General features: G+C 43.2%; 7 protein-coding genes and 1 pseudogene across 11 annotated transcripts; 7 read left to right on the top strand and 1 right to left on the bottom strand.

Annotated features, from left to right (window-relative positions):
* Positions 1-1,332: 1,332 nt before the first annotated feature.
* On the top strand, positions 1,333-1,917 carry LOC309973044 (uncharacterized protein C20orf141; the record flags this gene model as incomplete). Its single annotated transcript, XM_082856963.1, is given in 4 exon segments — positions 1,333-1,402; positions 1,405-1,594; positions 1,680-1,797; positions 1,801-1,917. Coding segments are annotated over 4 exon segments (495 nt in total).
* A 735-nt stretch (positions 1,918-2,652) lies between these two features.
* Positions 2,653-3,129, top strand: TMEM239 (transmembrane protein 239; the record flags this gene model as incomplete). Its single annotated transcript, XM_082856890.1, has 1 exon — positions 2,653-3,129. Exon 1 carries the CDS (start codon positions 2,674-2,676, stop codon positions 3,127-3,129), a length of 456 nt encoding a protein of 151 aa, XP_082713016.1. The 5' UTR covers positions 2,653-2,673.
* A 6,814-nt stretch (positions 3,130-9,943) lies between these two features.
* PCED1A (PC-esterase domain containing 1A) lies at positions 9,944-14,892 on the bottom strand. Its single transcript, XM_082856582.1, has 8 exons — positions 14,564-14,892; positions 14,110-14,254; positions 13,503-13,582; positions 13,156-13,394; positions 12,911-13,061; positions 12,547-12,793; positions 10,650-10,919; positions 9,944-10,301 (listed from the first exon to the last, which is right to left on the bottom strand). Exons 2-8 carry the CDS (start codon positions 14,231-14,233, stop codon positions 10,054-10,056), a joined length of 1,359 nt encoding a protein of 452 aa, XP_082712708.1. The 5' UTR covers positions 14,234-14,254; positions 14,564-14,892; the 3' UTR covers positions 9,944-10,053.
* Positions 14,893-15,053: 161 nt separating this feature from the next.
* Positions 15,054-36,337, top strand: VPS16 (VPS16 core subunit of CORVET and HOPS complexes). Of its 2 annotated transcripts, XM_082856196.1 has the most exons (24): positions 15,093-15,160; positions 29,781-29,869; positions 30,129-30,226; positions 30,314-30,442; positions 30,523-30,667; positions 30,792-30,907; positions 31,008-31,130; positions 31,261-31,316; positions 31,686-31,775; positions 31,872-31,966; positions 32,118-32,194; positions 32,651-32,782; positions 32,877-33,004; positions 33,135-33,170; positions 33,363-33,471; positions 33,636-33,770; positions 33,864-33,972; positions 34,056-34,153; positions 34,236-34,343; positions 34,659-34,736; positions 34,833-35,002; positions 35,084-35,180; positions 35,852-35,955; positions 36,071-36,337. In XM_082856196.1, the coding sequence occupies exons 1-24, from the start codon at positions 15,108-15,110 to the stop codon at positions 36,213-36,215; spliced, it is 2,520 nt and encodes an 839-aa protein (XP_082712322.1). In that variant the 5' UTR covers positions 15,093-15,107; the 3' UTR covers positions 36,216-36,337. The 2 variants fall into 2 exon arrangements, with proteins under 2 accessions (XP_082712321.1, XP_082712322.1); XM_082856195.1 differs by lacking the exon at positions 32,651-32,782 and having other exon boundaries at positions 15,054-15,160.
* Positions 36,338-42,662: 6,325 nt separating this feature from the next.
* On the top strand, positions 42,663-227,023 carry PTPRA (protein tyrosine phosphatase receptor type A). Of its 3 annotated transcripts, XM_082858009.1 has the most exons (22): positions 42,663-42,890; positions 155,432-155,510; positions 156,714-157,055; positions 163,963-163,989; positions 177,787-177,871; positions 179,063-179,136; positions 179,351-179,487; positions 192,049-192,139; positions 193,625-193,701; positions 201,873-201,909; positions 205,875-205,972; positions 207,307-207,426; positions 208,230-208,396; positions 208,908-209,043; positions 209,727-209,876; positions 211,037-211,130; positions 211,449-211,525; positions 211,966-212,100; positions 220,439-220,564; positions 220,644-220,795; positions 225,625-225,760; positions 226,421-227,023. In XM_082858009.1, the coding sequence occupies exons 2-22, from the start codon at positions 155,438-155,440 to the stop codon at positions 226,493-226,495; spliced, it is 2,409 nt and encodes an 802-aa protein (XP_082714135.1). In that variant the 5' UTR covers positions 42,663-42,890; positions 155,432-155,437; the 3' UTR covers positions 226,496-227,023. The 3 variants fall into 3 exon arrangements, with proteins under 3 accessions (XP_082714135.1, XP_082714136.1, XP_082714137.1); XM_082858010.1 differs by lacking the exon at positions 163,963-163,989; XM_082858011.1 differs by lacking the exons at positions 42,663-42,890; positions 155,432-155,510; positions 156,714-157,055; ... (2 more) ...; positions 179,063-179,136; positions 179,351-179,487 and adding an exon at positions 187,897-187,945.
* On the top strand, positions 198,562-198,960 carry LOC309972793 (proline-rich protein 13-like; annotated as a pseudogene). The gene has a single exon. The product of its transcript is annotated as a proline-rich protein 13-like (transcript).
* A 6,709-nt stretch (positions 227,024-233,732) lies between the features above and the next one.
* On the top strand, positions 233,733-235,938 carry MRPS26 (mitochondrial ribosomal protein S26). The gene is made up of 4 exons (XM_082856194.1): positions 233,733-233,946; positions 234,041-234,187; positions 234,275-234,398; positions 235,141-235,938. Exons 1-4 carry the CDS (start codon positions 233,735-233,737, stop codon positions 235,273-235,275), a joined length of 618 nt encoding a protein of 205 aa, XP_082712320.1. The 5' UTR covers positions 233,733-233,734; the 3' UTR covers positions 235,276-235,938.
* A 45,075-nt stretch (positions 235,939-281,013) lies between these two features.
* On the top strand, positions 281,014-281,848 carry OXT (oxytocin/neurophysin I prepropeptide; the record flags this gene model as incomplete). The annotated part of the gene is made up of 3 exons (XM_082857145.1): positions 281,014-281,133; positions 281,445-281,646; positions 281,738-281,848. The coding sequence occupies 3 exons, from the start codon at positions 281,014-281,016 to the stop codon at positions 281,791-281,793; spliced, it is 378 nt and encodes a 125-aa protein (XP_082713271.1). The 3' UTR covers positions 281,794-281,848.
* Positions 281,849-282,869: the final 1,021 nt, after the last annotated feature.

The following is a 282,869-nucleotide window of genomic DNA, read 5'->3' as shown; positions in this document are numbered from 1 at the left end:
CCCTCATACTTGATAATCGTTTAGACAGATATGTTACTAGGTTGTAAATCATTTTCCCTCAGAATTTTGTGGGCATTGCTTTATTGCTCTGGGAAGACTCAGAAAAAGGCAATCAATGAATGGTTCCAAGGGTTGGGGGCATTGGCTCTATGACTGTTGAGCTCACCACCACCAAAGATGTCAAGGTCACCAGGCTTGAATCTTTGAACAGAATCCCCTGGAGGCAGATATGCAGCCAGACCCTTGCTCTGTCTCCTCCTCTCCTAGGGCCTGTATGGTCACTGTCCCCCTACCCCTACCTCCATCAGTTTTCCTTCGAAGTATGATACGTGAACAAGGATTAAGTTCTCTCAGTTATGACCCATTTCCACTCTTGCCTCTCAAGTCACTAAACTGAGCCTCTGTAACCATTTACAGATTATTAGTGGAGATAGGTTTCTTTTCCAGGTGACCAATTCCTTCATACATGCTCATTTTCCATAATTTCATTCTTGGAGGGTGACCTTAATCTCGAATTTTGGGGTTACTATGTTGTAGCCCTCTTACAGTCATTCTCTGTGCCATTTCTGGAATGCCAGTATCCAGAACACCTCCCACAAACAACAATGCTTCAAACAGCTAAACAGCCCCTTCCTGCCCCAACCCCATTTAGTAGGTCGTGTGGGAGCCCTGCCCCAGAAAGCCTCTGGTTGCTTCCTGGCAGAGTCTATCTCTGCATTCCAGGACTGCAGTTCTGAAAAATCCCCCACAGGGGATTCCCCCACAGGAGCCCACAGGCCTCAACCTACTTTCAGGGGAGAGAGCTGGGGACAGACAGATTGAGTGACTTGCCCCTGGACACCCAGCCCCAGGAACCCGAGAGACAAGCAGCCCTTCATCCTGTGGTAAGCTGCCCAGGTGGTGATGGGGTTATAATGCCTTCCTGGCAACTCAAATCCCCACCGGAGGGCCCTAGGGCGGAGAATTAGCAAAGACAAGAGGATTAGTCTTAGCTCTCAAAAGTCAGACCTCCCTTTGGCTAAACTCTGCCTAAGCTACCCGCTACTTATGAGGCCAGAACCAGCATTAGCCTGCTCCTTACCCCAGGTCCCCACCTGGCAGTAGGTCACAATGCTCCAGCCGCCCAACCCACCAGAATGGCTGACTGAAGTGGGAGGGGGTGAGGAGGGTTTGGTGGGTGGGTGCGTGGGGAGGGGGAGATTTCTAAGGAGCCCAGCTCCCCACTGCCTGAGCTCACCCTTGAGTGTCTGCCAGGGCCCCACCCCCTCCCATCGTCCTCCCCGCAATACTCCTTCCCAGCCCTAGTCCTTCCTGTAACCTCCACCTCCCTCCATGACCCGCCTCTGCTTACCCAGGCCCGAAGCCCTTGCTTATCCTGTCCCAGTCCCTTCCAGGGGCGTGGGTGTGGGGAGGGATCGGGTAGCCCAGTGGGTCCATGTGTGTCCCCCTGGGGCCCTAGCCAGGCCCAGGTCCTGGACAGTGTCCTAGGGCTGGGGGCACTGGGGCTGACAATTCGGGCAGTCTTTTCCACAGCTGGCTCAGCCTCGCTGCTGCTGCTACTGGTCAGCTTACTGGCCTTCGACCTGCTCCACCGGTAAGTGGACAGCAGCCTGGCAGGTTGGGCAGGTGAGCAAGGGGTCAACCTCCCAAAGCCCAGCTGCCACCCTTTCTCTCCACAGGCCTGCAGGTCCCACCTGGCCACAGCACACACATCTCACAGGGGGCCAGAGTCAGGGGGCCGGCGAGGGTCCAGGGCAGCAGGAGGCTCCACTCCTGCCCACAGTGGCAGCCACAGGGTGACTCAGCCTCCAGGAGGCTCTGCTGCTGCTGCTCCTGGGCCTGGGGCTACTTCTGGGAGCCCGCAGCATGCCCTTGGCACTGCTTGCCCTGGCTTTCTGCCTCCATCCTTGGGCCTGAATGCCCTCCGGAAATACACTGACCGTGCTGTTTCCTCAGGCCTCCTTTCCTCCACCCTGGTCTGGGAAGGTGGGAGGATACTTCTTTATCTCCCAGCCTGCACCTACATTGGGGGACCTCTGAGGTCTCCCCACAATGTGGACAGTAGATACCTAGGTCTGAGTCCGAGGGCATCAGTAAAAAGTGAGATAAGGGACAGGGAGCCCAGTGCAGGGAATGGAGCCATCTCAGAACCTCTAGGTTAGGGGTCACTATTCTGGCCTCCACTGTGGTTCTGGAGAATGAGGGTCCAGAGAGAAAGAACTGCAAGAGAGTGGAGTGGGACTGGATATCGGCCAGCAGGGAAAGGAGGATCCAGAGAGGTCTTTCCACAAGAAAACATGAGAAACTACATCTGTGGGCTCACCAGGCTCCCTGCCAGCCTGGAGGGTCCATGAAAGAGGCTCAGGTAAGCCTCACATCCTGCAGTGTTTCCTCTCTTGGCTGGACCCCACCCTAGTCCAGGTCACAATGGGGCTCCTTTGGGAAGGGTGGGGACAGTGAGAGTGGGGGCTCCACTCTGGCTGGGCGCTGCAGGAAGCAACATGACCTAGGTGGCTCTGCCCAGAGGTAAGACCCATGCCCCAGCTCAAAGCCCCACCACACCCATGCTGGTACCCTCCTGACCCCTGCATCCTCACCCACCCTAAGGTGCCAGGCATCTCCAGGGCTGCTCCTGCAGCTGGCGTGGCTCTCTCCCCAGGTGCACCAGAGGTGATGCAGCAGCCGCGAGCGGAGACGCATGCCATCGGGGCTGGTGAGGGGCCACAGCGTGCGGTACCCTGGTCGGCCTGGGTCACGTGGGAGGGCTGGGTGCGCTGGTGCGTGTGCCATGTGCCCCCAAGCTGGACACAGTGGTGGACCACATCAGGCTGGCGGCAACCGCTGCAGCGTGTGCTGTGGGGTCTGGAGGGGATCCTCTACCTGCTGCTGGTGCTGATGCTGTGCCACGTGCTCTTCACCACCGGCTCCCACCTGCTGAGCTCCTTATGGCCCATGGCAACTGCAGTGTGGCTCCATCTGCTGCCGGCTGTCCTGCTGCTGGTGCTCAGTGCCCTCCCCGCCCTGCTTTTCACCGCCTCCTTCCTGCTGCTTTTCTCCACACTGCTGAGCCTCGTGGGCCTCCTCACCTCCATGTCTCACCCAAGCCATGCTCAGGACTTGGACCAATAGAAGGGCAACCCCATCCTGCTGCTTGTGTCTGTTGAGCCCTGGCCTAGGGCCTGAAGCCCAGGGGAGAGGGAGGGCAGTTGGGACCAGGGCCTTCCTGCCTCAGCAGGCCCCAGACCTTCAGGCCTTAGTTGGGACTGGTCAGGGCATGCATGATGTTGCTGGAACTGGCAGGGTAGACTGTCCTGACCTCTGGGCACCTCCCTCAAGCTGATGCTGCAGGTACTTGGGGTGCGGGGGCAGGGACTTTGAGAAGAGACATTAGGGCAGAAGGCTTAGCCAGGGGCAGAGCTTGACCAAGCCGTCAAGAGCTCCCACATGCATGTGGTGACACCACTGGGGCCCCCTTAGCAGCTGGCAGCATCTTTTTTTTGCAGCTGCTCAACTGTCTCAGCTTCAGACTCATAGAGAACGACTTGGGTACCTCTGTATTTGCCGTTCCCCCCACCAACCTCCTCTTTCCACTTCCCCAGGCTCTAGAAAGGGCCCACTGACAGAAACTTAGCTGGGAGACGTCTAGCCAGAAGCCTCATGGGACCTCAGCCAACTCACCTTCCAGACCTTTCTGCCCAAGCATTCCCCACTCCCTAGACTTCCTACCTCCTGCCTCAGTCCACATCCCCACCTCTGGGAAATGGGCCAACCAGTGTAGTGAGGTTCCCAGAGAGCACTTACTCTTTAAGACTCCTGAGGTTTGCTATGGAAAAACAAACAAGAAGTCCCATTTCACCCACCTATGCAACGTGTGGCCTTGGCCAATTAGTTTCTTTGAGCTTTGGTATTAAGTGGGTCCTGTCATGGAGCTGTTGTGAGTCAAAGGCAATAATACCTATGTGTGAAGTACTTTGAAAAGACCAGAAAACTGCACGATATTGTATTGAACTCTAAAGAGCAGATAGCTTCTCCAGGCCTTCAGAGAAATGTTCTGTCATGGATACAACTGGGGCCCTACCATGGTAAACAGCGGACGGACGAATGTGAACAAAATGTAAAAGGTTGTATGCCATGAAATCTCAAAATATGCAGGTGTTGAACTCTTCTGATTGTGAAATGCTTGGGGCTGGGGCTTGGTGCCAGGAAAAGTCTTGCACAGCTATGTGAGTGGGGAAAGCACGGCCCACGGGTTTCTAAAACCAACCCAACAAGCTGCTTACAGCACCAGGAGGGCCTTGGAAGGTGGCATCCCTTGATGCCCAGGATGCTGGCTGTTCACACATCAGCTAACCCTCCAAATAAAACAGTGAGTGATCAGTTACTACAGGTAAGACATTTGATAGATAAGACCCACCACCTGACCCCCACCTCACTCCAGACCTCCACCTAATCCCTGACCCTCCCCAATCTAGTCTTGACCCCACTATATACATAACCCTAAAATCCCTGTTCCTAAATCCCTCAACCAAAAGGCCCCTCTCCTGCCAGCTAAATACTCAAGCCCTGGTGACCAGCCCCTAGAACCCAGGTTCATTTTTGCTAAAACCCATTCGCTGCAGAGTTTCATAACTCTGGTCATCTGGCCACTAGTCATCAACAGCAGCTCCTGAAACCCCAGACACAGTCCTCCTTTTTTCCTTTCAGTTCTCCCTGAAATATGACCTGGTAGCAAGGGCAAAGGCAGGACATGGAGGTGGAATAGGTTCATGGTTAGCACGGGCTCTGGTGTATTAGCTGAAGCTGGGTTTGAATCCCAGCATTGTCACTTTCTAGCTCCATGGCTTTGGTAAAAATTGCTAAGCCTTCTTGAACTTCATTTTCCTCTTGGTTAAAACAAAGGCAAGAACACCTGTCTTGGGGCCCCTGTGGGGCACTTGGTATGTGAGGCAAAGTTTCTGGACTGACTCCTCACACCACAAACTGTAGCTATGCTGTTACCATCCCATTTTAGAGATGAGAAGTCAGGCACAGGATAGCTACTTGCCAATGGCAAGGCCAGGTTGTTTGAGTCCTAGTCCAGCCTAACAGGCTACTAAAGGGAAAGCAATGGAGGAGATATAACCTAACTGAAGACCCCAGGGCTTCTCAATGCCTGTTCTTTAAGCTTCTGTCAGAGATGAAGCCAGGATGCCAATCTTGGGCCCATCATTGACTTGGCTGTGCATTGCTAGCCAGGGACATCACTCCAGAGCCTTGGGGCCACTCTGATTGAGAGAGGAGGTTTCGGCCCAGACCAGACACGCTGGGGGGCAGGATTTTGGCAGGAGCAAGGAGAAGGCCTTCTTCCCTTCCCCACATAAATATATATCTTCTACCCTCCTGCATTGCTGGTGTGGGGTAGGGTGGCACAGCCAGACTGGAGAGCAGATAAGCAATACTTATCAAATTAGATCAACACATACCCTGTGACCCAGCAACCCAAAATGAATTCTCACAGAGGCCCATAATGGCCTTGTTCCTCAAAGTGTGGTCCCAGGGCTAGCAGTATAGGCATCACCCGTAAACTGGCTACAAATGTAGAGTCTCAGGCCTCGCCCCAGGTGTGATGAATCAGAACCTGCATTTTAACAAGACTCCCAAGGGATAACTTTGCACACTGTGAGAAGCGCTGCAGGTGAGGGGATATGTTGAGGGGATACGTCTGAGAATGATGATTGCACTCACTGGTGGTGGCAGGAAATGGAAAATGTGAAACATGGTGGATGAGCACTGTGGAGAGGAGGCAGCAGTTAGAAAGGGTGGAAGCTATATGGATTGATCTTGAAATCCTAGCATTGAGTGAAAAGAAGCTGAATGAAAAATAATGCAATTTTTTTCACACAAACTTAAAATGCATGCCAACAAAACCAGACACTTTCTTCTTCTTCTTCTTTTTTTTTTTTTCTTGATAAGAACAAAAAATAGAATGGAATGGCGAACTCTAGAGCCAGCCAAATGGGATGGATGGAGTACACAGATAAAAGGAAATAAAGTGAGGGACCTTGCAGAGAGGGAAGAAAAACATAACTCCTGAAATTACTTTAAATGTAGACAAAGTCATCCATTTAGACTTAAAACGTTTAATAATGCAAGTCTGGGGAGAATGAACATGCTAGAATGAAGTTCTAAGCCCTTCCGTTTGGGCCAAGAAGGGAAAGCTGTCCCACTGGCCTCAGTGACCTGGGAGGTTGGGTGAGTTTTCTTTGCTGGCCCTACCCCATCCAACCCCGCAGCGGGCTCAGATGGGGTGGGGTTCCAGTAACGCTTGTGGCCTGGCCAGAAAAATAATCAGATCAGGCGGAGCATAAAGAACCGGAGTGGAGGAGGTGTCAGCCGCGAGGGGCCTTGCATGTGAGAAAGCGGAGAGAGGATCCACAGCGGCATACACGCACCCTGGGGGAGCGCCTAGGAGCAGGAGCGCCCGGTAGGACTTTCCTCTGCCCCAAGGACCGGGGAGCAATGAGTAGGAGCGGCCAGGATGCGGGAGGGTCAGAGAGGGCGGTGTCAAGGGGGATCATAAGGCTGGGGGCTCCACTTGAGCTAGAGTTGTCAGTGGCCACCCTAGAGGGAAGAAGAGGGGTCTCTGGAAGCAGGCGGTGCGGTGCCCAGGGAACCGCTCAGGACCAGCTACGGGGAGCCTGGAGGGGGCGCTCTCACCCAGACGCTTCTGTGCCGGGGAAAGGGGGCGGCCCCGCCCCCGCTAGCGGGTGAGGGGAGCAGCAGTGCTCGCCGAGAGTCCGTGGTCACAGAGAAGGAGGGGGCCGACTGGATCCTTGGGGGAGGAGGAGGAGGAGAAGACCTGCGCGGCGCGGGGAGGTTGCCCCAGGAGCGACCTCTAGGCTCAGGTGCGCGGGAGAGGGGTCAGGGCGACGGCTGGAGAGCGCCGAGCTCGCGCGTTGACCGTGGAGGCACAGCTGGGTGGGCATGGGCCTTATGTTGGGAAGGAAATCCCTAGCCTTGCCAGGGATCAGAGGGCTGTGGGCACCCACATAGGGTAAGTGCTAGCCACCCCCGTAAATCAACACCTCCCCCCACCTCCACTCCACCCCCGGAATCGCAGCCCCTTGACTCGGTGCATGGCTTGCTCCCCTAGCGGAGACCTCCAGCTCTGGCTACGAAGAGTCGGGCTTGGCTGGGTGTGGGAAGGAAATGAGGAGGGGGAGAGGTATCTCGCGGGCCGGGCCAGCAGTGGCGGAGAGGGTAGATCTTGGGGCCAGGAAGGAGCATCTCCGGCCCACTGGCGGCTTCATTGACTCCTCAAAATCTCCTTAACCCAAAACTCTAGCCTGAGTTCCCCAGCCTGAAACCCAGAGGCATCGAGGGCAGAGCTCATGAGAATCCAGGAGAAGGAAGGGCCCAATCTAGCTGGCTTCACTGTCTTCGACTGCTGTCCCAACCCTAGTCTATTATTCCATCCTTCCGGGGGTAAAGACCTGTCTTTTGTAAGGTTCTGTCAGGATCTGGATGCAACCAACTTTGGACAAGTTATTTTCTGCTGAGCAAACATTTCTATTACCTTTCAAATATTTTCCATCTTCAAAATAAAAGAACTTAGGAGCTGTAGCTTTTATCATATTTTCTGGCCTGTGTCTTCAAATGTCTAAAACCAAAAAAGTTTTTAAAATTGATATGTGATACTGTATACTTGCAAAATATTTGTAACATATATGTAAGTTGTGAAGCCCTCTAAACCCAAGTATACCACATCCATCTAAAAGCCAGATGTTATGAGAATAGGTCCTCTTCCTTTGTGTTCATCTTCTGCCTATACAAGCTGGAATTCCCAGACAATGGTATATGGAATTGCTGTTCACAGGTAACTTTGACTTGATCCTGATTTTAAAAGAACTGCTTTTAAGTTTCCACCATTAAGAATTACTGTGGAGTTTTGATAGTTAACTTTTATCCAGTCAAGGAAATTCCTTTCTACTCCGTTTGCTAGTAGCAGTTTTGATCATGAGTGGATGTTGAATGTTAAAAAAAATTTTTTTTCTTCATCTACTAAAAGGACTACTTATTCTGCTTTATGCTGTTTATATGGTGAATTAAATTTTTAGGTGTCTTTTTAATGTTAAACCACTCCTGGATATCCTGATTCTTTTTTTTTTTTTTTTGGCCAAACTGCATGACTTGTGGGATCTCAGCTCCTGACCAGGGATTGAACCAGGCTATGGCAGTGAATCCTAACCAGTAGGCCACCAGGGAACTCCACTGGTTCCCTTTTAATTGACATATAATACATACATTTTACATATGAATAAAATGCACAAATATCGAGGGTATGGCTCAATTAAAAAAATTTTTTTGCCCTCACTGCACGGCATGCAGGCTGACCTGGGATTGAACTCATACCCCTGCATTGGAAGGGCAGAGTCTTAATCACTGGACTGCCAGGGAGGTCTCTGGCTCAATAAACTTTAACATATTTGTGTGTCTTTGTGTGGCCATGTAACTACCAGCCAGATAGAACTTTTCCATCACCCCAGGTAGTTCCATCATGCCCTTTCCCAATCAATACCTCCCCCAAAAGGTAACCACAATTCTGATTTCTATCACCATAGATTAGCCTATTCTTGAAATCATGCAGAATAAAATCATATAAAATGTATTCTAGTTTCTGGCTTCTTTCAACATTATATCTGTGAGATTTATCCATGTCGTTGCATCTATCAGCATTTGTTTTCCTTTATTACTATCCCATTGTATGGGACGAATATCCACTCTCCTTTTTTTAAAAAAATTATTTGTTTTTGGCTGCATTGGGTCCTCGTTGCTGTGCGCGGGCTTTCTCTAGTCGCGGCGAGCAGGGGCTACTCTTCATTGCAGGCTTCTCATTGCGGTGGCTTCCCCCCCCGGCTGCGGAGCTCAGGCTCAAGGCACGCGGGCTTCACCAGCTGTGGCACACAGGCTCCGCAGTTGTGGCTCACAGGCTCCAGAGCGCAGGCTCAGCAGCTGTGGCACATGGGCCTAGTTGCTCCGTGGCATGTGGGATCCTCCCAGACCAGGGCTCAAACCCGTGTCCCCTGCATTGGCAGGCAGATTCCTAACCACTACGCCACCAGGGACGCCCCCCCCTCCTGTTGATGGACATTTGGCTTGTTTCCAAGTTTTGGCTACTATGAAAAAAACTTCTATGATATTCTTGCACAGGTCTTTTGGTAAATCTGTCTAGATGTACTCATTTCTCTTGAAGTGAAATTGCTGAATCACAGAGTACATAAATGTTCAACTTTAGTAAATGCTGCCCAAGAATTTCCAAACTGATTTGTACCAAGCAGTGGTTCCACTGCGTTTTTCAGCCTATCCACCTAATTCACTGTTTGGAGTTTCTGCTCCTTCCTGGTCATCAGATATGGTATTTACATTTGTTTCTCATTTTCACTTTCGCTTGGGTGATTTCTGAGAGGAGGAGGGTTCTAATCAGTCTCCCACATGGGCTCGGGAGCTTTTTGTTTAGTTCCAACCACTTAATGAGTGTCTACCATGTGCCAAGAAATTGTGCAAGGTATTTGTCTTGTATCTCCAGGAGCAGATGAGTGTTGAACATACACATGAATGTGTGAGACTGGTATAGTTGAGATCTAGCCAGATTCCAAACTGCATATAAAATATTGACAATTTCAACTCAGCCCTTGATATTTCCCAATCCCAAAGAGCTGCTGACAACAAAGAACCCCTCCAGGGTCTTTGTTAAGTACACGTGTGTTCTGGTGAGGGTGTAAACAAGTGTGTGAGACAGTAGGAAGGATGCATTCAATGATTTCTAAACAGCGTGGGTTAAAAGGTCCAAGGTCGCAGAGAGCCCAGAGGCAGCCTCCCCAACTTTTAAGATCATGGCTGGGAGACCTACTCCCTTACACAAAAAGATGCTACTCTGTTCTTCCATGCCTTTATTGGTGACAGCAATGGACAACAACAATGCCAGGCATAGCAAGATACCCTGGCCCAGCACCTGGGGTGGGAAGCAGGCACTGCAGGGCCACTGGCACATTCAGCTCCAGCATAAGATCCACTCTACCCAGGCCACGTCCCCGAATGGGGAGGAGGCCATTTGTCCAGTTTGTATGTATGGATCAGCCTGTCTGAGTGTCTGGGACGCTGCCTGCAGGGTGCCCCTGTCCTTGGCACGTGGTAGGGGCTGGTGTGAATACAGCGTGGCATCCCCCGGTGGACGGCCAGGCCCCAGTGCTGACCATGGGGGATAGGGCTGGGGACTGGAGGAGGCAGGGGGCCAGGCACAAAGTTCACTGCGGGGCTACATCCTACAAAAGAACCAGCCATTATCAGAATGGGCTTCTGGCCAGGGTGAGCCCAGCTCTGCCTTCAGGCAGTTCTGGTCCTCCAGGGTGAGTTTCTCTGGGCTTCAATTTCCCCATTTGCAAAATGGCAATACTACTTCCCCTACTTCCAAGTCAGGAAATTGTGACAATCAATGAGCTAATTAATGAGTGTACGGATGCTGCTCCAGACTCAGCTGTGACTGAACCCAAGCCTGGGGGGCACAAGGGCTACCCAACTCCTCTCAGCCCACCTGGACACAGGAGGCTAGGATGGGGGAGGTTCAAGGGGATGCTGGAAAAGGTGTGCTGGGAGGTTGTAGAGGCACCTACCTAAGTGGGGTGGCATCGAGCAGTCTTCTGTTGGATTAAAGTTGAAGAATTCATGGGGTGGGAAGGGCTGGCCTGGGAAAAAAGAGGGATCCTGGGGCAGGAGTGGAAACAGAGGAGGTGGGGAGGGCTGAGGAAGAGGGTAGGGAAAATGCATGGGAAGGGGTAAAGGAGAGGGTGGGGGCAAGGCCAGCTGCTCCCTGAAGGCTGGGGTCTGCCCCTGGCTCCCCTGGAAGAGATGATCCGGCTCTGGCCAGTCCTCAATCCATGGGTCTAGGAATGGGATGGTTGTTTTAGGTAGGCCTGGGGAGCCAGGCCGCCCTGAACTGTGGCTGTCCACACTTCTAAACCTCTACTCCCTCCTCTTGGAGAACACAGCACCCTCTACTTCCTACACAGGTTTCCTCATTCCCTCTCATTTCAGGCCAAGCCCAAGCTGCACTCTTTCTTCCCTGCCTGTCTCAATAGTCAGTGGATTTGCCTTTGTTCTGACCTCATGCTCCCCTCCAGTCTCCTCCCTCTGTTGCCCAGCTCCTATATCTTTAGCTTTTTCCTCTCCCAGCTCCTTGCCACAGACCAATAAATAAGCTTAGTAAACCTTCTCTCTTAAAAACAAAGATCCTGTCACTTCCTTCTCCCAGTAGGCCCTTGTTCCTTTCATATTTCCTCCCACAAAGATTATTTTGCCCAGGTGCCATTCTCTCCATCAACTGCTCACTACCTCTTTTAACCCTACTCCAGTCCTTCAACACTTATCCTATGAAATGTAACCACTTCCTCGCTTCCTGACAAGTCACGTGGCCAAGAGCCTCTGTCGTCCCTGAAAGTGACTCTACCCTTGTCTCCTTTTGTTTCCTCCATCAGCCCCTCTTCCCTTCCAACTCCAAAACATGGCTATTGTTTTGCTCTTTCCGTCTGTTCACATTCATGCCCTCAGCTGCCATCTCCCTGCTGGGCATCACTGACCCCAAATCTACTCAACATCTTCACAGTACCTCAAAGAGATCTGCCCTAACCAAACTCACCAACTCATCCTCCCACCCAACTCTTCCCTTTGATGTTCCTATTTCTGTGGCTCCAAACTGGATTCAGAAGACCTGAGCCACGATAAACTAGCCTTACAACCTTTAGAGCAACCCTTCATTTGTTGGGGATCAGTTCTCCAACTGATTTAGATGAGATTTAGTTCTCACCTAAAAAAACAAAGAAATTGGACTACTATATAATCAAGATCCTAATTCACTTCCCTGATGCTCCAACTCCAGGCTAAAAGTGACATTCTTGACCTCTCTATGCCCTCACATCCTTTAATGCTACTACAGTCTTCTAACATGACTCGTGTCTCCAATTCAATAAACACTATCCTGTAGGTAGTATGTACACAGCAATTGTCCTAGACAAGTGGCTTAAAGGGATGAGTTGTCAACAAGTAAGGCAGGAACCTTAGCCTTGGAGGACACGATCCAGGGCAGAAGCAGACATGGAACAATCACCCACGATGTTCCCTTTATAAGCAGGCAGGAACTCAGGGGGTGACAGCACCAGCCAAGGGGCTTCGTTGTTTCTGCCACACTGTCTGGATTACCTTTCCTCTGTTTCTGCCTTTCCACCCCCCACATCTACTCCTATCTAAAAGTATTCCCATTCATTTTCCGTTTATCTGTAGCATAAGGGTCTCTGACATGCTGCCTTATGTGCTCAATGCTCACTCACATACACATAGGTGACCACACGGCTAGACCATACAGAAACCCAGGGGAAGGAAGGAGCACTCAGGATCCACAACGGTCCTTCAAGGGGCCTCTACTCCCCTTGAGGATCTCTGTCCTGTTGTTTATGAGCCCTATGCTTTGAGGGCTCTCTTTGCATCACTACCGTCCCCACTTGTGGTAGGGCTCACCATGGGGATAGTCACGCTTTGGCAGCTCCACACCCCAGGCATCAGCCACATGGGTCAGAAGCAAGTGTGAGAGGTGGCGGTGGGCATGCTGGTCCCAGTGGACACCGTCCCGGTGACGGTGCTGTACTGCATGCCGGAAATGAAAGTGGAGGTCCAAGACATCGAAGCAGTGGTCCCCAGCCAGTGTAGCGCTGTAGAAGTTCCCTTCAACCACATCCCGCCGCAGAGAGCCTGCCAGGGGCTGGAGCTGAGTGATAAAGTGCAGCATCTAAGAGCCACAGAATGAAGCAGGTTTGGAAGGGAGGGTCCTCTATCTACCAGTCAGCTGCCCCGTCCTCTATCCTAAGGGGCTCTGGTCACTTGCCTCAGGCAGAAGGAAACCGCCAGTGACACGCTCTCCTAGGGGCATTGCCATGTTCCACACCAGCAGGCAGGAGTCTGGCAACACCTGGTCCATGCGCATGAACACCCGCGCCAGGTTCTCTCGGTAGCTCTCCATCGAGCAGCGGCCATACCTGTTGGGTAGCACAAAGGGTGGGCAAGAGCACAGGGGTGGGTGGCCTCTGAGCCATACCTCCACCCCTGGTTTCCCTCTCCCCCCGCCCCAACCTGGAGAGATCCCAGAGGCAGGAGTTGATGATCACCAGGTCCGGGGCAGGCCCATATGTCAGCTCCTCCAGGATTCCCTCGAGGTACTCGGAGTAAACGCGGGTGAGGAAGTAGAAGCGTACAAGGTGGTGGCCAGAACCCGAGCAGAACTGGCGGACCTCTCGGTACTGTATCCCATTGTGCAGCTCACCCAGCTGACCCCCAGCCATCAGCTGGTCCTGTTCAAAGCTCAGCTCCCCCTGCCCACCCCCCGACCCAGCTGGTCAGACCCATGCCAGGGAGGAGGACCCTACCAGGCCAGAGTCTGTGCCCACCCACCACTGGCATGGTCACCAAGCTTCCCTCACCTTGGCTTTCAGCTGGGCGGCTGTGAGCAGTGAGTCTTTCTGGAGCAGAAGCACCAGGTCTTTGTACACAGCCCGCTGGACTGCAGGGAGACAGAGATCCTGCGGCTGAGGCAGGCTGCACTCCACCCCAGCTCCTTCCAAATCCAGGCCTCCCATCTTCCCAGGGCTGGGGTTGCCCAACACCACCTTTGTGGAGTGTTGACTTAGAGACAGAAGAGAAGGTGAGGTTACAAAGTCCTGGCACTACCTCTGTTCCTTCTAGCTGTACATCACTTCTCAACTCAGTATATAGTGACCCAAGATCACCTGGCAGAAATAAGTCAGCCAAGTCACCCAAGAGACAGACAGCACAATCCACTGCTTCCATGAGGGACATTGTGGGGGACTGTCAGGAAGAAAAATGCTGAGCAAGGATGGGGTGAAAAGCTTGACAGGCTACATGTCAGGACACCTGTGTAAGGCGTTAGGGAAATAAAAAGAGAAAACCTACTGGACTGTTCCAGACTAGGTATCAGGAAGGAGATTTGAGATGGAGGCAGAGGGTTCAGATGCAGAAAACAGGCTGCAGGTGTGGGACCGGGAAGTGTGATTCTAGAAGGGCACTCACTTGAGTCCCCCAAGATAACCACGAACTTGTTGTGTAGCAGCTGCTGGACTTCAGAGGCCTGGAATTGGACCATGGTGCTTCTCAGCGGGCGGCGTGCTTCCTCGTTCTCCAGACAGAAGACCATGCCGCCGCCAACAACGACAGGCTGCAGGGAGATGCCACTAAGCCGCGCGAGGGTGGGGACTCAGGACAGGTTGGCTCCAGGGCCCACACGGAATAAACGAGACCAGCGGCGGCCCCTTCAGGGCTGCTCTGGGCTACAGGGACCAGGTGGCGTTAGCAGAGTGGGGCCCATGGTGGCGCTGGTCTCCATTACACTTGGCACATGAGGCAGGAGGTCGCCAGGCCCGCAGGGCTCCAGGACACCGAGGCGCTTCCCGCGTGGTGCAGCCCTGCGCCCCGCCACGTGCCCGCCGCCGCCCCGCGCATGCGCGCGCGCGCTCGCGCCAATTACCGAGTCCAGGGGCGCCGCGCCGTTCACCCGCGACCCGGGCAGGCCCGCACACCGCGCCCCACTCCCGCAGCGGGGTCCGGGCCTGGCCTCATGTTCCCGCGCCCGAAGAGGCCGGTCGCTTCAGCACAGCCTCTGCCCAGCAGAGCCCGTGCGTCCCGGTTAGCGGTCGGTCCGCAGCCCGACGCCCAGCACTCTCCATGCGTGAGTCGCGGAGGCCCGACAGCGCCTGGGCCCTCCCCGCCCCGGGCTGCGACACTCACAACTCCCACTTCCGGTCACCCATGTCCTGCTCTGCCCGACCCCCCAACGCCCGAGGGGACAGGAAGGCAGCAGGGGTGGCCGCCGTGGGGAGTAGGAGCCAGGGCCGGGCCCACCCGGGCGTGGGAGGGGCGCGGCGGCGGCCAAGTGCAGCCGCCCACAGCGGTGACGGCCGTGGCCGCGGCCTCGCCACGTGACCCGGACGGGCGGAAGCGGAAGTGCCTGCCTGGAGCCCGCGCTAGGTGCGTGTCGCCTCGGCGCTGGCTGGCTGCCACCTGCACCAGCTATGGACTGCTACACCGCGAACTGGAACCCGCTTGGGGACTCTGCCTTTTACCGGTGAGCCGCCCCGCCCTGCCTCCCACGGTCTGGCTTATCCCGCTCGCCCGCCGGCTTGAGTCTCTGAGCGAAGCCGGACGCGCGCGTCGCGGTCTCTACGGCGCTGGGGTCCGCCCCTCGCCGGCTCTCCCGCGGCGTCTACCACTTAACACACAGCCACCTAGGGCCGAGCCTTCCCCTTCTCCGGAGAAGGAAACTGAGGCAACCGTAGTGGTCACACAGGTAGCGGCACAGCCCAACTGAAGCCCAGGGCTGTCAGCCTCTGGAAGGATGCTCAGATCACGTTGAGGGTGGCCGCCCACGGGTGACAGTGAGTGATCGGTCTCCTGCCAGGAAGTGCTGCTGAAGTCAGACCAGGGGTGCTCCTATGGGGGCCTGCTTGCACGGCGGGCGGGGTAACAGTGCTGACCAAGGCTGGGAGAAGGAGGCGAATCGCCACTAAATCCAGAGGCAGCACGAGTGAGGACCCCCTGCTAGGGGCAGCCCTCTCATGGGAGTCGTGGAGTCCTAAACCACTAATCTTTCTAAAGTGTAGACTGATCACATCATTACCCTAATTAGGATTTTTTCCAATGACTTCTCTTCTTTGAAAAACAAAGTACAAACTCCTTCTCGTGTTATATCTATAAACCGGCCTTATTTGTCTTTTCAACTTCGACTTCAATTTCTTCTTCAACTCCTACCCAAATCTGTGTTCCAGTTGCACAGAACAGGATCCCAACACATCATGACGTTTCAGGGCTCCCTGTGTTCGCACCAGCCTGCAGTTCCTTCTGTGAGCACTGCCATTTCCCTCTTTACTTCACTGGAGAATTCTTACTCATCCTTCAGGACTTAGTTTAAGGGTTCATTCTGAAACCTTCCCTGATCTAAGCCCAACAGACTTGACTTTCAGCTGACTTTCCTTTGGGTCTCACAAGACCCAGTGCTAAGGTCTGTTATGTATGGCACAGTAGGGCAATGTTTGTATAGTTTTCTTCTGCTAAACCAAATTCCTTGAGGGCTGAGAGCATTTCTTGCATCTCTTTATCTCCAGTGCATATTTAGAACAGTGCCTGCTATGTAGTGGTTGCCTAATAAAGTTTAAAAAAAATACTTTATTGATTGCAACTAAAGATCACAAAGGCATCGCGTTGGGGTCTTATTTCAATAGAAGACAACTGTTAATGCTAGTGAAACTATATACCATTGTTATTCACATGTTAAAACTTTTCACTGTAATCTTTAATACACAGAATGTCAGCCCTTAACACTTCTGAGGTGGACAAATGCCTTGATGCAATTTTTAGAGATCTGTTGCATTTGTTGTTTATTTCTGATTCTTATAAATGTGCCTGTACAATGTGAAAAAAGTTGCAAAAATTTAGTTAAAAATCAGGGAAGTCAGTAGGAAATAACAGTGATTTAAACTTTTTGTGGAGAAGAGTTGTCAGTTGACATAGGTAGCATGTAATTTGGTATTTACGACACAGCATATACTTTTAAAAATATTAACTTGGGGCTTCCCTGGTGGCACAGTGGTTAAGAATCTGCCTGCCAATGCAGGGGACACGGGTTCGAGCCCTGGTCCGGGAAGATCCCACATGCCACAGAGCAACTATGCCCGTGTGCCTGCAGCCCGTGCTCTGCAGTGGGAGAGGTCACTGCAATGAGAGGCCTGCACACCTCAGTGAGGAGTGGCCCCCGCTCGCTGCAACTAGAGAAAAGCCCGCGCACAGCAACGAAGACCCAACGCGGCAATCAATCAATAAAAAATTAATATGTATTACTTTTGAAAATATATGTTGCCTACACAGGCTTATTAAATAGAGTACTGAAAATGGTGACCTCATTGCCATAGAACTCCTGGTTATCATATGAAGTCTTAACTTTCTTTATACACCAATAAAATTTTACTACCTTTTTTTTTTTTTTTTTGCTGTATTGGGTCTTCATTGCTGTGCGGGGACTTTCTCTAGTTGCGGCGAGCGGGGGCTACTTTCATTGCAGTGCGTGGGCTTCTCACTGCAGTGGCTTCTCTTGCTGTGGAGCACAGGCTCTAGGCGCGTGGGCTTCAGTAGTTGTTGGCTCGTGGGCTCTAGAGTGCAGGCTCAGCAGTTGTGGCACACGGGCTTAGTTGCTCCGCGGCATGTGGGATATTCCCGGACCAGGGCTCGAACCCGTGTCTCCTGCATTGGCAGGCAGATTCTTAACCACTGGGCCACCAGGGAAGTCCCTCAATAAAGTTTTAAATGAGTGTAAATGTTGAGTACATGCTATAGACATGATCTGCATGGCTAGCCTACCCTTACCTGTACTGTACCACCAGAAGGGAGTAGAGGTATAAGCCTTGCTGCAGACAATGTGTTGCTCTTGGTAATGGGTGTTGAGCCTTTCTATGTACTAGACACCATGCTAAGTACTTTATGTGTATTAAATTGTCTAAGTCTCACAGCCCCATGAGGTAGGTATCATTATTTTAACCCCATCTTACTGATGAGGAAACCAAGGCACAGAGAAGTTAGGTGACCAGGTTACACAGATAGTGGAGCCAGGATTTGAGCCCGGTCTTCTTCTAGAACCTGTGTTAAAGCATAGGGTTTTTGTTTTTAAGTAGGAAAATAAAATAAGTAGAAAATATTTTAGGTGCAGATACTAGGTTTATTTGTATTTGTGCATAACCTTATGCCAAGACTTAATACATGTTCAAATAAGTGAATGAATGATAAACAGGGTGGCGGACATTTCAAGTCCTATCTACAGGATGGGATTCTTTTGCATTGGAAGTAATGTTCTGGAAAAATCACTAATTTGGGAGGGCAAGGAGAGGTAATGGTGATTAGTTCTTATGAGGCTCCAGAATTTTAACCATTTTTATTCTAAAAACCCAGTTTGAGATAATACAATTAATTTTGCCCAACCCTTTGCCACACTGAATGTATATTGGGCCAATAAAAAGACATGGACCCTTTCTGCCCTCAGAACTTATAGCCAGCAGGGAGACAGTTGATAACCACTAATGACTCTGTATTTGTTTGATCATAAGCAGTGAGGTAAAGGAGAGTGTAGGGTCCTCAGAAAGCATATAACAGATTGGTAAGTCAGAGGAAAAGAAGACTTTCTGAAGGAAACAATACCCCATCCAGGAGATGAGTAGACCTAGGTGCAGGGAATGGGATCCAAGAAGAGCATATACAAAGGTCCTGAAGTGAGAGAGACAGGGACACTCTCAGTGACCTAAATAGAGAGAGCCAGTGTGGCTGGAGTGCCACAGACAAGGAGACAGGGTAAGAGACCACTTTATCTGAAGACCAGTGAGAAGCCTAAGTGAAAGGATTGATGTGATTGGATTTGCAGGGTGTGTGTGTGTGTGTGTGTGTGTGTGTGTGTGTGTGTGTGTGTGTTTTAAGTTCCTCCTGGAGGCAATGGGGGGACAAGTTGGAAGGGGCAAGCAAGAATGGAGACTGGTTAGGAGGCTGGTGGAATAGACCAAGGAGAAGTTGATGGTGGTGAGCACTGGAGATGGAGAGAAGGGGACCAGTAGGAGAGATATTAAGGGGGTAAAATTGAAGGACATTGTGATGAGTTGCATTTAGTAGGGAGGAGGAAGAGCAACAAATCGAGGATGACTTGGATTTTTGGCTTAACATAATGAGAAAGGAAGAGTGAGTTTGGTGGGGAAAAGGGTGAGCTTGGTGTTGAACACAGTGTTTCAGGTACTTTATTTTTTAATAAATTTATTTTTATTCATTTATGTATTTATTTATTTTTATTCTTGGTTGCATTGGGTGTCTGTTGCTGCACACGGGCCCTCTCTAGCTGTGGCGAGTGGGGGCCACTCTTCGCTGCAGTGTGCGGGCTTCCTATTGCCGTGGCTTCTCTTGCTGCAGAGCACCGGCTCTAGGCGTGGGGGCTTCAGTAGTTGTGGCTTGTGGGCTCCAGAGCGCAGGCTCAGCAGCTACAGTGCACGGGCTTAGTTGCTCCGCGGCATGTGGGATCCTCCCAGACTGGGGCTCGCACCCGTGTCCCCTGCATCGGCAGGCAGACTCCCAACCACTGCGCCACCAGGGAAGCCCTTAGAAACATCCTTTATGGTGAAGGAGACCGAAGATACATTTCGTACTTGTGGAACTCTTCGTAGAAGAGAGGTTGACTGTTTTAGTTGGTTTTATGGCTTTGTACGTTTGTCTGTTTTGCACATATAAACGTGAACATTAAAATAAAACTGTGGTTAAATACACATAATATAAAATTTACTATCTTATTCATTATAAAGTACAATTCAGGAGTGTTAAGTATATTCACATTGTGCAGTCAATCTCCAGAACTTTTTCATCTTGCAAAATTGAATCTCTAGGGCTTCGCTGGTGGCGCAGTGGTTGAGAGTCCGCCTGCCGATGCAGGGGACACGGGTTCGTGCCCCGGTCCGGGAAGATCCCACATGCCGCGGAGCGACTAGGCCCGTGAGCCATGGCCGCTGAGCCTGCGCGTCCGGAGCCTGTGCTCCGCAACGGGAGAGGCCACAACAGTGAGAAGCCCGCGTACCGCAAAAAAAAAAAAAAAAGAATCTCTATACCCATTAAATGATAACTCCTCATTCTCCCATTCCCCCAGCCCTGGCAACTACCATTCTACTTTCTGTCTCTATGAATTTGACTACTCTAGATAGCTCATACAAGTGAAATCATACACTATTTGCTTTCTTGTGGCTGGCTTATTTCATTTAGCATACTGTCCTCAAGGTTCATCCATGTTGTAGAATGTATCAGAATTACCTTCCTTTTTAAGGCTGAATAATATTCTTTTCTATGTATACACCACATTTTATTTATGCATTCATCTGTCAGTGGACACTTGGGTTACTTCCACCTCGTGGCTGTTGTGAATAATGCTGCTATAAACAATGGTGTACAAATATCTCTTCGAGACCCTGTTTTCACCCAGAAGTGGAATTTCCGGATCATATAGTAATTCTGTGTTTAATATTTTGAGGAATTATCCTACTGTTTTCCATGACAGCTGCACCGTTTTACATTTCCAGCACAAGGATCCTTTAGTAGTATTTATTTTTAAGGCAGGCTGGAGTCAAGGGATTTCGGGGGTGATTGTGGTCTCTCTTCAGGGCCTGGGGATTTTGGAACTGATGGATTATTCCCCAAGGCTAGACCTGATACGCTTCTTCCTCCACAGTGATCTGACAGCTCAGCCTGGACAGGCTGGAGATCATCTATTTTCACACAAGCTCTTCTCTTACTGCAGTGGACTGTGCTTTTCCAGCAGTTCAGCTGCACTGCAGCAGGGATTTTGTCACTGTTTCCCGGAGGGGGCTGGAATTGAGACTACCATACCTGCTAGATTTAGTGATTTTCTGGTATTAGACCCAGGGTCCATTTACTGCTGCTCTGGGGATTTCCGCTTCCAGGACCTGCAGGTAGAGGAGAAATATGTAGCTGACCTTCCTCACAGAAGATATGGCCTAGCGTCACAGAGTCCTCACCTCTAGACTTTTCTGAGATGCTGCTCTCAGTCTGTCCATCCACGCCCCAGGCCAACCTCGAGGCATAGCTTGAGTCACCTCACTGTCCCTGAGAAGCCTTCTTTACCTTGAAAGCTTGAAGAGGTGGCCCATGCTTTGCTGCTCTTCGCTCCCTGACCCTTACTCCTGTACCTGTACGCTTCTTTCCCACCCCAGTCTGTGTCGATGCTAACCTCCTGGACTGCAGCCAAAGCCTCCTTGGGTCTCTCCTGCCAATCGCTCACTTCACCTTGTGCTTCCCAGAGAGCTGGAAGTCATTGCCTAGAAGAGTGTAGGGTTCCCCTGACGAAATCTGCCTGTTGTGTTGCCAACCTGCCGAGGGTGTGCCCCGTCTCCCTGCCTTCTCAGAAACCATGCGCCGTCCATCCACCCTCCCGCCACCATAGGTTTCTCCAGCTGTTGTTACGCAGGACCCCCTGCATCAAGGTCACCTGAGATGCTGGCTGCATGCAGCTTCCTAGGCCAGATCTACTCCATTATCTCTGGGTTGGGTCCTAGGAATTTGATCTGTATTTTAACAAGCAGCCAGGTGTTTCTTTGCTGCAGGAAAATTTGAAGACCTCTACATTGTTTTCCACGATCCTTACCCCCAAGGGCTCCCTTTCAGACCTCAACCTCTATATTCAAATCTCCCCATCCTGACAAAAAATAAACTTCCCTATTCAAAAAATAAACAAGTCCCTCCTCCTCACCTCACCAAAGGTCTGAAAACTGCCACCTATACTTGCTTCCATTTTCTCTCTTCCCACCTATCACTCACTATGGTCTGACCACCCTCTTCTCAGTGATATCCTGTTACTGCACTGGACACAGCTCAGGCTTCATTTGAGCTTGACTGCCTGGGGCATTGGATAGAGGTGACCTCCCTTTTTTCTTGGAATTTGTATATAACTTTTTACAGTGAAAAATTTTAAATGTACAACAGAGTAGGAATAGTAGAGTGAATACCCATAGCCATTGTTTAGGCTTAAAAATTGTTATTGTGTTGTAATACATTTGCTTCAACTACTTGTAAGTTTAAAAAAATTTAAGAAAAAGTTCAAATATACGTAAATGTTCTAAAAGTAGTGTAGTGGACATCCATGTGCTCATCATCACCCAGCTTCAACAAGTGTCAGCACTTTGCCATTCACTTTTCATCTACCCGCCCCCCATCCCTCAACACACACACACTTTTTGGGACCATTTAAAAACAATATCCAGACATCTTTTCAATCAAATACATTTCTGCTATATTTTAAAGTAAATTATAGTCACACCTTAAATGTGTATTACTTTGAAAAAGAAGACAGTTTCCTATAAAACTATAGTGTTATTTCACACCAAACAAAATGAACATTTAATATCATCTAGCAACCAGTCCTTCTTCAGACTTCTCCAGTTGTCTTCAAAATGCCTTTTTATAACTGGTTTGTTCAAATTGAGACCCAAATAAGAATTATTCATTTGCTTACCCACCCCACCCCACGCCCGCACTGCGTGGCTTGCGGGGATCTTAGTTCCCTGACCGGGGATCGAACCTGGGCCCCCGCGGTGAAAGTGCTGGGTCCTAACCACTGGACCACCAGGGAATTCCCTGCTTATCTCTCTTAATTAAGTCTCTTGTAAACTTGAACATTATCATCCTTACTCTCACCCCTACCCTTTGTTTTCATGACGTTGACTTATTTTAGAGACCTAGTCGCTTTCTGGATTTGTCCCCTTGCTTCCTTGTGGTGCCTTTGAACTTTTTTCTCTATCATAGCCTGTATTTCCTGAAACTGTGTGTTAGATCTAAAGGCTTGATCAGATTCAGGTTGACATTTTTGGCAGAAACACCTTGTACAGTGATGTGTGTGTGGTGTTCATCTGGAGGCATCATTGTATCAGGTTGTCTGCTACGAGGGAAGTTGAGATTGACAGGTAGTTTGGAGGCTGATGGCCACATCCTCACCCGTTTTCCCTCTTGTGACAAGCAAGTGGTCTGTGGAATGTGACACAGTTAATATCACTGTGATTCTAATTAGGAGACAAACCATACAGTGATTAAATAGGGGAAGTTTAGTATAAAGAACTATTAAACAGTGATAACAAAGTAACTATAAGATAAAATAAAACTGTCCTTTCCTAGGGCTGAGGAGAAAGGAAGGACAAGTCGGGGGGCGGGGAATGCCCTTCTCAAGCTGGGGTTCCTACCTCGCTGGGGAAGGTATAGTTGCAGCCCACTGGATGGTGGGGGAGTTGCTGGTTTGCCTGGGCCAGAGCTGGTCCACAGTCACTGGACAAGCAGGAAGCAGCCCTCCTGGGCACAGATAGGGCACAGGTGAGCCATAGCTGGTGGCCAGGTTCATGGGCTTGCACAGGGGGCACCAGTATGAGCAGGAGACCTGGAGCATGCGGTGTCTTGTGGAGAGAACCACGGGAAGGTGGATGCCAGTCCAGGCCAAGGCTGTGAGGTCACCAAGGGATTGTGTGTTCTGGGTGCATGGCTGGGGCAGAGTATCACCAGATGTCCTCATACCCACACTGCTGACTGACCTTGCAGCTGCTGGAAACAGCCAGAGACACCCCTCCTCCTACAATATCCCTTTACTACAGGGCCCTCTACTGAGAAAGCTTAACATCTAGCTCTCTGTGGAGCATGTATTGAAGGATGAATTTGGAGCTGGGAGGCAATAATTTGATAACTGGCACAGTCCATTCTTTGGCTGATCAGCTTCCACAAGTGCCCTCTACACTTCAACTCCCTCACAACAACAAAACAACTTTATATTTCTGCTTAACAAGATACCATCCTTCTTACAAGTAAACTTCTTTTTCCCAAAGTGAGAAGACATACAGTCTTAACAGTCATTGTATCAATCACTATATTAGTTACTCCTCAAATTGAATTACAGTCCCACTGAATATTCTGTTACCTAAAAATTGAATTTTAAAGTTAACCTCTAATAATTTGTGTATAAAATAAAAATGGGAAGGAGAGAAGATAGTGGCTGGTATATATATATAAACGCATGCATACAACAAACACAGAGAAAATACACAAAGTGGCTATAGTCTTCATTTCTGTAACTGGTCACAAGATCATAGTATCTATGGCTTCCTTTTTCAACTACCCATCCCATATTTCCCTTGCTCTCAGCCAGAACCTTCACTGCTCTGCTCTTTACATAGTGAAGTGACCCAAACCTCAGTCATTCTGCTTTTTTTGATTGCTGAGGTTTTTCATTAACCTTTTTTGTTAGACACGGAAGTACTAAGAGGTGCCCCAGAGGATCCCTTGGGTTTCAGACAGTCCTCCTTGCCTCCATTGTGTAGCAGCAGCTTGATTTCCCCTTGGCCATCAGGATAATCACTTCAACCAGTAAATTAACCCCATTTTCTTGGCTGTTGTTTCAGTGGCATAAGGAGCCCCAAATGGCAAGGTAGCACCCTTTATATATATATATATATATAAATTTATTTATTTATTTTTTGGCTGCGTTGGGTCTTCGTTGCTGCGTGCGGGCTTTCTCTAGTTGCGGAGAGGGGGGCTACTCCTCATTGCAGTGCACGGGCTTCTTATTGCGGTGGCTTCTCTTGTTGCGGAGCATGGGCTCTAGGCGCGTCGGCTTCAGTAGCTGTGGCACTCAGGCTCAGTAGTTGCAGCACACGGGCTTAGTTGCTCCACAGCACGTGGGATCTTCCTGGACCAGAGCTTGAACCCGTGTCCCCTGCATTGGCAGGCGGATTCTTAACCACTGCGCCATCAGGGAAGTCCCCAAGGTAGCACTCTTATCTTCTAATTCAGTGAATCCATTGTTGTGTCCCCTGGTGGAAACATTCTCCCCTTGGAGACTAAGCTCTCCAAACCAATAGGTCTCAAAATTAGTGAAACTGGAAGCAATATTTTAATGAGAGTCATTAGGCATAATAGTGAGAGGAGCCACTCCCACTTCCACTCCTTGATTCCAGGTCCCCCATATTCTGACTGTGGAGGAGATAATACTATATAATGGTCTCTGATGCAAAGCATAAGCTTGCATCCTGTAAGACAGGGCCCCATACTTTTAGGATACTGTCTCCCAATGGGTGCTTTAACTGAGTCGTCAGTACATTTAGACCAGCCATTTCTGGGTAATGGGATATAAGGTAAGACTTGTTGATTCCATGGACCTGAGCCCACTGCTGCACTTCCTTTGCTGTGCAGTGAAGTCCTTGATTAGTCGCAAGGCTTTGCAGAATGCTACAACGGTAGCTGAGACGTTCTGTTTATTTATTTATTTATTTATTTATTTTGCTTGTGGTGCATTTTAGTTGTGGCATGCGGGCTCTTAGTTGCATTATGAGGATTCTTAGTTGTGGCATGCACACGGAATCTAGTTCCCCGACCAGGGATCGAACCTGGGCCCCCTTCATTGGGAGCATGGAGTCTTACCCACTGGACCACCAAGGAAGTCCCATGGTACATGAGACATGCTGTAAGTCCACGATGGTAGGTGCTAGCAAAGGCATTACAGGTAAAGAAGACAAATCCACATCCAGAATATGTATTCCAGTGAGGACAAATCTTTGTCTCCTCCATGATGGAAGAGGTCCAGTGTAATCGACTTGCGGACTGCTCCCCCTGGGAATGGTGCCATACTGGGACCATGTATTGGTCTCTGCTCTTGGCCGATTAACCACTCAGCAGTAATGTTAGCCAGGTCAGCCTTGGAGAGGGAGGCTCCCAAGACATCTACCTCAAGTGAGAGCATAACAGGGTTTTCAAGTAGAGGAAGGCTAGTCTCCTCGGACACAGGAGGGCAAGCTACTTCCAATGGTAAGGAAGACTCAGAATGACTTGGGGGCTCAAGATTGTCAGTTTCATCTGGGTCTAACCAGTTATCTCCCTTCCAAGTTTCAGGATTCCTTTCTTTTCTAATTAGTGCCCTAACTTTCACATGTGCCAGAGAATTTAACTGCCATTGTTTAACAACCCATAAGATTAAACTCTGTCTTTGATTTTCAGCAGTAGCAGCTGTGTGACTACAAGAAATAAGAGATTCTTTTAGGCTGTTACAGAAGCTTTCTGCTTCTCAGACCATGACTGCAGCTGAAAGTTAATGGACCTAACCTTGTCATTTTCTCTTTGTAAATGTTCAAGTGCACTCAAAATAACCCATCCACACCACAGCCTTTATAATCATCGTTATTGCCATACAGTCAAGCACGTGTTTGACTTGGCATTTCACTACACTGAACTACAGGTTTGGTTAATTGTGATGCTGCTGCACGCAGTGGGTTACTAGCATCCGTTTTGCATTGTCAGGGAACACGGCACTGCACCCAAGCCCAAGCACATGACCAAACCAGTCCTCAAATCCCATCTTTAGGGGTCTGTCTCCTGGGGCCACTCCCTGCACCAATTAGTCTGGATCCAGTCAAGAGATGTAGACTGGGCACGTTTAATAAATGTAAGGAATTATTAAGCTGTCATAAAGAGTAACTATAAGATGTGAGAAATTTTTATATGGTAGCCTACGGCTAAGGGAGAGTACTCAAGAAACGACAAACTTGGAAGGAGGGACCTTCCCCAGGCTGGGGTTCATTTCAGACCTCAGAGAAAATACAGTTGCAGCCCGCCGGATGGCAGTGAAGTTTACCGGTTTCCCTGGGCCAGAGCTGGTCCACGGTTGCTTTGCCAGCAAGAAGCAACCCTCTGGGGTTCAGCAGGTAGGGGCCACAGGTGAGCTGCAACTAGGGGTCAGTGGTGTGGGCGTGCAGAGGGAGTTGGGGAGCTGATGCCGGCAGCCTGGAGCACTTAGTGGCTGTAAGGCAAGCCACAACCAGTGATTGGGTGCATGGTTGTGCAGAGGGGGTCAGTGGAACAAGGCTACGGGCAGGGCAGTCAGTGGCCGGGCATCTTGGCATGCAGAGGGAGTAGGGCCTGGTGTAGGCAGGAGGCCAGGAATGCCATGTCTGTCCAGGGAGCCAGTCTGGGCAAGGCTTGGAGGTTGCTGCATGGCTGGTCAGAGCACCACCAGATGTCCTCACACCCTAGCTGCTGGGTGACTGCCCTGCTGGAAGCAGCAGAAGCCTCTTCCTCGTGCAGTGTTCCTCCAGCGCCCTCTACTGAGGAGGCTTAACATCAGGCTCACTGTGAAGGAGAAATTCTTAAAAGAATACTGTCTGTTATCACAAAACACATATGGAAGAGTGAATTTGGAGCTATGTGTCAGTGAATTGATAACTGGCATGCTAGGTCTGTTTGGATATCTATCTTCCCATCAGATTTAATCTAAGGATTTTAGTAACAAAAGGTCAAAAGAAATGTACATGGGGTTGAAAAATTCAAATAATGCAAAGGTATATAGCCTAAAATTGTCAGTCTCCCTATTCCCCTCCCCCATTCACCACCCTCTCCAAAGGTAACCACTGTCTCTCCACGCTGGCTCAGTGTGGAGGCCTATGAGAGTTCTTCTATGTATTTACACACATACGTGTGATTATATGTAAATATGCTTATAAAAATATGTGCTCAGTTTTTTATTGTGTAAGTGGATTCATATGGTTCATACTGCACTGCAACTTGCCTTTTTTTTTACTTAACAATATATCTTAGAGGCCACTTCATGTCAACATACCCAGTCACTTTGTTAATAGGCACATAATATTCCCCAAAATGGGCATAAGTAGTTTATTTAACCAGTCTCATTTTAATGGGCATTTAAGGAGATTTTTCCAGGATTTTTAAAAACTATTTTAAACAGTGCTGCAGTGAATTCATACCTTTGTGTACTTGTGCAAGTAGTTTCATAGGTTAGACTCTTGGAAGGAAATTGCTAAGATAGAGTGCATACACATTTAAAAATTGGATACATAAGTGCTTCATTCTCTTCCATAAGGGTTGAACCATTTTACACTCCCACCAATATGTAGGAAAGTGTTCATTTTTCCACATCTTCAACAATATTCCATGTTATTTATTAACCTCTTAATTTTTTGCCATTCAGATGGCCAAAACATAAAAATAATTTTTAATTTCATATTTACCTAGTTGTTAAGTATGTCTGTTCATATCCTTTGACTATTTTTCTATTGTGTTGTCTCTACTGATTTGTAAAGGAGTTCTTTACGTGTTCTCCATGATAACCCTTTGTTACAAATGTTACAGATTTTTTCACAGTAGTCACTTGACTTTTATGTATTAATGTTTAACATACATATGTTAAGTTTTATGTGATAACGTCTATCAGTCTTTTCCTTTTTAATTTCTGGGTTTTGTGTCTTACTCTGAAAGACTTTTCCATAGTTCACATTATGAAAATATTAGCTTACATTTTTCTCAAGTTTTTTATGTTTCGTTTTAAAATATTTTCACAGTTATGATATAGCCCTTGACCATTTTTCTTTTACTTTTATTTTCATTTTTTTTACAATTAATTAGAGCTTTTTTAAAAAAGTATTTTTGTTTTTATTTATTTATTTTTGGCTGCATTGGGTCTCCGTTGCTGCGCGTGGGCTTTCGCTAGTTGCGGCGAGCAGGGGCTACTCTTTGTTGTGGTGCGCAGGCTTCTCATTGTGGTGGCATCTCGTTGCGGAGCACGGGCTCTAGGCACGCGGGCTTCAGTAGTTGCGGCACGCGGGCTTCCGTAGTTGCGGCACGTGGGCTCGGTAGTTGTGGCACATGGACTTAGTTACTTCGTGGCATGTGGGATCTTCCCAAACCAGGGATCGAACCCATGTCCCCTGCATTGGCAGGCAGATTCTTAACCACTGTGCCACTAGGGAAGTCCTTAACTTTAGTTTTTAAGTGTATTCAATATCTGATATATATATCTGTTTTCATATTTTCAAATGTTCTTAAATATTATCCAGTATTTTCTCTTTCAGATGACATTTTTTTGCCCCCCCCCGATGAACTGTAGAATCAGTTTGTGCTTCCCTACCCACCAGAAAATTGGACTGATTTTTAATGGAATTCTCTTGCATTTATACATCCTTTAGAATATTTCTTCATGTCTTCTATATTCTTGAGTAAACTGATTTGATTTTGCAAAAAATGTTTATTAGGTTTATTCTTCGGTATCATAGTTTTATTGCTATCAAGAGTTATATTTCTAATTAGTTCTTGCTATGGTATAGAAAACTAGTTGGTATAGAAAAAAATATATTGATTTTTGTTGATCACTTACTGAGCTCTTTCTTTCATTGTTCCATAGACTGCTTTGGATGTTCTAAGTAGACTATCTCATTATTTGTAAATGAATAGTAGCAACCTCATTCCTTCTTCAAAATGGAAACCTCTGGGGGTTTTTTCTTAAATTATTTTGGCTAGAATGCCGAGAAGAATGTCAATAGAAAGAAATGATGGACATCTTCCTGATCTTTAACGGGAAGTTTCCTGAAATGATACTAGCCGAAACACCCTCCTTCTTGAACATTGTCTTCTCTTGGTATCCTGGTGTAGTGTCCACTTCTTCTCTGTCCCCTTTTCCCCACCTCCAGCCTTCAAATGATGGCATGCCTCAAGCCTCCTACTCTGTCTTCCCATGCAGCACGTCTCTTGGTGATCCATGCATATCTCAGATTGCAGTCATCTCGTGCCAGTTTGCCAGTTTGTAATTTCAGTTACCTCCTGTGAGTCAAGCATTCATATATTGGCATCTGCAACCCAGGACTCTCCCTAGCTCTAGGCTTACTAAAGAGCTCCTCTTGGATTTCTTTCAGGCACTGCTCACTCAGTACCTCTAAAACTGAGTTCATTATCAACAGGCGTTGAGCTGGACCCCTGGGTGTAAAGCCCATAACCAGATTCAGTGTTAAGAACCAGAAATAGAAGAAAGGCTGTCTATCCTGGGAGGCCCTCCTGGAGGGTCTTATTTCCTGCTAATGCAGGCTCAAGCCAACCACCCCACCCTAGTACCACCTCACTTTGTGCCCTGGATATTGGCCACACAGCCTGCCCTCCAAACACCCTCTGCTCCCTCACCTGCTATCCCTAAGCATGCATGTGGTCAGCTGGCCTAGCTGTTTCTAGTCATCACCCCCCTCCCTGCCCCTTGGGGGGGAACAGATGGAGGCATTAGGGGCTCCTCTGGGGCTCAGCCCATCTGGATGCAGGATCATGACGAGTCTAATCTCTGTTTGTCACTGTGTGGGCAGGAAATATGAGCTGTATAGCATGGACTGGGACCTGAAGGAGGAACTGAGGGACTGCCTGGTGGCCGCTGCGCCCTATGGGGGCCCCATTGGTAAGTTTCCCCTCTGGCACTGCATGCTCTGGGACCGCGGGATGAACTTGGGGTCCTTGATTCTTGGGGTCCTTGCTGTTGGGTGGTTCTTGCTGGCATATGCTACCCACCCCCACTCCACCCTACTGAGATGCTTTTAATCCTGGTTCTTGGGAGGCCTGCCGCATGTGGGGCGGGCCTAAGGACCTAGTTCATAAGGCCTGCTTCACATGGGGTGGGCCTGGGCAGCTAGGACAGAAGGTTTCTTCTCAAACCACAGCGCTAATGAGGAACCCCGGGCGGAAGGAGAAGCCTGCCAGCGCACGGCCAGTTCTTGAGATCTACTCAGCTTCTGGTGTGCCTCTGGCCAGTCTGCTGGTGAGCACCCTGCCTGCCCTGCGGCTGGGGGCTGGACAGGGTTCTGCATCCCGAGGACAGTTTCCGGAACCTCCCTCTCCTTTGCAGTGGAAGAGTGGGCCCGTGGTGTCCCTGGGCTGGTCAGCTGAGGAGGAGCTGCTCTGTGTGCAGGAAGACGGGGTCGTGCTCGTTTATGGGCTTCATGGTGACTTCCGGAGACACTTCAGCATGGGCAATGTAGGGGCCCCAGGGGGCTGGGGAAAAGGGATGGAGTCTGGGAATCTGCGGCTCCCTCAACCCACGGCCCCTCTCTCCAGGAGGTGCTCCAGAACCGGGTTCTAGATGCCCGGATCTTCCATACTGAGTTTGGTTCTGGGGTGGCCATCCTCACAGGGGCCCACCGCTTCACCCTCAGTGCCAACGTGGGCGACCTCAAACTCCGCCGGATGCCAGAGGTGCCAGGTGAGCCCTGACACCCCTGAGGCAGCATTCACTGCCCACAAATGTGCCTCCAGTCCATGGGACCATCAGAGGCAGAAACTGTGGGCTCTGGTCAGCCTGAGGTTGTCCTCTTCCCTGGCCGCAGGTCTGCAGAGTGCACCATCATGCTGGACCACAATGTGCCAGGACCGAGTGGCACACATTCTTCTGGCTGTAGGACCTGATCTTTACCTCCTGGATCACGCAGCCTGCTCTGCAGTGGTGAGAGGCCTTGAGTGGGAGTGAACTGGAGGGACTGGGGGAGGCAGTGGGAGGCTCTGAGAAGTCAGTATCTTTGGTGTCCTCCCCGACCCTGCCCCAGACACCCCCTGGCCTAGCCGCAGGAGTGAGCAGCTTCCTGCAGATGGCTGTCTCCTTCACCTACAGACACCTGGCGCTCTTCACAGACACAGGGTACATCTGGATGGGGACAGCGTCTCTCAAGGTGTGATCCTGGGACAACACAGGGGCACCATGCCTTGTCTAGGAAAGATCTCTTGTGGGTAGGGGAAGGGCTTTTGAACCAGACTGGTGACTGTTGAGACAGGACCATGACATTCCCTGCACCCTTTCAGGAGAAGCTGTGTGAGTTCAACTGCAACATCCGGGCTCCCCCGAAGCAGATGGTCTGGTGAGGATGAGGGTGTTATCCTGGGGGTAGAAGTGGACATAGCCTTGTCTCCTGGGACAAGTTGATTCATCCTGTCTACTGACCCAGCCAAGTGGAGCTTGAATCTTGTCTTCTCTGCCAGTGCATATTTGAGGGGCCAGTCCCCTGTGGGCCCCAGATACCCCTGGGAGTTGACAGCACAGGATGAGAGGGAAGCAGACCGGTCAGCCAGAGGAATGGGATAAGCGGCAGCAAGCCTATGCAGGGTTGTCCCAAGGCAGAGTGATACAAGCAGCGATGTGGGAGACATGGCTGTGGACCAGGCATCCCGTGTGTCCCTGTGTGTGTGTGTGTGTGTGTGTGTGTGTGTGTGTGTGGTGCTGTCCACAGGTGCAGCCGTCCTCGCAGCAAGGAGAGGGCCGTTGTGGTAGCCTGGGAGAGGCGGCTAATGGTGGTGGGCGACGCACCTGAGGGCATCCAGTATCCTTGGAGGGCTGCTGGGGGTGAGGAGGGGGAAGGAGGGTCGCCTGCCCTGCGCCATCTCTGGGTGCTCTTAGGAACCTTGACCAAGCTCAGGTTCGTGCTGGATGAGGACTCCTACCTGGTGCCTGAGCTGGATGGGGTCCGCATCTTCTCCCGCAGTACCCATGAGTTCTTGCACGAGGTTCCAGGTGAGGCCCTCATAAGAGCACCGGGTGACCCAGGGCAGGGGCTGCTCGGCACCACAGCTGCCCTGGGCCGGTGCCCCGGAGTAGGATCAGGGTACTGAGGTAGGGATGAGGGTTTCCTGACCCCCTTTCCCACTTACCAATTTCCTCCCAGTGGCCAGCGAGGAGATCTTTAAAATTGCCTCAATGGCCCCCGGAGCGCTACTGTTGGAGGCCCAGAAGGAATATGAGGTAAAGCCTTGGGCTTCTCCTTGGGCCTCAGGATGCTGTCCTTCCCCTTCCCCTAATTGGCCCAGCCCATGCCCCTGCAGCCAAGTGCTACCTGTCAAGACAGGGGTCCAGACAGGACATTGGGCTGGGCTGGGCTAGAGAGAGCTGGCTCAGGTGGATTAAAGGGACATGGTGTCCTTCGTGTGGTGATAGGGAGGGGCAGGGAACCCCCAGTCTAGGCACAAGTCAGGGCTCTATTGAGAGGTCTCAGGGCCCTCACAGGCAACTGTGGGCTGCTATGGGGGTGTGTGTGGGCACCTTGCAGGGAGGACTGAGTGGGCTGAGGGGATTTGGGGCCTGGCCTCTGCAGCCTTCCAAACCAGCCCATTTGAACCACAGCCCGGAGGGGTTAGGGGCCAGACATGGAGGTGTTCTCAGTCATGACGCACTGTCCCTGGCACCTTCCCCCCTCCCCAGAAAGAGAGCCAGAAGGCGGATGAGTACCTGCGGGAGATCCAGGAGCTGGGGCAGTTGCCCCAGGCCGTGCAGCAGTGCATCGAGGCCGCGGGACATGAGCACTGGCCAGACATGCAGAAGAGTCTGCTCAGGGTTGGGCTGGATGGCAGGGCTGGAGGGAGGGGGTGCTGGGCAAGGGTGGGCTGGCAGAGAGGGAAGCTCTCTTTTGCCCTCTGGCTCTTTTCAGGCGGCCTCCTTTGGAAAGTGTTTCCTGGACAGATTTCCACCCGACAGCTTTGTGCGCATGTGTCAGGACCTTCGTGTACTCAATGCCATTCGGGACTATCACATCGGGATTCCCCTCACCTATAGCCAGTATCCCCAAGTTTGCTGACAGGGTGTTTACTTCCAGGGGTGGAAGGGCAAGGGGATGGAGATGCCTCCTGAAGGTCCTTGGCAAATAGGACTTATCTCCCAACTGGATCCTTAACCAAATAAAATACAGATACAAGCAGCTCACCATCCAGGTGCTGCTGGACAGGTACAGCAAGCCCAGGGTGCTGGGAGGAGGGCCGTAAGTGGGCGGGCATTACAGCCCCTGGTGTGCTCTTGTGGTCACTGCTCGTGATTCATTTCCTTGGGATCTGGGAGGCTGGAGTTACAGGCTGGGACCACTCTGCCCTCTTTCTACCCCACTTTATCCCTTGTGCCCTTCACCTCCCTTGTCTGCCAGGCTTGTGTTGCGGAGGCTTTACCCCCTGGCCATTCAGATATGTGAGTACCTGCGGCTTCCTGAAGTGCAGGGCGTCAGCAGAATCCTGGCCCACTGGGCCTGCTACAAGGTGAGGATATAGGACAGAGTTCAAGGGCATTTAGGGGCTTACAGGCCCTGGTGAGGTGTAGGAAATAAGTGTAGAGCTGAAAGGGTGGGTCCTGATCAAGGCAGTGGGGGTGGGGGGTTAAGGGGTGAGAGCCAGGTTTGTGTGACACCCCCTTCCCTCTGCAGGTACAACAGAAGGACGTGTCTGACGAGGATGTTGCTCGTGCCATTAACCAGAAGCTGGGGGACACACCTGGTGTCTCTTACTCTGACATTGCTGCACGAGCCTATGGCTGTGGCCGCACGGAGCTGGCCATTAAGGTGCGGGTGCCTAGCCCTCCCTGGATGCTCTGATGTGGGTGTTAGAGGTCCCCAGGCCAGCTCCTTCTCTCTGCCTTCCTCCCCACCCCACAGCTGCTGGAATATGAGCCACGCTCTGGGGAACAGGTTCCCCTTCTCCTAAAGATGAAGAGGAGCAAACTGGCGCTAAGCAAGGCCATCGAGAGTGGGGATACTGACCTGGGTGAGCAGGGTTTGGGTGAGGACAAGGCTGGGGACCCTGGGCTGAGGAATGGTGGACCCTCATCCCACCTTATTGTCCCATAGTGTTCACGGTGCTGCTGCACCTGAAGAATGAGCTGAACCGAGGAGACTTTTTCATGACGCTTCGGAACCAGCCCATGGCCTTAAGTTTGTACCGACAGGTGTGTGCAGGGGGCAGCGTGGGGTGGAGCCTCCTGAGCCCTTGAGTTGGCTTTGCTGACTGCCCACCTGCTGTGGCCCCAGTTCTGTAAGCATCAAGAGCTAGAGACGCTGAAGGACCTTTACAATCAGGATGACAACCACCAGGAGCTGGGCAGCTTCCACGTCCGAGCCAGCTACGCTGCAGAGGAGGTCTGAGGGCCGCAGGGCGGGTGGGGCCCACGGGCTGGGCCGGTGGTCTGGCTCCTTCTCCAGGAGTCTAGGCCTTGAATGCAGCACATACCCCATTTGGTCCTCACTGTGGGGGGAGAGCTTGAGAAGACATGAGGCCAGGCTGGGGATTGGTCCCAGAGGAGCTGGTCTTTCCATTAGGGACAGCAGAGCCGTGTGCCCAGTGGCCAAGGCTGGCAGTGGCAACCCTGGGCACAGTGATGGGGGAGAAAACCATAGCCTTGGTGGGAGGGCCGAGGTCCTTTGTGCTATGAACTCAGGTTCTTGCCCTTGCAGCGTATTGAGGGGCGAGTCGCAGCTCTGCAGACGGCAGCCGACGCATTCTACAAGGCCAAGAATGAGTTCGCAGCCAAGGTTTGTCCCGTTCTTCTCTAACAACCTCCTCTCCTCCCCTCCCGGTCTTCCCTCCTTGTCCCTCTCATCCCTGTCCTGCCTTATCCCTGTCCCCAGGCCACAGAGGATCAAATGCGGCTCCTACGGCTGCAGCGACGCCTAGAAGATGAGCTGGGGGGCCGGTTCTTAGACCTGTCTGTACACGACACGGTCACCACCCTCATCCTCAGCGGCCAAAACAAGCGTGCGGAGCAGCTGGCACGTGACTTCCGCATCCCTGACAAGAGGTAGATGAGGGCCCGGTGTGCCTATAGGTCCCAGGACCCCCTGCCCCTCCTGGAACACCTCCATCCCCAACTTTCCCACAGGCTCTGGTGGCTGAAGCTGACCGCCCTAGCAGATCTGGAAGACTGGGAGGAGCTAGAGAAGTTTTCTAAGAGCAAGAAATCACCCATCGGCTACCTGGTGAGATGGGGCCCTCCCTCTACCGCACCTCCAGTGAGGTAGTACTGGGGAGAGGGCCAGGCTCAGACAGTCTGTTCACACATCTGTTCAGCTCTCCCGCAGAGCTAGTGGGAGCTTCCTGGGCCAGGCACATGGGAGGATGGGCCTGAGTCTGCCTGCAAATGTTGAGGGCGAGGGAGAATGAGCTGCTTTCCCAAAGGAGGGCCACGAGGGACACCATGTGCCTAAAGGAAAGTCCTGTTTGGGAGGGAGGGGCACAGGAAGGGCACATATGTGAGGCAGTGGAGGATGTTGAGGGGTTTGTTTTCTGTGGCAGGTGGTTCAGAGGTGTGGTGGGTCGGTGGGATAAGGGCAGCCATGAGAGAAAACTCAGGCCCTGGGAGGGCAGGAAGGTGCCTGCTGTGAGTGAGTAGCAGTGGATGATGGAGTGGACACATGGAAATAATTGGTCCCAAAGCTCTAACAGATCTTTGTGGTAGGTTGTTTCTGCCCAAAGAATGTTGAGATCACAACTGTTGTATGTGTATGTTGGGTGGGAATGGGGGGGCATTATACAGACTGAAGGGTATATAAAATACATTGGGATAATAAATCCACTGGACTTTGCTCATAAGAGAGAGAACAGGAGGTCTCTGCCTTATCTTCCCTCTCCACCCTCTCCCTCTCCTAAGCCCTTTGTGGAAATCTGCATGAAACAACACAACAAATATGAAGCCAAAAAGTATGCTTCCCGCGTGGGTCCCGAGCAGAAGGTCAAGGCCTTGCTTCTCGTTGGGTGCGTCTGCTGAGAGCCCTAAGGGTGCTGGGTGGCTGAGCCAGTGGGCTGATGAGAGGCATGGTTTGTGCCCTTGGGCAGCGCAATACCATCTCCCCTCTTGCTGAAACCCCAGGGACGTGGCTCAGGCTGCAGACGTTGCCATCGAGCACCGGAATGAGGCAGAGATGAGCCTCGTATTGTCCCACTGCACTGGAGCCACAGATGGGGCCACGGCTGACAAGATTCAGCGGGCCCGGGCTCAAGCCCAGAAGAAGTGAGGGGCCTACCTGCTCACCTCTGCAAGCCCTGGGCCTGGCAGAAGTGTCACTGCTCATCTAGCTCTTGCCCCAGAGCAAAACCCGAAGAGCTGGGGTGAGAATGAGGGTTCTGGTTGTAAATAAAGTCGAAACATTTTAGAGTACTTGTCTATGCAAGTCCATTCTAAGCAAAAGCAAGCTGGAGGCAGAACCTTCCAGATACCTCAGCAGAACCATGTGTTTGATTGTGGGGTACTGGAGAGGGAGCTTCTCCAGTGATATTTACAGACCCCTCTCCACAGTTACCAAGGAAAGTCATCTCAAGCTCACAGCCCCTAGGAAGATTATGGGGAAAGGTGGCACAAAACATAATAAGCACCAAGTCATCAAGAACCACACTGAAAAGCATTACACACACACACACACACACACACACGAAACATGCTAAACACTTTACCATTGTTTTTATTTATTCCACAAGACAGCCCTGTGAGATAGTTAATATCACCCCATCTTACAGAAGAGGATCGAGGACGGGGGAGCAAGTATGTGGCAAGATGGGAATTGAAACCTTATTGGACATTTGGGGGTCTTAGAGCTTCTCCTTGGCTGTTGTGACAGAGGAGGGATGACTCAGCTGGACCTGAAATCAGGCCCTCTGAGCAGGGGATCCTGAAGCAAGGCCCCCCTGGTTTGCACTACAGTGAGAATTGGAGGACTAATGAGAGGCATGTGGCCATTGGATTGGAGGGATCAAGGAGGAGCCTTTGGAAGCCCTGCCCCTTGGATAGTGGTGAGCAATTCTGAGTGGTCTCTGGGCTGAAGAGAAAAGGAGAATGGAATTCTCCTTTTGGCAGTTCTGTCAAGGAAGAACTGCAAACTGGAGACCCCTGGCTCCCCACTCCCCTCAATGGAGGCTTTGCCCCTGGTCAGTGGGAATGCCTTCGTGGCCCTCCAGGCTCTCTGCCTCTAGCCTCTACTCCAGTGCACTTTGGCTTCATGCCCCAGCGCCCCTACCCAACACTGAGGGCATTACCTTTCTTTTTGTTGCCCCCGTTAAGTCTTGAAGGAAGACAAAGGAGGAAACCAAAGCCCAGAGAGAAGGTAGGCCTCCCTGGAACATCTGGCTTTCCCCTCTTTGACGCCCCTAGGGCTATGCTTAAAAAGAGTGAGACTCAAGCTTGCTAAGATGTTTCTGTTTCTTTTTCTTCCTCCACCTGATTTGTAAATGTAAGTTTGTGAAAATCCTGCAAGGGGATATAAATCAAATTGTAAAATAATCATTTGTTATTCTCACCACTTAGAGAACTTGAACAGGATAAAACAGGGATGGTTTGTCTGCTCCACAATGTCTAGGACATCAGCTGGAAGACTCAAAGTTTGGGGGTGACTTGACAGCTAGGGACTAGAATCTGAGGGCTTGGCAACTCACATGTCTGGCAGTTGAAGCTGGTTGTTGACCGGAACCTTAGTTCTGTCAGCCATAACACCTGCCTCACGACATAGCATCTGGGTCCCAAGGGCAGCATCCCAGGAGAGCCACATAGAGCTGTACTGCCTTCCCTAACCTTGTTTTGGAAGTCACACAGTATCATACCTGCCATATTCTGTTTGTCAAGGCAGTTACATGGACCTACCCCATCCAATTCCAAGGGGAAATAGATGCCATCTTTTGATAGAGGAGTAGCAAGGCTCTGGAAGAGTGTGTAAAACTGGAAATTTGGCCAGTTTTTGGAATCACAGTCTGGCACAATCTATCAACCTTCCCTCTTAGAATCAGCAGACACCTTCAGGGAAAGGAAAGGAGGTTCCCAATACTGGGGTCACTCTGGGATTTTTTTCCTCCTCAGTCTTGGCCCCACAGTTCTCCACTGCCCTGGTAGCTCTTCATTGCCTTTTTTTTTTTCTTGGCCACGCTGTGTAGCATGTGGGATCTTAGTTCTCTGACCAGGGATCGAACCTGTGCCCCCGGCAGTCGAAGCGTGGAGTTCTAGCCACGTGACCGCCAGGGAATTCCCTTCAGTGCTTTTAACAAATGTTTTCTCCAGCTTTTCTAACTAGAAAAAGGGTTTTAACCATCCAACCCAGTCCTCTTTCTCTGGAAGGGGGGCCCTGGGCAGTGCATTTAGAATGTACACAATAAAAGCCTGTGTCCTCAAACATACAGCATATTTACTCATATGATATACAAACTCTAAGCACTGTACATGTAGGGACTTCCCTCGTGGTCCTGTGGTTAAGACTCGGCACTCCTAGTGCAGGGGGCCCAGGTTCAATCCCTGGTTGGGGAACTAAGATCCCACATGCTTTGACTAATCCTGCGGGCCACAACTACTGAGCCCAGCACGCTCTAGGACCCACATGCTGCAACTAGAGAAGCCCTTGTGTTGCAACGAAGACCCAGCGCAGCCATAATTAATTAATTAATTAATTTTAAAAAAGCACTGTACACGTGAAGTTTTAGAAATATGTGAGAACGATGACATACAAACAGTGATTACAACTTTATAAAAAGTGTGTATGCGTGTGGAGAAGCACTGGAATTGTCCTTGGGGAGACTTGTTTGAAAATTAAAAGCAGTTTTGTGTACCTTCTAGTAAAGATAAACTTTGATCTCCCCCCACCAACATTTTATCCTGAAAACTTAAAAACATACAGCTAAGTTGAAAGAATTTACAGTGAACACCTGTATACCCACCACCTGGATTCTACCATTAACATTTTACTATGCTTAATTTGCATACATCTCTCTATCCCTCTATCCATTTTATTAATCCATCTTATTTTTGATGCATTTCAAAGTAAGTTGCAGTCATTGGTATAGTACCTCCCTCTAAATACTTAAGAATGCATTTCATTAACCGGAGTTCATTATTTGTGTGCAATTTTTTTCTTTTCAGGCAAAATATATATAATGCTCAGCTTTTAATTGTACGTTTGCTGAGTTTTGACAAACTCACTTACACACTTACAGTGATTTTATTTTATTTTATTTTTGACCATGCCATGTGGCATGTGGGATCTTACTTCCCTGACCAGGGATCGAACCCACAACCCCTGCATTGGAAGCCTGGAGTCTTAACCATTAGACTGCCAGGGAAGTCCCTAAATAGTGATATATTAAAAACAACTAGTTTGCTGCACAAAAAAATTTAAAAAAAAACAACTAAGATTTATTTTTCAAATCCTTGGTTGCTCAACTGTAATTAGTGTAAAATGCCTTCTCTACCCTGAGCGATTTGCACAGCAGGCCTAGGCCTACAGTCACAGATAGGGTCATCGTGGCCAATGGAAGGAACTAGGATTGAGCCTTGGACCAGGATTTTGGGCCTGGGGGCAGAGAATTTGGAAACATTTCTTCTGGTTTAGGATATCCATGGATATCCCTGGAGTGAGAGTTGGGGCAAAGGCTCCTATAAGCCATCTTCTTAGGGTGAGGGGGCTGCAGTTTCTTCTAGGTACAAAACTCCGGCAAATGACCCTTGGGAATAGAACAGTGAATGGCCTGGGAAGTCACTTGGCTCTCATTTACTTCAACTTTGTATCATACTGCCTTGCTTTATTTTCATTAGAGCATTTAGGAAATTTTTTTGTTCACTTGTTTATTGTCTGTCTCCCCATCTAGACTGTAAGTTCCTGAGAGCAGAGACCTTTTCTGTCTTATTCCCTGCTGTGTCCAGCTCATGGTCGGCAGCACTTAATAAGTATTTGTTGAACAAATGACTCATTGGTCCATTTACTAGATGGGGAAAGGAGGCCCTGAAAGGGGAAGTGACTTGCCTAAAGAAACAGGAGTCCTTTACTCACACCCTCCAGTTCTCCTTCTAGTCTAATCCTTCTCTCATGAAACCTGTGACTTCTGGGGCACCTGTGGGGTGGCTGACAAGTGCCTACCGCTAGGTGTGTGCTCCTTTGGGCTGGGACTAAAGCAGGGTCTGGAGCAGAAGACTGCCTCCCCACCCTCTTTCAGTTCCTTTCCTCTCCTCTCCTCTCTTCTTGGAAGATAGCCCTTTGCCTTGTGGTGATGGGTTGAGCTGTGGGCACCCTGGGCATCAGGTAGGATGGGGAGTTTGGGCAGGTCTCCACAGGTGGGCAGCTGAGGATGGGACTCTGTCCTCTCCCACTGCAAATAGGGTCTGTGTGGTCGCCAAACTGAAATTTCCTTCTCAGGGTCCCCAGGATGGAATATGCAAGGCCCTGTCTCTCCTTGGTGTGAGGTCCTGTCACCCCTGCACACACACCACAAATGCTCTGACCCCAATGCAGCTGTCTCATGGAGAGAAGGAACTGCATTTCCTGAGGATGGGTTACTTACCAAACTGCACATGCCTGTAATTCTCGGTACAGCCTTGGGAAGTTCCAGGAAGAGTAGCAGAGGGAGACTCAGGTCAAGCAGCCAGTGGTAAGGCTTGAACCCCAGGGCTCTCTGACTACCACACCCAACCACAGCATTTTCCCAAGTGTAGTCAGATCTGGTGGGGATCCTTCAGATGACCTCAAGGATGAATGCTTTTTAGTTTAATATATATTTATATTAATGTAGGTTAGGAAATATAAGTAGCATGGGAAACCCTTTTATGGTAGTATAAGTAAAACTATAAATAAAAAAATAAACCAAAAGAAACATACTAAGAAATAGTAGTGTAGGTCAGATGTAGGTAGGGCAAGCCTGGTGGAGATTAGTTCTAGCCTACTGCTATCCTAGCTACCCAGGTATCTCCAGCACTCACAGTCATTATTTTTCAGGGTTTCCAAACCCTTGAGTTCAGGCTTTTTCACCTTGGCAGTTCAGTGTGTGGATAGAGGGAGTTTTTCTACTTTCTGGGTAACTAAGTGGTTGGTATATATAAGGACCTGCCCTCATTCGCCGCCCTTGGGGCTCTAACAGGAGACTGGGTGTGTGGCCTCTGGGTCTTTGGGCTGGAGTGTCTGTCGGGCAGAGGCGTCTAGGATTAGGTCATTTCACAACACTTTTGGGCCAGCCCTGCTGAGAGGGAGTGGGAGACACAATTCCTACTCAGGGAGGAACTTCCCTGCTGGGGAGGGGATGCCCCGAAAGACGCCTGCCGCACCCGGTATTCCCAGTCCGTGGCTCTGGTCAGCACACGCTTATTCCACAAATCGGGGCAGCGGGGTGCATAGAGTTCCAAATTGACGCCCCGACTGCAGGCGGTAGTGGGGAGTGGAGGTGGTCACTGATGTGGGCTTCTGCTCTTTCGCCTAAATGTCCCCGCCATGTAAATGGATTGCAACCAGCCACAGACCCTTCCCATGGGGCGCGTTGAACGTGGGACTGTCTTCCGGGCCACGGACGGGAGAGGGAGGCTCGCCACCGCCAACTCCAGGCAGCTCAGGCTGCGGGTCAGGAATGAAGGGTCTCCCAGCAAGCTCCGCTTGCACACTGCTGGACAATCTTTCTCCAGCCTACAGACTCCCCGCCACTCCCCCTGTGCGGGTCTCGGTGCGTCCGTGGGACCCTGCGTGGGGACTACAACCTGAGGAGTGTCTCACCCGGCACCCACCACGACTGTGTAATCGGCCTTCAGCGATTCCTGAAGTTCTGCAGCCTGGGAACCCGCTGTTGCCGGGCATACCAACCGATGGCTTTGAGGTGGCCACGTGCGGCGGGGTGAGCTGGGGAGGAGTTCCGCACCTCCCACCCGGTCCCCGGTCCTTGGCCTCAGGGGGAGACGCATCTCCCGGTCCTTTCGGCGCTTTGAACCTCCCCTTCCCCGCCAGGCCTATCGCAAACACCCCCACCGCAGAGCACCGTGTGTCGTGTTTCTACCCGGCTCGGTGCAAGCCAGGCCCGGATATGCGCATCTGGAAAGCTGGGGAGATTTCCCTGGGGCTCGAGTGGGGATGGCTAGGTTGACTTGATGGAAGACCACAGCCACGGTGCTAGGCCTCTTCTAGCGGTTTTGCAGGTTCCTCTCCCTCCCCACTGAGAGCCTCCGTCCTTTAAATACCTTGCACCAATTAGAAAAAGGGAGGGGGGAGGTCGAGGGAACCCGTTTGGAGACAGGAATGGAAAGACGATTTTTGAGTTCCAGGCCGCCCTGATCGCTAGACATTGGGGTAACTTGTGTTTGGCCTCAGTTTCCGCATCTGTAAACTGGGAAGAAGGCCAGGGAGGTGGGACAGTAGAGAGGCGGACGGTGTTGGTGCACGGTCGGCCGGTGCTCCCAGGGTCCATGTGCGCTGCCTTGGGGTGCACATCTCCCAGGCCATCAGTGAGACGGTGACAGTGAGACCCGGCCTTACGCCCCAGGCTGGCAGGCGAGAGAGCGCTCGGAGGCGCGCAAGGGCGGGACCCAGGAGGGCCAGGAGACGCCCGTTCTGTCTGGGCCAACCAGCGCCCGTCTCTGAACCACCAATGAGGAGGCTCTTTACAGCCAAGGCCGGGTCGGGAGCGAGGCTGCGGCGAGTGCGGCGCTGACAGAGACGCGCGCGCGCGTTCCTGCTCGGACCCGAGGCTGCCGCCGCCATCACCGCCGCCTGCCCGGTAGCCCCTCAGCCGCTGCCCCTCAGCCGCTTCCCCTCGCCATGGAGGCGAGGCCGCCGCCGCCGCCGCGGGGCTCCGAGCCGTGGGCCGGGCGGCGGCCCTGAGGGCGTGTGGCGGGCCGAGACGCCGCCGCGGCACAGAGGCGGAGCCGCCGTCCTCGTCCCCAGCGGTCCCGCCCAACGCCGGACTCGGTGAGTGTTCGCGGCTGCCGCCGCCCAGGCGGGCTCCGGAGGTGGGGGGGCGGCTCCCGGGAGCGGGTGGGAGGGGTCCCCGGCCCGATCCCAAATCCCTCTTTTCCGGGCCGGATCCATCCGGCTTTCCAGGGATCCCACATCCTTGCGCTGTGTGTGTGTGTGTGTGTGTGTGTGTGTGTGTGTGTGTGTGTGTGTGTGTGTGTGTGTGTGTGTGTGTGTGTGTGTGTGTGTGTGTGTGTGTGTGTGGTGTCCCCGGAAACGCTGTCCGGCTTTCCAGGGATCCCACATCCTTGCGCTGTGTGTGTGTGTGTGTGTGTGTGTGTGTGTGTGTGTGTGTGTGTGTGTGTGTGTGTGTGTGTGTGTGTGTGTGTGTGTGTGTGTGTGTGGTGTCCCCGGAAACGCTGTCCGTCTGTGTGGGTGGGGTGGGGTGGGGGGTGTCCCCGGAAACGCGCCGGCCCGGGCGCCGACCCCTCTCTACTGCCCAGGAACTTTGCGTGTGTCCTCCTGGGGTCGGGCGGGGGCGCTGCCATAGTTCATTCTGAAAGAAGAAATTTGGACAGCGAGAACAGAATTTGCTCAGGTCCATTTAATGGGAAGAAAGAGGAAAACTCCTGGCACGAGAAAATTTGCTCTTACAGTGACCAACTTTTCTTCCCCGGGCCCCTCTCTTTACCGTCCACTCCCTACAGTTGAGGCCGCTTAGGAAGGGAAGCAGGGGCTCAGAGCTGCCCAGAATTTAAAATGAGCCAATTGGGAATGCAGGTCTCCTCCTTTATTTTTTTTTTTTACTTTTGGTGAATAACACAAAGAATACCGTTTTTTGAAAAATTAGTTCCTAATTGTATTTCCTGAAGATAAAAATAATAATGGCAGAGCTGAGCCTAATGTTGAGGGTTTGTTTGTTTTTTTTTTGAGGTCAGTGAATGATGTTTGTAAGACAGGAAAATAGGAATGTTTAAAACCTCTCTAGGAGGGTGAATGCCTTCAGAAGCCTTTGCCCAGGGTAGGGATCCCTGCTCTAGAACCAGTCACATCTCCTGAAAGATCTCTTCTCTTGCCACCTGCTTGCCATTAAGGCAGCTCTAGAACCAGAAGATGGTGGGCAAGGAGAGGATTGGTGGTGGAAGATGGGTGAACATCTTCCTGCCTGGCCACTCCTTTACAAAACACAGATCTGATGCTGTCACTTGTTTACTTAAAACTCCCTCGCTTTCCTTTTCCCATAGGGTGAATGAAGCCCAAAATGCCTTAACAGGTCCTACAGGGCACTTGACAGTCTTGCTTCAACTTACTCTTTTACTTTTAGCTGAATCCTTCAATTCTCCTTCCTTTCATCCCCCTCTCTGGCCAATCAGAATTGCTTGACTGCCTCTTTTTTTGCTTGTGTGATCCTCTTTCCTCCCCACCTTTACCTGCCAACCTCCACCTCTTCCTTTAAAGCCCTTCTCATTTGAGAAGCTTGATGAGGGCAGGAGCTGTGCCTTGTTCAACTGTTCACCTTCCATATTGAGAGGTTTCTTCCTCCCGATTGTCTTACAGGTCCTGTCCCATCTCTTCCACTTATGTTTACTTCCAGGTACCCACTTCCTGAGAAAATCTTTTTTTTTTTTTTAATTCAGTGGAATCTTTTTTTTTTTTTTGGCTGCATTGGGTCTTCGTTGCTGTGCGTGGGCTTTCTCTAGTTGCAGCAGGTGGGGCTACTCTTTGTTGTGGTGCACGGGCTTCTCATTGCCGTGCCTTCTTGTTGTGGAGCATGGGCCCTAGAGTGCATGGGCTTCAGTAGTTGCGGCGTACGGGCTCAGCAGTTGTGGCTCGCGGGCTCTAGAGCGCAAGCTCAGTAGTTGTGGCGCACGGGCTTAGTTGCTCCGTGGCATGTGGGATGTTCCCGGACCAGGGATCGAAACTGTGTCCCCTGTATTGGCAGGCGGATTCTTAACCACTGCACCACCAGGGAAGTCCCCTGAGAGAATCTTTCCTGAGTGTTTCCTGCTTGGTGTGCACACCTATGACTTTTAGTATCTTGATTCCCCATCTCTTCATGTCCATCCAGCCCCCATAAGTAATCAACAGGCAGAAGCTGGCCGGTCTCATATCCCACTGGCCTTCAGTCTGCTTGACTGTCTCTGAAAGGCTAAAAGCCCCACCATCTCTTTTTCACCTCTGCCTGCCTGAAGTGGCCTGGCTATGTGCGTACTGTAAGGCAGGGTACAATCTAGGAGGCTGTTCACTGGGTACCTTTTAGACACTAATTTACCACTTAGGTGAAATTCAGAAACCAGAAAAGCCAGTCCTCTGACTGAAGTACGTTCACATGTATTCTGTTTGCCAGGTGAAGTGCTTGGCATACAGAATAAAAGTGAGGAAGTCACATCTTTACCTTTGAGGGGCTCACAGCTTAATGCAGGACAAGTGGATACAAATACTTATATCACAGGTCTATGAGAGTGTAATAATACCTTTTATTTGCCTTGTGTCAGGCTAGGTAATAAATGCTTTCCACGAATTATCTTATATAATTCTTTCTACCATCATGTGGTGGCTGATTCTTACTAGACAAGGGTGGAAACTGAGCCCATACAGTGTGCAGATGAGGGAATACTCAGGATTTGAATCTTGGCAGTCTAGTTCCAGAGTATCTGCCTGGCTGTATAGACAGCATTCCCTCCCTGGGTGGTCTGAGAAAACTTGACTGGAAGGGAGCCTTTGGGTCATGAAGGATAGATAGGAGTTTATGTATGGTGGACAGGATACAGGAAAGAAGGAGCATCACAGGCAGGCTTGGAGGTGGAAGGAACCCATTGTCCTTGGGGAGCAGGGAGAGGTTAAACGTAGTTGGATAGGGTAGAGGGAAGAAGGGTGGGAGATGAGATTAGGTTGGCTTGACGGGCTGTAAGTGCTGTGTTAGAGTTTGGGCAGTGGAGACTTTAAAGGGGGATTTTAAAGGAGGTCAGGGGGACTTCCCTGGTGGTGCAGTGGTTAAGAATCCGCCTGCCAATGCAGGGGATACGGGCTCAAGCCCTGGTCCGGGAAGATCCCACGTGCCGCGGAGCACCTAAGCCCGTGCACCAAAACTGCTGAGCCTGTGCTCTACAGCCTACGAGCCACAACTACTGAGCCTGTGCGCCGCAACTACTGAAGTTGGCGCACCTAGAGCCCGTGCTCCACAGCAAGAGAAGCCACTGCAATGAGAAGCCCGCATACCACAACGAAGAGTAGCCCCCACTCGCCGCAACTAGAGAAATCCCGCACACAGCAACAAAGATCCAAGGCAGCCAAAAATAAAAATAAACAAAATAAAATAAATTAAAAAACTAAAAGATAAAGGAGGTCAGGGACTTGGGCACACCAGGCTTTTGAAAGGTAATTCAGGGGCAGTATGGGGCCAGATGTTAATACCCTTCCAATTTAGGAGGCAATGGTGAGGCTTCACAGAGGCAGAATCATAGCCTCTTAGACCCAGAGTGGGGCCTAAAGAGAATACTGCTGAGTTTTGGGCACAGGTCATACTTATGAGAAAAAATTCCAGCAGTATGAAAGCGTATGTATGGAGAAATGCCTCCCTTCTACCCTGACCTCCCCAGAGATGGTTGAAGTTTCCAGTTTCTGTGGCTTTACATAGACACTATTCCTGTATAAACATGTATCTGCCTATCCGTACTCCTACCCCATGGTACATACCAGTCACATCTTGCTCTTCTTTTTTTTCACTGCTGCTCGGCTTGGCTTGTAGGATCTTAGTTCCCTGACCAGGAATCAAACCTGGGCCCTCTGCAGTGAAAGCACGGAGTCCTTGCCACTGGACTGCCAGGGAATTCCCATATCTTGCTCTTTTTTACTTAACGTAGGAAAATCATTACTTAACTTAGGAAATCATTATATGTTAGTACATATAGAGCTATTTATTCTTTTTATTTTATTGATATTCTTTTACTTATTTCATTGTTTGGCTGTACTATTATTTGTAACTAGTTTTTGGATCAAACAACATTTAAGTTGTTTCCAGGTTTTTCTATTACAACATTATAATGAATATCCTTCTACATACTTTGTTAAGAGCTCATGTGTAAAATTACCTGAATTGTATATTTTTTATTTATTTATTTTTGGCTGTGTTGGGTCTTTGTTTCTGTGCGAGGGCTTTCTCTAGTTGTGGCAAGCGGGGGCCACTCTTCATCGCGGTGCGCGGGCCTCTCACTATCGCAGCCTCTCTTGTTGCGGAGCACAGGCTCCAGATGCGCAGGCTCAGTAGTTGTGGCTCACGGGCCTAGTTGCTCTGTGGCATGTGGGATCCTCCCAGACCAGGGCTCGAACCCGTGTCCCCTGCATTAGCAGGCAGATTCTTAACCACTGCACCACCTGGGAAGCCCCTGAATTGTATATTTTTAGAAGTGGAATTACTGGGTCAAAGGATACGTGTGCATTTTAAATTTGTAGACATGTAGCCAAATTACCACCCCTTGGAGGGGGTTGTACTAACTTATCCTCTTTGCAAAAATGTGAATGGACCTCAAACAGATCTTCATCAGAGTATTTATCAGGGTAGCCTGGGATGCTTTTTCAGATAGACTGCTTTTTCAGGTGCTTTTCCCTCACCTAACCTCCTCCCCTCATGTGATTCTAGCCTGTTTCTTTCTATCTGCAGAAGGAGACATTGAGTCTCAGAAGGATAAAGTGACTTGTGCAAAACACTGGGTGGTGGTGATGTTTTTAAGCAGCTCTGATATTTGTATTTGCCCAGCATCTTTCATTGGAGGTTCTCAGAGTCAGTTTGTAAACATTGTTGCATTGTTTTTCTCCACCTTCATGTGGGAAAAATGAGGTGCAGGTGAAGCTTAAGTTATAAGCAGGAATCTGGCCAAATATACAATCTTGTCTTTTTACTTCTAATGTAATAACTAATATGTTCCCAAATGACAAATTTGAAGAAATTTTTTTAGTGAGTCTGAGTACAACAAAAATAGCAATAATATAACACTAACAATACAATTGAGCAACAAACACTCAAATAACCCAGTGTTAAAATTTGTTTTAATATATTCTCTGTGGAAAAGAGAATCCATTAAATGTGAAATTGTATTTACTTTAAATTCATATCCATTTGTGTCAGTGTATAGGCATAGTTTTTTTTTTAGTTAAAACCTTTTATATGTACGTGGCGAGTAAAGTAAATACAGCATATGATTTTTGTTTTCTTGAATAACATCAAATATTTTATATTTACTCATTTTGTTTATTATTTTAAATCACAGAATAGTATTCTATGCATTGATAGCTGTAGTTTGTGCGATCGTTTTTTATTTTCCTTTTCTCTCTCCTTTTTACTATTATAAATGGTACTTCTGAGCACCCTTGTTCAAATACTTCTTTTGGATTATTTTCTTGCACTCTTACCCCTAAAATGGGTTCACTGCATCAGAATATGGTTTCAGTGCCGAATTGCTCTCTAGAAAGGTTGAACTAGTTTACAACATCATCAGCAATTTTTGTGGCCCTATTTCCTGACAATACAGCCAATGCTGTTACAAACAAAACTTAGTATTTGGGCTTCCCTGGTGGCGCAGTTGTTAAGAGTCTGCCTGCCAATGCAGGGGACACGGGTTCGAGCCCTGGTCCAGGAAGATCCCACATGCTGTGGAGCAACTAAGCCCGTGCACCATAACTACTGAGAGCCGTGTGCCACAACTACTGAAGCCTGCGCGCCTAGAGCCCATGCTCCGCAACAAGAGAAGCCACCGCAGTGAGAAGCCTGTGCACCGTAATGAAGAGTAGCCTCCGCTTACTGCAACTAGAGAAAGCCCACACGCAGCAACGAAGACCCAACGCAGCCGAAAGTAAAATAAATTTAAAAACACCTAATATTCGATTTTGTTAATTTAAAAGAAATGTAATAGTACTTTGAGTTAGGTTTAATTTACATTTCTTTAGAAAAACTTTAGAAAAAAATCTAAATGAGCTACTAAATGAGTTTTAGTAGCTCATTTAGATTTTGAATGAAGTATGGTGCTGTGTTATATCATATCCAAGTGTTATGTAGCTAAAGTCAACTTTTTTATGAAGAAAGACATGGTTGATAGGCCAGAACTATTTTGGAAATTTAGGATAAGATCATACTGGTATGAAATAGAAAACTGGGTGCTGTTCAGTAGAAAATACCAGACATTGTGCTGGTAGTTAGGGATACTCCAGATAACTGGATACTCCAGTAACTTGGATGTGATGTCTGTCCTTATGGGCTAATGCAGAAGGCAGACATTAATCACCTGATGGTAATTATAGATGTGATCAAAGGGGAAGAATAAGATGTCTTGGGAGCACCAGAGAAGTTCAACAATGCTTGCAGTTTAAACAACACAGAGACCCTGAGCTAGGAAGGAATTGGTACCTTACGTATATATATATATGTATATGTATGTTTTAATTCCCTAGGTGATTCTAATATGCAGCCAGGGTTGAGAACCACTGGACTAGAGAGAAGCAGGGGCCAGAGTTGAGGGCCCTATACACCACGTAAGGATTTTGGGTAAGGATTTTGGACTTTATCGTGAAGGCAGGGCTAAGCCATTGAAGGATTTAAAAGAGTGAACTGATCTGATTTGCAGTTGTGAAAAGTTCACTGTGGCTGCAATCCAGAGCAGTAGTTTTCCAAGTGAGGTGGATAAGATGCTGGGATGCTGAACTTTTTATTGTTTTTATCTAAAAAATGATAAAACGTTACATTTAGGGACTGTCACTGGCATCTTCTTGGGTCTGTAGGTCAAACAGTGTTTGGGTGTCCAGAAGTAAGAGGGGAGTCCTGCAGTAAGCAAGCAGAGCTGTATATATACATTTTGTATATATATTTAAAAATTTTTTTAAATTTATTTGTTTATTTGTCTGACCTGGGTCTTAGTTGTGGCACAAGAGATCTTTGTTGTGGCATGTGGGATCTTTAGTTGCGGCATGTGAACTCTTAGTTGCAGAATGTGGGATCTACCAGGGATCGAACCAGGCCCCCTGCATTGGGAGCGCAGAGTCTTAGCCACTGGACCAGCAGGGAAATCCCTGTATATATACATTTGCTTTCAGTGTATTGCAACATATTGATAACAGTCTATATTATTCAGCTTTCATTAAACTAACCTTCACAAAATGAACAAGTGGCTTAAAAAGATCCCTGCAAAGAAACCAGTGATTGAAGAAAATATTAATAACGCAAGCACAAGGAAACAAACAAAATGGCAGAGCTGACCCTTGTCTAGCTCCTATTATGAAGTTCTGGTGAGCAGTTTTTTTTTTTTATTATTATTTATTTATTTATTTGGCTGCACCTAGTCTTATTTGCAGCATGCATGTGGGATCTAGTTCTGTGACCAGGGATCAGACCTGGGCTCCCTGCATTGGGAGCTTGGAGTCTTAACCACTGGACCACCAGGGAAGTCCCGCTCAGTGAGCTATTAAGTCAGATTAAATAAGTCAGCTCGTATTACATTGGAAGGTATCAAGAACTCTGTTTGAAACATAGACTTACATCCTCTGTCATTATAGGAATCTTGTTTTAAGATTATATAGAACCTGAGATATTAAATAGTAAAATATGAGGCTATCACTAACAACAAGACATTTGAAAACTAAGCATCTGGAGCATAAAGAGAAGCTCTGCATGTTTTTTTTCCCCCAATGATGTTTAAAGCCATAGCCTGGGGAGTTCCCTGGCAGTCCAGTGGTTAGGACTCAGCGCTTTCACTGCCGTGGCCCAGGTTCAATCCCTAGTGGGGGAACTAAGATCCCCCCAAGCCATGGGGTGCAGCCAAAAAGAAAAGAAAAAAAGACATAGGCTATTCAATCAGATGCTGTACATAATTTTACTAGCCTAATGATTAAAGTATCTATTTCAAGGTTTTCTGTTCTTATAAATGAGCAAAAGGCACATACCATTGGCAGGTTCTCCTGTCCGCACTGCCTGCACCCACAAAAAGGTTGATATAGTGTATGGAAAATAATATATCAAGAAACTAAGACTAAATTTTGTTTGCAGATACTCTTGTAAGATGTAGTAAATGTTGCTGAAGATTTGAACAAGCAATATTAGAATAAATTTTTCAGTGTTGGAGGTTTGTTACATAGTTTTAAAAGTATAGAAGCTTCTAGCATGCCTTAGTATTTGCTAGATTCTCTTTATTAAAAGAAATCCAAGAAAAATCACTTCTTTTGTGAGCTACTGGAGAAAGTTATACTGGAGAAAACATTCTTAATAGTAAATGACTGCCTTCATAACAATGTTGTATGGAATAATTGTCTAAATGTAAACAGAACATACACTTGAATGAAAAATGAAATGCGTTCATTGCCTCTTCATGAACTATTGAGGCAGGTTATCTTGTTGGTTATCTTGTGGTGGAGTTGTTGATGTTATACATTTTACTTCTACCAAAAAAAAAAGCCTACTTTTTCTGTGATAAATGGCTATCTAGCTAATATTATTTGAGAAGTTAATATCTTTAATCTGTCTCTTCAAGTAAAGATGTTATTTTAACAGTGAATGAGAAAGTAACGTCTTTTTTCTTACAAGTATGCTATGGGATAACATTTTCCTTGTAATTTAAAAAAGAAGCTTAATCATGATATAATTTACATACTATAAAATTCAGCCTTTTAAAGTGTACAATCAGTGATTTTTAGTGTATTTGTGGAGTTGTGCAACCATCACCATTATCTAATTTCAGAACATTTTCATCACACCAAGGAGAAACCCTGCACCCATTACCTTCACTCCCCATTCCACCCTCCCTCCAGCCTCTGGCAGCCCCTACTCTTTCTATTTGCCTGTTCTGGACATTTTATATAAATGGAATCATATAAAATGTGGCCTTTGTTGACTGACTTCTTTTAATTAGCATAATGTTTTAGGGAGTTCATTCATGTTGTAGCATGAATTCATTCATTCCTTTTTATAGCTGAATAAATAATCCATTGTTTAGATATATTGTTTATCTATTCATCAGTTAGTGAATTTTTGAGTTGTTTCCACTTTTTGGCTATTACGATTAATGCTGCTGTGAGCATTCATGCACGAGTACATGTGCGGGCATACGTTTTCATTTCTCTTGGATATAGAGCGGAATTGCTGGGTTAAATGGGTCTGTTTAACTTCAGAGGAATTGCCAAACTGTTTTGTAAAGCACCTGTGCCATTTTACATTCCCAGCAGCAATGCACAAGGGTTCCAGTTTCTTCACATCCTCACCAATATTTATGCTGTCTTTTTTTTTTTTAATTTATTTTATGTATTTATTTTTGGCTACATTGGGTCTTCTTTGCTGTGTGCGGGCTTTCTCTAGTTGCGGCGACCGGGGGCTACTCTTCCTTGCGGCGCGTGGGCTTCTCACTGTGGTGGCTTCTCTTGTTGTGGAGCACGGGCTCTAGGCACGCGGGCTTCAGTAGTTGCGGCATGTGGGCTCAGTAGTTGTGGCTCGTGGGCTCTAGAGCGCAGACTCAGTAGTTGTGGCTCACAGGCTTAGTTGCTCCGCGGCATGTGGGATCTTCCCGGACCAGGGCTTGAACCTGTGTCCCCTGCATTGGCAGGAGGATTCTTAACCCCTGTGCCACCAGGGAAGTCCCCTGTTATGCTGTCTTTTTGACTGTAGCTATCTTAGTGGTATGAAGTGATAGTTCATTGTAGTTTTGATTTGCATTTCCCCAGTGACTCATGGGCTCATTGTGATTTTGTTGCATCTATAAAAACTCTCATATTTTTACACATGAAAAACTTGGAAACATAAATTTCTTACCTGATAAACATCTCCAAATGTATTTCTAAAAAAATTTCCAGATGATCTAATGAAATAAAAGACCTAGACATTGATCATCAGTTGCAATTAAAACCAGTAGGGAACTTTATAATAGAAGAATCAGAATGACAATCTTCTAATCAGTCATAACATCTCTAAAATGGGTGCAACCTACCTTTATGTTCCTCTCATGTGGTACAATAGGAAAAATATAACACCATTCATGAAATAGTCTTTCCCTACCAAAATCAAATCAAACCTGACTCTAATTAAGCATCTAGATCTAACAATCAGCTTATAGAATGTAATTAGAAAATTCAGAATGTGAGAAATCCAGTAGGACAAATGAACCCAGTTACTTCAAATAAATGGCAAGAAAAAAAGTGGAGAAACTATTACAGGTTAGAAAAGAGTTGAGACATATTAACTAAATGTAATGTGTAGACCTTGATTAGATCCTGTGTCATACAAATTAACTGTAAAAAGGTATTTATGAGACAATTGGGAGTAATTTGAATACCACTTAATATATTAAATGATTTTTAAACTATTGTTTTAAGTTTTTAAAGATATGATAATAGTATAGTTATATTAAAAGAAAAAACTCTTTTCCCTTGGAGATATGTACTGAAGTATTTATGGATGAGATGATAGGATGTCTGGAATTTGCTCTAAGATAATTCATTGTGTCTGAGGGTTGTAGGTTATTTACCATTACTGATAATCATTGAAGCTGGATAATAGGTATATAAGGGTTTATTATAGAGTTACTCTTGCTCTTAGTTTTAGTGGGTTTCACATCCATTTGTTAGAAATTTAAAAAGTAAAATCTTCTGACTAGTTTTCAAGAGTAATTTCAAGAGTCGTTTCCTTTTCAAGGGAAGATAGACATTTGCTAGCCAAATTTGAAGGGAAATGTTTGTATAATTGGATGGGGTTGGAAAAAGAAATACCACTCTTTAGTAAGCACAACCGTAGTGCTTCTTCCTTTTGGACCCATATTTCTTTTGGACTATGATAACCATTAAAACCAAGTATTGATTTGAAACCAGGCTTTCAGATTGCTTTGTCACAAAGTATTAAAATGAGATTTTTCAAGCATAATAAATATTTGATCATATGGATCACACTAAATATTTTTAAAACAAGGTTGATATTAACATCTTAGTGATAGCAGTAATGGTTTTTATATTTTCCCATATAAAAACCATTATTACAATCATTATTACATTTGGAAATGAATGACTGTTTTTTGTAGTATTTATATATATTAGTATCTTTATCATATTTATTGGTGAACACATGTTGGGGATGTGCGTGTTGCTTGATTGACTGGTGTGCAGTCAAAAAATTTGATTGTCATTACTGTGGAGAATGAACTGGACAGAGCATAGAGACTAGTTTCATGATTGTTAGAGCATATTTGGCCAGAGTTGATGGTGTTCTGGACTGGCTAGGCATAGGGGAATGGAGATATGTGGATAAGCATGATTTAAGCAGTAGAAGCATTAGTAGGGTTCCACATTTTTGGCTTTTTGAAAGTGAACTGAGCTTTTGTGTGTGGGGAGAAGTTAAAACCCGGCTGCTATAAATTGTTCAAGAGTTCTCAAATATTGATTGACAAATAACCATCAATTAGTTTTAAAACACTGGTTGACAGGTGGCTTAATGCAGTATTATAAACGCATTAGTAATACCCCATTAATAAAGAGAATATCTTCCATTTGGTGTATCAGCAGTACATCAGTATATGGAATAGTTCCAGGACTTCCAGTGTTCCTCTAAAAGGAAAGGTGGGGAAGTCTGGGGGAGAGCTTTCACAGGAATGCTTCTGTTCTGGTGCCCCTTTCCATGCCTCGATTGATTTGAATGCTTTACCCACCTTTCAAGGAATGCGGCCAGTTCCTGAATCAGTGCTTCTGCTGCTGTCTGTGAGACCACTGCTCTCCAGCGCACCTTGCTTCCCACCTGGACCTGCTTGCTTTGTTAACAGGGGCTGAATATACAGTGACTTCCAACTGGTGTTTCTCTGTTTCTCCATTCTGGGGAGTTAGCCTGGCCCAGGATCTTGCTACTAGTTGGTGGAAGTGATAGAAGATCCTTTTTCTTCCTATAGTTCATACCCAGTTAGCAATAGTGCTGTTGGTGGCAGTTGTGAAGCTCTGAGGCAGTGATTCTCAATAGTGACTGACTGTGGTGGGAAGGAGAAGGTAAATTTGAGAAAGCATCTTTTTGGAAAATGGAAAAAATAATGGCTTTATGTTTTTTAATCAATGTGTATATTTTTATTTTATTTTTTATTTTTAAATTTTTTTTTTTTTGTGGTACGTGGGCCTCTCACTGTTGTGGCCTCTCCCGTTGTGGAGCACAGGCTCTGGACGCGCAGGTGCAGCGGCCATGGCTCACGGGCCTAGCCGCTCCTCGGCATGTGGGATCTTCCCGGACCAGGGCATGAACCCGTGTCCCCTGCATCGGCAGGCGGTCTCTCAACCACTGCGCCACCAGGGAAGCCCCAGTGTGTATATTTTAAAATTTGCTTCATTTAAAATCATGTATGCATTTGAATGATACATGTACATGTTAAAATATTCAAATGTTAGTACTAAAAATATACGTAAAAGGTAATTCTCTCTCCCTCATCTTCCAAGTTCCCCTTCTCAGAGGCATCCCTAGGCACTATGAACAGTACTTGTGAAACCTTCCAGAAAGCGTCATGCCCGTATACTGTGAGAGTTACTTAAGTTTGACATTTCAACTAACATTTCCTGCTTATTCACTTGCACTTAGCTTTCAGAAGTTCTACTTTGAAGAATGCTGTTGTAGAGCAAGTAGTGGTTAACAGAGCAGTTCAGTTATGTGTGTTTTGTAATGTCTGAGTGGGGCTTTTGTTCATGAAAAGGACTAAAAATTACTTGGGTTTCAAATTAATGTTCAATTTATTTAAGTGGCAAATTTAAAAACCTAGTTTTTCTTTAGTCTTGTTATTGTACTTGTAAGCATTGTAATTTATACATAGAAATAAGAACAGTAACTTTCACTTGCTCTTTAATTAATGTTAATTCAAGCTTAACTGATTAAATTCCTTCATACCCCTTTGTTAGTGAATTAAATTTTCTTAGATATTTAAAATACATTTATACTGTCAGTCTGTCAAACACTGCCAGTCCTTGAATCAGATTAGTTCCTCCCCCCCTCCGCCCCCTGGCCACGTTGCATGGCATGTGGAAATCGTAGTTCCCCGACCAGGGATTCAACCCATACTGCTTGCACTGGAAGCATGGAGTCTTAACCGCTGGACTGCCAGGAAAGTCCCCAGATTGGATTTTGTATTTCTTTCGTATTTTCCTTGTCAGGCTTTATAGTTATTTTAATTTGGGGAGTTGGAAGTGACTAGAGTTCATATCCCATACCTGCCATGCTTTGTGAACATGGACAAAGTATTAATACTTAACCCTTCTGAGACTGTTTCCTCACCTAATAAATGGGTTCAACATAGTACTCTTTTACTGCATGTTTGTTTTAAGGATTAGATCATTCACCCCAAGTGCTTAGCAGAGTTCTTAGCATGTAGTAAACTTTCAGTAAATGTTAGGAAATATTATAATGATCTTGATTTTGTTTTTCCTCTGTAGTAGTTGGTCAGGATACAGTGTAGCTGCATAATTGATCACAGAGTAACTTTTATCTTCCTGGGGTTTCAGTGGGGGAAAATGTGGCAAGGATGGGAGAGGGAAGAGAGAGGGAGAAGAATTGAGTAAATGGGATAAACCGTACAACATTTGCTTCCTGAACCATCTTCCCCGGAGTTCTGTGACACACTTTCTTGGTTTTTCTCTACCTTTCTGGCCACTCCTCAGTTCCCTTAGGCCTCTCTTCGGTGACCACTCTTTGACTTACCAAAGAGTACATCCTTAGCCCTCTTGTGTTTCATCCTACGCATTGTTCCTGGAAGCATATGCCTATGCCCAGGGTTTCGGCTGCCAGCTCCTTGCTAAGTAGGAGAAAATTCGTCCTCGCGCTGGATGATAGCCAGCAACCTACTGGTAATCTTCACTGGACTGTTTCCCAGGCACCTGTAACAGGCTCAGAACTGACCTCATCTTCCCTTTAAATGTGTTACTTTTGTATTCTCTGTCTTGATGAATGACAAAACCCTGTAACCCAAACCAGAAATTTGGATGACACTGTTCTTCTGGTTGGTGTTGCATTCCCATCTGTTTTACCTTTAATATTTCTCAAATTTGCCTGCTTTCCCCCACCTCTTCTGTCCCTTAGTTCTGGTTTCTTCTCATTTAGATGACTGCTGCAGATTCCCTAGTTGTCTACCCATTATTATTTCCTTATTCTACATCATGTATCACACTGCTGCCAAGAGTGATCTTTTTGACTTCCCTATCTAATCATAGCACTCCCCAGTTTAAAATCCTCTGGGTAAAATCCAGACTCCTTATCAGAGCAAGTTTTTGTGACCAATCCCTCTTAACCTTTTAGCCTTACCTTTTCCCCGTATCCTTGACTGTGCTGTGCTCTTTCAGACCCTCTGTCTTTTGGACTGCCCATCTCCCTCTTTTTTACCTTGCATTATAATTTCTTAGGTAGGGATCAGTTTCTCCAATGAGCATTACCTTACTGACTGTCTCAATTCTGATCTAGGTATAGATCCTTGTGCTATTTCTATCAAGTCAATTAATCATATTATGTGATAATCCAGACACTTATATAATAATCCATACACTGACACATGCAGATTAAAGGTTTTAGAAGGATCTTGGTGGTCCAGGATGTATAGTAATATGTAATTTTGCTGAGGCATGGATTCATATTACTTGCACTTTGAGTTTGGTGGCAGCAGGTGAGTTCCCTTAGTTCTTCAGTGAGCCTAACCTCACTCAGCATCTAAAGCTGTCTTTTTATTATTTCCTTCTTTTTCCTGTTCGTTTCCTAGTTTTGTAAGTTTTCTGATTCCAAAACTGGAAAATACCTTTAAACAAGAAACTGTAAGCCCATGTAATGGCTTGAAAACTCAGAAGGTTTTTAAGATGTCTTTTTCTTCTACTCTCTTCTTTCCATCTCCCTTATCTTTGGCATTAAGTTTGTCGGGGGATGCAAACTCAAATATGTCTTTGGAAGCTGGGCAGCTTATATGAATGAGAGAAGTAGATCTCTTGGGTCATATGTCATACTGGAGTTTCCATGGCCTATCTAAAGAGTTCATATTCAATATTTTTATAACACAGTGTGCTACCAGTTTGCAACCTTCACTGTAATTGCCAAAGACTGTACCTATATGATTTAGTTTATCTTTCTCTTTGAAACTGAATTCATTAAATAAACAAAAACTTAAGTAACCGCACTACTACATAGTCTTCTAGACCCTGCTGAAGTATCACCCACTTATGGAAGTCTCCTGAATTCTCCTAGGAATTGTTTTTTCCTCCTTTTAGGGTTGGTATAACAAATACAGTATTGATCACAATGTTTTTTGGTTTTTTAAAAAAATATTTATTTACTTATTTGGTTGTACGGGGTCTTAGTTGCAGCACTTGGGCTCCTTAGTTTTGGCATGCGGGCTCCTTAGTTGTGGCATGTGAACTCTTAGTTGCAGCATGCGTGTGGGATCTAGTTCCCTAACCTGAGATCGAACCCGGGCGCCTTGCATTGGGAGCGCAGAGCGTTATCCACTGAGCCACCAGGGAAGTTCCGATCACAATGTATTTTAATTACTCATTTTCATGTCTTAATTTCCTGTTAGTTTATTGAGGACAATTATGTATTAAGCATGTCTATTAATTCCATTAGGTGTTCAATACATTGATGTTCAACATTGAGCCAAGTGCTAGGCATATAGTAAACAGACATGTTTGCTGATGAACAGGTATCGATACCAAAATCTGGGGGCTCTGTAATATAACATTTCTTTTTCTTTTGATGATTCGGAGGGCTGTGTAGCTACCCTAAATTTCAACTTTGTTTCTTGGAAATTACCAAGAATGTTAGGGATGATCGATTATTGGGTTGGCCGAAAAGTTCATTCGGTTTTTAAGTAAAAATAGAAGACACATTTTTTCATTTTCACCACGAACTTTATTGAACAGTAAAGTTGTTTACTTTTTATTCACTGTTTTGTTCCACTACCTTCTGCCATTTTTCAAGCAACGTCATAATTCCATCTTCCCAAAACATTTTATCTTTTTGAGCAAAGAACTGTTCCAGGTGCCTTTTACAGTCTTCCAGGGAACTGAAATTTTTTCCATTAAGAGAATTTTATAGATACCAAAATAAATGGAAATCTGAAGGTGCAATGTCTGGTGAATAAAGCGGTTGAATCAAAACTTCCCAGCCAAGCTGTAACAGTTTTTGCCTGGTCATCAAAGAAACATGCGGTCTTGCATTATCTTGATAGAAGATTATGCGTTTTCTGTTAACTAATTCCCGACACTTTTCATCAAGTGCTGCTTTCAGCTGGTCTAATTGGGAGCAGTACTTGTTGGAATTAATCGTTTGGTTTTCTGGAAGGAGCTCATAATAGATGACTCCCTTCCAATCTCACCGTATACACAACATCACCTTCTTTGGATGAAGACTGGCCTTTGGTGTGGTTGGTGGTGGTTCATTTCGCTTGCCCCACGATGTCTTCCGTTCCACTTTATTGTACAATATCTACGTTTCATCGCCCGTCACAATTTGTTTTAAAAACGGAACATTTTCATTACATTTCAGTAGAGAATCACCTGTGGAAATTGGGTCAAGAAGGTTTTTTTCCTTAACTTGTGTGGAACCCAAATATCAAAGCGATTCACATAACCAAGCTGGTACAAATGGTTTTCAGCACTTGATTTGGATATTTTGAGTATGTCGGCTATCTCCCACATGGTATAACATTGATTGTTCTCAATTAATGTCTCGATTTGATCGCTATCAACTTCAACTGGTCTACCTGACCGTGGAGCATCGTCCAGGGAGAAATCTCTAGCACGAAACTTCACAAACCACTTTTGATATGTTTGATCAGTCACAGCACCCTCTCCATATACTGAACAAACCTTTTTTTGCGTTTCAGTTACGTTTTTCCCTTTCTTGAAATAAGAAAGCATAATATGCCGAAAATGTTGCTTTTTTTCTTCCATCTTCAATACTAAAATGGCTACAGAGAAATCACCAATTTTGATAAGTTTTGTTTTTAAATGCATGCTGATATGATAGCTGTCACAATACAGTCTGACAAAATTGTTTCAATTGAAGTTAAAGACAACTAAGCCCTACCAGAGCCATCTGAGGGAAAAAAATCGAATGAAGTTTTTGGCCAACCCAATATGTTGCTGTGTTTGGTGCAGACAGATCTGTGTATCGATGGTGACTAAACAGACTTAATTGCAAATAATCAGTCGTTCATCCCCTGAGAAAAACTCTGTTACAAGGGGAACTTCTTGCTTCTAATTTCATACGGTTAAGACAAATTAATCACCTGATGACTGTGGAAAATGTAAAGAAATTTGAGTACACCTTGGATAAAGAAAGGGTTTGGAGTAAGCAGACCTGAGTTCTATTTCTGGTAGTACTAATTAGCCTTGAGACTTTAGGCAAGTCTTTCCTGGTCACAGTTTCTTCCTCTGTAAAGTGATAAGGGACTTGATGGTTTAACATCCTTCTATCCCTAAAATTATTTAATTCTAATACACTGTAATTTTGGGACTTCCCTGGTGGTCCAGTGGGTAAGACTCCGTGCTCCCAATGCAGGGGGCCTGGGTTTGATCCCTGGTCGGGGAACTAGATCCCACACGCATGCTGCAACTAAGAGTTTGCATGCTGCGACGAAGATCCCGAGTGCCGCGACGAAGATCCCGAATGTCACAACGAAGATCCTGCATGCCGCAACTAAGACCCAGCACAGCCAAAATCAATAAAAACAAAACAAAACAAAAAACAACTAAAAAAAAACAAACAAAAAACCACTGTAATTTCTAAAATATTAGGACCAGTGAAGGAAATACTCATGGCCTAGCTCATTCTAAGGAGAATTTGAAGTAATTTACTGATACAAATATAATACCATTGTGTGTGTGTTTCTAGAGAGAGTGCATTTAGGAGTTCTCCAGAAAGACACCAAAGAAGCTGGTCAGTAATAATGATCACTGGGGAGTGGGGAACTGGATGCCTGGTGGGAAGGATACCTTCTATTTAGCGTATTTTCTTTTGTAATGTTTGATTTTTATAGTGTGTGCTTGATTATGGTAGCGCAGTCCATTAGATTCTATGCAGTTATTTAAAGAAGACTGTATACTGAGCTCTCAAGTTATATTAGCCGAAGGTTCCAAGAGATTCACTTGACTTACAAGATAGAAACCATCATCAGTAGTGAGAAACAGCCTTTCCTGGCACTGTGGTTTGAGGCATTTTCCTCTTAAATGGGATATTGTGTGATATGGTGAATGTTTTCAATAGAACCTCTACAGTCATACTGTAATGCAGTATCTCAAATGGGGGTCCTTGGATATATTTTGAAGAGAAATTTCTCTGAGTAGACTCTAATAGTTTTTAAAATTTCAGTAACCTGAACTATAAGCATATGAATGACTGCCCACCTTGTAACTGAGTATTGCCACACAATTTCAGTGCCCATGTTTGTGTGTGTGTTTAGGATCATTGGTTATCTATGTCTTTATTTGTAAGTAAGTAGTTTGTGGGACCAGTCAGTGGAAGGCCAAGTAGTGCTGGGCACACTGGGCAACTTGTTAGCAGTTGTTTGAATGGGAAAGTGATGGGAGAATTAGTATTATATGACGTATGTGTTTAGGCATGCCAAGCTTAAAAAAAAAAGAAAACTGTTGTAGTAGGTGATGCAATAGCCATGTTGTGACTAGTGATTTAATTTCAGCATTAAATCTATTGTTATCTATTAATATTGTTAATTTGAATCTTACTGGTTTTATATTTTTATATAAGTTTGTTTTGGTTTTATAGCTGTATAATAGCACAGTGTTACGTTTATTCATTAATAAAAATTTTTTAATTAGCATTGAAGGTGTGTTAAAAATTTTGTTTCCTTTAAAAGGTAATTTGTATCTCTCAAATTTGAGAAATCCTGCAGTAGTGATTACAGCTTTGCTTATTCTAAGCTGAGTCCACAGTTGCCCAAATAAGAGGCAGTTTTCTACTCATCATTTCTCATAATTGAATTTTGTTGAATTAGGAAAATACTTTGAAATCATGAGTACAATTGCTGATTAGTGACACATCCAACTTACTTTGAAAATAAAGAAGGCTGAAGACAGCAGTGGTGCCTTGAATAGGTGGTGACTCCATCTCTGTTTACATGGAGCAACTGCAGGCAGGACTAAGATGGTTATCAGGAAAGAGTTCACCTGCTCTAAGGCACAAATGAATGGATAGACCAGGCTCCAACCTTCTCAGTTGAAGAGAACATGACTTGAATGAGTTTAGTCTGAAAAAAATGTCAAAGTTGTAGTACCTGGTTATTCATTTTAGCTATAGAAAGATATCACTAATCTGCCAAATTTCAAAGAGCGTAGTTTTCTGCTGAGTCCTCTAATAAGGACAACTCTTTTGAAAAAGGTTACTCTAGAAAACAGAATTGTACTATTTTAAAAAATTGTTGGATATTAACTTCCTGCTCAAAATGATTTTGATTTTATTATTTAAAAATATATTTATTTATTTATTTGGCTGTGCCGGGTCTTAGTTGCGTCATGTGGGATCTAGTTCCCTGACCAGGGATCGAATCCGGGACCCCTGCATTGGGAACGTGGAGTCTTAGCCACTGGACCACCAGGGAAGTCCCTCATTTTGATTTTAAAGTTGTTGATCTGAAGCCATTTTTTGCTGTTAGTAGCTTAGAAGAATCGCTTTTCTGTTAAGGTAATTGTTCTTGACATCAAAACAATATTTATCAGCACAGAAGAGATAACTACTTTTTCTGTCTTTTACATTTCAAATAATTGTAGTAGAATTTTAAAAGAAGGGTGCAAGGTTTTATATTCTGTGCAGTGTTATCTGATCTGGCAGGAGTCTTTTGAATCCTACCGTGTGATCTTAGGGCTGTAGACACCATTTATCAGATTAAGGAAGTTCCCCTCCATTCCTTGTTGCAAAGAGTTTTTAATGAGCGGATGTTGAATTATATCCCATGCTTTTTCTGCATCTATTGGTATTCATATGCTATTTCTTTAATCTGTCAGTATAATAAATTACATTAATCAATTTCCATGAGAAAATGCTGTTTTATTCTTTTGGGCTCATTTTATATAATTCTTATTGTAAAATATACATAACAGGACTTCCCTGGTGGCGCAGTGGTTAAGAATCTGCCTGCCAATGCAGGGGACACGGGTTTGAGCGATGCTCCAGGAAGATCCCACATGCCGTGGAGCAACTAAGCCTGTGTGCCACAACTACTGCGCCTGCGCTCTAGAGCCCACGCACCGCAACTACTGAGCCCGTGTGCTGCAACTACTGAAGCCCGTGTGCCTAGAGCCTGTGCTCCATAACAAGAGAAGCCACCACAATAAGAAGCCTGTGCACCACAACGAAGAGTAACCCCCACTTACCACAACTAGAGAAAGCCTGTGTGCAGCAACAAAGACCCAATGCAGCCAAAAATGATGAATAAATGGATTTGCCTTTAAAAAATAAATAAATAAATAATTTTTTAAAAATACGTAACAAAATTTACCATTTTTACTATTTTTAAGCATACAGTTCAGTGTACATTCATATTGATTGTTGTGATATCATCACCGCCATCCATCTCCAGGACTTTTTCACCATCCCCAAGTGGAACTCTTAAACAGGACGTTCCTGTTTCTACCTCCCTCTAGCCCCTGGCAACTACCTTTCATTAATTAGAAAGGTAGCTTTTAAATGAAACACAATTTGGTCATGGTGTGTACCATATTATCTTTTTATCTTATACATTGATGGCATCAGATTACTAATATTTTGGTTGGAATTTCTTCAGTAACAGTTCAGACTATTTCCTAATTTCCATTGTGGTTTTATTCTTTGATCCATGGGTTATTTATAAGTGTGTCTTTTAATTTTCAACTGTGAGGTTTTTTAATATTGGCTTATAGATTTAATTGCATTGTAGTTAAAGAATACGGGCTATATGATTTTAGTCCTTTGGAAATTAGTATTTATTTGCTGTTTGGCCAAGTATATTCTTCACTGAGATTACACATTGTTAATGGTAAATTGTTAACATTTTACCATAATTGCTTTATCTTTGTCACTATATCCATGTAGCTATACAGTTTTTCTGAATCATTTGAGAAGTAAATTGCAGACAGAAGGCTCTGTAACCTCTTAATCAGTATGTATATCCTCAAAACAAGGATATTCTTCTGTTGAACCACAGCACACTCATTAATATCAGGAAATAAATATTGATATAATACTGCTAATTCACAGACACCACTCAGATTTCGCTGATCTTCCAGTTATGTTCTTTACAGTAAAAACAAACAAACAAAAAACCCAAAAGATAACAAAAACCCACTCCCCCCTCCAAAAACAAAAGCAGAAAAACCTCTTCCTTTCCCTCAGATTTCTAATTCAGAGACCATCCAGGACCATACATTGCATTTAGTTTTCGTGTCTCTTCAGTTAAAGTTAGTTCGGAAGTGTTTTGCACTTCCTAGTAAGTAAACGTTATACATTTTGTGAGATGATACTTTGAGGCTATATGAATAGTTCATTTCTCATCAACTTTTTACCTACTAGTTGTAGCATCTATTGATGATTTGTGCCTGAGTCAGTTATTACTACAGTGGTTACCAGATGGTAAAATTTTTAAAATTTCATCATTCCTTCTGCATTCATCATTTGGCATTTCACTTAAGAAAAAGCTTTCTCTCCCCCTTTTTTTCTTTGTATTTATTTATGTATTTATTTATTTATATATTTGCCATGCCACGTGGCATGCAGGATGTTAGTTCCCTGACCAGGGATCGAACCCGTGCCCCCTGCAGTGGAAGTGTGGAGCCTGTTTTTTTTTTTTTTGTAATAAATTTGTTTATTTATTTTTGACTGCTTTGGGTCTTCACTGCTGCGCATGGGCTTTCTCTAGTTGCAGCGAGCTGGGGCTACTCTTCATTGAGGTGTGGTGGCTTCTCGTTGCGGTGACTTATTGCAGAGCACAGGCTCTAGGCACATGGGCTTCAGTAGTTGTGCCACACAGGTTCAGTAGTTGTGGCTCGCAGGCTCTAGAGCTCAGCCTCAGTAGTTCTGGCACACGGGCTTAGTTGCTCTGCGGCATGTGGGATCTTCCCGGACCAGGGATTGAACCCATGTCCCCTGCACTGGCAGGCAGATTCTTAACCACTGCGCCACCTGGGAAGTCCCAAAGTGCGGAGTCTTAACCACTGGACCACCAAGTGGTCCCTTTTTTCTTTTTTAAAATCATTTAAACATATTAGCATGAACTCCTGGATTCCTGTGTTATTCATTTATCATTTATTTTGATGCTCGAATTGTCCCAAATTTGGCCATAGGAACTCTTTCAAGCTGGCTCCTGGGCCCTTTTTTCATGTCCCCATCATTCTTTGATCACTTACTTTTCTTAACTTTTTTGCACAGTGAGATTTTCCATGCTCATCTTGTACTTTCACTGCCCCAGTTGTGGAATCAACCATTTCATCAAGGAACTCTGGTTCAGACCTTTTATTAGGGGCTATATTTAGAAAACAAGATCTGAATACCAGATATGTTCTTTTCTTCTGGGGTATCATTGCTCTTAGGCTCTATTAGAGTCCAGAGGTAGGATATTGTTTTAAAATATACCTGGGATTTAATTTATAAGTACGACTGAGTGATGGCATGAAGAAGTCAATGCCATTGAAGGAAGTTTATTACTCATAGTTCCTCAGATGCAGGAGGCACCATGCTATGCAGGGCCACATGGGAGAAGCACTAGGGTCAGGAGGCAGAAGGAATGAGGGGAAAATATGGATGAGGGCCTTTATCATGGTGGTGGTGGGAAGTTGTTAGGTGGAAATTTTCCCTATTGGGCAGGAAGTGAAACACAGATGCTGGGGTTTGTGGTTGGAGGGTTTGTAATAATTTATACATATACATACACATGTATATACAAAACATACACAAACATCGATATATGCCTATAAATATTGAAAGCCATGATTTCACTCTGATATGTTTAGTTCTTTTTCAGTACCACAGGATTTTTTCTAGTGTTTTCCCTTTCTGAATTTGTACCTCCTTTCTCTGACATTTAGAATCTAGCTTTCCGTCTTTTTTTACTCCAGCCCCATTGTGGGTAACAGTCTCGTGAGCATGAGGGCTATCTCATTGACCCCAGCCCCACTGAAAGTGCTGGCTGAGCACCCCCATCTAGTTCCATGAGTCACTTTTATATACAGAAAATTCTTACTTTGCATAGTTCCAATATGCATGAATTTCTAACATGGTTTAACGGAATAACACTGGTTCCCAAATAACAGTAAATATAACTTGTGATCAGGAATAGCTTCTCCAAAAACTTTAAAATTTATTCTGACCCTGTAATAGCTGATTAATACCTCCCCTAGACAGTATTCAATTGAAGGTAGCCTTTTTTTATTTTTTAAAGGAAAATTACAGTCTCTGCATTGCTCTCAGCTTAACTTTACACAGCTCTGCATTTCCCTCTGTCAGTTCCTCTTGGAATGGTGGGTGGGTAGCAGAAGAGAGGATATGTACGAAAATGTATTTTTAGTTCTTTTGAACAGAGAGGTTGCTACAGCCATTGCTATTGATGACAGGAAGTATATTTATAGCTCCAGGGAAGTAGGGTCCTGGTTTAAGAAAACCTGGGAGGCTGTACTTAATATATTTCATTAAAGCTCATTTGCACTTCATAGAAAGTGAAGTTGAAATGAATGGACCTGTAACTTTTCTTATGAAGTATAGTTATTTTCATAAATATATTCAGTCTGCTCCTGAATTTGGAAAAACCTTCCATTTTGAAATTTCACAATTGGTAGCACCTAAAACAAAGGACACCTCTAGAGTATATGGGATGTGTGTGGACAGCTCAGATGGTGGCATGCAGTTGTACAGTTGAGGGGTTACCAAATACTGGTCCCAGTTAGACGTTATTTATGAAGTTCTACTGGTAGAGCTTCTGTTGTGATTTTCTTTTAAAGTCTGAAACGAAAATAATTGTTTATGGGTCATAAGATAATCTCTGTAAAACCAATTTGGGGTTTTCCACTAGGCACCATATAACTTTCTCACAAGTTTGATTGGGACAGGACTTTTGCCATTGATTATCATGTGCAGTGAACACATTAAACACAAGTTAAATTATTCTGAAGCCTTTTCTCTTTTTTTCCCCACTCCTTTTCTTAATTGAGAGAAGCCAAGAGTTGGTTTCCAAGGATACGTCTTCTCTCTTACACGAGTCTCAGATTGATGTAGTCATGGAAACCAGGCAGTAAACTCATTCTTGGCAGCTGCCACCACTGGTCTGATCCTTTCTTTTAAAGGCATGAGATTCTTTAATAATTCATTTTGGGAAGGTTGGGGCCAGATGATTCCGGGTCATCCCAGAGGGGTGGTTGGGAATGTTGTTAAATAGATGTGATTCAGTTAAGTATTAAGAGCTTGCTAAACAAAACTGCGGTGATTTAACTAAAGATTTTATGCCTAATTTAAACTGGAATTTAAAATACAGAATTATTAATGTTTAGTTCTTTTTAAGAATATTTTAAAACATTCCTAAGTATAATTTGAAGATTTTATTTTTTGTTTTTAACTTTATGAATTTAAAATGTTAAGAATTGTAGATATGCTGACCTTTATTTAGCACAATGAAGGTTTTCAACTGGCCCACTAAAGGCTATCCACTGATGAAATAAAAATATGAAATAATGTGCTCTTTAAAATATTTTTTGTGGATTCTGAAGCTGACTGCCTTGGTTCAAATTCCATCTTAGATATGTAACCTTGGGCAAGTTACTTAACCTCTCTGTGCCTCAGTTTCCTCTCTGCAAAATGGGGCATAATAACATCCACTTCATAGGGTTGTGGTGAGGAGTAAATGAGCTAAATTATGTAACACATCTAACTCACCAGGAGCATTCAGCAAATGTTGGTCATTCCATTTATACATAAGGAATAGAATTATTGGTGAGGTTGTAAAGGCTGAAAAATAAATCCAGAGAAGGTTTGTACTGAGTTCGTTTATGAAAGACTTTCAAAGGAAGGAAGATATCTTTTTTTAAAAAAATTTATTTTATTTTTGGCTGCATTGGGTCTTCATTGCTGCCCGCGGGCTTTCTCTAGTTGTGGTGAGCGCCGGCTACTCTTTGTTGAGGTGCACGGGCTTCTCATTGCGGTGGCTTCCCTTGTTGCGGAGCACTGGCTCTAGGTGTGCAGGCTGGGTAGTTGTGGCTCGTGGGCTCTAGAGCACAGACTCAGTACTTCTGGCATACAGGCTTAGTTGCTCCGCGGCATGTGGGATCTTCCCAGACCAGGGCTCGAACCCGTGTCCCCTGCATTGGCAGGTGGATTCTTAACCACTGCACCACCAGGGAAGCTCCCAAGATATCTTTTTTGACGTGTACTATTTTTTAGGTTAACAAGGGTGGTGGAGGATTTAGAATCTCCTCCGTATCCCAAATGAATAAACCATCTGTTTTCTTCTCCCTTTTAAAGATTTAGTATCGGGTTTACATAACTTAGCAAGATATTTGTCAGTTTGGGAAACAGTAATTGTTTGATTGATTGCTACATACTAGGCAGGTACTTAGATTTCAAAGGTGAATGAGGCACATCCTGTTTTGGAAGGGTATGAATGGAGAAGGGTAAAGAAGTGAGGATGACCTATTTTTACAAAACTTAATTCTTTATAAATTGTGTTAAATGCTACACTAGCAGAATTTTAAATTAAAAAAAATGATACGGTGATAGAGAACAAAAATTAACTTAATAAGAAATATGCAAAACTAATATGAAAAAACTAAAGCTTTACTGAAGGATCTTTTAAAAGATATAAGTTCAATATTTATGCTCTGTTCCTCAATGTGAGAGACTTAAATATTATAAAGATATTATATAGATGTCAGTGCTCCCCAAGTTATTCTACAGATTTAATGCAAATTGTTGGTAAACCCAGTGATGTGAGCCTTTTCGAGATCTTGACAAATCACATATATAGTTCATTTGGAAGAGTAAATGCAGTAGTTGAAAAATTTTGAAAAACTTTGAAGAAGAACAATAATTGGAGGGCAGTAGAAGTGGGGAGGGTATGTGACCCTTGACCCTCCAGATAGTACCATATACCAGGAAGTTAAAGGTGTTTAAGACAGTTTGGCATTTGTGTTAGAATAGACAAAACAAGTATTTAGAGCATAATAGTAAGTTCAGAAACAGACCTGGATATGTGGGGAATTTAGAATGTGATAAAAATAACATATAAAAATCAGGGAGAGGACTTCCCTGGTAGCGCAGTGGTTGAGAATCCACCTGCCAATGCAGGGGACACAGGTTCGAGCCCTGGTCTGGGAGGATCCCACATGTGGTGGAGCAAGTAAGCCCATGCGCCACAACTACTGATCCTGCACTCTGGAGCCTTGTGAGCCACAACTACTGAGCCCTCACATCACAACTACTGAAGCCCGCGCGCCTAGAGCCTTTGCTCTGCAACAAGAGAAGCCACTGCAGTGAGAGGCCCGTGCACCACAATGATGAGTAGCCCCCTCTCACTGCAAGTAGAGAAAGCCTGCGTGCAGCAACGAGGACCCAACGCAGCCATAAATAAATAAATAAAATAAATCAGGGAGAAAAGGATGGAGTATTCAATAAATGGTCCTGCCACAGTAGGCTGTTTTGGGGGAAATACATAAAGATTACTAATTTAGACTATGCTCAAATAATCACGAGATTACAGAGTATGCTTAACCAGATTACTGAATTAACCACGCTTTTTTTTTTTTTGGCCATGCTGTGCACGGCATGCAGGGTCTTAATTCCCCAACGCCGGGGATTGAACCCGTGCTGCCTGTAGTGGAAGTGTAGAGTCCTAACCACTGGACCGCCAGAGAATTCCACACCACACTTTGCCTTCTTTAGAATGTACTGAATGATTCTTAAAGTGATCTGAACACTGATGGCTGACAGACTACTCTCGAGTATACCTTGCCTTCTGCAATCACTAGTTGAATTTTTACTTTCAGGAGTCAGTATGTTCTAAACCTGCTTTTATGCCATTTATACTTATTGTAATCTTGTAACCTAATTATATATTATTTAAACCAAGGAAATATGTAAAAATAGTTGTTTTTAAGAAAGTTAAGTTGAAGATCCTGGAAGGATTGGATAAATATAAGTCCCTCCCTTCCAGATTACTTTCTTACTAGTTTTGGGCATGAACACTTTAAAAGATTAAGGGAAAGAAACCATAAAAATCTTATTAAAGGTTCTGTGCTCATTCATCTCACAGTTGTCTAAGTTTTTGTTCCACGCTAAGGAAACAAATTTGAAATCATCAATATGTATTATGGATATGATGATCTATGCAAGAAACATTAATTAGCATATCTGTACTTAAAGACGAGGCCTTGGTATTCTTCCAAAATATTGGCAGATGAATGTACATGTATTTTTTAAGTAAAAATCAAATATTTAATTTACATACATATATATATTTCTTGATTACCTGATTTACTGTATTTTTTCATGTAACCAACCAGGCCCAGATCCTATTTGTGTTGGGTAAAAGTTTTTACCATTCCCTGGAGGAAGTAAGAGGTGATACTTTTATGTGCTTAGGCTAAAGAAAACCCTTTCTCCAAAGCAAGGTAATTAGACAATTTCTGTAAAGGGCCAAAGAGTATGTATTTTAGACTTCACAGTCCAAAAAGCAAAATTGAGGCTCTTATGTAGGTACTTTATAACAAGAAAGAAAACACATTTCCCCAAATTTATTATTGATGAAATTCAAATATGATAATAGTAATAATAATTATTCTTATTACTGAGTACAACTTTTTGTAATACAGGTATACTAATGAGAAAAATGGACTTCTTTTTTAGGTGATACATTTTGCTTAATTGGGGTTCAGAGTTACTGTTTCCTGTCATCAAAATTGATTGCAAATGTTCATCTGTTAATGCTGATCTGTAATGAGATTTTACATATTTCATCTTTGGAAAGAAATATCTTCACACAGATGTACAGCCAAATATTGGTGTCAGCCCACAAGCATATGATTTTAATTGAACATATTAATCAATTGGGAAACATTTATAGAACTATATTAGGTTTTTCTTAGTATTTGCCTTTTAGCATATCATTACATTGTAGATTAATTACTTCCAGTTGAAGGTTAGGTGTAAGTGCCATAATTGCACTGTTAAATAGATTTTGAAAGATGGAAATTTTCTTTGCACTTGCGTTGAAGTCCTAAAAATGCTTCCAGAATTATAGTTTGAGCTAAAAATATATATCCACTGCAAATTTGTTTGAGAACTGAGATCTCACTTTTTGTTTTAACTTTTGACAGCAGGTTGACATTACTAGCGTTTGTGTAAATGAATTAACTGCAGTTTAAGTTTCACATGTAAGTCCAGTGCTGCCCTATAAGGTTAGGTTGAATTTATTAAATAGTATAAAGTCTGCAGCAAAAGCTAAGTTTCATTTGTGATGATAGTGATAATAGTGACTGAAAACGGTCTTATTGTTCTGAAACTTCAATCTCAGCCCTGAGCTTTAAAAAATAGATATCACAGTAAAACTTTACAGCTGCTAAGCCATCAAACTGCTGCATGGGCAGGCAAGACAGGTTATTCTGTTTCTGCTGCTGACAGTGATTTAGCCCATGACAGTGAATGAAGTTCACCATTGACACTATTGGTTCAGTACCATGATAAATTCAAATATTTTCAGTACTTGCTGATGAAAAATAATAAACAACCACCTTATATCTTCACAAGCTTTGTAAGTTCCAACTAAGCCTTTTTCTACTCCATATATATTTTTTACAAACATCATCAATTATAACTCATCTTAGCAGATTCTACTTCAGGTTGTTCTAAATTAGTATTTTCTCAGCTTCTAGCCACACAGACTATTCATAAAGCTACTTCTTCAAATACTTTAAACTTGGCATTGACTTCTTTTGTAAACAACAGCAACTGAGCAGTATTGGTAACATCTAACTCATCAAGGGACAGGGGAATCAACTTGAAATCATTTGCCTTTTTAAAAAAATAGATTATTAATTTTATTCCCATTGTCCTCAACTTTTGGAGCAGCTGGTTTTGCTGAAAGGCTAATAAGAGTCTTAAGTTTATTTTCTCTGAATACATTTCTTGAGCTCCTGCAGTCAAACATTATTTTATTTAATTTTAATTTTTTGGCCACCCCACATGGCTTGCGGGATCTTAGTTCCCTGACCAGGGATCGAACCCAGGCCCCCAGCAGTAGAAGTACAGAGTCCTAACCATTGGACCGCCAGGGAACTCCCAGCATGATTTTATCAACTCACAATTGGCAAATTACTTTCCTTGCTTGGCTAACAAATGAACTTCTTGGAAACTTACTTTGGTTGCAGCCTCATTTTTTTTTCTTCTCTCCCTCTCTTTCTTCCTTCCAGAAATTCTGCTGTGATGAGATATTCCATTTCACATTTTCTATTTTTTCTGACCATTGCTTTCCTGTGAATTGGGAATATTGAGATGACTACTTAGTCTGGTAATGTTGATGTATATTGAATTTTTCCAGCACAGCTGTAGTGTCATTGCATAATAAACACAATGCTTTCCCATCTGACTTGATAACAAAATAATCCACACTTTCCACTGTGCCTTAAAAGCATGACAAAGTCCACTTTTCTCTTTTCTTGTTTTGACTTGATGGCTATGCACTGGTAAAAAAAAACCCAAAAAACTATCATAGTATGCCAGTATGCATGTGTAGCACTCAAAACGCTGTTGACTTGCAACTTTATCACTGCGATGTGTGGTACACTGAGCAGCAGTGCAAAGCTCTGTGAGTACCACATATACAAGGAGCCACTCGATTCTGCCATTGTAATGTTGAAGCCAGCCATACATAGCCAATACATCAATGAATGAGTACCATTGTGTCTGATAATTATTTGTGGACACTGGAGTTTGAATTTCATATAATTTTCATATCATGAAATATTGTTCTTTTTATTTTTTCCAACCAATAAAAAATATAAAATTGTTTCTTAGCTTGCAGGTCTTACTAAAATCAGATGATTTGCTCACCTCTATTTAGGGTAAAGCATTACACAAGGCCAGAATCAAGAAGGAAAAGATTGCGTAAAATTTGACTGCTTAAAAGGTAATATAGGGCTTCCCTGGTGGCGCAGCGGTTGAGAGTCCGCCTGCTGATGCAGGGGACATGGGTTCGTGCCCGGGTCCAGGAAGATCCCACATTGCCGCGGAGCGGCTGGGCCCATGAGCCATAGCCGCTGAGTCTGCGCGTCCGGAGCCTGTGCTCCGCAACGGGAGAGGCCCGCGTACTGGAAAAAAAAAAAAGATAATATAAACAAAACTAAAATATAAACTGCAAATTGGGGAAAAATATTTGCAACCATATGTCAGGAAGAGGTTAATATCATCCTAATATGAGAGAGTACCTACAGATAAGAAACAGATCAATATCCTGTTAGAAAAATGGGCAAAGACAATTCACCAAATAAATACAAATGTCAGTAACTGTATGAACTATTGATCCAATACTGAACCAGGAAAGGCAAATGAAAACACGGGATGCTTTCACTTTTCACTTCATAAACTTGAGTATTGCTTGAGACTTTTACAGCAAGCAAATACTACATTTATCAGTGTTTAGAAACCAAAAAAATGTTTTTTCTTGTAATGTTTGAATTGCTGCTTTTTTTTCTGGTACCTAAGTTTTCTGTATTCCTGAACAGAGGTAGAAGAGGGTGAGTCCTGTCCCTTTCTTGCCTCTGCTGTACTATACATGTTGCTTCGGTTCAGAAGCCAGAGCATGTGGAGTTGAGGCCCCAGAAAATTCCCCCACCTCTGTCTTTTGTATCATCTCGGGTGTTTTACTGGGAAAGCATGACAAGCACTGCTTGCATTTGATACCTGTTGACCTTGAAGTCTAGAGTTTGATTTTTCAAACGAAGCTAGAACTTTGCTGGTTCCATTAAGCATTTCATAAATAACTTTGATGTTAAGAGTTTTGAATTGCTTTTTAATTCCATTTTTGTTGTTTTAAATAGTTATTAATAGAAGCAAGAGGGGGGAGAGAATTTTCTAAACCAACTCTTGTTTAAAATAGTTCTAATTTTGATAGGATTCTATATTCTCCTAGATTTGTTAAATATTTCTAAAGATGTTTGGCGTAGGTATTAACACTTCGTGGGCCTGTTGTATACAAACCATTTTTTTTTTCTTTTTCTAGTTCTGAATTAAGTCAGTCCTGAGCAATAACCGAACCTGCTAGGTGTGTGACTGCTACTGCATTTGCTCAAGGCATTAGGTTAGCAAGGTGAATCACAAGGAATGAAAATTCTACTTTGCATTTCTTTTCAAATCAGGAGTTGTAGAATTTGATGTGTATGAAGCATGTTGTGTTATTCTTTTCCTATTTTCTATGTAGATGATTTCATTATAGGGACTTTGACTTTTAGATCTTGGTTTAAAACACTGATTGACTAAGTGATAATTAAGTATATTTCATGTGGAAAAGGAATAATATGCTTGTCCTGAAATAAGCAGATCTGATCAGGAGGAACCTTATCCTAAGCATGGCAGGAAATAAACTTGTAACACCAATTACATACAGTGTAGCAGCTATGATTGGGGGAAGATGAATATGAGAGAGAGTAAGTAAAAGTAAAGTATAAATTATAAGAAGTTTGAGAGAAAGTGACTTTGTGATCTAACTTTGTGAGAGACAGAGGTGAGAATATTGGATAGGCATGTACATGTCCCTAGATTTTTAGGAAGGCATTCTTCAAAAAGGTAGAGAAGACATGGGTATGAATCAATAGGAGTGGTATACCAAAAGGAACGTCAGTTTAGAAAAAAACAAAAACTGCTCTCAAACTAAAGATAGGTGGTTGCTTCTAATAACCATTCAGACTTGAATAAGAAATTAGAAGATAGGAGTACTGAAAAATATACAGGGTATATTAGTCTATCAGCAAATATAGAAAAAGTAAAGTAACTTCTCTTAAAATCTAATTAGTATTAAACTAATTTTTTATGAAAAAGCTTTTAAATCTTTTATGGCTTTTACTGCTGTTCTCTCGAACTGCACTGTTCAATATGATAGTCATCAGCCACGTGTGCTACTGTATTGGGTAGCACTATGTAGAACATTTCCAACGTCACAGAAATTTCTGTTGGGGAGTGCTTCAAAAATGAGATACATTATTAGAAAAGCTAGTAAAAAAGTAAGTTGGGGTATAAGGATACTTTTCTGTCCAGAAATTTTGCTAAGGAAGAATTAGATTTTTATAATACTAAGACATCGGTGTGTCCTTTATTGTTTTACTTGCATTTTGTCCTTTATTTTGAAATAATTTTAAATTTACAGATAAGTTGCAATAATAGTACAAAGAGCCTTTTCCTTTCCTTAACCATTTGTGAGTAAGATGCTCACTTGATGCCCCATCAGCCCTTAATACTTTAGTGTGTATTTCCTACAAACAGGGATATTCTCCTGTATAACCTCAACATACCATGTAATCAGGACCTTAATATTGATATAGTAGTACCAGCTAATCCTTAGATTTCACTGATATCAGATATCCATAGATATCATTTGTCCTGATAAAAATATTGTATAGCAGGAGAATCCAGTTCAGAATCACATATCGCATTTAGTTGTCATGTCTGTCTTTGACTTGATCATCTTGATACTTTTGAAGAGTATAGGCTAGTTATTTTGAGGAATATTCCTCAATTTGGGCCTGATGTTTCTTCATGGTTTGATTCAGAATATGCATTTTGTCAGGAATACCACATGAAGGATGCTGTATTTTTATTCTAATCTTATTCACAATTTCCATTGTGTCCTGTTTCTTGTAATGTTAGCCTTGATGACTTGATACTAAGGTGGTGTCTACCAGTTTTCTCTACTGTAAATTTATTCACTTTTCCCTTTGTAGTTAATAAGTGTTTTGTGAGGAGGAGGTACTTTGAGACCATGTAAATTATCTCATTTCTTGTCAAACTTTCACCCACTGGTTTTAGCATCTATTGATAATTTTTGGCAGGATTATTACTATGATGGTTGCCAAGTGACAGTTTTCTAATTTTATTATTCCTTCCACATTCATCAGTGGACATTCCATTGTAACAAAAAGCTTTCTTTTCTTCCATTCATTTACTAAATTGATATGGACTTATGGATTCCTATTTTATTCAGTGAGTTATTGTCTATTAATATAATTTGTTACTCTGAGCCTGAATTTGTCCCACATTTGGCCAGTGGAAACCCTTCAAGTTGGCTCCTATATCCTTTTGACATGTCCTATCATTCTTTAATCACTTCCCTTTTTACCTTCTAGCACAACAAGATGTTCCAATCTCTTGTATTATACTTTTCCTCCCTCAGCCCTAGAATCAGTCATTTCAACAAGCCCTGGTTCCTTTTACTGAAGAGCATATTTAAAAAGCAGGTCTAATGGGACTTCCCTGGTGGTGCAGTGGTTAAGAATCTGCCTGCCAATGCAGGGGCCATGGGTTCGATCCCTGGTCTGGGAAGATCCCACATGCTGCGGAGCAGCTAAGCCCGTGCGTCACAACTACTGAGCCTGAGCTCTAGAGCCTGCGAGCCACGACTACTGAAGCCCGCCCGCCTAGAGCCTGTGCTCCGCAACAAGGGAAGCCACTGCAATGAGAAGCCCGTGCACTGCAACGGAGAGTAGCCCCCACTGACCGCAACTAGAAAAAGCCTGTGTGCAGCAGTGAAGACCCAATGCAGCCAAAAATAAATAAATAAATTTTTTAAAAAAAGAAAAAGAAAAAAACAGGTCTGGGCTTCCCTGGTGGCCCAGTGGTTGAGAATCCGCCTGCCAGTGCAGGGGACACAGGTTCAAGCCCTGGTCCGGGAAGATCCCATATGCCACGGAGCAACTAAGCCCGTGACGAAGAGTAGCCCCCACTTGCCGCAACCAGGGAAAGCCCGCCCACAGCAACGAAGACCCAACGTAGCCAAAAATAAATAAAAAATTAAAAAAAAAAGCAAGTCTGGGAATTCCCTGGTGGTTCAGTGGTTAGGACGCTGAGCTTCCATTGCAGGGAGCATGAGTTTGATCCCTGGTCAGGGAACTAAGATCCCACAAGCTGCACAGCACGGCCAAAAAAAAAAAGCAGGTCTGGATGCTAGGTATGATTGTTCTACTGAGACATTGCTGCTTGTAAGCCTCTCTGGACAGACCTAGGGGATATACATATACATACACAAAATATACTCTTACATATGCATCCATATCTATATTTTCTCTCTGTATATATATGTATATATAAAATGCTGTGAGTTCCTCCAATTCCAGGCTAACACCTCAGAGTTCATTTTATTTTCTCCCTTTTTTGTACTTGAAACACCCTTCTCTGACAGAGAATCTTGCTTGTATTAATATATTTATTTAATTGCTCAGACCCCTTTTAAAAATAAATTTATTTATTTATTTTTTTAATTTTTGGCTGCATTGGGTCTTCGTTGCTGCATGCAGGCTTTCTCTGTTTCTGGTGAGCAGGGGCTACTCTGATGCAGTGCACAGGCTTCTCATTGCAGTGGCTTCTCGTTGTGGAGCACGGGCTCTAGGCGCACGGGCTTCAGTAGTTGCGGCACGTGGGCTTAGTAGTTGTGGCTCACGGGCTTAGTAGTTGTGGCTCGCGGGCTCTAGAGCGCAGGCTCAGTAGTTGCTGAGTAGGCTCACACGGGCTTAGTTGCTCTGCGGCATGTGGTATCTTCCCGGACCAGGGCTGGAACCCATGTCCCCTGCATTGGCAGGCAGATTCTTAACCACTGTGCCACTAGGGAAGTCCTTGCTCAGATCCTCCCTTTAATGTACCCAGTCTTTCTTTCCTTCTGAAACCAGGTGGATGCCAGCCTTGCTCAGCACCACCTAATGAGTTTTAGACTTAATTATTCAAGAAGGAAGGAAGTGCAGTGGATCAAAATTATTTGTAGATTTATCTACTTGCTAAAATTTATTTGTGACCCCAGAATCAGTACTTGAGCTTTCACGGTTGTTTGGGGACATGTGCAGAGGGGTGCAAAATTTGCATCATCCAACACGTATATTCCCAGCTAAAGTCAAACAAGGTGACTCTCTGCCTTCTTGTTTCAGCTCTCATACTGTCAACAAGTGTTCTTTTTTACAGTCTATTTAGTGCTATGTTTTTTTACATTTTTGTGCTTTTATTGGTAATTGGCCTCCAAGTGTGCTGTCTAGTATTACTAAGTTTCAAGAAGGCTGTGATGTGCCTTATGGGGAAAATACATGTTTTAGGTAAACCTCATTCAGTCATATCTTACAGTTCTGTTGGCTGTAAATTCAGTGTTAATGAATCAACATCCAGAAAAAGGAAAGGAAATTTGCTGATCTATACATGAAAGTACTAAGGTAACATGTATAGTGCATGTGAATCTGTGGAAAAGAGGGGAAAGTAGGTAAATTTGTGGATTTGTGAGGTGATAAACATGAAAAAGGTATAGTGGACAGCACTGTTATAAGGCTGAAGGCCAAAGAAGTTTACAGTTACATTATCCAGGACAAAGAAAATATTAAACCCTTCTTGGCTAGTGCTGGCTGGTTTACATTTCTAAAGGTGATACTGTGTGAAAAATGGTAAACTTGCAGGCAGTGCAGGTTCTACAGATCAGGAACCTTTGAAAAAAAATTTCTAAATACCTGCTAAGTGTCATTCAGGGAAAGGGTTATGTGGAAAAGTAGGTTTTCAATTCTGAGATTGGTTTGTTTTATAAAGACATTGACGAATGAACTTATATTAACACAAATGGCATTTTGGTTGACAAAATGTTGTGACCATGATAACATAACCCTGTATTTCTCCTTAGGAGCAGTAGTTCAGTATTTGCTAACTCAGTGTTCATGGCAACTTTACAGAACATAACTACCACGAATAACAAGCATTGGCTGTAGTTTTACTTTTTTTTTTTTTTAAGAAAACAGTTGATTTTCTTTTTTTTGTGGTACGCGGGCCTCTCACTATTGTGGCCTCTCCTGTTGCGGAGCACAGGCTCCAGACGTGCAGGCTCAGCGGCCATGGCTCATGGGCCCAGCCGCTCCACGGCATGTGGGATCTTCCCGGACCAGGGCTTAAACCTGTGTCCCCTGCATTGGCAGTCAGATTATTAACGACTGCACCACCAGGGAAGTCCCAAAACAGTTGATTTTTATTCTCCATATAGAAGTAGCATCATTTATTATCTTTAGTCTTAGTATCACTTGAGAAAAAACTTGTTAAAAACTCAAAGTCTTAGCTTTTCTCCCAGTTTGTGATTGGTCCCATCCTTCCTCTCTACACACGCATTTGAGAATCTCAAAGTGAAGATTTCACTGTTCATGGTATACATGTGAAGAGGTATCACAGGCAGAAAAAGAGGTTATCTCAAATTCAGTTGGTGTAAAAACCTCACTTGTGCAGACTGTACCACCTTAATTGGTTTTGCTTGCATAGCTAAATTCTTAGTCATACTTTAAATTACATGGACTTTGCTAAAAATTGAGGCAAAACCCATATAACATAAAGTTAACCATTTTAGGGCTTCCCTGGTGGCGCAGTGGTTGAGAGTCGGCCTGCCCATGCAGGGGACACGGGTTTGTGCCCCGGTCCCAGAAGATCCCACATGCCGCGGAGCAGCTGGGCCCATGAGCCATGCTCCGCAACAGGAGAGGCCACAACAGTGAGAGGCCCATGTACCGCACAAAAAAAAAAAAAAGTTAACCATTTTAAAGTGTACAGTTCATTGGCATTCAGTATATTCACAATGCTGTGCAACCAAGACCTCTCTCTAGTTCCAAAACATTTTTATCAGCCCAGAAGGAAACCTTGTATCCATTAGGTACTCACTCCCCATTCCTCCCTATCCCCGGCAACCAACCACTAATCTGCTTTCTGTCTGTATGGATTTACATATTCCATTTCGTATAAATGAAATTATACAGTATGTGACCTGTTTTCTGGCTTCTTTCTTTTAGCGTAACATTTTCGAGGTCCATCCATGTTGGAGCATGTATCAGTACTTTATTCCTTTTTTTTAAACAATAATGTCTATCATTTATTTAGAATTTATATGGAATTTACAGAGGTTTAATAGCTTGCTTCAGATTACCAATGGTTAAATGGCAGAGCAAGAAATGGCAGAGCAAGAATTCAACCCTGTTCTTCTGAATCTGCATAAATTACTTTACCATAAATAATGCCATTATTATATTGGGAGAAAAAAATCTTATTCAAATTTTGGCTGGCAAATTTTAGGTATTTAATTTTGTTCTTTAGACATAAAATGCTCTAATTCAAGTGATAGTTTGCTAGCTTCACACTGTATTGAGACTACTGTTAGTTTATCCTCTAAAAACTAAACATTTCCTTTTGCTGCCCTTTAGAGGTTATTAAAAAAAAAGTGGTTTTTTTTTTTTTTGCTTTATAAAAACTAAAATTTCAGAATGAATGTAATCATTTATATGCAACTCAACTGGATCAACTGACATATGGTCGTTGTATTCTTTCGAATATTGCACTGGAAGATTGATCACCAACTGTCACCTACATGAACTGTTTTGATGAAATCAAGATGGTCATATAGAAGAGTTTGGTTGCTTTCAGCATTTAGAAAATTAAAGTATTCTAGTAACCAGTAAATCAGATAGATTTTTCATACATCACACAGGTAAATATGCATTCCAGTAAGTTATCCCATTTTATTCTGAGGGCAAATACATCTTATTTCTTTATCCTGTGTCATGAAGTTTGTGCTCTATCATCTATGTATTGGGTCGGCCAAAAAGTTTGTTTGGGTTTCCCGTAAGATGGTATGGAAAAACCCGAATGAACTTTTTGGCCAACCCAATATATATCTATCTATTTACTTCTTTATATTTATCTATCATCTATCTATATTACTTAGAATATCAGTCAGAGAAAATAACATAAAATTCAACTAACTCATTTAGTAATAAAGGCACTTTTTTGGCTAACTAGCTGAAAAGTTTAGAGCTAGAGAATAAATACTTTGTCTGATGGTATCTTTAAGGCTGCATATCCATTTGTTTATGAGGCTTTCAGCTCTTTCTCACTATGTTGGTTTCATCCTTACCTTATTTTTCCTCACAGTACTTTATTACTTTTTAAGGCTCAATAATATTTTGTTGTATTTGTATACCAGATTTTGTTTATCCATCCACCTAGCAATGGACATTTAGGTTGTTTTCACCTTTGGGCTAATGTGAATGATGCTGCTGTGAACTTTCATGTACAAAATTTTGTTCGAATACCTGTTTTCAACTTTTTTGGATATATACCTAGTTGTGGAATTGCTAGGTCATATAGTAATTCTCTGTTTAACATTTTGAGGAACCACCAATATGTTTTCCACAGTGGGCACATCATCTTACGTTACCACCAGCAATGTACAAGGTGTCTCAATGAAGTGGATCTCATTGTGGTTCTTACTTGCATTTCCATAACAACTAATGATGAACATTTTTCCATGTGCTTGGTGGCCATTGGTAGATCTTCTTTTTGGAGAAATGTCTAGGTGAGTCCTTTGCCCATTTTTTAATTGGGGGACGGGGTCTTTCTGTTGCCAGGTTGTGAGAGTTCTTTGTATATTCTGGTTACTAGACACTTAGATACGTGATTTAAATTTTTTTTGTTTTGTTTTGTTTTTGCTTTTTGGCAGTACACGGGCCTCTCACTGTTGTGGCCTCTCCCGTTGCGGAGCACAGGCTCCGGACGCGCAGGCTCAGCGGCCATGGCTCACGGGCCCAGCTGCTCCGCGGCATGTGGGATCTTCCTGGACCGGGACATAAACCCGTGTCCCCTGCATCGGCAGGCAGACTCTCAACCGCTGTGCCACCAGGGAAGCCCGGTGATTTACAAATATTTTCTCTCATTCTATCTTTTCACTCTACTTTAAAAATTTTTTATTTATTTGTGGCTGCATTGGGTCTTTGTTGCTGCTTTGTTGCCCTCAACCTTGAATAATCTTAGCACTCATGTCAAAAAATCAGTTGATTAAATAAAGATGTATGTGTTTATCTCTGGATTTTCAGTACTATTCCTTTGATCTTTATCTCCTTATGCTACTACCACAGTTTTGATTTCCGTAGCTTTGTAGTAAGTTTTGAAACTGGGACGTATGAGTCCTCCATCTTTTTTATTTATTTTTTATTTTTTTGCGGTACGCAGGCCTCCCACCGCCGTGGCCTCTCTCGCCGCGGAGCACAGGCTCCGGACGTGCAGGCTCAGCAGCCATGGCCCACGGGCCCAGCCGCTTCGCAGTATGCGGGATCCTCCCAGACCGGGGCACAAACCCGCGTCCCCTGCATCGGCAGGCGGACCCTCAACCACTGCGCCACCAGGGAAGCCCCATTTTTTTTATATTTTAAGACTGTTTTGGCTGTTTGGGATCCCTTGCAGTTCCATATTAATTTTAGGATCAGCTTTTTTATTTCTGTTAAAAAAAAAGTACTGTTGGGATTTGAAAGGGATTACATTGGCTCTGTAGGTTGATTTGGGGAGTGTTGCTATCTTAACAATATCAAGTCCTGGAATCCCTGAACACAGGATATGTTTCCATTTATTTAGGTCATGTTTAATTTATTTCAACAGTGTTTTGTTACTTTTCAGTTTACAAGTCTTGTACCTCCTTGGTTAAATTTACTCCTAAGTATTTTATTTTCTGATGCTATTTTAAATGAGATTTTTCTTAACTTTATTTTTGGATTGATCATTGCTAGTGTATAGAAATACAACTGATTTTTTTAAAGATGTATTTTATTTTTTGATTAATTTATTTTTGGCTGTGTTGGGTCTTTGTCGCTGCGAGCAGGCTTTATCTAGTTGCAGTAAGTAGGTGCGCAGGCTTCTCATTGTGGTGGCTTATCTTGCTGTGGAGCTCGGGCTCTATGTGCGCGGGCTTCAGTAGTTGTGGCGCACGGGCTTAGCTGCTCTGCAGCATGTGGTATCTTCCCGGACCAGGGCTCAAACCCATGTCCCGTGCATTGGCAGGCAGATTCTTAACCACTGCACCACCAGGGAAGTCCCTACAACTGATTTTTTAAAAACATTAATTAATTAATTTATTTTGACTGTGTTGGGTCTTCATTGCTGCGCGCGGACTTTCTCTAGTTGCGGCGAGCTGGAGCTACTCTTTGTTGCGGTGTGCGGGCTTCTCATTGTGGTGGCTTCTCTTGTTGTGGAGCATGGGCTCTAGGCACGCAGGCTTCAGTATTTGTGGCATATGGGCTCAGTAGTTGTGGTTCGTGGGCTCTAGAGCACAGGCTCAGTAGTTGTGGCGCACAGGCTTAGTTGCTCCGCGGCATGTGAGATCTTCCTGGACGAGGGCTCAAACCTGTGTTCACTTGCATCGGCAGGCAGATTCTTAACCACTGTGCCACCAGGGAAGCCCCCTACAACTGATTTTTGTGTTGATCTTGCAGCTTTGCTGTATTTATTAGCTGTAACAGTTTGTGTGTGTTTTTTTTGGATTTTCTATATATGAAGAGAGATAGTTTTACTTCTTCCTTTCTATTTTGAATGCCTTTTATTTTTATTTTTCTTGCCTGATTGCTCTGGCAAAAACTCCCAGTACCTTGTTGAATGGAAGCAGCAAAAGTGGGCATTGGTGTTTATTCCTGCTATTAGGGGGAAAGCTTTCAATTTTCCCCCATTGAATATAGCTGTGGGTTTTTCGTAATTCCCTTTGTCATATTAGGGTAGTTCCCTTCTATTCCAAGTTTGTTGAGTGTTTTTGTCACGCAAGGGTGTTTGATTTTTGTTAAGTGATTATTTTCTGCATTAGTTGAGATGATGATGTATTTTTCCCTTTTATTAATATGATGTATGACATTGATACGTAGACTTTTAAGTAGTAATTAATTAGCTGTTATCTTGTGTTTTATCCTATCTTTTGCATTGTATGTAGGGTTTATTATGAATGACTGTTCTGCAAGATTGTATTGCAGGCATGTCTTCAGGATATCAAATACTAAATGATATTATCTTCTTAAAATCAACTTTATTGAGGTATAATCAATCTTCTTACAATAAAATGTGCCCATTTTCCGTATACAGTTGAATGAGTTTTGCCAAATTTATATACCTGAGTGACCATCACCACAGTCAAGATATATAACATTTCCTTAAACCCAGAAAGTTCCCTGTGCCCTTCTCATTCTTCTCTCCCCTTACTTCCTGCACCCCAGGCAACTGTGGATCTGCTTTCTGTCACTGTAGATTAGACTGTCTTTTCTAGAGTGCTGTATAACTAGAATCATACAGTAGTACTCTTCCGTCTGGATTCTTTCACTCGGCATGTTGTTTTTGACATTTTTCCATGCTGTTAGGTATATTAGTAGTTAATTCCTTTTTTCTGAGCAGTTTTCCATTGTATGAATATACTATAGTCTATCTTCCATACGTTAATAAGCATTTAGGTTATTTCTAATTTGATTCCCTTATGAATAAAGCTGCTAGGATCATATGTGTACACGTCTTTTTGTAGATATATGTTTTTATGGAATTGCTGAGTTTTATGGTTTAAGTGTATGTTTGGCCTTACAAGAACCTGCCAAACTGTTTTTCATAGTTTTACACTTTATATTCCCATCAGCAATGTGCAAGAGTTGTAGTTCCTCCACATCCTCACCAACACTTGGTATTGACAACTTTTAAATTTTAGTCATTGTAACGAGTTTGTGATTGTGTCTCATTGTGGTTTTAATTTGCATTTTCCTAATAACTAATGATGTTGAACATCTGTTTATGTGTTTATTGGCCATATTTGCTTCTGTGAAGTATCATCTTAAATCTTTGGCCTTTTCTTTTGGATTATCATTTGTTAAAATTATCTTACACATGAGTTGTTAAGAGTCCTTTATATATTCTGGATACAGTTCATTAATCATATATATGTATATGTATATAATATTGGGTTGGCCAAAAAGTGCCTTTGGTTTTTAAGTAAAAATAAAAGACACATTTTTCATTTTCACCAAGAACTTCGTTGAACAACATGTTCACCATTTTGTTCCATTACCTTCTGCCATTTTTCAGGCAACGTCATAATTCCATCTTCCCAAAACTTCTTATCTTTTTGAGCAAAGAACTGTTCCAGGTGCCTTTTACAGTCTCCCAGGGAATTGACATTTTTCCATTAGAGAATTTTGTAAAGACCGAAATAAATGGAAATCTGAAGGTGCAATGTCTGGTGAATATGACGATGAATCAGAACTTCCCAGCAAAGCTGTAACAGTTTTCGCCTGGTCATCAAAGAAACGTGCCGTCTTGCGTTATCCTGATGGAACATTATGTGTTTTCTGTTGACTAGTTCTGGACACTTTTCATCAAGTGCTGCTTTCAGTTGGTCTGACTGGGAGCAGTACTTGTTGGAATTAATTGTTTGGTTTTCCGGAAGGAGCTCATAATAGAGGACTCCCTTCCAATCCTACCATATACACAACATCACCTTTTTTTTTTTTTTTGAGAGGCAATATCTACTTTAATATTTCCTTCGTTATCAATTTAATGTCAGTTTTTCAAAAAAATATTTTAAGATGTACACATCATTGATAACAGAAATGTGGTTAAAATGTGGTGGTATGGAAACTACATCTTTGATTCTAAGAAGCACTGTAGTTTTTTGGTTTCACAAACCCATTGTCATGAAACTCACATCTCAACATAGCATGAACCTCCATGGTGAAACAAGGATTGACCATTTCAGACCTTGATTTTATTCACTGTCATAAACCATAACCTGTCGGTGTGGGATAGTTTAAATTATTATTTCTATTTTACAGATGAGAGAAACAAAGAAAGATTGGAGTATCTTTTCCAGGGTCAGGCATTTAATAAGAAAGAGGCAGGGTCAGGATTTCAACCCAGGTAGTCTTCATTCCAGAACCTTTGCCTCCTAAGCATTATGCTTCCAAGTTGCTAAATTTGATTTTGGACATGTTGAGTTCAAGGTGTTTGTGGGAGGGCCAATGGCAGATGTTCAGTATGGTGTATAAGTTTGGGGCTCAATAAGTAGTGAAATTGTTGTCGAACCCAAGTTCGTGTGCCGACCCACAGTGAGGCCAAACAAACCAAAATGTGGAATTGGGAGCGGAGAAAGGTTTATTGCAAGACATCACCTTCTTTGGATGAAGACCGGCCTTTGGTGTGGTTGGTGGTGGTTCATTTCGCTTGCCCTATGATCTCTTCTGTTCCACATTATTGTATAGCATCCACTTTTCATCGCCCGTCACAATTTGTTTTAAAAACAGAACATTTTCATTATGTTTAAGTAGAGAATCACATGCGGAAATACGGTCAAGAATGTTTTTTCGCTAAACTTATATGCACTGAAATATCAAAGCGATTCACATAACGAAGCTGGTGCAAATGATTTTCAGCGCTTGATTTGGATATTTTCAGTATGTCAGCTATCTTCCTCATGGTATAATGTTGATTGTTCTCAATTAATGTCTTGATTTGATTGCTGTGAACTTCAACTCGTCTGCCTGACCATGGAGCATTGTCCAGGGAGAAATCTCTAGCACTAAACTTCGCAAACCGCTTTTGACATGTTTGATCAGTCACAGCACCTTCTCCATACACTGCACAAACCTCTTTTTGCATTTCAGTTGCGTTTTTACCTTTCTTGAAATAAGAAAGCATAATACAGGCTTCCCTGGTGGCGCAGTGGTTGAGAGTCCACCTGCCGATGCAGGGGACACGAGTTCGTGCCCCAGTCCGGGAAGATCCCACATGCCGCGGAGTGGCTAGGCCTGTGAGCCACGGCTGCTTAGCCTGCACGTCCAGAGCCTGTGCTCCGCAACGGGAGAGGCCCACAACAGTGAGAGGCCCAGGTACCGCAAAAAAAAAAAAAAAAAAAAAAAAAAAGCATAATATGCCGAAAATGTTGCTTCTTTTCTTCCATCTTCAATATTAAAATGGCTACACAAAAATTCACCAATTTTGATATGAAAATTTAATTTTATTTAATTAATTTATTTTTAAAATTAATTAATTTATTTAAATATTTTTTACCGCATTGGGTCTTTGTTGCTGTGTGCGGGCTTTCTCTAGTTGCGTCAAGCAGGGGTACTCTTTATTGCAGTGTTAGGGCTTCTCTGAATGAGGTGGCTTCTCTTGTTGAAGAGCACGGGCTTCAGTAGTTGTGGCATGTGGGCTCTAGAGCACAGGCTCAGTAGTTGTGGCACACAGGTTTAGTTGCTCTGTGGCATGTGGAATCTTCTCGGACCAGGGCTCGAACCCGTGTCCCCTGCATTGGTAGGCAGATTCTTAACCACTGTGCCAGCAGGGAAGTCCCTGATAAGTCTTTTTAAATGTACGCTGATATGACAGTTGTCACATACAGTCGAACAAAATTGTTTCAAATGAAGTTAAAGACAACTAAGTGTCACTAGAGCCATGTTATGGAAAAAACTGAATGAACTTTTTAGCCAACTATATAAATAAAATAAATGTTGTCTCCCAGCCTGTGAGTTGCTTTTTCAGTTTTTAATGGTGTTTCTCAAAGAGCAGAAAGTTGTAATTTGGGGGTCCAGAGTCAGCAAGGAAGAGTCAGATGATTTAAAACATGAGAAGGATTGAACAAGAGGGAGATTTTTCCATTGCTGGCTTTGAAGATGGAAGAGTCCATATGCAAGGATTGCAGATGGCCTCTAGCAGCTGACAATGGCCCTTGTGAGACAGGAGGGAAGGGGACAGGGCACAACCATTGAAAGAGTGACACAGCCGTTGAGAATATGATAAAAACTAGTTAGAACCAACTAGGCGCAAGGTGTCGCAAGATGACTTCCAGCATACCTTGAGCCTCATTATGCACTCAGTGTAATATATTATCATGCTAAATGACACACCCACCAGCGCCATGACAGTTCCGAGGCTGGCCAGAAAAGGCCAAAAAGTGGGTGGTGGCCCAATTCCTGGAAATCCCTGCCCCTTCCCCAAAATAATTGGAATTACCCAGCCCATAAAAACTAATCACCCTCACAGCCCGGGGCCACTCTCACCCTCTGAGATGGTCCACCTTCTGTCTATGGAATGTGTATCTCCTAGGGCTCTTTCACCTTCTGATACAGCCCGTACTCTGTCTATGGAGTGTGTATCTCCCTGAATAAATCTGCTTTCACTCTACTTCTGGCTTACTCTTGAATTCTTCCCTGTGCGAAGCCAAGGACCCTCACTTGGCAGCCTATCCCAGGGACTTGCCCGAGACCTGGGATGTGACCATTCTCTCATGCCCCCCTCTCCTGCAACCGTTGAATGAGAAGTAGCAAAGAAGCAGGGACCATTGTCCTACAACTGCACGGAACTGAATTCTGCCACAACCATGTGAACTTGGAAGAGAATCTTGAGCTCCAGATGAGAACACAGAATGGCATAAAACTTGAGTTTATCCTGATGAGATCCTGAGCAGAAAATCTAGCCATGGTGTGCCTGGACTTCTGACCTCTAACCTTGTGGTAACTTGTTATGCCTTTAGCAGTTTCCTCTACTTTCTTCAGAACTTAGCTAAACTTTTCAAAGCATGTAAGCATTTATCCAGTATCTTTAGATTTTTGTGGCTGGAGAGTTGTAGCAGATTTTCTAGACTCCTGTATTTGAAGATTAAAAAGATAAGACCGTGTGCTTTAAAGATTGAGTTTAATGTACAGAAATATTGGGTGTCAGCCAAAATATAAAATTACTTTTACATATTCATTTATTAATTTCCAGTTTTAAACGACAGCTTTCCCTTTAAAGAAAGAGATCAGGAGCCTGATTTTCTTGTCTGTTTCCTGAGGAAGCAAAAAGGCAGAAACTTTGTGAATAGCAAGACCAGTGGTTGCTATAGTAAGCATGGGACTTCCTGACAATGGCTCTATTAACAGTAGGAAATGGAACCATGGCAGTGTTCTAATTTGCCATAAGATTTTGTTTCCCATCTTTAGAGTAAGAGGTTCCACTATATCAAGGAATTGGCTCTTCCAGTTTATTTTATTCATTTAGTTAGACAGTGATTAGAAAGCCTCACTGGTTGTGTACGTGGCACCATACTCAGGAGTTCTGTAATTATATGACAGTTATGATACATTTCAAATAGGGCTTTGAAACTTTCCTTCTGGAGGAAGCCCTTCTCCTCCAGTGGCTATTGACCTACCTTGGTTATAGGCCCTATTCAACCAGTGGGGAGAGCATAGATTTTGGAATCATATATACCTGGGTTTGAGTCTCAGTCTTGTCACCTACCAATTGTTTGACTGTGGACAAGTTATTTAACTACTCTGTGCCACAGTTTCTGCATGTGCAAAATGAAGCATCTGTTTTCTGTGCTTGTTTTGAAGATATGTTAAATTCTGAACATTATACACTTTGACACAGTGCCTGACACTTACTAAGCATTAACAAATGGTTATTATTCTGATCCTTGTTGAGCTGCTGATTTTTGATGTTTCTGGTTATGTCTTTAAATTTTTTTTTTCTTAGTATGCCTGGTTTTTCCTTCTTTATTGAATGACTTTCAAGATGTGATTATAGTTGAAGGTGCCACTTAGAAAGGAAATGTGTGTAGAAGGCATAAAGGCTGCTTATAGACCCAGCTCTCGTGGTGATAGCAACAGTATTGGCATCTCAAGTTGATTGTTTCAAAGATCCATACAACATTTCATGGCCTTGAAAAGCAGAAAACACCCAGAAAACAGAAATCGAGCAGTTATTGAAGCATTGAATAGCAAAGATCATTATTAATTGTACTTGATAAGGAATATCCTTCATGTTTGCCTGAGCCTTTATTTAATGCATTTTAACATTTGTTGTGTTTTTCTTTTCCCTTTAAACCTTACTGTTAAGTTCAAAAATGAGCTGAACTAAAAAGAAACCGATGTCTTAGAACAGACATGTTTCTTACCTTCAAGGATCTTACTGTCAGTTGAAGGAGGCCATAAACACTTATAATAGTTTGTAACAAGTACTTTACTAGAGGTAATGATTGATTCTTGTGGCTAAAGGAGAGGAAGGAATTGGGACATCTAGGATCTCTGGCTTGGGTAAGGGGGAAGACCAGAGTTGGCAAACTGACCTGCTTGACAGTTTTTTGCACAGCCCACAAACTAAGAATTGTTTTAACATCTTTAAATGGTTGGAAAAAGTCAAATCAAAAGAAGAATGATATTTAATGACTTGTGGAAATTATATAAAATTCAAATTTCAGTGTTCATAAATAAAGTTTTATTGGACTATAGCTCCACTCAAACTTTACCTGTTGTCTTTTGTTGCTTTTGTGCTACAACAGCAGAGCTGAATAATTGTGACAGAGGCTGTATGACCTACAAAGCCAAATGTTTACTATGTGGCTCTTCACAGAAAAGGTTTGCTGATTCCTGGAATAGATGGTGATTTTTATCCACTGAGATAAGCAATTAAGGAGGAATAGATATAGGAGAAAATAACATATTTCTATGAATGTTGGTTATTTGAATCAGAGGTGCTTGTGAGCTATGCAGGTCTAGAAGGCAAGGGCATATATAGATATGGGATTCTGAAGAGAATTTGAGGCTGGAGATACATGGGGGGAGAAAAGATGAGATCCAGAAAGCCTGATGGAGGAGTGGTTCTCAGCCCTGGCTGCACATTGGAATCACCCTGGGTACTTAATTAAAAACAACCCAAAAAACCCAAACACACACTGCCAGGGTTACTTCCTACCCCCACCCTCTGAGATTGTGATGTCCTTGAGTTGGGGGCGGTGGGGAGGTGGTTTAAAGAATTCCCCAGCCTTCTAATGTGCAGCCAGCTTTGGGAACTGCTGGGATAGAGTGAGAAGGTTGGGCATGGAACCAGTATTTAAGGGGCAGTTCTATATTTACTGAGATGAAGTGCTGATTGAGTAATGATGGGACTTGTGGCAATGGTCAGATTCACAGTTTGGTGGTGTAAATAAGGATTGTGAAGTCTTCTTTGGAGATCGCTGTTGACTCTATCAAGAGGAGTTCCTGTGGAGACCAAGTGAGAGTGTATGTCAAAGGGTTTGAGGTAGAGGAGGAGAGAAACTGAGTGTACTATTGAGAGAAACTGAGTGTACTATTGAGGGAAGGAAAGGGGAGAAATTGATAGCTGGGAAGGGGAGGCATTGGAGATTTGGTTTGAGAAGTTCTTTAAGATGATAAATGCTTGTGTCTATTCATGTACTGAGGGAGTCAGCACTTGGCAAGGAAACTGCTTGGAATGGCAATATCAGATGCCACCATTCAGTTTTTCATAGAAAGAGAGAGATTTTGAATAGTTCTTGGAATAATCTTATTTTATCCTTTTTGGAATTGTATCTTTAATGTGCTTCCTACATTTGGACACAGTATCTGTATAGCTGGAAAGAGAAATGGACATAGGCATTGAGAAACAAGGCCAACAACTGTTCTTCCCTTATCCTGTCTGGGGCATTGATCTCATCCATGAGAATAGGAGGGTGAACTGAACAGGCTCCATTATCTCTTCTGAAAATCTTTCATTTAAATGAGTACAAATTTTAATTACACGAATGAGGAACCCTATGAAATGTCTATGAAAAGCCTGTGAAATGTCTGTGAAGCCCACTGCCTGATCTTTTAGTTCCTTAGTACCTGGGCATGTGCTTTTTTTGAAGAACACCAGCAGTTTATGACTCACCCCTCAGTGAATATTTGGGCACATTGTGTACAAAATATACCAATTTATCCTACCCTTAGAATATTTCCTCAGGAGCAAAATTTAGTATAGAGTCTTCTTTTAATGTTTTTTATTATGTACAAGCAATAGATGTTGGTTAAGGAATACTTGGATAGTACCCACCATTGTTGTTAACATTTTAGTTTATCTATTGGGAGTCTTATTTTTCCCCACTGGTTTTTGTTTCTCAATCAGAGTACATTTAATATATGTGCCAGTTGGGTTCTTCAGGAATCAGATTGAGATGGAGTAGGAGGGCAAAGGGCTTACTGAGGAGTAATGCCTGTGAAGAAAAAGAGAAAGGATTAGGTTGGGCATGGGAAGCCATCAGACTGCAGTTCACACCTGACAAAATCTCTGCCAGCCCAGATTGCCAGATTGCCTCACTGGTTGGAAAGGGCTAGGCCATTGTACCACCACATTGCCCAGTCATTGGCTGGGGGCAGTCCTGAGGAAAGTGTGCCCTCTGTTTGAAAGCTAAGGTGGATTCTAAAGGGGTTAACAGCAGGAAGCTGTCAGCTAACCACAGTCCTTGCAACTAGACAGGAATTCCCTTATCGAAGAGGGATCTGAGCAGTATATCTTTGTGTCTGCTAGGACATAAAATGTACTGTCCTGCTCACATTAATTAGGATGGCTACTATCCAAAAAACAAACCAGAAAACAAGTGTTGGTGAGGATGTGGGGAAATTAGAACCCTGTGCACTGTTGGTGGGAATGTAAAGTGGTGTAAAAGCTGTGGAATACAGTGTGGAGATTCTTTAAAAAATTAAACATAGTATTACCATATGATCTGGCAATTCTGATTCTGGTATATGCCCCAAAGCATTTAAGCAAGGTCTTTAAGAGATATTTGTACACCAGCATTCATAGCAGCATTATTCACAGTAGCTAAAATATGGAAACAACCCAACTGTCCATCAGCAGATGAATGAATAAGCAAAACGTGGCATATACATACAGAGGAGTAAAATTCAGCCTTGGGAAATTCTTCGGTATGCTACAACATGGATGAACCTTGAGGACATTATGCTAAGTGAAATAAGCCAGTAACAAATACTGTGTGATTTCACTTATATGAGGTACTTGGAGTGGTTAAAATCATAGAGACAGACAGAAGAATGGTGGTTGCCAGGGGCTTTGAGGGAGGGGAGTATGGGGAGTTATTGTTTAATAGGTATATAGAGTTTCAGTTTTACAAGATCAAAAGAATTTTGGAGCTAGATGGTGATGATGGCTGCATAACAATGCTAGTGTAGTTAACACCACTGAATTGTGCATTTAAAAATGGTTACGGTGGTAAATTTTATGTAACGTGTTTTAACATTATAAAAAAATGAAAAAAAAGTTTCCCGTTTTTCCTATTTACATAAGTGGGTTATTTTGTAATTTTTCTAAACTTTTTAAATGGATACATAATATTCTAACAAGTTTATATATACATTCCCTAAGTTTCTAAATTTTCTATATTAATAAAAATAGAGCAATGAGCATCTTTCTGTGAAGTTCTTTACTGTACTTAGGATTGTTTTCTTTGAATAGACTCCAAGAAGTAAAGTAGATTGAAGAGTGTGAATATTCTTATGGCTCTTCATGTTGAAAGTTCTTTTACAGTGTCAGTGCAAGGTATAAGCAGCCTATAGCATCAGATCCTCAACAGTTTCAGATTTTGTTTCTTAATCTTGTCTAATTTGTAGCTTAAAAATAGTGTCTCTTTGTTTCTGACCTGCAGTCTGTATGGTCTTTAGTGGGCTGTGAATTGAGGGATTTGGTTAACTCAGTCCTCTGTCCAAAGGTCCAAAAGGATGGAGAAGATAATGTTAAGAATGAGGGCTCCAGAATCAGATTGATCAGGTTCAAATCCTGGCTCTGCTGCTTACCACTTTGTGACCTTAGGCAAGTCTCTGTGCATCAGTTTATTCATCTGAATAAGAAGGATAGTGGTAGCATCTGCCTTATAGGGCTATGTTGAAGGTTAAATGAGGTAGAACACATAAAAACATTTAGTATGATGTCTGGCCCATTGCATATGCTTAAGTGTTAGGTATTATTTCAATATAAATTTGATTATTTTAGTATCTTAACATTTAGAATGGGAGAGAATATTAAATTCAGACTCTAGTCTTTTTCCAAGGGAGAAAACTGAGGCTTAGAGAGGTTAATAAATTTGGCCTGGGTCACTTAGCTAATGGGTTGCAGAGCTTGGACCTGAAGGTGAGTTTTTGACCAATGCTGAGGTTTTCAACTTTGGCCTTTGGGATAATTCTTTGTCATGGAAGGGCTGTCCTGTGATTTGTTAGACAATCAAAACTATCTTCAGACATTGCCAGATGTCCCCTGGGGGGGACCTTATGGTACATAAACAACCCTACAGTGGAATAGTCTAGGTTTGGGGATTAGGGAGGAAGGTCCTCCACAGGAAGGACCTAATATATTGTTGAATTCCGTTCTCATGAGTTCTTCAGTGATCTGAATTAACTGTTTAAGATGGAGCTTTGTCCTGTGGCTACTGAAATGTTCAGCACAGCTCTATGAGACATCTTGTTAGAGTGTACTCCTCTCCCCTGGAACAACCAGTGGTATTTAAATAGGGCTGGTTTATCTTTCTAAAGGTTTTTTCCTGTAATTGCAGGTGGCACAACTGAAAAAAGTTATCTATGGAATTCCAATGAGTGTTGATGGATGATGCAGTTCAAGTAACTAAAGTAAGAGAAATAAAACCTGAGCTGCAAGGAAACTTTGTCACCCAACTTATTGTCCTCACAAAATATAGCTAAAATCAGATTCTCTCCCACTCCATTTTATTTCCAAGCTATAAGAGTAGTGTATTTTTTATGATTAAAAATGTTATAATTGGGGCTTCCCTGGTGGCGCAGTGGCTGAGAGTCCGCCTGCCGATGCAGGGGACACGGGTTCGTGCCCCGGTCCGGGAAGATCCCACATGCCGCGGAGCGGCTGGGCCCGTGAGCCATGGCCGCTGAGCCTGCGCTTCGGGAGCCTGTGCTCCGTAACAGGAGAGGCCACAACAGTGAGAGGCCTGCGTACCGCAAAAAAAAAAAAAAAAAAGTTATAATTATCATCCTTTAAGACAGTGGTTCTCAACCTGGTCATGTATCAGAATCACTTAAAGAGCTTTAAGAAATAAAAAACCAAAGTCTGTGGCCTGCTGTCCTGCCCTTGTTGAATTAAAGTTTCTGTGGGTAGAGCAAAAGTTTCTGTGGGTAGAGCACAGGTGATCCTGACGTCAGCTACAAATTGGCACTTGCCATCTGCCTCTACAAGGATCAAATCACAAGCTGCAGCGACCGCTGACCTTCAACACACCCTGAAAGGAGTTCAGGTTGGAGATCAGGAATGAGGCATTCTTTGCTCTGGGAAAAACTGGCAGAACAGCCCTTCAGATAGATATTTTCAGGAGAAGATTTTATGAGCCCAATTCTTGCATCTCCTTGTATCTAGAAAAGCACTAAAATCTTTCATGGTGACATCTGCTCCTTGTGACTGGCAGTAACCTTCACAAGACTAGCAGCAACCTTCTGCAAAAATGCGTGCTTGATTGCGTGTATTCCACCTTCACCAATCGCATATATACCGACCTTCCCCCCTAACTCTTCGGAGCAGTTTCTCAGAGCTATCTGAAATGCTGACTCCCGGGCTGTAGTCCTCATTCTGCCCCACATAAAACTTAACTCACAACTCTCAAGTTGTGCAGTTTTTTAGTAGACACCGAATATGGATCCTTGTTGAAAAACTGATGCACTGAGAGATTCAAAGCATTCAGTACTTAGTTTGTGTAGCATTAAACAACTTGTATTAAAAAGGAAAAACAGGTTTTCATTATTCAACTTTGAATGGCAGTGTAAACCAGCACTACAGTTTTGGAAGACTGTTGAATATTTTCTACAAAGCTAAACATACATGTATCCAATGACTCAGAAATTCCACTCCTAGGTATTTACCCTTGAGAAATGAAAACATATGTCTACATAAAGACTTGCATGGGAACATTCACTATAGCTTTATTTATAAAATAGCAAAAAAAAAAAAGGAAATAATCAAATGTCTAAAAACAGGTGAAAAGAGGTACAAATTGTGATATATTCATACAGTGGAATTCTACTCAGCAATAGAAAGGAATGAACTACTGTACAACAATGTGGATGAATCTCACAGATATAAGTTTGAGTGAAAGAAGCCAGACGGAAAAAAAGTAGATATAGTTCAGTTGCCAGAAGATATGATGATAGAAATCAGACTAGTGGTTCCTCTGGCCGGAGGTGGGAGAAGGAGGAGGTATGAGACAGCAGCATTGTAAAGGTTTTACACGTTAATATATTCATATAAATATTTTTCTTTGTTGTGCAAAATAAAGATTGTGTTGTCCATAACATAAAAATTACCGTTTTAATCAGTTTTATGCGTACAAATCATTGACATTAAGTACATTTACATTGTTGTGCAGCCATCACCACCAACAATCTCCAGAACTTAATCTTCCCCAACTGAAATTCTGTACCCATTATACACTACCTCCCCATTTCCCCTTCCCCTGGGCTCCTGGCAACCACATTCTACTTTGTTTCTGTGAATTTGAGTACCCTAGGTACACATGTAAGTGGAATCGTACAGTATTTGTCCTTTTGTGGCTATTTCACTTAGTATAATGTCTTCAAGGTTTATTCATGTTGTAGCATGGATCAGAATTTCCTTCCTTTTTGAGGCTGGATGATTTTCTAGTGTGTGTATATACCACATTTTGTTATCTATTCATCCTTCAATGCACATTTGGGTTGTCTATACCTTTAGGCTCTTATGAATAATGCTACTATGAATATTGGTGTACAAATACCTGTTCAGGTCTCTGCTTTCAATTCTTTTGGATACATACCTAGAAGTGGAATTACTGGATCAGATGGTAATTCTATGTTTAATTTTTTGAGGAACCACCATAGTATTTTCTATACTGGCTGTACTATTTTACATTTCTACTAGCAATGCACAGTGGTTCCAGTTTTTCTTCCTCACCAACACTAATTTCTGTTTTTTTGTTTGATAATAGCCATTCTAATGGGTGTCAAATGGTATTTCATTGTGGGATTTTGTGGGTTTCTTGAATTTTTGAATTTTATTTATTTTTTTTATACAGCAGGTTCTTATTAGTTATCCATTTTATACACATTAGTGTATATATGTCAATCCCAATCTCCCAATTCATCACATCACCACGCCCCCCCGCCGCTTTCCCCCCCGGTGTCCTTATGTTTGTTCTCTACATCGGTGACTCAATTTCTGCCCTGCAAACCAGTTCATCTGTACCATTTTTCTAGGTTCCACATATATGCGTTAATATACGATATTTGTTTTTCTCTTTCTGACTTACTTCAGTCTGTATGACAGTCTGTAGATTGATCAACGTCTCTACAAATGACCCACTTTCGTTCCTTTTTATGGCTGAGTAATATTCCATTGTATATATGTACCGCATCTTCCTCATCCATTCGTCTGTTGAGGGGCATTTAGGTTGCTTCCATGACCTGGCTATTGTAGATACTGCTGCATTGAACATTGGAGTGCACATGTCTTTTTGAATTATGGTTTTCTCTGGGTATATGCCCAGTAGTGAGATTGCTGGGTCATATGGTAATTCTATTTTTAGCTTTTTAAGGAACCTCCATACTGTTCTCCATAGTGGCTGTATCAATTTACATTCCCACCAACAGTGCAAGAGGATTCCCTTTTCTCTACACCCTCTACACCATTTGTGGTTTGTAGATTTTCTGATGATGCCCATTCTACCTGGTGTGAGGTGATACCTCACTGTAGTTTTGAATTGCATTTCTCTAATAATTAGTGATGTTGAGCAGCTTTTCATGTGTTTCTTGGCCATCTGTATGTCTTCTTTGGAGAAATGTCTATTTAGATCTTCTGCCCATTTTTTGATTGGGTTGTTTGTTTTTTTAATATTAAACTACATGAGCTGTTTATATATTTTGGAGATTAATCCTTTGTTGATTCGTTTGCACATATTTTCTCCCATTCTGAGGGTTGTCTTTTCATCTTGTTTGTAGTTTCCTTTGCTGTGCAAAAGCTTTTAAGTTTCATTAGGTCCCATTTGTTTATTTTCGTTTTTATTTCCATTACTCTAGGAGGTGGATCAAAAAACATCTTTCTGTGATTTATGTCAAAGAGTGTTCTGCCTATGTTTTCCTCTAAGAGTTTTATAGTGTCCAGTCAAACATTTAGGTCTCGAATCCATTTTGAGTTTATTTTTGTGTATGGTGTTAGGGAGTGTTTTAATTTCATTCTTTTACATGTAGCTGTCCAGTTTTCCCAGGACCACTTATTGAAGAGGCTGCCTTTTCTCCATTGTATATCCTTGCCTCCTTTGTCATAGATTAGTTGACCACAGGTGCATGGGTTTATCTCTGGACTTCCTATCCTGTTCCATTGATCCAATTTCTGTTTTTGTGCCAGTACCATATTGTCTTAATTACTGTAGCTTTGTAGTATTGTCTGAAGTCAGGGAGTCTGATTCCTCCAGCTCCGTTTTTTTCCCTCAAGACTGTTTTGGCTATTCGGCGTCTTTTGTGTCTCCATACAAATTTTAAGATTTTTTTGTTCTAGTTCTGTAAAAAATGCCATTGGTAATTTGATAGGGATTGCATTGAATCTGTAGATTGCTTTCGGTAGTATAGTCATTTTCACAATATTGATTCTTCCAATCCAAGAACATGGTATATCTCTCCATCTGTTTGAATCATCTTTAATTTCTTTCATCAGTGTCCTATAGTTTTCTGCATACAGATCTTTTGTCTCCCTAGGTAGGTTTAACTAGGTATTTTATTCCTTTTTTTGCAATGGTAAATGGGAGTGTTTCCTTAATTTCTCTTTCAGATATTTCATCATTATTGTATAGGAATGCAAGAGATTTCTGTGCATTAATTTTGTATCTGCTACTTTACCAAATTTGTTGATTAGCTCTAGTAGTTTTCTGGTGGCATCTGTAGGATTCTCTATGTATAGTATCATGTCATCTGCAGTGACAGTTTTACTTCTTCTTTTCCAATTTGTATTCCTTTCATTTCTTTCTCTTCTCTGATTTCTGTGGCTCGGACTTCCAAAAGTATGTTGAATAATAGTGGTGAGAGTGGACATCCTTGTCTTCTTCCTGATGTTAGAGGAAATGCTTTCAGGTTTTCACCATTGAGAGAGATGTTTGCTGTGGGTTTTGTTGTATATGGCCTTTATTATGTTGAGGTAGGTTCCCTGTATGCCCACTTTCTGGAGAGGTTTTATCATAAATCGGTGTTGAATTTTGTCAAAAGCTTTTTCTGCATCTATTGAGATGATCATATGGTTCTTATTCTTCAGTTTGTTAATATGGTGTATCCCATTGATTGATTTGTGTATACTGAAGAATCCATGCATCCCTGGGATAAATCCCACTTCAGCATGGTGTATGATCCTTTTAATGTATTGCTGGATTCTGTTTGCTAGTATTTTGTTGAGGATTTTTGCATCTATATTCATCAGTGATATTGGTCTGTAATTTTCTTTTTTTGTAGTATCTTCATCTGGTTTTGCTATCAGGGTGATGGTGGTCTCATACAATGACTTTGGGAGTGTTCCTTCCTCTGCAGTTTTTTCGAAGAGTTTGAGAAGAATGGGTGTTAGCACTTCTCTAAACGTTTGATAGAATTCACCTGTGAAGCCATCTGGTCCTGGACTTTTGTTTGTTGGAAGATTTTTAATCACAGTTTCAATTTCATTACTTGTGATTGGTCTGTTCACATTTTCTATTTCTTCCTGGTTCAGTCTTGGAAGGTTATACCTTTCTGAGAATTTCTCCATTTCTTCCAGGTTGTCCATTTTATTGGCAAAGAGCTGCCTGTAGTAGTCTCTTAGGATGCTTTGTGTTTTTGCGGTGTCTGTTGTAACTTCTCCTTTTATTTTGTTGATTTGAGTCCTCTCCCTCTTTTTCTTGAGGAGTCTGGCTAATGGTTTATCAATTCTGTTTATCTTCTCAAAGAACCAGCGTTTAGTTTTATTGATCTTTGCTATTGTTTTGTTTCTTTTTCATTTATTTCTGCTCTGATTTTTATGATTTCTTTCCTTCTGCTAACTTTGGGTTATGTTTCTTCTTCTTTCTCTAGTTCCTTTAGGTGTAGGGTTAAATTGTTTATTTGAGACTTTTCTTGATTCTCGAGGTAGGTTTGTGTTGCTTTAAACTTCCCTCTTAGAACTGCTTTTGCTGCATCCCATAGGTTTTGGATCGTCGTGTTTTCATTGTCACTTATCTCTAGGTATTTTTTGATTTCCTCTTTGATTTCTTCAGTGATCTCTTGGTTATTTAGTAACGTATTGTTCAACCTCCATGTGTTTGTGTTTTTTACGTTTTCTTCCCTGTAATGATTTCTAATCTCATAGCGTGTGGTCAGAAAAGATGCTTGATATGATTTTAATTTTCTTAAATTTACTGAGGCTTGGTTTGTGGTCCAAGATGTGATCTATCCTGGAGAATGTTCTGTGTGCGCTTGAGAAGAAAGTGTAATCTGCTGTTTTTGGATGGATGTCCTATGAATATCAGTTAAGTCTATCTGGTCTATTGTGTCATTTAAAGCTTGGGTTTCCTTATTAATTTTCTGTTTGGATCATCTGTCCATTGGTGTAAGTGAGGTGTTAAAGTCCCCCACTATTATTGTGTTACTGTCAATTTCCTCTTTTATAGCTATTAGCAGTTGCCTTATGTATTGAGATGCTCCTGTGTTGGGTGCATATATATTTATTGTTGCATGTATAAGATACTGTATATCTTCTTCTTGGATTGATCCCTTGATCATTATGTAGTGTCCTTCCTTGTCTCTTGTAACATTCTTTATTTTGAAGTCTATTTCATCTGATATGAGTATTGCTACTCCAGCGTTCTTTTGATTTCCATTAGCGTGGAATATCTTTTTCCACCCCCTCACTTTCAGTCTGTATTTGTCCCTAGGTCTGAAGTGGGTCCATTGTAGACAGCATATATATGGGTTTTGTTTTTGTATCCATTCAGCAAGCCTGTGTCTTTTGGTTGGAGCATTTAATCCATTCACATTTAATGTAATTATTGACATGTATGTTCCTTTGACTATTTTCTTAATTGTTTTGGGTATGTTTTTGTAGGTCCTTTTCTCCTCTTGTGTTTCCCACTTAGAGAAGTTCCTTTAGCATTTGTTGTAGAGCTGGATTGGTGGTGCTGAATTCTCTTAGCTTCTGCTTGTCTGTAAAGCTTTTGATTTCTCCATCGAATCTGAATGAGATCCTTGCTGGGTAGAGTAATATTGGTTTTAAATTCTTCCCTTTCATCACTTTAAAAATATGTCATGCCACTCCCTTCTGGCTTGTAGAGTTTCTACTGAGAAATCAGCTGTTAACCTTATGGGAGTTCCCTTGTATGTTATTTGTCATTTTTCCCTTGCTGCTTTCAATAATTTTTCTTTGTTTTTAATTTTTGTCAATTTGATTACTATGTGTCTCAGCGTGTTTCTCCTTGGGTTTATCTTGAATGGGACTCTCTGCGCTTCCTGGACTTGCATGGCTATTTCCTTTCTCATGTTAGGGAAGTTTTCGACTATAATCTCATCAGATGTTTTCTCAGGTCCTTTCTATCTCTCTTCCCCTTCTGGGACCCTTATAATGCGAATGTTGTTGTGTTTAATGTTGTCCCAGAGGTTCTTAGGCTGTCTTCATTTATTTCCATTCTTTTTTCTTTATTCTGTTCTGCAGCAGTGAATTCCACCATTCTGTCTTCCAGGTCACTTATCCGTTCTTCTGCCTTAGTTATTCTGCTATTGATTCCTTCTAGTGTATTTTTCATTTCAGTTATTGTATTGTGCATCTCTGTTTGTTTGTTCTTTAATTCTTCTAGGTCTTTGTTAAACATTTCTTGCATCTTCTTGATCTTAGCCTCCGTTGTTTTTCCGAGGTCCTGGATCATTTTCACTATCATTTATCTGAATTCTTTTTCTGGAAGGTTGCCTATCTCCACTTCGTTTAGTTGTTTTTCTGGGGTTTTATCTTGTTCCTTCATCTGGTACCTATCCCTCTGCCTTTTCATCTTTTCTATCTTTCTGTGAATGTGTTTTTTGTTCCACAGGTTGCAGGATTGTATTTCTTTATGTTTCTCTCATAGGTTCTTAATAAGCCTTCACCAGGCGGACAAGAAGAACAGTAATTCAAAGGGCTCAGGTGCGTCTCACCAGTGCGTTTGTTGTCAGGCTCCTAGCAGTCAGCTTCGGAGCCCACTCCTCATCAACAGAAACTTTTGTAGAGTTTTGTAAGCTTTGCCCTTACTGTGGGTGCCAGCCCGTCTGACAGTTGTTTCCTGAAGAGCAGGGAAGGGTGTTTTACAGCTTGGTTGCTGGGAAGCACAGACGTTGCAGGCTGTGCTGTGGTGAGGTGGTCAAGGCTCTTGCTGTTATGATTCTGTGATTCCTGCACCATCCAAATTAGGTACTTTGGGCAAGTTACTTGACCGCTCTGAACGTTCAATTTCTCATACTTCAAAAAATGTGTGCTGAGGCTCCGTGGCAACAGAACTGTACTGCTGGCTTCCTGTGTTACTTTCCGTTTAACAGTTTGTTGTTTGGGGGACTGCTAGTGTTAGAAGGTCTCCTGCAGAGGCAGGGGGTGGCTGTGGCTCACCATGAGAACAAGCACACTGGCAGCAGAAGTCTGGGAAGTACTCCTTGGCGTGAGCCCTCTCAGAGTCCACCATTAGACCCCCCAAAGAGCCGGGTAGGCCCTCATTGTGGTTTTGATTTGTATTTCCGTAATGATTAGTGATGTTGAGCATCTTTTCATATGCTTATTGGCCACTCGTGTATCTTCTTTGGAGAAATGTCTGTTCAAGTCCTTAGGTCATTTAAAAAATTGCATTGTCATATTTCTTCTTCAAAAGTGAGATTATTCATGTTTTAATAACTTGTTTTTAAAATTCTAATTTTTATTATACTACGCGCACATGAATGATCTGCAGCACACATGAAAGAAGTGAAAGAGCCTGAAATAAACATGTTCTTCAGCTCCCCATCCCGCTCTGCTGAGACAGTCTTTAATTGTTTGAGACCTTTTCATGACCTCCATAATTCTAGATTATATATTTATATTGCTGTTTAACCTTAAAAGAAATCAGCACAATTTTCTGCTCCTCCAGTATGAAAGAAGAGGGTTACCGCACATCACCACCCCTCGTTTGATATTTTTCATTGTTTTTTGTTCTTCTGTTATGTATTAGTTTCCTGGGGCTGCTGTTAATAAAGTACCACAAAACTGTGTGCCTTAAACAACAGAAATTTATTGCTTTACAGTTCCAGAGGCTAGAGGTCCAAAATCAAGGTGTCGCTATGGTTGCTTCATTCTGAGAGCTGTGAGGGAGAATCTGTTCTTTGCCTCTCTCCGAGCTTTTGGTAGCCTCAGGCATTCCTTGACTTGTAGATGGCATTTCCCCCCATATCTTCACATAGTCTTCCCTCTATGCATGTCTATCTCTGTGTCTGAATTTGCGCTTTTTATAACAGTCCATTGGACTAAAGCCCACGTTAATGATCTCATCTTAACTTAGTCATCTGCAAAGACCCTATTTCCAAATAAGGTCCCATTCACAAGTACTGGGTGTTAAGACTTTTGGGAGGATACAAATCAACCCATAACAAGTTGGTTACCTTTCCAGTTATCAGAAGTGTTCTTGAACTTCTGTTTTTTGTTGTGTTAATTTTGAGCAGTATTATTTGACTTCCACTTTGTCAGATGTGGAGGTTAGTACCCCTGCCTTTCTGTCAGGTATAGTTTTCATTTTAAGCTGTCAGAATTGTTAATCTCTGCATACTGTCCTGTAAACACTGCAAAGCCTTTCGTGGTCTGTCCATAGGTTCTCTTTAAACTGGAAAGCCAGTAATCAGCATTTATATTATTATAGCTTTGTAAATATTGCTCATTGTCAAGCCAAGCATTGTTTTCTGGGTTTATATTTCTTTCTCTGTGGGTTTTATGTCATGGACCCTGCGCTGTTCAAAGGAGAAAATGAAGAAAAAGTTAATTCTCTTTGAAACTATCAGTTGCTTCCAGTCATATCTTTATTTCTTGTTTGGACTATAACTTTCTCATATAATTTTCTCCCTGGAGTTTTTCTTATCTTTCTGTCTTTATTATTATCCTACTTTCCCCCAAGCTCTCAATCACACACATTCTAGTCTATCAAGACCCTGCTCCAATTTGTACTAATTGTTCTTTAGGTCATCTGAACAGCTTGTTTTCTTGGGATTTTCCTTATTGCATGTTTGAGTTGGATCCATCCCGCTGATCTTAGATCTCAGTCTTCTTTTTTAAATTAAAACAAAATTTTTTAAAATTTTTGCTGGAGTTCATTCTCAAGTGACTTTTTTTTGGGGGGGTATAGTTGTTTTACAATGCTGTGTTAGTTTCTACTGTACAGCGAAGTGAAGTAGAATTCCCTGTGCTATACGGCAGGTTCTTATTAGTTATCTATTTTATACATATTAGTGTACACATGTCAATCCCAATCTCCCAATTCATCCCAACCCCCACCCCTCACTCCCTGCTTTCCCCCCTTGGTGCCCATACGTTTGTTCTCTACATCTGTGTCCGGTAACTTCCTGAGAGAAAGAGTACCTGCAGATAAACTGACTCTTTCTGATGTCTGTTCTTCCCTCATGTTTGAGTGATGGTTTGGTTGGGTTTAGAATTCTAGATTGCAGGTTATTTTCCCTCTGAACTTTGAAGTCATTGCTCGGTTTCCTCTGGCATCCATTGTTCCTCATGAGAGGTGAAATTTAGTCTCATTTTGTTTCCTGTAGGAAATTTATTTTCTCCCTTCTCTGGAAGCTTCTCTTTTTTCCATATATTTGACCCTGAATAACACAGGTCCACTTATACACAGATTTATTTCAATAAATAACAGGCATACTTCAAGGATATTGTGGGTTTGGTTCCACACCACCGCAGTAAAGTAAATATTGCAATAAAGTGAGTCTCACAAATTTTTTTGGTGTCTCAGTGCGTATAAAAGTTATGTTTAGGGGGAATTCCCTGGCAGCCCTGTGGTTAGGCACATTCACTGCCGAGGGCCCGGGTTCAGTCCCTAGTCAGGGAACTAAGATCCCCCAAGCCACACAGCGCAGCCAAAAAAAAAAAGTTTATACTATATTAAGTGTGCAATCACATTATGTCTAAAAAAAATATAAGTACCTTAATTAAGAAATAGTTTATTGATGAAAAATGCTAACCATCATTTGAGCGTTCAGTGAATCGTAATCTTTTTGCAGTAGTAACATCAAAGATCACTGATCACAGATCACCATAACACATATAATAATAATGAAAACATTCAGAATATTGCGAGAACTACCAAAACGTGGTGCAGAGACACAGAGTGAGCAAATGCTATTGGACAATGGTGCCGACGGAGTTGCTGATGCAGGATTGCCACAGACCTTCAATTTGTAGGAAACACAATTTCTGCAAAGCACAGTAAAGTGAAGTGCAATAAAAGGAAGCATGGGTGAATGTACTATAGCACCACATGATGGTTTAATCTGGGGATGCCAAACCTGGGATGAGGAGGGCGGACTATAAAGTTATACATGGATTTTTGATTGTGTGTGGGGGCAGTGGAGGGGGGTCCTATTCGACACCTCTAACCCCCAAGTTGTTCGAGGATCAGCTGTATTCTAGAATTCCATAGTGGTGTACTTGATGGGCCCCCTTAATCTGAAGACCCATATTTTTCATATTTAATGATTGTCTTATGTTTTTTCTTAGATAATCTTCTCCCCTCCATTTTCTTGTTCCTTTCTGTCAGAAACTCTTTGATATTGGGCCTCCTGGATTGATCTTATACTGTTCTTATCTATTCTCTCCTGTTTTTGAACTCTTTGCCTTTGGTTTCCTTTTTTACGTTCTCTCTTCTGGGAGATTGTCATGACTTTATCTTTCAATCTTTCTATTGAATATTTTTCAGTTTATTTAAAAATTTTCTAGAACTGTTTTTTGTTTTATCATTTTTAAAAATTGCATTCTGTTTTTGTTTTCTCTGTGAAGATAGTTTTTTAAGTTTTTTTTTTTTTTTCTGGAATTATTCCTCTTTGCTCCAGTCATTTTTTCATGCTTGTTTATCTTTGGTGATCCTTGCCTGTTCTTTCATTTTTAAGAATGAAAGATTAGAAAAGTTGAGTAAGAGCTTTGAGTACATAGGCAGGGCTTGTCAGCTGGCAGAGTTAAGTGGGCATTAGCTGGCTGTTAAACTTTGAAGAATGCAGAGGGCTTGACCACAGCATTAGCTCTCTTTATTCTTCTTATTTCTCCAACTTTACTTTAGCCCTTGCTGTGTGTTTACACACATTCTTTCTTATTTATTTAATGTACATCCCTGCTTTTGAACACTGTGTCTTCATTAATGAGTGAGGTAAGATTGTAGGTATTGACATCAAAAAATGACCATAAAATAGTGTAGGACAAAAAAAAGAAAAATCAAGTTGCAGACTTCTGGTTCATGTTGCCAGATTAAAGACATTTATTCATTCTTTCTTCCTGATAACACCTCACTGAAACGATAGTGGAGGAATAATAAAAGAAGTTTAACAATGAGAAATTTGGAATAGGGCCCATAGTAGGTGAAAGAAAGGGAATTGGAAGAGAAGAACTAAATGGAGGAAGCCACAGCCCAGAGAACTCATGGGATGGACCCTGGATCAGGAAGGATCTGTAGTAGGAAAGGCCCAGAACCTGGAAATGTTGGCAGTGAGGCAGGCACTGACTGAAGAAAATTTACTTAAAGGTTTGTGGATACTCCAAACCCCACCTAAAGCCAGGCTGCCTGGAGTCAGAAGATTTCTAGTTTATGGTAGAAGGAACCCCAGAGTAAGCTCCCAGCCTCTAATCACATCCCAGAGTGGCTGTAGAAATGAGGAACAGAGTGAGCTGTTACTACCAACATAAATGCATTACTGTTTTCATTCTCATCACTACATGTGCAAATTTTGAGGTTCAAGGAACCTGTAGAATGCTTCTTAGGGAAAAAGTTTGTCTAAAGTCTTACAAATTTGGGTGTTATGAAATTGAGTTATATGGAATTTGAGTTCCTCATCTCGAAAGTGTACACCATAAAAATCAAGGCAAAGAAATGTATAATTTGAATACAAATGGTCATTTAATCATAGTGAAGGATTAGTGAATAAGGAACATGTGTAGGGGAAAACTTGGATAGTGCCTGCTGTATACTAGACTTTATGATGTGGATTTACAGTATGGATTTACATGTAGATCCATGTATATCCATGTATATATCCATGTATATATATCCATGTATATAATCCACATGTATATGTGGATTTACATATATATCCATGTATATCCATGTATATATCCATGTATATCCATGTATATATCCATGTATATATATCCATGTATATATCCATGTATATAATCCACATGTATATGTGGATTTACATGTAGATATATTTACATTTATATTACTTTTTTTTTTTTTTGGCTGAGCTGTGCAGCATACCTGACAAGGGCGTGAACCCATGCCCCCTGCAGTGAACTCATGGAGTCCTAACCACTGGACCGCCAGGGAATTCCCTGTATTGCATTTTTTATAGTACTCACAGCAGTCCTCTGTCATCAGTGGGAGACATTGCTATTTTAAAGATGAGGAGATGAAAACTCAAAACTTAAATACCAAGAGCTTTTCTAATCTGTAGTAGTGACAGAGCTAAGATTCATATACAGGTTTGTGTGACTTCACATTTCATGCTTTTTTCACTCCATCCTGTCGCCTCTCTAAGGAAAATAATTGCTTTCTCAATTTCTCATGTATTGGGCATTTGCTGAGTGAAGTAGACTTAGATTCTGCTTTCAAGGAGTGTATAGTGTAAGTTAGGGGCACAAAAAAGAAGTTTGCCTGTGGGCCATGAGCTCATTGAAGACAAGGACTGGTTTGAATTGGCTTTCTGACCCAGCACTATACTACTATGAAATTTTATCAAATTGTATAACCACTGCCACAATCAGGATACACAGTACTGCTCCATCACCACAAAGAAAAAAAAATCCCTCATGCTGCCCCTTTATATCAGAACTTCTCCCCAACCTAAACCTTGGCAGCCTAATCACTGTAATTTTTTCATTTCAAGAGTGGTATATGAATGGAATGTATGTAACCTTTTGAGATTGGCTTTTTCACTCAGCATGATGCCTTTGAGATCTATCCAAGTTTTTGTGTGTATCAATAATTTGTTCTCAAAAAAAGTAATAATAATAATAATTTGTTCTTTTTGGATCTCGGTAGTATTACATTGTGTGGATGTACCACAGTTTATTCATCTGCTTGTTGAAGGACATTTGTATTATTTCCAGTTTGGTGGTATACAAAAAACTGTTATGAACATTCATGTACACATTTTATGTGTGGACACGTTTTCCATTTCTCTGGGATAAATGCCCGGAAGTGCCATTGCTGGGTCGTGTGGTAAGTGTACGTTTAGTTTTTAAAGAAACTGCCAAGCTATTTTGCAGACAGGTTATAACAATTTTATATTTCCACTAGCATTATATGAGAGATGAAGTTTCTCTGTATCCTCACTAGCATTTGGCATTGTCACCTTTATAAAAATTTGGTCATTCTGATAGTTGTGTAATAATATCTCATCATGGCTTTAATTTGCATTTCCCTGATGTCTGATGACGGTGAACATCTTCATGTCCTTATTTGCCATCTGAATATATTCTTCAGTGAAATGTCTCTTCATGTGTTTTGCCCATTTCTAATGAGATTCTTTGTTTTCTTACTGTTGTGTTTAGAGAGTTAGTTATACTTTCTGGATAAATGTTCTTTATTAGATATGTGTTTTCCCCCCATCTGTGTCATGTCTTTTTATCTCCCTAACAGGGTCTTTGAGAAACTTGATTTTTAATTGTGATGAAGTCCAATTTATGATTTCTTCTCTTATAGGTCTTGCTTTGGTGTCATGTCTAAGAACTCTTTGCTCAACCCTAGGTCACAGAGGTTTTCTCCTGTGTTTTCTTGTAACATTTTTATAGTTTTACCATAAAAGGTAAAAAATTTACATCTAGGATCCATTTTGAGTTAATTTTTACATAAATTTTGTATCTCTGTTTTTTTCTCTGCCTGTGGAAGTCCATTTACTCCAACCCCATTTATTGAAAACACTATTCTTCCTTCATTGGATTGCTTTTATATCTTTGCAAAAAATCAGTTTAGGCATACTTATAAGTATATTTCTGAATTCTCTATCCTGATCTACTGATCTCCATGTCTGTCCCTTCTTCAATACCATACACTCTTCTTTTTATTTATTTATTTTTTTGCGGTACGCGGGCCTCTCACTCTTGTGGCCTCTCCCGTTGCGGAGCACAGGCTCCGGACGCACAGGCACAGCGGCCATGGCTCACGGGCCCAGCCACTCCGCGGCATGTGGGATCTTCCTGGACCGGGGCATGAACCTGTGTCCCCTGCATCGGCAGGCGGACTCTCAACCACTGTGCCACCAGGGAAGCCCCACTCTTCTTTTTAACTAGATTTTATTGATTAATTGATTGGCTGCGTTGGGTCTTCGTTGCTGCGCACGGGCTTTCTCTAGTTGTGGCAAGCAGGGGATACTCTTCATGGTGGTGTGCAGGCTTCTCATTGCGGTGGTTTCTCTTGTTGCAGAGCACAGGCTCTAGGTACACAGGCTTCAGTAGTTGTGGCATGAGGGCTTCAGCAGTTGTGGCTTGTGAGCTTTAGCAGTTGTGGCTCACGAGCTTTAGAGCGCAGGCTCAGTAGTTGTGGCACACGGGCTTAGTTGCTCCGTGGCATGTGGGATCTTCCTGGACCATGGCTTGAACCCATGTCCCCTGCATTGGCAGTTGGATTCTTAACACTGTGCCACCAGAGAAGTCCAGTACTGTACACTCTTGATTACTATAGCTATATAGTAAGTCTTAAATTGGGTAATATGGTTCCTCCAAGTTTATTTTTCAGTATTGTTTTATTCTAAATTCTTTGTCTTTGCATGTAAACATTACAATCAACTTATCCATATCTACTAAAAAAAAGCTGCTGTGGGACTTCCCGGGTGGTTCAGTGGTTAAGACTCTGCACTTCCACTGCAGAGGGCATGGTTTCAATCCCTGGTTGGGAAAGATCCTGCACGCCACATGGTGTGCCCCCCCCCCCAGAAAAAAAGCTGCTGTGATTTTTGATAGGATTTGTGTTAAACTTGTAGTTCATTTAGGGGAGAGTTGACAGCTATACTAATGTTGAGTTGTCCAAAACATGAACACAGTATGTCTTTCCATTTATTTAGGCCTTATTTCATTAGTGTTTTGTAATTTCCAGCATACAGGATCCTAAACATGTTTTCTTAGATTTATACTTACATATTTTCTATTTGGGGGAGTGATTGTAAATGGTGTTATGTGTAAGTTTGTTTTTCATTTAGTCATTGCTAGTATATTGAAACATTACTGATTTTTCTGTGTTGATCTTAATATTTTGTAACATTGTTAAACTCAGTAGTTTCAAGAATTTTTAAATTGATTCCTTGGGATTTTCTATGAAGATGTTCATGTCCTCTACAAATGGGGGCAGTTTTAGTTCTACTTTACAATCTGTGGAAATTTTTATTTCCTTTTCTTGCCTTACTGCACTGGCTAGGGCTTCTGGTACTATGCTGAATAGGAGTGGTGAGAGCAGATATCCTGGCCTTGTTCATAATTTTAGGAGAAAGTATTCAGACTAGAGTTTTTGTTTCTTTAGATACCTTTTATCAGGTAGGGGGAAGAATCCTTAAATTTCTAGTTTGCCAGGAGTTTTTCTCATGAGTGGTGGTTGGATTGTTTCAAATATTTCTTCTGCATCAGTTGATAGGATCTGTTGACTCACATATATAAAAAAAAATTTTGGTGGAGGAACCAAGATGGTGGAGTAGAAGGATGTGCTCTTCCTCCCTCTTCTGAGAACACCAGAATCACAACTAGCTGCTGGACAGTCATCAACAGGAATATACTGGAACTCACCAGAAAAGATACCCCACATCCAAAGACAAAGGAGAAGCCACAATGAGGCGGTAGGAGGGGTGCAATCACAGTAAAATCAAATCCCATAACTGCTGGGTGGGTGACTCACAGACTGGAGAACACTTAGACCGCAGAAGCCCACCCACTGGAGTGAAGGTTCTGAGCCCCACGTCAGGCTTCCCAACCTGGGGGTCTGGCAACGGGAGGAGGAATTCCTAGAGAATCAGACTTTGAAGCCTACTGGGATTTGATTGCAGGACTTGACAGGACTGGGGGAAACAGAGACTCCACTCTTGGAGGGCACACACAAAGTAGTGTGTGCATCAGGACCCAGGGGAAGGAGCAGTGACCCCAGGGGAAACCGAACCAGACCTACCTGCTAGTGTTGGAGGGTCTCCTGCAGAGGTGGGGGTGGCTGTGGTTCACCATGGGGACAAGGACGCTGGCAGCAGAAGCTCTGGGAAATACTCCTTGGCGTGAGCCCTCCCAGAGTCTGTCATTAGCCCCACCAAAGAACCAGGTAGGCGCCAGTGTTGGGTTGCCTCAGGCCAAACAACCAGCAGGGAGGGAACCCAGCTCCACCCACCAGCAGTCAAGCGGATTAAAGTTTTACTGAGCTCTGCCCACCAGAGGAACAGTCAGCTACTTTAACCACCAACAGTCCCTCCCATCAGGAAACTTACACAAGCCTCTTAGATAGCCTCATCCACCAGAGGGCAGACAGGAGAAGCAAGTAGAAGTACAGTCCTGCAGCGTGTGGAACAAAAGCCACGTTCACAGAAAGATAGACAAGATGAAAAGGCAGAGGGCTATGTACCAGATAAAGGAACAAGATAAAACTCCAGAAAAACAACTAAATGAAGTGGAGATAGGCAACCTTCCAGAAAAAGAATTCAGAGTAAAGACAGTGAAGATGATCCAGGACCTTGGGAAAACAATGGAGGCAAAGATCAAGAAGATGCAAGAAATGTTTAACAAAGACCTAGAAGAATTAAAGAACAAACAAACAGAGATGCACAATACAATAATTGAAATGAAAAATACACTAGAAGGAATCAATAGCAGAATAACTAAGGCAGAAGAACGGATAAGTGACCTGGAAGACAGAATGGTGGGATTCACTGCTGTGGAACAGAATAAAGAAAAAAGAATGAAAACAAATGAAGACAGCCTAAGAGACCTCTGGGACAACATTAAACGCAACAACATTCGCATTATAGGGGTCCCAGAAGTAGAAGAGAGACAGAAAGGACCAGAGAAAATATTTGAAGAGATTATAGTTGAAAACTTCCCTAACATGGGAAAGGAAATAGCCACCCAAGTCCAGGAAGCGCAAGGAGTGCCATACAGGATAAACCCAAGGAGAAACATGCCAAGACACATAGTAATCAAATTGGCAAAAATTAAAGACAAAGAAAAATTATTGAAAGCAGCAAGGGAAAAATGACAAATAACATACAAGGGAACTCCCATAAGGTTAACAGCTGATTTCTCAGTAGAAACTCTACAAGCCAGAAGGGAGTGGCATGATATACTTAAAGTGATGAAAGGGAAGACCTACAACCAAGATTACTCTAACCGGTAAGGATCTCATTCAGATTTGATGGAGAAATGAAAAGGTTTGCAGACAAGCAGAAGCTAAGAGAATTCAGCACCACCAATCCAGCTCTGCAACAAATGGTAAAGGAACTTCTCTAGGTGGGAAACACAAGAGGAGAAAAGGACCTACAAAAACAAACCCTAAACAATTAAGAAAATGGTTGAAGGAACATACATATCGATAATTACCTTAAACATGAATGGATTAAATGCTCCAACCAAAAGACACAGGCTTGCTGAATGGATACAAAAGCAAAACCCATATATATGCTGTCTACAAGAGACCCACTTCAGATCTAGGGACATATACAGACTGAAAGTGAGGGAATGGAAAAGGATATTCCATGCCAATGGAAATCAAAAGAACGCTGGAGTAGCAATACTCATATCAGATGAAATAGACTTCAAAATAAAGAATGTTACAAGAGACAAGGAAGGAGTGACACTACATAATGATCAAGGGATCAATCCAAGAAGAAGATATAACTATTATAAATATATATGCACCCAACATAGGAGCACCTCAATAAATAAGGCAACTGCTAATAGCTATAAAAGAGGAAATTGACAGTAACACAATAGTAGTGGGGGACTTTTAACACCTCACTTCCACCAATGGACAGATGATCCAAACAGAAAATTAATAAGGAAACCCAAGCTTTAAATGACACAATAGACCAGATAGATTTAATTGATATTTATAGGACATTCCATCCAAAAACAGCAGATTACACTTTCTTCTCAAGCGCACACGGAACATTCTCCAGGATAGATCACATCTTGGGTCACAAATCAAGCCTCAGTAAATTTAAGAAAACTGAAATCATATCAAGCATCTTTTTTGACCACAACACTATGAGATAAGAAATCAATTACAAGGAAAAAAATGTAAAAAACACAAACACAAGGAGGTTGAACAATACGTTACTAAATAACCAAGAGATCACTGAAGAAATCAAAGAGGAAATCAAAAAATACCTAGAGATAAGTGACAATGAAAACACGAGGATCCAAAACCTATGGAATGCAGCAAAAGCAGTTCTAAGAGGGAAGTTTATAGCTATACAAGCCTACCTCAAGAAACAAGAAAACTGTCAAATAAACAATCTAACCTTACACCTAAAGGAACTATAGAAAGAAAAAAAGACAAAACCCAAAGTTAGCAGAAGGAAAGAAATCATAAAGATCAGAGCAGAAATTAATGAAATAGAAACAAAGAAAACAATAGCAAAGATCAATAACACTAAACGCTGGTTCTTTGAGAAGATAAACAGAATTGATAAACCATTAGCCAGACTCCTCAAGAAAAAGAGGGAGAGGACTCAAATCAATAAAGTTAGAAATGAAAAAGGAGAAGTTACAACAGACACTGCAGAAATACAAAGCATCCTAAGAGACTACTACAGGCAGCTCTTTGCCAATAAAATGGACAACCTGGAAAAAATGGAGAAATTCTTAGAAAGATATACCTTCCAAGACTGAACCAAGAAGAAATAGAAAATGTGAACAGACCAATCACAAGTAATGAAATTGAAACTGTGATTAAAAATCTTCCAACAAACAAAAGTCCAGGACCAGATGGCTTCACAGGTGAATTCTATCAAATGTTTAGAGAAGAGCTAACACCCATTCTTCTCAAACTCTTCGAAAAAATTGCAGAGGAAGGAACACTCCCAAAGTCATTGTATGAGACCGCCATCACCCTGATAGCAAAACCAGACGAAGATACTACAAAAAAAGAAAATTACAGACCAATATCACTGATGAATATAGATGCAAAAATCCTCAACAAAATACTAGCAAACAGAATCCAACAACACATTAAAAGGATCATACACCATGCTGAAGTGGGATTTATCCCAGGGATGTAAGGATTCTTCAATATACGCAAATCAATCTACGTGAATCACCATATTAACAAATTGAAGAATAAAAACCATATGATCATCTCAATAGATGCAGAAAAAGCTTTTGACAAAATTCAACACCGATTTATGATAAAACCTCTCCAGAAAGTGGGCATAGCGGACACCTACCTCAACATAATGAAGGCCATATACAGCAAACCCACAGCAAACATCATTCTCAATGGTGAAAAACTGGAAGCATTTCCTCTAACATCACGAACAAGACAAGGATGTCCACTCTCACCACTATTATTCAACATACTTTTGGAAGTCCTAGCCACGGCAATCAGAGAAGAAAAAGAAATAAAAGGAATACAAATTGGAAAATAAGTAAAACTGTCCCTGTTTGCAGATGACATGATACTATACATAGAGAATTCTAAAAATTTCACCAGAAAACTACTAGAGCTAATCAATGAATTTGGTAAAGTTGAAGGATACAAAATTAATGCACAGAAATCTCTTGCATTTCTATACACTAATGATTAACAATCTGAAAGAGAAATTAAGGAAACACTCTCATTTACCATTGCAACAAAAAGAATAAAATACCTAGGAATAAACCTACCTAGGGGGATAAAAGACCTGTATGCAGGAAACTATGAGACAGTGATGAAAGAAATTTAGGATGATACCAACAGATGGAGAGATACACCATGCTCTTGGATTGGAAGAATCAATATTGTGAAAACAACTATACTATCCAAAGCAATCTACAGATTCAATGCAATCCCTATCAAATTACCAATGGTATTTTTTACAGAACTAGAACAAAATATCTTAAAATTTGTTTGGAGACACAATAGACCCAGAATAGCCGAAACAGTCTTGAGGGAAAAAAACGGAGCTGGAGGAACCAGACTCCCTGACTTCAGACTATACTACAGAGCTACAGTAATCAAGACAGTATGGTACTGACACAAAAACAGAAACATCGGTCAATGGAACAATATAGAAAGCCCAGAGATAAACCCATGCACCTATGGTCAACTAACCTTTGACAAAAGAGGCAAGGATATACAATGGAGAAAAGACAGCCTCTTCAATAAGTGGTGCTGGGAAAACTGGACAGCTACATGTAAAAGAATGAAATTAGAACACTCCCTAACACCATACACAAAAATAAACTCAAAATGGATTCGAGACCTAAAGTTCGGACCGGACACTATAAAACTCTTAGAGGAAAACATAGGCAGAACACTCTATATAAGTCACAGAAAGATCTTTTTTGATCCATCTCCTTGAGTAATGGAAATAGAAACAAAAATAAACAAATGGGACATAATGAAACTTAAAAGCTTTTGCACAGCAAAGGAAACTACAAACAAGATGAAAAGACAACTCTCAGAATGGAAGAAAATATGTGCAAATGAATCAATGGACAAAGGATTAATCTCCAAAATATTTAAACAGCTCATGTAGTTCAAAATTAAAAGAACAAACAACCCAATCAAAAAATGGGCAGAAGACCTAAATAGACATTTCTCCAAAGAAGACATACAGATGGCCAAGAAACACATGAAAAGCTGCTCAACATCACTAATAATTAGAGAAATGCAATTCACAACTACAGTGAGGTATCACCTCACACCAGGTGGAATAGGCATCATCAGAAAGTCTACAAACAACAAATGCTGGAGAGGGTGTGGAAAAAACAGAACCCTTTTCCACTTTTGGTGGGAATGTAAATTGATACAGTCAGTATGGAGATCAGTATGGAGGTCTGTTATAAAACTAAAAATAGAATTATCATATGATCAAGCAGTTCCACAACTGGGCATATACCCAGAGAAAACCATAATTCAGAAAGACACATGCACCCCAGTGTTCATTGCAGCACTATTTACAATAGCCAGGTCATGGAAGCAACCTAAATGCCCTTTGACAGACGAATGGATAAAGAAGTTGTGGTATATATATATAATGGAATATTACTCAGCCATAAAAAGGAACGAAATTGGGTCATTTGTTGAGACATGGATGGATCTAGAGACTGTCATACAGAGTGAAGTAAGTCAGAAAGAGAAAAACAAATATCATATATTAACCCACGTATGTGGAACCTGGAAAAATGGTAGAGATGAACCAGTTTGCAGGATAGAAGTTGAGATGTAGAGTACAAATGTATGGACACCAAGGGAGGAAAGCCATGGGGGTAGGGGTGGGGATGGTGTTGTGATGAATTGGGTGATTGGGATTGACATGTGTACACTGATGTGTATAAAATTGATGACTAATAAGAACCTGCTGTATAAAAAAATAAATAAAATTAATATAAAAATGGAAAAGAAAAATTTTTTTGAACCAGCCTTCGATTCCTGGGATAAACCCCACTTGTTTATGGGATATTGTTCTCTTTATGTATTGCTACATTTGATTTAGTAGTATTCTGCTGAGGATTGTTGTTTCTGTGTTCATAAGGGAAATTGGTCTGGAATTTTGGTTTACTGTCTAGTGTTTATCAGGATAATGCCAGTATAAAAATAAGAATTGGGAAGTGTTCCCTCCTCTTCTATTTTTTGGAAGAAATTGTGTAGAATTGGTGTTATTTCCTTCTTAAATAATTGTGGGATTTGCCAGTGAAGCCATCTGGGCCTGAAGATATATTTTTCTGAAGTTAAATGTTTAATAGTTATAGGAGTTTGTGATTTTCAAGGAATTCATCCATTTTGTCTGAGTTGTCGGATTTCTGTATATCGAGTTGTTCTTTGTATTCCCTTATCCTTTTGATGTCTGTGGTTTCTATAGTGATATCCCTTCTTTAACAGTTGTGAAGATTTGTTTTATGAACCAGCATATGGTCTGTCTTGGGGAATATTCCATAGGAGCTTGAAAAAACGTCTAGTCTGCTGTTGTTGGATGGAGTGTCCTATAAATGTCAATTAGGTCTTGTTGGTTGATGGTATTGTTCAGTTCTTCTGTATCCTTGCTGATTTTCAATCAGGGGTTTTGTCAGTTACTGAGAGGGGGTTATTGATTTGTCTGTCTCTCCTTTCAGTTCTGCTAGTTTTTGCTTCATGTATTTTGAAGCTATTTTTTGGTGCCTACATATTTAGAATCTTATGTCTATTTAGAATTGGCCCTTGTATCATTATCTATTATTCCTTTTTGTCCTTGATAATTTTCCTTGCTCTGAAGAATACTTTATCCAATATTAATATGGCTACTTCAGCTTTCTTTGGTACTTCAATGGTGTGTCTTTCCTCATCCATTTTTTAAAAATTAATAGAAAAACAGTTTAAAGTAGAAAATGCAGAGTTCCCATATACCCTCTTCTCACCACCCCCCACCAGTTTCCCTTATTAACATTTTGCATTAATGTGGTCAGTTTGTTACAGTTGATGAGCCAATATTGATACAGTATTATTAACTAAAGTCCATAGATTACATTAGGGTTCATTCTTTGTATTGTACATTTTATGAATTTTAACAAATATATAATGACATGTATCCATTATAGTATCGTACCAAATAGTTTCACTACCCTGAAATCCTTCTGTGCTCTACTTTTTTATCCTTCCTTCCCTCCCCCTAAAACATGGAATCCATTTATTTCTAACCTGTCTGTATCGTTATATTATATTTGAAGTAAATTTCTTATAGACAGCATATAGTTGGGTCTTTTTCCTTTTTTAACCAATTCTGCTCATCCTTGTGTTTTATGTGGTGTATTTAGACCATTTATATTTAATGTAATTTTCAGTATTTTTTCTATTTAAGTTTGCCATTTTATGAATTGTTTTGTTTTTTCATATTTTTCTTCTTCTGCTTTCTCTTTCTTGTTTTCTTGTGGGTTATTTGAATTTTTTTTTTTTTTTTTTTTTTTTCCTGGCTGTGTTGGGTCTTCGTTGCTGCATGCAAGCTTTCTAGTTGTGGCAGGCAGGGGCTACTCTTCATTGCAGTGTGTAGGCTTATCATTGCAGTGGCTCCTCTTGTTGCAGAGCACAGGCTCTAGGTGCACGGGCTTCAGTAGTTGTGGCATGTAGGCTCAGTAGTTGTGGCACATGGGAGTTGTGCCGCAGCATGTGGGATCTTCCTGCACCAGGGATCAAACCCATGTCCCCAGCATTGGCAGGCGGATTCTTATCCACTGCACCACGAGGGAAGTTCCAAACATTTTTTTAGCACTCCATTTTGGTTTTTCTAGTGTTTTGAGTGTATCTCTTTGTATAGTTTTTTTAAATGATTGCTCTAGGGATTAAAATATATGTACATAATTTATCACTGTCTACTAATAATCGACCTTTTTACCACTTTAAGTGGAAACCTTACTACATTTTAGGGCCTTTTACCCTACCCTCTTTATGATACAGTTGTCTTAAGTATTACCTTTATATACATTGAGAACCACAAGGCAATGTTAAAATTTTTACTTTCAACCATCAAACATAATTTTAAAAACACAAGAAGGGAAAAATTGTTTAATTAGTGTATATGTATTTATGTATATGTACAGTGTGTGCACACACTCTTTATACTGCTCACTATTGCTGATGTTTGAGGTTTCCTTCTGTTATCATTTATTTCCTATTTGAAGAAATTCCTTTAGCCATTCTTTTAGAGCTGTTTTGCTGATGACACATTGTTTCCCTCATCTGCCAATGTCTTTCTTTCATCTTCACTCCTGAAGGATATTTTTACTGTAATGTATTTTGGCTTGATCCTTTCTTTTAGCATTTGAAAAATACTGTACACTTCCTTGTGGCTTCCATAGTTCCTGATGGAAAATACGCTGTCATTCAAATTGTTATTCTCTTAGAAATAGTGTATCATTTCTCTCTAGCTGCTTTCAGGACTTTTTCACTAGTTTTCAGCAGTTTGAAGGTTTATATCCTTAACTAAATTTGGGACGTTTTCAGCCATTATTTTTCAAATTATGTTTTCTATCTCTGCATTCTTTTTCTTCTCATTTTTTAGGACTCTGGTGGCACAAATGTTAGGTCTTTATTATTGTCCCACAGGACTCTGAGGCTCTGTCCATTTCTATTGAATCTCTTTGCTCTCAGTAGTGCAGATTGGACATTTTCTATTGATTTGTTTTTTTTGTTTTTTCGGTTTTTTTTCCGGTACGCGGGCCTCTCACTGTTGTGGCCTCTCCCATTGCGGAGCACAGGCTCCGGACACACAAGGCTCAGCAGCCGTGGCTCACGGGCCCAACCGCTCCGCGGCACATGGGATCTTCCCAGACTGGGGCACGAACCCGTGTCCCCTGCATCGGCAGGTGGACTCTCAACCACTGCGCCACCAGGGAAGCCCTATTGATTTGTTTTTAAGTTCATTGTTTCCTCTGTCATTTCCATTCTGCTATTGAGCCTATCCAGTGTTTTTATGCTTTTTGGTTTTTTTCAGTTTCAGCTATTGTACTTTTTAATTCTAAAATTTCCATCTGATACTCTATATCTTCTGTTTGCTGAGTTTTTACAAGTTCTTTTTGGAGAGTTTTTAGGATATCTGCTTTAAAATCATTTCCAAATAATTTAAAATCTGTATTATCTTGGTGTTGGCATCTATCAATTGCCTTTTCTTCATTCAGGTTGAGATTTTCATGGTTCCTGGTGTGACAAGTAATTTTGGATTGCATCCTAGACATTTTGAGTATTCTGATTCCTATTTAAATCTTTTTATTTAACAGGCAGTCAACCTGCATAGGTTTAGAGCACACACCCTGGCCTACTTTTGTTGGCTGTGGTTCAAAAGTCAGTTTAATTTTCGAAGTCTTGCTATGCTATTCTGGTCTGCCCTACTTGTGTGCTACCAAGAGACCAATCTGAAACCTGGGCATTATTTCAGACCAGTATTTTGTACTGAAACCTTTTACTGTGTTGCTTCTGGTCACTTTTACAAATAGGTTGCTCAGAGGTAGTCTAGGATTTTGTACTGATATTTAGAGGATTCATTTCTCTAGCTCCCTCCTCATCATAATCTTCCCCCCATTCTCTAGGTGGGCTGGGGTTGGAGCTCCACCTTATTATTCCAGAGTAGAAATGGAAAACAGGGCTCCACCCACATTCTCCAAAACTGCAGCCTGATGGGGATGGGGGAGGTGCTGCCTCATTAATACAGGACAAGGTTGGGAAACAGTGCCTGCTGAGGAGAAAGAGGGGTGCCAGTTTTTTTATTGCTGTTTGCCTGGAGTATGTATGTCGAAATGTTTCTGTCTTGCTGTGCCTTTCCCTGGTCCTTTGTCTAGAGAAAGCAGGCTTTTCTTGGTACTTTTTTGTTTGTGCTCATTGTTGTTTTCAGGTTGTAGACCTCTCCAGAGCTGAGGACAGGACATATTAGAAGTCAAACCAAGCAAAAAATAGGAAACTTCCTACGGGGTCAGTCCTTGTGTCCCATGGTCTCTAGCCAGTCCATCTTCTTTTTTCTCCTTTTTGGAATCATCTGTTAGTTGCTTCATGAATTTTATGTGGGCTTTTTGTTAGTGGTGGTGGTGTTGTAAATTAATGGGAGGAATAGGGTGAAGTATGCTTATTCTACCTTGTCCTGAACTGAAAGTCCCTGTTTCAGTTTTAAATTATAAACATTAATTTATGAATACTAGTTTTCACCTATGTACTTTTTTTTCTAAGTACACAGTCATGCATCTACAGATAACTTGGGGGGGGGTTCCCCAGTAATTATACCTCATTCTGTTTTCTCACTCCATTAATTAGAACTTGTAAAACAGGTCAGCAAACTATGGCCCATCTCCCATACTCAGCCTACTGCCTTTTTTTTTTTTTTTTTTTGGTACAACATACAAGCTCAAAATGGGTTTTACATTTTTAAGTGGATGGAAAAAGACTCAAAAGAAGAATACTGTATGAACATTACATGAAATTTTAAGTGTTCATGAATAAAGTCTTTTTGGAATACAGCTGTGCTCATTCATTTACATATTGTCCATAGCTGCTTTTATGGTACAGCAACAGAGTTGAGTCTTTACAGAGACTGTGTGCCAGTCCCTGTTGTAGAAGATTACAAAATCATTATGGTGATAGCCAACATGCTTTATTTTGTCCTGGTTTAGTGATAAATGATTTCAGTGTTTTGCTTTTCAGTATATTGTTGGCTATTATTTTGAGATAATTTTCTCAGTTGAAAGATTCTTTTGTTTCTGGTTTTTAAGGATTCCTGAGAATTTTCCCTCACATATGTGATTCTTTTCCTTTGTTCTCTGACTCACTGAATGGCACAAACTAGGTAAACCAGAAACCCAAGAGGAGTAGCATTTGACACCTCCTCTCCCTCAGCTCGAGCAAATCCACTATCAAGTCTTATGCATTTTACCTCGAAATGTCTTCCTACTTGTAATACTTTACATCTTTGCCAGTAGCCTGGCCTCCTAACTGGGCTATCCACGTCCTGTACACTGTCCTCTGTACCCAGCTAGAGTGTTCATTCCAAAATGCCTGGCAGGTAAATCAGTCTCTGGTAGAAATAGAAGTCATGCTTCTACTGTTCAAAGGCTTCTTAATGCTCTTAGGACAAAGAAAAATCCCCCTTATGTGGTCCTGACCTGCATACATCCCCACCCTTCTCTGGTACCGTGATCTTCCTTGTTCTCTGTGCTCTAGATACAACGGCTGCTTTCAGGCCTTGTTCCCACCATTTCTGAGACTATTGGCTAGAATAGAGTTCCCTATACTCCTTGTCTGCTTAACTCCTAGTCATCCTTGACATCCCAGTTCAGGAGTCAGGAGTTCTCAAGGAGCTTTACTGAGCTCCCAGACTAGGTCAGATTTTCTTCTTATAGGCTCTTAAAGTCTTGTAATTCTCCTCTCACGTTTATCTCTGAGGTGGGTTGTTTAATGTCAGGTTTTTTTTGCTCCTGACTGTTAAGTTTCATGAAGGCAGAGATTCAGTTAGATTTTGTTTACTGTTTCATTTCTAGTACCAGGAATAGGACCTAGCACAAAATGAGTGCTTGGTAAATCGTTTTGTCTAATGAATGCCTTTTTTAAAAATCAAGAGTTTACAAGCAGGTTTTCTGGCAACCATCAGGGTAATCATGAGGCTTTTTATATTTTGAATTACTTTTGTGAGGATTTTTATTAATATGTTTCCTAGTAAGAGACCATTGCTACATTTCTGAAGTAAGCTTTACTTGGTCATGTTGTAGTATAATTATAACACATGCTGCATTTTCTTGGTTAGAATTTTAAGATCTTTACAGTTACTGTGTGTGTGTGTGTGTGTGTGTGTGTGTGTGTGTGTGTGTGTGTGTGCGCTTTGTCAGATATTGATATCAGAGTTATCCTGTTATTTTCATGTTTTATTTTATTCTGTTTTTTTATTTTCAACTTTCTATATACTTATGTTTTAAACGTCTTACAGCAAACAGTTGGGTTTTTTTGTTATTAGGTCTTATAATTTTCATATTTTAATTGGAACATTTAGTTCATTTAATGTAATTAATTGAATTTAAATCTGCCATCTTACTCCTTGTTTTTTTAAAAAATAAATTTATTTATGTATTTATTTATTTATTTCTGGCTATGTTGGGTCTTCATTGCTGTGTGTGGGCTTTCTCTAGTTGCGGCGAGCTGGGGCTACTCTTTGTTGTGGTGTGTGGGCTTCTCATTGTGGTGGCTTCTCTTGTTGCGGAGCAGGCTGTAGGGCGTGCAGGCTTCAGTAATTGTGGTGCATGGGCTTCAGCAGTTGTGGCTCATGGGCTCTAGAGTGCAGGCTCAGTAGTTGTGGCGCACAGGCTTAGTTACTCCGCGGCATGTGGGATCTTCCTGGACCAGGGCTCAAACCCGTGTGCCCTGCATTGGCAGGCGGATTCTTAACCACTGTGCCACCAGGGAAGCCCTTACTCCTTGCTTTCTATTTGACCCATCTATTCTAGGTTCCTTTTTCTCTCTTTTCTTGCTTTTGGATTGATTGGCTTTTTTACTATTGCATTTTTTTCCCTCTTATCTTTGAAGTTATAGACTCTATATTGTTTAGTGGTTATTTTAGAGATTACAACAAGCAACTTAGACTATCAGATTAATGTTAACAATATATTGGTTCTTAAACAATACAAAGATCTTGGAACACTTGATTTCTTCAATCTCCCTCCCCATAAATATCTACTTTTGTTGTGTATTTTTTTTATTATTATTATTTTTTTTGCGGTACGCAGGCCTCTCACTGCTGTTGCCTCTCCCGTTGCAGAGCACAGGCTTCGGACGCGCAGGCTCAGTGGTCATGGCTCACAGGCCTAGCCGCTCTGCGGCATGTGGGATCTTCCCACACCAGGGCACGAACCTGTGTCCCCTGCATCGGCAGGCGGACTCTCAACCACTGCACCACCAGGGAAGCCCCTTTTGTTGTGTATTTTAATTGTATGTGTTTTAAACCCCAAAAGACATTATTATTGTTTTATATGGTTGGCATACACTTAGATCTACCCACGTATTACCATTTTCATTTTTTGGAAATATTTATTTATTTATTTATTTATTTATTCATTTATTTAGGATGTGCCAGGCCTTAGTTGCGGCATGTGGGATCTTTAGTTACGGCATGTGGGCTTCTTAATTGTGGCATGCAGGCTTCTTAGTTGCGGTATGTGGACTCTTAGTTGCAGCATGCATTGCAGGATCTAGTTCCCTGACCAGAGATCACACCCGGGCCCCCTGCATTGGAAGCGCAGAACCTTACCCACTGGACCACCAGGGAAGTCCCACCATTTTCATTTTTCTCCACTCCTTTCTGAATCTTTTTGAAATTGTTTTTCTTCGGCTTGAAAAATGTCCTTTTGTAATTTCTTACTGTAGTTTTGCCAGTGATAAATTTTGTTTCCTTTTCTTAGTCTGAAAATTTTTACATTTCACCTCAGGATTCTTATAAGATATTTGTGCTGGGTACAGAATCCTAGGTTGGCAATTTTTGCCCTTTGAAGATATCACTACATTGTCTTCTGGCTTCTGTCTGTAGTAGTCAGGATTCTCCATAGAAACAGAACCAGTAGGTTGTATGTGCATGTATATATAAAAAGATTCATTTTAAGGAAATGGCTCACCCAATAGTGGTGGCTTGGCAAATACAAAATCTGATGAGGGGTTGGGCAATATGCTGGAGACTCAAAGTTGAAGTTTGAAGGCAGTTTTCTGGAGAATTCCCTCTTACTCAGGGAATCAGCCTTTTGTTCTGTTCAGGCTTTCAACTGATAAGATATAGCCCACCCTCATTATGAAGAACAATCTGCTTTCCTCACAGTCTACCAGTTTAAATGTAAATCTCATCCAGAAACACCTGCACAGAAACATCAGACTGTTTGAGCAAATATTTGGGAACTGTGGTCCAGCCAAATTGACACATAAAATTAACCATCACAGGTCTATCCCTTGCTAACTTGGCACCCACACACATCTTCTTAAACCATATTTAGTCTCCAAATAAAGACAATAGCCAGGCCATACTTATACCTAACATGATATAATTATCCTGCATACAACCAGAAGCTCACTAAACCTTTCCCAGAAGAGGATGAAAAGCCTGGATGATGTTTACTTTTCTCCTTGATATCTTATAACTTAAATACTGAGATATAAAGTTAACACTATGTAAATACTATGATCAGCTGTTTAGTCTGATTGCTTTTTCTTTAAGAAAATATTTCTGTATTTTCTACTGCTGCAAACCTAAGATCCCCAAACCTAGTGGTTTAAAACAACAGCCATCTACAAACGGTCCCCAGCTTACAATGGTTTGACTTATGATTTTTTTCAACTTTATGGTAGTGTGAAAGAAATATGCATTCAGTAGAAACCATACTTTGAATTTTTTCCTCCAGGTTAGTGATACATGGTACAGTACTCTCTTGTGATGCTAGACAGCAGTAGTGAGCCACACCTCCCAAGTCAGCCATGCGATCACAAGGGTAAACAACGAATACTCTTATAACCATCTGTTCCCATACAACCATTTTGTTTTTCACTTCCAGTACAATATTCAATAAATTATATGAGATATTCAACACTTTATTATAAAATTTTGCTCAACTGTAGGCTAATGTAAGCATTCTGAGCATGTTTAAGGTAGACCAAGCTAAGCTATTATGTTTGGTATAGGTTAGATTATTAAATGCATTAAAAAAAATTTTTAATGCATTTTTGACTTGGGCTTTTTTCAGCTTACAATACATTTATCAGGACATAACCCCACCCTAAGTTGAGGAAAATCTGTAATTAGCTTGTGATTCTGTGAATCAGCAATCTGTGCTGGGTTTGCTGTTTGATTCCTCTGTAGTTTTGACTGGAGTCATTCGTGCAGCTGTAGTCAGCTAGGACTGAGATTGGGACTGAGAGTGCCTCAAGTACATGTCTGGCAGTTGGTGTTACCTGTCTGCTGGAGCTCTTTATGTAAAGAGGTCAGCAAGGGCTACTTCACCTTATGGCAGCAGTGTTCCCAGAGAGCAAAATGGAAGCTGTAAGATCTCTTTAGGTCTCAACTTAGAAATTATGCCGTCACTTCTGCTGCATTTTATTGTTTCAGTCAAGTCACAAGGCCAGCTCAAATTCAAGAGATGGGGAAATAAATTTCACCTTTTGGTAGGAAGAGTACCAAAGTTTCATTATAAAAGGTATATGGGGCTTCCCTGGTGGCGCAGTGGTTGAGAGTCCACCTGCCGATGCAGGAGACGTGGGTTCGTGCCCCGGTCCGGGAAGATCCCACATGCCGCAGAGCGGCTAGGCCCGTAAGCCATGGCTGCTGAGCCTGTGCATCCGGAACCTGTGCTCCACAACAGGAGAGGCCACAACAGTGAGAGGCCCACGTACTGCAAAAAAAAAAAAAAAAAAAAAAAAAGGTATATGTACCGAAATGAGAGGAATGTTTATAGCCATCTTTGCAGTCTGCCACAGTGTCTTTTTTTCCCTTTTGAACGCTTAATTTTTAAAAAAAAACAAAATTGTTTTTCAGAAGTATTACTTTAGTGTATCTAGACACAGATTTCATTTTTATTTATCTGTTTGGGGTTCTTGGAACACCTTAAATCTGTGGCTTGATGTCCTCTGTCAGTTTTGGAGAATTTTTAGCCTTTGTCTCTTCAAATATTTCTTCCGTTTCATTTCCCTCTTTCCTCTTATCTGGGACTCACATTACATGTAGGTTAGATCATCTCACTCATATTCTGTCTACCTCTTATCCTCTCTTGTGTATTTTTTATCTTCTTGCCTCCCTCTGCTTTATTCTAGATAAATCCTTTTGACCTATCTTCCATTTCATGAATTCTCTCTTCAGCTGTATTTTATCTGTTCTTAAATACTTCTATTGAGATCTTTGTTTCAACTATTGTATTTTCTCAGTTCTAGAATTTCTGTTTGTTCTTTTTTGAGTTCTGCCATTACCTTTTTTAATAGCACTGACTCTTGGCTGAAATTCTCAATGTTGTAGTAGTTGTCTGTTTTCTACTTATTTGCATGTTATTTCTTCATGGACCAGACATTGTATTTTTAAAATTGTTTATAGAAATAATATGAGACACAGGATGATATCTTTTTCTAGAGGATTTATGTTTGTTTCTGGCCTTTCATAGGGGTCTTGGATCATTTTAATCCAGTTTTGGGGATTCAGTTGTTTTTAAGCAGGGGCAGGTTGACTTCAGTCCACTACCTAGGCTACCTGTTATGTGTGGGGAACTTTGCTAGGTGCTGGGTAGGTCCTGTGAGCAGAGTAGTCATAGTCTTTGATTCACATGGAGCACAGAGTATTGATTACAATTGACAGGTAAATGTATATACAATTAAGTTTTGGGAAAGCAATGAATAGGCTGTTATGGTAGTGAATATTTGGGGTGGGGACAGAGTGAAAATGATCCTATTATAACTAAAATGGGGCAGGTTTTGTTTAAGCCAAGATCTGGCTGATATGAGAAGACTGGGAGCAGAAGCATTCAAACAGCAGCAGTGCCAATGTAAAGGATGGATGGCAACAAAAAAAGTGGGTAAGGGGAGAGGTGGGGGGAGAGAGTTGGGATTGATTTAGAACCATAATAATGAGCCTTGGAGACAACACCCCCCTCCCCTGCTGCCACCGCCATTTTTGTTTCATTTTCCTTCAGAAAGATTAGTGAATTGGGAATTGACAAATCTAGGTACTAGATCTAGTTCTGTGATCTTAGACTAGTTACCTAATTCTTCATTCAGAGCAAAATGGAGGGAGGGAAGGAAGGAGGGGACAAATGTGGAGGTGGGATGGGAAGTAATGAAAGGAGCACATGAGGAGAGAGACTGTCAAGTTTCCTTGTATTCCTCACAAGTGTTTGCACTGTTTGGCGTGTATAGTAGGCATCATACACCTGTTGATTTAGCAAAATGAGAACAGATCAAATCATATTTTTAATGGGGAATTAATCATGGAAGAGAAGAATAAGAATTTTCTATCTTATTCCTCTACTACTTAAAGGAAAGAGAGTAAATGAATCAAAATGAAGAATAGTCATATTTATCTACCTCCTGGATGACAAGGATTTTATTGACTACCCTAAAATATTTCGGGTAACATGAGAATGGTAGATGAGAGAACACTTGAGAGAAACAGGAACTTCTCTCTCCTTTGCAGCCCTACTTGGCACAAGACAATTGCCTGAACAAGTTAGCAAATGAGTGTTTCCCTGATTTGAAGCAACTTTGGCTGTCCTTACCTTATCAGACAGTTTACCATCCATTTGCTTTGTATAAGTTCCAGGGAGGGATTAAGAAACTATTTCCTCTTATAATATTATTAGCCCAAACTTCTGAACTGATTGATGGATTATAGAACTTAAATTTCTTCATAGCCAGCAGTCAGAGAACACATTGTTACACTGAGGTAAACAAGGTCATGCCTCACAGATCCTTATAAAGTATTCTGTCTCTGGCCACAGACCATAGGGCTTGAGCTGATATTTGAGAGGGAAAGATTGGAACTTAGTAGAGTTACACTCCCTGTTTCTTAATTTTCCAACCATTATGTAAGGTTTTTTTTTTCTCGAAAGAGACTAAACTGGAATGAGAATGAATTCTCATCAGTAAAAGCAAAGCTTTAAGTAGGTCACCTGACTTTGCTTTTGTGCTCCACATTCACTCTGGTTATAAAAGAGCCTTTCATGAATTTTCTATGCTTTCATCACTGCCAGACTCTCTGCAGGCATTATAAAAGAATTAACCCCCCCCCCATGCCTGTCTCATTGACTCTTTCATAGAGTACACACTGCACTATGTTTAGCTCAGCGGGAACTCTTTGCAGACACTGAATATATGAAAAATCCTCCTTCTAGATAAGAGAATTCAATATTGATTAGTGTCATAGCTACAAAAGTTAGTGTCTGTTAGAATCTAATACATATAGTGACTTGCAGCCTAATTTTTGCCAAATTATTAGGTCAAAGCTTAATAAGTATTTATATTAAAGTTATTATATGTAAAATTGGCCTATAGATAGTTTGTCTAATCAGTTGGGTAGGAGATTGATGAATGCTTCAAACAATCTACATACTCATAATTAACTTTTCTAAAAAATATTTATTTATTTGGTTGCGCCGGGTCTTAGTTGCGGCAGGCGGGCTCCTTAGTTGCAGCTCGCCTACTCCTTAGTTGCGGCACGTGTGCTTCTTAGTTGTGGCTGGCGGGCTCCTTAATTGCGGCTCACCAGCTCCTTAGTTGTGGCATGCGAACTCTTAGTTGTGGCATGCATGTGGGATCTAGTTACCTGACCAGGGATCGAACCCAGGTCCCCTGTATTGGGAGCTTGGAGTCTGAACCAGTGTACCACCAGGGAAGTCCCTCATAATTAACTTTTTAAAAGAAGACAGTCAGCACTGAAATTGTTTGTTTCGCCTGCGAGAGTAGAGGAGGAAAGTAAACATGGAATTCTGAAGGGATATAAAGCAAGCTGCTTGTGGCATTATCTGGTAGTAAAGGATTTGCATTTTATTGGCACCCTGTATATCTCAAGGAAACTATAACTGCAGTTGACTGTTGAACAACATGGGTTTGAACTGCGTGGGTCCATTTATATGCTGACTTTTTTCAGTAGTAAATACTACAGTACTACATGATCCACAGTTGGTTGAATTCCGAGGGTAAGGAACCATGTATACAGAAGGCTGAGTATAAGTTATATGCGGATTTTCAACTGCATAGAGGGTTGTTGCTCCTAACCCCCATATTTTTCAAGGGTCAACTTGAAAAATATATAAAAATATATAAAGTTAACCACAACCACATTTATTGATTTTTCAAGGACTACAGCCTATCATTTACAATGAATTCCAAACAATTCTGGTGAAATTAGTTTCTTGGAGCATGGGGGGCTTCCAGTTTATTTACTCTGTTCTTCCCACTATAAAATATTCTCCAACAGCTTTTGAGTTTGTAGTCACTTAAAGTCTTTATTTTCTCTAATCATCTTTAATATCTACCTTCCTCTCCTACCAAGGTTAGATTGGTTCTGCAATTCAGCTGTTCTCTTGCTAGTACTCAACTCTGTTGGTTATATTTCTATTACATTCATCCAGCAAAACCTTAATTCTGTATGTTCTCCAAACCATTATTACTTAGAGCATTTTTCCAAAAAAGAGTTCTTGAAAAATGGATTTCATCTCACTTGAGCCCTCAGGGCTGTCCAGTGTCAACACACTGCCATTTTCTGTAGCAGCACTATTAGTCGGATCACTTCTTAAAGCTTTATCCCACTATCTCCTGCTCCTTTTTAGCTTTTAATTTTGCTTTGTACTTCACAGGAAATCTTGAAGATGAAAGCTCCCTCACTTTTCTACTAGTTCTCTTATCTCTTCCTATCTTTCTTATATACCTTCCTTTCCTTCCCTTCTGATTCCTTCTTACCAGCATTTACACATGATTCATTCTCTTCACCTAACAAACCAACCCTCTCTTGAGTGCAAATCAGTGACTATTTTTGCAGGGTATAAAAACCTGTATCTCGGGCTTCCCTGGTGGCGCAGTGGTTAAGAGTCCGCCTGCCGATGCAGGGGACACGGGTTCGTGCCCCGGTCCGGGAAGATCCCACATGCCACGGAGCGGCTAGGCCCATGAGCCATGGCTGCTGACCCTGTGCGTCCGGAGCCTATGCTCCGCAACTGGAGAGGCCACAACAGTGAGAGGGCCGTGTACTGCAAAAAAAAAAACACCTATATCTAGTCACCTTGGTAACCCCCTGGTAATTTGCCTATATGTTCTTGTGGATTTTCTGTGTAAATGATAATATTTCCTGCAAATATGTAACTTTAATGATTAATTTTTATGATTTTGATTTTATGGTTCTGATTTTTTCTTACTGCAAAGGCTGGGACCTTTCATACATTACTGAATAGAAGTAATAGTGCATAACCATGTCTTATTCTTCCTTTTTAAAGAGAATGCTTTCAATGATTCCCTATTGAAGATGATAATTGCAAAGTTTTGTTGTTGTTTTAAAATAGCTGTTTTATCAGGTTAGGAAATTTTATTCAATTCCTAATTAAGAGAGTTTTTTTTTTTAATCGTGAGTTCATGTGTTTTAATTCAGTGCTTTTTCTACATTTATTGAAATGATTATATGATCTTTCTTCTTTAATATGGGTGAATTATATTTATAGATCTTATATTAAAACATCCTTGGGGCTTCCCTGGTGGCGCAATAGTTAAGAATCCAGCTGCCAGTTCAGGGGACACGGGTTCAAGCCCTGGTCCAGGAAGATCCCACATGCTGCCAAGCAACTAAGCCTGTGCACCACAACTACTGAGCCTGCACTCTAGAGCCCAGGAGCCACAACTACTGAGCCCACACACCACAACTACTGAAGCCTGCACGCCAAGAGCCCATGCTCCGCACAGCAAGAGAAGACACCACAGTGAGAAGCCCGTGCACCGCAACGAAGAGTGGCCCCCGCTTGCCACAACTAGAGAAAACCCGCGCACAGCAACAAAGACCCAACACGGCCAGAAATAAATAAATTTCAAAAAAAGAAAAGAGAAGAAAACAACATCCTTGCACTTCCCTGGTGGTGCAGTGGTTAAGAATCCGCCTGCCAATGCAGGGGACATGGGTTCGAGCCGTGGTCCGGGAAGATCCCACATACCATGGAGCAACTAAACCTGTGTGCCACAACTACTGAAGCCTGCACACCTGGAGCCCATGCTCCACAACAAGAGAAGCCACAACAATAAGAAGCCTGCGCACCACAATGAAGAGTAGCCCCTGCTTGCCGCAACTAGAGAAAGCCTGAGCGCAGCAACGAAGACCCAACACAGCCAAAAGTAAATAAATAAATAAATAATTTTTTAAAATCCTTGTACACCTTGGATAAACTCAGTTTGATCGTGGGTTATCTTTTTCGTGTACTGAATTCAGTTTGTTAATATTTTGTTTAGGATTTTTGAATCTATATTACTGAGTGGAAGTGGTCTTATAATTTCCTTTCTTCTAATGTTTTTGTCAGGTTTTACTCACCTCTTAGAATGAGTTGGGAATTAGTTCCTCTTTCTTCTCACTTATCATCTGGGCCGAGTGTTTTCTTTGTGGGAAAATTTTAAACTGCAGGTTCACCTTGAAGTTTTCAAAATTATTTGCCTATAGTTATTGAAAACAGTATTGATTTTCATATGCTGTAGTTGTAGTTATTTCCACTTTTTACTCATAATATTTTGTTCCTTCTCTTTATTTTTTTGTTTATCAAAGAACCATCCTTTCACTTTATTTCATTTTTATTGTGTATATATATATATATATTTTTTTTTTTTTTGGTTAGTTTCTGCTTTATAACAAAGTGAATCAGTTATACATATACGTATGTTCCCCTATCTCTTCCCTCTTGCGTCTCTCTCCCTCCCACCCTCCCATCCCACCCCTCTAGGTGGTCACAAAGCACTGAGCTGATCTCCCTGTGCCATGTGGCTGCTTCCCACTAGCTATCTATTTTACGTTTGGTAGTGTATATATGTCCATGCCACTCTCTCACTTTGTCACAGCTTCCCCTTCCCCTTCCCCATATCCTCAAATCCATTCTCTAGTAGGTCTGTGTCTTTATTCCTGTCTTACCCCTAGGTTCTTCATGACATTTTTTTTTCTTAGATTCCATATATATGTGTTAGCATACGGTATTTGTCCTTACTGTATGTTTTATGTACTTTTATTTTGTCTATTATTTCTGTAATTTTTAAACAACTTTATAATTGACATACAGTAAACTGTACACATTTAAAGTTTAAGATTTAGTAGGTTTTGACATATCTATACAGCGGTGCAACTCACCACAGTCAAGAGAGTGTGAACATATCCATCACCCCTCAAAGTTTTCTTATGTCCCTTTGTAATCCCTCCTTCTTGCCCCTGCCTACTCCTCCATCCCCAAGCAATCAGTGACCTATTTTCTGTCACTATAGGTGTTTGTATTTTCTAGGTTTTTTTAAAAAATAAATTCATTTATTTAGTTAGTTATTTGGGCTGCGTTGGGTCTTCATTGCTGCACGTGGGCTTTCTCTAGTTATGGTGAGGAGGGGCTACTCTTCGTTGCAGTGCATAGGCTTCTCATTGCTGTGGCTTCTCTTGTTGCAGAGCACAGGCTCTAGGTGCGCGGACTTCAGTAGTTGTGGCAGATGGGCTTCAGTAGTTGTGGCTCGCAGGCTCTAGAGCGCAGGCTCCGTAGTTGTGGCACATGGGTTTAGGTGCTCTGTGTCATGTGGGATCTTCCTGGACCAGGGCTTGAACCCGTGTCCCCTGCATTGGCAGGCGGATTCTTAACCACTGAACCACCAGGGAAGTCCTCTAAGTTTTTATCTAAGTGAAGTCATGTGTTATTGTATTAATCATGTGTTTATGATGCTTTGACATCTAGAACCTTGCTGACCTTGGAGAGACTTCACCTCCTGGGTTAGCCGGTTTCTGTAGATAGTAAACAACTCACCTGCTAGAGTGCCTTTCATATGCAAACCAACCAACCCAGAGCCCACACCCTAAATACCTCCTTTATTGGGCTGTCATACTCTGGGTCACTGTTGACTTGCTCAATTCACCCTAGGGCCATGTACCAGGTGACTAAGGACAACCTTTAAGCCCCAGAGCTATTTTTTTTTTTTTTTTGCTTTTCGCGGGCCTCTCACTGTTGTGGCCTCTCCCATTGCGGAGCACGGGCCCGGACGCGCAGGCTCAGCAGCCATGGCCCATGGGCCCAGCTGCTCCGCGGCATGTGGGATCTTCCCAGACCGGGGCACGAACCCGTGTCCCCTGCATCGGCAGGCGGACTCTCAACCACTGCGCCACCAGGGAAGCCCCCCAGAGCTAATTTTAAAACTTTACCTTGTCCATTGCCCATTCCTTCCTGAAGAAGCCACAATAATGGCTCTTACTCAAGTTTTCCCCTCACTCCCTCTCCTCTTGTGCCACCTCCTTTTGGGAACTGTGAGTAACAAACTAACAAACTATCTTTTCAGGAACAGTCATCTGATTTGTTGGTCTCACCATGCCTGAATAATAATAAAACCTACATTTTAAAACAAGTATGTACTCTTGTCTTGCTCCTTTTACTCAGCATAATTTTTTTTCTTTTTTTTGCGGTATGCGGGCCTCTCACTGTTGTGGCCTCTCCTGTCTCGGAGCACAGGCTCCAGACGCGCAGGCTCAGCAGCCATGGCTCACGGGCCCAGCCGCTCTGCGGCACATGGGATCCTCCCGGACCGGGGCACGAACCCGTGTCCCCTGCATCGGCAGACGGACTCTCAACCACTGCGCCACCAGGGAAGCCCCAGCATAATTATTTTGAGATTCATCCATCTTGTGTGTATCAACAGTTAATTCATTCTTATTGCTGAGTAGTATTTCATCATATGTCTATACCAAAATTTGCTTATGCATTCATTTATTAATGGGCACTTGGGTTATTTCCAGATTTTGGCTATTACAAATAAAGCTTCTGTGAACAATAATAAACAAATTTTTATATGGACATACCTTTCCTTTTCTCTTGGATGAATACCCAAGAGTAGAATGGCTGGATCATAGTATATGTTTAGCTTTTTAAAGAAACTGCCAAATGATTTTCCAAAGTGGTTATACCATTTTACATTACGACCAGCAGTGTGAGGGTTCTGATTTTTTTATATATCCTTGACAACACTTGGTATTATTGATCTTTTAATCTTAGCCACTTCAGTGAGCAGATAGGGGTATCTTGCATTTCACTTTGCATTTCCCTGATGACTGATGATTTGTAGCCTTTTCCATGTTCTGGTTTCCCTTTACATATATCTTCTTTGGTGAAAATTTGTTCAAATCTTTTGCCCATTATTTTATTGGGATGCTTCTTATTGTTGAAGGTTGAGAGTTTTTGTGGATACCAATTCTTTATCAGATAAATGCTTTCTAAGATTTTCTCCCAGTTCGTGGCTTGCCTTTTTAAAAAGTTTTGGAGAGATGTATATATAAATATATGATAAAATGTACTGTTTTAACCATTTTTTAGTGTATGTTCTTGTGGCTTTAATTTTATTCACATTGTTGGGTAGCCATTACCACTGTCCATCTCCAAAACTTTTTCATCTTCCCCAACTGAAACTCTGTACCCATTAAATAATAACTTCCCATTTCCCCCTTCTTCAGCCCCTGCGACCACCTTTCTACTTTCTGTCTTTATGAATATGACTCCTCTACATACTTCATATGAATGAAATCATACAATAGTTGTCCTTTTGTGATTGGCTTATTTCACTTGTATGATGTCTTCAAGGATTATCCATGTGGTGGTATGTGTCAGTTTCCTGTGTAAGGCTCCATTGTATGAATATACATTTTGTTGATCCATTTATTTTTCGATGGACACTTGGGTCACCTTTTGGCTGTTGTGAATAATGCTGCTATGAACATTGGTATACAAGTATGTGTTTGAATTCCTGCTTTCAGTTCCTTTGAGTATATACCCAGAAGTAGTGATCTTGTATCCTATGATAATTCTGTATAATTTTTTGAGGAATCAAAAAATTTGATGGTTTCCACAGTGGGTACACCATTTTACATTCCCATTAGCAATGTACAAGTGTTCCAGTTTCTCTACATCCTTGCCAAAACTTGTTCTTTTCTTTCATTTTTCTTTTCTTTCTCTCTTTTCTTTTTTTTTTTTTTTAAATAATTATAGCTATCCTAGTGGATGTGAAATGGTATCTCCATATGGTTTTGATTTGACTTCCCTAATGATTAGTGATGTTGAGCATGTTTCATGGGCTTATTGGCAACTTGTGTATCTTTGGAGAAATGTCTATTCAAGTCCTTTGCCCATTTTTTTTAACCAGGTTGTCTTTTTGGTTGTTGAGTTGTAGGAGTTCTTTATGTATTCTAGTTTTCAGTCCCTTATCAGATAGGTGGTTTGCACATATTTTCTCTCATCCCTGAGTGTTCTTTTCATTCTGTTGATAGTGTCCTTTGATGCACAGAAGTTTTTAATTTTGATAATTTAGCTATTTTTTTATTTTGTTGCCTGTGTTTTTGGTGTTATATTTTAAAAAGTCATTGCCAGATCCAATGTCATGAAGCTTTTCCCTTATATTCTAAGAGTTTTATAGTGTTAGCTTTGATGTTTAGGTCTTTGATCTATTTTGAGTTAATTTTTGTATATGATGTAAGTTGGGGGTCCAACCTTATTCTTTGGCATGTGGATATCCAGTTGTCCCAGCACAATTTGTTGAAAAGGCTGTCTTTCCTCCATTGAATTGCCTTTGTACCTTTGTCAAAAATTATTTGGGCATATTTGTGTGGGTCTTTTTCTGGCTCTTAATTTTATTTCATAGATCTGTACATTATAGCCTTAACACTGGGTAAATGGATTCCTCACATTTTATTCTTTTCAAAATTGTCCCTGGTTTTTGTTTTTGTTTTTTAATTGAGATACAGTTGACTTACAGCATTATATTAGTTTCAGGTATATAGCATAGTGACTCAAATTTGTATAGATTACACTTCACTTAAAGATATTATAAAAAGGGGCTTCCCTGGTGGTGCAGTGGTTGAGAGTCCGCCTGCTGATGCAGGGGATGCGGGTTCGTGCCCCGGTCCGGGAAGATCCCACATGCCGCGGAGCGGCTGGGCCCGTGAGCCATGGCCGCTGAGCCTGCGCGTCCGAGCCTGTGCCCCGCAGCGGGAGAGACCGCAACGGTGAGAGGCCCGCGTACCACAAACAAACAAAAAAAGATATTATAAAAATACTCACTGTAATTCCCTTTACGGTATAATATATCCTTGTAGCTTACTTATTTTATACATAGTAGTTTGTACTTCTTAATCTCCTACCCCTATCTTGCCCCTCCCCCCTTCCTTCTCCACACTGGTAGCCACTAGTTGTTCTCTATGTCTGTAAGTCTGTTTTGTTATATTCATTTGCTTGTTTAGTTTTTATTTTTATTTTATTTTATTTATTCTATTCTATTCTATTGTATTCTATTTCCTTCTTTCCTTACTCCCTCCCTTCCTCTCTCCCTCCCTTCCTCTCTTCCTGTGCAGCATGCAGGATCTTAGTTCCTCAACCAGGGATCCCATGCCCCCTGCAATGGAAGCACAGAGTCCCAATCACTGGACTGCCAGGGGAGTCCATGTTTATTTTTTACATTCCACATATAAGTGATAACATACAGTATTTGTCTTTCTCTGTCTGACTTATTTTACTAAGCATAATACCCTCCAGGTTCATCCATATTGTGGAAATGACAATTTTTCATTCTTTTTTATGGCTTAGTAGTATTCCTGTGTGTGTGTGTATGTGTTTGTACACACCACATCCTGTTTATCCATTCATCTGTTGATGGACACTTAGGTTGCTTCCATATCTTGACTATTGTGAATAATGCTCCTGTGAACATTGGGGTGCATGTATCTTTTCAAAGTAGTGTTTTTGTTTTCTTCGGGTATATACTCAAGAGTGGAATTGTATCATATGGTAGTTATATTTTTAGTTTTTTGAGGAACCTCCATACTGTCCTTTGTTTTGTGTTAGTCTTAGTTTTAAAGTCTAAGTTGTCTGATATAAGTGTTTGTACCTCAGCTTTCTTTTGATTTCCATTTGCATAAAATACCTTTTTGCATCCCATTACTTTCAGTCTATGTGTGTGTCTTTAGATCTGAAGTGAGTCTCTCATAGGCAGCATATATATGGGTCTTATTTTTGTATCCATTCAGCCACTTGGTCTTTTGATTGGAGTATTTAATCCATTTACATTTAAAGTAATTATCGATAGGAATGTACTTACTGCCATTTTGTTAATTGTTTTGGGTTTTTTTTTTTTTGTAGTTCTTTTTTGCTCTTTTTGTTCTCATGATTTGATGACTATCTTTAATGCTGTGTTTGGAATCCTTTCTCTTTTTTGTGTGTGTATCTATTATAGATTTTAAGTTGCTGATCTCTTAATTTCAAATGCATTTTAACAACCCTGCATTATTTTTTAACTCCCTCCTCCCATGATTACTGTTTCTGACATCATGTTTTTCATCTCTTTGTTTTGGGTATCCTTTACCTACTTACTGTAGATGTAGATGATTTTATTACTTTTGTCTTTTAACTTTCCTACTAGCTTTTGTATGTGGTTTATTTAATACTTTACTGTTTATTTGCCTTTATTGATGAGCCTTTTCCTTTTGTCGTTTTTATGTTTCTAGTTGTAGCCTTTTTTTTTTAAGAGAAGTCTAAAAAAACATTTAATGTTAATATTTCTTTTTTATTGATTGATTGGCTGCGTCAGGTCTTGGTTGCAGTACATGGGATCTTTCGTTGTAGCATGCAGGCTCTTTGTTGTGGCGCACGGGTTCTAGAGTGCATGGTCTCAGTAGTTGCAGCATGCGGGCTCTCTAGTTGTGGTACGTGGGCTTAGTTGCCCCGTGCAGCATGCATGTGGGATCCTAGTTCCCCGACCAGGGATCGAACCTGTGTCCTCTGCATTGGAAGGCCGATTCTTAACCACTGGACCACCAGGGAATCCCCCCTTTAACATTTATTGTAAAGCAGTTTGATGGTGCTGAATTCTTAGCTTTTGCTTGTCTGTAAAACTTTTGATCTCTCCATCAAATCTGAATGAAAGCCTTGCCAGGTAGAGTATTCTTGATTGTAGGTTTCCCCTTTCATCACTTTAAATATATCATGCTACTCTCTTCTGGCCTACAGAGTTTCTTCTGAAAAGTCAGCTGATAGCCTTATGGAAGTCCCCTAGTACATAGCTTGTTGCTTTTGCCTTGCTGCTTTTAATATTGTCTCTTTATTTTTTTTTTATTTTTTATTTTTTTGCCATTTTAATTACAGTGTATCCTGGTGTGGTCCTCTTTGGATTGATCCTGGTTGGAATTCTCTGTGCTTCCTAGACCTGGATGTCTGTTTCCTCTCCCAGGTTAAGGAAGTTTTCAGCTGTTACATCTCCATATATGTTCTCTGCTGCTTTCTCTCTTCTTCTGGGACCCCTGTAATGCTAATGTTTTGGCTGCTCTGGGTCTTAGTTGCAGCACACTGGCTCTTCGTTGCAGCATACAGGATCTTTGTTGCAGCGTGCAGGGTCTTTTTAGTTGCGGCATGTGGGATCTAATTCCCTGACCAGGGATCGAACCCAGGCTCCCTTCATTGGGAGGGTGGAGTTTTAGCCACTGGACCACCAGGAAAGTCCCGAATGTTAGTACTCTTGATGTTGTTCTCGCAGTCTCTTAAACTGTCTTCATTTCTTTTTGTTGTTGTTGTTCAGCTTCAGTGATTTCTACTACTTTGTCTTCCAGCTTGCTGATCTGTTCTTCTTTATCATTTAATATACTGATGATTCTAGTGCATTTTTCATTTCATTTATTGTATTCTTCATCTCTGGTTCTTCTTTATATTTTCCAACTCTTTGTTTAAAACTGCTAAGTTCTCACTCTGTTCATCCATTCTTCTCTCAAGTTCTTTGGTCATTTTTACAATCATTACCTTGAACTCTTTATCGGATAGACTGCCTGTCTCCACTTTACTTAGTTCTTCTTCTTGGGTTTTATCTTGTTCATTCATTTGGAACATGTTCGTTTGTCACCTCATTATACCTAATTTGCTGTTTTTATTTCTGTGTATCTGGTAGGTTACATTTCCTGACCTTGGAGAAATGGCCTTTTGTAGGACACGTCCTATGCATCCCAGCAGTGCACTCCCCTCTAGCCACCAGACCTGTATGCTCTAGGGGTACCCGCTATATGAATTGCATGGGTCCTCCTGTTGTGGTGGTCTGGTAGGTGTGGCTGGCCCCTGGTCCATTTGGTTGCCAGGCCCTACCTTGCGTGGAGGCTGCTGGCCACTGGTTGGCTGGGCCAGGTCATGAGGCAGCTGGCTGTGGAACCCCAAGGGAGGCCCAGGGCTAGTGCTGGATCACTGGTGGGCAGAGCCGGATTGGGGGGAGGCAGGTTGCAGGGCCAGGGTTCCTGGATGTAGTGTAGCCTGCTGGTGAGTGGGCCCAATTCCTGACATGGCTGGCTGCAGGTTCCAGGATGTTACAAAGCTGGTGCTACTCCACTGGTGAGTGGGGCTGGACCCTGGGGCACCTGGCTGAGGAGTCCAAGGCATCTCAGAGATGGTGTTGGCCTGTTGGTATGTGGGGCCATGGCTGGTGTTGACCAGCTAGTGGGCGGGGCCAGGACCCAGGGGGTCCTGGGGCTAGTGCCAGCTTGCTGCTAGGAGGAGCTGGGTCCTGGGGTCTCTGGGTGCAGGGCCCCAAGGTCCCAAAGCTGGTTCAACCTGCTTTTGGGTGGGGCTGCTGGCTGAGGGGCCCAGGGTGTCCCAGAGCTGGTGTTGACCTGCTAGTGGGCAGAACTGGGTCCTGGGTGAGGGGGTCCCAGGGCTGGTGCCAGCCTGCTGGCTTGTTATCTGGGTCCTGACAGGGCAGACTGCAGGGCTGCAGTGGCCCTGGGGTTGGTATCCACCAGCTGGTGGGTGGGATTGGGGTACAAGGGATCCCAGGACTGGTACCTGCCCATCAGTGAGTGAAGCCAGGTCCCCAGGTCTCTGGCTGCAGGGCTAAGTGGTCCCAGAGCTGGTATTGAACCTCTGGTGAATGGAGTCAAGGTCTTAGAGGTTCTGGGGCTAGTGCTGGCACACTGATGGGCATAGCTGGGTCCTGTGATTTCTGCTGTAGAGCCCTGGTAGTCCTGGAGCTGGTGTTGGCCCTCTGGTGAGTGGAGCCAGTTCCCAACACAGTTGGCTGTTCTCTCTAGGGTGTCCCGAAGCTTGTACCCGCCCACTAGTGCATGGGACCAGATACCAGGCTGACTTGCTGAGGGGCCCAAGGTGTCTTGGAGTCGGCGTTGGCTTGCTGGTGGGTGAGCTGGGGCCCAGGGGGTCCTGTGGCTAGTGCCTGCCCACTGTTGTCTGAGTCTGGCCCCTGGGCTAGTGCCAACTCATAGGTGGGCAGAACCAGGGCCCAGGGTCTCTGGCTGCAGGGCCCTGGGGGTCCTGGAGTTGGTGTGTTGGCTCACTGGTATGCCTGCCCACTGGTGGGTGGAGCTGGGTCCTAGGGTCTCTGGCTGCAGGTCCCCGGAGGTTCCAGGGCTAGTGCCTGCCCACTGTTGTATAGGGCCAGGTCCTAGGCCCTGTGGTGGACAGGGCCATGTCCCAAGTTGGCTGTGGGCTCAGGAGGTATTAAGGTAGCCTACCTGCTGGTGAGTGGGGCTGTGTCCCTGCCTGGCTAGTTGCTTGGCCTGAGGCGACCCAGTACTGGTGCTGACAGACTGGTGGGCGGAGCAATGTCCCAGTGCTAATAAGCTAGAGGGAGGATTCCAAAATGCTGCTTGCTAGCACCAATGTGCACGTGGTAGAACAAGCTCCCCAAAATGGCTGCCACCAGTGTTTATGTCCCCAGAGTGAGCTCCAGTTGCCTCCTGCCTCTCTGGGAGACTCTCCAAGATTAGCAGGTGGGTCTGACCCAGCCTCCTTTCAAATTACTGCTTCTGCTCTGGATCCCGAAGCATGTGAGATTTTGTATGTGCCCTTTAAGAGGCTATTTCCCACAGCTCTCTGGGACTCCCACAGGTAAGCCCCCTTGGCCTTCAAAGCCAAGTATTCTGGGGGTTTGTCTTCCTGGTGCAGGACCCCAATGTGGAGCTCAAACCTGTTGCTGCTTGGGGAGAACCTCTGCAATAAAAATTATCCTCCTGTTGCGTTTTGCCCTCCTGGGGCTATGGGTCTTGACTATATCGAGACTCCATCCCTCCTGCCCATCTGGTTGTGGTTTCCTTCTTTATATCTTTGTAGATCTTTTCTGCTAGATTCCAGTCTTTCTCATCAATAGTTGCTCTGCAGATAATTCTGATTTTGGTGTGCCTGCGAGAGGAGGTGAGCTCAGGGTCATCCTACTCTACCATCTTGGCCAGGCTCCGTCTCTGGCTTGTTTTTCAATTTTATTTTATGCACATAACCTGTACTATATTTTGGTTTTATATCTCCAGTAGTTTATTCCAGTATGTGCTTTAAGCAGAACAAATACTTTTCCATATTGCTCTTTGTCTTAATTAATCTGCAGTATAAGTTTAGTATAAACTATTTTGTTTATTGAAGTAAGCTGATTCCATTGTCTCCAGGCTCATCTGTCTCCAGGCCCCAAATTGAATCTTGCCTTAGGTGTAACTCAAAGACAATAGAATTTAACAATCTATTTCTGAGCCTTAGTGGGCCTTTTTCATTCTCTACATAAGCTCATCTTTGGAAATGAGCTGCTCTTGAGAGCTTCAGACTCCTATTAATTTTAGGGGTTCCTCTCCCCTTTATTTGGGACCTGTATCACGTTGTCTTTCTCCATTGAAGACCTATAATGAAAGTTGATTTCTGGTGTTCCAGGACTTCTTCAGGAGCCCTTCAGCAGTTTTTCAGGTTCTTTTTTCTCACTAGCAAGTATTCAGCATGTGTGTGCCATTCCTACTCCACCCTCCCTTAGTGGCATGTGTCAATTTTTTTTTTTTAAGTTGAGAATTATATTTTGTTGTTAGCTTGTTTGATTATTTATTTATTTATTTGGCTGTGCCAGGTCTTAGTTGCAGCATGTGGGATCTTTTGAGTTGCTGCATGCAAACTCTTAGTTGCGGCATGTGGGATCTAGTTCCCTGACCAGGGATCGAACCCAGGCCCCTGCATTGGGAACGTGGAGTCTTAGCTACTGGACCATCAGGGAAGTCCCAGGCATGTGTCAGTTTTTTACTCAGCAGCACCCACCTACTCCTGCCTCCTGTGTTTGTCAGATGTCTCCTGCCTGGCTTGCTCATTGCTGCTTTTGTCAATCTCTACAGCTGTCTTCTTTTCTTTGGCTTACTGCCTGACTTCCGTGGCAGTTGCTCTGTCATTGCCTGTCTGCCATTCTGCCCCTTCTCCAACCCTTCACCCCCATTCCATCCCCTGTAGGTACAACATGTACTGTAGTACTGTACTGTTCTCAATGTTCAGAACTAAGCTCATCACCTTCCCTATGGTATGTCTCAAAGCAATCATTCTTCTGCATATAGCATTGAGATTCATCTAAGTCAGGAACCTGGGCCTTCCTTACCTCTGGCATCTCATTGTTAAGTTTTCAGTTCTGTCCCTATACACTTATCAGCCCTGCTCTGAGGTCCTCCTGGTTCATTGGCTAGATTATTTCAGAAAGCTTCAGTCAGCAGCCCTTCTAACCTCAAACCACACCAGTTGATCCTCTACCCTACTATTAGTCATTGTTTGAAAATCCATATTGTTATGGTCAACCTCCCTGTGTTAAAGCCTCTGGTGGTTCCTCAGTGTGTTCAGTGGAAAGTCAAAACTTTTTATTGTGGCCTAACAAGCCCCTTTGTGATCTGTTCGCTGCTTCTTCTAGCCTCATCTCCTGCATTTCCTCCACATATCCCCACAGTCCCCAGTCTTTCATGTCTGCCATTTTCACATTCATTTAGTAAATGTTTATCGAGGTCCTGCTTGATGCCCTTACCTAGCTCTTTGCCATTCCTGGAACCAGATAGATCTTTTCAAGCTTCAAAGTCCTCTTTGCTTTAAAGACTTTTTCTTGTTTCTGACCCTTCTCCTGGCTAACTGCTCTTTTTCCTTCCAAGTTCATCTCAAGCATTACCTCCCCTGAAAATCCTTCTGTGGTGTGCAGTTTTACTACCTCGCCTTAGTGTTAATTGACTAACATTTTGCCAGGTGATAATTCAGGGTTTGAAATAAATAGCTTATTTGTGCCTCACTGCTGGTTAGTGAACTACTTGATGGCAGTCTATACTTAGTCCATATCTAATCTGTCTGTGTATTCCCATTATCTGGTTGGAGGTTTTTTGTTTTTTTAAAATTTATTTATTTATTTGTTTTTTTGGCTGCTTGGGTCTTCGTTGCTGCGTGCGGGCTTTCTCTAGTTGCGGTGAGCAGAGGCTATTCTTCGTTGCGGTGTGGAGGCTTCTCATTGCGGTGGCTTCTCTTGTTGTGGAGCACAGGCTCTAGGCATGCGGGCTTCAGTAGTTGTGGCTTGAAGGCTCTAGAACGCAGGCTCATTAGTTGTGGCGCACGAGCTTAGTTGCTCCACAGCATGTGGGATCTTCCTGGGCCAGGACACGAACCCGTGTCCCCTGCATTGGCAGGCGGGAACTTTGGAGTTTTAAAAGCCCTGAGTTTGAATCCTAGTAGGCACTTACTAGGTATGTGGCTTGGACAAATTCCTTAACCTCTGTGATTTTTATTCATTTGTAGAATGGAAAAACAGTACCTAACTCAAAAGGTGGTTGTGGGGATTAATTAGGTTAAAGTATATAGAATGCCTCATACAAATGCCTAGCACATAGCAGGCAACCAAGGATTATAGTTGTAAAAATAGTTTTTGATCTTAATAATAAATAATATAATGTTAATGAGTGAACAGTTAGCTGAAGGAACTGAACTCTCCATCTAGGTGCCTTTTTCTCAAATCAGAGAATCTGAAAAGCTCTAGAAGAAGGCTCAGGCAGAGCATAACACTCCTGGCTGCCACTTTGTTTCTTCCACACCTGGGAGACATCTTTCAACAGTCTTTAAGCTTTTGAAGGGTCAGTGATATGTGAAGAAAAGTCCGGTAGACCTGGATTTGAATTCTACTTCTACAACTCCCAGCTATGTGACCATCTCTCAATTTCTTTATCTTCAAAATGGGAATATGAAGAATCTCTCTCATGTAGAGTTGCTCTGAGATTTAACTGAGATAAAAGGCCAAATATTGAGATAAATTGTACCTGATACTTGATCATATTTTATCAATGTATTGAATATTGAGATAAATTGTACCTGATACTTGATCATATTTTATCAATGTATTGAATATTGAGATAAATTGTACCTGATACTTGATCATATTTTATCAATGTATTGAATATTGAATGCTTAGCTTTGTATAGATGGACTCTTAATGGAAGCTATCACAACCAGAGTCTCTACTCTGGAGAATGTGCAGATTGGCTGAGCTCTCCTTTGCTAGTGGGAACGTCATAATATTAATTCCTTGTAACATTTTTTCTTTAGCAAATGTATGCCACATTGTGCTTCCTAGCAAGAGCACCAAGGAAAATGCATTTCAGAGCACCCTCATCGTTTCCATTCCTTATCCATAGCAAGTCATAATGTTAGGAGTTGGTCTTCTTATTCTTTATAACTATCTGTATCAGGATTGGGGTTGGTTGCATATATCAGAAAATAGGTTTATTTCTTTCTTGTATATATGAAATCTGAAAGTAAGCAGGGCTGGTATGGCAGTTCAACAGTGTCATCAGAGAACTTGGTCTCTTTCTAGCTCTCTATTCTATTATCTTGAAAGTCACTTCAGGGCCCATAATGGCTGCTGGGGCTCTAATCATCACATCTGAATTCTAGATTACAGGAGAGAGAGAACAGGGAAAAAAGACTCCCTACCTCCCTCCCTGTTAAACCACCTTCCTAGAGATCTCATAATATACTTTAGCTTATATCTCCTTGGCCAGAATTTAGTCACTTGTCTACACCTAGCTGAGGAATGGGCGTGTTCTCCTTAGTACTAGCATCCAGTTTTCTTTCTTTCTTCCTCTCCTTGTTCTTAGGTGAGGGTGGCATGTCTCTCCAGACCTCAGGGTTCATTGACAGGGAGTGTACATCTGGGCAAGGAGTGTTTGTCTTTGGCCAGAAGCTCAAAAATTCTTTCTTTACTAGATACTCAATATGCCTGTGATGGTTCCTTAATCTTGGGTGCAGTATATATATTTAAAATAATTTACCCCTGAAATGTGTGTAAGCATGTATAATTGATTGCAATTCAAGAGAGACTCCCTCCCCCACAAGGTACACAGCATGGTAAGTTGTAATAACACCAATATCAGCATCATAGGATTGTGAAGGATTAAGTGAGAGGAAGCATACCAAGTGCTCAGTGCAGACTGGGATTTGAGATGGGAGGGCAAGTGTGAGTGATTTAACAGCCAATGAACAATGCCCACCATCCATGTCCCCACTGCAGAATTCAGCCTCCACATGATTTCCTGGGGAACGTCTCAGATCTGCTATGCTGAATTTGAATTTTAAGAACATTTAGGAAATGTTCTTAGACACTAAAATATCAGGAAAACAATAGCTATAATTTTTCAGAACTTGCTTTGTTGTTTGTCCTAAGGCTTTTAAGTATCGCTCATGGCATCTTGGTTTTCCTTTGTTATTTGAATGTTAAACTTTCCTGGTTTATCTCCCTAATGTATGTGCAGTGGAAACAAATTTTTTTAAGTAAGAAATGTTTTTGTAATGAAAAAAGAACTGTATATTAGCCTTTTGTCTGGGTGTGGTGGGGTAGGAGAAAGGATACAGTGTGTATGCCATTGTGTCCAATAAATTAGGGAACTGCCCAGACCTTCATGACTCATCTCCCAAAGCCTCCCTGCTCATTTATTCTATACTTACATAACCAAAGGCTTATTATTCACAAGGGTGTTTGAAAAAAATGAAAAATGTATAAGCTTGAGTTTCTTCCATTATTTGGCTTTCCTGGAGTATATAATTCAGTCTTTACTCAGGCCACTGTTGCCCAATCAAAAATAACGTGTAAGGACCTCCTGGTGGCGCAGTGGTTAATAATCCGCCTGCCAGTGCAGGAGACACAGGTTCAAGCCCTGGTCTGGGAAGATCCCACATGTCGCGGAGCAACTAAGCCCGTGCACCACAACTACCAAGCCTGCGCGAGCCAGAACTACTGAAGCCCGCGTGCCTAGAGGCCGTGCTCCACAACAAAGAGAAACCACCACAATGAGAAGCCCGCGCACCGCAACAAAGAGTAGCCCCCACTCACCGCAACAAGAGAAAGCCTGCACGCAGCGATGAAGACCCAACGCAGCCAAAAAATAATTAATTAATTAATTAATATTAAAAATGTGTAAGATAGAGGAGGAAATCATATACAGTTAACTCCTACCTAACAAAAGCAAACAGAAAGACTGGTTAAAATGATTGTGGTATATCCATATGATAAAGCACTATGCAGCTACTGAAAAGAAAAGTAGCTGGAAAGTATTGATGTGGAAGATGTCCAGGATTTATTATTTAAGTAAAAATGCAAGCTGTAGACAGCAGATCTACTATCCTGTTTATTTATTTATTTTTTATGTGTAGGTATATAATTTTATAGTATAGGAAATCTCTAAAGTATATGAAAGAAAGTGTTTAGTGATCACTTTTGGGAAATGGGACAGGCAGGAGGTGAATGAGACTTAGATTTTTCTTTATATCCATCGGTTCCGTTTGTATGTCTTTTGTTGTTGTTGTTTGGCTGTGCCATGCCTAGCTTGCAGGATCTTAGTTCCCTGACCAGGGACTGAACCCGGGCCCCGGCAGTGAAAGCACTGAGTCCTAACCACTAGACCACCAGGGAATTCCCTGTTTGTATGTCTTGTAATGAGCATGCTTTATTTATTTATTTTAATAGCTTATAATTTCAGTGAAGGGGAGGAGGACCAATGTCTTTCCTATATAAGAAAAGTAATCTATTAATAAATAACATTAAAAGATTCCACTCATTTCAGTTAGAAGATGAATAAGGTCTAAGGATCTAACATAAAAGATGGTAACTATATTTGACAACACTCTATTGTATAATTGAAATTTGCTGAGAGATTAGAACTTAAATTTTCTCTGCCCCCAAAAAAGATAAACAGGTGAGGTGATGAATGTATTAATTAACTAGATGGGGGAAATTCTTTCACAATGTATATGTATATAGTATCACCACAATGTACACTTTAAATATCTTATAATTTTATATGTCAGTTTTACCTTAGTGAAGCTGAAATTTTAAAAAACAAAGATTCCATTCATAATGGTAACATAATATAAAAAAACCAGGAAGAAATGAATAGGACAAAAAATACAGTAACACTTTGAACATAAAAACTTGAATAAATGGGCAAAATACTAAAAACTTGATTAAATGGGCAAAATACTATGTCCCAAGATTATGCAATGCAATACCATGAAAATACCAGTTCTCTCAGAACTGATTTTTGTAATCAGCCTTTTATTCTAAACATTTCAAATGTAGAGAAGAGTTGAGAGAATTTTATATCCACCCAGCGAAATTCTACAATTAACATTTTACTCTACTGTATCTGTCTATCCATCCCCTGTATTCATCAATCCATATTGTTTTTATGTATTTCAAAGTAAGTTGTGTATATCAGTATACTTCTTCCCAGTTATTTAAGCATACATATCATTTACAACATGTGTTTATGGGTGGAATCTTTTTAGAGAAAAAATTTATGTACAGTGAAATGCACAAATCTTAAGTTATCATTCAGTGAGTTCTGAAAAATTCATACACCCACACAACCCATTTCCTTGTCAAGATATAGAATATTACTGTTGTCCAGGAAGTACCCTCATGTTCCTTTTCAGTAAATCCTCCATCTCTTTCCCAGGCAACCATTGTTCTGATTTTTCCACCACAGATTAGTTTTGCTTTTTCTAGAACTTCATCTGTATGGAGTCATATGTTATGTAAGGCTTTTTTCACTCAGCATGATGTTTTTTAGATTCATCCATGTTTTTGTGTATATCAGTAGTTCTTTCCTTTTTATTACTGAGTAATATTCCATTGTAAGAAAAAAACCACTTTCTGTTTATATATTCTGTTAGCGATAGTTACTTGGATTATTTTCAGCTTTTTGTTATGAACATTCTTGTACTAGTCTTTTCTTGGACATATGTTCTTATTTCTCTTGTGTAAATATGTAGAAATGGAATTATTGGGTCATAAAGTTAGGTGTATATTTAGTTTTAAAAGAAGTTGTCAGACAAACTAATTTTTAAAATAAAATAAAAGTATCACAAATAGCTCATCTAAAAATCATCCTGTGACAAGGCAGAACCATTCCTACTATTAGAATTTGTGCACAGGCTTCCTGGCATCATGCAGACTATAGCTGAAAGGGAGGGCTGGTTTCCTTCTGACTTTTGATAGTGCATATTTCCCTCAGATTCAAACTATTTACCTGTTCATCTGTGTCAAGACTAGGCCTTCGTCATAGAACCAGCTTTCAAAATCCTCAATTCAGAGAGAGGTATGGGGAAGAGATAAATTTGGGAGAGTATGGGATGTCAATAAATCAGATGTGACAGAGAGGTTGAGGGATTTAACAACAAAGAAGTCGTGTGTGTGTGTGTGTGTGTGTGTGTGTGTGTGAGAGAGAGAGAGAGAGAGAGACAGACACACACAGAGAAGGGTGGGGAAGAGAGGAAGAGAAAGGGGGATGGGCGAAGGAGAAAGAAATACCAGTGGGCTTTTCCTCTTGTGAATTTTTAAAAATATATTTATTTACTTATTTATTTATGGCTGCATTGGGTCTTAGTTGCAGCATGCAGGATCTTTCGTTGAGTCATGCAGGCTCTTTGTTGCGGTGCACAGGTTCTCTCTAGTTGCAGTGCGCAGGCTCTCTAGTTGTGGCATGCAGGATACAGAGCACGTGGGCTCTGTAGTTGTGGCACATGGGCTCTCTAGTCGTGGTGCACGGGCTTAGTAGTTGGAGCGCATGGGCTTAGTTACCCCACGTCATGTGGGATCTTAGTTCCCCAACCAGGAATGGAACCCACGTCCCCTGCATTGGAAGGCGGATTCTTAACCACCAGACCACTAGGGAAGTCCCTCCTCTCATGAATTTTGAGTTTTTTGCAAAAGTTATTATTATTGTTTTTTTGGCTGTGTGGGGTCTTCATTGCTGCACGCGGGCTTTCTCTAGTTGCGGAGAGCGGGGGCTACTCTTTGTTGCAGTGTGTGGGCTTCTCATTTCAGTAGCTTCTCTTGTTGCGGAGCACGGGCTCTCTAGGTGCACGGGCTTCAGTAGTTGTGGCACGTGGGCTCGGTAGTTGTGGCTCGCAGGCTCTAGAGTGCAGGCTCCGTAGTTGTGACACACGGGCTTAGTTGCTCTGCGGCACGTGGGATCTTCCCGGACCAGGGATGGAACCCATGTCCCCTGCACTGGCAGGCGGATTCTTAACCACTGCGCCACCAGGGAAGTCCCGCAAAAGTTATTTTTAAGATGGTTCAAAATTTTTAAAAAAGGCTTGTGTGCTGAAATAAAATGATCTCCAAAGAGCCTCATTTTGTTTAACAGCTGCATAGTATTCCATTTTATGAATATACCATAATTTATTTAAACACGTCTCCCTCTCCCACTGATAAACATTTAGGTTATTTTCAGTCTCTTTCTATTGCAGACTATGTTTCATTGAATAACGTGTATATTGGTCACTTTAAAAGTATGGGTATATCTGTAAAATTCTCAAGTAGAATTGTGTCAAAGTGTTTGTGCTTTTGTAATTCTGATAAATATTTACAGATCATATGAGAGTACTTGTTTACACAAACCCTTGCCCCAACGCAGTGTTGTTAAAGTTTTTTTATATTTGCCTATCTGACATGTGAAAAATGATATCACAGTATGGCTTTAATTTGGCTTTCTTTGATCATGAGTGAGTTTAAGCATTTTTTCTTATTAAGAGAACTGTTCAGTTTTCTGTGAATTGTCTGTTTCGTCTCTTTTGCCATCTCTTAATCTGTAGGAGTCCTTTATATATTGAGGAAAATAGACCTTTGTGAATGAGTTGGAAATATTTTTAAAGAGCTCATTCTTTAAAATATGGAGGTAGCTGTTTTAGTGGAATGGTGGAAAAAGAAGCCAGATTGCCATGGAGACAACTCTTTCTAGAAATTTGGCTGTGAAGTGGAGTAGAGAGAATGCTAGCTGGAGGATTGATATAGATTAAAAGGAGTTCTTTTCTTTGAGAAATTCTTAATTGTGTTTAAATGCTGTTATGAAAGGGCGTTAAACCTAGGAGATGGTGTTAGAGGATCTACAGGACAAGGTTCCTAAGGGACTGAGATTCTTGGGAGGAATTGCAGAGAAGGAAGAAATTTGTAAATAAGGTGATTGGTAGGTAAGGGTATCCCAGTCTAGTGGTTTCTCTTATCTCTGAAGTGAAGGCAAGGCCAACAGCCAAGGATGTGAGAGGAGATGGTTGGAGAGGAGAGGAGGTTCTTTGAAATCACTGGAGCATTAGAGAGAGAGCTGAGTAGGGAAATATAGAAAGATTGCAGAAAGTGTTCAGAGTTCCACTGAGGCAGAAACAGTGATCTTAACCTATGGGTTGTTTGATTTTCTTAAGGAACATTTGGCAGTCCAGGTGTAGGGCTGACAGTTGGATTAGTTCAGGGTTGGGGAATATTTCCCCCATGTAGGTGTAATAGAAGAACAACGTAGCAAAAGAATTTAGGATATTAGCAAGGTAGTGATTGAGCTAACACCAAGTTTTCTTGGTTGAGTAGAGAAGGAAATAAGACAGAACAGAGATATTGGAAAGAAAATTAGAGGTTCAAGGGACTGAAATCCTGGGTGAGGTCAAAGTGCAGGTATAGTAGACAAGAGTGTGAACTGCAAGGGTAAGGGAGTATGGTTGGAGAGTGGGAAAGTAAGATTCAGTATGAGAGCTTTTCCTGGTGCTGACAAAATCTAGAGTGCAGGGCTTCCCTGGTGGCGCAGTGGTTGAGAGTCCACCTGCCGATGCAGGGGACATGGGTTCGTGCCCCGGTCTGGGAGGATCCCACATGCCACGGAGCGGCTGGGCCCGTGAGCCATGGCTGCTGAGCCTGCGCGTCTGGAGCCTGTGCTCTGCAACGGGAGAGGCCACAGCAGTGAGAGGCCCTCATACTGCAAAAAAAAAAAAAAAAAAATCTAGAGTGCAGCCATTGTCATGACAAGCCCCAGTGGAGTGGAGGTATAAGGTCATTGGAGGTGAGGAAGTCAGGGAACTCAGAGACTTGTCTGGATGTGAATTGTGGCTGTCATCTGTAAAGATGTTGAAACAAAATCTTCCAGGAGAATATCAGGACTTTGGAATGGGAAGAAAACTGTGAGCCACAATGCAGTGTCTTCAGTGACAAGTGAGTGCCAGGAAATCATAAGGCAAAAAAGCCCTCAAGAACAGGGCGTATTAGAGCAGACTCCAGGAAAAATGGTTTGTATATGGCATCCTAGAGGACTGAGGAAACCTCAACTGTACTTCCTGACTTTGCAGCTTTGGAATACTTGGAATGAAAGACTTGGAGACTGGAGGAGGGAAAGTTAAGCATAGGTGTGGTTGCAGTTTAGTCAGGGTGTCAGAACTCACAGGAATTTACCTGAGGGTCTTTATATCCTCTGGGAAGAATGAGGCCTTTACGATGGTTTTCCTGGTTGTGGTCCATGGATCTACCTTGTTACTGACATGGCTCTTCTTAAATTCTGACATGCCTCTCACTCCCTAGTTTATGCATACAAATCCTCTCCAACTTGCCATCCAGTATGCATTTGTTCTTTTCCTTGAATTCTTTCACTTCACTTTCCTCTGCAGTTTCCTTCCTTTAGTTTTGCTTCTTATATTCATGCTTTGTAGTGAAATCTATTTTCTTTTTAACTTACTTTTATTGATTATTTTTATTTATAAAAATATCATGCTCCTTATTTGAAAAATCTTGGAAATAAAATACAATATAAAGAAAATAAAAATCAAAAATGCTGTGCTAAAATGTTTATAGATTTTTCCTTCCAGGCTTACTTTCATGCATATACATTCATATACATACATAAATTTAGTTGAGATCAAATGGTATATTCAGAGTTTTTTTAGTATTTATTTACTTATTTTATTATTATTTATTTGGTTGTGCCAGGTCTTAGTTGCAGCTCTCAGGCTCCTTAGTTGCTGCTCTCAGGCTCCTTAGTTGCTGCTCTCAGGCTCCTTAGTTGCAGCTCTCAGGCTCCTTAATTGTGGTGTGTGAACTCAGTTGCAGCATGCATGTGAGATCTAGTTCCCTGACCAGGGATCAAACCTAGGCCTCCTGCATTCGGAGCATGGAGTCTTAACCACTGCACCACCAGGGAAGTCCCTATATTCAGTTTTGATCTGACGGGGTTTTTTTTTTTTTTTTTTTTTTTTTTTGCAGTACGCGGGCCTCTCACCGTTGTGGCCTCTCCCGTTGCGGAGCACAGGCTCCGGACGCGCAGGCTCAGCGGCCATGGCTCACGGGCCAGCCGCTCCGCGGCATGTGGGATCTTCCCGGACCGGGGCACGAACCCGTGTCCCCTGCATCGGCAGGCGGACTCTCAACCACTGCGCCACCAGGGAAGCCCTGACGGGGTTTTTTAAGCTTAAAAATGAGGGGCTTGTTCCATTTTCTTAAATTCTTCGAATATAGCATATCGAGTAGCAACAATTATTGTCTTGAAGAGCAGCGTAATACTACTGACTTTTCCCTATTTTCCCTATTTTTGGGTATTTGGATTGTTTGTATTTTTCCACTTAATGAATAGCTCCATATCATTTTAATCTGAGTTTCAGATTATTTACATATACTCAAGAATAGAACCTTGGAAATGGGTCAGAAAACAATGTGGGCACCTTTAAGATTCTTGTATAATCTTTCTGGAAAGGAGTTTGTTATTATAGGCTAATTGGTATTACCATCAGTAGTTTGAGTTCTGTTTTGAGTACCAAGGAGCACAATTGCTTGTGTCATATGGTAAGAATATGTTTAGTTTTGTAAGAAACCACCAAACTGCCTTCCAAAGTGGCTACACCATTTTGAATTCCCACAATGAATGAGAGTTTATGCTGCTCTGCAGAAGCACCGGGATTTGATGTTGTCAGTGTTTTGGATTTTGGGCATTCTGATAGGTGTGTAGTGGTATCTCATTGTTTTAATTTGCAATTCCCTAATGACATATGTTACTGAACATCTTTTCATATGCTTTTTTGCCATTTGTGTATCTTCTTTGGTGAGGTGTCTGTTCAGGTCTATTTTTTAATTGGGTTGATAGTTTTTTTATTGTTGAGTTTTAAGAGTTCTTGATTTTGGATAGCAGTCCTTTACCTGATGTGTGTTTGGCAAATATTTTCTCGCAGTCTGTGGCTTGTCTTCTCATTCTCTTGACATTGTCTTTTGTAGAGCAGAAGTTTTTAATTTTGATGAAGTACAGCTTATTATTTTTTTATGGCTCTGCCTTTGGTGTTGTATCTTAAAAGTCATTGCTAAACCCAAGGTCATGTAGATTTTCTCCTATGTTATCTTCCAGGAGTCTTTTGCATTTACATCTAGGTCTGTGATTCATTTTGAGTTAATTTTTGTGAAGGGTATAAGGTCTGTGTCTAGATTTTTTTTCTTTCTTTTTTTTGTATATGTATGCTGGGCTATTCCAGCACCATTGTTTGAAAAGACTATCTTTGCTCCATTGTATTGCCTTTGCTCCTTTGTAAAAGATCCATTGACTATATTTATGTGGGTCTGTATCTGGGTTCTCTCTCATGTTCCATTGGTCTATTTGTCTGTTCTTTCACCAATACCACACTGCCTTGATTACTATTTGCTTTTTTATATTACTATTTGCTTTTACAGTAATCCTCCAACTTTGCTTCAGTATTGAGCTACCTATTCTCAGTCTTTTGCATCTCTATATAAACTTAACCAGTTCTTGATATCCACAAAATAGCTTGGTAGGATTTTGATTGAGATTGCACTGAATCTGTAAACCAAGTTGGGAAGAACTGACGTCTTGACAATATTGAGTCCTCCTATCCATGAACATTGTTTATGATTGATTTCTTTTATATTTTGTAGCTTTTATTTTTTTCTATTGTCAGATATTCCATTTTTACCTTTGTGATTTATTCCTTTGTGATTTCTTACAATGCATTTATGTTTAGAAAATCCTTCCTCACTCTGCACTCACATTTGCATTTATTCCCTCTTAAAATGTGTTTGTAAGCATTTAATTTTTCAGCCCATCTGGATCTTATTTTGATATATGGAATGCGGTGATGGTCTAACCCCCTCCCCGCAAATACATTGTTATTTTTCCTAAAACCATGTCCTATTGGTTTATCAAAAATAGACATGGATACATACATAATAATCAGCCTTCCAATCTGTTTTCTAACCCTTATGGAGGGAATTGTATGCTTTCCCAATTTTGGATAATGATCGGGGGGAGGAGGGGAACTGGTCAAATCTTGTATGGCTGTACCTTGGGAAGGCCACTGGCTGAACCCAATTCCCTGCTAGGCATGGTTATTGGTACCAGAGGCAAACTCCTGGGATGTGCATAAACCACCTGCATTTCTTCACGCTCCCTCAGAGATTGTCATGTGCCCCATGGAGAGGCATGTGCTGATTCCCTTGGAGAGTCACTACCATATTAAATTACCTCTAGGCTGTGAGTCTCATGAAAATGGGACCTCTGAGGGTATTGCTCCCTAGTTGTTTCCCTAGTACCTAGCTTAGTATAGGGCATAGACATCTGAATGGATGAATGAGCCACTACTACCAATGGGAATGTGCCATAGCCCTCTGATATGGTTTGAAGTGAAATAAAAGGTTGAGAACAGCTGTATAACGTCTGCTTTGGAGGGCAGTACATTCATGCAGTCAACCTACCTTCTCCATACTTCTCATTCTGAAGACACTAAAGCTGCACATAGCAATTAACTGGGAAGCTTTTAAACGGATTGCTACCTGCCTCTCACCCCCAGAGATGTAGTCTGGCGCAGGGATTTGTTGTTGTTGTTGTTAAGTTCTTTGAGTGATTCTAAAGTACAGCCAAGGTGGAGAACCACTGCTCTTACTTATAGTTGTGTAAAGATTCAATTAAGTAGCTGGATTCCTGGGGAATTGTGCTTACCAGACTCCCAAAAGATCATTGGTCCTGTGTGTGCACTTTAATAGCTAGAAAGAGTTTGCCCAATATACTCCTTTGGTGAATAGTTTGGACATAGTTACAGTATAATGGGACCTTATCTAAAATGGCTCTCTATTTTCCAGGTCAACATGGATTCCTGGTTCCTTCTTGTTCTGCTTGGCAGTGGTCTGATACATGTTGGTGCCAACAACACTACCATAGGTAAAGTGCCATTTGATAAGACTGGTATTAGGAATAGAATTTTGGTTTTATGTTTAATGACCCAAATTTGAAGGCCTCGGTGATACTGAAGAAAGAAAAAATATTAAAGTTGTACTTAAAAGTGATAGTAAAATGTCTTTGCACATCTCTGGGTTATAGTGTATGCTATGCTCAGCATTGTTCTATATACCATATACTGCTTTAAATAAAGAGATTATGTATTCATTCCTGAAAAGTTAAAAAAAAGAAAAGAAAACGGTTGCTATTTAAGACTCATATATTGATTCTGAGGAACTAAGTAAAGAATCCCGTTTCTCCCTCCATTAGACAGTAATCCTTTGGAAGTGAGGGAAGGATTCAGCATTAAAAGAAGAGTATGTGCTGCTTGGCATATACCCAGAGAAAACTGTAATTCAAAAAGATACATGCACCCCTATGTTCATAGCCGCACTGTTCACAATAGCCAAAACATGGAAACAACCTAAATGTCGATCAACAGATAAAGATGTGGTACATATATACAAGGGACTACTACTCAGCCATAAAAAAGAATGGAAAAAAAAGGAACGAAATAATGCCATTTGTAGCTACTTGGATACAACTAGAGATTATCATACTAAGTGAAGTAAGAAAGATCCCATATGATACCACTTATATGTGGAATCTAAAATATGGCACAAATGGACCTATCTACGAAACAGAAATAGAGTCACAGACATAGAGGACAGACTTGTTGTTCCAAGGGGGAGAGGGGGAGGGAGAGGGAGGGACTGGGAGTTTAGGGTTGGTAGATGCAAACTATTACATTTAGAATGGATAAAGAACAGGGTCATACTATATAACACAGGGAACTATATCCAATCTCCTGGAACAAACGATAATGGAAAAGAATATTAAAAAAGAATGTATATATATGTGTAACTGAGTCACTTTGCTATACAGCAGAGATTGACAGAACATTGTAAGTCAATTATACTTCAATTTTTTTTAAAGATAATAAAATAAAAGAGGGTGAGTGTGTGTGTGTGTGTGTGTGTGTGTGTGTGTGTGTGTGTGTGTGTGTATGTATCTGCTCATTGGTCTCCAAGTGTTTGAGAGTGTAGTAAGGTGAGAGTGTAGTAAGGGCTTGCTGCTTTGTGCCTCATACCTGTTGAGCTCTCAAATTCTTTGTGTGATGTTTTCTTGCTTTTTTTGTGTTTGTAGTTTCACCTTCAGTAGGCGTTACAACATCTATTAAAGCATCTACAGCAGAATCACTTAAAGAAGAGACCAAAACTTCAAATCCTACTTCTTCAGTAACTTCTCCTTCCTTGGCACCAACATCCAGCCCAAGCCTAACTCTGGGACCCACCTATGTAACCACTGTCAATTCTTCAGACTCTGACAATGGGACCACAAGAACAGTAAGCACCAATTCTGTAGTCACTGCAGTTTCACCAAATGGAACATGGCTTCCAGATAACCAGTTCACAGATACCAGAACAGAACCTTGGGAGGGAAATGCCAGCACTGCAGCAACCACTCCAGAAACCTTTCCTCCTTCAGGTACTAGAGGTGGTTTCTATTTGTTCTTTCTTTTCCTCTTTGAGTTTGTTCACCCTTTTATTTTTTTTGTTTGTGTTTTCTAGCAATAAAATTTCTTGAAATAAGTAAAATCGCCCAAGCACAAAGTAATGAAACCTAGATACAGGGGATTCTCAGGAATATCTGGTTAACATAGTTAAGAGGAAAGAAGATAGGGGACTTCCCCTGTGGTCCAGTGGTTAAGACTCTGCACTTCCAATGCAGGGGGCCCAGGTTCAATCCCTGGTCAGGGAACTGAGATCCTGCGTGCCGTGTGGCCAAAAAAAAAAAGGAGGTAAGAAGAGAGATTCTGGAGGTTATCCTGCTTTGCATGGGATCCTGGTTAGACTGGGGAGACTTAATCATGTTTAATGGTAGAGAAGAAGATTGAAAATATACGAGAAAGAGGAGAGCTAATTGATGATGTGAGAGACTGAAGATGAAAGGATAGTGAAACTGAGTAATAGTATTAGCCTTGAAAAGGAAGGAATCCATGGAGACCATGGGAAGGAGAAGGGGTCTGGGTGTCTATAACAGTTAGATAAGAGTAGAAGGCCATGGAGTAGAGTTAGGAAGAAGAATTCAGGGAAACAGTTAAGTTACACTGCCAGTTTGTTCAGGGCCTCAGCCCAGCCCACTTCTCTTCTTGGATCAATCACTGGTTGAAGTGGAAGTGGCTTTGAAGATAGAATCAGAGACCTAAATCTGAGACCAGGTGGGGTAGGGCAAATTTCCGAGGACTGGAGGGGGTTCCTCTAAGGGCTTCTGTGAGTAGTAAAGGAAATAATTGTTCCCCGACAGCTATATAATTGTCATTCCTTTTCTAGCAAAAATCACTGTTACTCTTTGGTCTTATCCCCTTGGCTCATATTTTTTCCTTGTTAGAAGGTCAGTGCCCCATATGGAATCACATATGGCTCCTGGGGGGTATATTTACTGAATTGAATCTCATTTGCTGATGACATCTTTTAGCTAGACCTTACAACTCAGACCCTGCACCTGCCAGCTTTAATCCCATATGTTCTACTATAAAGGTTATGCAGCATTTGCGGTTAAGAGCACAATCTGCTGAGCCACACTACTTGATTTTGAATCCTAACTCTGCCATACACTAGCTGTGTGAGAATAGGCAAGTCTATTTAACCACTTTACCTCAGTTTCTTCATCAGTATATAAGAATGAATGATGATGATAGTACTTACTTCATAAAGGAGCTGTTAGGATTAAACAAGTTAATATGGGTAAAATATTTATAATGGGGCCTACGTATGGTAAGCACTAATTTTAAGTGTTAGGCATCGTACTATGAGTTTTATAGAAGTAATTCCTGTGAAGTATCCTATGGATCCTATTAAGTAGGTTCTATTTTATGTTTTATAGGTGAAGGAGTTTTACAGTGTTTTTCAAAGCACAGGTCATGACCGATTCTTGAAATCAGTTTAGTGAGCCACCACAAATTTGTGTGTGTGTGGATGGTCCTCTTCCATTTTTATTCTTTTCATGTTACATATATTATTTTGTAAAACTTTTGTTTCAAAAAAACAAAACACATACTGAGTAATGGTGTAAAAATTTATTTCTTTCTGTAAATTATGGCCATTGCTTACAGAGGAAAAGCAAAATAACTTATACAAGCTGAAGTAGTAAATGGAAAAGGTGAGACTGTCACTGACTGTCTTCACGGCCTATGTTCTTCTGTACTGTCTTTCATTTAACAATTCTGTGAGATGACCAGGAGTAATTATCTCTTTTTAGTAGTTGCTTGACGTAAGACCTTAGAGGTTAAATAATTTGCCTTAGATCTGAAGGCTGTCAAGTAGCAAGTAAGACCTATTTCTCACTTCTGTGGTCTCTCCACACTGCTGTTAGGGAACCGAGTTTTCTATAATCTGCTGTAGGTCCAAATTATGCCATAGCTGAGAAACCAGTTACTATACAGTTAAAACATTTCATGTCTCAGAGGAGGCTGAGACTGCCTTTCACTGGTGGCTCTTATTCAAGATCAGTAGAAGGAAAACTTTATGGTACATCAGGTGTTACAGCCTGAAACCCCACATCTGCCGTGTCACCACCATTTTATCAATCCTCCCATAATTGTTACATCATAACTTTTGGTAAAATCAGTATTTGATGTTTTATATTACTATGACTATATAATACTATTCCATGCTGAGCTGTGATGTGATTATTTTCTCTTTCTTGTACAACTTTTTTCTGGATTTCATAATTACCTTTTTTTTTTTGCTATTGGAAGCCGCTTCTTCCCAAACTTTCCATAGGTTTGTAATACGGTTAGTTTTCCACAAAGTCAGACCTATTAGATAATCTGTTTATTTCTTTTTTACCTAGAGATCGTCCTCCTGAGTCCTCCATTGTTATTGTCTTATTGAAGCCTAGGTTTTTTCTGATCACTAGGGCTGCTACTCAAGTGTCAGCCTGGGATTTCCCTTCTCTATCATTCTGGGAATTTCCTTTGCTGCTTCCTGGCTTCCATATTGTCTTCTTTCATGGATTACCCCATCACTTGATAGAACATATCCTCCAGTAGCTTCCTGAGAAGGGGGTCCATGGGAGGTAAATTGCATGAGGAATTACATGTCTAAAAATATCTTTAGGGGTGTGTATAGAATTTGAGGACATATTTTTTTTCCCTGGAATTTTTAAAGCATTGTCCTAACTGACTTCTAATTCCCAGGCTTGGAGAATTCTACTGCTATCCTGATTCCTAATTGTTTGTGTGTCTTTAAAGATCTTCTCTTCATCATTGGTGCCCTGAAATTTCATAGTAATGGGTCTTGATGTGTGTCTTTTTCTTTCATTAATTATTTTGGAATAGGAGCTTTGGAGCTTTCGTCCTTCAGTTCTGGAAATTTTTCTTGTATTTGTTCAAAAATGTTCTTCCCTCTTCCATTTTCTCTGTTCTGTTTGTCTAAAATCCTTATTATTTGGATGTTGGACATATCCTGAATTAATTCTTTAATCTTAATTTTTCTTTTCTATTGACCTTTGCTTTGAGTTTTTTTTTCACTTTTCTAAAATAGCAAGTGTGTGTATATATATATATATACACACACACACACATACATACCTTTTTTCTTTCATTTATAACACAGATAATAAATGTACTGTGTACATTTCTACACATTACTTTTTTCAGTTAGCCTATCATACTTTTTCTATATTATAGTAAGGGGCTGTCTCATTGTATGGCTTTACCTTGATGTATTTATCCAGTCTGCCCTATTAGCCAATGTTAAGGTTGGTTTTTCTTTTCAATTAATTAATCTATTTATTTATTTTGGGCTGCATTGGGTCTTCGTTGCTGCGTGCGGGCTTTCTTTAGTTGCTGTGAGCAGGGCCTACTCTTCATTGTGCTGCAAGGGCTTTTCATTGTGGGGGTTTCTCTTGTTGCAGAGCATGGGCTGTAGGCGCACGGGCTTTAGTAGTTGTGGCTCGTGGGCTTTAGGGCGCAGGCTCAGTAGTTGTGGCGCATGGGCTTAGTTGCTCCGTGGCATGGGGGGGATCTTCCTGGACGAGGGATCGAACCCATGTCCCCTGCATTGGCAGGTGGATTCTTAACCACTGTGCCACCAGGGAAGTCCCCCCACTGTTTTAATGACTGTAACTTTATAAAATACTTAATGTTTGATAAGATGAGTTATCCCTTGTTAATCTTATTTTTCAGAATTTTGCTAGCATTTCTTGATTGTTTTTCTCCATAAGTGTTATAATCAACTTGTATAGCTGGAAAAAAGTTTTTATAGATCATGTTAAGTTTATAGATTAACAGGGACAATTGATATTTTTAATTCTTCCTATCCAAGAATGCTGCATATTCCATTTGCTGAAGTCTTTTATTTTGTATTTCTTGGAAGTGTTTTAAAATTTTCACCGCTCGTGTTGCACGTGCTTTGTTCAGCTTATTTCTACATATTTCAAAGGTTTTTCTTTTTGTTTTGTTTTTTGTTAGTATAGGTGGAATATGGTATCTTCTAATTGGTTGCTGTTGGGGCTATGAAACCTATTTTTTTAAATCGAGATACAATTGACATATAATACTGTTTTAGTTTTAGCTGTACAACATAAGGCCATTGATTTTTGTACATACAATATATTTTATACTGATCATCTTAATTAATTTCCTTTGTGTTTGACATAATTTTCTTCAATTATCATAAGTTTTCAAATCATCTCATCTGCAAATATCTCTTTTTATTATTATTATTATTATTTTTTTTTTTTTCTTTTGCGGTACACGGGCCTCTCACTGTTGTGGCCTCTCCCGCCGCGGAGCACAGGCTCCGGATGCACAGGGTCAGTGGCCATGGCTCACAGGCCCAGCCGCTCCGCGGCATGTGGAATCTTCCCGGACCAGGGCACGAACCCACGTCCCCTGCATCGGCAGGCGGACTCTCAACCACTGTGCCACCAAGGAAGCCTGAAATATGTCTTTTTAAATTTCCAAATATTTAGATCTCTTACCTTCTGTTTAAATGAATTGGTGAATACCTCTAGAACAAAGTTAGGAAATAATAGTAAAAGTAGATAGCCTTGTTTTGTACTTGATTCTAAGGAGGATGATCTCAGTCGTTTTTCATTAAACATGGTGTTGACTCTTGCATTGAGATAAACATATTTATCGTGTTCAGGATTTATTGACTCATTCCTGTTTTAAAGAGTATTTATGTCAAGAAGCAGTGTTAAATTTTGCCAGTTGCCAGCTGAGCATCATTGAGCAAGATCTGTATGGGTCTTTTTCTTTTTTTTATCATATGCTTCAGTGAATCATATTAATTGATTTTCTAATTTTGAACTATTTACATTCCAGCAAAAATAGCTCCACTTGGTCTTATATTTTTCTTGAATAACTGTTGCAATTTATTTGATATTATTTTATTTCGAATTTTTTCACTGATATTTCTGAGTTGTTTCTTTTTTTGTTAAAGATTTAATTTTTAATTTATATTTGGCTGCGTTGGGTCTTTGTTGCTGTACTTGGGCTTTCTCTAGTTATGGAGAGCAGGGGCTCCTCTTCGTTGCGGTGCACGGGCTTCTCCTCGTGGCGGCTTCTCTTGATGCAGAGCACAGGCTCTAGGTGTGCGAGCTTCAGTAGTTGTGGCATGTGGGCTATAGAGCGCAGGCTCAGTAGTTGTGGCGCGCGGGCTTAGTTGCTCCACGTCATGCAGGATCTTCCCGAACCAGGGATCGAACCCGTGTCCCCTGCATTGGCAGGTGGATTCTTATCCACTGTACCACCAGGGAAGTCCCTGTAAGTTATTTCTAAATGAGATTGGTATATGTGTTTCCTTTGTATGTATGCTATTTTTGATAAGTTTTGTTTGTCAGTGTTTTGTTTTGCTTCATAGAAAGAATTGAAGTTTACCTAGAAAATTTTGCATTTCATTTAGATTTTCAAAATTATTCAAATAGATTTGAGGAAAAGTCATCCCTTAGGGTTAATTTCTTACATAGCTGTGACTATTTCTTATTTTATATATTTAAGTCCTTTTTCCTGTTTAGGTTGACTAACCATTTATCTGTTTCATGGTTTGTTGCTTTTTTCTTCTAAAGAACCTGCTATTGTATATTTATTAGTTCTGTCATTTTTCAGTTATTTCATTAATTTCTTTTATTCTTATTTTTTCTGCTTTTCTTAGATTTATTTTGTGCTTTTTCTATCTTCCTGGATTGAATGCTTCATTTGCTTATTTTTATTCTTAATTAATATGTATTTAATGCTATGAATTTTTTATAAGCACAGCCTTAGGCGTATCCTATAAGTGTTCCTGTAGGTAGTTATATTAGTTAGGGAGTGGTCTAAGCTACTCTGACAAAGATATACTGAAATTCATTGACCACTTAAGTCACTTAAGACACAGATGTGTCTTTCTCTCCCCTTTCACATTCCAGAAGTAGACAGGGGGGCTTTACCTCATCAGAGACCAAATTCCTTTTTTCTTGTGCCTCTGGCATCCTGACAGTTGCCCTCATCTGCTTGGTCAAGAGATGGCTCTCATCACTGGGTTCTGGTTCCAGCCCCCGGGAAGGAGCAACAGAGGAAATAGTTGCAAACAATTTCTTTTCCAAAGCGTGTGACCCAGAAGTTACTCTCATTGGTTTTGTTCACATCCCATTGACTGGAATTCTTCATATGATTACACCTAGAGTCTCAGAAATGTAGTCTCTAAATGGACAGGTTTGTGCTCAGCTAAAAGTGGGGGATGTTCTGTACTAAAGGCAAGAAGAGGAAGAGACTGATATTGGGGGAGTGTCAGTAGATTCTGCCACAAGTGTGATTTGTTATTTGTTTAGGCATTTTGCAGTTCGGTTTTGATTTTAATTTTCAAGTGTTTTCTTACTTTGTTAATTTCTAGTTTTATTGCATCATGATAAAAGAATATTGTCTGTACTATTTCTACTACGAGGAATTTATAGGGGCTTGTGGATATTTCATAAGCCTTTGAAAAGGTTTTCTCTGTTAGTATACAGAGTTTGGTCTATGCCATTTAGATTTTATTATCTATTATCATTTAAGGTCTTTTATATTTTTAACTAAAATTTTGCCCTGTTGCATTTTAATGGCTTAAAAAGACATAAAGACCTCAAGTACTATTGTGTTTATATTTCTCTTGGCATTCTTGTATTTTTTATGAATGTTGACGCTGCATTGTTTTTGTACTCAGGGAGAAGGACAAACCATCGATAAAAGTTTAGTGAATCTGTGCAGTCTTATTTCCCAGTTGTTGGAGGGTGCCTCATTGTAGCTCCAGCATATACAAAGGGAAAAGTATCCATATTCCTAGAGCTTATTTTGTTTTACATTAGATTGAATAATAATGTTTGTTTTTAATCTGAGTGAATGTTTCTATTTTTTTTACTTATTACACAGGTAATTCTGACTCCAAGGACAGAAGAGGTGAGCCATTCACCTTATGTTTCTTGTCCTTTTTACAGTGTACAATATTTGTTGCATTTCCTCTGCTCAGTCTGTGGTAACCTTGTGCATCTCTGACTGTTACTTGTTTATTTTTCCTTAAGTTGTTTCCATATTAACCTCATGGAGAAGAGTAACAAATAAGTATTCATTACGTTTTTAAATGTAGATGTTGTTTTTTCCCCTAGTCTATAAAATGTTGACCTCTTGTCACTTTATATGGATTTTATGGATTTTCAGCCCTCTGGTGTAACGTCCCTATGACTGGAGATGTTATGTCAGTGGTCTAAGCAGGACTGCAGAATCCCTGTTCACCAGAGAATAGAATACATGGGGACTCTTGTAGAAGTGGCATATTTCTCTTAGGACAACAGTAAGGCTACCATCAAAGAGCGTAAGATAGATTATCCAATGGTCTAAGAAATGATCATTGCATTTGAATTTGGAAAATGTTAATCTGCGAGGCAATTTTTCTCATCTTGATTTCCTATTTTATCAAATCAGGCTTGTGTTTTGTTTTCTTTTTTTCTGATTCCATTATTTAAACATGCACAATTTTTCCTGCATAAGTAATGGAACACTTGAAGGCTTATGAAGTCCCATTAAGTAGGGAGCATTTGAATCAGAAAAGTACGTACTCTGTACAGCAACTATAATTTAAGAAAGGAAAGAAAAGTAGATACTCTAACCCAAAGTGTTGCCCATCTGCCACTGTGTTTGGTGAGGAACAGTGAGGTGTTATCACACTGTGTACAGATTTCCCTTGATTTTCCAGCTCTCGCTTTCTTAAACTCAGGAACTGGATTTGATTAATGTAGTGCCCTTGCTATTCACTTTCACTTACCAGATTCTCACTATCAAATGTAGAACCTAATAGATTTATGTTGCAATAGATACTTATATTTGCTCCCTAAAACGGCTCTTTTAACCAATCTTATAATAAAATCCGAAGTCAAAGTGGTAGGCTTCAAAATTAAACATAAGATCTCTGATTCCTTCCTCTACTTAGTGTGTATTTTCTTACTCTTCAGCCTTTTTCTTGCCCCAGATATTATCCCTGTTTTACCTAGCTGACTAATATAGATGTGAGTAGTTTCAGTATTATGATTAAAAAGAAATAAATTACCTTAATTATCTAGATTATTGCTAATTGTGACATACTAATATAATAAATCTTTTTAAGTTTAAAAAATAATTTTGTATAATTGCCTTTGACCAAACAGGAAAATGAAGAGTCATACATAGTCTCAGCCCCATATGTTATGATGATTTTACCAGAGCAAATCCTTAGAAGTATTGCTATAAATTTTGATATCACATTCTAATTTTAAAGCCAAGTGCTTTTTGAGAAATGAGGCTATTGTTTTGAAACATTTGCATTATAATGGGTTTGCTAAGCAAATGATGTCTTATGCAGATGATTAAGGGTTTAAATTTTTATGCATTGGCCTTTGATATGCTTTTTTTTTTTTTTTGCGGTATGCGGGCCTCTCACTGTTGTGGCCTCTCCCTTTGTGGAGCACAGGCTCCGGACGCGCAGGCTCAGTGGCCATTGGCTCACGGGCCCAGCTGCTCCGCGGCATGTGGGATCTTCCCGGACCGGGGCATGAACCCGCGTCCCCTGCATCGGCAGGCGGACTCTCAACCACTGCGCCACCAAGGAAGCCCCTTTGATATGCTTTTGAACAGCAATAGCTGGTGTTTTAATTGCCAGCCCATATAAGCATAAAAAAGAGAGGACGGGAGGCAAGCAACTTTGCTTCTTTTCTTTCAAAGTTGAAGAAACTACTTATTTTCTCATGTGTATTATTTTTTAAATGTATTCCAAGTTATTTTGGTAGAGCCAGCCTTTTCCCAATTTTGAAAAATATAAATCATATAAGATTTACCATTTTAACCGCACAGTTCAGTGGCATTAAGTACATTTACATTGTTGTGCAATCATCACCACCATCTGTCTCCAGAATTTTTCATTTTATTTTTTTAATATCATCCCAGACTAAAACTCTGTAACCCATTGAACAATAACTCCTCATTTCTCCTTCTCCCAGCCCCTGGTAACCACTAATCTACTTTCTGTCTCTGTAAATTTGTCTGTTCTGTGTACCTCATTTAAATGGAGTCATACAGTATTTGTTCTTTTGTAACCAGCTTTTCTTTTAAAACATTTTCACTGGTGTTAATTTGGATGATTTGTGTACTATATAGTAATGTATTAAATCCAGTTCTGGCATTATCTACCAAGTACCTCTTCACCATGAAGTCAGTGGTCATGAGTATACTTTCCAGTTGTTATTTAGTCTTTGCTAGTTTTAAATCTCAGTTTCATTAGTTTTGTTCTAGGGGAAACAGACTCTGAGATAAAGATTCTCATGCAGCCCCTGTGAGACAGTGATGGCAGTAGTATTGGGTAGAGGGAGGAAATGAGATACCATGGGGTCAGAGTAGAGGCAGCAAAAGCATTAGTATACGTGGTTAAAACATGGGCTCTGGGGCTTCCCTGGTGGTGCAGTGGTTGAGGGTCCGCCTGCCGATGCAGGGGACATGGGTTCGTGCCCCGGTCCGGGAGAATCCTGCGTGCCGCGGAGCGGCTGGGCCCGTGGGCCGTGGCCACTGAGCCTGTGCGTCAGGAGCCTGTGCTCCGCAACAGGAGAGGCTACAGCAGTGAGAGGCCCACGTACCGCAAAAAAAAAAATAAATAAAATAAAGGGCTCTGGAGCTAGACCACCTGAGTTTGTGTGTTGACTCTCTACCACTTAACCGGCAGGGTGGGGTAGGTACTTAACTCCTGTGCCTCCTTTTGCCATTGGCAAAATAGGATGGGAACAGAATTTCCTTCATAGGGTTGTTGTGAGGAATGAACTAACGTTGAACTAGTGCTTGGCCTACTGCTGGGTCAGCATATAGCAGTTGCTCAGCAACTCTTACCACCACCACCACTCTGTTACTATTACTGTTAATCAGATGGGAGCCTAAGGGGATCAGGAATCTCAGCCAGCCAGTCAGAATTTGTGGAAACAAGGGTGCGCTATAAGGCAGGGTCACACTGCAGTTTACTACCACAACTGTAGACATCAGCTTATCCTCTGCCCTGTACCTTTTAAACAAAGTTCTGCATAAACCTGTCTCATCTTACTTTTTATTTTAATAGTTTTTTAACTTAGGGTTTTCACATGAAGACTTTATAACTGATATTTGTTAAATAGCAAGAATACAGGATAAAACTAGTCTAACCATACTTTACATTATTTTAGATGTAATCATTTCTATAACTGGGTTTTTTCAAAAAATCTGGACTAGTACCCTGTTAGTATTTGTGAAGGAGTCCTTGAGCTACAGAGTTCTAGAACCAGGCAGGGTAAACATTCTGTTGCACCCCAGAGGCTCCTTAAAGTTTCTCAGCTCTCAAATCAGATCACCTGCTCCCCCTGGGTTTCTCTTTCAATACTTTGCTAGAGTTGAAGTCTAGAAGGGGGTTGGCATTCTTGTTAGAGAGGTATTTTGGGGGCTTCCCTTGTTGCACAGTGGTTAAGAATCCTCCTGCCAATGCAGGGGACACAGGTTCAAGCTCTGGTCCAGGAAGATCCCACATGCCGCGTAGCAACTAAGCCCGTGCACCACAACTAGTGAGCCTGTGCTCTAGAACCCGCAGGCCACGACTACTGAGCCCACGTGCTGCAACTACTGAAGCCCGCGTGCCTAGAGCCCGTGCTCTCCAACAAGAGAAGCCACCGCAATGAGAAGCCCATGTACCACAACGAAGAGTAGCCCCGGCTCATCGCAACTAGAGAAAGCCTGTGTGCAGCAGCGAAGATCCAACACAGCCAAAACATAAAAATAAATAATTTTTTTTTAAAAAATAGGTATTTTGGGATTATCACAGCAAGTGACATTATTAAGTGAACTTCATTTATGATGGCTTTCCCTAAGCACCTTTAATAATATATTCATTCAGCACCTATGAGGTGCTGAGGATTCTAGAAAGAAAAAAAAAGTTCCCTGTCTGATGGAAGAAACGTGTGAACACCAAGAATCAGAGCCCACTCAACTACATGCTATTGGATATATACCATACAAAGTGCTATGAGAGGAGCTTAAAAGGCTCACTATACCTGGGGAGTGGGAAGGAGGCATGAAGGTGAATTTTGGGCAGTTTAATATAGTAACTGAGGGGGCTTCCCTGGTGGCGCAGTGGTTGAGAGTCCGCCTGCCGATGCAGGGGACACGGGTTCGTGCCCCAGTCCGGGAAGATCCCACATGCCGTGGAGCGGCTAGGCCCGTGAGCCATGGCCGCTGAGCCTGCGCGTCCAGAGCCTGTGCTCCTCAATGGGAGAGGCCACAACAGTGAGAGGCCCGCGTACCGCAAAAAAAAAAAAATAGATATATATATATAAGGAAAATGAGGATGCACGAGACAGGGTAAAAGCAAGGAGACGTGAAAGAGCCAGTCATGTGTTTGAGGAGCTGTGCATGGTTGACGTGCATGAAGTGGGAAGTGGTCAGAGGTAGCCTCAACAGCAGTACATTGAGCTCAGGGTGTCTCCTGGTGATGTTAAGGAAGGAAGTGACATGGTCAGATATTTGTTTTAGAAAGATAACTCCAGAGGCCCTAGGGAAGATGGATGGGCAATAGAAATTAAGGTTTCCAAATGGTAATTTGTCCCAAGACAACAGTGATTGGGTTCATCCCAGATGTTTGGGCACTTGAGGCAACTTTTGATGACTTTTGCTGTTTTTAGAGCACTTAACAACCTATAAGAAGCACTTAAAACAACTTTGCCTTTGAGTGTTGATAAATATTTCTACCAAAAAGTGTGAAGACGACAAAAAAAATGGGCCTTAGAAGTGAGGCTAGAGGAGTATGGCTTTTACTTCACTGATTTTTTTTTTTTTTTTTTGGCTGCACTGGGTCTTCATTGCTATGCGCGGGCTTTCTCTAGTTGCGACAAGCAGCCGTTGCGGTGTGCGGGCTTCTCATTGCGGTGGCTTCTCTTGTTGCAGAGCATGGGCTCTAGGTGCACGGGCTTCAGTAGTTGCAGCACACGGGCTCAGTAGTTGTGGCACACAGGCCCTAGAGCATGCGGGCTTCAGTAGTTGCGGCGCATGGGCTCAGTAGTTGCGGTGTGTGGGCTCTAGGGCACGTGAGCTTTAGTAGTTGTGGTGCATGGGCTTAGTTGCTCCGTGGCATGTGGGATCTTCCTGGACCAGGGATGGAACCCGTGTCCCCTGCATTGGCAGGCAGATTCTTTATTTTTTTTATTTTTATTTTTTTGCGGTATGCGGGCCTCTCACTGTTGTGGCCTCTCCCGTTGCGGAGCACAGGCTCTGGACGCGCAGGCTCAGCGGCCATGGCTCACGGGCCTAGCCCGGACCGGGGCATGAACCCATGTCCCGTGCATCGGCAGGTGGACTCTCAACCACTGTGCCACCAGGGAAGCCCCAGCAGGCGGATTCTTAACCACTGTGCCACCAAGGAAGTCCCTTCACTGAGTATTTTTGCGGTTGACCAACGTGTGTCTTAAGTCCTTGAGTGATTCACCTGTCTACATGTGAGCCCTTAAAATAACATGACCCTTTGTTTTCTTGGAAAGGGGATATAAGCAAATAGACAAGTCTTGTCCCAGAACACCATTTTAGTATTTTTAAAATGCTGTCCTCTGGTCTGAGTCTAGGGAGTGAACTTCTGGTAGAATGGGTGGTTGGGGAGTGGGGCGTAGGGGTGGGAGTAGCAGGGAATGGACCACTGTTCCTGCCTTGCCTGCATCATGCAAGGCCACATCTCCAGAGGGCCCAGATCAGGACAAGGCTAAGCACAATGATATGATGAGTCCGTCCATTTTGGGAGGAGCCCTAGGAGGGTGACTGGATTCTGAGCCTGTCTCCAAGTCTGAGATTTGACACAGGGAGCTGTAAATTCTCTCCTACTTTATTAATAGATCTGAGTCTCCTTCCCTCACACAGGCCTGGGAACATCTTTACTATCTGTATTGTCTTTAACTGTATTAAGAACATGGGTGTAATTCAGATGTCAAGAGGTAAAATCTGACTTTTATGATAGAGGACTCTTCTGGCCTGAAAGCTTGGGAGAGTTAAAATGTTTTTCCGACCAACCGACCAACCAACCAACTCATAGAGAAAGAGATCAGATTTATGGTCACCAGAGGCAGGGGGTAGCAGTAGGGGGAATTGGATAAAGGCAGTCAGAAGATACAAACCTCCAGTTATAAGATAAATAAGTACTAAGGATGTAATGAACAACATGATAAACATAATTAACACTGCTGTATGTTAAATACGAAAGTTGTTAAGAGTAAATCGTAAGAGTTATCATCACAAGAGAAAAAATTTTTCTATTTAATTTTGTATCTGTATCAGATCACGGATGTTCACTAAATTTATTTTGATAATCATTTCATGATGTATGTAAGTCAGATCATCATACTATATACCTTAAACTTTCTGTTTCTGTGAATTTCACTGCTCTGGGTACCTCATATAAATGGAATCATACAGTGTTTGTCTTTTTGTGACTGGCTTATTCACTTAGTATAATGTCTTCAAGGTTCATCCTTATATTGTAGCATATGTTTCCTTCCTTTTTAAGACTAAAAATATTTCATTGTACACGTATACCACATTTTGCTTATCCATGCATCTGTCAAAGGACATTTGGTTGCTTCTGCATTTTAGCTGTTGTGACTAAACCCATGTTTAGTTATGAAAATGTATATTCTTTTGGGCATATACCCAGAAGTAGAATTGCTGGATCATATGATAATTCTATTTTTAATTTTTTGTGGAACCGCCATACTGTTTTCCACAGCAGCTACACCATTTTACATTTCCACCAACAGTGCACAGGGTTCCAATTTCTCCACATCCTGGCCAGCATCTGTTATTTTCTGGGACTTTTTTTTTCCTGATAGGTATGAGATTGCTCCTCATTTTATAGTGGCTTTTTTTTTAATCGATGCAGGGTCCTCTTGCATAAATTGGAGTATATTTTTAAAGATTTATTCTATTTCTTATACTGCCTCTGCTGTCGTTGGTATTTGTGAAGGTCTCCTGTAGGGCTCTGGTTGAGCTTTGCTCTGGAGCACTGAGTTGATTGGAATGTACTCACAGTAGGTGTCCCTTCAGGAAGACAAACAGGAACATATCCTAAACTAGGGGTTCAGTCATTGTTTAGGAAGTTGGACACAGTTATCCTCTAGGCGGAACTGCCTTTCTTTTCCCCTCCTTTGTGTCTTGTGGCCTAGAATTACCTCAGGTACCACTCTTGTTCTTCCTCTGTCTTTAGGGCCCACCCAGGAAACCCTCTGTGGACCTAGTGTGGCAGTCATGAGCATCCTCTCTGGATGCCAATTTTAACCAAAGCAAAACAAGCATTTATGAGACTATCAGGAATACTTAAACAGTAACTGAATATTAGAATATTAGATTATATCAAGGAATTAGTGTTGCTTTTTTTGGGGTGGGGGGCAGCTGTTGGGTCTTTGTTGCTGCACAGGGGCTTTCTCTAGTTGCCGGTAGCAGGGGCTACAGTGTTGCTTTTTAAATAAGGTAAAGGTATTGTGATTATGTTAAGAATCCTTATCTCTTAGTGCCACATACTGAAGTAAATACAGTTGAAATGATATGTCTCAGATTTGCCTTAATATAATCCAGTGGTTCTCAGCTCAGGGTGATTCCCCCCCCAAGAAGACATTTGGCAACGTCTGAAGGTGATTTTGGTCATCACAGTTAAGGGTTTGCTACTGGCATCTAGTAGCTAGAGACCAGAGATGATGTTAAACATCCTACAGTGCACACGAGAGCCCCCCACAGCAGAGAATTATCTATCCCAAAATGTTATTAGTGTGTGGCTGAGAAACCCAACCCTGGTATAGATGAAAACACTGGCATCTGGTAATATTGTCAAAGTGAAATGGTCTGTGCATAGGGATTTACTGTAGTGTTCTTTTACTCCTGGGTAAGTTTGAAAGTTTTCCATAATAACAAGTTAAAAAATGTATATGCAGCTTATATTTTTTATATATATTTTTTAGTAAAGAAGCCATCAGCACACCCCCACTCTGTATAGAATGCTGTTTTTCAAACTGAGCCCAGATGAGACACCACAGCTTGTTGCTCATCCTGTGGGTGTACGGACTGCGTTGGCAAGCCTTTGGTTAAATACCCTACTACCCCAAGACCTACTTTCATCCCCAGTCCTGGTTTGATGCTGAACTTGAGGTGTTTCTAGGCTCAGATTGATGGAACTAGTACTTACCTTTTAACTTGGAGGCTCTTCAGCTGTGATTGATCTCTTCAGCAGTCCAATCCCATCTGCTTTGTTGTCCACAAATCCCTCAAAGTTTCTGGTCTGCTGATGCCACTCTTTGCTGCCTTCCAGATGTGCTTTTTTTTTTTTAAGATTTTTTTCTTTTTTAATAAATTTATTTATTTTTGGCTACATTGGGTCTTCATTGCTGCATGAGGGCTTTCTCTAGTTGCAGCAAGCAGGGGCTACTCTTCATTGTGGTGCGGTGGCTTCTCTTGTTGCGGAGCATAGGCTCTAGGTGCACGGGCTTCAATAGCTGTGGCACGTGGGCTCAGTAGTTGTGGCTCGTGGGCTCTAGAGCTCAGACTCACTAGTTGTGGTGCACAGGCTTAGTTGCTCCACGACATGTGGGATCTTCCCAGACCAGGGCTCGAACCTGTGTCCCCTGCATTGGCAGGCGGATTCTTAACCACCGTGCCACCAGGGAAACCCCAGATGCAATTTTTATTTCATTCGTATTTTTATGTTTCTTCTATCATTTCAGTGTCCTTTTGGGAAGAGAAAGAAATAAAATTATGGATTCAGCCCCCTGTCTTGAGCCAGATGTCTCTAATTACCTTCTTTTTTTTTTTTCCTTCGGTACACAGGCCTCTCACTGCTGTGGCCTCTCCCGTTGTGGAGCACAGGCTCCAGACACATAGGCCCAGCGGCCATGGCTCACGGGCCCAGCCGCTCCGCGGCATGCGGAATCCTCCCAGACCGGGGCACGAACCCATGTCCCCTGCATCGGCAGGCGGACTCTCAACCACTGCGCCAGCAGGGAAGCCCTAATTACCTTCTTTTAATACCTGGTATACAGCCTTCTGTGAGTGGCATTGAACAAAGACATATTTAGTGATAAATCATTAATTATTTTATTCATTCACTCAGTGTAGTCCATCCAGTATTTGTTTAGTGCCCACTGTGTGTGAAATTCTGTGCTAGGTGTTAGGTATATGGTGAGAAGCAAAGCAGGTATATAATCCTTGCCTTTGTGGAATTTATGGTGTAAAGGAAGGACACTCATAATCAGCTATACTCAAATAAATATATAATTACGAAGTGTGAGGGTATTATCAAGAGAAATAACAGAGTGCTCTGTGAGACTAATAAAAAACAATAATAGCTAACACTGACTGTGAACATAATGTGTGCAAGTTACTGTGCCAAGAGCTTTACATGGATGATCTCATTTAATCTTTAGAATAACTGATTTTACAAATAAGGAAACTAAGGCTTACCTAATTTAATGTTAAGTCAGAAAAGACCTCTCTGGTAAAAGTAACACTTGAAATGAGAACTGGATAACTAGGAGTTAGCCAGGCAAAGAACAGAGGGAGGCTATATACAGCAGAAGGAATAACATGTTCAAAGGCCCAAGGAAAGAGTGAACCCAGCATGGAAGGATGCCAGTGGCTCAAGTTCAGTGAGCAAGGAAAGAGTGGGAGGAGATAGAGAAAGCAGGGGCTAAATGGGGGAGGTTGTTATTGGCCAGGGTAAGGATATTAGATTTCATTCTAAAGGCTTGGGAAACCATTGAAAGGTTTTTACATTAAGAGGGGAACGTGATCTGATTTGCTTTCTTCGAGATCACTCTCCCTGCTTTCTGGAAAATGGACTGGCAGGGGATAGCAGCTTACCGTGATTCAGTTGAGAGAGGACAGAGATTTAGACTAGAGTGATGGCAACAGAGTAGAAAAAAGGCAGACAAATTTGAGGTGTTGGTTTTAGTGCTACAACATTACTTGCAGCTGGGTTGGATATAGAAGCTAAGCATGGGGAAGAAACTAAGGGGATTTCCACATTTCTTGCTTGAGCAACAGGGTGGATGGGTGGCAGTACTAGCTACTGAATCACCAGTGAGGGAAATTTTTTTAGACCCAGGAAGTTTGCATTGCCTGTGAAATTTAAAGTAGAGGTGACATTATAGTTTCAGAAGAGTTCGAAGAGAGGTCTGACCAAGCAGTGCAAATGTGGGAATTGCTAGCATATCACTTGAGCTTCCAGCCTGATCTGATCGACTAGATAGCATATAGAGAAGAGCGCCAAGAACAGAGCCCTGAGGAAATCAGACATTTAGAGATCTGTGTTAGAAGAGCAACAACTGACAAGGGAAAATAATTTGAAGGAGACAAGACATAAAATCAGAAGAGTGCTTTGTTGTAGAAACCAAGAGAGGAAAGTTCTTCAAAGAGGAGGGAGGGACTTCCCTGGTGGTGCAGTGGTTAAGAATCTGCCTGCCAGTGCAGGGGACATGGGTTCGAGACCTGGTCCAGGAAGATCCCACATGCTGCGGAGCAGCTAAGCCCGTCTGCCACAACTAGTGAGCCTGCGCTCTAGAGCCCGCGAGCCACAACTGCTGAGCCCGCCTGCCACAGCTGCTGAAGCCCGTGCACCTAAAGCCCGTGCTTTACAACAAGAGAAGCCACAGCAATGAGAAGCCCATGCACTGCAACGAAGAGTAGCCCCCGCTCGCCGCAGCTAGAGAAGGCCTGCGCGCACCAGCGAAGACCCAACGCAGCCAAAAATAAATAAATTTTTTAAAAAGAGAGGAGGGCGTAGTCAGCCCGTTTGAATGCTCATTTTAGTATGAGATCCACATACCAGGGTATGTTTGAAAATTGCCATCAACAAAGAAGCATTGTATAATATCTCCCATCTCTTTAAAAACAAACTTTCTACCCCACTTCTCCCTCCAGCTGCTGCTTTTCTCTGAATCTCTTTACGATAAAAGTCCTCACCTCAAATAAGGGGTCAGTATCTCACTGTCTCTTCTTTCCATCTTTATTTCACTTCATTTGGTCTTTCTCAACAGCTGCTTAACTGAAACCATTCTTGAGAAGGTCACCAATAACTGCCCTCTTGTCAAATCCAATTTCACATCTCTGTTTTCATCCTACTGAATCTGTTGATTGAGTATTTGATTGAGTTGACTACTCCCTCCTTCTTGAAAAACTCTCTTCTTGGCTTGCATGACATCACATTCTGCTGGATTACCTCCTACCTCATGACTGCTGCTTATGAGTCAGTTTAACTAGCTGATCTTTTAAAAGAATGTAAATCCATTTATATCTCTCTCCTATTCAAACCCTTCCAGTCACATAGTGTTTCTCATCACATTCAGAACTGAATCCACACTCATTACCATGGCCTGCAAAGCCCTAAGTCTTCTGGCTTCTGCCCACATCTCCAGCCACATCTTGTATGAAAACTGATCTTTGTGCTATTTCTTGAACCCACCAAATTCCTGAGGGCTCTTATGCTTTGCTGTTCCCTGTGCCTAGAAAGCTCTTTGCACAGATCTTTTTGTGGTTCACTTATTCACATTATTTAGACCACTCTAAGTAATGGCTCAGTATAACCACTTCAGACCTTCCCAAACTACTCTAACATAGCCAACCAATTCCCCCTCCCCAAAACCCATCACTCTCTATCCCTTTACCCTTCTTTTCTTCATATGTCTTGCCCCTGTCTGAAATTGTTTATGAACAATTTTCTCCCACTTCCCCCAGAATGTCAGCTGTCTGTCACTTGTCTGTTTAATCAATTCTCTATTCCCAGTGTCTGGAACAGTGCCTGGCATACAGTTGCTGGTCCATAAATTTTTTTTTTTTTTTTTTTTTTTGCGGTTCACAGGCCTCTCACTGTTGTGGCCTCTCTCATTGCGGAGGACAGGCTCCGGACGCGCAGGCTCAGTGGCCATGGCTCACGGGCCCAGCCGCTCTGCAGCATGTGGGATCTTCCCAGACTGGGGCACGAACCCGTGTCCCCTGCATCGGCAGGCGGACTCTCAACCACTGCACCACCAGGGAAGCCCCATAAATTTTTTTGTAAATTTATTTATTTTTGGCTGCATTGGGTCTCCATTGCTGCTCATGGGCTTTCTCTAGTTGCGGGGGCTGCTCTTGTTGCAGAGCACAGGCTCTAGGCACGCGGGCTTCAGTAGTTGTGGTGCGTGAGCTCAATAGTTGTGGCTCGCGGGCTCTAGAGCACAGGCTCAGTAGTTGTGGCACACGGGCCTAGTCGCTCTGAGGCATGTGGGATCTTCCCGGACCAGAGATCGAACCCATGTCCCCTGTACCAGCAGGCGGATTCTCAATCTCTGTGCCAACAGGAAAGTCCCCATAAATATTTTTTGAATGAATGCTGCTAAGAAGTTGAATTAGATGAGGATGGGAATGTTTCCATTGGATTTGACAATATACCATTTGTTGGTGTCCTTGATGAGCAATTTAAATGGCTCACTGAGGGTAGGAGTCAGAGCAAAATAGATTAAGGAGTACCCAGAGGTAAGGGGTTGGAGAAAACAACTGTTAAATAAGACAACCGTTGTGAGAAGTTAACTGTGAAGAGAGACACGGGGCTGGCTGTTTGTGGTTGGAGGAGGGTAAATGAGGTCAGGAAGACAGGTCTTTGAGGTGACAGTAATAGATATAATACAGAACATATGTGACAGGATTGACCTTTACATGGGGGGATCTGCTAAAGAGGATGAAAAGTGGTGCTGCTAGGAAAGATGGAAAAAGGAGAAGATAGTTACAAATTCAGGCTGGTTGTGTATTTCGTGATGGGGGCTTGAGAGTGCAGGAAGAGGATGAGGTGGCACCTGGTCAGCTGCCATGAGGTTCAGTGTCGGGTGGAAAGGAACCCAGGCCCTATGGAATGGAGGGCAGAGTTGCTGTATCTCCAAGCCAGATGTCGCTGTAGTTGGGGTCCCGGTAAAAGGTAGCTGTGGAAAGAGGGAGAAAAGAGTACCCAGCGTTTTTTGACACTGGGTACTTAAGGATCTAATAATGTGTCCTTGCTTTAATCAGGAACAGTATTCTCTGTGCCAGGAAACCATTTGGATTTATGATAGGAAAATTGTCATTTTTCCTTTCTCTCCCATCTTCCTCTAGATGGAGCACACTGAGCCTGGGAGAAAGTACATTGTTGGCCCTGCACACCCAGCTTGCAATTAGGAATGATGAATACTCTATGAAATATTTGAGTATTTCTTATGTGCTGAGCACTGATTTTGTTTTAGGCTCTATAGCAATGAAAGAAACAGTCTCTACCTTCAAAGAGCTTTCATTGTAATGCAGGGAGACACAAAATAAACATATGTATGATAAGTCAGAGATGGGGTGGGCATGTCACCCTGGGCTCTTACCCTACTGTACCCTCCTCTTCACCCAATAGCCCTGGGCTGGCAGTGGAAGGTGTCTCTTTTCTCTCTCTCTCTCTCTCTCTCTCTCTCTCTCTCTCTCTCTCTCTCTCTCTCTCTCTCTCTCTCTCTCTCTCTCTCTCCCCCCCCCCTCCCTCTCCCTCTCCCTGCCACCCCCCTCCTTCTCTCCCTCTCTCCCTCTCCATGCCCAGCCATCTACATAAGCATTTGGAGGAGCCCTTCTTCCTCATTTGGGTATTTCCCTGAGCAGCCAACTTGAGCCCTCCATTACATACAATGATAATAACATGTTTTGTTCTCTTGATTTCAGATGAGACGCCAATTATTGCAGTGATGGTGGCCCTGTCCTCTCTGCTAGTGATCGTGTTTATTATCATAGTTTTGTACATGTTAAGGTGAGCGTGCTAATGCTTCTGCATTCTCTTGGACTCTGTTTCAATACCCCAGGGTCTCAATAAGCCCACACAGTCCAGAAGACAGTAGGATAAAGACAGTGAATGGGATAGAGGGGAATGACTCATGGTAGCACTCCTAAGATTAAAATTCTGCTTAGAAATGTTTTAAAGTTTTACATAGTCTTCCTTAACACCTAGCCCCTCTCCTTTGCTTCCATCTGTCCCAAGTCCAGTCCCTCAACTCCAGTTCACCCTAAAATCCAGGACCGTGGTTTAGAGGTTGAGGGAAGAAGTCACAGTCTGTTGTTACTAATAGGCGTTTTAAGATCTTCAGATCTAGCCCTATTGAAACAACCCCTGAAAGCACCCCAGTGAAGATTATGTGTTCAGTAAAGGTCTACATTATTTCTAGTTGGGGCTTTGTCCCCAAACCCTTCTAGGGCCCCTGACTCAGGCATGCTGAACTGAACCATGTGAGCTACAGAGTTTCTCTTTCTGACTTTCTTCCAGGGTCTTGTAGGTATTACTCTTCAAACAGGTACCAAAGCCAGGAAGGGAAACCCAAGGGAGGGAAAAAGAAGGTGCATTTGTTCTCCTCCTGCTGAAGTCTCCACCCTGACTAATTGGGTTTAACTCTACCCTTATTTTTGGCTTAAGCTACTCTGGGCTCCCTCTCTTCTTCTGCAGGGATAAAGAGAGGGAAACCTTGTACACCCCTACAGTTTGTTGTGTGTCTCCACCTTTCTGCAGGAGACTTGTGGCCAGACCTGTGCCAACCCAGTCTGAAGCTCTGGGCTTCTCCCTGGTTACACCAGGGAAGTACCAGGATTTTTGTTTGATACTCTTATCTCCCCCCACTGTATTCTACCCACACATCCTACTTCCACCTGGTGTGGCTATGATCTGCAGCTAATCCTGGAACTGGAGCTGCACAGAGGAGCCATTCAAGCCAGAACATACTGTGGGGTTCTCTGGGTTGGATTCTAGTGTGCTGAGGGTGAGCAAGAGCACAATGAGGTGCTCAGTCACCACTGGAGCTGCTTCCGTGTGTGCAGAACCTGTCTCTAAAAGAGCCTGTTTTTTGGTAAAGGATATTTTAAAAGGCTGAATCAGTAAGTGAAGCTACAAAGCCAATGATTGGTCTCTCCTGACTCTGTGCATAGTGTTTCACTATGAACATTTTCTCATTAGGTTTAAGAAATACAAGCAAGCTGGGAGCCACTCCAATTCGTTCCGCTTATCCAATGGCCGTACTGAGGATGTGGGTAAGACACCCCTAAATTACATGGGGAACCTTCACAGAGAAGAAAAATCAAGAAAATAGGAGTTTCCCCATCCTGAAAGGAAAGGAAAAAAGAGACTTGAAAGCAGCCCTAGTTTTTGGATGCCTGACCAATGAGATAGAACCCCTAATTTAGTGTCCAGAGAAGGGCTGTGTCCCCAGGGCACCTGACCAACCTTCCCCCTTATGCACTGCAGAACCCCAGAGCGTACCACTTCTGGCCAGGTCCCCAAGCACCAACAGGAAGTATCCGCCCCTGCCCGTGGACAAGCTGGAAGAGGAGATTAACCGGAGAATGGCTGATGACAATAAGCTCTTCAGAGAGGAATTCAACGTGAGTTCTTTGCTGAGGCTGGTGTGTCAGCAGGGAGGAAGGCAGACCTAAGGTCAAACCTTTTGAATCATGGGGTGGAAAACAGGTTTCTAATGGGTTAAGAGGTGAGAAATTTTTTACCAGGTTCATCTGACTCCTTTCCTATGTGACCATGGATAGGAAATGCAAAAAGATTTGCCATACCTCCCTCTTCTACCCATCTATCCATTCATTCATCATTGCATCTGTTACTTTTGTTTAATAAATACTTATCAAGCATCTGATATGTGCAAGGTGCCAGGGATTTGCTGGGGAGCAAAAGCAGATCTAGTCCCTACACTCAGGGAACTTGCTGTGTAAGTTCAAACAGCAATATAGAACATGAAGAACTGGTGCAGAGGCATAGGAACCTATATTAAGAGGTGGCCTTTTAAAGTCTAGAGCCAGGGGTCACAGGGTATCTTAAGTAGACATTAGGAATAGGTCATTGTGGAAAATGAGGACCATGGCAGACTGCAGAGCGCAGGCCTCATCTTCGGTAGTATTTACATTTGCATGTTTTATAACTCTCTCAAGGAAGCAGAACATGTTTGTGAATCTACCAGTTGATTATTCCAGTCCACCAGTTCAGAACTTCCTTTAAAAATGATATTTTAATTGAGACCTAATCATAGGCAAGGGCATTGGGGAAAGGGGGATGGGGAACATTCCAGGCACTGGGAATATCAGGAGCAATCTGTCAGTAGTGAGGGTGGGTGAGGGAAGGGCACATTCAAAAAATAATGAAGGACTGTGAGTGGCTGAAGGGCAGAGACTTAAGGGAGTAGTAAGAGATGAAAATGTAGAAGACTGGGCCAGACTGTAGATCTTGTAGAACGTCATGAGAGAAGTGGGAAGCCACAGACCAACCAGATTTGTAATTTGGAAAAAATGACTCAGACTACTAGTTAGAGAATAGCCCATGGGGAGACCAGGATAGAAGCAGGAAATATAGTTAGGGGCTGCAGCAGTTAAGACCAGAGTCGCTGATAGATTGATGTAAAGTGGTAATGATTAGGGAAAGGGGAATGGATTTAAGGACACAGGAACAGTTCCAGAGTTGGCTAATTCATCAACTTGGGCATTGTTAAACTCTGTCTCCTTCATATCTTTCCACTGAGCCATGTGTCAGTCCTGTCTCTTAGGCTGGCTTTCCTCATGTTGCCAAAATGACTGCCCAGGGAATTCCCTGGTGGTCCAGTGGTTAGGACTTCGTGCTTTCACTGCTGAGGACCCGGGTTCAATCCCTGGTTGGGGTACTAAGATCCCATAAGCCATGCAGTGTGACCCCCCCCCCAAAACATAATGGCTGTCCCAGTTCTAGGCACCACATGGGGGTAAACAAGGTCCAGTGGGAAGAGAATGACTGTTTCTTCCTGTATGTCTCCTTTTATTCGTGAGGAAAACTTTCCCAAAAGCTTCTGGAGACTTCCCTGGTCACATATTCCTTCTTAAACTAGTCATAAGCAAGGGAGAAATAGCCTTACTGCAACTGGCTGAGACCAATCCAGATTATTCCAGTGTCATGTAGAGGATAGGCGGTTAACCCACAGAATGGGAGCTCTAGTAGCAAGGAGGAATGTTTATTGGGTGGGTGGGTTACCACTCATATCTGCTCCGCCTCTGAAGGGCTTGGGGGAGTGGAGAGTGATGTGGTCAGATTTGTACTCTGAGAAAACCACTAGCTACAATGTGGAGAATAGATGGGAGGGAAGCAAGAGGTGAAGCAGAAGACCATTTACCAGGCAAGAGTTAAGGTAATAACTTGGACTCTTTTTTCTGGCTGTTAGAAAAACAACACCATTTAATGCTCATTATTGATTATGAACATTCACCTCATCCCACAGGATAGCACCTCAGCCTCAACACTATAGCTAGGTCTCCAGTAGGCTGTTTTTTAAATATGATGCAGGCTACTTCTGGGTGATGGGTGGTGATGGGTATGTGACCTAGTGGCTGTACTTTTTTCTGTGAAATGAGTTCTTTGTTTAGAGGTGATTCCCTGAGATCCCATGATAAGGCATTCCAGTGAATACCTGGATAGGGGTGGTGTTCCTAAGAGGCATGGTAGGCAAATTCAGATAGGTATTGTGACAGTCAATTGCCGTGGTATCATGGCCACTATGTTCATGGGCTCATTGGGCCAGCACTGGGGTGGTGAGGGAAAGGGCCGACCAACATCTCCTGGGTTCTTGCAGTGAGTGCCATTCAGTGAGCATACACATGGAGCATAAATATTTTCTGTCTTTTTTGTCCCAGTTATCTACTACCCAGGGATCAGCTTAGATCCTAACATCCAGTGAAACGGATGGTGTGATACCTTGCCTGAAGTTCTGTTCACCAGACGGATTTCTCTTTTATACTCATTCAGAGCCATACCTTAAGTAGATTATCCCATAGCAATCTGCTTCCAGAATAAGCTAGCATGTCTCACAGAGCCATTTGTACACTAGGCTGGACTTTTTTCTCCTTTAGTCAACTGTTAATATCATCAGGAAGTTAGATGAATCTATTGAAGGAGTGGGTGTGTGGCACGCGTTCTGTACACATCAGTTTCAGCTGAATTCTGGACATGTCCCAATTTATAGCTTATTGAATCACATAATACTTAGTTTATGACGGGCAGTTGACGTCATATGGATATCTAGTGTCCCATGGTCAGGCTTACAGTCTCTACCAGACCCCAGTGCTAAGCTAGGAACATAATCTTGCTGACAGGATCATGGTCTTGTCCCCAAATCCTAAGGTTTTTCATCATGATTCTCCTGCTCAGCCTGAACCACAGACACTTAGGGCCCCGTAGAATCTACCAGAGCTAATTTCTCTATGGCCTGGATCAGCTAGAGAGCCTTCTCTTTTCAGATCACTCAATAAATGAGTCAGAATAGGACACCAGCATGTGGTATACGCATGCTGTCTCCAAAATCCATAATGACCCAGCAAGCATCACTCCTCCTCTTTGAAGTGGGCGGTGGGGAGGGCGTGGGGGCAAGGAGTGGCAACTTACCCTTTACGTTGGAGGGGATATCCTGACGTGCTGCTGGCTTTTGACTTTCAGAAAACTTGACCAAGGTGGCAGGCCACTATATAGTTGTCAGGGTGATGTCCTGTGAAACAGTGAGACAAAATCCCAATAAACCAGTTCACAGCAGAGAGAGGTCAAGATGATTTATCACTGAAGCTGCTCCTGCCATGAGAAAGGGAAACTGCTTCATGTAGTCCTTGTGCATCATAAAGGAAAAAATAAGCGTACTTGCCTCATTAATAGCAAAATTCCAGGTACCACGGGTTATATTAATCTGTAGGAAATATAACATCTGGAAAAGCAACTGCAAATCTGCAGCTCCACATGGTTCATGTATGACATTATACTGACATTCTTAAAAACTGTCAGCTTATCTGTTTGGTAACTTGCATGGAGAGTAATAGGAAGCATCAGAATAGCTAATATTAGTAGTTATTGAGCACTTGCTTCATGCCATCACTAAACTCACACATCTAAATGGATTATCTCATCATTATCCCACAACTTTTAAGTCTCCTGTAGCACTTAGGAGCTCTGTGACTCATCTAGGGACCTAGCCTTTTGGTAAAGGAAGATGACTGCTCCAGCAGCTTGCATTTGCTCTAGCTACTGGAATGGTATCTATCCAAAGGGTTAGGGGACCAATGTGGTTATTCCTACTCCTTGCTGTAGAATTCCATTCCAGCCATACATTGGGAAAATAGGTAGCTCCTAACATGAGACCACTTCAAGCCAAAAATCCTTCCATCTCCTGGGCTACAAAGGCTCCGTTCAAACTAGCATGAAATTATAGCATTCTGGGTTCCCAGGAATTAGTTATCTGAAGGCCAGAACCCAGTAGACCCCAAAAGATGTATTTGCCTTTACCCAGTGGTTACTGTGGTAAATGCCTGCAGATTCTTAAGGGAAAATGAGGAGAAAGGTTCATGGTATAGGAGTGTTGATGTGCTGTGGCAGTGTTCTTTCTTACATGTGCCCATCATTGAAGGGTTCTAGGTCTGTGAACTGACTCAGGCCTGAGAGTTGGATGAGAAGGAGCCCTTCTCTAGCATGAGAGTCTAGTCAGGCCCCCTCAACTGACCTGAGCTGGCTGCCTCCCATTTCCATTATTGGGAGCTTCACAACAAATTATCCACCTCAGAGAAGTCTGAGCCCTGGTGAACTGTGGCCTCTGAGGCTTTTTTCTTCCCACTAAGATCAAGAATCCCTTTTTGAAGTCAGTTCCTTCTTCTAAAAGATGCGGATGCTTTCCTCACCCATGTACACCCTCTAGTGAGGCATGCATCAAGGACATGATGAAGGTGTCAGTGAGAAGGTTGAGGCTGTTGGATCCCCTGTAACACTGATTTCCTCTACTTTGTGCCAAGGGCTTTCTGGCTTTTCTTTGTTACCTAGCTGAACCCAGCATTCCGTCCAGGTTCCTACTGGCCACCCCACCCCACCCCACCATTAGAACCGTGGCCAGTTTCCTGAGCGGTTACGCTAACTGCAGAAGTTCAGATAACCGTACCATAACTAGAAATCTAGCCGTATTCAAAAATTAGAATTAGACCCCTCCTTGGTCTAACATCCTCAAAATGTATATCAACAGCTATTCCTATGGTTTTTGGTGATCCAACTCAGTGAATTCCTGCAGTTTCTTCTGGGTGTTAGTTCTTTGCTTTTCTACCTTCTTTATGTATTTTACCCTCCAGATCGTGTTATGCTTGCATCCTGATTATCCATGAGCAATGAGAGCTGGGTTGTGAGGCAGTTTTCATCATGAAAGCAGGATGCAGTAGAGAGCACAATAGAGATTTTTAGAAGTTGGCTTTCCCCAACTCCTCTGTTTCCTTTCTGCATCATTTCAATTATCTCACTTTAAAGCCGTGTCTTTCACATGACCAGCCAAGGAAAGATGTGAATTCCATTGGCATTAACATTTAACAACCAGCAAAATTCTGAAACTTTAACTTTTGGTTCAGCAAAATACATATAGCACAGTCATAGAAGGGCCCTGAATTTTGTGCTGTCTTTGGAGATAAGTATTTGATTTTGGAGCTGGGCTTTTTCTTGTTTTACTATCTAGAATTGTCAGAAATAATCCTATTCCTTGGTTTCAGCATTTCTCATGTCCTTTTAATTGGCACTCCCCCTCCCCCAACTCCTTTACCATCAGCTAGAGCATATCCCAGGTGATTGCAATCCAATATGAAGTAACTGTTTTACAGTTGTGAGGTATGAGTGGCTTGCGCTTTCCCATAATGCAAGTTGGTTGACAGTTCCTTTGCCTTCATCTGAACTCGGTAATCAGGTTCACATCACCCGTATTTTCCCCATCAGTATCTCATCTACAACCCCACTCTCTGTTACTAACTGCTAAGTGAGTTAAGGTCTTTTACTTAAAAACAAGAGAAGTCAACTCAAGCAAAGAAGTGGGGAAGCTGGCCGAATCAAAAGATGAGATAGACTACCAGCCTTTGGACAGAGCAGGTCCTATTCTGGTGGGTCTGGGCCCTCTAGGGAAGCCTCTGCTTCTTCCTGGGTTTCAAAATCCTGGAAAAGAGAACTAGTTGGTAGCAAATGTAGGTCAGGTGTGACTGTGCTTGCATCGGTCAGCCCTGGCAGGAAAGAGGAGAGTTAACACATAGGACAAATACACTAATTTGTGTCCACTATCATAGAATAATATTCTTGTAATCATGGGGTGAGGAAGGCCTTTCTAAGCAAAACACAAGATTCAGAAGCTAGAATAGAATAGATTGAAAGATAATAAATATATTAAGATGTTAAGCATCTCTGAAAAATAACACCATAAGGAAGTGGCCAACTGGGAGAAACTATTTGCCACAGGTAGACAGAGAATTTTCCATAATATATAGAGCTTCTCCAAACCTGTGAGAAAAAAGTAAACATTGCAGGAGAAAAATTGGCAGTTCAGAGGTGAAAAACAAATGGTCTATAATCATAGGAAAAGAAGCTCAACTATATTTAGTAATCCGGATATCCAGATTAAAACTAACCATTATTTTGGGCCTGTTAGATTTTAAAATTTTATAAGATTGATATCAGGTATGGGCAGGGGTATGGGGATAAAGAAACTCTTACACACAGGTAGGGGAAGTTTAAATTGATACAGCATTGGAAGGATGATTTGGCAGTATCAACCAAATTTTAAATGCTTATGCTCTCTGACCTAACTTATGGGACTCTATCAGAAAACAAAATATATATTTATACAAGGATGTTCATTGTAGCATTACTTATAATAGCAAAGAAAATAAAGTGGAAAATATTTATCAAATAGCAGAATGGCTAAATAATTTCTTGCATCTATTATGAAATTCTGTACTGTCATTAAAATAAATGTGTTGACATAGAAAAATATGGGAAAAAACATATTCCAGGGGACTTTACATGGTATAATCCCCTTTTTAAAAAAAAATCTATGTATGTCTGCATTTGAGTGTGTTAATGCCTTTTTTTTTTTTTTTTTTTTAAAGTCTGGAGGAATACTGTGAACTGAGCAGTGGTTGCCTACAAGGACGGGTAGAAGACAGGAGAGACATGATAGGGAACTTCCACTTTCTACTGAATTATTTGACTTTCTTTTACAACAAGCATATTTTTAAATAACATTTTTAAAAGCAGACATTAAAAACTTAAAAGGGGCTTCCCTGGTGGTCCAGTGGTTAACACTCCATGCTTCCACTGCAGGGGGTGCAGGTTTGATCCCTGTTTGGGGAGCTGAGATCTGCGTGCCTCGCAGTGCAGCCAAAAAGAAGAAGAGAAAAAAACTTTTAAAAGTTTTTTTAATATAGTAAACAAAGCTATTCAAGCTTATTAGCTTTAGCGTAGTATCCATTATGCTTTAATGTATAGATGGCATATAGAATAGAGTTGGTGTCCCCAGCTTGAACTGTGCCAAGAGTCTTGTGGTCAGGTCTCTGTGAAAAGGAATATCATTAAATGGGAAGTTGTTTTGGAGGAAAAACTGGACTGTGGGGGTGAACAGCTGAAGAAACAATAAGCATAGGAAATGACAGCTGTTTTCGGATATCTGACAGACTAAATGGGGAGTGTGTAACATTTCTATGAAACCCCACTGGTTGAAAGTTGTGGGTAATGGAACTTTTGTCCTAAAGTTATAAGCTGGAACATTTTACTGACCAGCATTTGTCTCAGAAGAAAGCACTGAATTTGTTTAAAAGAAACACTTTGAAAAGCCACTTACTGAGGTCCCTAAAACATGTTTAAGGTTTAATAAATAAATAAATAGACTTTAGTTAGCTTCTGAGATGAAGGGGATAGGAGACAGCTAGGGAAAGAACTAGAGGCTGTGAGGCGGTCATAATCTGTGAATTGTGAAATGTGAAACCCCTTAACCCACGCAGGACCCTGCATCTTTAGTAGAGACAGCTTAATTCTTGGATTTCCAGGTAAAGAAGCATTTATGTGTAATTTGGTGACAGAACTGTGTGGCATCTGAGTGAATCAGAGGCAGAATAGTCTCTGCATTGATGAGTTGTCTCCAAATAAATATATCAGAGCCAAAGGCCTATGGGAATTATCAGTACCTATGTCAAGGGCTTTAGAATTCAACAGTCCAGGGAATTGGGAGTTCAGGATTTCCAAGGGGCAGAGAAGGTACCAGCTGACCTCCTGGGTTTTACACTAGTCAGTACAAGGGGAAAACAAATTGTGTATCTGGGTTTTAAGTCCTTCTAAACAGAACTGTTCCAAGATCAGGGGAACTGCCTTGGAAAGTAGTAGGCTCCCCATCACAGCAGAGTGTTCAGGCACTGGTGACTGTGGCCAAAGTATTTGGAAGGGGATTCAAACTTTAAAGTGAATGAGATTCAGTACTATACTGGAGACGTTAACACAGTAAGGCAAGAAAAGAAACGAAAGGTATTACGGATTGGAAAGGAAGAGACAAAAATCAGTTTTTTTCACAGAGGAGATTATTGTCCCAGAGAAATCCAAAGACTCATCAAATAAATTATTAGAATTAATGTTATTTTAACAGGGTTGATAGATACAAAAACAGCATAAAAATGAATGCATTTCTGTTTATAAGCCACAATCAGAAAATCTAATAATTTTTAAAAGATGCCATTTACAATAGCATCCAAAATGTGAAGTACCTAGGAATAAATTTAGTAAAATATTTACAAACTCTTTGGAGAAAATTATAAAAATGGTTGAAAACATTAAAGAAAAAAACCTAAATTAGTGAAAGAAATAGGATCAATGGATTAGAAGGCTCAGTATTGTAAAGTTGTCAATTCTCCCCAAACTGATATATAGATTCAATGCAATTCCAATAAAAATCCCAACAGGTTTTTTGTGGAACTTGACAAGCTGATTCTAAAATTAATATGGAGGAGAAAAGATTCAAGAATAGCCAAGACATTCCTGAAGAAGAAGAACAAGGTGAGGAGACCCGCCTTACCAGTATAAAGAGTCATTATAAAGTTTAGTAATTAAGACAGTTTTGTATTGGCACTGGAATAGATTGACCAGCGGAATAAAATAGAGAACCCAGAAGCAGATTCATATGTAAAGGGAAACCTATTTGTGACAAATGCTGTTGTAGTTTTGCTGGGGTAGAGGATGGTCTTTACAATAAATAGAGCTCAGACAATTGGGTAACCCCATGGGAATAAATGAAATTGAATTCCTGTCTCATACCAAAAATCAGTCCCAGTTGATGTAAACACTGAAATTTAAAGGAAAAAATGTAGAGACAATAATGTAGGAAAATATACTATGATCTCACATAAGAAGGTGTTCTTAAGACTTAAAATGTTTATAAAGGGAAAGATTGATCAACTTGACTACATTAAAATGCAAAACTTCTGTTCATAAATAAATACTATAAAGAAAATGAAGGGGCAGGCCAAAAACTTGGTAAAAAATACTTGTAACACTTATAACTGATAAAGAATGAGTTTCCAGAACACATAAAGAACTTCTACAAAGTAGTAAGAAGATAAATAATCCAGTAGAAAGATGGGGAAACACTCAACTAGGTTCTTCACAAAAGAGGAAACCCTGTTGACCAGTAAACTATGAAATGATGGTGAACCTCATTAATAATCAGAGAAATATAAATTAAACCTACATTTGATACATTTAAAGTCTGACCGTAGCAAATGTTGACAAGGATACGGAATAACTGGAATACTTTACATTGCTGGTGGGAGTGTAAATTGGTACAGCTACTATGAAAAACAATTTGGCCTCATCTGGTAAGGTTAAAGATAGTCATACCTGAAACTCTTGCAAATGTGCATGAGGAAACACATACAGTTAGTGCTCAAAGCGGGACGGTTAACTGTAAACAACCCAAATATTCACCAGTAGTAGAATGGATAAATAAATGTTGGTATGGTCTAAAAATGGAGGACTACAAAGTAGTTAAAATGAATGAACTTTGGCTACATGGAACAACCTGAGTGGAATCTTCAGAACATAATGTTGGGCAACAAAAGCAAGTCACCATTTATCATTGCATTTTTATCAAAAAATAGACTGAACAATAAAAATATATTTGTTTAAGGATACAGAATATATGGATACAGATAAGGGGATAATAAATACAAAATTCCAAGTTTACTTGTGAGAGGAGAAGGAAAAGGACATGATGAGGAAGGGCCCAAAGAGAACTTACAGGTTAAACTTATAAGAACTTACTTTTTAAAAAAATAATTGTAAAAATTGAAAAAAAAATTTTTTTAGCTGACACTTTTTAAAAAATGACAGTCTTGCTTCCAGTAAAGGCCTAAGCAAGGGATGAAGTGGTCTTTGATGCCACCTACTGTTTGTGGAGAATTTAACATCTTAGAGCCTTCTGGTTCAGCTGCTTCTGCCCAGCTCTCAAGGCTGGGTTTTTCAGAGTAGAAGCTAAAAGTAGGATTCCCCTTGTTTTCATCCTTGACCTAAGCTCTTTAATCTGATATTTTGCATCTAGTACAGTGTTCTCTAAAGCAAATCTTTTATTTTCTCTTGTCAAACAGTGACTCCTGTTTCTTCCTAACTTTCCTTTTAGGAGCCTCAGCCTACCTGGAGACCTAATTTTTCTTCATCATGACTGGGGGAGCTAGGGGTGCTGACAGGACTTTGAGATGTGGTCATTGTCATTACTGACCCTGAGGACTATTTTCAAGAATCTTGTTATCACTACATCTGTTCTACATCATTTTAGACAAGGGATGTAGAGGAAAAGTAATGCCTCAGGATTAGTCTTGAGGGCTTTTAAAAACTTGTATCTCATCCTGCCCTGCATCAAGGTGGAAATCTAGCCTATCTGGGTGAAGAGAAGGCAAACTGGGTGAACTGGGAAATTCCAATCTTCCGGTCCAGGAAACTCCTTTTTCCCCTTTATGTATTGACAGCAGTGGGTCTAAAGAAATTGGCTTTCTTAGTAAAATAACAGGCAGAACCTCCAGGGTTTTAACTCTGAAAAGAAAATCTCTTGAATAAGTGAAGGTAGATGGACTATGAGACCTTGACTCCGGTTATCTTGGGGTATTTCACTTTAATTTCTCCTACCACTATCTTGCTGGTTCCTAGGAAGTATATTTGCTCCTTCTTAAAACTCTTGTTTCTTTCTGGCAAAATTGGTTCCTTTTAGGCTGGCATTTCCTTTACTTAATCTTTTTTATTATTTTTATCCAAGCTAGAAACCTGAGAGTCATCCTTCATTCCTGTCTCTTTCTCTCCCCAACTTTTGTCCATTCCATCTCTAAATCTAGTCATTCTGACTTCATAATATATCTCAAAGGCATCTATTTCCTTGTACCATCATCTTTCCACATTCTGTACTTGCCTTCCTCCCAGCCCATTTTCCATGTAGCAGCCAGAGTGATTCTTTAACAGGTAAAGTGGATTGCAGTTTATAAAAACCTTGAATGGTTTCCTCGTGCACTTAAAGTAAAATTCAAACTTCCTATTCAAGGACCTATGTAGAAATATGTGATCAACCTTGTCAAAAAACTCATCTCCTCCCACTTCCTCTTGCCATCTCCACCAGCAACATTTTATACATAACACCCTCACTGACACTTTATTTCCTCACACAAACCAAGCCTTCTCCTGCCTCTGGGTCATCATACATGCTGTTCTTTGCCTGGAATACTCTTTTCCATACTCATCCTTCCTCATGGAGACCTACCCTTAATCTGTATTGGGGTATTCCTTGGGCTTTCTGATACTTTCTCTAATAACCTGTTCTCTCATTGCATTTATCATGGTATGTAATTTTATATTTACCTGTTTTATTTATTTAATATCTGTCTTTCACCCACAAGTTTGCATTGTTCATGAGAGCAAGAACTGTGTATATGATTTGATTCACCACTGTTTGCTCTGTACCTAACTCGGTACCTAATAGGTACACATTATATGTTTGTTGAAGGAATGAATGAAAAGTAATACATGAACCATAATTTACTTAACTGTTCTCCTACTGCTGAATACTAAGGTTGTTTTCAGTTTGGGGTCATTCTAAATAATGATGAAGTAAATAATTTGAACATAGAGATTTTTATTTATTTAGGCTAGAATCCAGATTTCCTAGGTCAAAGGGTATGAATATTTTTAAAGCTTTAAGACATATTTCCAAATCACTTATCAGGAAGGTTGTCTAGGTTGTAATTTTAAACTATTTCTCTTTTTGCTTTCTTAGTTTTGAATATATAGAACACAGAAGAAAACAATTCAAATAATAAAATTTAGCTTCCTACTCCTATAAAACAAATTTATTGAATGCTTATTCTATGCCAAACATGAGATTATCTTATTTACTCCTTATGTAGCAGGTATTATTTTCCCAATTTTATGGGAAACTTTGGCCGATTTGCTCAAGTTCATACAATCCAGACTATCTCATGTCAAACCATTTATACTTACCCACATACCTCCCAGTGCTAGCTGATTTACATTTGCTCCAAAACTGCTGCAGATTCAGTGTTACCTCATCCAAGTCCTCTGCTTCCTAACTGCTGCATCCATGTGAATGCCCTCTCACCCACTCACCTGTCCTTGCTTCCTTACCACATGATGCTAGAGGCTGGGCTGCCATACCCCCTTGTCAGGCTCCTAACTCAACTGACCATCCAGACCCCTCCTGTGTGGTTTACTCTGAGATACATCTCCAGCTTTGCATGGTGGTCAGCATGGGGATAAATGGCCCATCCTTTCAGTTGTGTCCCCAGTCCCATATACTGGGGTGGTCCATTTTGACCCAGCATTGTAACATGCTCCTAACCACATAGTAATCATATAAAGAGCATGCTGTGCTTACAGTAACAGGAAAGGCATTCTGCCCTCTGGGCATTCAAACTCTAAGGAGCTTAGAAGCTATTTAGAAGAGAGGTGCACTCTCTGTGTTAGGTGCAAGTATTCACCTGGGCACATCTTTTCTCCCCTAAGAAAAGGTAGAACTTGCTGCCAGGTCAGAGTATGGTGCAGCAGTTTACATGTTTGGTGTTTATCCCTTTTAATAACTTCTGTAATTTCTCTTAACCTTTCAGGCTCTCCCTGCTTGTCCTATCCAGGCCACCTGTGAAGCTGCCTCCAAGGAGGAGAACAAGGAAAAAAATCGATATGTAAACATCTTGCCTTGTGAGTGTTTGTAGGGTTTCTTGGGATGTAACCTGAAACTGCATCTGTAGCCAGATTTTCTGAGGATGGAAAGAATCTTGTAATTGATCATAGGAAGGCTGGTAATAAGAATAGAGTCAAGCCTTTGGACTGAAAGAGCCTTTATGGCTCCCCAGGCAACCCCAGGTGCTCATAAAGTCAGTAGGGGTGCTTGACCAGGTTTTTTAAGGCAGGCCTAAAGTTTCTGGGAAGTTAAGGAGAGCAGTTTCACTAAGACCAGACAGCAAGTGCATGGTTGTTGTGGGGGTTTTTTGTTGCTCATTGCAAAGAAATTCCAATTCAGAGTTCTCTTCGTAACTCCTTCCCAAAGTTAGCCATTGCTAATCAGTTTATCTATAACCTAACAGACATTTTTCTAGGTTAGTGGTCTCCAGAATGGAATATGCATAATCTAGTGGGATGTGAGAGCAAAATATTTGAACTTTGCTTTTTTTTTTTTTGCGGTACGCGGGCCTCTCACTGTTGTGGCCTCTCCCGTTGCGGAGCACAGGCTCTGGATGCGCAGGCCCAGCGGCCATGGCTCACGGGCGCAGCCGCTCCGCAGCATGTGGGATCTTCCCGGACCGGGGCACGATCCCGTGTCCCTTGCATCGGCAGGTGGACTCTCAACCACTGCGCCACCAGGGAAGCCCTGCTTTATCTTTTATAATTGCTTTTTTTAAAAACTCATCCTTTAAATAATTCCTGGTGCAGTTTTGGGTGCATAATATATTAAAGACCACTGTACTAGGCATTTACAGATACTTATGTCTTATTTGTGTATAAATGCATGTATATATATTATATATTTTTAGTATAACTGGTATGCTGTATACATTGCTCTTTTTTCTTTTTTTTCCCAATATATATTGGAAAATAAGTCAGATGGAGAAAGATAAATACCATATGATTTCACTCATGTGGAATCTAAAAAAACAAAACAAAACAACAAAACAAACACAAACTCATAGATACAGAGAACAGATTGTTGGTTACCAGAGGGGAAGGGGGTTGGAGGTGGGTGAAATGGATTGGTGGGGGGGTTCTACTGTATGGTGGTGGATGGTAGCTAGACTTGTGGTGGTGATCACTATAGTTATTACAGATGTTGAACTATAATGCTATATACCTGAAATGACTATAATATAGAGAAATGTATTGGTGTATTGGTATATATATATACCGATATATGTACTGGTAATTGGCAAGAAACAGAAGTGTTCACTTTCCTTTTTATCAACTGCTTACTATTCCATATTATGGATATATCTTAATTTATTTAACTTAGTCCCCTAATGATGGTTGAGATGTGTCCGAATTTTTGCTGTTATAAATAGTGCTGCAGTGACAACTTTATACTTGTGTGTCTCTCTACACATAGTCATAGATGTCACAACTGGCCTGGTTGCATTGGGACCAGTGAAAAATAAAATTGAATTTAATTGAAAAAAAAAATTTTTTTTCTAGATGACCATTCTAGAGTCCATCTGACACCAGTTGAAGGAGTTCCAGATTCTGATTACATCAATGCTTCATTCATCAATGTAAGGAACTTGAGCTTTTCTCATTATTTCCTTGATTCCTTCTCAGCTGCATGTTAGAAGGAATATTTGTCATTTCAGTTTTTCCTGGAGGAGTCTGATTTTTTTAAAAGACTGAAAAAATTTTTTTAAAGATCAGACAGTTTAAAATGTATTCTTATGTTTACCTGTCATCATTCCCAAAATTTTCCCATGCAGAAATCTGAACCTAAATGTATACTTTTCTGTAAGAGTCAGTGAATCCTTTATTGAGCTTATTCAGATAACTAAGAACAAAAGCACACTTTGTCCTCCAAACAGGACTAGAATATCTGACTCCGGGTAAGTCTGGTTAGTCATGTCTACTATGAATTGAGAGAAGAGCTGAAACTGAAAGGTTTTTAGGGGTGATTTAGAGAATGTTTATAGAGATGGTGTGCGAGACTTGAGTATGTTTTATAGGCTGACGGGAGGGAACCAGTAAAGAGAGAGTTTGAAAGGAAGAGAGAGAGCAAGCAAGGAGCTAGAGAGAGCAAGCCTGACTACTGAAGCATGAAGAGAATACTGATGGAATTTGTACACCCATGATCATAGCAGCATTAATCACAATAGCCAAAAGGTGGTAGCAACCCAGGTTCCATCAGTGGAAGAATGAATAGGTAAAATGTGGCATATACATGCAATGGAATATTATTTAGCCTTAAAAGGGGAAGAAATTCTGACACATGCTATAACATGGATGAATTTCGAAGACATTATGGTAAGTGAAATAAGCCAGTCACAAAACAATAAATATTGTATAATTCCACTTATATGAGGTACCTAGAGTAGTCAAATTTATTAAAACAGAAGGTAGAACGGTGGTTGCCAGGGGCTAGAGGGAGGGAGGAGAAGGGAATTATCATTTAATGGGTACAGAGTTTCAGCTGAGGAAGATGCAGAAGTTTTGGAGATGGATGGTGGTGATGGTTGCCCAACAATGTGAATAAACTTAATGCCACAGACCTGTACACTTAAAAATGGCTGAAATGATCAGTTTTATGTTACGTATATTTTACCACAATTTTTTTTTTTTTTTTTTTTGGCTGCATCGGATCTTAGTTGCGGCATGTGGGAAACTTCGTTATGGTGCGAGGGCTTCTCTCTAGTTGTGGCGCACAGGCTTCTCTCTAGTTGTGGCACACAGGCTTCTCTCTAGTTGTGGCGCGCAGGCTCCAGAGCACATGGGCTCTATAGTTTGCAGCACGCAGGCTGTCTAGTTGAGGTGTGCGGGCTTAGTTGGCCCACAGCATGTGGGATCTTAGTTCCCCAACCAGGGATCAAACCCACGTCCCCTGCATTGGAAGGCGGATTCTTAACCACTGGACCGCCAGGGAAGTCCCTTACCACAATTTTTTTTAAAAGAATACTCATGGAGAGATTAGCGTTGAACATAAGAAAGGATGTTTTTTCCTCTGAGACTGATGGTAAAGGAATATAGAATAGATAGAGGTGGTTTGTAGGTGTGAATAAATCAAGCTGAGGGAACTTGTCTGTTTTTTCTAAGAAGTAAAGTCAAGGTTATCTGCTGAAAAGAGAGGATGGGACTGTGACATGAGAGTACTGAAGTCAGTAAGAAAGAATACTGAAAAGGGCATGAAAAAAGCATGTTTAGCTGCACCGAGGAACTACCTAAGATGGAAATCTTTGATATATAGGGGCCTCAGTTGTGTGATTTTCTCCAGTTGTACCCTAGGATTGGTGATATGCAGAAAACATGTGGTACTCAGACAAAAGGGCTAGGGAAGTCAGTTGTTGCTTCAAGTAGTCAGCCGAGGGCTTCAGGTTCAGTAGAGAAAGGAAGGGATCAAGGACTAGGTCTCAAGAAATTGAAAGAGCAGTCTTGGGATAGGAAAAGGAGAAAGATGGAAGAACAAGGGGCTGTGGCTAAAAAATAGGCTATCAGATGGACTTCAGAAATGGAGTAGTGCAGGCACCCTTACGAGTATGGATTTGCTGAAATTCCTGTATATGTTTCTTAGTGATGGTCATATGTTTATAGTTAGAAGGAAAGGAACCCTGGTAGAAATGATTGATGTAGTAGATAAGGAAAATGGAAAAAGGTTAGTAACCAGCTAAGAGTCCCAGGATTTAGATCAAAGATTATGATGAAGTAGTTGGGAGGAACAGGTTGAGTTTAACATTATATGGAAGAGTATAGCAATATCAGAATGTTTCCATCTGCAGGTAACAGAATACTCAGCTAGAAGTGGTCTACACAGGAACATTTACTTCTCATTTAATCCGAAGGCAGGTGTATAGCAGTTCTGGGGTGGGCTGAGTCTGTGACTCAGTGACATCCTTAAGAAACCAGGTGTTTCCATCTTTCTACTCATATCTTCAGCCTGTTGGCATTGTCTCTTGCTCACAAGATGGCTACAGCAGTTCCAAACGTTTCTTATAAACACAACATAGAGGAGGAGGAGGAGGTGGAGAATTTCTGCATATGCTTTTCTTTTTTTTTTTTTTTTTTTTGTGGTACGCGGGCCTCTCACTGCTGTGGCCTCTCTCGTTGCGGAGCACAGGCTCCGGACGCGCAGGCTCAGCGGCCATGGCTCACGGGTGCAGCCGCTCCACGGCATGTGGGATCTTCCCGGACCGGGGCACGAACCCACGTCCCTTGCATCAGCAGGTGGACTCTCAACCACTGCGCCACCAGGGAAGCCCTATGCTTTTCTTTTTATTAGGGGCATGACCTTTCTCAGAAGCCTCTCCGGTACAGTGCCCTTCAGAGCCCGCAGGCCAGGATTGGATCACATGCTTACACCCTCTCTCCAGTCACTGGCTAGGGTGCTGAGAATTATCATGATTTACCCTTCTGGGGCTGAGGAATGACCACCTTCCAAGCCAATGAAAGGTAAATGTCTGAACAAAAGCATGGTTTTGATGGCAAGAAAGAAAGGGAAGGAATAACTTTTCAGTTAGTGACCAGCAGTGTCTGTCACCGTAACCAGTTTGGCTCCTTCCCACATTGAAGGTGAAGACAGACAAAAGTAAGTTGGATGTTAAGGCTGGTAAGCAAGTAAGATGGGTCTATTCATGGTCATGATAAGCAAGGCACTAGAAGGAAACAAGCCTTCTCCTTTGGCCATTCTTAGTTGGAGCTCACAATAGGGCATCCTATAAAGGCTTGATGGTTATTGGAGGTTATTAATAGGTAATATGAAAGTTTAGATGAAGAGGGTTAAATTGGAGGTACTTATGAACTCAGTGAAAGTAGAGAAGCTGGAAAAAGCTTATGGTTAACCATTAGTAAGAGTCAGGGATTAAAGAAGATTTAGGTTTATTAAATTCAGTCAAAATTTTTTGATCACCTGCTGTGTGGTAAGCACTGGGGGTACGCTCCAAGGTTACAGAGATAAGATATGGTCCCTAGTGTGATCTACCTACAGGTAGATCATAACCTTTAGTGTGCAACATGTGTGAAGGAGGTATTCCCAGAGTCTTTGGGACTTAGAGAAAGAAACATTCAGCCAACCTGATGAGCCAGTAGAGCTGAATATTGAAGGGTAGGTCTGAATTCAAGAGAAGAAAGATGGGCAGAAACTTCAAAGCAAAAAGAGAAGTATGAACAAAGTCAGAGACTGGAAACAGTAGTCTTAGTTATAAGATACAAGATGGGAAGTCATGGGAGATGAGGCTTGGGGGATTGGTAGGAACTCGATCTTAGAAGGCATTGAATGTCAAGTGTGTCTGTTGGGGTTCTTGGTTGAAGATGACAAGAGTCCACTTTCTGTCTATTCTTTTCAACAGGAAGGGGTTTATTATAAGATAGTGGGTGACTTACAGAATCCGTGGGAGAGTCACCAGGAACAGAGCAGCCGTAGATGTACCCAACTACCCCGTATGACTCTCATAGTGAAACTCCTGCAGAGGTGCTACAGAAGAACTCAATGCTTCCGCTGCCATGCTTGCCCAAAGACCAGATCTTCCTAGCACAGTCACCATCTCACATTGCTCACTTCTATCCCAAGTCTTATGTGGGACTGCTAGGAAGAAACTGGGTTCTTAGGCAGAACTGAGCTGCAAGAGAGTCTAGTGAATTTAGCTTTTAGTTTTTCAGCCTCTATAGAAAGAAAGTCAAGCTAGAAGTGGGTGGGGCTGGGTGCTGATTGAGTCACCTTACAGTATCTACAAATTTTCAGTACAGCTTAGAGTTTTTGTTTTTGTTTTTTATTTATTTTTGACTGCATTGGGTCTTCGTTGCTGCGCGCGGACTTTTTCTAGTTGTGGCAAGCAGGGGCTACTCTTTGTTGTGATGCGTGGGCTTCTCATCGCGGTGGCTTCTCTTGTTGCGGAGCACGGGCTCTAGGTGTGCAGGCTTCAGCAGTTGTGGCACACAGGCTCAGCCGCTGTGGCTTGTGGGCTCTAGAGCACAGGCTCAGTAGTTGTGGCACACAGGTTTAGTTGCTCCGCAGCATGTGGGATCTTCCCAGACCAGGGCTTGAACCCGTGTCCCCTGCATTGGCAGGCAGATTCTTAACCACTGCGCCACCAGGGAAGTCCCCAGCTAAGAGTTTTGATTTCTAGGCAATGGGATAACATTGAAAGGTGTTAAAGACAAGGAGCGATATAGCCACATTTGTATATTGATCACTCGGGTTACCGTGTGCAACATGGATTTAGGAAGGGCCGATTGAGGGCTGTTACAGTAACATGCTACAAATGGTGAGGGTAGAAGGGTTGGAGAAGATGCATCAAAGTAAAAACCACTTTGGAGGTAGAATTTAGCAGGATATGGTGATTGACTAATATATGAGAGAGAATAGGGTGATACTCTGTAGAGTGTATTTAGGGTGGAGTTTCCTTCTTTCTCCATTTCGGGGCTGGAGGAAACACCCGAACATGTGGAAACCCAGTGCTGGGCAGCCAGGGCCATATCCACAGCCCTCTAACGTCGGGTACCCTGGAGGTTGCAATCCTGCTCATCTACCACCTGCCAACCCGACCTTTCCTCCAGACCCCTTTCCCACTCCCCCAGGAGCACCCCAGGGGAATCCAGCTTTTCCCCCTGGTGGGCCTTGTCATCTATGCCACAGCTAGGGTATCCAGGATGCCAACCCTCAGGTCCCTACCCCCCTCCATACCCACCACCTGACCCTGGCGTTGGCTCCTGGCATGGTAGGACCAGGAATGGTAATGGACAAGAAGATGCAGAAGAAAATGAAGAACGCTCATAAAAAGAAGCAGAAACACCATAAGCATGGCAAGCATTCCTCCTCTTCCAGCAGTGACTCTGACTGAATACAGGGCCTGGACCCTTTCCTCCAGTCTCTCCAGTTCTTCTCTCCCATCAAGCTTTAGATGCCATCTTGTACTGGGGAAAATTAGCCCTTGTGTCCCTCCCCACCTCACGTCCGCAATCTGAGCCTCACTCTGCTATTCAGCCCTAACTGGCGAGGGAAAATGGGAGAAGGATTGCCATGGGCTAGCAAAGGCCATCTTCGCAGTGCTTTGATAGAACTTTTAGCTGATGAGTTTTGCAAGAGATCTAGTTTTTGAAGATGGTGAGATTTGAGCTAAATGCTGAAGACGTGATTTTTTTATACACATTGTGTAAATGTGTAAAATGTGATTTTTTACATTCTTTTGTAATACTTATGCTTGGGGAGATGCTGTGCAAATTTAATTATGGGGGAAAAAAACAACCTATACCTTTCTTGTTTTTAAAAAAAAAAAAAAGAGAGTATAGGGTAATCCATGTGGATATATCCAGCATAGTTGGGCATCATTAATCTGAGCTCAGGGGAGAGATTCCAAAGCCATGGCCTTTGAAGTCATTAGAGAAAGAGTGGGCCCTGGAGCCCACAAACCTCAGCCAAGGCACACTGGGCAAGAGGTGCTCATTAGTGAGACAGAAGGAGACCAGGAGAGAAGAGCACCTCAGAGGGCAAAGAGTAAAGCATGGAGAAGTGTTAGGTGGTCAGCGGGGTTGAGTGCAGATGAGAGATCCAGTGGGAAAGAAGGAGCAGATGTCCTTAGGGCTTGGAGTATAGGGGCAGGCAATAACCTTTGCTGAAACAAATTGTAGCCATTTGTTGTGAGCTGCCAGTTACACTTACGAAACCCTTTTTTCCTCCCAACATGATTGAGGTACAGTTTATATAACAGAAACTCAAACATTTAAAATGTAGAATTCAGTGATTTTTAGTAAGTTTACCAAGTTATGCTGTCATCACTATAATTGTTTTAGAACTTTGTTAGTGGCTTTATTGATGCAATTTACATGCCGTAATTTTCACCCACTTAAAATTTACAATTCAGTGGTTTTCAGTATATTCACAGATACATGCAACTATGACCAATTTTAGAACATTTTCATCACCTCAGAAGAGAAACGCTGTACCTTTTAGCTATTGCCTCTTAGTTTTAGAACTTTTTGCTCACCCCAGAAAGAAGCTTCTTGTCCATATACAGTTACTCCCCATTGCCACCCCCTGACAATCATTTACCAAGCCCTTTTTGCACACAGAACCAAGATCACACATGTATCTTGAAGAGAGGTGGTGTCAGGCACCACAGAGTGGTGGCAGTAGGCACGGGGGATGGGTTCTGTGGTTTGGAGAATACAAAGGTCTGAAAGTGAACCTGACATTGGTAACAGGAGAAGATGAAATAGACAGTACAGATGCCAACTGGGCTTCCCTCCTGGAGTCTTAGGAGGACCAGCTTCCTCTCTCACCTTGAGGTGTCTAAGGGTATAGAGGGGCTTTGGAAGTGTTTTGTTTTTGTTTTTAAACTGGTAGGAATGTAGGTGCCACCTAGAGCCAACTTGGCATTTGACTTTCAGAATCCAAAGATGTCTCAGGAACCAGGGAGCCACATTTCATCTTTCCCTTGAACATAACACAAGGAATCAGTAGTTTTGCCTCATTCTAGTTATTCCTGATTGGTTGAGCAATGTCAGCATATCACTATGTAGGCATGTTTTCATGGGGGATATATAACACACTACTGGTAAAGATGGAGCGGGAAGCACTTTGGGGCTGGGCCTTCCAACAGTGCTTTTAAGCTATTCATGACCCACATGCTCCAGTGAGAACTTGGCAGCAGCTTCTCCTGAAGCAAGCGTATTATACGGCGTAACATTCTCTAAGAGCTTCTCAGTTTTAATTACAAGTTTAGTGCTATAGGTAGAATGCAGCATCCTGAATTAAGGCTTTATCAGTTTCCATCTTCTAGTGGTTAAAAACTTTTGGAGAATTCCTCTTAATAAAAATTTTAACAAGCTTCTTATTGTTAACTCTAAACATGTCCATATTGAGGCCTAAAGCTTTCTCCAGTGCTGGGAAGCAACCCTGCCCTGCCCTTGTTTGAGCTGGAATAGGAAGGGGCTTCTCAGACTCGGCCCCCTCCTTTATTCTGCCACTGCCTTGCAGACTAGTATTTCACATCATCACCTTGGTATGGTATCCCATCCATGAAGTTGCCTCCCTCATTGCCCATCTTAGTGCTGTCTGAGAGAGGCAGAAGGTGATTTACAATCCTTAAGTCAAATGATTTTTCACTTACCTGGGACGTCTCAAGTGAACACTATATTTAAACAATGAGGTTGAAAAGATGTATGACTAAACAGTAAAGAAAGTTACTGCCAGTGTCAGTTTTTCAGAGGCTCCTTATCTATTAAGTGACGTCCCCAGGCTCCTTGGCTTCTTTGTCTCCCACTTCCTGTAATGGAGAACCCTCTTGTCAAACACTGGGAGCTGTTACACCATACCCATGGGCTATTCCCTGAAAACTTTTGCACCTGGGTACAGCATCAGCAAGAAAATAACCCTTTTTCCTTCCTCGTGTGGGCCCAGCCTCACATGCTTCTGACTTGGAGGGTTCCTACCCAGTAACACCAAGACCCAGATTGTCAGCAACTAAGAGAGCATCAGAACAGGGTCTAGCCTAGGAGTTGTTATTTGGATGTTCTTATACTAATGTTTGTTAATAATTCACTTTAAGAAGACTGCCTAGACCATGTAATCTTTGCTTCCTGCTATCCAAAGCTAATCCCATTAAAATTTCTAGAATGGAAATCCTTGTTAATTGCCTGGACCTTTTCACAAGGAAGGCTTTGTAAACTGGTTGGGAGTCTGGAGAATTTCATTCCTATCCATTTTTGGGTTTTCACTTTCTGTTTCTCCTCTACTCTCCCACCCCACCCCCAGGGCTACCAAGAAAAGAACAAATTCATTGCTGCACAAGGTAAAGTAAGATAATTTTTTACTCTTAGGCTTAACCATGAATGGATTTGGGATTTTTCTTCCAAATGCTAATAGATTACTCAGATATATTAGCTTTTCTGTAATTATTACCACCTGAAAAAAATATAATCTACCTTGCAGGTTTATAACTAAGGGCCTTCATCTTGATGACTTAGTGTCCAGGGATCCTTTGAAAGAAATTCTTTTATATATGTGCATAAAAAATACTGGAGAAGGCTATACACACACATACAACACAGTCTAATGAGGTTCTCTGTCTTGGGGTCATTTGGGAAACTTAAGTTCAAACCAGGCTGCTCAGAATTTGAATTTGGATTTAGTCTCCAAAGAGGATTGGCCACCTCACTGGTCCAGGCTGACTCATCTCCTCCTCCCACTCATGGGCCTGAGCTCCACTATTATACACAGATAAGTGGTCTAAGAACCCTCAGAGCAGGGACCCAATGCCATGGTCCTATACATGCTCTGCACACGTTTCCATAGCCTGAAGTTCTAACAAGTGTCCTCACCTTTGGGATCCTAGCAAAATAAAAATCTTGATGTTTGCAGCACTAAAAAGTAATTGATGTTATTATGGTCCATCAAAGCCCATTTATTTAATCACTCAACAAATATTTATTGACCATTTATTAATATTATGTGCCAGGCACTGGCCTAGGTGATGGGGATATGTAGGGGAATAAAACAGAATATGGTCTCTGCCTTTTTGGAGCCTTTAGTTGGTAGAGGATAATTTATAGCAAAATAAACAGGAACTTTGGTAAGTGGCTATCGTGTTCAATACGGTAGCCACTGACCACATGTGGCTATTTAAAATAAAATTTGGGGGAGCTCCCTGGTGGTCCAGTGGTTAGGACTCTGTGCTTTCACTGCTGAGGGCCCAGGGCTCAATCCCTGGGTGTGGAACTAAGAACCCGCAAGCCATGTGGCGAGGCCAAAAAATAATAAAATAAAATAAAATTTTAAATCCAGTTCTTCAATCACACTAGTCACTTTTTTTTTTTTTTGGTACGCGGGCCTCTCACTGTTGTGGCCTCTCCCGTTGCGGAGCACAGTCTCCAGACACGCAGGCTCAACGGCCATGGCTCACGGGCCCAGCCGCTCCATGGCATGTGGGATCTTCCCGGACTGGGGCACAAACCCGTTCCCCTGCATCGGCAGGCAGACTCTCAACCACTGCGCCACCAGGCAAGCCTGCACGCTAGTCACATTTTAAGGCTCAATAGCTACATGTGGCTAGAGGCTACCATATTAGTGCAGATATGAAACATTTCCATCATCACAGAAAGTTCTGTTGGACAGTACTGTGATCGTGATAAAATAGGGATAGAGGTAACATGAGGCAGAGGTGGTCAGAAGTCTTAGATCTTCCTTGCCCTTGTAGTCTCCCACCAGGACCTGGCCCTTGCCTAACTGGACCCCACTTTCCCTCCCTCTGTAGCCATCTGTCAGTTCAGGTCCACCCTTCAAGGCCCACCTCAGCTACCACCTACTCAGTGATGATTTTGGCACCAACAACCACATATAATCTCATCCTCTCTTTGTTAGTCATGGGGCCTTGTTGATGCTAAAATAGTTCTTAAATTAAGTTCACCTTTGATTTCCCTGTTAGCCTTTTCTCAGACTCCCTCCCTCTTGAACTTCTCCACAGTACTTCACACTCCTTGAAACCCTCCTGTTATTTCCTGCCATTCAGTTCTCTTGATTTTTCTCACTTTTCAAAATATTGTTTCTCTAGCTCTTATTCTTCTTTCTGCCCCTTAAGTATAGTTTCTCTTCAATACTGTGGATAACTACTTCCCTTGAAGCTCCATTCTTGTCTTTCATGGCACATTTCTGTCCATCCTTCTGCCTCCTGGGCTTTTTGTTCTGTCTGAACTTGAATAATGCTTGAAGATCCCCAGCGTTCTGTGTTTGACCCCTTCTTTGCTCCTCCCCCTCTGTATCCTCTTTGAGAGACCTCATCTAATACCCACCTCTGTTTGACTGGCTGCTGCCTCTCTTGAGCTCCAGAGCCACATTTTTTTGTTCTCTTCCGCTTGAATACCCCCACAGACTCTAGATTCAACATCAGAAACTGAAACGTGACTCTTCCTCGCCCCAAAGCTGCTTTTTCTCCTCTGTTCTTAAGAGACTGGAATGTAATCTATATTCATGGTGACTGGAATGTAATCTACCTAATCAACCAAACCAGATTTGGGGTCATCCAGATCTCCTACCTGTCCCTTGCTTTACATATGGCTATTCCTCTTGTTTCTCTCTCCAAAATCTGCCTTCTCTGACACACTTCCTTACTCTCATCTCTTCTTCCAGCTCTGTTGCAGCAGCCTACTGACTGATCCCTCTGGATCCTAGCTTTGCTCCTTGGATTCCTTCCACCAGAATGGCCTTTCTTAATGCAAAATTTTTGTCAGACTCTCATGAAAATCCTAGAATGGTTTTTCATTATCTGTAAAACAAGCCTTCCTTAGCCTGGCCTCCATCCCTTTAGATCCTGGTACCTCACCTATCTTTCTAGCTTCATCTTCTACCTTCTACACACCCTACACAGTGACCTCACTGAACTCCTTACAGTCCCTGGATGTCTCATGCTTCTTACTTGCTGCTAGCCCCCTGCACCTCTGCCTGGAGTACCTCTTCTCCCTATGCCTCCTTTCTAGACTCCCATCTACTTTATCTGTCCTAACATATGGCTCAAATGTCATCTCCTCCAGGAGATATTTCCTGACCTTGCCAGGCAGTGAAATAATTCCACCTCTGTACATGTTTCCGCTATGTGTCCACTTCTGTCATTATTTGTTTTTCTTTTTAATATTTTTCTTTTTACCAAAGGGAATACAAATTTTAAGAAAGTCAAAAGGTATTACAAGGTCTATAAAAACAAAGTTCTCCCCCCTTTCGTCTAAACTTTTTTAGTCTAAAGCAGCCATTTTTATCTGTTGACTTTTTCTTATTATAGATAACTTATGTAATCCTCTTACAAACTACCTCACACTCAGACAGACATGTCCCTTTTCCCCATTCTCCTAGTGGAGTTAAATCACAATTTGTGGTGAAGATAATACTTGTTATTTACATTCTTATTACTATGCCAATATTATTCACAGCTTAAGCACATAATATTATATAATTTTTTGGTACAGTTTTTGGTTTCCCTCTTTCCCAAGAGTTAATAATTGCCTTTTTTCCTTATTCACTTAGTTCTTTATATACCTAGCACTGATTTTTTTTCTTTTAAACTCTTTGCTAGAAGTATATATTTCCTCTCAGTACCCTCAGATACATGAGGTTTAATTTTTTTAGTTTAATTTTTTATCTTGGGGTCCTTCTAGAACCTTCTTCCTTCAGTTCCATTCTGGATTGATCTAGCCTCTGACAGAGTAATTATCCTGAGCCTTCCCTTTACCAACACCCTGGAAATTCTGTTAGTCTCTCTCCTGTGTTAGATCCCACTTTTTTCTTATTCTTTGTGCCCTTCTAGTGACTTTCTGGAAAAGGCTGTGTGGGATGTAAATTTTAAATTTCAGCCTAAGCAATTTACCCAACCTCTCTGGTTAATGACACCCACCTCAGAGCATGGTAAGAAGGAGTAAATGAGATATAAAGCACATAGCTCACTATCCCGCCCACAACATAGGTATTCTGTAGGGGTCGTGATTTCTAATCCTCAACTATAGCATCCTTGGGAAACATTGTTCATGTGTTCTCTTTTTATTTTAAGAACCTCACATCCCCACTTCACTCCCTAGTGAAGTGCCTGGCACATACATGGTGGATACACAGGAAATGTTCAGTTAGTAGGTAGGTGGATGGGTAGATGGATGATATATTTAGCTGGGGGCATGTGGGCACAGGCTTCCAAAAGTCAGGAATGAACGTTCCCAGTTTCCCAGCATCTTTCTTCCTCTTGGTGTGTGTTCTCATCTTTGCTCTTGGCTACTATAGGACCAAAAGAAGAAACAGTGAATGATTTCTGGAGGATGATCTGGGAACAAAACACAGCCACCATTGTCATGGTGACCAATCTGAAGGAGAGAAAGGAGGTGAGTGGAGAAATTAGATAGAATGGCCCCTGATACAGGCATGACCAACAGAGGGACTGCTTTGCTGGAGTTCTGTGTTTGAGCCTAGGCTTTCCACCCTTTGTGGCTTCTGTGCCTGTCATTCATCCAGACAGGACCCAGGCCAATGTGCCTACTACACTTTCCTGTGGCCTGGAAGCCTCCGATGAACTCAGAGGTATACCTAGAGCACACCCTGTGTCTGGTGACCAAACAGCTCACCTTAGATCCAAAACATCCTGGAAGAAAGACTTGGGCCATTAGACAAGGAAAAGTCACAGTGGGGCTTTTCTCCCCTGGCTTCTCTAGTCCCTCACTCCCCTGGTTTTTTTTTTTTTTTTTTTTGGTTTTTTTGTTTTTGTTTTTGTTTTGTTCCTCCTCCTGAGATAGCAGAGGGAGCCGTATGAACTGAGACCCTGCAGGGCACAAGGAAATGTGAGCCCCTGAACTGATCCTTCAGGCAGCCTTCTGACTGGTTCTTTTCTTTCTGTGACTGCCAAGTCCATGCCTGGTCAGCTCCATCACTGGGCCACAGCCAACACCAGTCCTGAGTCCTGGATCAGGCCCCAGAGAGGAATCCCAATTCGGGATAGTCTCTCTCCAGGATGGCCCTAGAGTCAACCTGATACCCACACTGGGCTGTTGGATGTATTGATTGGCTTAGGAGGGATGGCTTTAGGGCTGGGCTTTAGATTCATTTTCTCCAACCCTACCTCTGGCTCTTGGGAGCTGTCCAAGGCCTAGTCAACCAGAGAAGGCCTTGGGCCTCCCGTGGCAGGTTTTACAGTCTGCATCAATCCACCCTGGTGACTCCCTCATAGCAGGTTGCTCATTCCAGGGGATCAGACAGACTTACCCCTAGAGCATGACTTAGGATATTGTGGAAGTACAGATTTTGTAGGTAAAATGGCTTCCGATTTGCCCTGAACTGAGAGACTAGAGGTGGGAAAGAGTGAGAAGTATAGGGCTGGGGCTCTGCATAAGTTAAGAGATTGTGCTAAACAGGATAGAAGCTGAGGAACTTAAAAAAAGAACAGTTAGGGAGTTCCTTGGTGGCCTGGTGGTTAGGATTCTGGGCACTGCTGTGGCCTGGGTTCAGTCTCTGGTCAGGGAGCTGAGATCCTGCAAGCCGCATGGCATGGCAAAAAAAAAGGAACAGTTAAATAAGTCTGTAGCTGACTGAGGTGAGAGAAGAGGCCATAGGGCTTTCTGAGGATTTTAGTCTGGGCTTTTGTGGTCCTTTTCTTTAGGGTCCTTTGCACCTGTTGTGGGCGGGAGGTCTCAGGTCAGGGGGGTGCATGTCTGTTTCTTTCCAGTGTAAGTGCGCCCAGTACTGGCCAGACCAAGGCTGCTGGACCTATGGGAATATCCGTGTGTCAGTAGAGGATGTGACCGTACTGGTGGACTACACAGTGCGGAAGTTCTGCATTCAACAGGTACTGTCTCCTACCTCCTTTCTTGGTTCTCATTTAGAATCTGCTGACCATTAAGAGGGCAGAACAGGCCGAGTCATCCCCATCTTACTCAGAGTGGTCAGGAATTGCTGAGTGTGCAAAATGTTCGAACTCTGAAATCAGAGTTCTGGGCTCCCAGGGGATTTTTCTTCTTTTTTTTTTTTTCTTGTTTTTTTCTTTCGGTCAAAGCTAAGGGGGGAACATTTTCATGACTTCATGGCTGGGAGAAAAAGTATTACTGAGATGGAGTTTGGTCATCTTAGGTATGAACCAAGTGCATCAGGAGGTATTGCACCAGTATCTTCTGGTACTTGACTTACCTCTCCTCCTTTCATACCCCAAAGGCTCCTGACATCAAGGATGTGGTGGGCCCTGCTCCTGACCCTCCAGGGTGACCCTGGAGGCTTGAGCAAAGGTTGCCTTCAGCTGAGGGCACTGTGGTGCTATGAAAAGAGGGCTTACCAAGACTCAGGAGACCTGCATTTTAGTTCTGACCTTGCCTTTTACTAATCCTGGGACCTAGACCAGGTCATTTAACTTTTCTGAGTTTCACATTTCACATCTGTAGGCTGTGAATAATAGTAACAGCCTGCCTACCCCATGGGGTTTCTGGGAAGGTTCTCTGTCCATGGTTAAAACTTGCTTGGGAAGTTTAATCCTCTCACTTTCCCATTGTCAGTGATAGCCATAGCTGGCCCTGGCCCCTAAGCCTCACCCTCCTTCCCCTGGTGCTGCCATACCCCAGGGTATCAGGGCCAACACACAGGGATCTCTTCAATTCACAGGTGGGCGACGTGACCAACAGAAAGCCACAGCGCCTCATCACTCAGTTCCACTTTACCAGCTGGCCAGACTTTGGGGTGCCTTTCACCCCGATTGGTATGCTCAAGTTCCTCAAGAAGGTGAAGGCCTGTAACCCGCAGTATGCAGGGGCCATTGTGGTACACTGCAGGTCAGTGTGGCCTGACCCTTGGCTCCCCACTCATGTCACATTCTGCTCCCATGCTGAGAGCAGGGAAGGCACAGGGGCCCTGGCTGAGGAGGCTGGCACAGAGCAGATGAGCTCTTGGGGCCAGGGCAGCATCCAGAGAGACTCCTCAAGAAAACTAGGTGCTGGGTGGGAAAGCACTTGAGGAAAGAGGGAAGGGCAATCCTCCAAGATTGGGGGTGGGGTGACCACTGCTATGAAGCCAAGAAGCTAGGTTGAGAGCTGCCTTGTGTACTTGGAATCTTCAGACCATTCTAAGTGTCAGGGTTCTCTGGTCCTGATAACTAGAGGTAGGGAGTTCAGGGTACAGTGGAGTTGTTGGCTCCGTGAGAGTCCATACAGAATTAGCTCTACCCCATACAGAATTAGAATTTAAAGCCTTGAAGAAAGAGCCCTACCCTGTGCTGCCCCCTCCCTGGGTGTTCCCACAAGACATGCTAGCCATCCCAGTAATACTCCTGCTCTCTGGCTACAGTGCGGGTGTAGGGCGTACAGGAACCTTTGTCGTCATTGATGCCATGCTGGACATGATGCATACAGAGCGGAAGGTGGACGTTTATGGCTTTGTAAGCCGGATCCGGGCACAGCGCTGCCAGATGGTGCAAACAGACGTGAGTGGTTTGTGGGTAGGGGGCATTCCAGGACCAAAACATCTACCTGCCTCATGGATTACTCAGCCTCCCAGGTTATTGTAAATGGTCATCATACAGTGTGATGAAGGGCGCTTATAAATTACGTATTAAAAGAACTATGGAGCACAGAGGAGGCTGTTCCTAGGGGAATCTGGAAGGTGGGGCAGATGTCATTTGCACTAGACTGTAAGGATATGGAACAGGTCCTGAGGGAAGTAGGTATGTGGGCAGCCAAGGGAGCCATTGCCACAGAGTTGTGATGCAGCTTAGCCAGGTCCAGGAGCAGCAGTGAGATCAGCTCTGTGGTTAGGGCATGGAGTTCAAAGGGCACAGCACTGGGAGGGGAGGGGGGCTGGCACAGGTTTTGTGTGTCACCAGAATTTGACAACCCCTCAGTCTGTGCTCTCTGAATGAGCAGGAGTTGGAATTGTCCTTCTCTCCAGGAGGGTACCAGAGTAGGACCCTCCCTCCCAAGTTTAAGCACCCCCAGAGGGACTCATGCCTTTTGAGTCCTGCCTCCCTGAATTGGGACAAGAGTGAATCATTTTATCTCTGCTAGGATTGAAGAAGTGGACTGAAGTGAAATGGGAGTGGGAGGGAGTGCTCTGGCACCACCAGGACCGTGTGTATAACTGGGAACTCGGGCATCATCTGCATTTCAGATGCAGTACGTCTTCATATACCAAGCCCTTCTGGAGCATTATCTCTATGGAGATACAGAACTGGAAGTCACCTCTCTAGAAACACATCTGCAGAAAATTTACAACAAAATCCCAGGGTCCAGCAACAATGGATTAGAGGAGGAGTTTAAGGTAAATTGGAGCTGAGCTCTTTCAGGATGAAGGATCTATGTGACCTACAGAATACAGGATGCTTGACTCCTTGTGGATTTACCAACAAATGGTTAATCCCCTTGCAAAGCATGTGGGTGGTTAAGGAGGTGGGTCTCTGGCCCTTTACTCATACCCTAGTCATTCTCAACCCATCCTGCATGTTAGAGTCACTTGGGTTGTGTTTAGGGGGGAAAAAAAACAAAAACAGGCAATGGTATTTTTTTTAAGTCCCCCAGCTCCCCCTCCCAGGTAATTATAATGTACAGCAAGAGCAAACATTCTCTGCAAAGTAAATATTTTTGGCTTTGCATGCCATACGGTCTCTATTTGCAACTACTTAGCACTGCTGTTATAGCACAAAAGCAGCCATAAACACCCCATAAGCAAATGAGCATGGCAGTGTTTCCGTAAAACCTCATTTGCAATCAGCAGACCAGATTGGCTCATGGACCGTAGATTGCTGACCCCTGCTGTATGCCATTAGACAGTGGTTCTCAACTCACGTAAGGGACATGTCACACTCTCATCAATAAAAGTGCTCCCAGAAGCAAGAGATTCTGGATTGGGATGGGGAAGACCAACTGCCTTAAAGCACTCCTGAAGCTATAATGTACACATGAATTACCTCGGGATCCTATTATGATGCAGGTTCTGTTTCAGCTGGTCTGAGTTGGGGCCTGAGATTCTGCATATATAACAAGACGAGGCTGATGCTGGTTTATGGGCTACACTTTGAGTAGCAAAAATCAAGAAGGAACCTTAGAATAAGGAGAAGGGAGGATATATATTTGAATAAGGTTTTCTAAAGAATCTAAGACAGCCTCTGGGAGTAGAACAGCAGGGAGAGAGGGAGAAAGGGCACATTGTCTCCTATAAGAGTAGATTTTGTTCCAGGATCATAAAATTTCAGTCTAAGGGAATCACAGGAACCGGGAAAACAGTGTTTCCCAAACACTCTTGGCTTATTAAAGACAGAAAAACAGTGTTCTGATAAGAACATGTGAAAATGTTGGAGGTCAGGGCTCTGCTGAAAAGAGCAGTATGCCAGTGTGCCCTGGATGCAGGTCCAGTGACAGACATAATCTTGTCAAGTCCAGTTACTGAGATCAGTAATGCTTCCCCTCCCCTTCCCAATTCAGAAATTAACATCAATCAAAATCCAGAATGACAAGATGCGGACCGGAAACCTTCCAGCCAACATGAAGAAGAACCGGGTTTTACAGATCATTCCATGTAAGAGCCCTCTCCCCACCCAAAGCCTTAATGCCCCATCCCCCTTTCCCTTCACCCTTTGAACTTCTTGGGTACTAGTTAATGATCAGCTTGGAGACAAGAATTATGGCATTGTCTCTTATTGTTCCCAGTTCTTCAGTGGCTTCTGGAAAGAGCATGAAGCCCAAAGGTTTTCTGCCTCCTGGGCTAGGAACAGGCGTGTTGTTGCCCAGCTGGAATTATATCTTCTCAGAGCTGAGGTTGGGGGGGATAGATGGAAAGAGAGGGAGAAGACGACAGGTGATGCTGGGGTGCCACAGGCTGCTGTCCTTCTTGCAGATGAATTCAACAGAGTGATCATTCCAGTTAAGAGGGGTGAGGAGAACACAGACTACGTGAACGCATCCTTCATTGATGTAAGTGGTGGCTGTGTCCCCGGAGCTCCCAACACTCCATGGAGATTCAGCTGGGCCTTGCAGTGCTCCCCTCCCAATGCTTGGAAGGGTGGTCTTTGAGTCAGTCATCAAATACAGAACTGATACCCTTCCTGTACACTAGGTCTGTCAGGGCCCCAGTTTGGAAGGAAAAGTTCACAGCACAGACCAAAGGCTAAAAACACTAACCTCTGGTCCTTCCCATTCCTGCTGTCTCCATCCTAGCCCCAGCCCCCACTTCCCTCTTCTTCTTACAAAGAGACCAGCATGCCAGCCAGGGTTTGGTCCTTGGCCAGAGGGGAGCTCTGCCTGGGATGTGTTTGTCTCCAGGCAGCCCCTGTCCCATCCCAGTGGCCTGTCTTCTCCACTAGCCCCTCCCTGATCAAACCATTTCACTCCTGCCATTGACCTGGATTGTATAGGGCTATCGGCAGAAGGACTCCTACATCGCCAGCCAGGGCCCTCTTCTCCACACAATTGAGGACTTCTGGCGAATGATCTGGGAGTGGAAATCCTGCTCTATCGTGATGCTAACAGAACTGGAGGAGAGAGGCCAGGTGAGCTCAAAAAGGTCCTGGGCTGTAGGAGACAAGAGACACATGAAAAAAAGCGGGGGTGGGGGGGTGGTGCTAAGAGGGTATTTGGACTTTTTCTTTGACTTAAACTAATCAAAGAGCCATTGCCCAGCTGCTTGGTATCTGAATAGTCAGCTTCTCTCAGGACTGGTCAGAGCCTCCATTCGGTTCCCAGACAGTTCACACCCTCTCATTTCTCTCCTGAATACGGTCTCCCCAAGCCTAGCTTTGTGCACACCCTCTGCACCCCACCTCCACGGGCAGGGCAGAACTAGTGAGAGGAGGGATACAGAGCCAGACTGAGGCTCCGACATGGAGCTTGTGTGAGTGTCTCTAAGGAGAGAGTGCCTTCCAAGCCAGAGAAATTAACTAGAAGACTGGTGGGAAGATGGGTCACTTTGCTGACTAAACAAAAGAAAACAATAGAATTTGAGAAATAACTTTTGTTAACATTCAATAACAAGGAAATCTTCTAAAGAAAAAAGCCCTTGAGAATTGTCAGCATACTCAGAATATAAAGGGACCTTAGAGGCCCCCTAGGCCAGCTCCCATTCAGTGTAGGAAATCTCTTAACACTATTTCTGGATCAGAACCTTGCAGCCTCTACTGAGCGTTTTAAATCTCAGCGGTCACTCTTTCTCTGCCCACCTCCCACCCCACCCCTCTCAGTATTACTTGTGGCTCAGTCTGTGTTCAGATAGTGCTTATTATCTTCAGACTCTTTCTGTTGTGGTGCACAGTGTAGTAAATGGGTGCTTCATGATGCCTGGTGCGCAGCTTAACAGGGGTCAGAATCGAGAGAAAGAGCGGGAGAGGCTAGCAAGGGCCCAGGGGAAAAGGTCCTTCTAAGCCATAGTGAAGAGTTTGAATTTTGTAAAGCAGCTGAAGAACTCTTGACAATATCAGATTTGTAGTTTTTTTAAAATCCATCTGGCTGTGGTGAGGAGGACAGATTAGAAATGAGCAGGCAAGCCAGAAGCAGAGAGGAAACTGCAGCAGTAATGCTGGTGGCCTGGACTCAGCAGGGGTGGTGAGAAGGGATCTGCCCCAAGAGATGGTGCAGAGGTGGGGTGGACTGGACTGGGGGAAGGGGGGAGAGGAAGAATTAAATACGTTTTTTACATTGGTTTTTCCAAGCCACATCTTTCCCATTCTGTACTTGGGCAGTTTGTTTATTTTAACCTTGATACAGCCTTGATATTTGCTCACCCTGATGTACTGTTATGTCAAGATTTTTTTCAGATTTAATCGTTTAACTCATTAGTTGTTCTTCTCGGATTTGTATCATGTATCTAATCAACAGACATACATTATAGGTCTTCACCTATCATTAATAACAGTACTGATGAGGTGAGAGATTTGGAGGAAGCGTACACCTGAGTGACAAAGTTGTCGCTTTGTCACCCCCAGTTGGGGGATGAGCTACTTTGTTATCAGGAATTAGGTGCATGTCTCCTGACCCTCTCTGATAAGCTGTGATGGAACGTACATATAGACCAGGGACCTACATGAGGTTCCCTCCACACTTCCACCCTCTGGATCTATGGTGGGCAGGTCCAAAGAGCAGGCAGAAAAAGCTGGAATGGCGAGCACATTCTCAGTCCACTGCCCTGTAATAAAAAGCAGCCCAGTGAATACCTCAGACTCTGTCTAGTCAGATTGTCAGGCTTTTCCGTCCTTGAAGTAGACCTAGTGAGAGTACAGGGCAGAAGGGCAGGAAGCATTTCTCACCGGTAGAGGTGGGGAGAGAGAGGACACGCACACACAAGTTTTCCTGCCTGTTGGCCAGGCCTGCAGTCAGTTGGATGAGGCCCATTCCCCTCTACCTACTAACACTGTGCCTATGCTTCTGTCTTAGGACCAGTGAAACAGAAGCTTCTGAAGTGGAACAGAACAGGTTATAGTAACATTCTTTACCAGCCTCACCGGCCTCTAAGATAAAATTTTACTTTCTGTTCCACCTCCCATTCATCTTATCAAGTGTAGCTCCCAGAGATATTAACACAGTAAGCCTAAGTGAGACAATGAAGGGTGTCTCCATTTATACATTCTGACACCACTCCCTACCCCCAATTTAAATTCCAAGAAAAAGTCTGATCCAAAAATGTAAATTCTGTATTCATTAAAATTCCAAAGGAATTAAAACCTAAAATTCTCTTCTCCCTGTTTTATTTTTCTGCACCATTTAAACCGGGGGGGGTGCACCAAGAGGCTTGGTAAGGCCTGAGTTCGTCTTATCAGCTGCAGCTTGATGCATCCACCATCATCATCAGAGTGGGCAGAGCAGCTCTAGCAGTTTCTGCATGGTGTCACCTCAACCCAAGGCCACATTCTACTTCTCCAGAGAGACAATAAAACATGATAGACCCTTGTTAGACCCTTGCCCACAAAGCTCTGTATCACCATCACTGTTTTCAGCCCCAGACCATAGCAAGAAACTTAGTGCTATCTAGGGGAAAGGGGGGTAAACAAAGACAGCAAGAGAAAAGACTGAAAAGCTTCTCTGTTTCAGCTTCTTTAGGGATACCAATATCTAGAGTCCATAACCTGAAAATATAAATATTAGATTAAACCCCAGTTCCCAAGCATTCTTCTACTAGATTTGAACACCAACTCCTCATCTCCGATCACCCACAGATGACTCCAACACCTGGCTTGCTGCCCCTTTTTTGATTCCTGTTTCTGTTTCTATTCTTGGAAGCAAAAGTATGTATGTGGGTGATCCATCTACTCTTGTCTTTCTGCTTCTCAGCCTCCTTAGCCATCCAGTTCCATGGTCAAACCACAACCTTGTCATCCCCCCATATCTGCACTGCCTTTGGAATATCAACATTAGGCATCCCACCCTGTTTACCATCTCCTGTCCTTTCACCTCACTACTTCTCTTTTCTTACTCCAGTAATTCTTTGTCCTCATCAGGTCCTTAGAGCCATTGGCTTCTCCATTTTTCAATCTCAATCACCCCAGTAATGTCCCCACCTTCCTTCTTACTCTGTTAAGAGTTTTTGTGACTTGACATGATTATAATCCCTCCCTTCTTAACATGCACTATTCCCTCATGGTCTCTTACTTTCATGGCAAGGTCTCTACCCTATTAAACTCAATTATATGCCTGCATCTGGTATCAAACATTACTGGGAGAAAACGCAAAATGGTGCTGCGTGGTCTCACATTGAATTCGTGACCACAAATCTAATATGGGTAATTAGTGTCACCTACCAATCCTACTTCCCTTCCTTCTCTTTCCTCAGACCTTCAACATTCCCTCTTGCCTATCCCATCACACTCACACCTTATCTTTTGATCTCATTCTTCTCCAAGAAAGCAGACAAGAATGCTCTCATCTTCTTACCCCCAAGCAGCCAGCCTGGGGCTGGATGAATCTGTATCCATTCGTCCATTCTCTTGTCTTCTCTCTGGTTGCAGTAGAAAAGTGTTCCTACATTTCTCAGTCGAACTATCCACTGTGCCCTGATCCCTTCCTCTCCTGTCTTCTCAAGAATGTTGCTGCTCTCATTATCTTCTCTCACCTCCATCCGTAAATAGTTCCCCTCTCTCCTCTATACTCTTATCAGCCTATTGTTACTTTCCTATCTTTAAAAACCAAAGATCTCCTAACCCCACATTTCCTTCCATGTGCCATCCCATTTCTCTCTACCCCTTCCTAGCAAAACTCCTTTAAAAAGCGTTGGCTTTCTCCCCTCACATTCTCTCATCCTGTTCCTTCTAGCCTTGACTCCTTGGACTGCTTCAGTCAAGATCACCGGTGACCGCCGTCTGCCCAATGCAAAAGTTATTTCTCTTTTCTTGTCTTTCTTGTACCTTTGTAGCAGCGTGTGAAACCGTCAACACACACTTCTTCCTCCCCAAGACATTTTCTTCCCTTGACTTCCATGATGTCACCCCCTCCCCGCTCACTGGCCTGGCAACTCCTTTGTTATTTCTTTTGTGACCTCCTCCTCCTCTGCATGACCTCTAATCATTGGAGTGTCCAACACTCAGGTCTTAACCCACTTTTGTTCTCTTTTGATACACTATTCCTTGAGGATCTCATCCAACTCTGTGGCTTTAAATACTATATGTCAGGGACTCTCACATCTATGTCTCTAGCCCAGTTACCCCCCACCTTCCCAGTTGTGGACCGGTGTATCCACATAGCTACTTGATATCTTCTCATGGATGTCTGTTAAGAATCTCAAACTTCATATGGCCCAAATAAAATTTGGTTTCCTCCTTTCCCTCATACTGGTTCATCCCACCCTACCCATCTCAGTAAATTGTACCACCTTCCACCCAGATGCTCGTATCAGAAGTCTAGGAGTTACCTTTATTCCTCTCCTTTTCTCACTCTCCACAGCCAGTCTGTCAGTGAGTCCTGATGTATGCTGAGCATATCCACTTCTCTTCAGTGTAACTCCTGTCACCCGCATGCAAACCATCATCTCTCACCTGCATCACTGAAGTAGTCTGGCAGCCAGTCTGCCTGCTTCCATTCCCATCCCCTTTTAGCCACTTCTCTACATGGAGGCCAGTGATCCTTTTGAAAATATAAATCTAATTATATCACTCCTTGTCTTAAAATCCTCTTTGGGCTTCCTCGTCTTGAGGGAAAATCTACCCATGCATTCAAAATTTAGGGCTTTCCTGGTGGCGCGGTGGTTGAGAGTCCGCCTGCCGATGCAGGGGACACGGGTTCGTGCCCCGGTCTGGGAAGATCCCACATGCCGCGGAGTGGCTGGGCCCGTGAGCCATGGCGGCTGAGCCTGCGCATCCGGAGCCTGTGCTCCGCGACAGGAGAGGCCACAGCAGTGAGAGGCCCACGTACCGAAAAAAAAAAGAAAAAAACAACAAAATTTAGAAACCTTTTCCTGTTAATATCCAGTCCCAAGACTTGAATTGGGTCCTTCTTCCTCTCCTGTTTCTATTGCTTATTTTAAGTCTCCTAGTTTCCATTTTCCCTCATCCCCATCTGCCCTCCACATACAGAGTGGAGCATAGATTCTGAGATGAGCCACAGCCTCTACTCCCTGAGGGTTGTGTCCCACATTTGTCACAGCCTTGCATTCCCCACAGGCCTAGTCTCCAGCTCTGTGCTCTCACGTCTCCATCCTCAGCAGGATACCAAGGCATTTTTAGCCCTGGGCGACAGTGGGTACAGCCACTGCTGGCCCCTGCTCTGGATTCTGTTACAGCTCTTTTTGCCATATCCCTCCCCACAGCCATGAGAGGCACCTCAGGAGTCAAGTCCCATTTAAGCCCAACCTGATTTTTCTGTTTGTGTTGTTGGGCCCACACAGAGGGCTAAATTAAATAAGCCTTCACCTGGCTGAGTAGGGTAATTTCCTGCCGTCGGTCCAACATCTGCGATCATCTTATGTGGCTTCTCTTTATTTCATGTAGTCCCTTAAATCCTATCCCCATAAGTTTACCAGGCTTGCTTTCTCTCAGCACACCATACCTGCTTCCCTACAATAGCTGTGTCACCTTGAAATGTACCCTACAACAGCACTGATTTAACTTCTTGGTCCTACCACAGGTAATCATTTTGGCTGGTTAGGCAGCCAGAGCAGACATGCTTTCACTGTTGACCAACTCCTTGTCCAGAGTTTGAAGAGGGGATTTTTTTTTTTTTTGCCAAACCGCGTGGCTTGCGGGATCTCAGTTCCCGACCAGGAATCAAACCCATGCCCCCTGCAGTAGGAGTGCAGAGTCCCAGCCACTGGACCACTGGGGAATTCCCTAAAGAGGGGAATCTTTTTTTTTTTTAATTTATCTTTATTCTATTTACTTTTTATTTTTGGCTGCGTTGGGTCTTCTGTGCTGTGCGCTGGCTTTCTCTAGTTGTGGTGAGCGAGGGCTACTCTTGCGGTGCGCGGGCTTCTCATTGCAGTGGCTTCTCTTGTTGCGGAGCACAGGCTCTAGACGCACGGGCTTCAGTAGTTGTGGCACGCAGGCTCAGTAGTTGTGGCGCACGGGCTTAGTTGCTCTGCAGCATGTGGGATCTTCCCGGAACAGGGATTGAACCCGTGTCCACTGCATTGGCAGGCGGATTCTTAACTACTGCACCACGAGGGAAGCCAAGAGGGGACTCTTAATGGTTCAACTCTGCATCCCTGGGAGTCCTCCTTGCAATCTGCCCCTTTTCTTCTCTGTTATGCCTCTTTTCCTAAACTAAGGAGATCTAAAATGTCTGAAGGCTGTTAAGTGTGGGACCATTAATATTTCCTTTTCTTGCCATAGTGTGATTCTAGCTCCTACATGCTGTTGCTGTAAAGCTCTTTGATCTTAGCAGTTCTAATGGTTTTAAAGCCCCAGTCTTTAGTTCTGACTGATAAAACTGCATAAAGGCAGTGTTGGGAAGGAACTGTGGTAACAAAACTCACTCCACCCACCAAACCCTGAAAACCAATGTAGTCTCTGTTTAAGATGAGCCGTAATTAGATTTTTCTAAAGCTGTTCTGGTTGAAGAGAGGGCCCAGAGCTCTGACCCTCAGGGTATCCCCAGGGCTCCTAGTGGGCACACATTGAAAAGCAGTGGTCTGTGACATTTCCTTGATCTACTACTTTAATAATCCCGTATTTTAAAATGAGCTCAGTGTCATTTATAAAGGGGGTAATGAATGATCACACATGAAAAGCAAGAAAAGTCATTAAAAGGGACTTATAATACTGATTTTATTTGGACTGAGAGACTATCAGTGATTTTTATTTTTGTATTTAATTTCCCCAAATCTTTTCTAATGAACATAGAGTACATTTATGGTTGAGTATATTTATTTATTTATTTATTTATATTTTTGGCTGCATCAGGTCTTCATTTCTGCGCATGGGCTTTCTCTCTAGTTGCGGCAAGCAGGGGCTACTCTTTGTTGCAGTGTGCGGGCTTCTCGTTGTGGTGGCTTCTCTTGTTGCGGAGCGTGGGCTCTAGGCGCGCGGGCTTCAGTAGTTGTGGCTCACGGGCTCTAGAGCGCAGGCTCAGTAGTTGTGGCGCACAGGCTTAGTTGCTCCGCGGCATGTGGGACCTTCCCAGACCAGGGCTCGAACCCGTGTCCCCTGCATTGGCAGGCAGATTCTTAACCACTGCACCACCAGGGAAGTCCCATATGGTTGAGTGTCTTTAAATTGCCAACAGTGAAGTATCTAAGATCTCCCCTAAAATGATCTAAAGAAAGGACAGCATAACCGTATTTTGTTTTGTTTATGTATTTATACCCTGGCTTGTTCTGCAGACATTAAACACATTCATTTACCAGATACTTATTGAGAGCCTACCAGATGCAGGCAGTGTGCAAGGTGCTGGGAAAACAAAGATGAAAAGAGGCAGCCCCTGCCCGCAAGGAGCTGTAGAAGGAACTGAGCCAGGTGCAAGCAGAGACAACAGTAAACCATCTTGTGCTCACTAATAAGGACAAAAACACAAGAGCTAGCAACTATTAAGGTGCCACTGCAGATTAAAGAGTTAAAGAGGAGGGACTTCCCTGGTGGCGCAGTGGTTAAGAATCCACCTGCCAATGCAGCGGACACGGGTTCAAGTTCTGGTCTGGGAAGATCCCACATGCCGTGGAGCAACTAAGCCCCTGCACCACAACTACTGAGCCTGTTCTCTAGAGCCAGTGAGCCACAACTACTGAGCCCTGCGTGCCACAACTACTGAAGCCTTCGCACCTAGAGCCCATGCTCCACAACAAGAGAAACCCACGCACTGCAACAAAGACCCAATGCAGCCAAAAATAAAATTAATTAATTAAAACAAACAGAAAAAAAGAAGTTACACATTTTTTTTAAAAAAAGTGTTAAAGAGGAAAAGAATGAAAGCATACTGTGGACTGGGCTTTGGTGAAGCACCATGGCTGGGTGAGAATGTAATTGGGTTCAGTTTTTCTGGATTAGCAGTCTGATATACATAAGTAACTACAAATGTGGGAACACCTCAAAGGAGCAGAGAAAAAGGAATTGGAACAAAGACACTGATTCCTCCTCTCACTCCACCCTGCCATTGAGTGTTAGATGCAGCTATGAGCTGATGGTCAGAGTTCTTCACAGACCCTGTCAGTGTTGCAAATTAGACTATAAATAATAACAAAAGGTTAAGTGATTAGTGGACTTAAGTTGTTAAATATGGATGTCCTGCTGAGGATCAGAAGTTAAACTGGACTGATGTTAAGTAGTAGAAGGACCCTCTGAGTTTTTGATACCTTGGGGAAGAAGTGTGTCGGTGTAAGAAGTGGCTGTGTTGAAAGGAGCAGTCTGCTCACAGGGCAGCCCTGCTTTTACCACACATGGTATTCTGAGCCCCTCACCTCTCCCATTTGTCCCCCAGGAGAAGTGTGCCCAGTACTGGCCCTCTGATGGACTGGTGTCCTATGGAGACATCACAGTGGAGCTGAAGAAGGAGGAGGAATGTGAGAGCTATACCGTCAGAGACCTCCTGGTCACCAACACCAGGGTAAGATGCCTGGTGGGTGGCCTTCTCCCACAGGGAAAGCAGGGTTGCACCTACCTCTCTGATCCTCCTTCCTCCAAAGGAGAACAAGAGCCGGCAGATCCGGCAGTTCCACTTCCATGGCTGGCCTGAAGTGGGCATCCCCAGTGATGGAAAGGGCATGATCAGCATCATTGCAGCCGTGCAGAAGCAGCAGCAGCAGTCAGGGAACCACCCCATCACCGTGCACTGCAGGTATGCCCACCCCAACCCTCAGGGGGAAGAGAGAGAAAGGCATGGGAGGCAGGCAGAGGGGTGTGATGGGAGCCTGTATCAGACAGTGAGGAAAGCCAGACAAGAGTGGGATGTTGGCGAGCACGTGGCAATCAAGTTTAATGACCAGGACAGGCCCAGATGATAAGAACTTCATACTTTAAGTGCTAGGGAACAGCAGTCCCTAATGTTAAGATATTGGCCAGGGGAGGTGATGCAGAAGGGGAACAGCAGGGGAGACTGACAGTGGAGAAGACCAGTTGGGCAACATGGGAATGAGGGCTGTTTCCCTAAGAAACACAGGAAAAGAGAAAAGGGCAACTATTTTGAAAACAGTTAGAAGAAAAATGAACAAGACTATAAACATAGCTGTGAAAAAGAGGAGTCTCCTAAGTTCGAGGCTGGGTAATGGCTGGTGTCACTGACAGAAGGAAGATAGCAAGGGGACCCATGGGGCAGGGGGTGGATTTTGTTTGGGGCACATTGTATGAGATTGCATTTTAGAAAAAATTTTACCTTGAGTTTGTATTGCTTTTATAATTGGGGGAGGGAATCTCTTTTAAAAGGGAAGGAAGAATATATTTTAAATTCCTACAAATTGGTTTTGAAGATAGAAAAATGAGCAAAGGAACTTCTAGAAATGTATCTAGTAAATGTTCTTCAAATGGTCAAAATGAAATATGTAATTACAAGAATCGAAGTACCGTTTATAATAGTAAAAGATGGTAGGGACTTCCTTGGCGGTCCAGTGGTTAAGACTCTGGGCTTCCACTGCAGGGGGCATGGGTTCAATCCCTGGTTGGGGAACTAAGATCTGGCATGCCATGCGGTGCAGCCAAAAAAAATTGAAAAAAAGATGGTAAATAATCTAAGCATATATTAATAGGGAACTGGTTCAGTAAGCTCTGATATATCTCATACTATAGAGCTTCAGATAATTAATTAGAAATCTGTTTATGTACTGGTATTCAGTAATCCTCAAGATTTATTGCTTAGTGAGAAAAGCAGTGGGAGACAGGGAAAGAATATGTTCATGTCGGTATATGCATAAATTATCTCTAGAAGGACACACAAGGACCTGATGATGTTGGTTGTTTCCCAGGAAGAAACTAAAAGGATGAAGAAGTAGAGTAGGAAGGAGACTTTCCACTGTTTCTGACCTTTTTGAAATTTGAACTATGCTAATTTGTTACCCGTACAAAAATAACTCATTTGAAAAAATGTTTTTAAGAAGAAAAAGTGGCAAAGTCCATCATCTAATACAAGTGTACAGTAAACATGAAAAGATGCTAATCCTTATTAGCAATATGAGAAATGGGGATGAAAACAGTACAACATGGCTTTTTGTCCATTGGATTGGCAAATTAAAAGGATTCCTTGAACTACAAAAATAAACACTTCCTTGCCCACACTTTTAAATCTCCCATGCTGCTCTCTCCCTTAGTCACCCTCTCTTGGCAAACCCCAGATTCTCTAGCTACCCTGCACCATGCAGCTGAATATGGCTAAAGGAAAGCACCATGTTACAAGCCTCATTTTACATTTCTGATGACTTCATGGTTGGCGATTAGTACTGCCCTGCAGTCCTTCTGCATCTCCCACTGTTCTAGACCAGGGCTAGGCAAACTAGGGCCCAGTGCCAGAGCTGGCCTGCCACATGGTTTTGTGGGGCCTGCAAGGTAAGACTTGTGTTTACGTTAAAAAAATTTTTTTTAATCAAAAGAAGAATATTTCATAACGTGAAAATTACATGAAATTTACATTTGTGTTCATACATAAGGTTTTATTGGAACACGGCTATGCTTATATATTATCTGTGGCTGCTGTCCTGCTCCAGCAGCAGTATTGAGACCATTCGTGTTACTCTTACTACCTCACACTGCTGCTCAGCACACAAGAAGCACAGCTGTACAGTTGTAACTTGACTTTCTCTCTTCCCAGCAAAACCTAAGATACTTACTATTTGGCCCTTTATAGAAAAGCCTGCCAGCCTTTGTCCTGGATGATCATTTCATCCTCCTCTCAAACCTCAAACCTCCAGTGCCTCTCCCATCCTCATATTTAAGAAATGACCATGTTTTCTATTTGCCTAGGAAAAAAGAAGCAATCAGAGAATTTCCACTTGCTCTTAACCACCACAGCTCCCCATCTACCTGCATTAGTGCTGTGGACCCTGCATCCCTCCTGTTCAGTGGATGAGTTGTCTGAACTCTCTCTGAAGTCAGCTACATTAGTCCTCTATTGCTGTGTAATAATATTACCACACACTTAGCATCTCAAAACAACACACATTTATCTTGCAGTCTTTGTGGTTAGGAATCTGAGCACATCTTAGCTGAGTCCTGTGCTTCAGGGTCTCAAAAGGCTGCAGTCAAGGTGTTGACCAGATGGGCTGTGGTCCCATCTGAGGCTTGCCTGGGGAAGGATCCACTTCTGAGCTCACTTGGTTGTTGGTAGCATTCAGTTCCTTGTGAAATTTTGTATTTTGAAGTTGCTTGCCACGTGGTGGACCTTCCCAGCATGGGTGCTTGCTTCTTCCAAACCAACAAAGGAGAGAGTATTTCCTTACAAGACAGACATTATGATCCACGTAACATAATCACATTCATGTAATTGTATACGCTCCATCACCCTTGCTACATTCTGTTGGTTAGAAGTACATCACAAGTCCTGCCCACACTCAAGGGGAGGGGAATCACACAAGTATGTGAACACCAGGAGGCAGGGATCTTGGGAGTCAAGCTAAAGTCTGCCACACCCACCCTCCACTTGGATACCAATTCCATCCTCTTTTGTATCTTCAGGGACCTGACTTCACTATCCTACATCATCAGGTTTTCTTCTGGATACCTACTGCCTTCATAAAAATGTGCTATAATTTCTCCCATTTTAATATTTTTTAAAAACTTTTGCCTCCAGTTCCCCTCCAGCTATCCTCTATTTCTCTGTTTTCCTTAATTGTAAAATTCCTCAAAATATTTGTTCATACTAACTCTCCAGTTCCTCTCCTCCCAGCCTCTCTTGAGCCCATTTCAGTTAACCCCCCACATACTCCCTTGCAACTGCCCTGTGAGGGCCGCCTGTGACCTTCACATTGCTGAGTCCAGTGATCACTTCCTAATCTCATTATCCTTGACTTTCATCAGCATTAGACACAGTTGGTCATTTGGTTCTCTGTGGAATGCTTTTAGCATAGCTTCTCTCCAGGGTTTTTGTCCTCATTGGCTGTTCCTTCTCTGTCTCCTTTGCTAATTCCTCCCCATCTGTGGTCAAGGGCCAAGTCCTTGGACCTCTGTCAACTGACAGTCATTCTCCTAGGTGAACTCATCCAATCTCCTGGCTTTAATACCAACTCCCAAATCTTTATCACCAGTTCCCCTAAACTCCAGATTTATATATCCAGTTACCTACTCAACATTTCCACTTGGGCCTCTTCAGTTTTAAAGGGTTATTTCAGAACTCCCTATCTTTCTTTCCAAGCCTGCTGTTTCACAGCCTTCCCCACATCAAGAAGTGGTATTTCACTTAACTCAGATAAGAAGACTGGAACAATTCGTTTTCTCACACATGTACATTTGTTCTACCTGCAAAATAATTTCAGAATCAAGTGTTTATCACTCCCCCCACCATGGCCCTCTGTCCAAGCCACCATGCCCTCTCCTCAGTAACTATACTGGCCTCACTGGTTTCCCTGCTCCCACCCTTCCTCCTGTAGTTTGTTCTCAACACAGCAGCGTGAGAGCTCCTTCTAAAACTTCAGTCAGACCACATCACTCCTTTACTCAGAATCCAGACACTGGCTCACGAGGTACAACATGTCTGAGGGCTCCTTGCTCAGGCTAGGCAGGGAGTGAACCGGGGGTCTGGCCTTCTCCCTGAGGGCCCTGACCTTACCCCACCCACTTCCCTCCCTCCCTCAGATGCAGCTACAGTGGCTTCAGCACCTAGACACACTCCTGTGTCATTCCTGAGATGCTCATTTCCAAGGGCCTTGTCCTCACCTTCTCAGGGTCTCTGCTCACATTCCCTGACCACCCTGTTCACAATAGCACTTCCCACACTGACTAGAACTGCTGTTCTCTTTTTCCTGCTCATACTGCATATCTTATTGTCTGGGTGTACTGCCACCCACCTCAGCCCCTACCACACAGCAGGCACTCAGTAAGGGTCTGGTGATGACACATTGAACAGGTGGACAGTGTCAAGGTGAGAGTCTGGATTCCTGGGATTTCGGAAGAAAATGAGCAGCATGGAAAAGCATCAGCAACCATATACCAGTGCAGAGGGGCAGGAAAGAGGGGGCCAGAACTCTTGACATGAATGAGCAGCAGGCCAGGGCCCCGCAGGGCTGTTTTTGTTTTTTGTGTGTTTTGTTTGTTTGTTGGCTGCGCCACGCAGCATGTGGGATCTTAGTTCCTCAACCAGGGATCGAACCCGTGCCCTTGGCATTGGTAGTGCGGGGTCCTAACCACTGGACCTCCAGGGGATTCCCCCCACCCCCACCCCAACCCCAGCTTGTTTGTAGGTGGACAGCGAAGCCTCAGTGCTGGGGGTGGGGGTGAGGTTCTTCACCACTGCCCAATGAGTGAGCCCCTCAGCAAGCAGAATGGGTCGTACAAGAAGGGCAGCAGGGGTGCACCCGCCTCCCCAGAGCTGTGTGAGCTCCTGTGCCCACCCCCAGCAGTTCCACCGGATGACTGACCTTCCCAGGAGCACCAGCCTCGGCCTTTATCTGCTCATTGTCATTGTCACTCGCCTTCTTGGCACAGGGAGTCATTGCAGGTGTGATAAGTGTATCTGCTTTGTTACAGTGCGGGGGCAGGACGGACAGGGACCTTCTGTGCCCTAAGCACAGTCCTGGAACGGGTGAAAGCAGAGGGGATTTTGGATGTCTTCCAGACCGTCAAGAGCCTGCGGCTGCAGAGGCCACACATGGTCCAGACACTGGTATGCTGCCCTGCGTATTTATCCATGCCACCACACCATCTGCAGCTCCTCTGCCAAAGCCAGCTCAGGGGGGAGGCTCTTTTGAGGGGCCCATCTGATAGTCAGAAGACTGTGTAACCACAGACTCATCCTTCCTCAAGGTGCCTCAGGCAAACAGAATGAGCTTTGGGAGGCAGGAGAGCAGTGGGGGCATAGCCTAGCCCCACACCAGTAAGAGATGCAAGTGGCCTCTGTGAAGGCTACAAGAGGGTGCCCAGGTGCCCCATGGGGCTCTTCACTTCTCCATGGGTCCAAGGTGGGGAAGACTCAGAAGTACCTCCTCTCCTCTCCTCAGGCTCCCTTTCAGCAGGTCTCCTGACAGTCTAGATAACCAGTAACCACTGAGTATGTGGACAGACTTGAGCTCGTGTCTGACCTCTGCAGGCCTAGGAGTGCCATCTGCATGTCTAGTCACTTCTATCTGTAGAAGATAGCTGCACTCAGCCCAGAGGGGAATGCTGTCAGAACTCTGGCAGGCAGCTCAGGGCTCAGGTGGAAATCCAAAAACATTCATTTCCTGTGAATTTTCCATTTTTTAAAAAATGGGTTTGTCAGGAGCTGCAGGTACATTTTTCTCTTCCGTAACTACCCTGGCCTTTTCCCCCACCTTTCACTCTGCAGGAACAGTATGAGTTCTGCTACAAGGTGGTGCAGGAATATATTGATGCATTCTCAGATTACGCCAACTTCAAGTGAGAAGCGATGAGGCCCCGTGGACAGGAGAATTGCCTTTAATATTTTGTAATATTCTGTTTTGTTAATATACCCAAAATTGTGTATATATCTTACAACTGTTTTAGAAATTGGTACATAGGCTTCTATTACCTATTAGGTGGAGATTTTATATGTAAATGTGTTAGCACTGATAGTCCTTTTTCCAATGTTTTATTGGGGAATTAAATAGTGTGATGTTTGGATTGATATCATGAAATCCTCTGCCTGGAAATTGGGCTCTATTGTTCTTTGGTTTATACATCTTTTCCTAAAGAAGAAACACAAAACTCATTCCAGGTAGCTAGGCATTAACTAAGAAAAAAAGCACAAAGTTATCAGAGCTCTTGAGGAAATTGGTTGTCCCAGTGCCCCCAGTCCAGACCGCTCTCCCTTCCCTGCTCTGTAAATAATCTCTCCCCTTTCCACCCTTGCCCACCTTCTCGTACCGCCTACATCCCACCATGGCGAGTAGAGGGACCAGAGTGTTATCTCTGGCGCCACACTAGGGATTATCAGGTAATAAAAGCTTTGACTCCCTGAGGAAACGTCTCTCCCTTTGTCTGGGTTGGGGCAGTCATACCAGGGCTGGGGTTCTCCTGGGCCACTCCCGTCCCTGCCGTTACTGTTCTGTCTTAGCTGGCTGCAGAGAGGGCACAGTCTCCCTAGCTCCTTCTTTCCAACAAACACAGCCCCTCTAGCCCTTAGGTAGTTATCAGCACTACTCTTTCACTCCCAGCATATCTTTGGTGCAGTGGTCCTAGCCAGCCTTGCTCCCTGGGGAAGATGGCCAGGGTCCTCACTGCTTCCCTAAGTACAGAGGCATGGAGGAGAGAGGGGTGGCTTGGCTTTCGGGTTTGAGTCAGTTTGACCTCTCCAGTCCTTGGTGCTTTGCTGCAAAACTATCTGGATCATGTCGCTCTGTCCAGAGCAAGTGTTTATATCTACATTTATTGTGTTAAACCGCTTCCATTTCCTTTCATATCTGTCCTTATTTCCAGGACTTTTATATGGAAGTGCCTCAGATCCAGAGGCCAGGATGGTGGGAGTCTTAGATCCCAACTCGAATTTGAGCCTAACATGTTAGACAAAGTGTCTTAAATAAGGTGGATGTTCATTTATGTTTCATGTTAACAGTCTGCCCAGTCCAGAGACCCAGTATCCTCCATCTCATGGTCCCAGTGTCCCTTAGGATGTTGTTCTCATCCTCATGGTTGAGGTCGCTGTCTTTTCCCATGGAGAAGCAAAAAGAGCATGGGCAAACAAATTCATTTTTAAAGACATGAAGCAAAAGTTGCACTTTTCACTTCCACTCATACCCCATTGGCTAAAACCTAGTCATAAGACCACACTGAGCTACAAAGTGTGCTGGGAAATGTGGTCTTTAGTTGAGGGCACAGCTGGGAGGGTGTGTCTGTTCATGGCCTCCTTTCTTCATGATCAGCCCAACACAGGAACAGGAGAGGAAACCGGTTGCCATGACTGTCAGTTCAGGGCTGAGAGAACCTCGCAGCCCTCGGGGCCTTTCTTAAGGATCAGGGGCCAGGGGCACCTCGGGGCTGTCAGGAGTGAGAGGTGGCACCCCCGTCTGGCCCATGGAGGAATGCACAGAGATCACCACTGCCGTGCTTGCTGGAGGAGGTAGGACTTGAACTGGACCTGCAGGATATTGGAAGTTTAGATGAGCGAAAGTAGGAAAGATCAGCGGAGCAGCATCACAGAGGGCCTCAGATTCCAGGCAAGCAAAGACGCAGTGGCTCCAAGATAGAAGCCAAGTTCTGCACCACATATTCAGGGTGTATGCACGAAGCCCGGGTGCCACGACAGACCACCTTCTGGAAGGTTGCAAGGGGTGAAGTCGTGTAAGTCAGTAGGTGTACTGTGGTCCTTCTGTAGGAACCAAGGAACTGTAAGGGGCGATAAACTCAAAAAGTCAGTAGGTTTAAAAGAAGCATGGATAAATTAAGCAAAGACAGAATCTAAAGAATTTCGGGTGAGGGCTGCCATGCTTGGGAAGGAAACCCTGTCTCTTTGCAAGCTACCTATTGGCGCCTCTGTGTAACCATGTCCAGGCAGATGGAGGAGGGCAAGCCTTGGGTCAGCAAGCCGTGCAACGAACATATCCCCTGGTTGCTAAACAGACATCTTCAAGCAGGAATTACCCCAGCTCTTTGCTCCCTTCTCTCCCTCAGCTTATAGGTATGGCTCATCACTCCCTCTTCACCTCTTTCTTTTCTTGTATTATTCAGAGCTTACATGGTGTGAAGCGACATAGGCTCAAAGGGAAGTGTGTTGAAGCTCACGTAGCACAATTGTGTGGGAAGGGCAGAGGAGATTGCTTCATCTAGTGCCCACTCCTCAGTCAGTCAGCTGTGACTGTGCCCACTGCACACCCAAACTTCTGGGGCCTGCCACACTTGCAGAGACCTCACTTCATCAAATTGTCTCTGTCCTGGGTTTTCCTTCATCCTCTACCCCCACCTGCCCAATATGCTCATCTTTCATTTAAAAGAAGAGAAAAAAAGCACTTCCCCCATGCCTAAGTTCTTCCATTCCCGCATATTCCTTCCTTACCCTTTCATCCTCAGTGCTGAGCCCGAGGGATCCACTGTCTCCCTGTCCACTGGCACCCGCTTGGTGTAATGACTGCCTCCTGACTTTTATCCTCACTCTGTAGCTTTTCCTCCACAGCCCCCTTCCTCAGAGGTCAGGCATTCCTGCAGTCTGTGTGGTGTGGACCCTCAGCCCTCCTCCAGCCCTGAGCTCCTGGTCCACACACCCCACTTCCTACTGTGACTCCACAGAGTGGCCCAGAGGCACCAGTCTCAGGCTCCACACACCCAGCAGTTTGCCCAGTCTCTAAAGCCCACTGCCCTTTCGTGCAGCCTCCAGCATTCTCTGCCCACACCCACCCCGTCCCAGCCCTACTCCCACTGAGCACCAAACCCACAGGCCTGCCCCCCCCCACAGATCCCCCCCGTAGTTCCTGTGTTAGCTCTTCTCCATTTTGTCTCTTACCCTAGAGCACCCACTGCAGCCCTATTGCCGAGACTAGCTAACTCTCCATCCTTCACCCAGACCACCTGCTCAGGGGGTGTGCCCCTCTGTGCTCCTACAGCACCTGAGCATTCAACTCAAAACCTCTGCTTTCCCAACTGATTACAGCAGCCCCCAGACTGGAATAATGTGGCCTCAGGGCTGAGTGTGAGCTAGAGCTCAGTGGTGAACAAATGGCTTTCTGTGTCCTGCTGAGAGGGATACAAGGATGAATTCCAGAGTTTATAATCTGGAAGGGGAAAGCAAATATTCCTAAAAGTCAAACTATGTGGCCAGAAAGAAAGGGAAGCTTTCCCCTGGGAAGCTTGTTCTTGTTTGGAATTTTCAGGAAAAACCACAATCAAATTACAGAAAAAATAAAGGCACCCCATTCCTTTTTTAAAATAAACACCAGGGCCTTTGAATAAAACATTCTGTAAACCCAAACCAGAACTAAGCTAGTTTATTGAACTCAGTTGTTTTCACTAAACCACAAAGCAAATGTTTTCCTAAAATTTACTTGGGTAACCGGTACATAAAGGGACAAAACCTGTTTCCCAAAACAGTTTAACTGATCATACAGTCGAAATATTCATTTCAGGTAAGTCAGTTTGGAAATTCACCCATGCCCTTCTGCCTGGGCAGCTGAAGTCGAGGTGCCCATGATGTCATCTCCCCCATCTCTGCCACAGAATTTGACACACTTGCTCTCCCAGTGACCAGACACTGCGATGCCCAGCCTGACCCTGCCCTTGCACTTGCTGTTCAAATTGCTGTCCAAAGGCGGAGATTGGCTAACCCTATAAACTGGCCTCTGCCCCCCAGAGGCTGGTGGCTGGCAGCGGAAAGCTGAGCTGATGCAGACTAAGGCGGGAGCCTTTTCTGGCATTCCAGGGGCTGTGCCCAAATCCATGAATGGTCCTGGGCCAAGTACAGGATGAGGAGGGGTTGGAACCTTGAGGGACAAAATTATTCCTACCACCTTCGGATAGGCCCACAAAGGCTGCACTGCCTCCTTAACTGGGCCCCCTGTCAGGGACCTGCTTGGAGGAGAGAGAGGCCACCTGTGGGGTAGCTATGCCCCACCCAAACCTACTTCCACATGGAGTGACCCAGTCCTGGTGCCCAAGTGTGTGGTTAAGGACATCCCACCCAACCCATTTTACAAGTGGGCAAACAAGCCCTCAGGAAGAGTGGTCATAGCTCTCCCCAGACTTCTTAACAGGCTGCTGGACTCCTCACTCTTAGGCCCCCACTTTTCTACCAGGGAAAGCCCTGAGCTGGGTGGGACTCAGGAAGACCCCAGGCATTGCCTCTCTTAGGGCCATAATTTGCTGTGTCAGAGAGGGCTGTGAGGGCTTTCTAGACCTAAGGGCAGGAGCTTGAGAATGCAGCTAGGGAAGTGGCTAGATGAGACTTCAGGGGCACAGGCCAGGCTTGTGACTTCAGATCCCTGGGAAGGTGGAAGGAGGAGGCATCTGTCTGGTGACCCCAGCGCCAGCAGCTGAACATACACTGCGAAGGGAAGAGAGTTGGTGGCGAGCTGCCACCCGTCCCCTCTTTGAGACGTCATTGGAGTCTGTGGGCCCAGAGCAGTGGGTGGAACTACCTGAGCAATAAATCTTGGGTCTGGCTGCCTGGGTTCCACTGCTGCCTGGAGGAGCCACTTCATCCACAGCTCTCCCTCGGTGAGTGAAAAGGCTGCCCTCCCCAGGGCTGGGGCTCCGGGATGGAGCTCTATTCTGGGTACACTGCTCCTCTTCCCCCTCCCAAGTCCCTCTACCCCTGACCCACGCCCAGAAAAGCCCCCTTTCCCTCATCTTTCCCCAACAACACTATTCCTGTGCCTGCTGCCCCTAGCATGGGAGGGACAAGGGGTAGAAACCCTTGCCCCTGTAACCACCACACATCCCCAACTGCCATGGAAGAGAGATAGCAACCCACAGGGAAAAGGAGCTGAGGGCCTGCCAATAACGTCCCCCAGCACTGGGTGCCCCAGATTCCCCCACACTGCTGCCTGTCTTTTGAACAACTCCCCTGTTCCCCTCTCCAACCTTCTCTCACTTCTGGGATCCCTGAGGGAAGAAAGGGTAGTCCTGCCCTACTGGGGAAGGCCCTCAACTGGCAAAGCGGGGAGCCTCTGTGCCCCAGGGGTTCTGAGAGGTGGCTAGTTGCCAGGAGCCCTGAGGGTCCAGACCCCTGTAGTCCTGGTGTAGGGAGCAATAGCAGAAGAGAGAAGAACATTAGGAGACACTGAAGCTGCCCCTGAAACGCCAGTTGTCCAAGGGGACCCCGGAGGAGGAGGAAGGGGGTATGGATGGGAGCACTCCCTGAGTGCTGTCCACTGTCCATGGGAGCAGCCCTGCCATGGCCAGCTTTGGGCTAGGCCTCCTGGTGCTGCTGCTGACCACCCACCCTGAGCCCTCAAAGGCTCAGCACTGCTCCCACAGCTGGCACCCTGAAGGAAAGCAAGCCTCCAGCTCACTCCATGACCCCCAACATACTCCTGGGCCCCCAGGTGAGTTGAAGGGTCTCCCCAGCCTAAGTGAGAAGAAGGTGCTGGCTGGGGCTCTTTCATCTACCTCAAGCCTTGGGTGGAGGTGGGGAGGGCAGGCTGCAGCCTCAGTTCCCTTCTAAGGAAGGGTTCTGGGCACTGCAGCTCACAGCCCAGGCCAAATTGTCCCCAACCTCCCAAGCTATGTTCTGGCTCCCCCTGAGGACAGTGTGCCCTGGGAGAGTAGGACCATGGCCCGGTGGCTCCTCCACAGGAAGCAGCACCTGGTGCAGACACTGCTGGTAAGTAAGCTAAGAACTGGCTGGGGGTGAGGGGGAATGATACACCACTGAGTTATTTATTTTTGGTTGCCTTGGGTCTTTTTTGCTGTGTGCGGGATTTCTCTAGTTGCGGCGAGGGGGGGGCTACTCTTAGTTGCGGTGCGCAGGCTTCTCATTGTGGTGTCTTCTCGTTGCGGAGCACGGGCTCTAGGCGCACGGGCTTCAGGAGTTGTGGCACATGGGCTCAGTAGTTGTGGCTCGCGGGCTCTAGAGCGCAGGCTCAGTAGTTGTGGCTCGCGGGCTTAACTGCTTCTCAGCATGTGGGATCTTCCCGGACCAGGGCTCAAACCCGTGTCCCCTGCACTGGCAGGCGGATTCTTAACCACTGCACCACCAGGGAAGCCCCAATCCTAGACAATTTATGATGAAATACTATGTTAGATTAAAGTAAAAGATTAGAAGTCACTAGTGGAGTAGAAGGAGGTACTACAAACCTCCATAAATAGGACAGTGGCGGCTGTGAAGTCCCCTAGGCTTCTAGATAGCCAAGGGAAGCCAGTGTGGCTCAAGGTGGGCAGGCCCACAGCCAGTGGACAGAGGTGAGGGGTGCGACCTCACACTCTACAGTACGGCCCCGATAACCAGGTGGTCATTGATACGTGCACTGGGAATGACTCAGTGATTGCAGAGCTCCCCAAGGCCAATAGCGGAAGACAGGTGTAGGGAGATGGTTTATTATTTTGCAAATTGTATTTTAAAGTGCACCACGGGAGCACAATAACTAAAGGAGAAAGTGTAAATTCCTATAAGGCAAGACCTTATCGCCTAATTTCAGTCGGTGTGAGCTCGGGTTTTTAGATATCAGGTGGGCAACGCCCGTTAAGCCCAATGAGCTAGAGAACCCACAGGCTGGGTCTTCTAGGAGGCTAGGGGGCGTCCGCAGGACGTGGGAGCCACAATACCGGCCGTCGGCCAATCCTAAGCAGCGAGGCCAAGCCGGGAGGCGAGGGAAGAGGAGGGGAGGAGAGGAGGGGGCGGGTAAGGCCGCAGCTCTGCGGTCAGGTGACCAGAGCGTCCGGGGGAATGATCGCGCCCTCCTCCCGCAAACCCGACCCCGAGCGCCGCGCCCCGCTGCCCTCCAGTAAAGGTGTGAGGTCCCTGAAGTTGTTGCATCCTTTGTCCCCTCTCTCTCCATTGAGACCCTTCCCCGGGTGGGGGCTGGAGGGATGCAGGTCGGAACCCGGTCCCCCAGGGGGGACACAGCCAGGTTCCGGGGGGCGGGGCGGACGCAAATGTCAGCGGGCAACAGAGGGTGGGGTCGGAGCCCGCGGACTACGCGTCCCGTGGTGCCCCGCGGCCACTTCCGGGCCCCAGTGATGCCCTGCGGCGCGCCGGACGCTAGGTGGTCTGGCCATGTTTCGCGCGCTGAGCGCCCTGGGTGCGCGGCCCATGGGCCGGCCCCCAGCCCCGTTTCTGCTCCCCGCGCGCTGCCGCAAGACCCGCCACGACCCGCCGGCCAAGTCCAAGGTTGGGCGCGTGGCGACCCCACCCGCTGTGGATCCTGCGGAATTCTTCGTGCTGACGGAGCGTTACCGGCAGTACCGCCAGACGGTGCGCGCCCTCAGGTGTGTGTGACGGAGGGGGAAGCGGTGCCGTCCGGCGTGTGTGTTAGGGCGGGCGGGCGAAGAGAGTGCCGACCTTGGGCGCGTCTCCGTCCAGGCTGGAGTTCGTGTCCGAGGTGCGCAAGAAGGTGCACGAGGCCCGGACCGGTGTCTTGGCAGAGCGCAAGGCACTGGAGGACGCCGCTGAGCACCGCGAGCTGATGGCCTGGAACCAGGCGGAGAACCAGCGGCTGCGCGAGCTGCGGTGAGTGGGGCGGGAGGCGGGGCGGGGACGCCTTGCCGGCCCGGAGACACCCAGCCACGCTCAACCTCGTCCTCTCACTCCTCCCAGGATGGCCAGGCTGCGGCAGGAGGCGCGGGAGCAGGAGCGGCGGCAGGCGGAGGAGGAGGCCCGGCAGGCCCGAGAGGCGCAGGCTTGGGTGCAGCTCAAGGAGCGTGAAGTGCTGCAGCTGCAGGTGGGCCCTGTCTCCAGAGGGTGGGGCTGCAGGCCGCGAACTCTGCCGGTGCCGCGAGTCCTGCGCGCAGCCAGGTGGGGGAGGTGGGGCCGCGGCTACATGCAGAGTTGGAAGAGAGTAGCCTTGAGTCTTGACACGGGGTTAGCAGGTGAGGATTTGGAAGAGGAGGCGTACAGGGAGAGTGTCTGTCAGGCGCGAAGACCCGGAGGTGAGAGTTGACAATGCAGTAGTGTTCACGTGGCTAGCCACTTGGCTAGCCACTGTCTGTGAGACTGGCCCCCACGTTCCCCAAGGAGTTTATATTTTGCCGTGAGAGTGGGAAAGTCACCGAAGGGTTTAAACATTTTGGCTTGGGATGCCAGGTGTGAGACTTAAAAGCAAGGAGATCAGTTAGAAGTGATCCAGCGAGAATGGATGAGGCTTGAGTTAAAGTAATAGAGGGAGGACAGTTTGAGAGAGATTGAGAGATCTAGGCAATATTGAGAGACTGATTCCACCCAGTGAATTGTCACAGCTGGTGTGTCTGGGTTTTGGCCGAAATGTCCAGGGGATGATTGTCTAAGAGAACTGAATGTGGCAAAGCTGCCTGATATTCTTCCACTGGAAGGTCAGCGGGGTGCTCAGAGAAGACCTGGGCTGCAGACATCTTTCCCACAGAGCTGGAGCCCCTCCCTCAGTGGGCTAAAGGCTAGCAGGCATGTTCTGAGGGCTTCCATTCAGTTGGCCTTCTCTCTTCCAATAGGAGGAGGCAAAAAACTTCATCACCCGAGAGAACCTGGAGGCGCGGGTGGAAGAAGCGTTGGACTCCCCCAAGAGCTACAATTGGGCCATCACCAGAGAGGGGCTGGTGGTCAGGCCACAGCACAAGGGCTCCTGAGGGCCCAGTAAGGACAGTGTCCACCCAGGGACCGTGGGGGTAGGGGGGTTGGGCCTGATCTGGAATAAAGCAGTTGTTTCTTATGAAGGAGGAGGCTCTACCTATTCCAATGCAGCCTTCACTTTTGGGCCTCAGCACCCACCACTTGGTCAGAAACTCCACACACACAGTGCCCTGTTCTGCACCCATGTACAACTCTTAGCAAAGCACCGGACCTTAGAAGTTTCCATCTCACAGAGGAGCATAGTCCCCTCGGCAGCCAGGTCATCTCCTGAGTATCCTCAGGGTCAGTGGTTGGCATATTGCAGTCCTTGGGCCAAATCTGGCCTATTGCTTCTTTTTGTAAATAAAGTGTATTGGAACACAGCCACAGTTATTCATTGACTGCTCTCATACTACAATGGCAGAGATGAGCAGGTGCAACAGAGACCTTATGAGTTGCAAAGTCTAAAATATTGTTATATGCCTTTTTAAATTGAAATATAGTTGATTTACAATGTTTTGTTAGTTTCAGGTGTACGGAAGAGTGATTGAGTTATACATCTATTCTTTTTTAGATTCCTTTCCGTTATAAGTTATTACAAGATAATATAGTTCCCTGTGCTGTACAGTAGGTCCTTGCTGGTTATCTGTTTTATATATAGTAATGTGTATATTTTAATCCTAAACTCCTAATTTAGCTGCCCCACCCCAATTATATGACTTTTTTTGGGGGGGCGCACCATGCGGCATGCAGAGCTTCCCCTACCAGGGATCAGACCTGTGCCTCCTGCAGTGGAAGTGCAGAGTCTTAACCACTGGACCACCAGGGAAGTCCTATATGACTTTTTACAGAAAAAGTTTGTTGACCCCTGATCTAGGGCTTTCAGGCTCCAGCAAGGAGCAGATATCACCCAGTAACTGAGCCACAAAGTAGCCATTGGCCAAAGATATGCTTCTGCTTGACCCTGAGTTTTACTGGCCAGGGTCTGGTGTGCCCAAGACACAGAAGGCAAGAAGACCCCATTTCTTCTGGTGGCCCTCTCCACCCTTGGCCTCAATGACCCACATTTACCCTGGCAGTGCAGCTTCCTTGGACCACACACCAGACTGGTGCTGGCAGAGGCTTGATTGACCTTTATAAGGTCAGTGTGGCTTGTCAAGCACTTGGAGCAAACCAGAAATACTTGTGATTAAAGTTCACAAGCTTAGGGACTTGCCTGGTGGTCCAGTGGGTAAGACTCCGTGCTCCCAATGGAGGGGGCCCGGGTTCAATCACTGGTTGGGAATCTAGATCCTGCATGCATGCCGCAGCTACGAGTCCGCATGCCACAACTAAAAGATCCCGCAGGCCTCAACTAAGACCCGGCGCAGCCTAAATAAATATTAAAATAAAGTTCACGAGGTTGAATAAGTGAGCATACAGATCCACAGCCCCTACTCAGGTGCAGGCCCTCCAAGAGCATCCAGGGTGAGAAAGAGACATGTTTCTCTGAGCCAGAGCTTATGTCCCTTTGCCACCATTCACTGAACTTTGCCTAGATACCAGCAGAGGAAAAAACAAAACAGAATCCTTGCTTCTTTCCCTAATTCCCATGTTGTAGATAGGACCTGAGACCCTCAAGAAATGAAAACCTTTTAGGGAATATGGGCAATCCCTCACGTTCAGGTAAGGAAGCAGGTAATAGAGATGCAAGCAAAGGGCCATGGTTATCATAGTGCCTAGGACACAGTCCCCATCAGGGTATCGCATCCCTGAGGGCAGTGGCCTCCCTCCTCAGGCTAGTAATAGCTCTTCTCTTCCCTGGCACTGAGCCCAGGCACAGTGGAGTCCTGGATTTCAGGTGCTCAGCGTAATTTCTAGGGTGAGAGGATAGGCACACATTGTGGGCCATGGTTTATGCCCACAGCCTTGGGCTTTGTTATGGTGAGGAGTGGGCCATCTGGTCCCCTGCAGAGGAAGCCTTTGGTGAGCTTTCACATGGGACATTGAGCCTGTTTGGGGAAGTCCCTGCTCGTCTATCAGGATCCAGACAAGCCATCTGTCTTCAGGTACAGGAGACAGTGTCATACCTTCTTGAAACTCTGTCTTTGGGCTGTTTTTCCTTCACTGGTGTCCTGCGTGGGGCTATAATTCCTTAGCATTCACTGCTGATGGCAGCAGGTCATGCAGAGCTACCTGTAAACCAAGCTTGAACATTCTTGTTCTCCACCCACGGCCATCTTACTGGTTTCGGCACAAATAGGCAGTTTAGTAACTTCAGGGTTAATTCAAGCCTAATGCCATCTGTACCTGCATTTAATGGATTGTAAGGTGCTGCTAGGTGCACAGGTAAGCTGTCAGATCATACCCAGTCCAGGTTGCAGAGTTATGTGGTGTCCCATGGAAGAATGCTTAATCTCCAGTAGAACCCTAGTAGTTAACCTGATGGGCAGTCTTGCTCAGAAACACCAGGATCTCTTCTGATTCTTACCTCAAGTTCCAAATACGGTTTGGATCTGCTACAGACAACGTGAGCTTGTACCTCCTAGAGAGAATCTTCTCTTGCTCAAGGCCCCACTTAGTAGTAGATTTGAGGGCTACCCAATAAATGCATTTGGAGCACAATACCCAAATGTAAATGCTTTCACCAAAATTTGAAGAGGCCTACTGTGCTTTGTGCACAGTAGGATAGAGAGGATAGGGGACAAGTAGAATTTGTGTTTCACTTGTTGGGAGAGGTATGCTGACCCCCAAAAACTTGGTCGAGTGAGCACTTTTTTCCCAGGATTTATGTCCCCAATCAAGCATAGGTGTTTTGGGAAGTTCCGTGGTGGTCCAGTAGTTAGGACTTGGTGCTTTCACTGCTGTGGCACGGGTTCAATCCCTGGTCAGGCAACTAAGATCCCGCAAGCACCTGCAAGCCTCGTGATATGGCCAGGAAAAAAAAGCATAGGTGTTTTACCAAAACACGCACGATTCTTTCCGCTTCCAATTCTCTAGGAAAAGCAGCATGATGTCAGCAAAGTGGACCACCATTGTGTCCTTGGGTTGGGTGGTCAGGGTCTTGAGGATTAGGTTGTGCAGAGTTATTCACCTCTTAGGCTGGGTTGTGGTGATACACTGCTGCCAAGGCAAGGCATACTGCTAGTAGTAGTCCAAGTGGACAGAAAAGAATGTATTTGCCACATGAATGGGTGCCGGGTGCCTCCTCAGTCTGTTCCGTCAAGGAGACCACCTAGACCTCAGTAAGCCTAAACTCATTCCCCATATTTTTGCAGTATACTCCAAATTTTCTGTGTGTATACAATGTTCCCTGAAATCTTTGGGAAATTTCCCCCTGAACTTACCCTGTGTTTATTTTCCTGACGCAAGTACAGAAGTGAAATGGATACCTAGGAAACAAGCCTAGTTAACTGCTAAAATGAGGGCAATTCTGAATTCTGGTAGGAAGAGTCAAGCTTGGAACTCTTTTTCCTTCCCAAATAGGAAATCAGAAGCGATATTTGCAATCCCAAATCCTGAGACAAACAGGCATTTCTCCCAAGGGGTGCTCCAATGATTATTTCCTCAATGCAGGTAAATGCATAAGCCATGAATGTGAACATCCATGTCTGGGTAAATTCATAGTGCAGTTTACAAAGCCTTGAGATCAAGAACCTGTAAGGAAGAACACCATACTGCCATGGGGCCCAATAAAGTGACATAAAGAAAGGCAGAGCTGCATAAGCCCCACCCTCACCAGTACTCTACAGTGGCTCTGTGGGTCACTGATACCTAATAATCTTCCACCATTCTTTGGGCATTTTCCCTCGCTGAGGGAAGTGTTATATTCACACTCTTTTTTAATGCTGGCTCATGCGGGAGAAAATGGTCTGAGAGTGGGACTTTGTGTCTGGGAAACCCATAACTGAGGTATAAACGTCAACCATGACTATTGCACCTTTGCCCGTCACTGCCAGAGCCAAGCCCGCAAGTGCTGGTGCTGGCTGACCCGTTGCTGCTGCTGGAACTGCAGTGCCTGTGCAGGAAGGAACCCAGGAGCCACGCTTAACCGCCGCCACTGCTGCTGCAGCTGCCAGAAGTACCAGAAGCTGAGGGGAAATGTGGATTTGCCCTTCCTCTGGCTTTAAAAACAAATCTTTTGTCAGTGACTCCTATGTTACTGTCATAATGGAAGCCAGCTGGCAAGGAAGGCTGGGAAATGTGTGCAGGCCTCCAGCCTCCTGTGGAACTGAGAGCTATGGATGAATAACCGGTACAAACCAATTTTTTTAGAAGCACTGTTTCTCACAACTTACAGTATTTAGAATGGGATAGGCAGAATTGTTTTGTGGGGACTTCTTTAAAATAAGGCGAAATGAAATTTGAGACAGTCATATATTTTGGCAATCAGGGATTCACACTTTCTGAAATTCTGCAAAAATTATCAATAGCAACAAACAGCATATCACTAGCTTGTTTTTTAATCTGAAAAATGTGATACTTTCAAATATAATTTTGTCTAAAAACATAGTTTAATTCTAACTTTTAATAATAGACAAATTTAATTTGTCAAGAAGAGTTTCATGTAAAATATCTTCAAATTATTGTTTGGCAAAGGTCATTAAAATACATATTTTTGAAAACAGCAGTTTGTAAGCAGCTGTTCTATATACGTCTCTTTTATCATCATTTATCAGGATTGTCACTTCTTTGTGTGAGACACATGGTTTTTTCCCTCTGAATATTTTATTGCTGCCTGTGACATTCAGCACTTCGGAAATTTTTTTAAATGACAAATTTCCCAGACAACATATGGACTGGAAGAAAATATTTGCAAACGATGTGACCAACAAAGACTTAATTTCCAAAATATACAAACAGCTCATACAACTCAATATCAAAAAAAAAGACAACCCCACCAAAAAATGGGCAGAAAACTTAAGTATACATTTCTCCAAAGAAGACATACAGAAGACCAACAGGCACATGAAAAGATGCTCAGCATTGCTAATTATTAGAGAAATGTAAATCAAAACTACAATGAGGGATCACCTCATATGGTCAGAATGGCCATCATCAAAAAGTCTACAAATAAATCACTCGGCCCATACTGGCCTTCAATAAATCATCATTCCCCCACATTTAAAAAAAAAAGTCTACAAACAATAAATGCTGGAGAGCGTGTGGAGAAAAGGGAATCCTCCTACGCTGTTGGTGGGAATGTAAATTGGTGTAGCCACTATGGAGAACAGTATGGAGATTCCTTAAAAAACTAAAAATAGAGTTGCCGTATGATCCAGCAATCCCACTCCTGGGCGTATATCTGCAAAAGACGAGAACTCTAATGAGAAAAGATACATGCACCCCAATGTTCATAGCACTATTTACAATCTCCCAAGACACGGAAGCGATCTAAGTGTCCATCAACAGATGAGTGGATAAAGAAGATGTGGTGTACATACACAATGGACTATTACTCAGCCATAAAAAAGAATGAAATAATGCCATTTGCAGCAATATGGATGTACCTACAGATTATTTTTCTAGGTGAAGTAAATCAGACAAAGACAAATATATGATATCACTTATATGTGGAATCTAAAAATATGATGCAACTGAACTTATTTACAGAACAGAAACAGACTCAGACATAGAAAGCAATCTTATGGTTACCAAAGGGGAAAGGTCAGGGGGAGAGATAAATTGGGAGTTTGGGATTAACAGGTACACACTACTCTACATAAAATAACCAACAAGGACCTACTATATAGCACAGGGGACTATATTCAATATCTTGTAAAAAACCTGTAATGAAAAAGAATTTGTATGTATGTGTGTGTGTATATATATATATATATATACATATATATATATCTGAATCACTTTGCTGTACACCTGAAACTAACAACATTGTAAATCAACTATACTTCAATAAAAAAAAAAAATTATATAGCCAATAATAACAAACAATTTCCAGTATTTCAGTTACTTCCTGACCTGGCAAAATTTAAGTTTTTGTTTTTGGATGATCTTTGCAAGTAGAATATCTGCTCCAGAAAACTAATTTGGGGATGACTTGAGATGATTGAGTCACACTTGTGGCTTCTGGGACCCTTTTGTGAGTTTATAGTAGAAATTAAAAATCTCCAAGAGATATGGGAGTGTTTGCATGATTTTCCTGCTCACTGCTTCAATCCAGAAATCCATATGAATAAGTTAAAAATAGAGAAAGCGTGGTGAGAGGCTACATAGCTTAGTGGTTACAAACCTGGTGCAATCTGCCTGGGTTTGAATCCCAGCTCCCCTTCATACTACTTTGTTCCCAATGTCTTTGGGAACATTTCTTAGTCTCTCTATGCCTCAGTTTCCTCAAAAGTAAAATAGGAATAATAGTGATATCTACCTATAAGATTATTATAATTAAATGAGACATTCATGTAAAGCTAAAGTTCAGTGCTTGGGACTTAGTAGGTGCTCAATACATGTTAAATGCTATTTTTTAATGAAACTACAGAATGGCCTTAAACTCATACCACGAACTAAAACAATATGGTGATTCCTCAAAAGAATTACATGCCAAATACAGTAAAATAGGGAATCAATTGCCGGAGGAAGAAAAGATCCACTCTGCAGCTTCCCCTACCTCCAGCAGAGGGCAGCCTCACCAAGACAGTGACAGGGCCTTCAAAAGTTGGTAAATTTGACATTATTTTTACAAAGAAATGAAAGAAGGAAAGGCAGCAGGAACCTAGGTAGTTCTCTCAGTCTGTTTCCTCTAACATCACTCTGTCTCTTAAATCTGTTGCTCTCTGTACATTTGCAGTCTGCCTCTCTCTGTCTCTCATTTGAAAGTAAGTTGCAGCCATCACAACACTTCATCTCTAAACATTTAAACATATATCATTTCAGAACAAGGTCATTTTCCAAAGTAACTCTAATGTTATTATCTACCCAAGAAATCAACTCCCTATTTCCCCCTCCTTCGAGCCTCTGACAACTACCATTCTACTTTCTGTCTCTATATATTTGACTATTCTAGATATCTCATATAAGTTAAATCATACAGTATTTGTCTTTTTTGTGACTGGGTTATTCACTTAGCATGATGTCTTCAAGGTTTATCCATGTTGCATCATGTGTCAGAATTTCCTTTTTTGGGGGGGTGGGGGGCATGCCACACACCTTGTGGGATCTTAGTTCCCTGACCAGGGATCAAACCCAGGCCCAGCAGTAAAAGCACCAAGTCCTAACCACTGGACTGCGGGGGAATTCCCTCCTTCCTTTTTAAAAAAGTCACATTGATCATTGAAATACAATGGTATTCCTTTGTATGTATATACCACATTTTGTTTACCCATTCATCCACCCATGGACACTTAGGTTGCTTTCACATTTTGGCTATTGTGAATAATGTTGCTATGGACATGGGTATACAAATATCTCTTCAAGACCATGCTTTCAATTCTTTTGGATATATACCCCGAAGTAGAATTGCTGGATCATATGGGAATTTATTTTTAATTTTTTGAGGAATCACCATACTATTTTCCATGGCAGCTGTACCATTTTACATTCCCACCAATAGTGCACAAAGGTTCGTTTGTCTACATCCTTGCCAACACGTTATTTTCTGTTTCTGTTTTTGTTTGTTTGGTTGATTTTGATAGATCCCAGTGGGTGTCTCATTGTGATTTTTATTTGAATTTTTTAGTTTTGATGAAGCCTAGATTATCGATTTTTTTTCTTTCATGGATCATGCTTTTGGTGTCATATCTAAGACTCATTACCTAATCACAGGTAATAAACATTTTTTCCTACTATTCTAAAAGTTTGATAGTCTTCAGTTTTACATTTAGATCTATAATCCATGTCAGTTAATATTTGTATAAGGTGTGAAGTTTAAGTCAAGTTTCATTATTTTACATATGATACCTAGTGGTTCTTGAACCACTTGTTGTAAAGACTAGCTTTTCTCCTTTGAATTGCCTTTGAACGTTTGTCAAAAATCAACTGACTTGGGACTTCCCTGGTGGCGCAGTGGTTAAGAATCCGCCTGCCAATGCAGGGGAGATGGGTTCGAGCCCTGGGCCAGGAGGTCTTACATGCCACGGAGCAACTAAGCCCGTGCACCACAACTACTGAGCCTGCACTCTAGAGCCCGCAAACCACAACTACTGAGCCCATGAGCCACAACTACTGAGCCCACGTGCCACAACTGCTGAAGACCACATGCCTAGAGCCCATGCTCTGCAACAAAGAGAAGCTACCACAATGAGAAGCCCACGCACCACATCGAAGAGTAGCCCCCGCTCACTGCACCTAGAGAAAGCCCACGCACAACAACGAAGACCCAACGCAACCATAAATAAATAAATAAACTGACTTTGTCAGTTTCCTGGTTTTGGGTTATGTAAAACACTATCAATGGGGGATCTTGAGGGAAGCTGTGTAAAAGGTATAGGTTAAATCTCTGTATTATTCTTTGCAACTTTTTGTGAGTCTTTAAATATTTTAAAATACAGTATTTTAAAAAATCAGTTGGCCATATTTGTGTGGACCTATATTTAGATTCTCTATTATGTCCCCCTGGTCTACGTGTCTTGATTATTGTAACTTTATGGTAATTCTTAAAATCAGGTAGTATGATTCCTCCACCTTTATTCTTCTTTTACCAAATTGTTTTGGCTATTCCAGTTCCTTTGCTTTCCATTTGAATTTTAGATTCAGCTTGTCTGTATTTACAAAAATTCCTGCTGGAATTTTGATTAAAGTTGTGATATTGTTTTATCAATTAGATATTATTTTATAACCCACAGTATAGTCTGTTGGTCAATGTGTTCCATGTGCTTTTGTAAAGAATGTATATTTTAAACAAGTTATGACACAAATGACCCTATCTACGAAACAGAGACAGACTCACAGACATAGAGAACAGACTTGTGGTTGCCAAGGGAAAAGGGGTTAGGGGAGGGATGGAGTGGGAGTTTGGGGCTAGCAGATATAAGCTATTATATATAGAATGGATAAACAACAAGGTCCTACTATATAGCACAGAGAACTGTATTCAATATCCTGTGATAAACCATAATGGAAAAGAATATTAAAAAAAGAATGTATATATATGGATAACTGAATCACTTTGCTGTATAGCAGAAATTAACACATTGTAAATCAACTATATTTCAATAAAAAGAAGCAACAAAAACAATGACCTACTGTATAGCACAGGGAACTATATTCAATGTCTTGTAAAAATCTGAAAAAGTGTGTGTGTGTGTATATATATATATATATATATATATATATATATGAATCACTTTGCTGTACACCTGAAGCTAACACAACATTGTAACTTAACTATACTTCAATATTTTTAAATGGTTAAAAATAAAATCCCAACAGGAATAAAAACAAAAAGAAAGAATGTATATTTTGTTTTTGAGTGACGTGTATATTGTTTTTGAGTGAAGTATTGTATAAATGTCAATTAGATCCAGCTGGTTGGTGGTGGAGTTCAGTTCTGTATCCTTGTTGATTTTCTGTCTACTACTATCAATTACTGAGAGTGGAATATTAAAGTCTTTGATTATAATTGTGGATTTGTCTATTTCTCCTTTTAGTTCTGTTAGTTTTTGCTTCGTGTATTGTTACTGAGTCCAAGCTTGCTCTGCTTGCAGCACGACAAGCCAATAAATTGGGAGACGAGGTGTTGAGGCAAGGAATAGCATCTTCATTCAGAAAGCTGGCAGACCGAAAAGATAGCAGACTAGTGTACCCCAAAAACGTCTTATCAGGGTCTGGATGCCAGTTTCTCTTATAGAACAGAGAGGTGAGGAAGTAAAGTAAAAAGACCATTTGTCTTGCAAAATCTCCTCCCTCAGCCCACATGGGAAGGGGATGTGTTAATTTCTTCTTTTCTGCAGCCCATTCACAGGTGGGCAGGGTCAGAATATCTCTCTGAGCTGAATAAAGGCCTTCTAGCTTAACAGTCAGGCAGAGGGGCAGGGTTCCCTGTGGCAGGCCATTTTGTATGCTTACAGCTATAGACAGTGATTATAATAATAACAAAAGCAACGAAAAGCAAAGGTTAAAGTAAAGGAAACAGAACCAACATGGAGTCAGAATTTGCTCTTTCCTGTTACAGTTCCCCACTGTCAATGTCCATTCCACAGTCTTGTGGAAAAAGGGGCGATGACCGTTGTAACTGCTTCTTGTTGTGTCTCGTCAAATGGATCTTTCTGGGAATGTCCACCATCAGTGCCAGTGTTCCAAATGTTGCTTCTCTTGTTCCTCTTTGGAAAGTGTCTACTTTACACCTGTAGACTTAAAGAATATTCACAGCCTAAAAGTTGAGAGTTATGTTTTATTCAACGGGAATTTTGAGGACTTCAAGCCCAGGAGGCAACATCTCAAGTTAAGGAATTTAGTGCTTTTCTATGTATGGGAAGATGCAAGAGCCTGGGCTCACTAAAGTCATTCCTTTGATATGCACCTCAGCTATCTGGGGCCTGTATCCTGTATTTTCAAATCCTGAGTTTCCTCGGGGCTCACCATAGGGAGTGGCTGCAGTCTAATGGCTGATATGGCAGGAAACATTCCATTTCTTAGATCTTCTCCTCTTGGTCAGGAATTTGACCAATATTTGGGAGACACTTCATGATCAAATTTTGTCCCACAGCACTGGGAGGCTCATCCCAGATCAGGCAAAAATTCTTAAAATGCAACTCCAGGTGCTAATTGTTGGATTAGGCCCTATCAATAATTAAAGATTCTCTGGATCCTCTGTCAATTATGATCCAGGAGACATTTTCCCTTGTTGCTTCTTCCCATACTTAGAATCACATTATTACAATTATTCTATGTTATAAATGTGATCTGTTTCCTCAAGATGTTTAGCCATAAAAGTTTTGTTGGAGACCTTGTTTCACACTGGGTACTGTAAGAGACAACAATCTTATAAAATAGAATATAAGTAATGCAGTTAGTAACATTGACAAAGTACAAAGCACAAACAATCTGGAAACAAAGAACAAATTAATACAATGATTGGTATAACTAGTTGTAATCCAGTTGCAATAATGAGTGACCAAAGGAACCATAACTGATTTAATGAGCCATCTGCAGATTCACTGTACCAGCCATGCATACTTAGACATACATGGCTTAATCTTTGAGACAAGCATATACTACTAGCAGGATCAACCAGGTAGAGAGAAGAAGATAAATGTTTTCTCTTTGTTTACAAAGGCATACTTTATCAACCTGTTGTAGGTAATAGCCTAAGAGAAAAATTTTTTTCTGAAAAACTAAGATTAAAGCTAGTATATTTCCCAAAGTCATAAAGTTATAAATCATATTTACCAGTCCCTTCAGTCCATGTAATTAATTCCTGTTGATCTGAATGAAGTAATCAGGCTTTCCATTAGTTTTTTTTTTTTTTGAATTTTTGAATTTCACTTTATTTTTTTATACAGCAGGTTCTTATTAGTTATCCATTTTATACATATTAGTGTATATATGTCAATTCCAATCTCCCAATTCATCACACCACCACCATCCCCCCCAGCCACTTTCCCCTCTTGGTGTCCATACGTTTGTTCTCTACATCTGTGTCTCATTTTCTGCCCTGTAAACCAGTTCATCTGTACCATTTTTCTAGGTTCCACATATATGCATTAATATACAATATTTGTTTTTCTCTTTCTGACTTACTTCACTCTGTATGACAGTCTCTAGATCCATCCACGTCTCTACAAATGACCCACTTTCGTTCCTTTTTATGGCTGAGTAATATTCCATTGTATATATGTACCAGAACTTATTTATCCATTTGTCTGTTGATGGGCATTTAGGTTGCTTCCATGACCTGGCTGTTGTAAGTAGTGCTGCAATGAACATTGGGGTGCATGTGTCTTTTTGTTTGTTTGTTTGTTTATTTGTTTTTTGCGGTATGCGGGCCTCTCACTGTTGTGGCCTCTCCCGTTGCGGAGCACAGGCTCTGGACACGCAGGCTCAGCGGCCATGGCTCACGGGCCCAGCCGTTCCGCGGCATGTGGGATCGTCCCGGACCAGGGCACGAACCTGCGTCCCCTGCATCAGCAGGCAGACTCTCAACCACTGCGCCACCAGGGAAGCCCGCATGTGTCTTTTTGAATTATGGTTTTCTCTGGTTATATGCCCAGTAGTGGGATTGCTGGGTCATATGGTAATTCGATGTTTAGTTTTTGGTGTTTTTTTTTTACAAAATGTATTGGGTCCATTTATTCTGTCAGGCAAAGTTGGGTTCCTCTCATTTAGGACAGACTGCATGGTAGCATACCAACAGAGTATATATTTTATAGGTAGCAATAAAGTCTTATTAGTATAAAATCTCATTACAACTAATGATACTTAAATCCCTTTTGAAGTAGGTGAGGTTATCTGGCTTTAGAGGGAGTTGGCAGGTAGATGGATTGATAGTGAAAAGAACTCAAAAAGGTAAATCATGTCATCAGGGCCTGCATGGTTCCTAGTCTCTGAAGCCCACTCTCCTCACAGCTGCAGCCACTTGACCTTCAGCCTCAGGTCCTCTCTCTCTCTGGCCTTGAAGTCAATGATTCTCAAAGTGTGGCCCCAAACAGGAGCCTCAGCAGCATCTAGGAATTTGTTAGAAATGCACATGCTCAGGGGGGAAGACCATGGACCTAAGATGGAGCCGACAAAATAGAGTCAGTGCGGTCCAGCCACACAATAATAAATTCCCTCTTTCCACATTCTCTTATTTTATTATTGTTGTTCTTTTATAATTTCTTTAGATCCTGAATTCCTTGTTTTTTAGTCTTTCTTCTTTAATACTAAACATTATTGAGATTATATGCATTTTTTCTGAGTTTGGCTGTATTCCAAAGACTTGGGGTTCATTGTTATCCTTTTCATTGTTTTTCCTATGGTCTGTAGTCTATAATCAGGGGCTTGTTTAACTTAATTTTCTTTTTTTTTCTTTTTTAACATCTTTATTGGAGTATAATTGCTTCACAATGGTGTGTTAGTTTCTGCTTTATAACAAAGTGATTCAGTCATACCTATACACATGTTCCCACATCTCCTCCCTCTTGCATCTGCCTCCCTCCTACCCTCCCCATCCCACCCCCCAAGGTGATCACAAAGCACCTAGCTGATCTCCCTGTGCTATGCGGCTGCTTCCCACCAGCTATCTATTCTACGTTTGGTAGTGTATATATGTCCACGCCACTCTCTCACTTTGTCACAGCCTACCCTTCCCCCTCCCCACATCCTCAAGTCCGTTCTCTAGTAGGTCGCTTCTCCATTCCCATCTTACCCCTAGGTTCTTCATGACCTTTTTTTTTTCCCCTAGATTCCATATATATGTGTTAGCCTACAGTATTTGTTTTTCTCTTTCTAACTTACTTCACTCTGTATGACAGACTCTAGCTCCATCCACCTCACTACAAATAACTCAATTTCATTTCTTTTTATGGCTGAGTAGTATTCCATTGTATATATGTGCCACATCTTCTTTATCCATTCATCTGATGATGGACACTTAGGTTGCTTCCATCTCCTGGCTATTGTAAATAGAGCTGCAATGAACATTTTGGTACATGACTCTTTTTGAATTATGGTTTTCTCAGGGTATATGCCCAGTAGTGGGATTGCTGGGTCATATGGTAGTTCTATTTGTAGTTTTTTAAGGAACCTCCATACTGTTCTCCATAGTGGCTGTATCAATTTACATTCCCACCAGCAGTGCAAGAGTGTTCCCTTTTCGCCACACCCTCTCCAGCATTTATTGTTTCTAGATTTTTTGATGATGGCCATTGTGACTGGTGTGAGATGATATCTCATTGTAGTTTTGATTTGCATTTCTCTAATGATTAATGATGTTGAGCATTCTTTCATGTGTTTGTTGGCAATCTGTATATCTTCTTTGGAGAACTGTCTATTTAGGTCTTCTGCCCATTTTTGGATTGGGCTGTTTGTTTTTTTGTTGTTGAGCTGCATGAGCTGCTTGTAAATTTTGGAGATTAATCCTTTGTCAGTTGCTTCATTTGCAAATATTTTCTTCCATTCTGAGAGTTGTCTTTTGGTCTTGTTGATGGTTTCCTTTGCTGTGCAAAAGCTTTGAAGTTTCATTAGGTCCCATTTGTTTATTTTTGTTTTTATTTCCATTTCTCTAGGAGGTGGGTCAAAAAGGATCTTGCTGTGATTTATGTCATAGAGTGTTCTGCCTGTGCTTTCCTCTAAGAGTCTGATAGTTTCTGGCCTTACATTTAGGTCTTTAATCCATTTTGAGCTTATTTTTGTGTATGGTGTTAGGGAGTGTTCTAATCTCATACTTCTAGATGTACCTGTCCAGTTTTCCCAGCACTACTTATTGAAGAGGCTGTCCTTTCTCCACTGTACATTCCTGCCTCCTTTATCAAAGATAAGGTGACCACATGTGTGTGGGTTTATCTCTGGGCTTTCTATCCTGTTCCATTGATCTATATTTCTGTTTTTGTGCCAGTACCATACTGTCTTGATTACTGTAGCTTTGTAGTATACTCGGAAGCCAGGGAGCCTGATTCCTCCGTCTCCATTTTTCGTTCTCAAGATTGCTCTGGCTATTCGGGGTCTTTTGTGTTTCCATACAAATTGTGAAATTTTTTGTTCTAGTTCTGTGAAAAATGCCAGTGGTAATTCGATAGGGATTGCATTGAATCTGTAGATTGCTTTGGGTAGTAGAGTCATTTTCACAATGTTGATTCTTCCAATCCAAGAACTTGGTATATCTCTCCATCTATTTGTATAATCTTTAATTTCTTTCATCAGTGTTTTATAATTTTCCGCATACAGGTCTTTTGTCTCCTTAGGTAGGTTTATTCCTAGGTATTTTATTCTTTTTGTTGCAATGGTAAATGGGAGTGTTTTCTTAATTTCACTTTCAGATTTTTCATCATTAGTGTATAGGAATGCCAGAGATTTCTGTGCATTAATTTTGTATCCTGCTACTTTACCAAATTCATTGATGAGCTCTAGTAGTTTTCTAGTAGCATCTTTAGGATACTCTATGTATAGTATCATGTCATCTGCAAACAGTGACAGCTTTACTTCTTCTTTTCAGATTTGAATTCCTTTTATTTCTTTTTCTTCTCTGATTGCTGTGGCTAAAACTTCCAAAACAATGTTGAATAATAGTGGTGACAGTGGGCAACCTTGTCTTGTTCCTGATCTTAGTGGAAATGGTTTCAGTTTTTCACCATTGAGGACGATGTTGGCTGTGGGTTTGTCATATATGGCCTTTATTATGTTGAGGAAAGCTCCCTCTATGCCTACTTTCTGCAGGGTTTTTATCATAATTGGGTGTTGAATTTTGTCAAAAGCGTTCTCTGCATCTATTGAGATGATCATATGGTTTTTCTCCTTCAATTTGTGAATATAGTGAATCACGTTGATTGATTTGCGTATATTGAAGAATCCTTGCATTCCTGGAATAAACTCCACTTGATCATGGTGTATGATCCTTTTAATGTGCTGCTGGATTCTGTTTGCTAGTATTTTGTTGAGGATTTTTGCATCTATATTCATCAGTGATATTGGCCCGTAGTTTTCTTTCTTTGTGACATCTTTGTCTGGTTTTGGTATCAGGGTGATGATGGCCTTGTAGAATGAGTTTGGGAGTGTCCCTCCTTCTTCTATATTTTGGAAGAGTTTGAGAAGGATAGGTGTTAGCTCTTCCCTAAATGTTTGATAGAATTCGCCTGTGAAGCCATCTGGTCCTGGGCTTTTGTTTGTTGGAAGATTTTTAATCTCAGCTTCAATTTCAGTGCTTGTGATTGGTCTGTTCATATTTTCTAATTCTTCCTGATTTGGTCTTGGCAGGTTGTGCATTTCTAAGAATTTTTCCATTTCTTCCAGGTTTTCCATTTTATTGGCATAGAGTTGCTTGTAGTAATCTCTCATGATCTTTTGTATTTCTGAAGTGTCAGTTGTTACTTTTCCTTTTTCATTTCTAATTCTGTTGATTTGAATCTTCTCCCTTTTTTTCTTGATGAGTCTGGCTAATGGTTTATCAATTTTGTTTATCTTCTCAAAGAACCAGCTTTTAGTTTTATTGATTTTTGCTATCATTTCCTTCATTTCTTTTTATTTCTGATCTGATCGTTATGATTTCTTTCCTTCTGCTAACTTTGGGGTTTCTTTGTTCTTCTTTCTCTAATTGCTTTAGGTGCAAGGTTAGGTTGTTTATTCGAGATGTTTCCTGTTTCTTAAGGTAGGATTGTATTGCTATAAACTTCCCTCTTAGAACTGCTTTTGCTACATCCCATAGATTTTGGGTCGTCGTGGCTCCATTGTCATTTGTTTCTAGGTATTTTTTGATTTCCTCTTTGATTTCTTCAGTGATCACTTCGTTATTAAGTAATGTATTGTTTAGCCTCCATGTGTTTGTATTTTTTACAGATCTTTTCCTGTAATGGATATCTAGTCTCATAGCATTGTGGTCAGAAAAGATACTTGATACAATTTCAATTTTCTTAAATTTACCAAGGCTTGATTTGTGACCCAAGATATGATCTATCCTGGAGAATGTTCCATGAGCACTTGAGAAAAATGTGTATTCTGTTGTTTTTGGATGGAATGTCCTATAAATATCAATTAAGTCCATCTCGTTTAATGTATCATTTAAAGCTTGTGTATCCTTAACCTATTTTCATTTTGGATAATCTGTCCATTGGTGAAAGTGGGGTGTTAAAGTCCCCTACTATGAATGTGTTACTGTCGATTTCCCCTTTTATGGCTGTTAGTATTTGCCTTATGTATTGAGGTGCTCCTATGTTGGGTGCCTACATATTTACAATTGTTATATCTTCTTCTTGGATTGACCCCTTGATCATTATGTAGTGTCCTTCTTTGTCTCTTGTAATAGTCTTTATTTTAAAGTCTATTTTGTCTTATATGAGAATTGCTACTCCAACTTTCTTTTGATTTCCATTTGCATGGAATATCTTTTTCCATGCCCTCACTTTCAGTCTGTATGTGTCTCTAGGTCTGAAGTGGGTCTCTTGTAGACAGCATATGTATGGGTCTTGTTTTTGTATCCATTCAGCCAGTCTGTGTCTTTTGGTGGGAGCATTTAATCCATTTACATTTAAGGTAATTATCGATATGTATGTTCCTATTCCCATTTTCTTAATTGTTTTGCATTTGTTATTGTAGGTCTTTTCCTTCTCTTGTGTTTCTTGCCTAGAGAAGTTCCTTTAGCATTTGTTGTAAAGCTGGTTTAGTGGTGCTGAATTCTCTTAACTCTTGCTTGTCTGTAAAGGTTTTAATTTCTCCATCAAATCTGAATGAGATCCTTGCTCAGTACAGTAATCTTGGTTGGAGGTTCTTCCCTTTCATCACTTTAAATATGTCCTGCCAGTGTCTTCTGGCTTGCAGAGTTTCTGCTGAAAGATCAGCTGTTAACCTTATGGGGATTGCCTTGTGTATTATTTGTTGCTTTTCCCTTGCTGCTTTTAATATGTTTTCCTTGTATTTAATTTTTGACAGTTTGATTAGTATGTGTCTTGGCATGTTTCTCCTTGGATTTATCCTGTATGGGACTCTCTGTGCTTCCTGGACTTGATAACTATTTCCTTTCCCATATTAGGGAAGTTTTCAACTGTAATCTCTTCAAATATTTTCTCAGTCCCTTTCTTTTTCTCTTCTTCTTCTGGGACCCCTATAATTCGAATGTTGGTGTGTTTAGTGTTGTCCCAGAGGTCTCTGAGACTGTCCTCGGTTCTTTTCATTCTTTTTTCTTTATTCTGCTCTGCAGTAGTTATTTCCACTATTTATCTTCCAGGTCACTTACCTGTTCTTCTGCCTCAGTTATTCTGCTATTGATCCCTTCTAGAATATTTTTAATTTCATTTATTGTGTTGTTCATCATTGCTTGTTTCCTTTTTAGCTCTTCTAGGTCCTTGTTAAATGTTTCTTTCATTTTCTCTATTCTATTTCCAAGATTTTGGATCATCTTTACTATCATTATTCTGAATTCTTTTTCAGGTAGACTGCCTATTTCCTCTTCATTTGTTAGGTCTGGTGGGTTTTTATCTTGCTCCTTCATCTGCTGTGTGTTTTTCTGTCTTCTCATTTTGCTTATCTTACTGTGTTTGGGGTCTCCTTTTTGCAGGCCGCATGTTCGTAGTTCCCGTTGTTTTTGGTGTCTGTCCCCAGTGGCTAAAGTTGCTTCAGTGGGTTGTGTAGGCTTCCTGGTGGAGGGGACTAGTGCCTGTGTTGTGGTGGATGAGGCTGGATCTTGTCTTTCTGGTGGGCAGGTCCACGTCTGGTGGTGTGTTTTGGGGTGTCTGTGGCCTTATTATGATTTTAGGCAGCCTCTTTGCTAATGGATGGTGTTGTGTTCCTGTCTTGCTAGTTGTTTGGCATAGGGTGTCCAGCACTGTAGCTTGCTGGTCGTTGAGTGAAGCTGGGTGCTGGTGTTAAGATGGAGATCTCTGGGAGATTTTCGCCGTTTGATATTACGTGGAGCTGGGATGTCTCTTGTGGACCAGTGTCCTGAAGTTGGCTCTCCCACCTCAGAGGCACAACACTGACTCCTGGCTGGAGCACCAAGAGCCTTTCATCCACATGGCTCAGAATAAAAGGGAGAAAAAGAAGAAAGAAAGAAAGAGGATAAAATAAAGTAAGATAAAGTTATTAAAATAAAAAATAATTATTAAGACAAAAAATTTTAAGTAAAAGAAAAACAAAAACGGATGGACAGAACCCTAGGACAAATGGTGAAAGCAAAGCTATACAGACGAAATCTCACACAGAAGCATACACATACACACTCACAAAAAGAGGAAAAGGGGAAAAAATATATCTTGCTCTCAAAGTCCACCTCCTCAATTTGGGATGATTTGTTGTCTATTTAGGTTTTCCACCAATGCAGGGTACATCAAGTTAATTGTGGAGATTTAATCCGCTGCTCCTGAGGCTGCTGGGAGAAATTTCCCTTTCTCTTCTCTGTTCGCACAGCTTCTGGAGTTCAGCTTTGGATTTGGCCCCGCCTCTGCATATAGGTCGCCGGAGAGTGTCTGTTCTTCGCTCAGACAGGACAGGGTTAAAGGAGCAGCTGATTCGGGGGTTCTGGCTCCCTCAGGCCTGGGGGGAGGGAGGGGCACGGAGTGCGGGGCGAGCCTGCGGCGGCAGAGGCCGGCGTGACATTGCACCATCCTGAGGCGCACCGTGTGTTCTCCCAGGGAAGTTGTCCCTGGATCCCGGGACCCTGGCAGTGGCGTGCTGCACAGGCTCCCGGGAGGGGAGGTGTGGAGAGTGACCTGTGCTCACACACAGACTTCTTGGTGGCAGCAGCAGCGGCCTTAGCGTCTCATGCCCATCTCTGGGGTCCGTGCTGATAGCCGCGGCTCGAGACCGTCTCTGGACCTCCTTTAAGCAGCGCTCTTAATCCCCTCTCCTCGCGCACCAGGAAACGAAGAGGGAAGAAAAAGTCTCTTGCGTCTTCGGCAGGTCCAGACTTTTCCCCGGACTCCCGCCCGGCTAGCTGTGGTGCACTAACCCCTTCAGGCTGTGTTCGCGCTGCCAGTCCTCTCCCTACGATCCGACCAAAGCCCGAGCCTCAGCTCCCAGCCCCCACCCGTCCTGGCGGGTGAGCAGACAAGCCTCTCAGGCTGGTGAGTCCCGGTCGGCACTGATCGTCTGTGCGGGAATCTCTCCACTTTGCCCTCTGCACCCCTGTTGCTGCGCTCTCCTCCGCAGCTCTGAAGCTTCCCCTCTCAGCCACCCGCAGTCTCCGCCTGCGAAGGGGCTTCCTAGTGTGTGGAAACCTTTCCTCCTTCACAGCTCCCTCCCACTGGTGCAGGTCCCCTCCCTATTCTTTTGTCTCTTTTTTCTTTTTTTTTTTGCCCTACCCAGGTACGTGGGGGAGTTTCTTGCCTTTTGGGAGGTCTGAGGACTTCTGCCAGTGTTCAGTGGCTGTTCTGTAGGAGTTGTTCCACGTGCAGATGTATTTCTGATGTATCTTTTTCTTTTTCCTTTGTGCTTGGTCTAGATGCACTTGCTCATAGTGGGCTGCGTGCAGAGGCCTCGCGCCCAGCCCTTCACACCAGAGTTCCTAGTGCGAACTGGCTTCAGCCAACACTGTAGCTTCAAGGGCCATGTGCAGACGCATGTGCAGAGCCACGTGCAGACATGCTGAGCACCTCACAGCAGTTCAAGATGGCGGTGGCGGGCCGTGTGTCAATTTTTAGTTTTTTAAGGAACCTCCATACTGTTCTCCATAGTGGCTGTATCAATTTACATCCCCACCAACTGTGCAAGAGGATTCCCTTTTCTCCACACCCTCTGCAGCATTTGTTGTTTGTAGATTTTCTGATGATGCCCATTCTAACTGATGTGAGGTGATACCTCATGGTAGTTTTGATTTGCATTTCTCTAATAATTAGTGATGTTGAGCAGCTTTTCATGTGCTTCTTGGCCATCTATGTCTTCTTTGGAGAAATGTCTGTTTAGGCCTTCTGCCCATTTTTTGATTGGGCTGTTTGTTTTTTTAATATTGAGCTGCATGAGCTGTTTATATATTTTGGAGATTATTCCTTTGTCCATTGATTCATTTGCAAATATCTTCTCCCATTCTTAGAGTTGTCCTTTCACCTTGTTTATAGTTTCCTTTGCTTTGCAAAAGCTTTGAAGTTTTACTAGGTCCCATTTGTTTATTTTTCTTTTTATTTCCATTACTCTAGGAGGTGGATCAAAGAAGATCTTGCTGTGATTTATGTCAAAGAGTGTTCTTCCTATGTTTTCCTCTGAGTTTTATAGCGTCCAGTCTTACATTTAGGTCTCTGATCCATTTTGAGTTTATTTTTGTGTATGATGTTAGGGAGTGTTCTAATTTCATTCATTTACATGTAGCTGTCCAGTTGTCCCAGCACCACTTATTGAAGAGACTGTGTTTTCTCCATTGTATATCCTTGCATCCTTCGTCATAGATTAGTTGACCATAGGTGCGTGGGTTTATCTCTGGACTTTCTATCCTGTTCCATTGATCTATATTTCTGTTTTGGGGCCAGTACCATACTGTCTTGATTACTGTAGCTTTGTAGTATAGTCTGAAGTCAGGGAGCCTGATTCTTCTAGCTCTGTTTTTTTCCCTCAAGACTACTTTGGCTATTCGGGGTCTTTTTTGTCTCCATACAAATTTTAAGATTTTTTTGTTCTAGTTCTGTAAAAAATGCCATTGGTAATTTGATAGGGATTGCATTGAATCTGTAGATTGCTTTGAGTAGTATAGTCATTTTCACAGTATTGATTCTTCCAATCCAAGAACACGGTATATCTCTCCATCTGTTGGTATCATCTTTAATTTCTTTCAACAGTGTCTTATAGTTTTCTGCATACAGGTCTTTTTTTCTCCTTAGGTACATTTATTCCTAGGTATTTTATTCTTTTTGTTGCAATGGTAAATGGGAGTGTTTCCTTAACTTCTCTTTCAGATTTTTCATCATTAGTGTATTAGTAGTGCAAGAGATTTCTGTGCATTAATTTTGTATCCTGCAACTTTACCAAATTCACTGATTAGCTCTAGTAGTTTTCTGGTGGCATCTTTAGGATTCTCTATGTATAGTATCATGTCTTCTGCAAACAGTGACAGTTTTACTTCTTTTCCAATTTGGATTCCTTTTATTTCTTTTTCTTCTCTGATTGCCGTGGCTAGACTTCCAAAACTATGTTGAATAATAGTGGTGAGAGTGGACATCCTTGTCCTGTTCCTGATCTTAGAGGAAATGCTTTCAGTTTTTCACCATTGAGAATGATGTTTGCTGTGGGTTTGTTGTATATGGCCTTTATTATGTTGAGGTAAGTTCCCTCTATGCCCACTTTCTGGAGAATTTTTATAACAAATGGGTGTTGAATTTTGTCAAAAGCTTTTTCTGCATCTATTGAGATGATCATATGGTTTTTATTCTTCAATTTTTTAATATGGTGTATCACGTTGATTGATTTGCGTATATTGAAGAATCCTTGCATACCTGGGATAAATCCCACTTCATCATGGTGTATGATCCTTTTAATGTGTTGTTGGATTCTGTTTGCTAGTATTTTGTTGAGGATTTTTGCATCTATATTCATCAGTGATATTGGTCTGTAATTTTCTTTTTTTGTAGTATCTTCATCTGGTTTTGGTATCAGGGTGATGGTGGTCTCATAGAATGAATTTGGGAGTATTCCTTCCTCCACAATTTTTTGGAAGAGTTTGCGAAGGATGGTGTTAGCTCTTCTCTAAATGTTTGATAGAATTCACTTGTGAAGCCATCTGGTCCTGGACTTTGGTTGGTTGGAAGATTTTTAATCACAGTTTCCACTTCATTACTTGTGATTGGTCTGATCATATTTTCTATTTCTTCCTGGTTCAGTCTTGGAAGGTTATACCTTTCTAGGAATTTGTCCATTTCTTCCCGGTTGTCCATTTTATTGGCATAGAGTTGCTTGTAGTAGTCTCTTAGGATGCTTTGTATTTCTGTGGTGTCTGTTGTAACTTCTCCTTTTTCATTTCTAATTTTATTGATTTGAGTCCTCTCCCTCTTTTTCTTCAGGAGTCTGGCTAATGGTTTATCAATTTTGTTTATCTTCTCAAAGAACCAGGTTTTAGTTTTATTGATCTTTGCAATTGTTTTCTTTCTTTCTATTTCATTTATTTCTGCTCTGATCTTTATGATTTCTTTCCTTCTGCTAACTTTGGGGTTTTTTGGTTCTTCTTTCTCTAGTTCCTTTAGGTGTAAGGTTAGATTGTTTATTTGAGATTTTTCTTGTTTCTTGAGGTAGGCTTGTATAGCTATAAACTTCCCTCTTAGAACTGCTTTTGCTGCATCCCATAGGTTTTCATTGTCGTGTTTTCATTGTCATTTTTCTCTAGGTATTTTTTTATTTCCTCTTTGATTTCTTCAGTGATCTCTTGGTTATTTAATAACGTAGTGATTAGCCTCCATGTGTTTGTGTTTTTTACGTTTTTTTCCCGTAATTCATTTCTAATCTCATAGCATTGTGGTCAGAAAAGATGCTTGATATGATTGCAATTTTCTTAAATTTACTGAGGCTTGATTTGTGACCCAAGATGTGATCTATCCTGGAGAATGTTCCATGCGCACTTGAGAAGAAAGTGTAATTTGCTGTTTTTGGATGGAATGTCCTATAAATACCAATTAAATCTATCTGGTCTATTGTGTCATTTAAAGCTTCTGTTTCCTTATTTACTTTCATTTTGTATGATCTGTCTCTTGGTGTAAGTGAGGTGTTAAAGTCCCCCACTATTATTGTGTTACTGTCGGTTTCCTCTTTTATAGCGGTTACCGGTTGCCTTATGTATTGAGATGCTCCTATGTTGGGTGCATATATATTTATAATTGTTATATCTTCTTCTTGTATTGATCCCCTGATCATTATGTAGTGTCCTTCCTTGTCTCTTGTAACATTCTTTATTTTAAAGTCTATTTTATCTAGTATTAGTATTGCTGCTCCAGCTTTCTTTTGATTTCCATTTGCATGGAATATGTTTTTCCATCCCCTCACTTTCAGTCTGAATGTGTCCCTAGGTCTGAAGTGGGTCTCTTGTAGACAGCATATATATGGGTCTTGTTTTTGTATCCATTCAGCAAGCCTGTGTCTTTTGGTTGGAGCATTTATCCATTCACGTTTAGAATAATTATCGATATTTATGTTCCTATTACCACTTTCTTAATTGTTTTGGGTTTGTTTTTGTAAGTTCTTTCTTCTCTTTTGTTTCCCACTTAGAGAAGTTCCTTTAGCATTTGTTGTAGAGCTGGTTTGGTAGTGCTAAATTCTCTTACCTTTTGCTTGTCTGTAAAGCTTTTCATTTCTCAATCGAATCTAAATGAGATCCTTGCTGCGTAGAGTAATCTTGGTTGTAGGTTCTTCCCTGTCATCACTTTAAGTATTTCATGCCACTCCCTTCTGGCTTGTAGAGTTTCTGCTGAGAAATCAGCTGTTAACCTTATGGGAGTTCCCTTGTATGTTATTGGTTGTTTTTCCCTTGCTGCTTTCAATAATTTTTCTTTGTCTTTAATTTTTGCCAATTTGATTACTGTGTGTCTCGATGTGTTTCTCCTTGGGTTTATCCTTATGGGACTCTCTGCGCTTCCTGGACTTGGGTGGCTATTTCCTTTCCTATGTTGGGAAAGTTTTCGACTATAATCTCTTCAAATATTTTCTTGGGTCCTTCCTCTCTCTCTTCTACTTCTGGTACCCCTATAATGCGAATGTTGTTCCAGAGGTCTCTTAGGCTGTCTTCATTTCTTTTCATTCTTTTTTCTTTATTCTGTCCCACAGCAGTGAATTCCACCATTCTGTATTCCAGGTCACTTATCCGTTCTTCTTCCTCAGTTGTTCTGCTATTGATTCCTTCTAGTGTAGTTTTCATTTCAGTTATTGTGTTGTTCATCTCTGTTAGTTTGTTCTTTAATTCTTCTAGGTCTTTGCTAAACATTTCTTGCATCTTCTCGATCTTTGCCTCCATTGTTTTCCTGAGGTCCTGGATCATCATTATTCTGAATTCTTTTCCTGGAAGGTTGCCTATCTTCACTTCATTTAGTTGTTTTTCTGGGGTTTTATCTTGTTCCTTCATCTGGTACATAGCCTGCTGCCTTTTCATCTTGTCTGTTTTTCTGTGAATGTGGTTTTTGTTCCACAGGCTGCAGGATTGTACTTCTTCTTGCTTCTGCTGTCTGCCCTCTGGTGGATGAGGCTATCTAAGAGGCTTTTATGCACTTTTCCTGATGGGAGGGACTGGTGGTGGGTAGAGCTCAGTAGAGCTTGCTTTGGTGGGTGGAGCTCAGTAAAACTTTAATCCGCTTGACTGCTGATGGGTGGGGCTGGGTTCCCTCCCTGTTGGTTGTTTGGCCTGAGGTATCCCAACATTGGACCCTATCTGGGCTCTTTGGTGGGGCTATGGCGGACTCTGGGGGGGCTCACGCCAAGGAGTACTTCCCAGAACTTCTGCTGCCAGTGTCCTTGTCCTCATGGTGATCCACAGCCACCCCCTGCCTCTGCAGGAGACCCTCCAACACTAGCAGGTAGGTCTGGTTTGGTCTCCCCTGGGGTCACTGCTCCTTCCCCTGGGTCCCGATGCCCACACTACTTTGTGTGTGCCCTCCAAGAGTGGAATCTCTGTTTCCCCCACTTCTGTCAAAGTCCTGCAATCAAATCCCAGTAGCCTTCAAAGTTTGATTCTCTAGGAATTCCTCCTCCCGTTGCTGGTCCCCCAGGTTGGGAAGCCTGATGTGGGGCTCAGAATCTTCACTCCAGTGGGTGGACTTCTGTGGTATAAGTGTTCTCCAGTCTGTGAGTCACCCACCCACCAGTTATGGTATTTGATTTTACTGTGATTGTGCCCCTCCTACTGACTCATTTTGTCTTCTCCTTTGTCTTTGGATGTGGGGTATCTTTTTTGGTGAGTTTCAGTGTCTTCCTGTCGATGATTGTCCAGCAGCTAGTTGTGATTCTGGTGTTCTTGCAAGAGGGAGTGAGAGCATATCCTTCTACTCGGCCATCTTGGTTCCAATCTAAAGATTTGTGTACAATGCAATTAGCAGGAAACTTGGATATTTGTGTGACATATAACATTTTAGAATAACTGGGATTATGATTGATAACATATCAGGACATATCAGATGTTAAGGATTCTATATAAATTTTGGAATATCTATATTAATAACATTTATCCATACACTGTAAACTAAGGTTCATCTGCAATCACTTGACAATGTTTTTGAAGTAATTTAACATACCAAATAAACTTAGTTTGACATTCCTCTCTGAGATGTCTCAGAGATGTTCTTTCCAAGTAACCCAGAGTCATCTGGAGGCTTAAAAACTTTTGTCAGATTTTGATATTTGGGAATTTTGTTAAAAATATCAAAAACGCTTTAAAACAAAACAGGATCATAGGTCACTGTGAAACAATACTGATTCATTTAACCAAAGTCACAAAACAATTAAAAGAAAGCAAATACGGATCACCTAAGGGCACAGAAACTCATACATCTATTATCAAAAAGGAGCACTTCTAACAGAGAGATCAAATTCGAGTCTTATATTAGCTTACTTAACAAAATGCATTTACTTAGTTAAATTCAATCTAAATTTAGTTAATCCTGACCATGTATAATACTTTCTCAGTAAAATGTAATTCCAGGGCTTCCCTGGTGGCGCAGTGGTTGAGAGTCCGCCTGCCGATGCAGGGGACGCGGGTTCGTGCCCCGGTCCGGGAGGATCCCACATGCCGTGGAGCGGCTGGGCCCGTGAGCCATGGCCGCTGAGCCTACGCGTCTGGAGCCTGTGCTCCGCAACGGGAGAGGCCACAACAGTGAGAGGTCCACGTACCGCAAAAAAAAAAAAAAAAAAAAAAAATGTAATTCCATCCCTCATACCTTCTTATCTGAAAGCACACATTCTACTATACTGAAATGTTTTATTATTTTCAGTAGCTTTAATTATATATTTAAATTAAAATCCCCAACTCTTAAAAATCTTAATTTCTAGTGAAAACCAAGAGGCAAGTAATAGTTACCAAAATCTGGAGAGACTATTTTAGATAATCTTCAGAACATAATTATTCATATAGAGTTTACCTAACGCTCTTATCTCATTTACATTTACTTTAAGGTTTCATCATCTCAAGTTATTTTTCTTGCTGACAAATTTGCAACAGGTATAACAAGATTTCATTTAACTTCTATTAAACCTAGGTGCAGTGAAAGTATTATACTTAATGTTGATGACCCTAAAGACATGTCTATATTAATTAGATCAACAAAAACATTAATTTAATACTATTTTCCAGTTCACATGAACCTGAAACTCATTTATCTCAATTTCTCTTGTGTTTAGAATTGTTTGGTTTGTAAGCACTTACTTTTCTTTAAGCCAGTTAAACAGAGCTCATCCAACCACTTCCTAGATGAGGAGGTGAAACTCATCAAGAAGATGGGTGACCACCTGACCAACCTCTGCAGGCTGGCTGGTCCCCAGGATGGGCTGGGCGAGTACCTCTTTGAGAGGCTCATGCTCAAGCATGACTAGGAGCCTCTGGAGCCCAGCGGCCTTTGAGGACCCCCTCTGGTGTCAGGGCCTCTACCTGAAGCCCCCCTCTGCAGCCAGTAGGCAACTTCTTAACCATCCTGGAGCCTTCTCCCAAGCCTTGGACCAAATGGAAACAATAAAGCTTTTTGCAGGAAAAAAACACAGAGCTCATCCACAAATAACCTCAGCAATGTTATCCAAAGACAAAGATACATACAAACACACAAACAGAGAGACCTCATAGTTCTCATTTCAAAGTTTCAGCCCTGAGTTGGGTACAGCACTGTAAAACCCATCAGTTTACAAAAGAGGTTGGATTAAAATTAGGTTTTTGGCAGGTGGAAAAAATCAAGCTCACTTGTCTAGATGGCTAAATATTTATAGAAAAGACACTTAGGACTTCTATTTACCTTTGACGAGTCAATTTCTAAATTACTTTACCCTCTTTTCAAAATTTACATTTTATTTATTTTATTTTTGGCTGCGTTGTGTCTTCGTTGCTGTGCGCGGGCTTTTCTCTGGTTGTGGTGAGCAGGGGCTACTCTTCATTGTGGTGCATGGGCTTCTCATGGCGGTGGCTTCTCTTGTGCAGCACAGGCTCTAGGTGCATGGGCTTCAGTAGTTGTGGCACACGGGCTCAGTAGTTGTGGTTCATGGGCTCTAGAGAGCAGGCTCAGTAGTTGTGGCGCATGGGCTTAGTTTCTCGGCAGGATGTAGGATCTTCCCAGGCCAGGGCTCAAACCCGTGTCTCGTGCATTGGCAGGTGGATTCTTAACCACTGCACCACCAGGGGAGCCCCCAAAATTTGCATTTTAAAAAGATGGCAGAGATGAGGGTTCCTGAGAGGACCAGATAGGACATTTGCATCTCAATACAGGCAAGTTTCTCCTAGGATGACTTTGTTTCTCCTTTGTTTAATACTTCTCAAGATAAATAGGGAGGGTTTGGGGAGCAGTATCTATTAGAAAGTCAATCAACTTGTTCCCCACTGTGAAAGTTACCCAGGGCTCCTGTGGGGAAATTAGAATTGGATGCCTCAAGTCCAAGGGAGTCCCCTGGCCTTTTACAGGATACCAGCACAAGGGAAATTGCCCTGCAGAAGAAGTGGCTCCCGGTCCAAATTGGGTGCCCTGTTGGGTCTTAGATGGTGATACTAAACCAGGTCCCTGTGCTCCAGGAGTTAACATAGAAACTTCTATTTGATCCCCATGGATAGGGGAAACAGGAGGCAGTGAAAGGAGTGACTATGTTGGCGGCATGGAGGGGCAGTTGGAACAGCTGCTGGTGCAGCCTGCTCAGCCAGTGGGGGAGCTGGATATGCCAGAGGGGGGTTTAAATTTTGAAGTAACATGTACCCACTCTCATTTTCTCCCTCTTCCCCTTGTAGAATAGGTTCCCCCCTTGGTTTTCCTTTCAGACCACTGCACCATAAGGTGGCAGTCCTCTGACTCCTTTTCCTCCTGGTGCAGTAGCATAAATGCTTCTACATATGGAATCTCATCTCTTTTCCCTGCTCTTTTGCAAAACACCTCTAATTGCGAGCTTGTATAATAATTGAGTGAGCCATTCGGGGCCATTGCTCTTCTGATCCTAACATATATTGGGTCCACACCCTATTACAATAGTATATCATGTCTTTCTTAGTCATAGGCTCACAGCTATGTTTTGCCCATTTATCTAATACACTCCCCAAAGGGCTCTCCTTCGGGATAGATGGAGTATTTCCCATTTTTATAAGTTTGATAACACCAAAACATAAAAGATACAAACAAATTCCAACACAAAAGGCCCAAACAAATTCCAACATCGATGCACACAAAACCAAAACCAAAACCAACACCAACTAACCGGTTCCCAAATTAGGTAGAGTCCAACAACAATTCCCTCTCCAACAGGGTCCCCAATCAAACAAATTGGCTTGTCCCATAAAGGAAAAGCCCAAATTGAGGGGGGAACATGTTCCCAGTGTGCACACCTGAGAGACTCACCCTACAAAATCGAGGCCTTCAACTTTCAGAAGTTTGTCGTTTCCTTATTTCAACTGCCAAGCACTGGGGTAGCCGATGACGCTTCAGGGAATTATGAAGGGAAGATCCTCAGGACAAATTGTCCCAGCAGCTGCTAGGGCTGCCCAAATATTCCCTGACCAGGGCCTGCTAGCCACGAGCAGCAAGGCTCCTGGTTGGCTCACCAAATTGTTACCAAGTCCAGGCTCACTCTGCTCACCAAACAACAGGCCAGTGAATCGGGGGAAGAGGTGCTGAGGCAAGGAATAGTGACTTTATTCGGAAACCTGGCAGACTGAGAAGATGGCAGACTAGTGTACCCAAAAAAACTCATCAGGGTCTGCATGTCAGTTTCTTTTATAGAAACAGAGATGGGGAAGAGGTGAGAAAGTAAAGTAAAAAGGCCATTTGTCTTGCAAAATCTCCTCGCTCTGCCTACATCAGGGAGGGGATGAGTTAATTTCTTCTTTTCTGCAGCCATTCACAGGTGGGCAGGGTCAGAATGTCTCTCTGTGAGCTGAACAAAGGTCTTTTATTTTAACAGTCAGGCAGAAGCGCAGGGTCCCTGTGGCAGGCCATTATCTATGCTTACATCTATAGACAGTGATTATAACAATAACAAAAGCAATGAAAAGCAAAGGTTAAATTAAAAGAAACAGAACCATTCACTTTGTTATAAAGCAGAAACTAACACACCATTGTAAAGCAATTATACCCCAATAAAGATGTTAAAAAAAAAAAAAGAATGAATAAATAAATAAATGAAAGAATGGATGAATGAAAAAAAAAAAAAAAAAAAGAAACAGAACCAACACGGACTCAGAATTTGCTCTTCCCTGTTACAGTATTTTGAAACTCTGTTGCTTGGCACATACACATTTTTTTTTTAATAAATATATTTATTTATTTATTTATGGCTGCGTTGGGTCTTCATTGCTGTGCTCGGGCTTTCTCTAGTTGTGGCGAGCGGGGGCTACTCTTCATTGTGGTGCATGGGCTTCTCATTGCAGTGGCTTCTCTTGTTGCGGAGCACAGGCTATAGGCACGCAGGCTTTAGTAGTTGTGGCTCATGGGCTCAGTAGTGTGGCTCGCGGGCTCTAGAGTGCAGGCTCAGTAGTTGTGGCACACAGGCTTAGCTGCTTCATAGCTTGTAGGAACTTCTCAGACCAGGTCTCGAACCTGTGTCCCCTGCATTGGCAGGTGGATTCTTAACCACTGCACCACCAAAGAAGTCCCACATACACATTTAGAATTGTTGTCTTCCTGATGAATTAACCACTTTATCGTTATATAATAAATTTCTTTATCCCTGGTAATTTTCTTTGCTCTGAAATCTACTTTGATACTGATTTAGCCACTCCAGCTTTCTTTTGATTTATGTTTTCATGTCAAATCCTTTTCTATCCATTTACTTTTGAAAGCTGGACATATGTCTGGTAATAGAAACTGAGGTAACCAGGCTTTTAGTATGAGGTTTTTTATGTTAATCTGGTTAGAATCTGGACTGTGTGTAGATCTTTGCTGTAGCTGTAGGTTCCCAGGGCATATGTTTTCTCTAGTTTCAATGTTTTGTTTTGCTTTTCTCCCCTGTTATCTTTGCTTTTCTTTAAGGATTTCTTCTTACATAGAGTTGGTGTCTTGCAGCTTTCTCAATCAATTGTAATCCACTGTATTATACTGGAGCCCTATTGATGTAGTGGTAAAGTGTGGAGAGGAGAGGCATTCTACAGTCTTATGATTTAATCTCAGGTTTTTGTTGTTTTTTTAATGGGCCTATATCCCTAGGCTGTGACCTTCAGAAGCCTATTTTAGCCTTTCTTTTTTTCCTCCCCTTAATTGAGGCAGGAAGGCTATAGGGGGCTGGAAGTGTCTAATTGTTCTTCCCACAGGTCAGATAAGGCTTTGATAAAGTAGTTTCCCTTGAGGGCAAGCCTTTGTTATATACAGTGCTCTGGGTGTATTTCAAAATCTTTACAGGATTTTTCTCCAATCTTCACTTTGAGAATTGATGGTTTTCCTGAAGGCAAAACCAACAGAGCTCTAAGGGTCTTTCCTAAGACTGGTCCCTTAGGAGTTAACTCTCAAGTTGGTGTGGACAGAAATAATTAATAACCAATCTATAAAAAGAATAGAAGAGTTTTATTTGAGCCAAACTGAAGACTATAGCCCAGGAGACACAGATTCAAGAAGCACTTGTGTCCCGCTGGACTATAAAATGGGGGAGGCTTACAAAGATGAAATTACATAAATTGTTTGTCAAGAATTAGGATTGGAGCTGGCAAGAAGTAAGCGTGCTTGTTAAGCAAGGATTGCTTGGGGTCTGAAATTGTTGCATAGTTACAAGTGATAGCTCAGCTTCACTGTACACTGGTGCCAAATTGAATCTTGGAGACAGAGTTTTGGGTGAAGCAGAAAAGGATAGCTTTACTGCTTTACTAGGCAAAGGGGGACACAGTGGGCTCCTGCCCCAAAAAACTGGGAGGATTTGATGAGGGTTTTATAGCAATACTTCAAGTGTGGTGTTGCTGACAAGATTAGGGTATGTGCAGGGCTTGCACTCCCTTAATCTTGTCTGAAGTGGTTTCTTGGCTGTTTCTCCCTTCATTAGCAACTGTTCCCCTTTGGAACTCAGGGAAGGTCATGGAGGCTGGAGTCTTTCCTCCAAGAAATGGGGAACAAAAAGGCCTCCGTGCCTGAGAGTCCCACAGGGCCCCACTCAGTTTCACAAGGGGAGACCTTGAGACTGATACCGACCAGGTTTCTTGGCCTTCCCCAATCAATAGAAACTGACTAGAGGCTCGACAAGAAATTCAGGCAAGGCTTTATTGGGACCCCTGCTATAGCAGGGGGTAGCGAGAACAAACAACAGGTTCCCTGCTTGCTGGCTCCCTGAGTGCGGGCAAGCTTGTTCCTTACATGGGGTGAGGGTAGGGATGTGTCGAGTGGTCAGGCCAGAGGGGTGGCTTAGGTGTTTTGCTCACCCACTAGGTAGTGTGTGCAGAGGGGCATGCTCAGTACCCTGCTTTTGCTCCCAACACCCTGTTTATGCTCCGGGCTCTTCCAAAGTGGCAGTACGGGTTTTTTTGGTCTTTTGTATCTTTTTGTCCATAATTTGCCCCAACTGTGCATGCATGCAGTTATTTTCTGTTTCTTTGTATTTTGTTGCTTGAGGAGAGGTGTGTCCAGGTGCAAGCATTGCAGCACTGCTGCAAAGGGTCCCAGGTCTCAGCCTGTCTCAAGACTTATAAGGCTGCAGCTGGCAGCTGCTAGCAGATATTGTTTTGAGAATGGCTGGTGGTGTCCTTGAGTCTGATACAGTTCAGAAAATTCAACTTCTCAATAGTACTGGAACGTGTCTGAAACGATATCCACAATGGCCACCCAGCTCCATTTTGAATGCCTGAACCACAATTACTCCGTTTTGATTTTTAAGTGCATTCTTTTCTCTAATGGTTAAAGCAGATGTATAATTCATGTTTGATAGGCCACAAAACAGGCTGTTCTAGTTAACATAAAGTTCAAGTTAAATCATTTGTAAGCCAAAATGACTTCCCCATACCTCAATATGTGAAAATTTCTTCTATCACTAGTCCATACTCCACCTCCAGGATTAGTCAATTACCATTTGAGTGTTCCTAAAAATTGCTGGCTTCAGGGGCTTCTGCCCCCCAATAAGCTGATTTTGGCTCTGATTATCTATATTCATGAGTCTTTCTAATTTTTAAGGTGGCAGTTTGCCCTGTGACCTCAAGTCTCTGATGGATCTAAGAAAAGTCATTAATTTTCAGTTTATTCAACAGTTTTATTGTTGTGAGGATGGGAGTGATGATTTCCTAGCTCTTTACAAATCAGAGATAAATCCAGAAGTCCATCCATTTACTTTTCATCTACATAAATCATTATATTTTGAGTGAGTTTCTTGTAGAAAGCATATAGTTGGGGCATGGTTTTTTAAAATCCATTCTGAAAATCTTTGTCTTTTAATTGGTGTGCTTAAACCATTTACATTTAATGCATTTTTTGATATTTTGGATTTAGGGCTACCATTTCCCCACTTCTGCCTTCTTTGAGTTATTTGGATTTTTTTTCATATTTCATTTTAATTAGTCTATTGTGATTTGCTTATATCTTTATATTGTTTCCTTTACTGTTCACTCTAGGGATTACTTAATACTTAATTTTTCACAGTTGTCTTAGAATCAACATTTTACCACTTCAAGTGGAAACCTTACTACAGTAAATGTCCCTTTACCCTCCTTTATATTGTAGTTGTCTTATTATTACATCTACATACGTTAAAACTCCATTAGACGATGTTATACTGTGGCTTTTCCTTCAATCCTAATGTTCCAATTTTCCCTTTGGTATCATTTTCTCTATCTGCAAAATGTCCTTTAGCAATTATTTTAGAGCAGGTAATGCATTCTCTTGGTTTTCCTTCACTGAGAATATCTTTCTTTTTTCTTGACTCCTGAATGATATTTTAACTGGAATAGAATTCAGAGTTAACAGCTCTTTTGTTTCAGTACTTTAAAAAGCTGTACCTCCTTCTGGCCTCCATAGTTTCTGATGAGAAATCCACGGTCATGTAATTTTTTCCCCAATTAAGTAATAGATTGTTTTTCTTTGGCAGCTTTCAAAATTTTTTGCTTGCATTTAGTATTCAGCACTATTGTTATAACTTGTCTGGGCATGAATTTCTTTGACATTATCCTATTTGAGTTTCACTGAAATTCTTGAATATGTGAGTTTATGTCCTTCACTAAATTTAGGAAATTTTCAGCTATTATTTCTTCAAATATTTTCTTCTGCTCCATGCTTCTTCTCCTCTCCTTCTGGGACTCTGATGAAACAAATGCTAATCTCTTCAGATTATACCACAGGTCCCTGAGGCTCTATAAACATTTTTAAAAATCTGTTTTCTCTCTGTTGTTCAGATTACATAATTTCTGTTGCTCTATCTTCAAGCTTATTTACTTATTCCTCTGCTATCTCCATTCTGTTACTGAGTTGTTGGGCTGCACCCTGCAGGCCAGCAAGCCCTGTACTTGCCTAGCCTCAAGACTGAAGAAAGAGCCCAGAGTCAGTGACAGAGACATCAATGGTTTAATGGATAGAGGGATCTTACATGTCTGAAGCAAAGCCCTGAAGTGACACCCCACCATGTGTGGCAGATGGTGGACAGGACATGGCAGCAGTCTTCACTACGCAGGGGAGAGGAGGGGGGAATTGACATCAGGTTGGCTCATCAGTTACCAGGGAAACCAGCAGAGCAGCATGCCCCTCACTGCCCCTTTGAGAAGCTATCATGGTGTAGATGTTCTTAACTAAAGATTAGAACAATCAGTAGCTGGGGCTAGAGGCAAGTACGTAGGCATTTACAGATTAGGCTCTATGATTAAAAGGGAAGGTCAGTCATGTGAGTAGTGTGTAGGTGAAGCAGGGACTGGTCAAACAGGGGATATACAGAAAGCAAGAGAACAGCCATCTTGGGTGGCCTGATCATACATGAGCCCATAGGGTTTTGTTGTTGTTACTGTGTTTTTCAGTTCTAAATTTTCCATTTCCTTCTCCTTTATGTCTTCTATTTCTTTGCTGAGACTATCTTTCCATTCATTTCAAGTGATTTCACCTTTATTTCATAGAACATGGTTATAACAGCTGTTTTAGTGTCTTCTTCTGATAATTCCAGCATTTATGTCATTTCATTGTTGGTATCTGTTGATTGTCTTTTCCTTTGTCAGTCAAGATTTTCTTGATTCTTCATAAGCCAAATAATTTTGGATTGCATCTTGATTTTTTTTTAATACTTTGTTATCATCATTTACTTTATTTATTTATTTGGTTGAGTCGGGTCTTAGTTGCAGCATGTGCGATCTTCGTTGAGGCATGTGGGGTCTTTTGTTGTGGTGTGTAGGCTCTTTGTTGCATTGCAGTGCATGGGTTTCTCTCTAGTTGCAGCATGTGTGCTCCAGAACGTGTGGGCTCTGTAGTTGCAGGACACCGGCTCTCTCATTGAGGCATATGAGCTCAGAAGTTGTGGCATGCGGGCTTAGTTGCTCCAGGCATGTGGGATCTTAGTTCCCAGACCGGGGATTGAACCCGCGTCCCCTGCATTGGAAGGTAGATTCTTTACCACTGGACCACCAGGGAAGTTCCTATCTTGATGTTTTGAATATTATGATGAGACTCTAGGTCTAGTTTCAATCCTAAGAATTTGTTTGTTTGTTTGTTTTAGCAAACAGTTGACTGGGTTAGGTTCAGGTCACAATTTCTGACCTGCCTTTTGTGGGCTGTGGTTCTAATGTTTGTTCAGTTTTCAAAGCATTTGCAATGCTATTTGGATCAGACCCTCACGTGTGCCACTCAGTGACCGGTCTCAAATTTGCACTATGGTCTAGCTGAATTCTAAAGCCTGTGGTGTAGTGTATAGCGTCAGATCTGCTTTTGCAGCTTGAAGATGGGCTCAGGAGTTCATACCCAACTTTACACTTTACACATACCCAACTTTACATTTGCTCTCTTCACTCTCAACAGTCTCCCTGATACTTTCTAGCTTCTAAGGGCCTTCCTTCCTGGTCCTCTGGTCAGAAAGCTGGAGTTTTACATTCCCTGTTAGGCCACACCCTTCATGTGACTATATCTGTGTCCAGAGCCAAGTGGTAGAAAGACAGAGAAAGATGAAAAGCAATGGAGAGTGACCCCATGCTCTTTGGTCAGAGAGGAAGCATTTCCCTCCCTCAGAGGTTTGGGTGCCTGTCTGGATGTCACTGCTTTTGCTTTGCTGCCACCTTTGCCACCATTTCTGTGGCCATAGCAGCATTGCCTGGTGGCTGCACTGTGATAAGGGGGGATGGGAGGGGTAGAAAAAGGGGAAATTACTCTCTCTGAGCTTTAGGAGATACCTTCCACTCCTCAGATCAGGAAGAGAGGAGAAATTCTCTTGGAATAATTTCTTTTCAACGTCTGATGCACTCTTTGAGTTCTAGCTAGGCAATACTAGAGGAGACAAATAGTAAACCCACCGCCAGTTCTGGGAACTTTGAATGCTAGTCTACTTATCTGCCTGCTACCATGTACATTTCAGAGTCCTCATGTAGCCACTCTGTGTCCAAAATTTATACTTACATTCAACGAGAGAGACCAGGTGGAGTATGCTTGTTCCATCTTCTGCAGAACAAGAAACTTTTTTTATTTAAAACTGTTATTTATTTGTTTGTTTGTTTTTTGGCTGCACTGTGCAGCAGATCCCTTAGTTCCCCAACCAGGGATCGAACCCACGCCCCCTGCAGTGGAAGCTCCAAGTCTTAACTTCTGGACTGCCAGGGAAGTCCCTTAAACTTTTAAATTAAAGTATAACATACATACATAAAAGTGCACAAATCTTCAGTATTTACCTAATTTTCACAAAGTAAACATACTGTGAAGTCAACATCAGATCAAGAAATAGAAGCACCTCTCATGCCCTTCCCAATCACTACCTACTGCTAGTGGCCACTCTCCTCTTACTTCCAGCTCAGTAGATTGAGTATGCCTCTTTTTGAACCTTATATAAATGAAATCATACATTTCTATTCAAACACATTCTTTCATTTGACATAAAGTCTGTGAGATGTTTTCATATGTAATAGTAGTTTCTGCATTTTTCATTGCTTTATGGTATTCTGTTGTATAACTTTACTTATTCCATTTTACTGGTGATGGACATTTGGGTTGTATCCAGGGGGGGCTATTACAAATAGTGCCACTATGGTAAACATTCTTGGACATGTCTTTTGATGCTCGCTCACATGTATGTATTTCTGGAGCATAATTGTGGGACCACATGGTATGTACATGTGCAGCTTGCGTAATACTGCGAACCAGGTTTCCCAAGTAGTTGTACCAACTTACACTCCTTCCAGCAGTGTATGAAGGTTCCCATTGTTCTATATTCCCTTGGTAATACCAGCCTTTTTTGTTTTTTTAACATCTTTATTGGAGTATAATTGCTTTACAATGGTGTGTTAGTTTCTGCTATATAACAAAGTGAATCAACTATACATATACATATATCCCCATATCTCCTCCCTCTTGCGTCTCCCTCCCACCCTCCCTACCCCACCCCTCTAGGTGGTCACAAACCACTGAGCTGATCTCCCTGTGCTATGCGAATACCAGCCTTTTTTAATTTTAGCTATTCCAGTGGGTGCATATCTCATGATGGTTTTAATTTTAATTTCCCCAATAACCAATGGGATAAGTACCTTTTCATTCTTATTAGACAATTGTGTAGCTTTTTTCATGTTTTTTTTTTTTTTTTTTTCTGGTTCATGTGTCTTTTTTTTTCTGGCCAGGCCACACGGCTTGTGGAATCTTAGTTCCCTGACCAGGGATTTAAACCCAGGCCCTCAGCAGTGAAAATGCTTAGTCCTAACCACTGGACTGCCAGGGAATTCCCTGTAGGCATTTATTTTAGATTTTGACTACAAACCCTTTGTTGAGTATATATGCTGGGTAATAAAAATGGTTTGATCCACAGTGATCTTTGGGAGGCACTAAGTGGTCATGAGTCTCCTAAGGACTGAGATAATCAGGAAGCCCATTGAGGTCCCACTTGTTCTATATGACCAAAAGTACTCTATCTGTGGTGAATCAGGGCCTAACCTAAGCCACCACAACATAGCATCCTAGTCCTTTATCCAGTTGCCAGACCTCTGTTTTGGTTACAGACCCAGAGCCACTTGGATGAAGGAAAGACCAGATGAAGGAAGAACCCTGCAATAACGTTACATATTTGTACTATAAATCTTCCTCCTGGCATTTGCCAAAGAGACCTGTGACCTGTGTAACTGGAGTGGGGAAAAAATACCAAGACCTTCCTAGAACGTAGACTAATCCACAGAGACCCAGAGTTCCACTGTGGTCCAGTGATCAGAGCCAAAGCTTGTGGTAGTCAGGAGGTAAGTAGGATGTAGGTATCAGGAAGTAACATCATACCTTTATAAAATGTATGTGTGTTAGAGGGCAGGAGATAAATCTCATGAAAATACAAAGGCTTGCACGTCAATGAAGTTTCTAGAAATGCAGTGGCCTGGGCCATGTTGGGATATCCTGTCAAAAGTGAAAGAGAATTTCCACACTGTGCTGATAGGAAAAGCTAAACGTAAAAAATTTCTTGAATCTAGCAATTCCACTTGTAGGTATATACCCAAGAGAAGTGATGTTTGTGTTTGCGCATGTAGGAGAATGTTCACAGAAGCTTTATTCACAATAGCTAACAACTGAAAATAATCCAAAAGTCCATCAACAGAATAATAGATAAATATGTTAGTATATTCTTACAACTGAATACTACTCAGCAATGAAAAAGAATCAAACCACTGCTGCATGCATTATTGCATATTCATGGATGAACCTCAATGAGAGTATATAGAGCAAAGTAAGCCAGATATATGATTACATCTATATGAAGTTCAAAAACAGGCAAAACTAATCTATTGTGATACGCATTAGAGTAGAGGTTGTCTCTGAGAGGATACTGACTAGGAGAGAGCATGTGGGAGTCTTCTAGGGTGCTGATCATTGTAGTGTTTTACAAAGTATAAATGGGTAAGAATCCACTGAGCTGCACATTTAAGATTTATGCACTTTATGCAAATTTTACTCTGATAAGTAAAAGTGAAGGAGAAATATTTTCCATCATGAGACAAGGTGACATAGCTAGAAATGACTGCATAAATTTGTTGGCCAAGAAAACAGAGAGCGCATCACATGAATAACCCTCTCTTATGTAGATAAGTGTGTTGCTCTTATAGTAACAGCAAAACAGATGTCTTTCTACCCCTAAAAAAACAATGGACAAGTTGCTATACCTTGAGCCCTTTATCCCCGAAAAAGAGATGCATCGAACAGTGGACCTCCAGATACTGGAATCCACATTGGCCACATTTGAATGTACTACTCTGACCCATTTAGCAGAACCAGAAGGGCTGCGGGCTTTGAGGTCATCCAGGGCAAGAGGACACCACAGGAGATCCAGCTGTAAGGCAGGCAGCTCTGCCTTTTAGGCCTTAGGACCCAGCCGACCCCCCATGCTCAAGATGCCCACGGGTGACCAGAATGCTGGGGAAGCCTGTGGCAAGCCCCAGTGGGGTCTCACATCAGAAGTCCCTAGGGTTTTAGAACAAAGCTATGACCCTTTCTGACAAGTCACTAGCTCCTTGTCGGAGACTACCTGATGCTGAGACTCCAGGGTGTATCAGTTAGCTTATGCTGTACACAAACCACCCAAACATTATTGGCCTGAAACAATAAATACTTATTACTGCTCATGAGTCCCTAAGTCTTATGGATGATTCTTCTGTTCTTGGCCAGGCTCATTCACGGTGTGTGGTCAGCTGTGGGTCAGATTAGCTTCATGGACAGATGGACTCTTCCTGAGCTCATGTTCCCTCCCCAGCCCATACATGTGATCTCATGGGGAGTCTTATATGTCCAGTTGACCAAAGAGGAAAAAATGAAGTCCAGTTTTCAGACAGCTCATGTCCAGGTGGCAGATGGCTACAGTGTTGCTGTCTTGCTTAAGTGGCCCTGAAAGACAGTAAGGAGATGAATTTTCTCCAATTGGCTGTACTTGATAAATTATATCACAACCACTTAACCTGGAGCTAGAGAGAGCCTTAGGGACAGATAAGTAGCTAATGTTTTGGCTGCATGATAAGGGACTTGGGACTTAGAAGGAATATGATGGGAGGTTGGTGACGTGGAGGCCTGTGGAAAAGTATGTGGATGGACCTCTCAGAATGGATCTGAAGTGGAGAATATTTGTGGAATATCTGTTGAATCTCACCAAAGGGACCTACTGCAGAGGTGGCTGTCAGGAATCAGGTGAACAAGGTGACTTGTGCATGTCAGACATCGTCTATCCCATCCACCCCAATTCTTGCTCAGTGGACTCATGAACAAAGTGGTCATGGTGGCGGGGGTTGAGACTGTGTGTGGGCTCAACTGCGAAGGCTGACCTGGCTACCAGCACCACTGAGAATCTAACCCACCAACAGCAGAGACCAAGTTGGGCACCATCCCCTGGGGCTCAGCCAGTCACTGCTAGCACCAACATTTATAGACACACTGAAATACAGCATGATGGATATTCCACCAAATTGCTTTTGACCAAAGAGCTCCCTTTATAGGAAAAGAAAGAGGGCAGTGGATTTTCCTGGTCTTACCATGCACCTATTCATCAGAAGCAGCTGGCCTTGGAGAACACCAGAACAGCCTATTGAAGATGGAGTTACGGTATCAGCTCAGAGAAAACAATCTAATCTAATGCGTATCATATCTAACCTGGGGTTAGATTGTTTTCTGAATCTACAATCAGTGTGTGGGACTGTCTCCACATAGGCAGTGGTGTGGGAAAAAATAGCTGACTCAACAAAGGAAAATAATTCGTGAACAGTACTGAGAGACTAGTTGAAATTAGAAACTGCTCACTCTTTGTAGCTGTGAGATTCCCATTAGCAGTACTCAGTCACTCTGACATAAGAATAGAGAAGGAAGCTGCAGTATTGAAGATCAAGGTTGTGTGGGACACCATTATGCACCAAAATTCTCTCAGCCCTACTCTCCATCCAGCTGCTGCTGGGGGACCACTTCATGTGGGCTTTGACTGGCTCTGCACCAGGACCATCAGGCAGCACTTCCACTTAGGTGGAGGTGATACTGCTCACCTCTTTTTTTTTTTAATTAATTAATTTATTTCTGTCTGCATTTGGTCTTCATTGTTGCACACGGACTTTCTTTAGTTGCAGCGAGTGGGGGCTACTCTTCATTGCGGTGCATGGGCTTCTCATTGCAATAGCTTCTTTTGTTGCAGAGCACAGGCTGTAGGCATGCAGGCTTCAGTAGTTGTGGCACATGGGCTCAGTAGTTGTGGCTCGCGGGCTCTAGAGCGCAGGCTCAGTAGTTGTGGTGCATGGGCTTAGTTGCTCCACGGCATGTGGAATCTTCCCGGACCAGGGCTTGAACCCGTGTCCCCTGCAGTAGCAGGCGGATTCGTAACCTCTGCGCCACCAGGGAAGCCCACTGCTCATCTCTTAAATAGTTCATTGAACACTTACTATAGGACCCAGCAATTCTATTCCTCGGTAACTAACCAAGAGAAATGAAGCATATGCCCATGCAAAGACTTGTACATAAATATTCATAGCAAGATTATTGTAATAGCCAAAACTAGAAACAATGTCCATCAACTGATGAATGGATAAACAAAATGTGGTCCATCCATGGACTACTTCTCAGCAATACAGAGGAACAAACTGCTGGCACCCACAATCACTTGGATGAACCTCAACAGCACTATGGCAAGTGAAAGAAACAAGACACAAAAGATTATGTACTGTGTGTGGTTCCATTTATAGGAACTTTCTAGAAAAGGTGAATCTATATCAGTGGTTTCCTGGGGCTGACGATGGGAACAAGGAGTAATGGCGAACAAGCACGAAGGACTTTTCCTAGGATGGAAGCGTCCTACAATTGGATTGTGCTGATGGTTGCACAACTGTTTACTAAAAATCATCAAACTGTGCTCTTACAATGGGTGAATTTTATGCCATATAAATTATACCTTATTGAAATTGTTTAAATAAAGAATTTCAACTTTTATGTCAAGCAGCATTTGGCACAACTGATCATTTCCTCCTCCTTGAAATCCCGTCTTCATACTCTTGTTTTCTCTGACCTTACTCAGGGTTCAATTCACTCCCCCTAAGTGACCTCCTTCAGGTCTGTGCCTTTACATATTGGCACTGATGATGTCCACATTTACATATCTGCAGCCCAGCCCTCTCTCCTGAACTCCAGACTCTAAAACCCAAATGCCTGCTCACAGTCTCCTTGGATATGTGATGCACACCTCAAATGTCATATGTCCACACTGAGCTCCTGCCCTTCCCAACCCCGATCTGAGCCACCCTCAGGGTCCCCATCCCAGCTGATGGCAGCTCCTTTCTTCCCACTTGTCAGGCCAAAAGCCTTGGAGTTGTCTTTGACTCCTCTTTTTCTCTCCCACCCATATCCAACCCATCAGCAAACCTCAACTGGCGCTTCCTTCTAAATACACCCAGAAATGGGTCACTTCTGCCCACCACCTTGGTCCAGCCCATTGTCATTCCTCGCAGGCATTGCTGCAGTAGCCTCCTCTTCCCTGCTTCCACCTTTTTCCCACAGCCTTTTCACAACAAGATATCCAAAGTTGTGCTAATAACATGTAAACCCAATCACATCATGCCTCTGCTCTGGTTCCCCATTTCATTTGGGCCTATGTGACCCAGTCCCTTGTGACCATTCTGACCTCAGGACTCGGTCACTCTGCTCCAGTCCCACTGGCTTCCTTGCTATTCCTTGAACATGTCAAACATTCCCACCTCAGGACCTTTGCACTTGCTCTTTCTCCTGCCTAGAATAGTCTCCCTCCAGAATTCTAAAATAGTCTTGTGATTCCCACCCCTGGTATCCATACCTTTGTGTAATCTCCTCCAGTTGCATGTGGGTAGGACCTGTAACTTTCTTCTAACCAATAGAAGAATATGGCAAAAGTGTTGGGGGATCACTCCCATGATTATACTATAAGCTAAAGATGAAGGGATTTTGCAGATGTAATTAAGGGCCCAATTATCCAAATTAATCACTTTGATTTTGAGTTAGAAGATGACCCTGGTGGACCTGGCCTAATTAGGTGAGCCCTTTTAAAAGAGGGTTGGGGACTTTCCTGGTGGCGCAGTGGTTAAGGATCCGCCTGCCAATGCAGGGGACATGGGTTCAAGCCCTGGTCTGGGAAAATACCACATGCCGCGGAGAAACTAAGCCCATGCACCACAACTACTGAGCCTGCACTCTAGAGCCTGAGAGCCACAACTACTGAGCCCGCGTGCCACAGCTACTGAAGCCCACTCACCTAGAGCCCGTGCTGCACAACAAGAGAAGCCACCGCAATGAGAAGCCTGCGCACCGCAACGAAAAGTAGCCCTTGCTTGCAGCAACTAGAGAAAGACCGCACACAGCTACGAAGACCCAACACAGCCAAAAATAAATAAATTTACATTTTAAAAAAGAAAACATACATAAAGTTTAAAAAGTTATTAAAAAAATAAAATAAAATAAAAGAGGGTTGCCTGCACTTAGAGACTTGAAGTACCAAAGACCCTTTCTCTCTGTTGCTGGCCTTGAAGATGCAAATCACATGAGTTCTACAGCTGCAAGGCAATGCATTCTGCCAACAATATCCCAGGCTCCAGAAACGAATGCTGCCTGGCTGATATCTTGACTGCAGCCCTGTGAGACACTGAGCAGAGGACCCAGCTGAGCCGTGCCCAGACCCACAGAAACTGTGGGGTAATAAGTAGATGATGTTTTAAGCTGCTAAATTTGTGGTAACTTATGACATAGCGATAGAAAACCAGTCCACCCTCAGATATCCACATGGCTTCTTTCCTCACCTCCTTCAAATGTCAGATGTCATGTTCACAAACAGACCTAGACTGAGCACCTCAGGAAAACTGCAACAAGTCCCACCTTTTCCTCCATAGCACTTACTGCTTCCTAACCCACTGAAATATGTTTCTTGCTTCTCCCCCTCCACTAGAATATAAGCGCCTGAGGGCTGGGATTTTTGTCTGTTTGTATCACTGATGTTTCCAAGCATCTGTACTGGGACCTGGTGCATCTTCAGATGACAGTTGTTGAACAGCTGAAGGAAAACTGTCCTGTGGGGGACACTATGCTAAAATAATCTATGTGCATGTGTTAACTTGGGTGAGGTCACTGTGCTCACAGGGCAGGCGGGAGGCCTTTCTGGGGCTGCCTCCAGGGTCAAGCCCTTGGCCTTCTAGCCCGGCAATGCCAATGAGCTGATTTGGGTGAGAAACAAGACCAGCTGCTGACTGGTAATCCAGGTCAGCCTGATCTGCTCAGCCTGGCAGCCTCAGCACCCACCTTGAGGGGGTCAACAAGAGTGCAGAGGAGGCTGTCTCCTCTCCCAGGGATGACAATGACCTCATTTTTTCCTATTGCACGTCGGGATCCCCAGAGAGCAGACTGAGATGGAGTTTAACATGCAGGATGCTTATTACCAAGGGCCCTTGGGACCCACACTTGTGGGAGGGAGGAGGTGGAAACAAGGCTAGGCGGAGGGAGAACTTCCATGCAAGGCTCAATTGACCCCACAGGGATGTCCTGAGCTGAAATAATCCTTCAGAGTTGTCCGGCATTAGGCCAAAATGGACCAGTCATTGGATGTGGGCCGCTGGGGGAGGATGTGACTATGACCTTGGGACAGGCGGCTCTCTGTAGCTGAGGCAGGCCTTGGATGGGCTGTCAGCCAAAGGCTATCTGATGACCACTCTCCCAGCAGCTGGGTGGCAAGTCCCTTCTTGAAGGAGGATCCATGCTGAGCACCTCCCTGGTCATGACAACACTGATCAACACCCTTTCCACTGAGGCAGTCTGTCTTTCTTTTATTTTTAATGATTTTCATTTTAAGATACTGTACATTAAAAATGCAAAAAAAATCAGTTGTTTTTCAATTTTATTTTTGGCTGTGTTGGGTCTTAGTTGCGGCACGTGGGATCTTCATGCGATCTCTAGTTGTGGCGAGCAGGCTTCTCTCTCTAGTAGCGGCCCGCAGGCTCAGTACTTTCAGTGCACAGGCTTCATTGCCCCGCAGCATGTGGGATCTTAGTTCCCTGCATTGGAAGGCGGATTCTTAACCACTGGACCACCAGGGAAGTCTCCCCAAATCACTGTTTTTAAATGCATAACTAAAAACATAGAATTACAAATGAAACCAGTTATATTTATGAGCAGGTATCAAAATATTAAAAACATTTGAGATACAGTCACAAATGTGCTTCTTTATTTAAAGCATTAGATAACAAGATCTAGTGGCAGGTCCAATAACTGCCATAATTTCAAAGTGATGATGAGTCTGATGTTTAGAGACATTTGCGATAGCTGTCGTAATGGGATAGGAGGACATCTGCCATTTTGATTTGCAACAAAGCCACGGGTATTGCAAATTCCACTGTGGTTTGTTGTCTACCTCACAGCTGAGGAAAGGCTGAATTTCAGTTAGAAGTGAGAGGAAATAAAATCTTTTCCGATCTCAGTTCCGGGTGCAGGGAAATGGTTGCTGGTGTGGGGAGTGGGGCTGGGGTTCCAGGAAATCTGTGTTCAGGAAGAGGAGGACTTCTTTGTAGAGGGGAGCTAGGCTGCGTGTGTGGTTGGCCGAGAGGGCAGAGGGGGAGTCCTGCCGGAGTTTCTTCTGGCCTGGAGGGGCCCGAGGGTCCAGCCTGACCCCCACCCCAAGGTATTGGGAATGGGGGAGGGGGCTGCAGGGCGCCCCCCCCCCCACCAAACCCTGTCCCACCCTAGGGCCCAGGCCACGGCACTGGCTCCCCTCCCAGAGCTGCTTCCTTCCCCTAGCGGCATTCGGCATTCGCTATCATCGCCAGGTCCATTAGCCATTAGCCGATGCGGTGACCTTGACCCGGCCTGGACCCTGCAAATGAGGGGGCACGCCGGGGGCGCAGGGCCTGAACCGCAGCGGCCTGCTGTGACCAGTCATGCGGCGGCCCTCTTAGACACTGCTCCGCCTACGCGGCCCCTGGGCATAAAAAGCCGGGCCAGAGAGACAGCGCAGCCGCCGGACCCCGGACCCAGCCCGCCCGCACCATGGCCGCCCCCAGCCTCGCCTGCTGCCTGCTTGGCCTCCTGGCGCTGACCTCCGCCTGCTATATCCAGAACTGCCCCCTGGGCGGCAAGCGGGCCGTGCTGGACCTCGACGTACGCAAGGTGAGCGCCCAGCCCTAGTCCCGCGGCACTTGAGGCTGGGCAACCCGCAGCCACAGGGTCGCCCCTGCCGCTCCCTTTCCCGCGCTGACCCCGCGCCGGCCCCGCCTGGCCTAGAAACCAAGGCAGCCGAGTAGCTTTTGAGTCCCCTCCTTCGACCGCTTCTGGGGGCCAAAGAGCGCCAGGGAGACACCGAACCTCCGGCGCTCCTCTGCCCTGTCCTCCCCCACCCGGCTCAGCCCCCCGCCCCGCAGGCTCTCCCTCCCGGGCCCGGGCCCCTCCCCGCCCCCGGCTCACCCCCGCCCTCCCGCCAGTGTCTCCCCTGCGGCCCCGGGGGCAAAGGCCGCTGCTTCGGGCCCAGCATCTGCTGCGGGGACGAGCTGGGCTGCCTCGTGGGCACGGCCGAGACGCTGCGCTGCCAGGAGGAGAACTACCTGCCGTCGCCCTGCCAGTCGGGCCAGAAGCCGTGCGGGAGCGGGGGCCGCTGCGCCGCCGCCGGCATCTGCTGCAGCCCGGGTGAGTCAGGCTGGAGCCGGGGCGGGACCGGGACACCGGGACCAGGCGGGGCGGGCCGTGGCGGGCCCTGACGCGGCGTCTCTTCATGCAGACGGCTGCCGCGGCGACCCCGCCTGCGACCCCGAGGCCGCCTTCTCCCAGCTCTGAGACCCGCCGGCCCCCGACACCGTCGGAGCGCAGCCCTCGCTCCCTCCGTAGCCACCCCCAGGAACTATGACTATTAAATAAAGCAGATTTTTTCCCCTCCAACCCGACTCGCGTCTAAGTGTCGGAACTGGGAAGGGAGGGCGTTGGGGGAGTCGAAGATCGCCGGCTCTCGGTGCTTCATGGGAAATTAAAGCCGCCACCCCGAGGGGAGAAGGGTGCCGTTCCGCGGTGACATCCTGTAGGGGTGGATGGAGGAAGGAGGGGGACGACACGGCTGGCTCCCAGGGAGATGGAAACAGTCCCCTGCTTCCCCCTCCAACAGAGCTGGGGGCCTACAGCAGGCTGGACATGAGAGGAACTTTCTAAGGTCCAAAGCGACAGAGTGGGGCCTGCAGAGATAAGAGTCTGACGGGACACCAGAGGAAGGGTAGGAGGTTGGTCGTAGAGAGTGAAAGACTTCCTGACATCTGGAAGCAGGCTTGGGTCACACATGAGGGCTGGCCTGGGGGAGGGGAGCTTGGCTGGGGCAGCTGAAGGGCCTTCACGTTTCCAAGGAGCTGGACTCTCAGGCCACAGGAGGCCACCTGTACTCTCAGAAGGGGTGGCCAAGCTGGGGAGGCTGGGCGGGAGGGCCAGCACAGCCACCCTGTGGCTTGTTGTCCCACCCAGGAGGCCCTGGGTTCCCAGTGTTGCATGGAAGCCAGGAGCCCTGCTCCTGACCGTGCAGTAAAGAAACGTGACAGCACTGGGGACCCTGCAGAACAGGGGTTCCTGAGAGCCCATAGCCACAGAAATGACCACAAAATGCAGAGGACACTAACAGAGAGACTCCTGCAACCTACACTTCTCATCTGTTCCTGGATCAAAGACCATTTTGGAGCAGCTATAAAAGCCTAACCCCTCTCCCCCAGAATGTGCCGCCATTCACTTACTCGTGCTGTGGGACAAAAGCGATTTCAGAAGGTGCATGCCCACACACCCACTCCAAATAAAACAAGAGCGCATCACTATCTGTTAGTAATTTTTATATGTTATTTCTGTGGCTTTCTCACACACTGAAGCAATGAGGATTCACT

Source organism: Leucopleurus acutus (genome assembly GCF_964270905.1).
Source record: "Leucopleurus acutus genome assembly, chromosome: 16".
NCBI lineage: Eukaryota > Metazoa > Chordata > Mammalia > Artiodactyla > Delphinidae > Leucopleurus > Leucopleurus acutus.
Note: the sequence above shows the minus strand (reverse complement) of the source record. Positions and strands in the feature narration are given on the sequence as shown.

What these genes read in the sequence shown, in the direction of transcription:
- PCED1A (XM_082856582.1), bottom strand. Translation starts at nt 14,233, where the DNA reads ATGGTCTTCTGTCTGGAGAACGAGGAAGCACGCCGCCCGCTGAGAAGC. An exon ending in CCGCCCAGCTGAAAGCCAAG is followed by an intron (nt 13,395 to 13,502) that starts GTGAGGGAAGCT and finishes GGGGGTGGGCAG; the next exon opens with GGGGAGCTGAGCTTTGAACA. An exon ending in GCGGTTTCCTTCTGCCTGAG is followed by an intron (nt 12,794 to 12,910) that starts GCAAGTGACCAG and finishes TTTATCACTCAG; the next exon opens with CTCCAGCCCCTGGCAGGCTC.
- PTPRA (XM_082858009.1), top strand. Translation starts at nt 155,438, where the DNA reads ATGGATTCCTGGTTCCTTCTTGTTCTGCTTGGCAGTGGTCTGATACAT. An exon ending in GGAAGTTCTGCATTCAACAG is followed by an intron (nt 207,427 to 208,229) that starts GTACTGTCTCCT and finishes TTCAATTCACAG; the next exon opens with GTGGGCGACGTGACCAACAG. An exon ending in TCCTGGTCACCAACACCAGG is followed by an intron (nt 220,565 to 220,643) that starts GTAAGATGCCTG and finishes CTTCCTCCAAAG; the next exon opens with GAGAACAAGAGCCGGCAGAT.
- VPS16 (XM_082856196.1), top strand. Translation starts at nt 15,108, where the DNA reads ATGGACTGCTACACCGCGAACTGGAACCCGCTTGGGGACTCTGCCTTT. An exon ending in ATTCCCCTCACCTATAGCCA is followed by an intron (nt 33,005 to 33,134) that starts GTATCCCCAAGT and finishes AATAAAATACAG; the next exon opens with ATACAAGCAGCTCACCATCC. An exon ending in ATCCAGGTGCTGCTGGACAG is followed by an intron (nt 33,171 to 33,362) that starts GTACAGCAAGCC and finishes CTTGTCTGCCAG; the next exon opens with GCTTGTGTTGCGGAGGCTTT.
- MRPS26 (XM_082856194.1), top strand. Translation starts at nt 233,735, where the DNA reads ATGTTTCGCGCGCTGAGCGCCCTGGGTGCGCGGCCCATGGGCCGGCCC. An exon ending in CAGACGGTGCGCGCCCTCAG is followed by an intron (nt 233,947 to 234,040) that starts GTGTGTGTGACG and finishes GTCTCCGTCCAG; the next exon opens with GCTGGAGTTCGTGTCCGAGG. An exon ending in CAGCGGCTGCGCGAGCTGCG is followed by an intron (nt 234,188 to 234,274) that starts GTGAGTGGGGCG and finishes CACTCCTCCCAG; the next exon opens with GATGGCCAGGCTGCGGCAGG.